General features: G+C 37.1%; 3 protein-coding genes across 5 annotated transcripts in view; 2 read left to right on the forward strand and 1 right to left on the reverse strand.

Annotated features, from left to right (window-relative positions):
- Positions 1 to 33,907: 33,907 nt before the first annotated feature.
- SS18 (SS18 subunit of BAF chromatin remodeling complex) lies at positions 33,908 to 102,668 on the reverse strand. Of its 2 annotated transcripts, XM_037127841.2 has the most exons (11): positions 102,527 to 102,668; positions 99,661 to 99,737; positions 93,156 to 93,240; positions 69,854 to 70,007; positions 65,977 to 66,198; positions 56,059 to 56,226; positions 55,343 to 55,447; positions 52,442 to 52,534; positions 51,613 to 51,735; positions 46,861 to 46,994; positions 33,908 to 35,695 (listed from the first exon to the last, which is right to left on the reverse strand). In XM_037127841.2, the coding sequence occupies exons 1-11, from the start codon at positions 102,593 to 102,595 to the stop codon at positions 35,669 to 35,671; spliced, it is 1,257 nt and encodes a 418-aa protein (XP_036983736.2). In that variant the 5' UTR covers positions 102,596 to 102,668; the 3' UTR covers positions 33,908 to 35,668. The 2 variants fall into 2 exon arrangements, with proteins under 2 accessions (XP_036983736.2, XP_036983737.2); XM_037127842.2 differs by lacking the exon at positions 52,442 to 52,534 and having other exon boundaries at positions 102,527 to 102,666.
- A 17,088-nt stretch (positions 102,669 to 119,756) lies between these two features.
- Positions 119,757 to 160,648, forward strand: PSMA8 (proteasome 20S subunit alpha 8). The gene is made up of 7 exons (XM_037127853.2): positions 119,757 to 119,858; positions 133,139 to 133,265; positions 143,325 to 143,449; positions 150,183 to 150,305; positions 157,130 to 157,249; positions 157,361 to 157,423; positions 160,163 to 160,648. Exons 1-7 carry the CDS (start codon positions 119,757 to 119,759, stop codon positions 160,253 to 160,255), a joined length of 753 nt encoding a protein of 250 aa, XP_036983748.1. The 3' UTR covers positions 160,256 to 160,648.
- A 28,173-nt stretch (positions 160,649 to 188,821) lies between these two features.
- The window catches only part of TAF4B (TATA-box binding protein associated factor 4b), a 129,119-nt gene continuing 29,582 nt past the window's right edge, over positions 188,822 to 288,358 (forward strand). Inside the window, exons 1-13 of one of the 2 annotated variants that reach the window (XM_037127847.2) lie at positions 188,822 to 189,633; positions 209,408 to 209,553; positions 210,642 to 210,749; positions 214,727 to 214,888; positions 214,991 to 215,113; positions 222,066 to 222,155; positions 225,944 to 226,555; positions 235,383 to 235,533; positions 235,912 to 236,017; positions 267,560 to 267,729; positions 269,949 to 270,079; positions 275,611 to 275,736; positions 281,200 to 281,256. In XM_037127847.2, the coding sequence (XP_036983742.2) occupies positions 189,291 to 189,633; positions 209,408 to 209,553; positions 210,642 to 210,749; positions 214,727 to 214,888; positions 214,991 to 215,113; positions 222,066 to 222,155; positions 225,944 to 226,555; positions 235,383 to 235,533; positions 235,912 to 236,017; positions 267,560 to 267,729; positions 269,949 to 270,079; positions 275,611 to 275,736; positions 281,200 to 281,256 (2,325 nt within the window). In that variant the 5' untranslated portion in view covers positions 188,822 to 189,290. The remainder of the gene's footprint in view (positions 189,634 to 209,407; positions 209,554 to 210,641; positions 210,750 to 214,726; positions 214,889 to 214,990; positions 215,114 to 222,065; positions 222,156 to 225,943; positions 226,556 to 235,382; positions 235,534 to 235,911; positions 236,018 to 267,559; positions 267,730 to 269,948; positions 270,080 to 275,610; positions 275,737 to 281,199; positions 281,257 to 288,358) is intronic. The other variant, XM_037127848.2, reaches the window with a different exon arrangement.

Here is a 288,358-nt window from a genome sequence, read left to right on the forward strand (position 1 = left end):
GAAAGGAGTAGCAGTGCTCAGTACCCAGTGCTATTCAAAGAATAGCAACCTCAGAGACCAAAGGTGGACCTCCTGGAGTAAGACGGGATTCCAATAACTGCTCTCCAAACTTGGTTACACAAGTATTTTCTGGAGGATTTAGAACTCACTTCTTACTGAGAAATCTCCAGACTGCCCTAGATCCACAAAGCAGATGCAGAAAGCACCAGAAGCCCCCAAACTTCTTTCCCTAAATCACTCTGGGCCTCAAAGATCCAATATGCAGCCAACAAGAGAATCAGGATAAAAGGTTGGGATGGGCCTTTGCATCTTTGTACATGTTCCTTCTAGCTGGATGGACCTGCCTGTTTCTTGTTCATCTGTCAAAATCTTATTCATCCTTCAAAACTCAGGGAAGGTATTATCACTTCTGGAAAGACTGCCCTAAAAAATTTCTTCTCTCCATGAGAATAAATCATGCCCAGTTCAGGACTATTTTTCACTTTGTGTAGACTTTATTACTACCTGTAGCATTTCATGTATTTATTTCTCATGCTTGACTCTAAATTCCACAGACAGATTTTTACCCTCTTTGTAATCCTCAAAGCTAAACAAGGGCTTACCATTTTCTAGGGGCTTAATTAGGGTTTGTTGAACTACCTACACAAGAGTTTTAGGCCTGATGAAAAATTCCAAGCGTTGCAGCAGGAATTTTCCAGGCTCCCTGAGGCCTTCGTACTTCCAGTGCCATCTACCATACTTCAAATTACATTCTTAAGACATGCTAGTTAACCTTTTAGAATGCAAGACTTGCATTGGTGAGAAGTTGGAATAAGGGAGAATTGTTTGCTCAGTGATGTTACAGAATATATAGAAGGAAAAAGATTTGAAATATTTACGCTGTTGTTGCCTGCTTGTCCCCATTCCCAGCACAAATGCACTGAATTCTTTCACTGATGTACTGAGACCTTCTGCTCTCTTCAGCTCATGGTCAAAGCCTCTTGCTACAGACTGACAAGGACTGTGCTTGACCAAAAGGTAGTCCGGCTCCTAAGCCTTCTCCTAGTTCCATCTGTGTACTTCCTTGTAAAATCTAATTTAAGCAACAGTCTTGCTCACTCTGACTAGGCAGAACACCTCATCTTCAATATCTTATCGCCTTGATATCTGATTAGGTCCCTCACCCTATACATTCCTCCAGGTGGTGTCTGAATGTCTGATCATCTTGTTCTGTCTTCAGCAAGAATCCCATCAGGTCAGTTATAGGGATGTCCAACCTTTTGGTGTGTCTGGGCCACACTGGAAGAAGAAGAGTTGTCTTGAGCCACATATTAAATACACAAACACTAACAAGAGCTGATGAGCAAAAAAAAAAAGGTTTTAAGCAAATTTGCAATTTTGTGTTGGGCTGCATTCGTATCTATTGTGGGCCATATGCGGCCCACAGGCCACAGGTTGGAAACCCCTGGTAACCAGAACCTCCCCTTAGCACCGACGGTTCCTCCCAGTAACCTTCCATCCACTGACCCCCTACTCTGCTCCCTGGTTATAAACTCCCACTTACTCATGCTGTATTTAGAGCTGAGCTCGATCTCTCCCTGCCACTGTAAAATCCTACTGTAGTGGTCCCTATATCTCTCACAATGGTCCTGAATAAACTCTGCCTTACCATCTTTAAAAATGTCATTGAGTATTCTGTTTTCTTTACTAGAACCAGAAGAACAAGCTTCAGGCACTTAACCATAGGGGCAGGGGAGGGAAATCTTCTCATCTGAATCCAAGGAGAAAGATTCAAATACATACTTGCCAAGTAGCTTTTTCTCTTCTTAGAAATGAGAAAATGTTCTCATTCAGCTTCCAATGGGAGAAAAGAAGGGAAAGCCAGCATGCTGCAGGAGTGTTTGAGAAGCACACTGAGCCCACCCTCTCACTCCTGTATTCGAGGCTCCCCTGACAGCAGCCAGCTGATTGCCTGGATAGTCCTGGGTTGGAGTGACCGTCATAAGGCACCAGAATTTTCCCCACCCATTCTCTTACATAACCCTCATCCCATGATGGCCCAGGACTTTAGTAATCTTCTCTCAAAATAGAGGGTGAACATCATCACCTTCAGGATGGTGGTAGGAAGGGAAAGCCCCTAACAGGCAGGCACCTATGGAATCATATGAAAGCAGCCACCCATCAGCACAGCAGTGGGATGTATCATCCCCATTAGAACAGCCTCACAATTGTACAGTGTTCTGAAATGTGGAACCTTCCCATGTCCGACATTGGGCAGCTCGGGAGCCAAGGTTCTATTGGACCCTACAGAACCCTAGTTAAATGGTCTACAGCTTGAAGTGGGAGCTGTAGTCTCTGCCTCCAGGCAGTGAATTTACCCTTGTTTTTCTGATTGTGAGGCGTCTCTCAGATCTCAGCACCCAGCTTCCAGCTAACCCCCAGTGCTAACATTTTTAGTACTGGGGGCTCACTTCAAACATGTGCTTAAAGTTAAAATCTAACCTAAAATATACATTTTCTTACATGGTGACTGAGGTGTGAAATGGAATCATATGGGATAAGGAAGTGGCAGAGTAGAACAACGAAACAATACCAACGACACAGAAATTAGTGTTTTGTGAGCTCTGGGAAACACATGTTTGAGAAAGTTAATTCCCTGGGAAGTGCTTGCATCTATGTTGTAGTTTTTTTTTCTGTTCTACTTTACCACTTCCTTATCCCATGTGATTCTGTTTCCTGGCTCAGTCACTGAAAAGAAAATGTGTATTTTAATTTTGAAGTGTGAATTCTGAAATGTCTCTGAAGTGTGTGCTGGTGCCACAGAGCTGCATCCCGAGGCCTGACAGATCAGCCACAGAGGTAAGTCGACTGAAGAGAAAGTTGAGAGCTCAACAAGTTGATTCGGCAAGAAAATTCTGGACAACATTAGCTGGAGAGAAGTAAATAAGTGGCAAACTAACCTACTGTTGCTCAGAATCAGGTAAATATTAAGACCACCAAAAAATAATAATTCATGCTCCTCTAGAAGGCAGGTGGTAGCAACTAACAAGAGCACAAAGGGTTTCTGGGTTGCTTTTTTTTTACATTGATTTGTCTGGAAGAGAAGCTCTGCAATGTTTGAGCTCAATTAGAGAATTCTAACATTAATCACTTCACTTGCAAAGAATACATTTTTTTAAAAAGGTGTGTACCATGGGTTTTTTTTTTTCATCAGAAATGCAGCCTTTTAAGTGCCCAGTCACATTTTATAATGGCAAAGAGGACTACAGTTGTTTTTCGAGACAGTAATCCAATAAATCCTACACTGACTGCTGTTATGGAGGAGTCTTTGACCAGAGGGAACCAATGACCATAGAGGTACTTGGCCTACGGAAGGTCTAGGACAGAGACGTTCCTCATGGCAGGTTGACAGTTCTACCAAAGTCAACAGTTACCTGGGGCTTGAATGTCACTCGCTATTTGTGTTTTGAAAATTTATTTATCACCATTTCCTTTGGTTTCCAAAAAAAAGAAAGAAAAAGAAAGGAGGAAATCAATTTATTGTATCCTGGGAGGTAAATTTTCATCTCAGTGGGAAAGGGCTTTATGCTCATATGTTATCCTAAGAATATAATAACAACCAAACTTGTATCAGCCACTAGCCCCCTCCTCAGCTCCACAATAAAAATATGCTTTCCAAGAAGAGACATGATTATTGAAATAATTGTTATGTTTCAGCTTATTTATTGCAGTAGAGCAGAAAGAATGTTGATTCTCAAGCCCTCACTGAACTTCTGAGGGGGATGGGGTGAGGCTGAAGAGGGTAAACAGGATCAAATACACGGTGACAGGAAGACCTGACTTTGGGGCTGAGCACACAACGCAGCACACAGATTATGTGTTACAGAATTGTACACTTGAAGCCTACGTACATTATCAACCAAGGTCACCCCAATGGATTTAATGAAATAAAAGGAATAAATATTTCAAAGCCTGATTTGATGACTCAAAAATAATCCTACACTGTTGTACACAGAAAGTGATGTTTATCTAACAGACCTAAATGTTATACACTCACCAAAACTAAGACATGACTGGAGAAGAGGAGTCTTGAAACAAAGAGCCAAAGAGTCCCTGGCGAGCACAGGGCTAGCTGTCCCTCAAAAAGGCTTTCAGTTGATGGTACATTGTTCCGGACTTTTTCAGTGAACTAGTTGAGTTATCTATTAAATCTCTCCTGAACTTTTGACTAGCATCTTTTCACTCCTATCTGTTACCTAAGACAAAGTGAGACAAATAGCCCAAACAGAAAGAGCAATCTATGGTACTATTTACTAAAATTGAGGACTTAGAACTTTTCTCTTATAAATGAATCACGAATTTTTCAGCTCATGCCTTTGGCCATTTACTATTTTTATTTAAGAACAAAGTGTACAGAATCTGAAGAATGTATATATACATATATATATATGTATATATACATATATATATGTATATGTGTATATATACATATATATGTATACATATATATGTATATATACATATATATGTATATATATATGCAAATGGCCCAGGAAACATATGAGAAGGGACAAACATTGAACAAATATGACCAGTGGTCATAAAGCCATGGGGAGTATGTTTTGTTCTCCACTCTCTCTTATTTTTTCCCCCACTGTCCTTTAAATCAGCCCTGTCTGGAGATAGTTTTCCCCACCTCTTTGGATAAAAATTAGGGTGGGTTCCATTGCTTTCCAAGATACACATAGGTAACAAAACTTCCTGCGGGGACTCCAGTCCCCCACTCTCCTTCCATCGGTGAAATCTTCCACCATTGAAACTTGTCAAAGTTTCCAATGACACTTAAAGTGTTCTTCCCTTCTGCCACGAGGCCTGATTCAGGCTGAACATCAACAGTGGCAAAATGAGCATGATTACTAGCTTACTGACTCTACCAGCACTACCCCTCCCCTCCCCACCCTACCCAACTCAGCTCTAGCTAAGACTTCAGCCCTGTCAGGGTTGAAGAGAAGTGGGAGAGGAGAAGAGGCCAGAACAACAGGGTATGACACTGTCTCTGGATTCCCACCACACTGTTATTGCTGCCATTGCCACACTGCTTATGGTTCTTATGGCCCTACATTTAATAACTACTTGCTGAATAATTGCACTAATCTCCTGCTGCACAGAAAAATAGATGCACACTTCGAGGAAAATGCATTCAATTCTATCTTATGGCTGGCCATGGCTTTTCCCAAGACTTGGCCTTGAGGTGGGATCAAGGGTGCTTTAGGAGTTGGAGCTTGGAGAGGAGTGGCTGTGGCAGCACCTTCCTGTTTATCACACACTTTTCTCTTTTCGTACAAAATTTTGCCTCACAGGAAGTCCCTTGTTCTAATGCCAGTGTACCTGGGTAGGTCTTCCTTCGGTCATCATCAAAGCAGGGCTCCAAAAAGTGGGCTGTGCACCGCCTTTGTCTTGGGTGCTCGGGACAAAGCAGCTTCAGGTTCAGCTGTTTGGGGATGGGGCCCGAGTTTCTGCATTTCAAACAAGCTCTCAGGTGCAGTGCTGCTCGCCTGAGGACCAAGCTTTGAGTGGTCTGCCTGAAATTAGCACCCAGGTCTCCAGACAAGACCTAGCAGGGGTGTCCATACTTTTGGCATCTCTGGGCCACACTGAAAAAAGAGTTGTCTTGGGCCACACATTAAATACATCGTGACAGGTAATCACACAAAAAAACCTCATAATGTTTTAAGTTAATTTATGATTTTGTATAAATTCCTACCCATCCTGAGCAGCATGCAGGCCACAGGCCACAGGTCGGACACCCCCGTGTCCCAGAGGGAACAGAACACAGGCATAGATAGGGGGGCCATGAGACTTCAGCGGGAGCTCCAGATTCAGAAAGGCCAGGTCTTGGGGGGCTCCTACTGTGGGAGGTAACTGCGGGGCACCAAAACTCTGTTTTGCTGGAAGCTGCCTGGTTGGGGGCGGGGAAGGGAATGTTTAAAGCCGGGTTCAGCAAAGGGAATGGGTGAGTCTTGTAATAAGCCATCTATATGCTTAGCACCCACCTGGGCTCTGGTAAGAGCCTAGAGCCCAGGATTGTTTAATAAGACCCACTTACCAGGCTCCCTTGACTTTCAAGTTAACATCTCACCGAGGTGACTAAGCGCTAAGCACGCACTGGAGTCGCACCTAGCTCCGTGGCGACAGCAATATTGGCTGATTGGAGCTGATCTTCATAAAGGCTGGGGGACAGGAGCGTTTCCTAAGTCGGTTTCAGTGAGACTTTCCCAGAGCTCCTTAAGCAGTTTGCCTCATAGCAGGCAATATTCAGCCTTCCTCCCTCTGTGGCGTTATGCAGGGGCTTGGAGCTTCATTAGCCTCAGCTTAATTTTTACCAGATCCCTGCTGAGCATACACAGAGGCAATTTTTTTAATTGGCTATTTTTTTATATTTTGTACTTTTCTTTCTTTTTCGCTGCTTAAATGTACACAAATACCATTGTACCACGGAGATAAGTCATTGGTGAAATCTGAAGTTTTGTTAGGAGAATTTGCAGACATCACTATAAAGAACACTCTTCCCTTTTTAGACTGAGACAGTTTAGAAACATATACATATTTTGAATGATGGGGGATATCTTTGAATAACAAAATAAAGAAAAATGAGCTCTAACATATGTTTTCAAATATTGTGTATGTGAAATTACATCATTCCTAGAAATGATCATTATATATTATGTGCTTATCTTGAAAACATCTTTTCTTTTATTGAAAAAAAGAGTTATTTTAATTATTATTTGTCACAAGCTTGAGACAAAGCAGAACTAATTCCATTCTTAACTTTCTGAGTTTGTTGACACTAGTTTGCATCTCCATAACCTAAAAGCTGGGACTAAGTAATGGAGGTGTTTCAATTAGTCAACGGTTAGTCCTCTTCTTCACACAAAAACACTTTTTTGGGGGCTGACGTTCAGTACATTCTGCAGGTTTTTTCCAGCTCTGAGCTGCACTTCCCACGTTGAGAAGGCTTCCACTTCTTTTCTATCACTGAAAAGTTAATGTTATTTTAAAATGTCCCCTGTCACCGCCCAGATTCTCCTGAGGAGCATATTCCTTTCCATAGAACGGGCATTTTTGCAACTTAATATCTTACATTTGATTACCATTGGTGCGTATTTAAGTGTTGTCTTGCTCATCTTGTTTAGTACATATATGTATTAAAAACTAATAAAAGCAAAATAATACAAAAAATGAGCATTTCATTCTGGCATCCTCGCTACTACAAAACCCCGCAGATGTTTGGCTGCCTGTGATGTATTTTGGAGGATGGAATTTGCAACTGTTATAATTAAGCAATACCATTAAGTCACCCGAGAGTAAATTAGAAGCTAAACTGGTGCTATGTGCTCAGGAACCCAAGATTATGGGCTGAGATCTCTATTCAGTGCATGAAGTCAGCTCCCTTCAAATTGATTTTGAAATAAAAGGTGTTATTTCTATTCCCCACCCTCAAAATACCTAAGTGTATTAAACATGTCCCTAATATTGATTTGGCATGCCAGTTATAGTCTTAAATTGTAGGGGGAAAATGTTTTAGTAAATAGAGCTATTTCTGTTTTGCTACTACCGTTCCAGTTGTAATGGGCAAGAGAAATGTGCAGGTCTGGAGTATTTCCAGGGACTTGGCTGAGATCCATGAACTCAGTATTGGTTAAAAAAGAAATCAAGAGAAAGAAAGGAGTTCTAGCACATCCTGTTGCAGTTAGAGTTAGATAAAGGTAATGACACTTCTCAGAGCTTTCTCTGCATAATAATATTTGGAGATAGACTATCAAATCCCAACAACTAAAAATACAAACTGTCAGTAATCTGAATAGGATACTAATACAATAGTCATTACCAAAGGCAGCTTAAACTATCTCTAATCCAATATACTTATAATATTAACAATTAAAACATGATAAGTCATTGCCCAATGAAACTAAAATACATATAATCATGAAGATGGCACCATACTAAACTCTTCTTTGACAACAATTCATACTGACCAAACTAAGACATAATGGCTCAGTCCCTTGCTACTAGCTACTCAAGATGGTCTTTGGAAGTAGCCCCTTGGTATCCAAGGTATGATCTTTGAAACAGATTATGAGTACAGGCTAGGCATTTGTTAGAATTGCTAAATCTTAGTTCTACCAAGTCCTACCGAATCAGAGTCTACATTTTAACAAGATCCCCAGATAATTCCTTCATGTATTTAAGTTTAAGCAGCACTGATCTAGAACCTTTGCTTTCTACAGTTTTCCAGGCACCAAACTCACAAAGCTTACTAGTCACAGGACAGCTCCATCCTTCCTCCACTTTCCTGCTTGTCAATCACTTCCCTGACTTTCATGACATGGCAGAACTCCCAAGAGTCATATTCCACTTTGACAGCTTCCAAGAATTCTCCCCCAAAATCACTGGTCCAGCGGATGGAATCTCCACTCTTCTTTTCACAAGAGCGGCTTTCACTGAGTGCCTCACAGAAACGTTAACAAGATACTGGCGCTATGTATTTTCAGCTTAGTTCTTAGGCTGATCTTTCTGCACCTGAATAGGTGTTAGGATGGATTGCTTTTCTCCCCATGCCTGACATATGTCTCCCCTGATCTCACAATCTGCTGCAACTTGGCAGCCCAAGTTTATGAAGTTTTCTATTCTCCTTCCAGTTTTTCTTCTTCAGATATTACCCTGCCTTTCTTCTTCGTTGAGTTTAATTGGTTTTGATCTGATAGTCTTTATGCAAAAGGACACACTTTGTTGAGTGACATTTGTCCTTTGAAGATATAGTCCATCAGGAGTGTGTCCTTCCTAGAATGAGCCCAAAGGCCTTCTTCCCTGGAGTTCTCAGGCTCCCACCTTTTCATCCTACCCTATCAAGAGCAATGGAAGTGTTTCCCATTCCCTCTGGCTCTGTTAGAAGGTTGCAAAGGACATCAATACATGAGGACATATACCCTCTCATGATCTTTAAGGAAAGAGAAAAACAAAAACACACACCTAGATACATGAGGCCCACTGTATCAAGTTTTCATATAGATACAAAAGGACTTAATGCAGAAAAAGTCCCATCAATCACTATGGAAACTAGTATATCAACCAAAAGGCTAAAGTCTGCATTATACAGGAAGCAGCCTCTGTAGATCCTTCTCCTTGCTTGTCAGCTATCTCCATGATTATGTTTAAAACAAGACTTTGCTGCATAAGGTTTGCTTGTATTTCTACTTGGCAATTTCAGTATTGCTATGGCTTCCACAATCTCAAGATCATGGATCACTTGAGGTAATAATGAGCCAAAAAGCTTAAATCCAAGGGAAATTTCTACAAAGCTGTCTTCTGATTATTCTCACACGGAGTGAAGTGTTCCTAGTCATCTGAGAAACAGTATCTGGTCAGATTCACCATGTGGTTTCAAATTTTATGCTATTTTAACATGTTAAAATAAACATTCTTTTACTTAATCAATATCTATTTATGTCTACTATAAGCAAGGAACAAGAGAACAAAGGAACAACTCCTATAGCTAAATGGTTTTTATTAATTCTACAAACCTGTTCTCCTCAGATCCACCACAGGGGCCTCCCAGCAAACTGAAAAGTCCCCGTGGCCCCGCCTGCTCCGAAACTGCTCACATCAGCCCTGGGAGCAATATCAATTCAGAAGAGGCCGTGAACGCTCTTCAACTCCCTGCAGAGGCACTCTCCCAAGCATCTAGAAGAGAGAGCTCTTGATGGCAAATCAAATATAATTTTAGTTAATATGTTTCTTAGTCATCTCAGTTTAATTTTTGTCTTCCCCCCACATGGGCCATTTTTCATACTACTTTCAATGGTAACAATTTCCCAGCCTCTTGAAATTCTGTGTGCTGAGCACTCTGGGACCTAATCAGGTTTTCTGAGCAGCTCCATGCTGTGTTCGCAGCACTCTGGGACAGTAGAAGACAACTCGAAAACAAACTCAGGGAAAATACGTTTGCTTCCCTTTCCCTACTCCCACCTATGTGGTTGGTTCTCAACAAGTTTGCTTTTGATAGAATAGCCGGTCATAAAACCCTATAATTTTACTGAGAATCACTGTCCCCAAGATGCATCCAAAGGTGCTGAGAGACTTCTGATAGCAGATGAGGATGTGCACAGGACAGAGGAGGGGGCACCAAAGAGACCAACTCTCTGCACTGCATTGCCAGATTCCTACGTCACTGGCTGAGTGGAAAGATGTGCGCGAGCAAATTAAAGCTCATTTTGAAGAAAGCCCTACTGGCTTAAGCTACCTGCTCCAACTTGGGTCGTTTTCCTATTGAAATGTTCTTTAACTTGGAAGAACTCTTCATTCTGTTTTCCTAAATGTTCCCCAGTAAATTCTCGTCCTTTGTATGTGGTAAGTTTTTTATTCCCAGAACCTTTCTTTGGAAGCTTCCCTGGCGTTTCACACAGCCTCTTTTAGGAGACACCATAAGAGAAAACACAAGCAAAAACAGTTCAGACAAATGTTGCCTGACTCTAAAATTAAAAGAAAATAAGATTCAGCCATCACTGCCTAAAAAAACAAACCTTATTAATAATAATATAATGCTTCTGGTGCATCCCCTACTTCACACTTTGTAAATTAGCCTGCCATTCGCATCAGTCGCCCCTCAGGGTTGGTGAGAAAAGCACTGGCGCCCCAGGTAATATTTTTTGGCAACCCCTCCCCAAAACAACAAAGCCAGTCCCCCACTGCTCTCTCCTCTCCATTCCTCAGGTCGCCCCAGTTCTCTAATTGGTATTCATCCAAGACCGAACAGTAGCTATCAGTACTTGATTAACAGCCTTGTGAGACCTTGTGCTAGCAGCAAGAGTTGGCTCTTGTAGCCACCGTTTAAAATAGATGCTTGAATGTAAGATTGTTGTTTTCAAAGAGGTACAGAGGGATGGCATTGTGTTCCCACCATCTGAATGGCCACAGGAGCAGAGGATGTGTGATGGAGGACACAGCAAAATCCCTTGGTGGTGTCCCTCCCAACACTGCTATACTTTGGGGAACTTTTAAAGCTTGAGCTGATTCTCCATCGTTCAAACATTAATAAATCACTTGACTATTTAGTGTTACAATAACTGTATTTCAAAGGGTCTTATGATCTCTGTTCACTTTTCTTCTCTATAATGATTTTTGTACAATCCAGCTTCCCTCACCCTGGCCAAGCCCAAATTCAGGATTCCTGACCCCCTACTTTGCGCCAATTTCACTGAGTCATAAGAAATTGAATATTCATCTATACTTACAGACTTACTACAGGAGTAACCCAGTCACATGCAGAATTCAACTTCTCTTTTGACTGCTTCTGAAGGTCTCTAGTTCTAAAGAATTTTGCATGTCAAGATTAGGATCCTACCATATGGGGATCTTTGCTTTGCATTGGACTTGAGCACATGATTTCAGAAACATGTTTTAGGTCTCATGGAACTACCGAGTATGTTTGGGTTGCACCAGATTTTACAAGCCATGGAGCAAATTATAAATACTTTTGGATACTGATGCTCATTTTATAAATAATTCTGACAAAGTTTTAATTTGCCAGGACTTCAGGCATTGTTTTATATTCTATTTTTCATCATTTGTTCATTTCCATGTGCCTTATTTCTGCAAACACAACTTCTTGAAAATGGAATTAGGTCCAGATTCAGCAAATATAAAAAGATGATTTGTAACGTTTCCCTCGTAAAGTGGTTCTGGCAAAGGCAAAATGAACTCATTTATACTTAGGAAAACATAATTGTAAATTCACACATAAAAGTTGAAGGGGAAATTTATATTATAAATTTCACCAATCTCTACAGTTGCTATCCTAACCTTTTCAGGGTGAGTGGGCCTCTCTCTTTTGGTCAGTCTAAGGCCCAGAATCCCACTGGGCCCATATACTTGACTGCGGGAAGCAATGACTAAGCGGCCCCAATGACCAGTTTCGAACTATTTCTTCTTAGAGTGCTTCATATGCACCCCCCCTCTGTTGGTTCTGCAGAGTGACTCAAGGAGACAGGAAATGGCTCTACTAGCTAGTGTTGAAAAAAGAAAACTCTGAGCTATTCATACAATGATGTTTCCTCTGCCCTCAAAAGTCTGTCCAGCACAAGGCATGAGGGCTCACTTCCTCAATTCTTTCAAGTCACTCAATTGTCACCTTCTCAGAGAGGACTTCCCTGGTCGCCTATTTAAAATTATAACCCCTCCACTCCCAAACCCCTACCCTCCTTCCCTATTTTTTTTCTCCAGAGCCACTGCATGCACACGCACACACACTCACCACACACACTCACACCACTAGGAGGTAGGTGCCTTGAGATAAGGAATTTTTGTCATTTCTGTTCACTCCTGTGTCCCCTGTTCTTGAACAGGTTAGCACAAAGAGAGACATGGTAAATATTTGTTAAATAAGCAAATGAATATAAAATCCATAAACAACAAACAGATAAACACATTCTCACCACCACATTATCAGTGTGAAGTCCATGCTCCCATATTCCCTTTTCCCCTAGACTTTGCCTCATAGGACTGAGCCTGTGCTTCATGTTCCTCTTAATCTGCTTTCATCTCCATAGAAAAGTTTTAAGTGAGAAAAAATGCATTTCCTGAACCCTACACTTTACTGGAAGTAATAAGTCAAGTCTCTTATGTGATTCGTCTGTGCCTTTATTTCCTCAACAGGCTCCCTCTTCAACTCCATGGTCTGGAATCTGTCCCCACCATGCCACACACCAGCACTGGGATTCTTCTCACACGACTGCTAAATCCAAATGGACAACCTTGCACTTCTTCTCTTCTTTCTTTCCCTCCCTCCCTCCCTCCCTTCTTTCCTTCCTCCTTTATGCCTTCCCCCTTGCCCCCTCTCTCTTTTCCTTCCCACCACTTCCCCATGAGCACAACTCATTCCCACCAAAGCAATTTACCAGCAATTCCCCAACTGCTCCACATGCTCTCAACATTCTGGCTTTTGCTCATAACGGAAGCTAGCATTTCTTGGCCTGTTATGGGTCAAACATGTTACCAGACACTTTAATATATTATTTCACTCAGTCCTCAAAATAACCTATCTTAGTCACATCTTTTGGTTTTAGGGCAAGGGACAGAAACTAGCTTATGCATACAGAGATCTGGTTCTATAAAAGAATATAGGAATAAAAGTGGTATCAGGCTTGGCCTCACAGTGATGACCTCGGGGTCCAGTTTCCCTTTCCCACTTCCGAGCTTTGCTTTGCTTATATTGGCATTCTGTGGGATTCAGTTGGGTGTGGAAGTTCTAGCACAATATTATTCCAGGGCCAAGACTTCCCAGATAAAAAAACTAACTCAAAAGTCTCAGAATTGATTTCTGTTGGTTCCCACATGCTCATGCCTGAACCAACCATTGCCACTGTGAGGATGCAAGGCACTGGGAGGCCCAGGCCCAAGACACATGCCTCCCCTTGAAGTGAGGAGTTAACTCTGCCTCAGGAGGCTCACCCACAGATGAGATGTGTAGGGTTTCTCCCAAGCAAAGTGAGCTACAGTTACAATGAGAACAGAAAAAGACATATGAAATAACAATAACCAATACCTCATGATCATAAATAAGCCCCTCGACCCATTTTTCTTTAGTTTTGGCAACTAAAGCTCACAGAGGTTAAGCCACTTGCTAAGGACCACAGAGACCAGCTCTCTCTGGTACGGCCATCATTTCTTTAAGGAACACCAATCTGTTTCCTTTTTCTAGATGGGTCTTAAGCTATTTCCACATTCGTCTAATTCCAAAATGTGCTTTGAAACACAGGTCAAGTGTGACTTTCTTTCAAAGCCTTTACAGATGCACCTGCTCTCCTACCCAAGCCGATAAAATGACACTCCTCTGAGCTATCCCCCTTTCCTACACCTTCCTTTCCTGTTCTCTATAGCCATGACTTCTTGCCTGTCTTCACCAAAAAACTGTAGCTTATTCATCTGTAGATCCCAGGGCCCAGTGCAGTACTTAGTAAGTTTGTTAAATAAAATGAGCTAACGTGGTGCTTTAACATCACAAAACCACAGGAGGTAGGTTTTAGGCTCCATTCTGCACATGAGGAAACCTGAGACTCTGAGAATTTATGTGACTCCATCTTCACAGGGTCTTGGGCAAGCCAATGCAGAAACCAGGCCACCAAGGACTGGTGCTAGGGCTGGATAACTTAGGTAAAAGACAGGAACTCAGTAAAAGTGAAGTGACTTTGCATTGCAGTGAAGTGTGTTTGAATTTAGGTTCTAAAGAATGCTGAGCACAGATTGGTGTGGTTCAGCTGGTTGGGCAACTTCCCATAAAACAAAAGGTTGCCAGATCAGGGCACATGCCTGCGTTGCAGGCTCCATCCCCTGTCAGGTCACGTGCAAGAGGCAACCAATCAATGTTTCTCTCTCACATCGATGTTTCTCTCCCACTCTTGCCCACCCTTTCTCCCTCCCTTTTGCTCTCTCTCTAAAAAAAAAATAAATAAATGCTGAGAGTTGAGAGAGGAACAAGACATAAAAATAAGATGCTTGGGAGAATGTGAACTTAAACCAAACAAGGGGAGTTCTGGATAACCGCCACAGAGCAACAGAGCCAGAGCTGTTCACTTGTCCAATATTTATATTTACTGGCTGTTGGGTGGGATTGTTCTGAAAATACTGAGGCTAGGACTCACACTGAGGTCCTCTGCTCAAGGTGAAAGGCATTGTACAAAGGTCTTGGTTTTCTCAATCCATTTCATGAATAGTAAATGTCATTCTCATCTAACAGTTTAATTAACAACTCCCTATATAGCTCAATCTTGGAAGATGACTAGAAATCAAGAATATTTATTAAAATAATTTATATCCATTTTTATCTTAGCAGCAAAAGGGCAGGCAAGCAGAAGAGTGTTAGGAGGCATGTTGCTTCCAATACCAGGGCTCTCAGGGTACATCTGTGTTCTCTGAATTCAACAGGGCCATCCCCTGCTGCTTAGTCCTGCCAGTGAAAGAGGCTCTTTCTTCTCAAAGAGCAGCTGAGGAGCTAGCTGCTCAGGTAAAATGCATTGTTCTTACTACCCAGCCTTCCAAGAGGACACTGATGTAATGGGCAAGGAAACTGCCTTCCAGGAAGGGCAAGTTAGGGAGGAAATTGACCTCGTGTTTCCTGGGAGAAGGTAAAAATGATTCCAAGAAGAGAAACATGAGTTGATATCACACAATGGCAATATCTGAGCCTACTCATAACGTGATTTGGAAACCTTTTAAATCATTCCTGTTTTGGGAGAACTATATAAAATCTTTCACTGGCCAAGGCAGACCTGGTGCTATTAATTAGCTAGACCGATTAATTTTACATCGGTTCTAACACAAATAGCCAAATTCCTAAAGATTGGTGAATAGCAGTGGAATTCTTTTTTAATCCTTACCCAAGGATGTTTTTTAGTGATTTTAGAAAGAAAAAACATCAATGTGAGACAGAAACATCAACTGGTTGCCTCTAGTACACACTCCAATTGGGGATTGAACCCACAACCAAGGTACATATGTGCCCTGACCAGGAATCAAACCTGCAGCTTTTTTTGGTGTATGGGAAAATGCCCCCCCAACCGAGCGACCCAGCTAGAGCTGGAATTAATTCTTGAGTACACATGAGAACATGCTCTCCCCTACTTACATCCCATCGTGGTTTTTTCTTATACATCACACTAAAGCAGAGCTTCCATTCAGTTTCCGATTTCTCACTGAGGCCTCCTGATTTCAAAAGAAAATTTGGACTAAAATGTTTTTGGAGTTTCTAGTACATGAAATACAAAAACTATGAAATTCACCGAAACAGCAATCCTGGATTTGGTTCAGGTAAGCTGTAATAACAGAACTATTATAACAAACTATTTGTTAATGTTTGGTTTTCTTCATGTGGTTTACTTTGAGACTAGATTCTCCATCCAAATTGAACCCAACTGGAGGAAGGGGATATATATTTTTTAAGTATTACTTTTCATGAGTTACTTTAACATTGACTTGAACACTATTCAAATACTAAGAATAGAAGAATGCCACTGGAATCCTAGGCCATCAGAGAATATGAAGATGAGTTCATTACAGTCCATGCCCCCAAGAAATGTATACTCTACCAGGAGAAGAAGACAGTGGGCAATGATAACTTACATAAGAAAAATTCAAGCAAAATATAAACATGGATTCAAAAAAAGATTGGTTGTAATATGGACTCAAAAGCAAAAGATGGATTGAGAGATAGGGATTGTTGCATTTGAGAAGGTTCTTGAAGGGCTATATCGGGGGAGCAAGACCTGGAAGCTGTGGAGGACACCTGAGGGCAGGAGAACAAGGGACCCTCTCATGCCATTGCCCATGGTCCTGAACTTCAATCTACAGGAACTGCACAACTTACCCTTTTCTGAGAAACCAAACTGAATATTAAAAACTGCTCATAGATTTTTTAAATTTTGTTATGTTTTCTTTTTTAATATATTTTTATTTTGATTATGCCATTACATTTGTTCTATTCCCCCCTTCATTCCCCTCCACCCTGCATACCCTTCCTCCTTCACCATTCCCCCTTTAGTTCATGAACACATGTCTCAAGTTCTTTAGATTCTGTATTTCCCATACTATTCTTACCCTCCCCCCTATCTATTTTCTATCTACTGTCTATGCTACTTATTTTCTGTACCTTCTCCCCCCTTCTCCTCCTCCCATTCCCCTGTTGCTAACCCTCCATGTGATCTTCATTTCTATGGTTCACTCCTGATCTAGCTGTCCACTTAATTTGCTTTTGTTTTAGGTGTGGTTCTTAATAACTGTGAGTTTGCTGTCCTTTCACTGTTCATCTTTTTTATCTTCTTTTTCTTAGATAAGTCCCTTTAACATTTCATATAATAAGGGCTTGGTGATGATGAACTCCTTGAATTTGCTCTTATCTGAAAAGCACTTTATCTGTCCTTCCATTCTAAATGAAAGCTTTGCTGGATAGAGCAATCTTGGTTGTAGGTCTTTGGATTTCATGACTTGGAGTACCTCTTTCCAGCCTCTTCTTGCCTGTAGGGTCTCTTTTGAGAAATCAGCTGACAGTCTGATGGGAACTCCTTTGTAGGTGACTGTCCCCTTATTTCTTGCTGCTTCTAGGATTCTGTCCTTCACTTTAATCTTGGCTAATGTAATGATGATGTGCCTTGGTGTGTTCCTTCTTGGGTCCAACTTCTTTGGGACTCTCTGAGCTTCCTGGATTTCCTGGAAGTCTATTTCCTTTGTCAGATTGGGGAAATTCTCCCTTATTATTTGTTCAAATAAGTTTTCCACTGGTGGCTGTTCCTTTCCCCCTTCTAGTACCCCTATAATTCAGATGTTTGAGCATTTAAAGATGTCCTGGAGGTTCCTAAGCCTCTCCTCCTTTTTTTGAATTCTTGTTTCTTCATATTTTCCTGTTTGGCCATTATTTTCTTCCTTCTGGTTCACTCCCTTGATTTGAGTCCCAGTTTCCTCTTCATCACTATTGGTTTCCTGTGCAATTCCCTTCATTTCAATTAGTTTAGCCTTCATATGTTCCTCTAATTTGTGACTAAAATCAACCAGTTCTGTGAGCATCCTGATCACCAGTGTTTTGAACTGTGCATCTGAAAGTTTTACTATTTCTTCGTCACTTAGAGTTACGGGCTCTGAGGCTTTGAGATCTTGAGCCATTTTTGGTCTGTTCATGCCCATTAATTATGAGGAGTGGAGCCTTAGGTGTTTACCAGGGCGGGGCTGCCCAGGTCGCTGGGTTGTGACGCTATATGTGGGGGCGGGGTCATAGTGGGGAAATGGCAGTCCCCTCTGCTGCCTCTCACTGCTGGGGCCTGCTCAGTCCAGTCTCACTGCCCACTCCCTCGCTGGTCTATCTGCGCACGAATGCGGGACCACAGTCAACCCGCTGCCCTGCACCCTCGCTGGGTACGCTGGTTGCTCACTGGGTCCGCCCGTTGCAACCCCATGCCTGGGATCTGCATGCCTGAGTCCGTTTGACCAAGTTTTCCTGTGCAACCCCGCTCTGCCAGCTGCTGGCTTCGCCCCTCTTACCGGTCAGGATGAAGAATTAGTTGTTATCAGACTTCTGAAAAGTTCAATTTTCTGTGTTCTGGCTGTGTTTTCTGTTGCTAATATTTTATTGTCTCTAAACTTGGTTGTGGGAGAAAGCACGGCATCTCCACCTATGCCCCCATCTTGGCGGAAGTCTCCTAAAATTTGGTTATATTTTCATCATCACAGCTATTAATCACTAATCAGTATGCAAATTCTTAATGTTACCTGGGCATTTCAATCAAAAGAACCTGAATAAATCAAGGTAGTTAAGTGGCTAATGTGAATATACTAGGTCTTCTATTTATGATTTACTCTGTTATTTCCCAATTGACCCCAGAGTTGTGGTTCAGAAATAAACAATGTGTAGGGAGGGCTAAAGTCTGAAACTGCTCCTCAGACTATGCAAATATATTGTTACATATGGCTACTGCCCCAACTTTACCAACAGATGATCCAGCAACCGTTCCTCTGAGAAATATGTGGAGTGAGTACTTATTTGGGAATTTTCATTGCCCAATGTTCATCTTTCCTTTCTTGATGATACATCTTTCCTTTGGAAATGTTGCAGAGAAAAGGTAGGCATGATATGATATATGTGATAATAAACCAGCAGAACTGATACCAAGGAGAGGAGCTTATCCTAGTACAAAAGAATTTGGGGCTTTACACACGAACTTGGACATCCTCAGCTGATCACCTTCTATATCTTTTGGGGTTGCCCTGCCAGAAAAATGGGGCTAATTCAACTCACCCAGATAACTCACGGACACGATGAGAAGATTAATTATTCAGGATCCATTGAGTGCTTTCAAAATGAAAAGCACGATGTATGTCACAAACAGAGAGCTGTGACTTCGGGGGAGACAATAAACAGCAGGCACAAATGAACTTTTAAAAAACAAAGGCCCTATTCTCATGTAAATACTCAGTAATAAAGGCTATAAAAAGAAAGCTAGAGGAAAATAAAATATAAACAGAATATTTTCCACGAGGAGTCAGCAGATTTTATCAAGTTAATAAATTATTACAATAGAGTATATAAAATCAAATTCATGCAGAATCAGACCAGAGAATATAATGTGTGGCTGCTGGGATTATCTGGTGGGAGAGATCTCATTGATTTTCGCAGAGCACTGGATCTGGGAGATTTTTAAATTAGGCAAGGATGATGACCCAGTTTGGATAGGATAAGCTTAGAAAATCCCAAGGAAGAATACTTCTCCAGAAGTCATCTCTGGAGGTACAGTTATTTTTAATTTTTCAAACCTTCATGACATAAAGAGGATTCTGAAAACTGAATGCAAAAAAGAAACACTTTAATAACTTCAGTATCCATTCCTCATTGTCATGACTCTAGCATAGAAATGAAAAGGACAGGCAAAGTTTATTTACACTTAAATAGAAATCTGAGGAAAATAAAATTGAGTTTGCTTTTATTTTTACCAAGTATATGAGGAACAAAGTTGGGTGAATATTCTCTTGAACTGTTAATCTAAGAAAACACTGTACAAAATAAAGACTTAACCATCAAATACAAAACCTATTGGAAGTAAGTGTGCTGAATTTTTCTGTGGAAACACTTTAGAAGTACTAAGAACTGTTTTTTTTAATTGTATATCAGTTAACTACTGCCAAAACAATGCTGCATAACAACCAACCACAATAACTAGTGACACAGAACACTAAGCATTTGTTCTCATGGTTTTATGAATCAGTGGGGGTGGTACTGCTTCACATACTAGACTGAATCTGGCCATGCATCTCTCATTATCCTTGAAGCATTGGGCTGCCCAGGGCATGTTCATCTCACAGATCTAAATTCAAAAGTAAAACTTCCACCCTATTCTGTTAGCCAAAGCAAAGAATTTTGCCAAGGCCAAAGTCAAGTAGCAGGGAAGTACACTACATCCATGTCATGAGGATCCTGAGCCAAAAAAATTCAAATCACATTTGTTTCAAAGTTACAGACACACACAAAAAAAAACCTCTGGGAATATGGTCCAGTAAAAGAGATCAAGATGAACATGAGATACAAAACATAAACTTCTAGCAAAATATTTGTTCTAATGATGATGCTTTCAATTTCCTTTTCATCTAAATGTATATTTTCACTTGTAATTCTAATAGCTGACATTAAGTTACTCTCCTTACTGATGAAAGATGTAAGGTAATTTTCTTCTTAAAGAATTTTATAATGGCTCTAGAATATGGAGAACTTAGCTTCTTTGAGAAGCCTTCCCCATATACTGGAAGGTTTGAGAGTGCCATTTCTACATATCACCAGTGAACTCTTAAACTGGGTTCTACCATGTTACTGTCGTAAACCATAGAGGTACATTTCACCTCCATGGAGTCTGAAACTAAATGAGGAATGAAGGAAGCAGCCCCAGGATTTCTACACCCTCTTAATCAACTCAATAAACTCATAACAGGCTCTCAAAACAATTAACTACTAAACACATTTTTGAACTAAACCTACTCAGAGAATATTTTCCATCTGAAATATCAACAGTCTTGGTATAAGTTTTCATCTTTTATCACCGGAATTATTACAAATAATTTCTTAAAATGTAACTTTAATCAGATAGAAATATTGATAAAACTCTTTGTTGGTAAAGAAATAAGCACTCTTCCACACTGTTGGCTAGGGAGTAAATTTATGCAAGTTTTTGGAAAGCTGTCTAGAAATGTGAAGCAGTTAAATGGTATATGAAAATGTCCTATCTTTAAACTTAGGAATTCCAATTCTAGAAATTTATCTAAAATAATTAGCTAAATACAGAATAAGTTACACATAGAATGTTTCCTCATTTATAACAAAAATGTTGAACCTACTTAAATTCTTTTCATTTGGAAATTTGTTCAATAAGTAATGGTGCTTCTATACCATGGAATATTAAATAATTATTAAAAAGGCAAAACTAATCATGTTAATATACTCAAGCCATATTATTGACTAAAAAATAGCAGGTTAAATACCAGAATATTATATATAATATTTGCATATACACTTATATATACAAGGTCTGTCCAGAAGGTATCCAGCCATGTAATATGAAAAATAGAGACACTAAAGAAAATACAAGACACAGGAAATGTACATAAGACAATAACACCTCAGTCCCCTTCAAAGTAGGCACCTGGGGACCTCACCCAGTTCTCCCAATCGCCATCAGCTGCCTTGTCATATTTTCCTAAATCTCACTGACAGTCTGAAATCTCTTCCCTTTCTAAGGTGATTTTAGTTTCCGGGGAAAGCCAGAAGTCACAAGGCACCAAATCTGGGCTGCAGGGGGGCTGACTCACCTGGATAATTTGATGTTTCACAAAAAAACTCTTCATGAAACGTGACACATAAGCAGACATGTTGTTGTGATGAAGCTGCCAATCACCAGTTGCCCATAGCTTCAGTCTTCTGAATCATATGAGTAGTTTCCATGGAGGAATGTTCAAGGTTCACACAAAATTTGATGCAGATCCATTGTTCTACTCACTTTGCCATTTTGAATGTGACAGCCACACAGTACAAATGCTCACTCAACAGTGTCTCCTGCCCCACTGACTAGTACAGTGAAGTCATCACTGTTCACACATGCACACTCCAGACCACCCTCCTTGACTGCCAGGTACCATCAATGTCATGCAAACCATTCTCATTATGTTAACAATGGCTGGACTTTTTCTGGACAGACCTCAATTTACTTTGGAAGTAAATTCCAAATGTACTTATAGATTTGTGAAAACTATGTATCAAATTGTTAACAGCAATTAACTAGTTATCTCTAGGAACGATTGATCTGGGGTAGTGGGGAAATAGTTACTGTTGTTTTGATAACATAAACATCATATAATTTCATATACTGTATGTAGCATATACTGTATTCTTATAATAAAGCTAGAGAAAATTTTAAGAAAATCATAAGAAAGAGAAGAACATACATTTACAGTATTTACTGGAAAAAATCTATATATAAGTGGACTCACGCAATTCAAACCTGTTTTTCCAAGGTCAACTGTATTTCCAACATACAAATATAAGATATACACTACCTCAAGATCATTGATAATCAGAAAAACATAGCAAAATTGTTAGAAAATAATGACTTTTCAGCATGACTTTTATTTTTACTATATTTAATTATAAATTCACAAAATTTCAGTAATAGCACCTTTAGTGACTGGCACACAAAACTCCTGCAAATTCAACAATTGGCTCCCACGAGCTGGTGCAAGCTGGCCACAGCACACCACTGGTCCAGCGTGAAGTGCCGGGGTCTGGGCTGGGGCATCAAGTGCACAGGCAGTAGTCAACCTGGGATATGAGTAGAATTCCCCCAGGGAGAACATATTTAATAAGATAGCAAGAGAAGGCAGTGAGGATGAAACCCTGGAGGAAACCCACATTTAAAGGGCAGGCAGTAAAAAGTGAGGATGGGGAGAAGATGAGAAAAAGCCAGTGAGGAAGTAAAAATGGAGGCTATCGAGGGCCATGAGAGGCACCCAGGGAGAAGAGTGATGTAAGAAAGAGGGAGTAGACAGTGATATGGAATGATACTGAGAGGCAATCACAAAGAATGAAAATTATCTATTAAGAGATCATTGGTTCATTCATTCAACATTTATAGAGAATTAATTTTTGTTGATCACTCTGGAGAGGTTGGAAATCTAGGTTATTAAAGTGGAACGTTTTGGTACTTTAAGCTGAGGTTCAAAACACATTCCAAATAAGGCGTTAACCCACCTAAACAGGGTTTGCTAAGGAAGCAGCTGCTAAGACTTTTTCCCAACCCAACCTTAAGGGCATAAAGGGAGTAAAGTTAAAGCGATGTAATTAGATGAGATAAGATACAATATATTTAGTTCAACCTAGGAGGTAGTATTTCTTTCTCAAGATAATTTTAGATCTGAGTTTCCAAATAAGAAGAGATATTATACGGCTTATCCTTTTCAGCCTGAATTTTCACACATCTTCTTTGCTGTGCTATGTCAAACTTATTGATACATCAGTCCAAGTGTCCAGGTCCCACACAGGCTTACTAAGGTGCTCTTGCTACCCATTTTTGATAGAAGACAAATTATTACTAATAATTACATATACCAGGCCAGAAACCCTTCACCCCTCGCGTAAAGAATCTGGCTACTAGATGAAGTTGGAAATGCTTAGAAGGTTTAAAATGTTGATAAACGAAACAGGATTAACAGGCAGCTTGATTGAACATGGCTGAGTGAATATTATACAGTAAGGAAAGCCACTTGAAATGGAACAATGTCTGGGAGGGGTGGCACAGAGGGAGGGAGAAGAAACACTGGGAGCACTGAGCAGTAGAATGGGCATGCAGCCAAGATCATGAGATGTGAAGAGGCAAGGCTGCAGAAGTTCATGATGGGAGGTATTATATGTATCATTCAGTTGGCTACATTGATGAAGGAGCAAAATAGCACATATTTTTCCCAGCAAGTTGTAGAATCCTTCCTAATTGTTTTTCTCTGGGCACAAAATAGAGGACAAGAGACCAAAATAGAGGAATGTTGTCATCGGTGTCACTGTTCTTTCATCTGCACTCCCATATAAAACTTACTCCCCCAAGGAAACTTTTTTGGTTAACAAAGGGAAGCAGTACAAAGTTTCTCCATGCTTACTGTTTTTAACCATAAATTATTGCAGTGCTTTAACTTATTAATAAATCACCAGTATGGCCAGGCAAACTACCCCTGGCTCACTTAAATAGGAAATCTATTCTATTATACAAATTCAGTATAGACATTTACACAGGCTCACACTCCCTTATCCAAAACTCCTAGGGCCAGATATGTGCATACACTGTATGTGACAGGACACCTCCAAGGGAATCCAAGTCAGATACAGACACATTATATTAACCTCACCATAGGTCAGGCCAGATTCTGCAGCCCAATGACGTCAGGACAGGTCAGAATTATAGAATCATGGAGAAGGTGTCGATTCAAAGTCACTAATCCATTTGTTTTTTTACTTCATTTACAATATATAAATCTTAAATTTCTGCATACATCCTAATTCATAATCAACATTCCCCATATGCTTTCTTCCAACCAAAATTTCCAGAACTCTCCTCCTACACTGAATATCATTCTAGGCACTGCGTGGCCAGCAAGACAAAACAAAGTCCCTGCCTTCAGGGGCTGACAATGACTACCTGCGGGCACAGAGGAAAGGTGGTCATTGTCATATATGAGAGTGACTCATAAATGAGCTGCCAGTGATTAAAGACCTGATTCCTACACCTAGTCATGGCTCCTAAAAAGGCCAGACTACATCTCATGTCACACCTATTTACATTATTTCCCATGAATGTAAAACGTAAGTAGTTCATGAGGTTTGCCACGCCGTTCTTTTATAGTATACTTTTGAGATTTGGAATGTATGTCATATTTACAGTCTCTTTCTTCTTTCTCTCTCTAGAATAGCTTACTGTGTCTTAATATTTTATTTTATTTTTGGCTTTTATTTATTCAAAAACCAGATTTCTTTTTGGTAAAGCTCTTTTTTTATTTCATTCATTTATTCTCTTAACTTTATTATTGCCTTCAAAATCCTTCCTTACATTTTTTATTTGCACTTAAATTTTGACTCCTTATCAATATTCCTAAGTTAAATTTACTTTCCATCTTTTCTGTTTTTATACAAAAGTATTTAAGATTGTTAATTTACTTTTAAGAACTGTTATATTGGCATCTCGCAATTTTTGATAACTTCTGTTGTAGTTTAGTTCTAATTTCTTAAAATTTCCACTCTGATTATTTTAACTTCAAGTTACTTATTAATAAATGTATTAATGTTATTAATAATTTAAACCTCAGTAGCACATGCTCCTGTTGTCAGAGTTATTTATATAACAGTGATCCTTTAAATCATAATCAGACTTTTGTAGATTAGTATAAGGTTAATTCTGGAAACATCACTTGTACTTGAAGTAATGTATACTGTCATGTACAAGTATACATGTACTTGAAATAATGTATACTGTCCTGTAAAGAAAAACTTTTTTAGTTGTTATCCATTAGACTTTCCACATCAAGTCTATCCAGTATGGTAGCCACTGACCAGATGTGGCTACTGAGCAGTTGAAATGTGACTAATGATGGACTGTATGAAATAATAACTAGATTTCTAAGACAATATTAAAAATATATATACTGTCTCACAAATTTTCTAAGTATTGAGATAGCATTTTACATATAGTGGTAAAATATATTAAAATAGTTATTTCTGTTTTCAATATAGCTAAAATAAATTTTAAATCACATATGGGGCTGGTGTTATATTTTTGTTACACAGAACGATTCTATACTCTGAGTTTCTGTTAGAAGTAGCTTGAAATTTCCACTATGCTTTTGGAGATTTACATTTTTGCCTGTAATTCTCCATTTTTGCTTTTGTACTCCAAAGTTGTGATACTGTAAATGGTTTTTCTACTTATTACTTAGGATCCTCCTCTTTCTTTACTGCTTTTGCTTTAAATTCTGCTTTGGTATTATCATATATACCTGCATCTATTTTCTACTTTTGTTATATTTTGTTTTAGTAATCTCAATAAGAATAGTTGAGTTTCCTCCCAATTTAATGTATTTTAATAAGTTTAATCTGTTTACATTTATTGTCACTACTGACATATCTAGATACAATTCTTATCATCTTTTTTTCGTAATATATTCTACTTTTTTTCTCTTACTCCCTTCCTTTCATTGGATTCTTACATTTTCTCTACATCTTCTCCCTTTTCCCTCTCCCTCCCTCTTTTCTGGCTCTAAATTTCTGAACTGCATTGATTTTTTAAAATTTTTTCTGACATTTCTTTATATATATATATATATATATTATATTTTTAATTGTTGTTCAAGTAGTTTTCTGTCTTTTACTCCCGTCCCAGCCCACCCCTCCCAAGTCCTTCCCACCTCCCTCCCATTTCTACCCCCCCTAGTTTTTGTCCATGTGTCCTTTATACTTGTTCCTGCAAACCCTTCCCCTTCTCCCCTTAAATTCCCTCCCCTCTTCCCTCTGGTCACTGTCCCCCTGTTCTCTATTTCAGTGTCTTTGGTTATATTTTGCTTGCTTGCTTATTTTGTTGTTTAGCTTCCTGTTAAAGGTAAGATCATATGGTATTTGTCTTTTACCACCTGGCTTATTTCATTTGGCATAATGAATTGCTTTCCAGTTCCATCCATGAATTGCATTTATTTTTTAATGTTGGCCCTTACACTTTTTATGCTAACACTTTTAATATTACTCTAACTTCACCTAAAAATTTCCAAAAAAAAGTCTAATGCTTTTCAGTCTATTCTCTTGACCACGAAAGTCCCTTAGCACACCTTATTGATTCACCACCATGCTTCCTCACTTGTACCTTGTCATATCCACTGCCTACTTAATGCTACATAACGAACTCAAAAACCAGGGATGTACACTAAGCATGCAATTAGCTTCAGAGCCTGCAGTCTAGCTCACCTAGATTAGACGTGCTTACGCACCTGTGGTCAACTGGCTGGTTGGCTTGGTGGATCTTCTGATCGTCCCTGTAAGTCAGCTGGTGTCAATTGTGGTATTTTTTGCCTCATATGCCTCACATTCCTTCAGCAGGTTAGCCTGGGCAGTTTTCCATGGCGAAGGCAGAGGTACAGAGTAGAGGCAGTGTTTTTATAAGATTCTTTTGTATGGGAGTCTCATCTGCTAACATCCCACTGGCCAAAGCAAGTCACATGGCCAAACTCAGAATCGAGGGGCAGAAAAGTTAACTCTACCTCTTCAGTGAAAGAAACTGCAAAATCACTTGACAAAAGGTATGAACTCAGGGAGAGGTAAAGAACTGAGGTCATGATGCAATCAACCTATTATTTTTTTTTGCACCCAAATGAGTGTTTACTATAAATTTTATGTGACAGATTTTATGTAATCTCTATTCTTTTACGGATCCTACACCTTCCTCTGATCTTTACTTTTGCTGAAATACACCTTTGGGTGACAAGCTCTCCTGGTGTTTTTAAATCTGAAAACTTTTTATTTTGCCCTCACTATAGAAATATAGTTTACCTGGTGTAACATTTAGATTGACTTATTTTCCCTCAATACCTCAATCCCCTTTCAATTGTTGCAGAAAATCCTCCTAAATTTTATTTTATAGGTAATGTACCTTTTCTCTCAAGTAGTTAAATTTTAGATTTCTTTCTGAATACCATCATAATGTATCTGGATATGAATTCATTTTGCTTTGCCCTGATTGAATTCAGTGTGAATTTACAGTCTGAGTATTCATAGATTCAATTGTGGAAAATTCTCAGCTTTTCTTTTTCATTTTCGAATGTATTGCATTTTCTACCAATCCCTCCCTTTCCTCCTGGAACTACCTTATTAAAACTCTGCATTCATTTCCATCTCTCTTAAAGGTTCGTATTTTTTGAAATCTTTTTGTTCCTTTGTTCTTTGATATGAGACAATTTCTTAGACTACCATCTAATTCACAAACCTCTTTAACTGTGTCCAGCCTGTTTCTGCCAATTGGGCTTTTTTTTTCGTAATATATTTTATTGATTATGCCATTACAGTTGTTCTATTTCCTCCCTTCATTCCCCTCCACCCTGCACACCCCCTCCCCCACCATTCCTCCCCTTTAGTTTATGACCATGTGTCTCAAGTTCTTTAGATTCTATATTTCCCATACTATTCTTGCCCTCCCCCGTCTATTTTCTACCTACCGTCTATGCTACTTATTTTCTATACCTTCTCCCCCCTTCTCCTTCTCCCACTCCCGTTGCTAACCCTCCATGTGATTTTCGTTTCTATGGTTCTGCTCCTGATCTAGCTGTCCTCTTAGTTTGCTTTTGTTTTAGATGTGGTTCTTAATAACTGTGATGACTGTTCTTCACATGTAAGATTTCTAACTTTTATACCTGTTTTACTTCTCCATGTGTTTATTTCATATCTACTTGAGGATCTGTGAATTAATCAATTTCCTTGAGCATCCTAAACATTCATAATTTTATTATAAACACCACACTCTAACCAACTGGGCTAACTGGCCACCCAACATTCATTTTAAATGTCAGACTGTTCTACAAAATTAACTTTATGTGGTGGCAATACATGTTCTGTCAAGTGATTTTGTTGATGTATTCTAAACTTTTAGTTCATGGGCTTAAAGTAGGAGGTTTTACTATTTTTCCCTCTTTCTTCCCCACCCTTTTTCCATTCTGTACTTCCCCTTCTACCCTTGGACCCTTATATCGAGTCCATAACCAAATCTTTGAGAACTTCCTCCCTGCAATGGTTATTTTAGGAATACTGTAAACCTGTAAATACCAAACTTCAGAATACCTTGGTTCAGCTCCAGATCAAGAGGCATCTCCTAGCATCATTATCTTCAGCTTTCTCAAAACAAGGTCCTAGGTAGTGATAATCAGGAACAAGCTTTTTGACACCTCAGTGGGAACAGTCAGGTAGAGTTACATTCTAGCCTCTGACTTTAAGCAGTAAGCCTGGCCCCGATATCCAATCTTGGGTAATATTTTTGGTTTCTTTTGCTTTTTTTTAGAAGCCAATTTCTCAAGTACCACTGCCAGCTTCTAGACTCAGAACCTGGAAGGCTGTGCTTTCGGCATCACTCACCAATTTTTTTTTTTTGCCCCATTTTTGTTGCCTAGAGACGCTCACCCTTGTTTGAAGCTGGCTCTCTTTGCCTTATTCACTTTTATCTAGTAGCAGTAGTGTTTCAAGAGGGTGCACCAGAGCATAAAATAATGGCCTTCTTGACCACTGGTCTACATGGAATGTTCACACACAGACACACACCCCAAAACAGAAAACCCCATACACATTCCTTCTGGCTGTAAGTCACCAGCCTCCTTGTCCATTTTGTATTTTGAAGGAAAATTCCTAGTCAAAAATGAGACTTTTAGTGATACCAATCATTAAACACAGCTCACACGTCACTGGCTGAACTAGTCTGATTTATCTTCCAACAGACTATTGCAAATTATGGTACAAAGCCATTCAATATAGGTAGATTTTATTTCAAAAAACCGAAGTTAAATGTTATTGATTTGCAGCTTGCAATTCAATTCTTTCTTTGAAAATCCAGTTATAACTTATTAAAATTCAAAATGCTTTGGGAGGGGGGGTATGGAGGATGAATGACTTTCAGAACAGCCTGAGAATCGTGAATAAAGAAAAACATCGCCCTGTTTATTTAGAGAGTGTTACCCCTTGGAGCCAGCATCGGCACTAATGCATTTTACATTAGCGTGCCGCATCAGGAAATCCTGACTTTTGGGTGCCAAGGGGGTAATTAATATCAGTTCATGTTTTCAAAATGGTCGTGTTTATGTGGGAATGAGGACTGAGCACTAACGTGTAGAGCTGGAAGGACAAAACCTCGCTGTGAAGCGAAATCTTGGGAAAGAATTAAATACTGAAATTATTGAACAGAAGACAGGATTTCCATGGGTAGACTGATGTCTGTACTGAAAAGAAGCCACAGTCACACTTCCTTGCTCTTAATTTATTAATACTAAGCATTAACAGAAATAATTCCCTAGTAGAGTCATATTAACAGAATATAAAATCCATGATAGCTATAAACAGCACTTTGAAGCACGGACATCAGGAGTTCTGAAAAAATTTTTAAAAATTGATGTGTATTAAATAATATATGAAAAACAATCATTATTCCAAAATACCCTTCCATAGCTAATATAGATACACTTTCTGTAGATATAAAATTCTTTATATTGACCTAGGCTGAATAAAAGCCACTATACATGTAAAATCAAAATGCTTTTAGTACATCTTTTTTTCCCCACCAAAAAGAAAAGTTGGCAGGGAACTAGAATCAAAGTATAAACTTCTTATAGTGAAAGTCAGAAAACTAAGGAAATGACAAGAAAACAAATGAGAAAAATTCCCAAGAACAAATTAAAGCGATAGAAGCCAAAATAAAGTTATAAACCTAAAAGATTTTATGAAGTCCTACCTAACGTACTTCTCAAAAGGAGTACTTAGAAAACATGTTACTTATAAAATTTTTAACTACGCAGATGACAAAAAGATAATACTAAGTATATTTTAACCAATTTTTTAAATGAACTAAATTGTTACTAAATACTGTAGGCAATTCATTCAAGTGATGGAAAAGGATGATCTTGCAGGAAAATAAAGAATTTTGTCATACTTCATTAGTCAGGAACATGAACTGAATGATTATGAAGTGCATTACACATACAATACACTAACTTGTCATTCCTAAAAACTGTAACTCCATACAGAATAAATACGTTGCAGGGTAGTATGAACTGGCTCTCCACTACGTGACCCTTAACAATCAAGTACAGGCTTTGCTGCTGTAACATGTAAGACTTTAGTAAGACAGAAGTGCTATTTCTGTTGTGTCAAAGTCCAAGCTGATAGGCAGCACAAGACTGGACTTCATGAAGCAATTCAAGGGACTTTTAAGATTGCACTGCCATTCTCTAGAATATTTTCCCAATCCACAAGAACAAAGTTCACCACTAGTATACCATGTTGCAGCCCTTGGTAAACAGAAAACGGAGCCCACTTTGAAGGATGTGATCTAGTAGTTGCACACACTATTCTAGCTCACATCTCACTGGCTGAACTTACAGTCACATCACCATGTATTTTACAGCAAAAGAGGCTGTAAAATGTAGTAACTAGGTAGGTAGCCACGTGCCCACCCAAAACTTGGATATTATTTTTAAAAGGTAATACTGGGGAATAATCAGTATTCCCTGACAGATTAAAAATAATGAAAATCTCTCAAGATATTCAGAATTGTTTTACTCATCTATTTTAGCTTCAAATAATTCTTTTTAATGTACTGCTTCATGAGAAACCTCACAGTATATTATCACAGTAAAAAATTACAGCCTTTGCGAACACAAATGCATCACTCATGTATCTAAGTTCTTAAACTATGGCTCCCTATCAGGACAATAAAATTAAAAAGCACATACACATTTACCCACATACAGACACAACTATATAACACACATATACATGCATGTATATGTATATACATGTATGTGTTATGTTTTTGTGTATGTAATAGCCACTATGATTCTCAAGTTTCCCAGAGCAATAAATTACAGGATCACACTATTCATAGGCTTTTATTGAATTAATACAAAAAGTACTTTGCATTGTCTACTTCTGAGACTTAAGAGTTCTAAATGATAAAATGATTTGTTATTGATTTAATTTTTTGGTAGTAATCAAATTGAGATATTTGGGGGCAGGTATGGAGATACTTAGTAGGGCTCAAACAATTTAAAAAGCTTGAAACCTTCAACAAACAATAATCTCCAATATGTTCTAGTCATTCTATATAAAATTACATTTCACTAATTCTCTATTAAGAAGCCAGTCATTGTGTATACCCTTTGCAGTTAATTCTCACCTATTGTTGGAGGGGAAAAAACTCACAAATCTATGTAAATTAAATGAAGTTATACTTAAATAAATCCAACTAATCTTTGAAATAGCACAAATCAAACATGCTTTAAGTATAATTAATATTAAAAACAAACAGAACAAGGTGACACCTCAAATCATTGCTTTATTCAATACGTGATATAAAACTGTATCCACATAAAAAAAAACAACTAAGGCTCTAAATCATACCATGTACAAATTTTTTTAAAATATAAGCTAATGCGGGAATATTTTAATAAATTTTTAAGTATGGAGGTTGCAACAAGCTATAAAATTTTGACTATATAAAATCTTAAAACTCTAATATAGTATAGATATACATTATACATCATATGCCAAAGTTAAAAAATACTGAAGAGGATGAAAAGATGTGCAATATGTAGGAGACAAATGAATGTGTGAGAGGTCTGTCCAGAAAAATCCAGCCATTGTTAATATAACAAGAATGATTTGCATCACCCTGATGGTAACCTGGCAGCCAAAGAGAGTGGACTGGAATGTGCATGCATGAACAATGACGACTTCACTGTATTAGTGTAATGACGCCACTGAGTAAGCATGTGTACTGTGTGGCTGTCACACTCAAAATGACTAAATGAGTAAAGCAATGAATCTGCATCATATTTGCCTTAAGCTTGAATATTCCTCCACAGAAACTATTCAGATTCAGAAGGCCACAGCTATGGGCAACTGGTGATTGGCAACTTCGTCATGACAATGCACCAAACTCAACTCATGCATCACATCTCGTGCAGAATTTTTTGGTGAAACATCGTATCACCCAGGCAGCTCAGCTCCCCTGCAACCCAAATTTGACACCATGAGACTTCTAGCTTTTCCCAAAACTAAAATCACCTTTGAAAGGGAAGAGATTTCAGACCATCGCTGAGATTCAGGAAAATACAATGCAGCAGCTGATGGCTACGGGGAGGACTGTGTGAGGTCTCAAGGTGCCTACTTTGAAGGGGCCTGAGGCACCACTGTCATATAGACAATATTTCTTGTATCTTGTACCTTCTTCAATAAATCTGTTTCATATTACATGGCTGGATACCTTCTGGACACACCTCGTATGTTAGCTTCTGTGTGTAAACTATAGTCGGAAGAAATATATCAAACCTCTAAATTATTGTTATCTTTAAGAAATAAAATTATGGAGAATGTCTGCTTTCTGTATAATCTATTTTTACTTACGTATTTAACATAAATGACTATTTAAAATAAAACACAGTCATTAATTCATACAATTTCTCAGATGGCTTTCTAATTCACTGTTAACACTGAAAATACAAAATTTCAGTAACAGGAAGAGTCCTTAAATGTCATGGTGAGTTTTAAAAGAGTACTTGTCTCTACAAAGATACTTACTGCAATAATTAAAGGACATAGTGTATTCTTCAACTTTGGGGTCAGAGTACAGACAACACAAGATTGGTCATGAGATGCTAAGTGGGTAAGTCAGTCACTGGTATGTGGGCTCATTATACCATTCTCTCCACTTAGATGTATGTTTGAAAATTCCATTAAAAAATTAAAAATGAAACCAAAAACAATGTGTCACCACAACTCTTCAAAATAATACTAACATATTCTTAAAAAACTAAACTAGCACAGTTAAGTATTTTTAAATGTTAATCAATAACCACCCTGCATTTGTGTTAATATATTGCTCCTGGAATGTTATGGGATGCTTGAATAATTTCTTCTTCATAATAATATACATTTTGATAAAATAAAAATTTTATCTTTAGAATATATAGTCTATATGGGAAATGACAAATGTGGCAGAAAGGTGCTGGTAAATTCTTCCTAGGTAACAAAGGAGTAGGTAATTTTTGTCACCACCAATTAAAACTTTTACGAAGTAAGACTGTTATAAAACAATTAAACCTTGCAAATGCACTAGTCTCCAGGAAGAAAGTCCTGGAGGAAATTCTGCTTATTAAAATTGCAATTTTAGTTTCCATTAAAAGGAGAGTAAGACAACAGAAGATGGGTTGGCAAGACAAATTATTTCTTAATGTCAGTTGAGCTTATTTCAAATGAGATAACGTATCTAGACCAGGTTGGGTTTAGTACAATTTTGTCTCCTCAACTCATTTATCTAATTCAGTCATCTTGATTATAGCCTCCTGGACTTCATTTTCAGAGAAAGAATTCTGTAACAAACAGCCCACACAACATGCTGATTACTGAACAGTTAATTCTAATTAACTTGGGCATGGCAAGAGAATTTTGATAAAGTCCTAGAATACAAATATAGTCTGCTTATACTGGACTAACTTATATGAAATACCCACAGCATAGTCTCCAGACAAAACAAGACAGTCAAAGAGATCTAATTTAAAGAAACAAATGAGAAAATTAAAATCACAAATAATTTATTCTTCCGTTAGAGTTGATACAGTTTTAAATAGCAATGAAGTACACAGTGGTGGAAAATTGGCACAGAACCTCTAAGCATTTCAATCACAACAAGGCTGTCCATGCTTTGTCTGTTCAAACTTGATGTCCATTTTCTACTGACCAAGTTGAAGAAAAAAACAAAACTATTCTGCCCTTAAAACACACACACTCTCTTTCATACATACACGTAGACACATTGAAAGTCCTCCTTTTGATTACAGTATGTTGAGAACAGTATGTTTTGCTTATTCAAATTAATGGCACCCCCTCTGTTTTATTTCCAGTTAGAAGTGGGAAAATCCAATTCAATTACAGAGAATACATTTTATTCCCTGGGCATAGGCAACTGTTATGAAAATAGCAACTTACCTTTGGGCTAGATGTTTTCAGATTATGCTTAAATAATTGTGGTTATAAACTTCTCAATGCATGATTTCCTGTCTAATGCAATATCCCTGAATTGAGTTAAAATAATCAGGCACAGGACAGTCTCAAACACGACTAAATACTCAATGCTAATGAACAAAGTGATCTAGAATGCAGCTTCTCTGCTTTTAATACAGATCATAATTAACCTCATCAATAAGCATTTTCCTGAACATTCTTTTGCGTTACATTAACCAACATAAAAAAGAGGAAAACTTAAAAGTGTCCCTTTATAAATGGTATTATTTCCAGTTAAGAAAGTTGAAATAAAAGTCTGTAAGTCTCCTGGATTTTTCTATTATATAAACCAATTAACCTTCTAATGTTAAAAATAAAATTAATCAATGTTGACACTTCTTTGATATTGTTTAAAAAATATTTGGATACTACTTACTACCTGATTACTCAAACAAGGTAAAATTAACACTTCCATTTTCACTTATTGCTATTTTAGGAGAGAATTACCATTTCATATAATTGAAACTGTTACCAAGATTCTTCAGATTCAACATGAAGTAATTCTTATTGCCTCACATTTTAAAACTGTATTATAAATGATCCTTATAAAAAGGTTTTAAACCACAAAACTTGAAAGCTTTAAAAAATGTGTTTTTACTCAAAACTCTCTCACAGTGCCCCTGATTATCTAACAGATAAAAGGGATCTGAATTTCCCCTAAAGAACACTAACACTGGACATATGGTGTGCTTTATCTTCTCCCTCACCTTCACCTTCATCTGATCTGAGTGCACCATTTTGAGACCAACCCAGTCAAGCATACACCATGTTCCAATCCACATTAACAGAGGATTTCTGATTCTGTCCAATACGTAGTGTACCGCCTTGCATATTTACCACATGAAATAAACATAATATACAAAATATTACTACTGTAAAAAGTGTACATTTCCCTCTTCCCCTTACAAAAGAATCTGTGGAAAAGTATTACATTCCCTTAACCTTCATAAAACATACAAAGCTGTTCACACCTTTCAGTCTGTAACAGTCCATTTGAAACACAGTTCCAAATTCATTGCGAATTGGTTATGTCGTATTTTCTGTCCAATGTTGCCATCTAGAGTAGAAATGTGAAATTAAGAGTATTTTTTAGCTACTAAAGCCTTTAAACAACTAAGCCACAAATGCTGCTTACTGAAGAAACAGCCACTTAGCCACAAGGTTTTTCCAAAAACTAGATGGAATGGAAGGATCTCTTCACAGGGAGGTGTCCACAGTGCTGAGGTGATAATATGGCTGCTAACAGATACTGGCTATTGGAATGTAAGTACTTTTTCACTGCTGGTAATTTCCATACTGTCCCTAAAAAGATAAATTTTAAAATACAATTAGATAATAGTTTGATCAAATAGTTTGGCACAGAAAATTATAAATAAACCTTAATACTGCCATACTACAAAAGCAACTGCATTTAAAACAAACAAAAACTGTTATATATTTAGGTGCACAGTACCTCTGTAATTGCTTCAATACTACATTCACTTGCAAATGTATTTCAGGGTCTTTGAGCATAGAATAGTACCTGTCACACAGCAGAAATTTTAATGTTTGGTGAATTTTGTTGAACTGATTTGGGGAAGAATAAGTAAGAAGAAGTTCTGGTTCTAAATTCCAGTGTAGTATATATTAGTATATAAATTTTATGCTAGTGTAACAACTTTGTTGCTGTTTACCTCATAATAACTATTATGAATTAACATCAAAAGTACTTGGGATAAGTGACAAAAATGAAAAGATATCTGGGAGATAAAGAAAAAAAACCCTTCTAAAGATTTGGGCCTTTCTCTAAGGCCAACAATACTGTTACATAAAATCAAGAGAAGTTTGTTTTGTTTTGTTGCTTTTAAAGTAGACTTGAAAGCCTGTAGGCTGACAGAACAGGAGAGAAGAGAGAGTACAGATATCAAAAAGAATATGAAGTAGCAAAATTCTACAAGGGAGATAAATAATGTCCAGTGTACAACTATTAAGTTTAGCTTTTGGAGAAGAAACACCTTTTCCTCTACAAGAGAAGAAAAAAGTTAAAAGAAAAGAAAAACATATTGTAATAGAAAATACATGTTTTTATCAAAAATTTCTTAGATGTTTTTAAAATAAATGTTCATAAAAGCACCTATTCTAAAAAAGGGAATTTCTCCCTTCAAGTCACATTAATTACTTTAGATCAACAGTGTACCATAGGAAGTAGTACTCTAAAAACTTACACATTACAAAAGTAGATATACTTGAAAATCTGTTGAATGCCACTAGACATCTAATGGATAAATGTACCATAAATAGAATTAACATTTAAAAAATATTAATGTACTTTACATAGTTATGTTCAGTATAATTTAAAGTCAATGCTCATCTTGAAATACTGGTTGGTAGAGTATTAAATCTAGGATTTAAGATATTCTGAAAAGAAGAAAATTAGTGTGAGGGTGTATGAAACAATACTGGCAAAATGCTGATAACTGTTGAACTTGATTGGGGGGTACACAGGAATTCATGTTATACACACCTTTTTAGTATTTGTTTAAAGATTACTGTAACACAAAGTTTAAAATAAGAAACATGAGTCAATGCTTATCATACAGGAGCTTGTTTTTCAACTGTTAAGTCCTAACTCAATTATCATCTTTCTACTTGAGTCTAAAAACTCTTCAAGACTCATTTTTTTTCACTTATAAGGTGGGACTATAACACCTCCATCTCTGGATCTCAATTTTCTTTCTATTCATGGCTATATTATTTCCTACCTCATTTGTTAGGACAGAAATTAAATGAGAGGACATGAAAGGGGCTTTTAAAAATTATAAATTATAAATAAGCAAGTCTCAATGTTAAAGGAAAATGCTCCCCCAATAAATGTGTACAAATGAGATATTAATGATGAAAGTGACTGCACATATCATGAATACTGTAAAGCTGAAGGGAGGTTAAAAACTGCTGTGCAGTTGTAACTTCAGAACTTGTCAGACTCTGGACTCCTCGCATTTTGACAAGAAACAATGTTTCAGTGCTTGGTGTTTGCTCAGGACTAGAGGGCACTTGCCAGAACTTGTATGAGCCACAATGCCACTTTGCAAGAGAAAATGCTCCATCTTTTGGTCTTCGTCAGTTACAGTGACTGAACAAATTAACGAGTACCAAGGTACCACTACAACTCCATCATGCAAGAGTTTCTTGGCCTTGAGCAAGTTAACTAACCTTCCTTTCTCTATTTTCTTATCTGACTAGTGAGGGTAATTATAATCATTGCCTCAAAAATTTACTAAAGAAGAAAAACCTGAAAATGCTCTGCAAACTACTCAAGTAATCTTGACAGTACTGTAGACAGCACAGTACAGTAAAGCCTCTAGTTACTGGAGGCTCCAGTCTCTCAGAATTTGCCACCCAGTTTCACCACCTCCTAGCTCTACCGTCTCAGGTGAATCACTCCAACTCTCTAAACCCCAGCATGCCTCTCTCTCTCTGTCTCTGTTTCCATCTTTGATTTTTTTTTTGTTTTTATTACAAAATTCCTCCGACTAGAGTGTAAAGAATGAAGGGGAAAGAAGTAAGAAGACAGTATGAGAGGATCCTGCCATGATGAAGCTAAATGTTAATGGTCTAAACTAAGAGAAGGCAGCAGTTAAAAAGAAGTGGATGGGTTATTTCAAGAAGAATGATTACAAGATTCTATCCTTCACTAGATGGAAAGAGGGAGAGGGAGAAAGGTTAAAATATCAGATATGGCACTTGGCATTCTAGCTAGGTGATAGTACATTCTCTCTTTGGTAAAGAATACTTAGAAAGAAGGAATAGTCTTGGACAGAAAAATTATAAGTTTGGTTATGTTAGATGTCCGGTAGGTATCTTCTTTTCAGAGAGGGAACTAAACTAGAAATAGAGATACAACAGCCAACAGCATGGGAAACTGAAACCATATAAGTAAATACATTACTCATGTATACTCTACTCATTACTCATTACTTCAGTATACTCTAAAGTACACTCAATGAGAAGACCCCTAGACTAGAAACCCAAGCAATACAAACCTTTACATTTCTCTTTCACTGATCTAATCAAATAAAAGTCTTAAAATTTTTCTGCCACAATACTTTTTTAGGGGGTTCCTTCTCTCTCCATTCCGATGATCACCATTCAAATCTAGGAAGTCAAGTCCTTATTTATACTTTATTGACTAATACGTTCTACTAAGTGAGGAGACTCAACAATGATAAAAACATATGGTGATGTCTTTAAAGAACTGACATATTATGAGAAGACAGCATGACAATAAACAATAACTACATAAACTGTCATATGGAGACAAATGCTGTGCCAAAAAAATCAAAGCATCTACATCATACTTAATGAAACCTGATCAGGAAAAAGGCAAGGATGTACCCTCTCACTATACCTTTTCAACACTGCACTAGAATTCCTAGCATACGCAGTAAGTAAAGGAAATAGAGGTACACAAATTAGGAAGAAAAAAATAAAACTATCTTTGTCCGCAGATGACATAATTATCAAGGAAAAAGATCCCAAAGAATAACAACAACAACAAAAAACTCCTGAAACTAATAAGCAAGGTTATAGGATCAAGATTAACATACAGAGTCAATCACTTTTCTATACAGCAATAGTGAACAAGTAGAATATGAAATTACAAAAATACAATATAGAACAGAACTCCCCAAAATTAAGTGCCTAGGTACAAATCTAATAAAACACATATAAGATCTATATGAGAAAAAAGTATAAAAAACTGATGAAATAAAAAACTAAATAAATGAAGATATGTTCCACGTTCATGCATAAGAAAATCAATACCATCATGTCAGTTCTTGATCTAAAACTTCAACACAACCCCAATGAAAATCCCAGCAAGCTATTTTGTGAATATTGGCAAAATGATTCTAAAGTTTATATGAAAGACAGAAGACCTAGAATGGTCATACAATACTGGAGGAGGAGAACAAAGCTGGAGGGCTGTCACTATCCAAGTTCATGACTTACTATAAAGCTACAGCAATCAAGACAGCATGGTATTGGTGAAAGAACAGACAAATAGAGCAATCAATGCAACAGAACAGAGAGCCCAGAAACATACCCACACAAATATGATCAACTGATCTTCAACAGATAAGCAAACATAGCATGATGAAGCAAAGACAGTCTTCAACAAATGGTGCTTCAACAAAACATCGACATGCAAAAAAAAAAAATCTAGAGAGGCCTTATACCTTTAATGAAAAATTAACTCAAAATGTATTATAGACCTAAATGTAACATACGAAGCTATAAACCTCCAGGAAAATGACACAGACATAAACCTAGGTGACTCTGACTTTGGTAATGACTTTTTGGATGTAACACTAAAGGCATGATAAATGAAAGAAATTATTAAGCTAGGCGTCATCAAAATTAAAATTCTCTATTCTGCAAAGGACAGGGTCAGGAGAATGAGAAGACAAGGCAGGAAGACAATGCAGTATTTTTAAAAGACACATCTGAAAAAGGACTGTTACCCAAAATATACAAAAAAGTCTTAAAACTCAACTATAAGAAAATAAACGACCCAATTAAAAAGTGGACCAAAGATCTTGACAACTCACCAAACAAGACAGAAAGATGGTAAATAGGTAACATGAATACTCCATATGTATTAATATAACTTGGTAATTAAAATCCTTCCCTCAAATAAAACTCTAGGCCTAGATGGCTTCATTGGTGAAGTATACTAAACATTTAAAAAAAAACAATACCAACTTTACACAAAATCCTTCCAGAAAATTGAGGAGAGATAAATTATTCCCAACTCACTTTATAAACTCAGTGCTACTTTGATATCAAAACAAAAGACATTGAAAGAAAAGAGAACTAGAGTACAATATCCCTGGAAAAAACAGAAGCAAAAATTCTTTACAAAGTATTAGCTGATCACATCCAATGATATCTAAAAAGCATATACATCATGATCAAGTGGAATTTATCCTATGTATGCAAGGTTGATTTAAAATATGAAAATTATACAATGTAACTTAACATATTACAAATTTAAAAAAGGAAAACTATAATTCTTAATAATAGCTAAGGAAAAAATCAGTTGACAAAATTCAATGTTCATTGTGACAAAAATTCTCAGCAAACTAGGAATACAAGCAACAACCTCTGCCTGATGAAGGACATCTACAAAAATCCTACATCTTATGAAAGGCTGGTGGCTTCCCCCTAAGATCAGGAACAAGGTAATTGTCCACTCTTGCACATACATATATATATATATCCACTCTCACTATTTCTATTCAATACTGGATTGGAGGTTCTAGTGAGGGTGAAGAGCAGCAGGGATAAAAGTGGGGTTAGGGGGAAGCATTCAGATTGGAAAAGAAGAAAGAAGACTGTCTTTATTCAGAGACATCATTTCTATGTAGAAATGCTGATGGAATCTACAAAAAAGCTACTAGAAATAGTGAGATCAGTAATGTTACAGTTTAAATCATTATATAAAAATAAATTATACTTATATATAACTAGAAACTAACAAATAGAAATTAAAATTTTTTTTAATCTACAATAGTATCAAAAAATTCAAAACGCTTAGGAATAAATCTGACAAAAGCTGTCTTTTTAACACCTGTATACTGAAAACATAATACTTCTGAAAAAATATCATTTCTCCCCAACCTGATCTACAGTTTCAAGGCAATTCTAATGAAAACCTCAGCAGCCTTTTTTTGTAGAAACCTATAAGCCAATTCTAAAATTCATATGGAAATGAAAAAGACCTAAAATGCCAAAACAATACTGAAAAAGAACAACATTGAAAGACTAACAATACCTTATTTGAAGGCTTACCTAAAACTGTAGTAATAAAGACACCATGAAGGTAGATAAATTGATGACTTTAACAGCATGGACTCCAGAAATTGACATTTTTATAGATAACTGATTCAGCAAAGGCTCAAACATAATTCACTAGAGAAAGATTAGTCTTCTCAACAAATGGTGATGAGAAAATTTGCTATCTATCCATTTGAAAGAAAATAAAACACACATACTTCAATTTGTACCTCACACTATAAACAAAAAAATTAACTCAAAATGGACCACAGACTTAAATGTAAATCTTTGTGACCTTGGGCTAGGTAAAGATTTCTTACATATTATACTGAAAGCACAAGCTGTAAAAGAAAAACTTGATAAACTAGAGTTCAATAAACTTTTCAAGTTCCTCTCTTTGACAGTCAAGAGAATTAAAAAGCAAGACACAGATTTGATTAAAAAATTATAAATTATATCTGATTAAGAACTTGTATTTAGAATATATGGCCCTCAATATTAAATAGTAAAAAAAATAGCCAAATTTTTAAATGAACAAAAGATCTGAAGATTCTATACAGATCAGAAAATAGCCTGTAAGAAGATGGTCAACCATCACCAGTCCTTAAGACATGCAAAATAAAAGCACAATGATACATCGTTATACATATATGTATTAGAATAGGTAAAATTAAAAGGACTGACCATATCGAGTGTTACTAAGGATGGGGAGAACTGAAACACTCATGCACTACTGATGGGAATGTAAAGTGGTACCATCATGTTGGGAACAATTTGGCAGCCTCTTAACAAGTTCAACATATGCTATTACATGGTCCCAACATTCCACTAGTACGTATTTATCCAAGAAAAATGAAAGTCCACACAAAGATTTATACACTTATGTTTATAGCACTAAATCTGTCAGAGCCCCAAAATAGAAACTGAAACTTCCATTTATACTTCAAAGGATAAAGAGATTGTGGTATATCCATATAATGATGGAATATAGCAATAAAGAGGAATTGTTGATACATACAGTAAGAACAAACATCAGAATAATCATGCTGAGTTAAAGAAGCCAGACTAAAAAACCCAACAAAAAAACACCTACTGTATGATTCAATTTAAATAAAATTCTGAAAAATGTTAACTAATCTATAGTGAAAGACAGTAGATTAGTGGTCATCAAGGGAAACTTTGGTTGTAAGGGGAAGAATTTCAAAGGGGCACAAAAACGTTTGGGAATGAAGAATTTTTCATTATTTTGATTTTGATGGTGGCTTCATGAGTATATAATATACACGTCAAAGTATACCAAACTGTACATTTTTAATATATGCAGTTTATTGTACGTCAATTATACTATACTAAGAAGAAAACAGAATAAGGCAATTGAGGGTATTACTGTTTTAGATAGATAAATACTGAAGAACTCCTTGATATTATATGATGACCTACCAGAGCAAAGATGTGAAGAAAGTAAGGAAGCAGGTTTTACAGGCAAGGGGAGGAGTTTCTAGAGGGAGCAGGAAATACGAAGGGAGTGAGCCAGAAACATGCTTGCACGCATGCTCACGTGACTGAGTGGAGTGAGTGTGGCAGTGAGCGGGGCAGGGTCTGAACAGAGGTAAGGTGGTGGGCTAGGAGACGAGGACACAAGTCGTGCAGGGCCTTACAGGCTGTTACGAAGTCTGGGTTTTAGACCGAGTGAGAGTAAAGGTACCACAGGGTTTCCAGCAGAGGGGGGGCACAATCTGACCAGTGTTTTTAAAAGATCACAGGTCCTATGTAGAGCACACCCTGCAGGGGAGCCAGGATCAAACAGGAAGATACTACTGCAACAGGCCAGGTAAGTGATGGCTGTGACTCTGGCTTGAGTGGGGGCAGGAGGTTATAAAAAAGGTAAGGAATTAAGACGTACAAATTGGTAGTTGCAAAATAGTCACAGAGGTATAAAGTACAAAATAGGCAATATGGTGAAGAATATCATAAAAATGAGGTATGTGCCAGGTGAGTACTTGAAATATCACAGGATATGATTGTCTAACCACTCCACTCTACCTCTGAAACTAGTATAAAATAATACTGAATATAAACTGTAATTGAAAAATAAAATTTTTAAAAAATGAGTAGATACTAGATATGTATTTTATCCTCACCAGAGGACACTCTTAATTTCAGAGAGAGAAAAAGAGAGGGAGAGGAACACCAATGCCAGAGAAAAGTATTGGTCGGCTGCCTCTTGTACACACCCTGACCCTGACCAAACCTGCAACCTAGGTATGTGCCCTGACCGGGAAGCGAACCCACTATCTTTCAGTTTTTAGTCACTCTAACAAACCGAGCCACACCAGCCAGGTGTGCCTATATATATTTTGAGGGTAGAGATGAGATTTGCCGCTTGACAAAATGAATGATTTGCAAAAAAAAAGAAGGGAGTCAAGCATTACTCAGGCTTTTAACCTGAAGAACTGGAAGAATATACCCGCTGTTCACCGAGAGTGCGATGGAGAAACCAGCAGCCCCCTAACAAGGCTTTCTCTCTTCATTTTCTCCTGTTTTTAATTCATCTTGCACATTGCTACAGGATTCATTTACCTAAGCCATTACCATAATTATGTTACTATTCAGTCTAACAATCTGTATTGGTTTTCCATTGTCTTAACCATCTTGAAGAAGTAACCACTCCACCTAAAATAAAGAAGCCACCAGGCGTTTGGGCTGAGGACTACAGACGAGGTGAAACCCAAACCGGTGTGGAGAGACTACTGACGCAGAGTAGCTGAAGTGCTCCCCGCCTCACAGCCTCTTCTCATGGGGAAGCAGATGTGGCTGGCGATCACACAAACATCCCTGGTCTTTATCTACAGTGTAGTCCCAAGTCCCTAAGGACATTAGGGGTAGAATAATCATGATGACCAAAGAAGTATAGTTAAACCTTGAACAATATGGGGGTTGGGGCACTACCCTCCTGCACAATCAAAAATCCATATGTAACTACAGTTAGCCTTCTGCATAGGTGGATTACCAACAAGACAGGTTTCAACTGTGTGGCTCAACTGAACTGCAGTCAGCTGGAAAAAATTCCACTTATAACTGGGTCCATGTAGTTTAAATCCATATTGTTCAAGGGTAGCTGTACATCATGTATCTATCATATACCAAACATAATACCATATGTAATGTTTACCAAGGGCCTAATATCGGAAGAGTCTTCCTAATCTACCCCAATTTATTTCTCCAGTTTGGCCTCTTCTTCCCTGTGCTGCTGCTTTACGGAACCACACGTCTCAACATAGTCCACTGTCAATTACACGTTTTTTTGGACTAGAATACCCTTCCTTCCCCACTATGTCTACCTTGCTAATATCTACTCATCCTTGGCTCTCGTGCTTACATAGTAAGTCGCTAACACTTATATAATACTCCCCGAGGAACATTTTTTTCCTCTAACTGGGTTAGAAGCTTCCTTCTACAAAAATCTTGCCTTTCCTCATCCAAATACTTCTCATACTATATTATTATGTCATCTGCTTAGTTCTGAACCCCATCTAGAAGTTCACAAAGGCAGAATACAGATCTATCTTAGTTCCCACTATACTGCAATGCTAGTACGTGGCATGTCCATGTTGCTCAAGAAAACATTTACTTAATGATGTTAAGTTTAGGGTATTTAGAAAATCATTGATTTATACAGAAAATGGTTAGCTTAGTCCGTGACACGCTGAAGTTGAGGAAAATGGCAAGACACCAAAAGAGAGATGTGTTGTACATAGGAGGAAAGATGGAGTTGAAGTTGGGTTGAGAAGGATTAGCTAAGGACCCTGAAAATAAAATCTAAAAAAAAAGATACTGAAAATAAAAGGGGTGACAAAACGGGAGCCTCCCCAAAAAGGAATTTATTTATTTAAAAAATGTGTATTTATTCTTACATGTTTAAACTTCAGTCACCTTCAGAATAGTCTCCATTTGACGCAATATACCTATTGAGACATTTTCCCCCACTGCTGAAAACAGTTTTTTAACTCATTGATTCTGATGCATTCTGGTACTTCTGCCATTTTTTTTGTTTCACCTCTTCCAGATCAGCAAAACATTTCCCTTTGAGTACTCTTCTCATCCGGGGAAACAAAAAAGTTGCTACACGTGAGAACCAGTGAATGGGACCAGTGAATGGGGAGGGTCATGCCACTTTTGGTCAAAAGCTGCTGAACGCTAAGTGCAGTGTGGGCAGGTGCTCTCATAAATCACCCATCACAAAATGGACAAACACACTGAAAGTTTTCCAAAAAATTCCCTGATCACAGCCTCTCCCAACACCACCAGCTGGTACACTGATACATACGGGTTCCTAGAACATTCGCCTAGCACGGGAAGCCTGTACTACAAGAGGCCCGCCCTTCAGAAAACAATTCCTTTTTTTTTTTTGGAGGCCCTCCGTGTATAAGACAGGGTAAGTACAGAAAAACACTGAGCCAAGGATTGACAGAATGAAAATAGGAACATGTGTTAAATGCCAAAACGAGGTAAAAAAAAATCAACATAATAGCTCACTTGCTATAGGGACGTGACTCTTTCACTTATCTAGGAACTAATAAAGTGTTCAACGCACCAAAAATTAATGAAATATTTGTTGAACGGGGGAGTAAGTGACCAGAATCTCACTTTTTAAAAAGTTAACTTGTGGATTAGAATGAGCCTAAATGTTACCTGCTTAAGAATCTTGCCCTTAAATACTCAGGAGCCAAGATTTATTGTGCTTTAAAAATTTAATAAATCCTCTTCTTAATCCTTTGACAGTATTAGTCATCTACCCTTAGCCTTTTAGTTTGAGTCTCTTATGTCTCTTTTATCTTTGTCACTTAAATAGAAAGTGTCAGTAAGAAGAGGTATGCTTGAAACACGGTTAGTAACAGAATGCTCATGCCTCAATTTCTCATTAACACCACATATGAGTTGCTCGTCAAACCAGATCACCTGGCTCTGAAACCCTAACTTACAAAAAATAAAACTACTCTAGGTAGCTTAAGTAGTGAATGGGCCAGGTTAGCCTCACCAGAAAGTCATTAGCAAACCTGAAATCACTCTAAAGAAATCGCCAATGTAATAAATCATTTCTATTATTATTCAGAGTATGTCTGAGAAGATCCACAAAAGTATGACTGTGACACAGATTATTAAGTCTGAGAAGTTTACTGTTGAAAAGAAGAGACCTAAATAAACATTAGGGTCAAGAGAATACAATTATCTTAGAGATACTATTTGAAATTAGAAGGAAAGGTAATAAAAAGAAAGTGTATTAAGACTTGAGATAATGGATATGTTCATGAAAGAGGCAACAGAGACAGATAATAAATATGAATTTAGAAGGAAGGAATATCATTTGGATGTGAAGGAAATGCAGTGAGGTAGAAGAAAGAGATAAAGAGAATAGGAATGAGAATGAAAGAATATGAATGAATGCTAAGACAATGTTTTACACATTAGTATAATTATGATCCACTGTGCTAGAATTCTATGAAAAGAAGTTAAAAGTAAATAGGTTTCTGTTGGTTAACTTGTGTATTGTGAATGGAAGAAGGGGAAAATAAGCCTTCAAGTAAAAATATTTAACCTAATCGAGAATGCACAAACAATGCAACAATCACGCAGTTGGCCAGTTAACTTACCTGGTCATATCCATAAGGCCTCTGCTGTGGTGGCTGTGGTGGTCCAGGTTGTGTTGGTCTATATCCCCCATACTGCTGACCTTGTCCCTGTGGGTAGTTAGGGTACTGAGGACCTGGACCACCCTGTGAAGGACCTGCAAAATAAGTAACATAAACAAGAGCCCAGAAAAAAATATTATTCCCTAAAAGTCTAGAAGAGGTTTAAAACTAGACGTTATATTTTTATATCAAAACTAAAAAGGATAGCCCCAACTGTTGTGGCCCAGTGGATTGAGGGCCAGCCTATGAAGCAAAGGGTTGCTGGTTCAATTCCCAGTCAGAATGCATGCTTGGGTTGTAGGCCAGGTCCCCAGCATGGGGTACATGAAAGGCAACCACACAGTGATACTTCTCTCCTTCTTTCTCCCTTCCTTCCCCTCTCTCTAAAAAGAAATAAATAAAATCTAACAAAAATTTTTAAAAACATGTTTTTAAAAAAGGAAAGAAAAGAAAAAGAATAGTTTGATATCTTGATTTTCTCAAATGCTTTTTCAAATAAATTCCAAAGGTTGTAAGAGTGAAAATAATGTTAAGAATACCACTGTACACCAGATACTCTGATTCAGTGTAACTATCATACTTTGTATTAGCCACTAAAAATTTATGTCAAAATGAGTAAAAGAGATTCAGAAGTTGTAAGGCAGGTTAGTGCCATATTAAGAAAATTCACCTATACCCGTATTAAAAAGTTAACCAGTATAAGCAAGAGATTTAATTTTTTTTTAAAAAAGGTAAGAAGCAGATCAAAAACAGTGAAACAACTTCTGAATAAACTTTGGGAATTAATAATATTTATAGCTCTATGACTCCAGATCTAAACCTACAATCACCAACAGAATCAAAAAGAATGATTTTAGACTTCCGCCAAGATGGAGGCATAGGTGGAGATGCCATGCTTTCTCACACAACCAAGTTTAGAGTCAACTAAATATTAGCAACAAAAAACACAGCCAGAACACAGAAAATTGAACTTTTCCAAGTCTGATAACAACAAATTCTTCAGCCTGACCTGTAAGAGGGACGAAACCAGCAGCTGGCGGAGCAGGGTTGCACAGGAAAACTCGGTCAGAGGACTCAGGCTCGCAGAACCCAGGCGCAGGGTTGCAACAGGTGGACCTAGTGAGCGACCGAGCGAATGACCGCAGGGAACCAGCAAGGGAGCAGGGCCGAGATTTGACTGTGGTCCCGCATTCCTATGCAGATAGACCGGCAAGGGACTGGGCGGTTAGACGGGACCCAGCACACCCCAGCGGCTAGCGGCAGCAGAGGGCACTGCCATTTCCCAGCTCTGACCCCGCCTCCACCTACAGCGTCATAACCCAGCGACCTGAGTGGCTCTGCCCTGGGGAACCACCTAAGGCTCTGCTGCTCACCCAGTGGTGAGAAACAGTAGAGGGGGTCGCCATTTCCCCGCTCTGACCACGCCCCCACATACAGCATCACAAACCAGCTACCTGGGAGTCCAACGCTCCGCTCCGCTCCGCATACTTAATGGGCACAAACAGACCAAAAATGGCTCAAGATCTCAAAGCCCCAGAGCCTATAAATCTGAGCGATGAAGAAATAGCAAAACTCTCAGATGCACAGTTTACAACACTGGTGTCAGGATGCTCACAGATCTGGTTGATTATAGCCACAAATTAGAGAAACACATAAAGGTGAAAATAATTAAAATGAATGGAATTGCACAGGAAACCAATAGCGATGAAAAGGAAACTGGGACTCAAATCAATGGAGTGGACCAGAAGAAAGCAAATAATGGCCAAACAGAAAAGAGTGAAGAAACAAGAATTCAAAAAAATGAGGAGAGGCTTAGGAACCTCCAGGACATCTTTAAACACTCCAACATCCGAATTATAGGGGTACCAGAAGGGGAAAAGGAACAGCCACCAGTGGAAAACTTATTTGAACAAATAATAAAGGGGAATTTCCCCAATCTGGCAAAGGCAATAGACTTCCAGGAAATCCAGGAAGCTCAGAGAGTCCCAAAGAAGTTGGACCCAAGAAGGAACACACCAAGGCACATCATAATTACATTAGCCAAGATTAAAGTGAAGGAGAGAATCCTAGAAGCAGCAAGAGATAAGGGGACAGTCACCTACAAAGGAGCTCCCATCAGACTATCAGCTGATTTCTCAAAAGAGACCTTACAGGCAAGAAGGGGCTGGAAAGAGGTATTTCAAGTCATGAAATCCAAAGACCTACAACCAAGATTACTCTATCCAACAAAACTTTCATTTAGAATGGAAGGACAGATAAAGTGCTTTTCAGATAAGATCAAATTCAAGGAGTTCATCATTACCAAGCCCTTATATGAAATGTTAAAGGGACTTATCTAAGAAAAAGAAGTTAAAGAAACATGAACAGTGAAAGGTCAGCAAACTCACAGTTACTAACAACCACACCTAAAACAAAAGCAAACTAAAAGGACAGCTAGATCAGGAGTGGAAACATAGAAATGAAGATCTCAAGGAGGGTTAGCAACAGGGGAGTGGGAAAAGGAGAAGGGGGGAGAAGGTACAGAAAATAAGTAGCATAGATGGTAGATAGAAAATAGATGGGAGGGCAAGAATAATATGGGAAATATAGAATCTAAAGAACTTGAGACACATGGTCATAAACTAAACGGGGGTAATGGTGGGGACGGGGAGGTAGGGTGGAGGGGAATGAAGGGGGGAAAAGAACAACTGTAATGGCATAATCAATAAAAAATAAAATTTAAAAAAAGGTATGTTCTTTAAAAAAAAAGATTTTACATGTAAATTCTAGATTTATATTTCTAATCACCAAAAACACTGTTCATGTCTACATTGACAAACATCACAATATTTCCAACAGAAAAATAAAGGCAACTTGAAACTACAAGCTGAATGAGGAAAGCTTGATTCTAAGATTACAGGCTGTGTACCAATCACCTTTAATAATTAACCTATAAAAAATTATTTCAAATGTCAAATATGGCAAGAGACTAATATGGCTTATCAAATAAATATGTCTATTTGATAAACTCTACATTGCCTATTATAAAGCATGCTCTATAGAGCATAAGCTAAAAAGTTTTGATACTTATAAATGTCTGTCCCAGTCATTCAAAATCTGCCAAAAAAAAAAAAACAGATTGCAGAGGAAAGGGCCAAAAGAGAACAATAAATTTTTAAGCTTAAATAAATTCCAAGAGTCTATTACTTTATTTACTTATATATTCAATTATTAAAACTCTGAATTTTCTATTCAAAGAAAGTTTGGTAGCTGAAGTCAATGTATAAGCAAAATGGGAACTTCTTTAGGATTCCGAATGTCTAATGAAACCACATTCAGCTACTTAAATAAAAAATATTTAATTTCCTTTACTTTTTCTTCCTACTTAAAATAATTACTTCTCTTAAATCAGTAAGTTTACCTGATTTAGGTATATATTTGTTTCCATGCAAATACAATAAAAACAGAACATTCTATTTATTCAAAGTACAAATATTCACTGGTCATTAAAAGTTGCCATTTGAGAAGAGCAAGAAAGTCTCTCTGTAAAAACAAGAAATCCATGGAATATTCCTAAACTCATAGCTGAAATAAGGAAATAGAACCTAGCATTTTAAGGAAGATGCCTGATCCCCCAATACCTGATTAAATTTCAATACCTTTGTTGAAGGCATAAGAGAATTTTTAGCCTGACCTCAGTTCTTAGATTTGCTATTATAGTAGAGGGAAGTATCATAGTAATAGCAGAGCTTAAATCAATGAATAAAAGTAATATGACATTATGGATATAAGAGACCGTGTTAGCAAGAGGTGATGTCAGATTAATAAACAGCTAATTCCCCTTCATTAAAACCATACTTTCCTATTTCTAAAACTATTATAGTAGCCTGAAACTTAATACTGAGACATGAGGTCCTTATACCCCACTCCTTTACCCAACAAAGTTATTTAAAGTCAGATATGCACCTAGAAGATATTTTAGCGAGTTCAGAATCAGGAAATATAGCTAAAATTCCCCCAAACTCTGTAAGATACACGGCTACAATAAATGTACCCCTGTGGATGTGTATGCTGCAACCTAGAGAAAGCCAAAAACATTTTCTTTATGCATTCCGAGTAAGTCACATTTGTACTTTAAAAATCAGTATTACCTTTCATAGTAACAGTCATTAGTTTTAGAAACAAATTTGCTAATCGGATTATGTAGATATGGTTAATAAACAATCAATTCATCAGTTTTCCAAGAACCTACAAAACTAGTGGCTGGTCATAAATGTCAAATAGGTTTACCTTACAAATTCGCATATCTTGTACTTTACATGACTACAAGGCATATCTTTAGTCGATGAACCATCTCTAGCTTCTGTTTATTTTTAAATGATTAATACTTTATCTAAGAATATTTTTAAAGATTTTATTTATTTATTTTTAGAGAGAGAAAAGGGAAGAAGAAAAGAAACATCAATGTGTGGCTGCCTCTCACGCGCCCCCTACTGGGGACCTGGCCAGCAACCTAGGCATGTACCCAGGCTGGGAATCAAAACGCGATCCTTTGGTTCACAGGCTAGCACTCAATCACTGAGCCATACCAGCCAGGGTTATCTAAGAACATTTTAAATAAACACTAGTAAGAGACTGAGGTAAAACTGAGTTTTCAAAAATAATATGTATCTACTTCCAAATTTCAAAACATTAGTCACTTTGTTTGGGGAAGGTAACAATAAGATGCAGTACCGTAGCCCTGCTGCTGTCCTGGATAGCCCTGCTGCCCTGGGTACTGCTGCTGCTGGGGTGGGTATCCCTGTTGAGGAGGGGGTGCTTGATAAGCGTCTTGCTGTTGACCATACTGTGAATTTCCTACAGGATAATTGGAGTAAAAAAAAAAAAAAACAACTGAGAAGTTTGCTTAACTTACTTTTTCCTCTAAGATGCATAGCCAACAACACAAGAACAAAATAAAAATGCCATATTGATTTTTAAAAGTTAACAGAACAAAGAAAAAACTCAAACCAAACAGAAGGATTTCGGCCAAACAAACTGCAGTTAAAGCCAATTTTGCAAGGTTGAACTGCAGCATTTTCAGCGTCTCTGCCATACGAGCATTACATTTACTGGAACATCACAGTCATAAGATCATGACTATGCTAAATAAAATAAAAAAGACAAAATTAAAGACAGCTACAAGAGCACACACTAGCTACACAAGATCAGCAAGCTGCTTCCTAAAGGCACTCTACTTATATGTGAAATTATACTTATGTAAACACACACAAAAAAACTGGATCGATGGAATTAAGTTCAAATAGAAAATTTCCACTGAGGAAAAATAATTTTTAAGTGTTTTAGTCTTTTTATTGTTGTTAGAAATGGCAAGTCATGGTTACATATTTTAAATATTTGTAAGGAAATTATTTTGATTGTTCTGGGCTCCCTGTAACTTTCAAGACAGCCAGCAACTATCATTCTACAAGAGCTCTGCACGGGTAGAAGTTGTCTTATGCAAGAATTTTCGTTCCTGTAGAAGGGGATATATATGTGTATGTGTGTGAAGGTATATAGATACCTCCTTCGTAGTAATGTTGTGAGGAATCCTCATAAGGCCTATCGTAGCCTTGTTCAGGATACGACGGTTGCTGATAACCGTAATCATTATGACCTACATCAATTCGACAAGAGACAGGAAGAAACGTTAATGGCCACTGAGTGAAAACCCTAAATATATTTAAACGTTCAGATAAAACTGAAAAAAAAAAAAAAAAAGAAATGGAAATACATGAAAAATAATTTCAGTTGCATTAGCCAAATATTTACCAGTGTGATTGTTTTCATATTGAGATAACGAGCAATTTTTTTTTTAAAACAGTAGTTTTAGAAACATTACACTTAGTCTTAATTCTGATAATCCTCATTGAGGGGGAAAAAAACTTTATCTTCTATTTTTTTCAGAGAATGAAAGCATTTAGGCCTTTCACATGTAAATAACTTGAATTAAATTAGAATGAACAAAGGAAGCAATTATCATATTTTGTCAAACACCTGTTCTGCTGGTCGCCAATTCCACAGCATATGCTAAACAATGCAAAATATAAAAGAGCCCCTGAAAAAAACTGAAACAAATTTTTCACATTCTATTTACTTGAATAAAATACATGTACCTCAAAATATTTTTAGATGCAAAAATATATTGCTTAGTGCTACCATTCTAGAAACCTAAGAAAATACCTCCACAGTAACATGGACATACACCTCCATAAAATTAATATTGTATTACGTGCTAGAGTACACCTTTACTTTTCAGACACGATAAATTTCACCTGCAAGATGACTGGACTTTAATGAAAATTGATACTCTAGTCCTTTTAATTAAATTACACAAAGAAAATGCAAGAAATACCTTTCAGTTAGCTAAAATCTGAACTCCATTTTAGTAGAAGGTCTAACTAAGGAAGGAGGAATACAGTTATAAATAAACGTTATACTCAATGCTCTAGTATTCCAATGCTCCAAAACTATCTCACATATACCTACATTAAGGGTCAGCAAACTATGGCCTGCAGTCTAAATACAGCCAGTGGCCTATTTTTGTCAATAAAGTTTTAGTGAAACACAGTTGTGCACACATATTTTCTATAGCTGTTTCCATGCTACAAGATTTCAGCAGTTGAGATCAAGACCATGTAGCAAAGACTAAAATATTTACTCTCTGGCTCTTTATAGAAAAGAAGTCTGCCAATTCCTAATCTACATATTTATTATAAATGGAATGACTATTTTATGTAAATATTAGACAAATATATTAATATACACCTATGCAAAATGATACCATTTAAATTTTTACATCCCAATGTGGTAAAGATAAATTATTTATAGAACTTTAAAGTTCTGACATTTACAAAAATAACATCTATTTTGAATAGAAAGATCCTCCTTATAAAAATACAAATTTCACATTTCAGGAAATAGACCCAAAATAACAGTATCAAATTCACCTCAATTACTTGAAATGTATTCTAAAAATCAAACCAATCATTTATAGTTAGCTAACTTCCTAATAAAATTTAATAACCTAGATTTCACCTTTTAAAAATAGAGTCTATAAACTTACTTAATACAATGTCTACACGTGAAAAAAAGAACACAGCACTTAGTAATTTAGGGCAAGAAAAACCTAATGTTATAAACTAATACTAATAAGTCATTTTCTAACAAGAATTATCCATACATATTATCACTATAAGTAACAAACATTTATCATATGCACCATTCTACAGGTGCCTACATATGAGCAAAGCCTCTGCAATACAACTAATGTCCTTACACCAAGGTACCTTTATGTTCTATACACTGATGAAAAATGGCAGGCAAAATGGTTTTCTAAAAACATCAAATTGTATCTTCTTTCTAGCTTAAACTAGCTTCCAAACACTTAAGACTTCAATCTTAGTTTCCCCTTGTTTCTCTTTTTTAAATAGTTCGACTTAAATACACCACAGGAGCTTACTATATAAATGAAGACTCTGGCAAATCCTTTCATAAAAAAGACAAATTGTGTGAGGTGACTAACCACCTCTAATTTATCAGTTTTATATGTTTGAATTATTTCTGCTCTACCACTGAGTTATAAATTTTTTTAATTTATTTATTTTCTTTAATTGTTGTTCAAGTACAGTTTTCTGTTTTTTACTCCCATCCCAGCCCACCCCCCCGCTAATTTTTCAAACATACAGAAAAACTGAGAAAAATGGAACTATGCAGTGACAGCCTATTTGGATGCTTGGATTGTTACTAAGTGCAACTCATCTTTACATGCCAGTTTTTTACATGCCACCTTCCTACTAAAAAAAAAAAAAAAAAAATTCCACTAAACTAAACAACTAAAATTGAAATGTTTTTTCCAAATGCCTTTCCTATTCCACTAAGTCTATATACAACTATATTATGAATATAATTTAGCCTCCAAAAATTTTTCACAAATGCAAATGCTAATGTATACAAACCATAGTTCTTTAAGAAGTATGCAACATTAACTAAAATAATAAAACATACAAAAAAACTTGAGAAATTCTGTGTATTTATACAATATATAAAAGTAAACCAATAGGTGAACTTTATGGTGTGTGAATTATCTCAATAAAGCTGTTATTTAAAAAAGTAAATCAGTAACATTGGCTTTGGTTGAAATAAATAATTTCAAATGCAAAAACGTCCTCTTTTATAAAAGAAAAGATTCCAGTGCCAGAACGGGATCCCTGATGGTGTTAATATGGAATATCTAAATAAAATATACTTTGAAATAGATTATATACTAATGCTATCACTGACGCTTTAGATTATTGAAGTTTTCCCAATTTAAAAGAAACATATTGGTAGTTTCTTCTATCCACAATAAACTGGCTTGAATAGCTATCTACATGAACATTGGGCAGGGACAGAAAATAGGAAAGTTAACATTAGGAGAGATTACCATCAGGGTAATATTGCTGGTTCATGCCTTCTGGAGGACCTTGTCCACCATGACTGTATTGGTCCCCATAATAGTCTTCCTGGCCTGAGTACTGCTGGGGTGGGCCTGAAAAACCACAACCAGTCAAGATGTAAACAATGTGTTCACTAGGTTATCAAAGGTTTTCTTTCTATCTCAGGTTATGAGAGATTATTTCTCAGCTGTTAGATTCTTCTCTCATGCTTTGGCATTTCATATACTTTTAACTATTCTTATACGAACATACATAAATACACAGCCAACACCAAACACCACATTTCACAAAAATTAATGTTAACTCTATACATGCAATATCAAATAATACCAACTCCAAAACAAAACAAAACACTAACTTCTTAAAAAGAGGGTAAAACTAGAATAATTTTCTTTTTATTTTGATATTAGAGCAGTTTGAAATAAATTCAGGTTTGTTTCTGACCATCTATTTAGTACCTTCTCAAAAATAAAATAGTACTTTCTGCTATAAACTATCTTTTGCTATAATATTTTATGGTGTAGCCTTTTCTCAGAAAAAGAAAAAAAGAAAGCTGAATACCAAGAAATTCCTACCCAATTCGTGACCCTTTGTACCTCCCATATCCACTACCATTCAGGAAAATATATATATATATAAAATGGAAGGCCTCCCCACTACTGTTATTTACATTAAGCAGGAAATTTTCCAAATGGAACTTTACCCTGTTGAGGTGGTCTATAAGGAGGAATCTGTCTCTGACCCATCATATGATTGCCTTGGTTAACTTGACCCATCATGCCCATTGGTGGCTGCTGGCCTTGGTAATGCTGCCCACCTCCCTGTGGCATATTGTACTGTTGAGAAGGAGGCTGCTGATGCATCATTGGACCTGAAAAGAGACAGAACATTATGCACATGATTTTTTGTTACATGTAATATTAACATCTTAAGAGAAATACAAAATCTTTCATTATCATATAACCCCCAAATACATAACTTATTATAATAAAATTGACTTTATGCAATTTTATAACATGCAAACAAGGGAAAACAAGCAATCCATGATAGCTGATCTGAAATTCATTGGAGGGGTAGTCTTGTAATTTTTTTAAAAAATAAAGTAGATACAATATATGAGATATATGATATATATGATACAATATACTCAATATATGAGTAGATACAACATTCTGAATGTATTTTTTACTCTGTACTATATAGTAACTATGAATATAACCTACCTAGAAAAGACAGAAAACCCTTATGCTATGCAAGAAAATATACCAAAACAAAGTAAACTCCACAAAGTTACACAGCAAACCAGTAGTCAAACCAAGTGTTCCATTTGAACACCCATTAAAGAAAGACCTCTTGTCTTAACAAAATTAACTATAAAACTAAAACATTTATGTGCATTAAAATCAAAATTAAAAATAAAGAAGGGAGCAAAAACATAATAGCTAAGGGAAAAATCCAAAAGGATACAATGACAACAAAATTCTAAGCTTTGCTCTAAAAGACAGAAGTATTTCTAGCTTAAGTCCTAGGTAGGAAAGACCACCTGTGCTTTATCTCTGGGACTATCAGCAGTTCCTGTGACAAAGAGCTCAAACACCACCCTTCTTTTATTCTTCACTTCCCTCCCTCTGAGGACCCTTACCATTATTCAGGATCAAGTCTAAAACCAAACAAAATGGAGGAGGATAGCAGTACTAAAACATGTTTTCCATGTTTTTTTTATAATTGAATTTACTGAGGTGACACTGGTTAATAAAATTACGCAGGTTTCAGGTGTGCAATTCTATAACATACCACATGTATAGTGCATTGTGTGTTTACCACTCCAAGTGAAGTCTCCTTCCATCACCTTTCCCTCTAATAATCCTCCTACTGTAGTCTCTCAATGAGTTTTGGGATTATTTTGCCTAACCCCCTCACCTGCTTCACACAGCACCTGAAACCCCTTCCTTCTGACAGCTCTCGGACTGTTCTCTAAAGTCCGTTTCTATTTTGTATCTTAGTTTATTTTGTTCCTGAGATTCTACCCCTAAGTGAAATCGTTATACGGTACTTTCTCTGACTGGCTTATTTCACTAAGCATAATGCTCTCCAGTTCCACCAATGCTGTTGCAAAAGGTAAGATAACCCTTTTTCACAGCTGAGTGGCATTCTGTTGTGTAAATGTACCACAGCCTTTTCAGCTGCTCATCTACTGATGGGCACTAAGCTGCTTTCAAATCTTGGCTATTGTAAATAACATTGCAATGAACATAGGGATGCACATATTTTTTTGAATTAGTGTTTCGGGTTTCTTCAGAGAAATTCCCCAAAGTGGAATCGTTGGGTCATAAGGCAGGTCCATTTTTAACTATTTGAGGTACCTCATACTGCTTTCCACAGTGGCTGCACCAGTCTGCATTCCCACCAACAGTGCACGAGGGTCCCCTTTTCTCCACATCCTCACCTTGTTGTTTATTGAGCTACTGATGACAGCCATCCTGACAGGTGTGAGATTTATCTCACTATGGTTTTAATGTGCATTTCTCTAATGATTAGTGACGTTGAGCATCTTTTCATTTGTTAGCCATCAGTATGTCCTACTTGAAGAAATGTCTATTCAGGTCCTATGCCCATTTCCTATGCCCATTTTTTAATTAAGCTGTTTGTTTTTTCTGGTGTTGAGCTGTATGAGTTCTTTATAAATTTTGGGTATTGTAAATAAAGTTTTTTGTGTTTTTCCTTCAAGCCCTATCTATTAAAAAAACTGTGACTTCAATTCTGATTGTTTAGGAAGCATATTATTTTCCTAGGATAAGGAAATATGCTATACTGGCAAGTGTGTGAATATTATTATTCCCTGAAACACTAATAAAAATAAGAGTTAAGTCTCACAAGGTTACCCCAAATAAGTTTCAAAAATCTGTACTACAGAGTGAAGTAAGAGTATAAAGTAAGACTATAAAAACCAATTTCTACAAACAATAACATCACACATTACTTTATGCTTAAAGATTTACTTCATCTTGCACAAAAATCATTTGGATGCTAAGGCACACTACAAAGTGTGATATTACATACACAAAGATACTACTACTATCTTCATTATCTAATATGTTCTTGAAAATGTGTTTTAAAAAGTTATATAACAAATGTTCGTCATCAACATTATTTGAGTTCTATACTGTAACAGATACTCTATTGAAACATCCTGTATCTTAAACACATGTAAAATAATCCCAAATCACCATATTTTATATAACTAGAATTCTTTACTCCAATGGCACAGTTCATAGTTATATTTCAAGTTACTGGTCAAATTTTTAAAACTCAAATATAGAGATAACATTTTCATTAATATATGAATAATTCAGAATTATATAATTTTTAAATCCACATACAGACATTTATGTTCACATCTTCTGATGCAAACCTATACATCATAACTCTATACATAATATCATTAATCTATAAATTATTTTAAGTAAAATTTTAAAATGACAGCTAGGGGTTAATGAGCACTTATTATGGGCCAGGCTTACTATGCTAAGAGGTTTAGATTTATTATTATCTACCACAAAACCTATGAAACAGGTAGAATTATTACCAACTTCATTTATAGGTAAGAACATTTAACACTGCAAACATTACAAATCTTACCAAAAGATGCATAACTAGTAAAAGGTAAGAACTCTACAGCCATGCTCTTAACCACTACATGTACCTCCTTTCAAATCATACTTCTCCCATGTTTTCCTTCTCTCAGGAAAACAGTTCTATATAACATCATCACCATAATACAAAAATGATAAAATATAAGAAGTTTCTTCATCCCACCGGTATCTATGTTATAATGAGAATTAGACTATGAAATTTCAGAGATGACACCCTCCCCAAGCCTATTTTCTCGCTCATATTTCATTACATACTGGTCACATTTCAATACCAGTTGTTTAGCACTGGCCTATGAACCAAAAGGTCGCTACTTTGATTCTCAGGCAGGGCACATGCCTGGGTTGTGGGCTAGGGTTCCCCATTTGAAGGCATGTAAGAGGCAACCAGTCCATGTATCTCTCGCACATTGATGTTTCTCTCTCCCTCTTTCCCTCTCCCTTGCCCTCTCCCTAAAAAATAAGTATAAGCTTTAAGAAAATTCAATCTCAAAGTAACATGTACACCTCTCACTTAAAGTTATTATTAATAAGGATTTTTTTCTTTGGCAAGGAAAAAAAAGTCCTGTACTCTAACAAACTATTACCTAGCCAACTACCTATTAAACAGCCATTTTAAATGACAGGATTCTTTACTTAAAAACATACACCTGTGCTCATCAAGAGTTTTAAACAGTTCATAATAAAAAATTATAAATACAACAGTAAGGATAAAAGAACAAGAGCCAAGCAACTAAGAAAACCCTAAAAGCTTAATAAAGTCATTGCAACTAGTACAAATTTAAGTTTCTAAGCAATCAATGAAAAGTTAGAACCATGATAGATTTCATTTTATTTTATTTTTTAATATTTTATCTATTTTTAGAAAGGGGCATGTAGGGATAAAAAAAGGGAGAGAAACACTGATGTGTTAGAGAAATATTAATTGATTGCCTCTCACACACCCCCCAACCAGGGACCAGGCCCACAACCCAGGCATGTGCCCTGACCAGGAATCAAACCAGTGACCTTTCACTTTGCCAGATGACGCCCAAGCAACTGAAACACAACAGTGAGGGTTAGCACCACGAAAGATTTTAGCCAGTAAAACGGGTAGAAGTTCATTGATATAAATTTTTTATAACATAAATGTTTTAGAAAAATTCTCATGAACATATTAAAAAGTACTAAAACCTAACAGTATCAACAATTTTTGTTATTTTCATTTGTTTCTTTAATAACAGACCATCCTTATCTGTAGTTCCTTACATTAACCACTTCTTAAAGCTGTTACAACTGTGGGCAAGATTTTGCCCCCAAAAGGACATTTAGCAGATTGCAGAGATTTTGGTTGACACAACTGGCATGGGGGTGCTACTGCCACCTAGTGGATACGGGACAGAAATACTGCTAAAAATCTCAATACACAGGACAAGCCCCCAAAATAAAGAATTATTCAGCTCAAAGTGGCAATAGTGCCAAGAAATCCTATATCTGAAGGACACTGTACATCATAGGCATCTCTACAAATAATCTAGGATTTAAATGATGTATTTAGCTTTCTGGTGACTAAAAAAAAAAAAAATGGAAAAGGAGTATGTTATGGCTTAACAAATCCAGCAAAATAAAACATTACACAGATGCTTAAGATTAAGACCATCTCTTTTATATAGTTTCAGCTATACTATATAATATTAATTCAAAAACAAACTCCCAAAGCTCTAGATCTATGTGGTACAAGTGACAATCTGCTGTGAAAGTAAAGACCCTATCTTGCCCAAGTAGAAAGCCATGGATGGAGTTGGGCTACATTAGAACATATAGTTTGGTGTCACTTGGCATGAGAGCTGCAAAGTGATGAACCATCCAACACAGAAGACATTATGCAGCCCAGAAAAATTCTGAGGGAATGGGCTATAAATAAGCATGCCATCGAATATTTGTTAAATGTAATTCGTAAAATTTACCCCTAGAGACTCTGGTAGAGCAGACAAATCTTATTTTAACAAGTATTCCTGGAGATTCTGATCCAGGTAGTCCTAGAACTACACATTGAGAGAGAGTTCTTAGGGAAAGAAAAACCGGTCAACCCCTTTTACTATGAAAGAAGCTATAGATTATGGTGTATATAAAATGTCTAATACTGGAGTAGGACTGCCTCCCACAGAGCACTTAGGGCAAGATGGTAGCTATAAAATGAATCCAAAAGAGTTATTTTACAAACACGCCAAAACTCACTGAATGAATTGATACATACACTTAATACTTACAGATTTCACTCTAAGTAAATGTTATCTAAATTTAATTTAAAATGTTGACTTATAATAATATGCAGCTAAAGTATTATAGGTAAAGTGTACAGATATCTGCAAATTACTCTGAAATGCATTTGGGAAAATAACATTCATTGATGGATGAGTAAATTAACAGATGGAAGATAAATTTAGTAAAATGTTAACTGTAGAATACAGGTGGCAACTATGCAGGTACAATTCCTTCAACTTTTCTTAAGTTTGAAATTTCACATAAAATATTGGGAGATTTTAAATTAATCCTAGAATAATATATAAAGATTTCTTAAAACTCAACAGTGGGAAAAAATCCAACTAGAAAGAGGACAAAAGACATGAAGAGACATTTCATTAAAAAGGACACATAATGGCAAGTAAGCACATGAAAAGATGTTCATGCCAGCAGCCATGTGGGAAATGCAAAGTAAGACCACAAAGACATATCACTACACATTTTTAGAACAGCTACCATAAAGAAAATATTGACAACACCAAATGCTGGCAAAGATTTGTAGAAGGCAGATCTTTCATAAATTGCTAGTGAGACTGTAAAATGGTGCAGCCACTTTGATAATCAGTTTGGAAGTTTCTAAAAAAAAAACCTAAACATACACTTATCATATGACCCAGCTACTGCACTCCTGAGTTATTTACCCTAGAGAAATGAATACTTATGTCCAAACAAAAACATGAATGTGTTCACGATTGTTCATAGCACCTTTATTTGTAAAAGCCTAAAACAGAAATGACCAAAATGTTTCTCAATGTGTGATTGATTAAACAAACTGCGGTAAAACTATATACTATGTAACATTACTCAGCAATAAAAAGTAATGAAGCACTGATACATGCAACAACTTGAATATTAATTAAGCTGAGTAAAAAGCTAATCGGACAAGGTCACACAGTGTATGATTCCATTTCTATAACATTCCAACAAGGACAAAGTTATAGAAATGGAAAGAAAAGTAACAGTGGTTGCTGGGGATTAGAGATGGTTGAGGAAGGACACACAGGATCTTTATAACTTCTGGTAAACCTACAATTATTTTAAAATAAAAAGTTTTCAAAAATAAACTGTAATAAAACTGAATTTATAATCTGTTGGACAGAAACACACCAGGATTTTGTCTCCAAAACCCAAAAGGTTTTGGTATAACTGACAGTTCCTTTTTTGGTTCACTCCTGGAATGACAGTTGATGATAACAATACCACAGAGAAGGATGCTAGTTTTCTAATTTGTTATAAAAAGAAAATCTAGCTCATCTAGCTATCAACAAATAGGATAATGTAGTGATGAAAAAAACAAGACACAGTTCCTAATTTCATAAAATGTTGAGTCTAGAGAAAAATAACATAAATTTACAAATAAGTATGTAATTAACAAGTACTCAAACTGCTGCCACAAAGTGTCTAAGTACAGGAATATAACCTTACATAAATGTACCGTACCTTGTCTATGGAGTAATTTAAAACTTACAGAGCAAAATTATAGATAATTTTTTTATTTTATGCTCTATGCATTTTCGCATTTTCCAGATATTTAAGTACAATTTGTATTACCAAAAAATGTTATCATTGAAGAAAAAATTACAACCTTGAAAAACTCATTCAAAATAGTAATATTTATCATATGTATAAGTGAACTACAATGTAGCTGTATATTCCTAAAACTGTAACAAACAAAAACCTGCAATACTAGACATATTGTAGTGATTTACCTACTTAACAGTGAAGAGAGGTGAGTTTACTGGTACACAGTGTGACTTCTTATTTTGCAAGTAGTACTATAAATTAGCAGAATATTCCTCTTCACTTTCTTAAAGAGTCAATATGATAAATTGTAAATGTATGGGATCTGTCCCCTGTATTAATTCCAACCAGATTCCTAAATTACAATGACAAGAGTTTTAAACTAGTTACTTTCCCCTCCATTTCATTTTCAAAGCTGAGAGAGAGAAGGAAGGGAGGGTAAAAATGTCACTCCAAAAACTACCAAAATAAATCTATCTAGACTTTGACCTGCAATGTTCTGTTTAGAAAACTGCTACCATATCACCAGTTAAAGTTCCCAAATATGCCACTTAAAGAATAATAATTGCCTTTTAATTGTTCCTTTTTAAAACAAAAATCTCGGAATTAGTCTTCTTCCACTTTCTTTATCACTTGACAGAGGTTTAATCTAAGAAATCCCATAAATATTTTTTCTTGACTAATATACCCTATTATTAAAAATGGTAATTAGCTTTAATACTGTTCAATATTTCTTGACAGAGATATGTTTAAGAATATGAAGATAGTCAAAAGATTCCAACAGTTTGTCATTAACTCAAAGAACAGCTAATAATATCTCCATAAACATTAAAAGAAATTTTTAAAAGTCAAGTGTTTTCCTTTTATGAAATTTTGCTATTTTTCAAGCTTTTCTTTAAAGACAGTATTTACAATGTAGTTTCCCCGAATTTCTTCCACTTATTTATCAAAACAGAAAATTTTTCATGTAAAATATGTACATGCCCTGTGTTGGGAACTGCCCTGCCTGGTTTCAGGAGCTGTAACCCCCACAGCTAAGGCTGCGTGAACGACCTTCAGACCATAAGCCACTAAGGAGACAAAGCTTATCTCCCTGGCAGAGGCACTGTCTCTGCCCCTTTTACTTCAACCTGCCTGGCCCCCAATGCATGATTGGTTTACCAATGATGGGTAAGACTCCTCAAGGGAGGGATGACCTAAGACAGGCATCATCATGGGGAGCCCCCAGGGAAGGACTTGGGGGCTACCGCAAAAGGGGATGATGGACCCTCGTTCCTCGACTTTGACATAGCCTAAATCCTCATTCTGTCTGCAAGAAGTCTCCTAACCTCTAGGCTGCCTTACTTCCCCTGCCAACTTAAGCCTGAAACAATGACACAGGATGGTGCAACCCTGTGCTAGAAAGGATGGGTTCCCCAGGTGACCAGGCCTAAGAATACATAAAATCCTGTGAAACCTGCTTTGCTAGGAATGTCCTCAATTAAATGATAAGGGTCCGAGCAGAAAATGAGTTTGTTCCCAAAGTTTTGTAGCCCTTTAGCTAACAGACCCCAACTCAGAAAAAGCCCTCATAGTTTTTTATGTTATCTATTGTTTGATCCTTACTGCCTGACAATGATTAATGAGCTTTACGTGTATTCCTGTGCAAACTGAACCCAATAAAAGCCCATTGAGGAAAAAGCTCTTCGCCCTTCTCCTTTGAAAGATCAGCCACCTTTCCTCCCAAGCAGATCATGTGCGGGTGAAGTCCCCCCACAGCCCCGGCCAGGTGGCTGGGTTTGTTGGAGTGTTCTCCTGTGCACCAAAAGGGTGCAGGTCCAATTTCCGGTCAGGGTACATACCAGGTACAAAAGATGACACTTTTTAAAAGAATAGTTGGCCCTTAAGTTTAAAATGAAAAATTTCTATAAAATCAGTTCCTTTCTCCAAAAACAGTAATTATTTTCTTAGATATATATTGCTACAAGCATATTTTTTCTTCTTGAAATCAAATTATGCTGCAACATCATCCATTTTTTTGGTGTACACCCTAACTTTTCATAACTAGTTTCTAGAATATGTGCCATCATTACTGTAGTTACTATCAGAATCACTATCAACTTTCTGCCCTCTCTTTTGGTAACCAACTATGTGGAAAGACATCTGAACTCCACTCTGATCTAACAATGATTGTATGTTGCTATTGGTTTGAACCTTTAACTGACCTAAAAAAACAAAGAAAATAATAGCACTAAACAACTTCATACAATTTTGGTGTGTGTCACCAAAATTACAGAAAATATCAATATTAATATTTAAAACTGAATATATTAATTTATCATAATTATCAACAGATTAACACTGACTCCCTTAATCTGGATTCTCTGCAGTGATTTGTTTTTCATAAACAAAATCTGGCAATTTTTGCCAAAAATACATTAAATCTATCTTATACTCTTAACCGCACAACATTTCATAACTGAAAAAGCTTTAGGCTGGCAATATGTCACATGTTTTAACAGGCAATTAGGAGAACAGATCCCCACTTACCGTTTTTTAGCTGTTATTCACAAGAATATTCAACAGAGAAACATGGTCACAAGTTCATTTCCTGATATTGGTAATAAACTTTTCACACCACTCTAATACAATAACATAGCAGCACCTCCACTAAATGCTGTAACAACAAATTATACTATTACCTTTTAAATGCTGAAACTCAGAATCAGAAAACCTCCACATAAATCAAGGGAAATTCACATAAATTAATATATCCTTAATAAGTAAAATGAACCACAGAGTAAATATTTTTAAGGGGTGTACTTGCAACTATAAAATTATATTTTCTCAATTTTCTAGCTCTAAAGAAAATATTTGCTTATTCACTGATTAGTTGAGTCAGAAAAAAAAATCCAAATTAATACAGACCCTCAAATAAACTATCCAAAAGACATAAAAATAAGTAAGCTAAAAAAAGCTAACTTAAGGAATTTAACTTTTAAATGTAAAAAAAAAAAAGAGTATTTTAAGCCGATTCCTTAAGCTGGTTTCTCAACATTCCTTTTATATATATAATTGTTACTCACTTCAAACTTACACATTTATGCATCAGCTAACAATCTGAAAATTTTGTTTTATTTTCAAAGGCTGACATAGCATTCTAGTCAAAAATAACAAAGTTTACTTACCTTGGTTTGGCTGCATATTCATATTTGGTCTGGGGCCATAGTTTCCCATGGGTTGGCCTTGACTCATTGTCATCTGATTCTGTACTGGCATGCTCTGTGAGGACGGCACAGAATGGTTGTACCCTCCCATGGATCCATGGCTACTCGAAGGCATGTTCATGGAATTGTTTGTCATATTGAGCTGATTGGGTCCAGGTCCCTGCATAGGCATATGGTTAGGACCTTTGAAGAGAAATGATCAGAACCAAAATACAAAAGTTAAACAGATAGTCTGTACAAAAGTACCTCAAAAGATTTTTTTATTTTTTTACATTATAATAATAACAATACCAAACAATAACTTCAGTATTTCATCAATAGCAAACAAAGAAAATGCTTTACATGAATGATAGCGAATACTATCAGGTAAATATTATTATTCCCATTTTAGCCTGCAGCCTCTACCGTCTACGGCCATACCACCCTGAACGCGTCTGATCCCATTTTATAGATTAAGAAATTAATGCTTCTGAAAAGCCAGGAACACTGTGAAAAATAACAGTAATGAGGGAGGACTAGTTTGATAAGAGAGCAAAACATAAAGCTGGTGTAATTAAAGGTGTGAAGTATTATTAGCACATAAATAAACTAACAGATCAATGAACCCAGAGCAGAGTCTAAAAACCAACCCAAATGGGTAAGTTAGTAAACAATTATAGTGATGACACTAAACATCTGTGGGTAAAAGAATGATAATTTCATAAATGGTGTTCCGACAACTAAATAGCCGTCTGGAAATAAAACAAGTTGGACCCCTTCCACACTACTTCCATGAAGACTAAATCCAAATGACTAAAAATTAAACATTAAAAAAGAAGAGGGGGCAGGGAAGAAGAGAGAAAAAGAAAAGAAACCATAAAAGAGAATTTAAAAAATTTTTTCAAAAATAATAATGGAGTGGGAGGGCCTTATTAAATATGTCGGAAAATCCACAATCATAAAGATTGACAGACTACATGGAAAAAAAGTTGAACAACATCCAAACAAAATTAAATACTTAAGAAATAAAGTGGGAAAAAATTATTTACAAGTCACATCACAAACCAAACTAGTTAAAATATAACATAAATAAAATACTGCCAGCAGTAAAAGAAAGGGCAAAGGACATGAATGACCAGTTCACACAAAAAACTACAAGAGGTCATAAACATAATCAAACTATGTGCTTTACCTACAATAAAGAAAGGCAAATTAAAACTATGAGACAAATTTTTTATCTTTCACATTGGCAAAGATCAAAAATTTTGACCCAAACTATTATAAAGAAAGAAGTACCTTCTTCATTCATTGTCCAGGGAATGTATACATTAAAATGCATATAATTTTAACCCAACAATTTCAATTCTAGGAATGTATCTTATAAATATACAAGTTTTGTGTGTGTACACATACAAAATAGTATGTCTTCTTGTTTATTTGTTTATTTTTATTTTATAGACATATTCTCAGAAGCATAATTTTTAATACCATGACTAGAAATAACCTGTATTTCTATCAGAACAAGTAAATTACAAGCATCCAAAAAAAGAATGCAATGTAGTCACCAAAAAGAATGAGCCAACTATTTACACACTGAGTGGTCTCCAAAATATATACTCATAGTCTCAAAGATACACCTTAGAAGAGAGAAAAAAATGATATATTAGTTCTATCTAATGAATGCTATATACTCCTACTTTTTAGAAAAAATTAAAACTATATATGCATATGTTTTATACACAAAGAATCTCATTTAACAGGTTTTTAAAAATATTTTATTTATTTTTAGAGAGGAGAGAGGGGGAGAAAGAGAAGGAGAGAGAAACATAGATGTAGGAAAGAAACACTGATCAGTTACCTCTTACAGGCCCCCAACCCAGGACCTGGCCTGAAACCCAGACATGTGCCCTGACAAGGACTCAAACCAGCAACTCTTCAGTTTGCGAGATGATGCCCAACTCACTGAGCCACACCAGGCAAGGGTGCAGAGAATATCTCCTGAAGGACAACTAGGCACCACTGACTCTGGAACAAAGTGTCTGGAGAGGCAAGACTATATATATCCCTTTTGGTATCGTTTGATTTTGGTACAACAGGCATGTGATGTCTAGTCTTCTTCTAAAACTCAGTTAACTTTTTTTTGAAAAGGAGCCTGACACTGAAAAGTTATCTGACCAAGAACAGCAGTATATAAATAGCTCTGCAACTTAGATTGTAAAATATTAAAAACAAAACTAAAATAGTAAACAAATAGCCTAGTATAAATGTGTGCACAAAAGTTGGATAAATACTATATAGAACTTATTAAATAAAGAAAATACAAGTAAGTGGACTTCTAACTTCTCTTACACCTACCTCTCTACAAATTGTTTGGGAAGCTCCACAGTGTTCTGGACCACCTACGTCATACCTAGCTGAAAAATCTCTGGCTTCTAAAAATTATAACCCCTCCAGATGGCCTTACAGAAAACCAAAATGTCATGTTAACAATCATACTGCTGCTCAACTGGCCCTTTGGCCTCAGGCTTGAGTTTCATGGAGAGGTTAAGTCAAAATCCTACTTATAGGTACCACCGTAAAAACAAAACATAGCAAATCACAAAACTTCTCACTTGTTACCCTGTATTTGCACTATCTTTCCAGTCTTAAAAACAGTGTCTCAATGAGCCAAATGTTGATTCAGCAAAAATATTCCTCTTGACTACAACCTGACAAGTAATTATGTCTTTATTCCTAACTCCCTATCACTGTGTGCCACATGGGCCACTGATCATGGCAAGCTCTAGCAAGGAGAAGACAGCCATGGAAACCCCATCGCCCATCTACCTGATCAGTCACACATGAATCTTCTATAAATGCCTGTCTTCCTTAGCTCTGTGGTCTCTTTGTACTTTATTGTCTACACCTATCACCCATGGTCACTGATGCTAGCAACTAACACAATCAGCTAAGATGACACTCTCCAAAGGATGCTAATTAATAATTTAAAAAATAAATTGTTCTGTTATTTTAATATACTTTCATTATTACTATTTGTATAATACTTTTTATTAATGAAAATAATCTTCATCATTAGAAAGTGAAAATATTATCTTATTAAATGTAGAAAACACCCAACATTTATTTATGGGTATGGGCTGTTACAAAACAAAATAGTTTAAAGATACTTTTCAAATTAAAAATTCAAACCAGCAAAGGTAACTAAGTAAGTCTCCAACAGCCTCAAATATATCCTAGGTGGCTCTAAACTTAAAATGGATAAACAGTAAAGGAAATGGCTCATTATATATGAAAGCTGACATATCATTCAGTTTTAAATTGTGCTTTAATATCTATTTCCATATTTATATTATGTTAAACACAAATTTATACCCAGCTTTAACAGTATCAATGAGAAAACACTAACATATATTAGCACTTTACAGATTGTTTTGTTTCTTTTCCCTATGTGTTTTCCAGGATTACCACTTCTGAGTCCAATAAATCTGTAATACAAAAACTCAGGGCAACGTTATATCTTTTTATAAAGAGATTTTAATTCTTAAGCCAGGGCACAATGCCTTCTTTTTTCCAAAAAGCTTCCAAAACCAGCTGTATTGCATAGTTTCAGACAGACTAAATTTAGCCAGTCCTGTTCATCAGAGGAATGCTGTGTGTCAGCTACATCAAAGCCCAAGGGCAGCCTGATAAACACTGAATACAGGTCACGTAGCTCTGTAGCTAACAAACTCTAAGAGAGCTTGTACTCGGGGGCATTCAAAGCAGTTTTGTCATCAACAATCTAGTATCCCTTGAGCCCCCATGTCGTTTCAGTTGCTAAGCAACTCTGGTGTTAATGTCTTAGAGGAGAAAAACTTACCAGGCATCTGGCCGTTCATCTGGTTCTGCATGTGTGGTGCAGGAGGACCCCCACCTACCATCCCATCGGAAGGCATGCTGTGGGAGCGCGGAGGTGGGGGAGGGCCGCTCTGATTCATCCCTCCAGGACCCAGAGGCATATTCTGTGTGGGTGGCTGGAAGAAGACAGTTCAGTAAAATAACAGAAGCAGTTATACAATATATTAAAGATGCATATGGTGTAACAGTTGCCCATATGATTAAATAGAAACAAAATTTATTTTAATGTGTTTTAATCATGGACTTATTAATGTCATATTTTATATGCCCCCAAAAGTTCATATCGTTAGCATGAGTATATCAGCTGACCACCTTAGACAAAAACAACACAATAAGTGTATTTTAGTTTATAAAATCTCAATGATGAAAATAAAAACTTTAACATTCTGTATAAAAAGAATTTTCATTTATTTATGTATAGAGATTTCTAATGTGTCCATTACAGCTGTAATTTAAATTAAGTTTAAAAACTGTCTCCTTTCATTATTATTATATTTGGGTGTATTTATTACTGATGGATTATGCCTGAAAAAAATACTGTAAAAAAATTACTAAAGAACTAGAAGTACCAAAATCTAATATGCCTTATGCTGTTTGAAGGTGAGGAAGGAATAGTTTTGATGGGGGGAATGTTTTAAATCACCAAGACTCAGTTCAGCCCAACATTTTTGTGCCGACTGCTCCTACAGATAGGAAACATTACTGATGGCCTCCAAGGGTACAGAGACAGCTGCCTCAAAAGGATGCCTTTGGCAAATTTCCTAATGAAAGTGTGAAGAAAATCACTGACTAACCTTGAGAGTTCAGAAAAGGGCGAGAGGAAAAACACAGATACAAGGTGGTCTGCAACACCTGGCTCCCTTCTTGGGGATAATTTGATGGAGAAAGCAAAGGGTTAGTTTCCTTCCAAACCCCAATTTTTATGCCTGCAGAAGGACAGTACAGTATTATTCTCTACAAATTTATTTCTGCCTTCTTTCTCTACTTCTTTATGCTCTAAATATAATGTCTACCTCTACAACTTCAGTTATTTTATTTCTCCCACATTTCTAGGCAGTCAGTTAGTGACTTTGAGTGTACCACCCAGATACTGTGAACACAGACCACTCTGGCACAGTTGACAGATACACATTGCTCTTTAGCTATCACATGTAAACACTCAAATCAACAACCCTTTAATCATCACTGACATTTATAAAAACAACCAAGTACTACTCTAATAACACTCATTTAAATTCATAATCTTTAAATTTCTTCCTACTAAATCCAAATATTAATTGTCCTTTATTATTAAATATTTTCTCTTTAATTCTCATCTTAAATTCTTTTTTCAATTTGTAGTCTTTAACACTTAATAATCTTGTCCAATTTTCAAAAAATATTACCAAACATCAACTCAGTGTTCACCTACCTTAGTTTTAAATTATCCTTTAAAATAATTTTTTTACTCTGGCTTTTCCCATTACCATTTATCCCCCTATGCCTCCTCCCCCCTGCAATCACATGGACGCTGTTGTCCGTGTCCATGCGTCCCTTTCCCTTTTTGCTCTATGCCTCCAACCCCAAACCCCCCTCCCAGAGCTGTCAGCCTGCTGTCTGTCTATGACTCTGTCTCTGTTTTGCTTGCTAGTTCAGTTTGTACATACGAGTGAAATCATACATACTTGTCTTTCTCTGACTGGCTTATTTGACTTAGCATAATGTTCTCCAGGTCCATCTATGCTGTCACAAATGGGAAAATTTTCTTCTTTTTATAAAGCCAAGTAATATTCCATTGTGTAAATGTCCACTTTTATAGTCAATTAATATTTAAGAGGAAGACACACACACAATGGACTAAAAAAAGTTTATTCAATAAATGGTGTTGGGAAAATTGAACAGACAGGTGCAGAAAAATAAGAGCAGACCATTACGAGAGAAGAAATTCAGAATAAATTAAAGACTTAAATGTTAGACCCAAAACCATAAAAATCCTAGAAAAAACATAGGCAGTAAAATCTTGAACACTGCTTGTAGCAATATTTTTTCTGATACATCTCCTCAAGCAAGGGAGACAAAAGAAAAAAATTAAGAACTGGGAATACATCAAAATAAAGTTTTTGCACAGCAAGGAAACCATCAACAAAATAAAAAGACAACCCACTAAATGGGAGAACATATTGCCAATACATCTGATATGGGGTTAATATCCAAAATTTATAAATAACTTACAAAACTCGATGCACACACACAAACACACATAAAACAATCCAATTAAATAATGGGCGAAGGACCTGAATAGAAACTTGTGCAACTAGGACATACAGTTAGCCAACAGACATATGAAAAGATGTTCAAAGTCACTAATAATCAGAGAAATACAAATTAAAACCACAGTGAGGTATCACGTCACACCAGTTAGAAGGCTACCACAAATAAATCAATAAACAAGTACTGCCAAGGAAGCAAAAAGAGGGGAACCCTTTTACACTGTTGTTGAAGCCACTATGGAAAACAGTATGGAGATACTTCAAAAAATTAAAAACCGAACTGCCTTATAACCCAGTGATTCCACTTCTGGAAACTGATCTGAAGAAACCCAAAATACTAATTCAAAAGAATGTAAGTACCCCTATGTTTATTGCTGCATTATTTACAATCGCCAAGATTTGCAAGCAGCCCAAGTAGGTAAATGGATAAATTATCCTTTATCATCCCTCAAACATAGCTGACCTCAACCCTGGTTTGAAAATTAAAATCTTTCCTTATATATTCATGTCCAAATTTTCTATTGAAAATTAATATTCTCACTCTCAGTAGGTATAAGTTTTTCATTTCCTGTGATTCAATTCATAAAAATCAGTTTTTCTGGTTACCATCATAATAAGAGTACCCAGTATGGAACTCACTCTCCCAAAAGACATTATCTAGACAAATGTAAAAACTCTTTGAAAACACTAAAAAGCAATGCTCGAAGAGAAACAGGAAAGGTTACAACTGTTGGAAGAAGCAAAACACAGATCAGCTCCATAATCGCCTTGGCTTTTTCCATAACTTTCCTGTTTAACAGGAAAATAGAGTCCAAGTAGGAAGTGACAGTTCTACTGGACTATGTAGAAGAGAGTCCGTTTGGGACCACCACAGTGCTGGAAACGAAACAATCACAAAGAGGGGGAAAATTCAAGAAAAAAGCCATCAGGAAGCTAAAAAGCTAAGCAGAAATTTTAGTTTCTGCCCAGTACTAGGGAGACAAAGATGAGAGTTTAGGTCGCACCAAAATAGAAGGGCATTCACAAACAGCTCAAGCTCTCTATTCAAACTTCAAAAAAAAGCCTCTGCACAGATTGAGGTAAAAACTGAAAGAGATCAACCCTAAAACATTTTATAATCAACCCTCAAAAAATTCAGGGTGATCCCCTAATACTTCACCTACCAAAGTAAAACTTAACTCTTTGGAGGAAAACAACAGCAAATAGAATCCCTACAACTGCTTGTTTATAATGTCCGACATTATATTAAAAATTACAAGGCATTCTAAAAAATAAATAAATGGCCAATACCAATTAGGATGGTTATAACAATTTTAAAAACTACGGGAAATAACAAGTATTATCAAGAATGTAGAGAAAAGGAAACTCTCATAAACACTGTTGGGACTGTAAAAACAGCTACTGTGGAAAACAATTTCACACCTCCTCAAAAAGTTACGGTTACCATGTGACTTAGTGATTCTACTCCTTGTATAGATCCAAGAGAATGGAAGATGTACATTCACATAAAACCTGTACATAAATGTTCATAGCAGCATTCATAACAGCCAAAAAGTAGGGAGAAACACAGATGTCCATCAACTCAAATAAAAAATGTAATATATATATACATTGTACATCCATACAAGGGTGTATTACTCAACCACAAAAACTGAATGAAGTACTGACACATGCTACTGCACTGATAAACCTTAAAAAGACTAAATGAAAGAAGTTGGGGATTTCCACCAAGATGGAGACATAGGTGGAAATACTGTGCCTTCTCGCACAACCAAGTTTAAAAACAACAAAGTTTTAGCGACAAAAACACAAACCACAGAAAATTGAACTATACAGAAGTCTGACAACAATGAACCCTTCAGCCAGACCAGTAAGAGGGTCGAAGCCAGCAACGAAGTGTGGTTGGGCACGAAAGATCCACTGGACCAACCCAGGAGTGTGACCCAGGTGACCAGGCAGCGGTGGGCGGATCCCAGGTGTGCAGTAGCGGGCGGACTCACTGAGGGTGCAAGGCCGCAGACCCACTTGAGGGCTTATCTCGGTCACACATTCTCGAGCAGATAAACCAGTGAAGAAGCTAGCAGTGAGATGGACTGTGCAGGCCCCAGCAGCAGGAAGCGACAGAGGGAACAGCCATTCTCCCTCTCTGACCCTGCCCCCACATACAGTGTCACAAACCAGCGACCTGGGTGGCCCTGCCCTAGTGAACACCTAAGGCTCTGCTCCTTGTACCTAACAGGTGCAAACAGAGCAAAACATGGCTCAAGAAGAACTCAAAGCCCCAGAGCCCATAATTCTAAGCAACCAAGAAATGGCCAAACTTTCAGATGCATAGTTCAAAACACTGGTGATCAGGATGCTCACAGAACTGCTTGATTTTAGTCACAAATTAGAGGAATATATGAAGGCTAAACTAATTGAAATGAAGGGAAATGCACAGGAAACCAATAGTGATGGAAAGGAAACTGAGACTCACATCAAGGGAGTGGACCAGAAGGAAGAAGAAAATGACCAAACAGAAAAGGATGAAGAAACAAGAATTCGAAAAAATGAGGAGAGGCTTAGAAACCTCCAGGACATCTTTAAACGCTCCAACATTCAAATTATAGGGGTACCAGAAGGGGAAGAGGAACAACCACCAGTGGAAAACTTATTTCGACAAATAATAAAAGAGAACTTCCACAATCTGGCAAAGGAAATAGACTTCCAGGAAATTCAGGAAGCTCAGAGAGTCCCAAAAAAGTTGGACACAAGAAGGAACACACCAAGGCACATCATCATTACATTAGCCAAGATTAAAATGCAAGCCCTGGCTGGTGTAGCTCAGTGGATTGAGCACGGGCCTGTGAACCAGACAATCGCGGTTCGATTCCCAGTCAGGGCACAAGCCTGGGTTGCAGACCAGTTCCCTGCAGGCCAATTCCCAGCAGGGGATGCATGAAAGACAACCATACATTGATGTTTCTCTCCCTCTCTCCTTCCCTTCCCCTCTAAAGATAAATAAATAACACCTTTTTAAAAAAATAATAAATAAAATGCAGGAGAGAATCCTAGAAGCAGCAAGAGATAAGGGGACAGTCACCTACAAACGAGTTCCCATCAGACTGTCAGCTGATTTCTCAAAAGAGACCTTACAGGCAAGAAGGGGCTAGAAAGAAGTATTCCAAGTCATGAAATCCAAAGACCTACAACCAAGACTGCTCTATTGAGCAAAGCTTTCATTTGGAATGGAAGGACAGATAAAGTGCTTCTCAGATAAGATCAAATTCAAGGAGTTCATCATCACCAAGCCCTTATTATATGAAATGTTAAAGGGACTTACCTAAGAAAAAGAAGAGAAAAAATATGAACAGTGAAAGGACAGCAAACTCACAGTTATTAAGAACCACACCTAAAACAAAAGCAAACTAAGAGGACAGCTAGATCAGGAGCAGAACCATAAAAATGAAGATCACATGGAGGGTTAGCAACAGGGGAGTGGGAGAAGGAAAGAGGGGGAGAAGGTACAGAAAATAAGTAGCATAGATGGTAGGTAGAAAATAGATAGGGGGGAGGGCAAGAATAGTAGGGGAAATATAGAATCTAAAGAACTTGAGACACGTACTCATAAACTAAAGGAGGAAAATGGTGGGGGGGGTGTACAGGGTGGAGGGGAATGAAGGGGTAAATAGGACAACTGTAATGGCATAATCGATAAAATAAAAAAAAAGAAGATGGACTCAAAAGACATTATATAATTCCATTCATATGAAATGTACAGAATAAGTAAATCCAGAAACAAAAAAACAGGTTGATGATTCATCACTGGGGGATGAGCAAAGGGGAGATTTGGGATTGACTGTCAACCAGTCTGAAGTGTTAAAAGTGTTTTGGAATTTTGGATAGTAATAGTAGTTTCATAGAACTGTGAATATATCAAAAACCACTAAACTATACACTTTACGAAGTTAAAATGCTGAATTTCGTATTATGTGAATTTCAAGTCAGTATTTTAAAAAGAGAGTAAGGGGACAACCAACAGGAATAGAAAATAGAAAAAGACACATAGGTCATTCACATTTTAGAGTTATCTGCAAGAGTTTAAAATAACTGTGACTGACCTATTCAAGAAAAATTACAAGACAGAGAACTTCAGCAAAGTCATAGACTTTTTAAGAGTCAAATGGAAATTCCAGAATTGAAAAATGTTATCACTGAAATTAAAAACTCATTAGTTAGAAAGAAAAAGAGAACTGGTGCACTGAAAAAAATGTGTCGAAAATATGACACACCAAGAGAAAATAAAGAAGATAAAATACCCCCAAACAAGAGTAAAGACATGTACAACATGGTGAAAAGGTCTAATACACATCTAACTGGAGTTATAAAAGCAGAGAAAATTAAATACCCATATATCAAAAAAATACTGGAAAGAATTTTCCTAAGCTAACAAGACATGTCTCTAGCAAACGTATGAAGCTCTATAAACCTCAGGATAATACGAAGAAAACGATATCTAGAAACATCAGAATCAAAGTCCTAAAAACCAAAGCCTAAAAGAAAATCTTAAAAGTAGCCAGGAAAAATAATATACTTTGTCTTTAGGGCAACAACAATAAGACTAAAAATTTTTTATTATAAACAAGCAAAACACAATACAATAACATAACTTTTTTAAAACCACAATACAATAACATAACTTTTTTAAAACAAATTAAGAAAATAAACCAATATATCTCGAGTTTTACACTGAGAAAATATCCTCCAAACATGAATATGAAATAATAGTTTCAGGAAAACAAAAGCTGTGAGAACTTGTTACAAGTAAAGAGAATTCATGTAGCTAAAAGAAAATGACCCCAGATGGAAGCAGAGAACTAGAGAAATTAATAGAAAGAAGAATGTAGATAAATATAAATTAGTACTGATATTTAAAATAACAGTAACAATGACTTATATGGTTTAAACATATATGTAAGTATAAATATACAATAAGACTAACATCATAACTCAGTAAGGATAAGTGAAGTAAAACTGTTACAGGTTTTTTGCATTTTTTAGCAAGTGTGAAATTTAATCACTTCTATTACCTCCTCCTCTGTTTATACCACCCCTGGCATAAACCTACATAATCTCTCACGTTACTTACTGCAACAACCTCCCAACTGGACTACCTATTCAATTCATCTCTTCTATAGTAAATTCTCCACATAGTAATCACAAAAAACTGGTTAAAATATATCAACTCAGCCCTGGCTACTATGGCTCAGTCACTTGGAGCATCGTCCCATACACTAAAAGGTTGGGAATCCTACTTGCAGTCAGAATGCATAGGGGAGGCAAACGATCAATGCTTCTCTTTCACATCAATGGTCCTCTCTCTCCCCCTTCCTCTCTCTCACTCTCAAATGAATAAACAAACATATTTTAAAACTTCAGGGGGGAAAAAAAGGACCAGTGGCCCTTCATGGAGACTGATAAGTATTTGGTTGGCTCTTCTGCTCAAAGTCCTCCAAGAGTTTCCAATTTCAGAGTAAAAACCAAAGACCTTACAAGACTTAAGGGAAAAAGAAAAAAGCTTACAAGACAGGACCTGTCCACACAAAAGAGGGGGAAATCTGCTCCAATCATAAAAAAACTTCAAGTTCCTTAACAAGCAGGCACAGTTGGACTTTGGGACCTTTCCAATACTTGTTTCTTCTTCTTCAAACACTCTTCCTCAATTATTTGCTCACATGTCACCTTCTCAAGGATATCTGTCCTGACCACTCTGTTTCATGTTGTAAATTTCATCTCTACCTCCAACATTCCCAATATACCTCTCCTTGCTCTATTTTGCTCCTTTTCCATAACTCTTATTGTCTTCAAACAAGCTATATATTATAACTGAACTATTTATTATGCCTGCCTTCCTTGCTAAAATATAAAACCAAAGAGATGAGCAGTATTTGTTTTGTTCAGTGATGTTTCCAAAAGTACCTAGCCAGAAATACAAAAAATTGTAAGAAATTACTATGAAGAACTGTATGCCAAGAAATTTGAAAACCTATGTGAAATGGACAAATTGCCAGAAAAGTATAATCTTCCACAACTCAATGAAGAAGCAGAAAGCCGAAACAGACCAATAACGGCACATGAAATTGAATCAGTGATGAAAAAACTCCCGAAACACAAAAGCCCTGGACCAGATGGTTTCACAGGAGAATTCTACACAGCACTTAAGGAAGAGCTAACCCCTATCCTTCATTCACACTATTCCAGAAAATCCAAAATGATGGAAGACTCCCAAACTCTTTTTATTAAGCCAGCATCATCCCAATCCCCAAACCAGATACAAACACAACAAAGAAAGAAAACTTCAGGCCAATAGCGCTGATGAACATAGATGCAAAAATCCTCAACAAAATATTGGCAAACTGCATCCAAAAATACATTAAAAAGATCATACACCATGACCAAGTGAGATTCATCCTAGGAATGCAAGGATGGTTCAATATTCACAAATCAGTAAATGTAATACATCACATAAACAAAAGACAAAAATCACATGATCATACCAACAGACGCAGAAAAAGCTTTTGATAAAGTACAACATCCATTTATGATAAAAACACTCAGCAAAGTGGGAATAGAGGGACCATTCCTCAATATAATAAAGGCCATATATGAGAGACCTACAGCCAACATCATACTCAATGGGAAAAAACTAAAAGCTTTTCCACTAAGATCAGGAACAAGACAAGGTTGTCCACTTTCACCACTTCTATTCAACATAGTATTGGAAGTTTTAGCCACAGCAATCAGACAAGAAAAGGAAATAAAAGGCATCCAAATAGGAAAGGAGGAAACAAAACTGTCACTGTTTGCACATGACATGATAGTGTACATGGAAAATCCTACAGACTCTACCAAAAAACTGCTCAACCTAATAAGTGAATTTGGCAAAACAGCAGGATATAAAGTCAACATCCAGAAATCAAAGATATTTTTGTATACTAACAATGAAGAAGCAAAAATCAAGAAAAAAATCTCATTCGATATAGCAAGAAGAAAAATAAAATATCTAGGAATAAACCTAACCAAGGAGGTAAAAGACCTGTATGCAGAAAAGTACACAACACTGAAAAAAAAAAATCAAGGAAGACACAAACAAATGGAAACATATACCATGTTCATGGATTGGAAGAATCAACATCATCAAAACGTCCATACTACCCAAAGCAATTTACAGATTCAGTGCAATACCTATTAAAAGTACCAATGGCATATTTCACAGACATAGAACAAACATTTCAAAACTTTATATGGAATCATAAACGACCCCGAATAACAGCTACGATTTTAAGAAAAAACAACGAAGTAGGAGGGATCATAATACCTGATACCAAACTGTATTACAAGGCCACCGTAATCAAAACAGTCTGGTACTGGCATAAAAACAGGCACATAGACCAATGGAACAGAACAAAGAGCCCAGAAATAAACCCAAGTCTCTACGGTTAATATATACTCAACAAAGGGAGCAATAACATAAAATGGAGTAAAGATAGCCTCTTCAACAAATGGTGCTGGGAGAACTGGACAGCTACACGCAGAAAAATGAGACTCAACCACCAACTTACACCACATACAAAAATAAATTCAAGGTGGATAAAAGATTTAAATATATAAGTTTTGATACCATTAAAGTCCTAGGGGAGAACATAGGCAGGAAAATCTCAGATATTTCACGCACTAACATTTTTACTGATATGTCCCCTAGAGCAAGGGACATAAAGAAACAAATAAAGAAATGGGATCTCATCAAAATTAAAACCTTCTGCACAGCTAAGGAAAACAGCACTAAAATGAAAAGAGAACCAAGTGTATGGGAAAACATATTTGCCAATGATACATCAGACAAGGATTTGATCTTTAAAATATATAAAGAACTCACATGACTCCACTCTAAAAAGACAAGCAACCCAATTGAAAAATAGGCAAAGGAACTGAACAGACACTTCTCCAAGGAGGACAGAGGGCCCAGAGACACATGAAAAGATGCTCAATATCACTAGCTATCAAAGAGATGCAAATTAAAACCACAATAAGATGCCACTTTACACCAATCAGAATGCCCATCATAAACAAAAAGTGTCGGAGAGGTTCTGGAGAAAAAGGGACCCTAGTGCACTGTTGGTGGGACTGCAGACTGGTATAACCGCTACAGAAAACAGTATGGAATTTTCTAAGAAAACTAAAAATGTATCTGCCTTTTGACCCAGCAATTCCACTGCTGGTATTATAACCTCAAAATCCTGAAACACCAATTCAAAAAGCCTATGCACCCCAATGTTCATAGCAGCACAATTTACAATAACCAAGAATTGGAAGCAACCTAAGTGCCCATCAGTAAATGAATGGATCCAAAAACTATGGTACATATACACAACAGAATTCTATGCAGCAGAAAGAAAGAAGGATCTCCTACCCTTTGCAACAGCATGGATAGAACTGGAAAGCATTATGCTGAGTGAAGTAAGCCAGGTGGTGAAAGACAAATACCATATGATCTCACCTTTAACAGGAACCTAAACAACAAAATAAACAAGCAAGCAAAATATAACAAATACACTGAAATAGAGAACAGACTTGACAGTGACCAGAGGGGAGAGGGGAGGGAATTTCAGGGGAAAAGGGGAAGGGTTTACAGGAACAAATATAAAAGACACATGGACAAAAACTAAGGGGCATGAAAATGGGAGGGAGGTGGGGAGCACTGGGGTGGGGGGGTGGGATGGGAGTAAAAGACAGAAAACTGTACTTGAACAACAATTAAAATAAGAAAAAAATTTAAGTACCTAACTATTGCCTGTCACATAGCAGATACTTACTATTTAGTAACTAAATTAATGAACTCTCAATTTAAGTCATTTACTACAAAATTAAAAATAATTCTCCCATCACTGGTATGGCTCAGTGGATTGAGTACCGGCTTGCAAACCAAAGGGTCACCAGTTCTATTCTCAGTCAGGGCATGTGCCTGGATTGCAGGCCAGGTCCCCAGTAGGGGCACACCAGCGGCAGCCACACATTGATCTTTCTTTCCTTCTCTTTCTCTTTCACTTCCCCTCTAAAAATAACTAAATAAAATCTTTTTTAAAATTCTGACAATATTTCTTTAAAATATAAAAACATAACTGCTAAGTATAATTTTTAGTTTAATAGCTGTTATTCCATAACTATATAGCGGTTACTGACAAAGTTCCCCACAAGGAGGCACTAAAATGACACACAGATGTAAGAAACTTAAATATAAGATTATTCAAAATTGAAGATATATATACACGACACTACCAAAAGCTAAAAAAGAGATGACTTCTATACACACAAATAAAGAGCCTTGATTAGCTCCTAAATCAATCTCCCAAAAATTAGATATTTCAATACATATCTGCAAGTTGAGGAAGATCTCCCTGACTCCTCATTCGCTCCCTCATGAAATTTCAGGATGCAGTCATGGGTAGGTAGCTTTGAATTCATCCAGGCTTTCAACTTTACCAACTTATTCCCTAAATTTAATAATCTCAACAATTGTCATGTCTTCTTGTCACTCCCGCCCCAATAGCTAATAAAGATTTCAATCCTCCTATAAAACCTGATGAGCTAAAGTTTCATAACTAATCATTTTCCCACTTGTTTTCACAGCCTGATGATTCTCCAAATTTTCTAAGAAATTAGGAACCAAGCCCTGGCTGGTGTAGCTCAGTGGACTGAGTGAGGGCCTGCGAACCAGACAATCGCAGTTCGATTCCCAGTCAGGGCACATTCGTGGGTTGCAGGCCAGTTCCCAGCAGGGGCCAGTTCCCAGCAGAGGATGCACCAGAAGCAACCATACATTGATATTTCTCTCCCTCTCTCCTTCCCTTCCCCTCTAAAGATAAAGAAATAAAATCTTAAAAAAAAAAAAAGAAATTAGGAACCAAAATGATTCACCTACTAATGTTACTCTCCCCAGTTTTAGTAATAGGATACCTATTAAATCCAATCTTTCTGTTATGGAACAGCAAACACTCCCACTGCAACTCTAACATTAAACTACCTCAGCTCTGAAATACTATAATGATATTGTTAATCACCAAACAGTCACTCTAGACCCATAATCTAAAAAAAACAGAAAGTAAATGCCTTCTGCCCTGGCCAGGTGATTTGTTGGAAAGTCTTCCCAACACCAAAGGGTTGCTGGTTTGAATCCCTCAGTTTCCGGTCAGGGCACATACCGAGGTTGCAGATTCAATATCCACTCAGGGCATGTATAGGAGGCTATCAATTTCATATTGATGCTTCTCTCTTTGCCTCTGCTCCCCCCTCCCATTCTTCCACCCTCCCTTCCTAAAATCAGTAAATGTATCCTATATCCTATGGTGAAGATTTAAAAAAAAAAAGTAAGTATCTCCTTTCCAGATCATTGATGTTTCTCTCTTACATCAAAACTCCTCTTTCCCTCTGCTCCCCACCTTCCTCTCTTCCTCTCTCCCACTTCTTTCTCTCTAAAATCGATAAACATATCCTATATCCTCCGGTGAAGATTTTTTTTTTAAAGTAAATGCCTTCTTCCCAGATCAGAATTCTCTGGAATACATTTCCAAAATTTAAAAGCCAATCCACTCTGAAACATGGGGGAGATAAACTTTAAGCCCATTAACAACCAAGAAATACACTGGCTTAATCGTGATTGTATTTTTTATATTATTTTTATATCTATACCAATCTGGCTAAATTACAAAAGTAATGTGTAATCATTATAAAAACAAAAATAGGAACCATTGCTAAAAGCTTCATACGCAAACTTCAGAAAGTTCTTTAAAATTTGTATTTATTTTTTGAAAGTAGGATCATACTATTCTGTGATTTCTTTTATTCTGTCAGCATTATCAGTATCTAATTCAACCTCATTCAAAAATGTAGAATTCAACTGCATAAGCTATAGCAGTTTTTACCCACCCTCAAAACTGACACTTGTTCCTACTTTGTCTTTTCTAATATAAACAATGTTTTAAATTAATAGCCCTGTAAAATACTTTTCTGTACTTAATTCTATGCAAATTAAGAGTGAATTAAATAATTTTCAACATTTTGGCTCTTTTTATTTCTTACCTACACAGCAAAAATTCTTCTGCTCCTTAAAGAGGTGAGCTAGATACAATATTTTCAACTAATGACAAAGGGAGAACCCTTATGTTCCTTAGTACATTAAAAAGCTACTTTCACTGATTTAATAGTTCTGAGAAAAATTCAGATACATACATACATACATACAAACATACACACTAACATTTTTATTTCTCGCAGTAAGATGTATCCAATCTCTTTACATATCTGGACTCTAGATAGTCTTCTGAATTTCATATAATATGTATTCTCCAGCAAACAGTTAACATGACTTTTTATAGGACTCTGAAAGGACAAGATAGGCAACAATTCTGGCAAAATGCAACCTATAATATTGTATATCAATCTGGACATATGAGCCCCATAAATCAATTGTCTACACCACACAGGGTTACCTCCCTTGTGAAACTTTCCCTAACACTTAACTAATGACTTTTTCTACTACGTTTAAAGTGTACCTAGATGTACAGTGTTCTAAATGGCATGTGTCATACCATATGTTGAGATGTCTTTAATTTCATTTATAGAACTTACATTTTAATAAAATGTTATTAAACATTTTATTTTACATTTTTTAAGAAATTAAATCAACATCTTCTTTAGTTTTCCCCTTTTTCTCAACAAAGCCTTCCTCACCTCAAAATGAGACAAATAATTGATGCCTTAGTTTATACTACAGGATGAGGCAGAAGAAGTTCTACAGTTGTTCATATGGAAAATAATACGATAATTAATAAATAATAATGTAAGAATAAACTCTGTGTTTCACATACTCCCAGCTATAACCCTACTTTTGCTCACCCCTGTATTTATATTGGCTTCTATTTGCATAAAAAACAGGTAGAAGCCCTGGCTGGTGTGGCTCCATGGACTGAGCGCCAGCCAGAGAACCAAAGGGTCGCAGGATGGATTCCCAAGCAGGGCACATGCCCGAGCTGCAGGCTGGTCCGTGGTAAGGGGTGCACTACAGGCAACCACGCACTGTTTCTCTCCATCTCTTTCTCCCTCCCTTCCCCTCTCTCTAAAAATAAATAAATAAATCTTTTTAAAAATACAATTAAAAAATAAAGGTAGAAGATGGAAATGGTGGTATGTATGCCTTGTATTACTTTTTTGCAATTTTTAATGTTCTACCCATATCAAAATATTACCTATGCTAAAATTTAGGTTAAAAGTTATAAATGAAAAATATTTATAAATGAAATATATTTTGCTTATCTTTAAGATATTCCACAGCTCTAAGCATGTGCTCCTTCACTTAATTTAGATCATACCTGTAAACAGTAGATTCTACAGTATCAAATTTTAGTCACTAAAATACTTAACAGATGACCTGCCTTAACAGATGTCACTGAACCTGAAGACTAACCTGTTATCATTTTTCCTGGAGCTTGTATAATGAAAGGTTCATCAAGTGCCGCCCAAGGGTTGCTCAAAACATCAAGTGTCAGTGGTATCACCAAAAAATGCAATTTAGAAAATAAGAAATATGTAAAACTTACTATAAATCAATTGTTACTAATAGTATAGACTTTCTGTGTGCAGAACATTTACTAAACAAAAATTATCTTTCATAAATTTGAAGTTTAAGAAGTATATCTGGTTAAATTAGGGATTTTTAAAAATTTATACTCATAATAAATTAAGTGAAAGCCAGGTAAGAAATTCCAATCAGCTTTCAGGCTTCTTTTAAAATTAAGTGACATGCTTATACACTCAATCTTAATGAATGGCATCACTATCAGTCTGAATCCTGCTAGTCTTGCTTCAAACACTCCTGACTCTGATTTCTCCTTCCATTTATACTTTCCAACTGTACACTACCTTCCTCTTCAACACCATCAATACTTACTGAGTACCTCCTACATGCTGGAAACCATAACTTACATAATCTCCATAACATTATATAATTAGTATTATCTTTCTGATATTGTGAAAGTAGTTCATGGTACACAACATCTGATGAAGTTGATATTACAGGAATAAGAACCGTATTTTCCTGAAGTTTTGCATATCCTCAGAATATCACTAAATATTGCACTGAAAAATCATAAAAATACAAAGTCCTTAATTCCTAGCTGCATGGTAGAATCACCTCGGAAGCTTTTTAAAATGTGTAGTCAAAGTACAGAATCACTAGGCTATGTAACTATTAATGTTCTTTCCAGCTCTAAAGTTTCTAATTCTATATAAATAAATATTTCTAAACTGTAAGTCTTAAAATGAACTACCACAATACCAAGACTATTTTCTCAAGTTTCTCCCAAAGAAAAATTAAGTTAACAAATAAAAACTTTTGTGATTTAAACTGTCCTCATAATTCTTTCCTAAACTAATGGTGCCTAAAACTTCTTATATGATAAAACTTATAAAGAACTTATAAAACTCAAAACCAAAAGAAAAACAACCCAATAAAAAATGGACAAAGGACATAAATAGACATTTCTCTAACTAGAACTATAGATATCCAACAGACATATGAAAATATGCTCAACATCACTACTTATAAGAGAAATGCAAATTAAAACCACCATTTGGTATCACCTCACACCTGTCAGAATGGTTATGTGAATAAATCAACAAACAAGTGTTAGAAAGGATGTAGAGAAAAGAGACCACCCCACACACTGCTGGTGGGAATGCAGACTGGTAAAGCTACTGTGCAAAGAGGTATGGAGTTACCTCAAAAAATTAAAAATGGAATTAACTGCCTTACAACTCAGGAATTCCACTTCTGGGAACACATTCAAAGGAATCCAAAGCACTAATTTGAAAGGACATAAACACCCCTATGTTCACTGCAGCATTATTACAATAGCCAAGATTTGGAAGCAGCCGAAGTGTGCATCAATAGATGAGTAGATAGCGCTGGCTGGTGTAGCTCAGTGGATTGAGCGCGGGCCTGCGACCCAGACAATGACGGTTCGATTCCCAGTCAGGGCACATGCCAGGGTTGCAGGCTGGTTCCCTGCAGGCCAGTTCCCAGCAGGGGACACACAAAAGGCAACCATACATTGATGTTTCTCTCCCTCTCTCCTTCCCTTCCTCGCTAAAGATAAATTAAAAAAAATAGATGAGTAGATAAAAAAGCTGTGGTATATTTACACAATGGAATACTACTCCACTATAAAAAAATAAGAAAATCTTGCCTTTTGCAACAGCATGGATGGAACAAGAGAGCATTATGCTGAGTGAGATAAGCCAGTCAGAGAAAGACAAATACCATATGATCTCGCTCATATATGGAATCTAATGAACAAATTGAACCAAGAAGCAAAATAGAAATAGGCTTAGATAAAGACTGACAGCTCTCAGATAGGAGGGGAGTTGCAGGACTACAAGCAAAAGGTAAAGGGATTAAGAAAAAACCTCCTAGACACAGAAACAGTACGATTATCAGAGGGAAAGAGGGGTGGGAGGAGGCTGCAATAGAGAAAGATCAAAACCAAAAGCAGATCCTTTTAAAAGACCTGAAAAAAATATATGATAAATACCTGGCATGAGTATCAAAATATATTTTAAAAAGAGAAAGCACAGGGACTTCCGCCAAGATGGAGGTGTAGGTGGAACACTTGGTGTCCTCACACAACCAAATCTAAAAACAACAAAGTTTTAACAATAAACGCAACCAAACCACACAGAAAATCGAATACGGAGTCTGAAAATAACGAAACACTCAGCTAAACCGGTGAGAGGGGCGAAGCCAGTAGCTAAGCGAGTCAGGCAAAAAAGATCCCTCTCCCAGGCAGTGCACAGGCAGCCAAGGGCATGGATCCCAGGTCGGGGCTAGCTACAGGCAGAACCCAGGGAAGAGGCGCAGCTGGCTGTCTGCAGTAGGTTGCACATTTGCACACAGATAAACCAGTGAAGAGGCGAGCGTTGAGACAGATCTCACAGGCCCCAGCAGCGCAGGGTGGCAGGCTTGCACATTTGCGCTGGGATAAGCAGGCGGGGGCGAGTGGTGAGGTGGACTAGGCGAGGGGAGAGGACCGCCACTGCTCCCTCTCTGACCCCACCCCCACATACAGCGTCACAAACAAACCCACTAGGGCAGCCCCGCCCTGGTGAACAACTAAGACGCCTCTCCTCATACATAACAGGCGCGGACAGATCAAAATATGGCTCAAGAACAACTCAGAGCCCCAGAGCTGATAAATCTAAGCGATGAAGAAATAGCCAAACTTTCAGATGCACAGTTCAAAACACTGGTGATCAGAGTAATGGGGACTTCCGCCAAGATGGAGGCATAGGTGGATATGCCGTGCCTTCTCACACACCAAGTTTAGAGACAATTAAATATTAGCAACAGAAAACACAGCCAAAACACGGAAAATTGAACTTTTCGGAAGTCCGTTAACAACAAATTATTCAGCCTGACCAGTAAGGGGCGAAACCAGCGGCTGGTGAAGCGGGGTTGCACAGAAGGACTCGGTCAGCCGGACTCAGGAGCGGAATCCAGACGCGCGGAATCCAGGCGCAGGGTTGGACCTAGTGAGCGACCGAGGGAGCGACCAGGCGAGCGACCTCGGGGGAGACAGCGGGGGAGCGGTGCTGCGTGTTGACTATGGTCGCGCATTTGTGCGCAGGCGGACAGGCCAGGGAGTGGGCGGTTGGACCGGGGCCGCGTGGGTTCCCCGCGGCAAGCGGCAGTGGAGGGCGCCGCCATTTCCCTGCTCTGACCCCACCTCCACATACAGCGTCATAACCCAGCGACTCTGAGTGGCCCGGCCCAGGTGAACCACCCAAGGCGCAGATCCTCACCCAGCTGTGAGAAACAGCAGAGGGGGTTGCCATTTCCCCACTCTGACCACGCCCCCACATACAGCCTCAGAACCCAGTGACCTGGGAGTCCAAGGTGCCGCTTCTCACACTTAAAGGGCACGAACAGACCAAAAATGTCTTAAGAAGAGCTCAAAGCCCCAGAGCCCATAGATCTAAACAATGAAGAAATAGCAAAACTCTCAGACGCACAGTTTAAAACACTGGTCATCAGGATCCTCACAGAACTGGTTGATTATAGCCACTAATTAGACAAATATATGAAGGCAAAACTAATTGAAATGAATGCAATTGCACAGGACACCAACAGCAATGAAAAGGAAACTGGGACTCAAATCAATGGAGTGGACCAGAAGAAAGCAAATAATGGCCAAACAGAAAAGAGTGAAGAAACAAGAATTCAAAGAAATGAGGAAGAGTCTTAGGAACCTCCAGGACATCTTTAAACGCTCCAACATCCGAATTATAGGGGTACCAGAAGGGGGAAAGGCACAGCCACCAGTGGAAAACTTATTTGAACAAATAATAAGGGAGAACTTCCCCAATCTGGCAAAGGAAATAGACTTCCAGGAAATCCAGGAAGCTCAGAGAGTCCCAAAGAAGTTGAACCCAAGAAGGAACACACCAAGGCACATCATCATGATGTTAGCCAAGATTAAAATGAAGGACAGAATCCTAGAAGCAGCAAGAGATAAGGGGACAGTCACCTACAAAGGAGTTCCCATCAGACTGTCAGTGGATTACTCAAAAGAGACCTTACAGGCAAGAAGGGGCTGGAAAGAGATATTCCAAGTCATGAAATCCAAAGACCTACAACCAAGATTACTCTATCCAGCAAAGCTTTCATTTAGAATGGAAGGACAGAAAAAGTGCTTCTCAGATAAGATCAAATTCAAGGAGTTCATCATCACCAAGCCCTTATTATATGAAATGTTAAAGGGACTTATCTAAGAAAAAGAAGTTAAAGAAATATGAACAGTGAAAGGACAACAAACTCACAGTTATTAACAACCACACCTAAAACGAAAGCAAACTAAAAGGACAGCTAGATCAGGAGTGGAAACATAGAAATGAAGATCTCAAGGAGGGTTAGCAACAGGGGAGTGGGAGGAGGAGAAGGGGGGAGAAGGTACAGAAAATAAGTAGCATAGATAGTAGATAGAAAATAGAAGTGGGGGGGCAAGAATAGCATGGGAAATATAGAATCTAAAGGACTTGAGACACATGGTCATAAACTAAAGGGGGGTAATGGTGGGGATGGGGAGGTAGGGTGGAGGGGAATGAAAGGGGGAATAGAACAACTGTAACAGCATAATCAATAAATAAATTTAAAAAAAAACAAAAAAACACTGGTGATCAGGATGCTCACAGAACTGCTTGATTTTAGTCACAAATTAGAGAAACATATGAAGGCTAAACTAATTGAAATGAAGGGAAATGCACAGGAAACCGATTGTAATGGAAAGGAAACTGGGGCTCAAATCAAAGGAGCAGACTAGAAGGAGGAAAAAATGACCAAAGAGAAAAATATGAAGAAACAAGATTTCCAAAAAATGAGGAGAGGCTTAGGAACCTCCAGGACATCTTTAAACGCTCCAACATCCAAATTATAGGGGTACCAGAAGGGGAAGAGGAACAGCCACCGGTGGAAAGCTTATTTGAACAAATAATAAAGGAGAATTTCCCCAATCTGGCAAAGGAAATAGACTTCCAAGAAATCCAGGAAGCTCAGAGAGTCCCAAAGAAGTTGGACCCAAGAAGGAACACACCAAGGCACATCATTACATTAGCCAAAATTAAAATGAAGGAGAGAATCCTAGAAGCAGCAAGAGATAAGGGGACAGTCACCTACAAAGGAGTTCCCATCAGACTGTCAGTGGATTACTCAAAAGAGACCTTACAGGCAAGAAGGGGCTGGAAAGAGGTATTCCAAGTCATGAAAACCAAAGACCTACAACCAAGACTGCTCTATCCAGCAAAGTTTTCATTTAGAATGGAAGGACAGATAAAGTGCTTCTCAGATAAGATCAAATTCAAGGAGTTCATCGTCACCAAGCCCTTATTATATGAAATGTTAAAGGGACTTACCTAAGAAAAAGAAGATAAAAAAGATGGACAGTGAAAGGACAGCAAATTCACAGTTATTAAGAACCACATATAAAACAAAGGCAAACTAAGAGGACAGCTACATCAGGAGTGAACCATAGAAATGAAGATCACATGGAGGGTTAGCAACAGAGGAGTGGGAAAAGGAGAAGGGGGGAGAAGGTAGAGAAAATAAGAAGCACAGATGGTAGGTAGAAAATAGCAGGGAGGGCAAGAATAGTATGGGAAATATAGAATCTAAAGAACTTGAGACACGTAGTCATAAACTAAAGGGGGGGGAATGGTGGGGAAGAGGGTGTGCAGAGTGGAGGGGAATGAAGGGGGGAATAGAACAAATGTAATGGCATAATCAATAAAATTTTTTTAAAAAAAGAGTTTAGCCTTAACCAAAAAGCTTAAGCAATTAAAGCTGTAACTAAAGAGTTAAAGATTTTAGACTTAATTGACAGGCTTAAATGACTAATGCATGTGGAAGACTGTTATTCCAACACTGTATAGTTTTGAATAAAGACTTCTTTCCTTTATCACCAAAAAAAAAAAAAACAGGAATGTATTGTACTGGATGTCCTTTCAGAGAAGTAAGGCAAGAGAAAGAAATAAAAGGTATAAGGATTGGCAAGAAACAAAACCAATTATTCACAAATGATATGTTCATCAATATAGAAAAGTAAAAGTATCAACAGAAAAGTTATTAGAAATAAGAGTTGAACAACTCTGTGAAATTCAAAATCAACTGGATTTCCATGTAAACAGCAGAGAAAATAAACTTAAACCACAAAGACTTCACTTAATTGCTTCAAAACACATGAAGTACCTAGTAGCAGCAAGTCCAATGACAGTTGCACAAAGTCTCTGCAGGGAAAATCATAAAACTTCATTGGTGGATATTAAAGAACTAAATAAATGAAAATATAGACAATCATGATTTGACTCAATATTTTTTTACTTTTTTATTTATTAACCGAATTTTTTAGAGAGACAGAGACATGGATTTGTTGTTCCACTTATTTATGCATTCACTGAATGACTTTTGCGTGTTTCCTGAATGGAGAGCAAACCCACAACCTTGACCTATGGGGACAATGCTCTCATGAACTGAGTTTCCTGGCCAGAGAGAGAGAGAGAGAGAGAGAGACTCAATAATGTAGAAAGATCAATTCTCCCCAAACTGATTTAGAATTAATGCAATCTCAATGAAAATCACAATGGGATTGTGTTGGATATGCTGAAATTTAAGTGTATATAGAAACACAAAGCACCAATAGCCAAGTTAATCTGAAAAAAAAAAGGAATAAGAACTTCTGTAATACATATTAAGATTTATTATATTTATGATAAGTGTGACAGGATAGTGGAATTTATAAAAACAAACCAATGAAAAAGAATAGAGAGATCAGAAAGAGATATAAATGGATACCTGGTATTTGATATAGATGGCATGACAAAATAGAGAAAAGATACTTTTGTTTTTCTACTAGATATTGTTGGAATACAGAACTATCCAAATGAAAACAAATGAAATCAAACTTATTCTTCACATTATTAGCAAAAATAAACTCTACTTAGCTGGTAACCAAGTTGATGTCAATAATCACATGAAAATTATTTTGGATTCAAAACTAAATTTACTAATTATATATCCTTAATAGGACATATCTTAAGAAGCAGCATCATATTGTTAGTATTGATAGTATTATATTAAAATTATTTTTATATACAACAGTATATAGCAAATAAACAATTATAATAAAGTCACTAAGGCACTAAGTATGTCAGAGTAAGACAGAAGAGATACTACTACATAACATTAAAGCTAAGTAAAAACACAACTTCCCTGAAGAGCAAGTATCACTAATCCAGTATTTTATTTCTTTTTCTAAAAAATGTGTTTACTAGTACTGTCCACCAAAACACCTAAGCACGAATGAAAACCTAGTAATAAAGAATACCCCAAATGTACAAATTGTGGTCTCTAAATATCAATTCCCATTATAAAAGGGCTGATTGGAAAACTTAGCTTCAGCAGAACAGTTCTAGGACAAATAATATAATCAACATCATATATCTCTCAGATCCTGAAGGCAAAGACACTCCACAAGAATACTAGAATTGTATCAGAAGGACACAAGCCAAATCAAAAGGCTCCCACTGACCAAATATGAGACAACTTAAGTATCAAAGAATGACTGCAATAGATTTAAACGTATTAGATTTTCCATCCTCCTGATGTGGTACAAAAGGCAATACACAGCACCACCAAAGAAATAAAAAACTAAACCTAACTCTCATAAAGCCTCTAATTATTAGTTTATAGGAAATAAGAGATGGGATGGATAGAACATGTTAAAGGATCATAAGGATAAAATCAGCAAATCCAGAATGTGAGAAATTCTACAAAATGTATAACCCAGTTTCTTCAACAAATAAATGGAGAACAGAAAAGGTAAGCTGATACAGATTGAAAGCGACTTAAGACATCAATCAATATAACATGAGGTCTTTGGATTCTGTAGCAATCATTAAAACATTTACATTTTTTCCATATAATTAGTAAAGACTGAAAAGAGTCTGGGTATTATAAGACATTAAGAAATTTTGGTTCATTTTGTTGGGTAGGATGACAGTAATTATCTGACAAAGATGCATACTACAGTATTTATAGGTAAACATAAGATATCAGGGATTTGCTTTGAAATACTGCAGATTTATTCATAAATTATTTATACAATTAAAGATTAAACCAAATAGGTAGATTGACAGGTGTGTGGGGGAATAGATATGACATCCTCTGGGAAGGGATCAATTCTAGGTGAATTAATTCAAATTAAATATGAAGGCAAAACATTAAACATTTTAAGATCATATAGGTAAATAGCTTCATGTTCTCAGCAGGGGTTGGGATTTACTAAACAAATCTCAAAGACCATTAAACAAAAATGTGTTATGCCATACATGAGTCTATAAAGATTGTCTACTTCACAGTATTTTAAAAGTACTTACTGCTGGTAAAAGAGACTGCATATTTTGATTAGAATCTGCTATTGTAGCAAGGTAGACCAAGTTTGTATGCAACATCTGCTGATACCTATTAAAATAAAACAAGTATCAATATTGAAAAATAATTCTGTTCCTATCAGCTTAAATACAAACAGTATTATAATAATTTCCTGAGACTAAGAAAAGATTTATGTTACCTCAACATCAACAGCATTTCATTTTTTTCCTAGTTCCTCTGCAAAATAATCCCACTTTCTACATTAAAAGATGATGATAAACTCAGAAGTGTTACCATGCACTAAATATTGTTATGGTTAGTTTTATGCGTGTATATGTCATTTAATGCTCAAACCAACACCTTTATTATGTTCTTATTTTCAACATCATACAGATGAGAAAACAGTTTTAGAAAGGATAGTACCTTGTACAAGATTACAGTTTAGTGAATTCAGTAACTTGAGATATGGCCTGACTCCACATATAGTACACATGCTTTTCTAAGAGGTCTAGAATGAATTCAATGAAACTTATTGTGCTTATTCCCTTCCCACTGCCATTTTCATGTTGTCAAAAACCCCAAGCCCAAGAACAGTCGACATGCTCTGCTAAAATGCAGAAACGAGGTGGGAACCACACTTTTTATTCCTTCCCACTCTTGTAGCCATGATCAACAATTTATAAAATTTAAAGAATTTTAAACACTTTTAAAAATACAGCAGATTCTCATTACTGGAGAGAAATGGTTAAACACATTTATAGTGCTCTTGCTTATGAATCAGCTTCGCTAAATTTCTCTCTATAATTGTTTGAATTTATTAATTTGAGAGAGAGAGACAACACTGATTTGTTATTCCAGTTACTGACACCTTCACTGGTTGATTCATGCATGTGCCCTGACTGGAGAGGAAACCCACGACCTCAGCGCAGAGATGATGCTCCGAACTACTGAGATATCCAGCCAGAGACTCTTCATAATTTCAAAAACTAACTAAGACTAAACCATATTAAAATTAGTAGTGATCCAATTACTAGTGTTTGTAAACCCTCAAGATACAAACTTATATCCTATATCAAACTGTTCAGCTGTTTTAGAATTTTGTTTACTGAGAAATATTAACTACAAATTAATGCAAATAAGTCCATTTTGTTCAGCCAAATAAAGTATTCTAATATAGATCTCAGATGAAGTAATTTTCTAAAACATACTCCATAAAAGGAATCTGAGTAAATTCTTTCTTTTTTAAAAGATTTTATTTTATTTTTAGAGAGGGGGTAAGGGAGAGAGAAAGAGAAAGAGAAAGAAAGAGAAAGAGAAAGAAAGAGAAAGAGAAAGAGAAAGAAAGAGAAAGAGAAAGAAAGAGAAAGAGAAAGAGAAAAAGAAACAAACATCAATGTGTGGCTGCCTCTCACATGCCCCCCAACTGGGAATCTGGCCTGCAACCCAGGCATATGCCCTGATCAGGAATTGAATCAGCAACCTTTTGGTCCACAGGCAGGCGCTCAATCCACTGAGCCACACCAGCTGGGCAAGGGTAAATTCTTTGCTGCATTATTCTTTTCCAATTAGAAATAACTGATTTCACTGCTTTTTTCTTAATGGGGGAAAAACGTTGTATCGCACTACTAGTGAGCACCTTAAAGCTTCCTCACTAATAAAGTTATGCTTTTTGTTTATTTTTCCAGATTTATTCCAGTATAACTGATATACAAAGAACCACACATAATTGTACATTACTGTACAATTATCACCTGTGGTGCTTATAGTATGCATCTATTAAGACAATGAATGGGTGTTTCAAATTACATATACATATATAAAATATGCTAGAGATGGAGGAAATAATAGTACACCAACACCATTAAGGATTACTTTTATAGTGAACACAGTTATTATAACAGGTAATAACTGTACATTATTGTGTACAATTTGATGAGTTTGGACATAGGCAAATACCAGTGATACCATCATCACAATCAAAGTATCAATAATAGACATTCAACACTTCCCAAAGTTCCCTTGTTTCCCTTTGGTTTTCTTTTGGCTTTATAAAAACTTTATGCTCTTAATGGTCCTCCTATTTACACTATATTGTTGCTCAATCAGAATGTGACATGTTGTTATGGTGACCCTTATATAAATAAGGACCAAGAATTATTATATTATCCTGATTTACTCATAACGGTTAATTATGCTGCCAAAATTCTTCAAACAGCACTAACAGGCAGCAGTAGCTGAAACTACTTCATTATTCTATAGAGATTGCAAATAAAATTTAAGATATGGGGTTCCACAATCTTGCCATTTTTCAAAAACCAGCCAGCTATTTTTAGTAAGAACATAAAACCCATTTCAACATCTATTCCTTCAAGTTTTATTTTCTTCTCTGAGTATAAGTATGGTTGCAACATACTCAGATATGAAATCTGCTGACCATTCTATCAAAAATAAAAATCCAAACCTAATAAAAGACTATGTTTACTCATGACACTTCAAGAAAAAAATTTAGTCATGCTAATTAGTACTTAGTAAGTCAATATTAAAATACTGTTAAATCTTATTTGTCATGCTCTTAAGGCTTCATTTGTAAAATAATGGTTAAAGTTGATCTCAAAGCTCCTTATGGTTCTAAACATCTACAATTACAGCATTTTGTATTGAGTACTTTAATTTTAAGACATTTCCCCAACCATCTATTTTAAGTTTGAAATTTTAAGCTTACAATTTTAAAGATAAAAAGAACCCTAAACATCTTCCTCCTACACTGTACAATCGTTAATATTTTGCCATGTCTTATTCCATCCAACCATACTCACCAACATACACATGTACGCAAGCACACACACATTTTTCCCAAAACTGTTTGAGTCAGTTACAGACATAATATCTCATTACTACTAATTCTTCAGTGTCAATTTCCCAAAAACAAAGGTATATCCTATATAACCACTGTACAACCACTATAAAGAGGAAATTACTACTGATTCAGTATTACCACCTAATCCATAGAACCCACTTAGATTTCTCCAATTGTCCCAAAAGCACCAAATCTTTTTACCTAATGTAAGGCAGTAGGTAAAAATGATCATTTTTAACTGGTCTTTTCTAACTGCAGTGGGTTGTATTTTGTGCCAATCTGTTATTTTAACAGCATTCAAATAAGTTTATCTAAGGCTCAAAAATGAACATCAATAAAAATATTGTATACTCATACTTTGTAAGTTTGTTTGTGTGTCACCTAAAAAGATTTGCAAATATGCTAGAAAAATATGGCTTCAGCCAAGACTGCTGAAATGATAATAAAAAGTAGATTCTCCTACAAATATGAAAAAAACATTTTCCTGAGAAACTTTTTGTTTTTTCTGTAAATAATATTACATTTGTCACTGAAACAGTTTACTTTATTAATGTGTATGGTTGGTTATTTCTAAAATAGTCTCCATCAATAAAATAAAATCGAGTATATAAGCCAAGAGCAGATACAAAACATATTCAACATTTTGTTTGATGATTCCAAAATACCCATCACTATTAACCTATTATTAAATGAGAGGTAGTTAGTTCACTTCCCGAAGATTACACAAGAGCAACTATATCACCTTGAATAAGATAAAATAACTACTATTAAATTTATTGATATAATTTAAAAATGAATCCAAAATCAATTTCATTAAAAAAGAAACTACCTAGAAGCTATGATGACTGTGTTTTTAAAACAACAGAAATACAATTTACAGAATAAAAGTCACCTTCCTAAGTAGGGATTTAAAACCACATTCCTTTATATTATGAAGAGAAATTTCTTGCTTGATAACTATTGATAGTACACTCTAAAATAGTTGCCCTCATTCTAAAATAGAAAAGAGATATTTATATTTAAGCAAACAAATAGATTGATTTAGAAAACACTCAAACCAAACATCACAAAAGACCAATCTTCGTTTTCATGTTATCAGAACTTAAAAGGGAAGACTGTGCCTATGAGCCCCACAATTGATTCACTGACTCATATGAATGTAGTATGTGAGTGTATGCACATGTATATGCAGATAAGGATATATAGTGCAATATATAAAAAGATGTCACCACCTGGCTGGTGTAGCTCAGTGGATTGAGCAAGGGCCTGTGAACCAAAGGATCACGGTTCAATTCCCAGTCAGGGCACATGCCTGGGTTGCAGGCCAGTTCCCAGCAGGGGACTCACGAGAGGCAACCATACATTGATATTTCTCTCCCTCTCTCCTTCCCTTCCCCTCTAAAGATAAATAAATAAGAAAAGAAAAGTGTCAAAAAATAACAGAGACACATCACAAACACAATTGAGGGGCTACCAGTAGCCAACATCAGAAATAATTTCAGAAAGAAAATATAGAGTAACAGATTATAACCTATGGAATACAGTAAAAACCCCTAAGTCCATTCAAATATAAATGAATGAATGAAAGAATGAATGGGAGCAAGGGATGGAAAATTTCTTCCTTACAGTAGAATTCCAAATAAATGTGGAAAAAATGGTGGATTTAGTCACCATTTGGCAACCACCATGGAAATAACTGTTTCAGTTAAGAATCACTGGTGGATACTAACATTAATATAAGAGAAAGTGTGATAAGAAACAGCATATGTGTGTCTCAAGGTAGTTCCCCAACAAGATAACTAAAAATTTATAAAGCAAAAACAGCAACTTTACAAGAGAAACTGGCAGGCACCACCTTAACTTAGTGACCAAAGTTTTCACAAACACTGGGACAAATACCAAGACAAATCGTATGGCGATCTGAGGCTATCTCAGAATGCACTAAGGACACAGCATCACGTATGTGACACTCCTGCCAAAAGTGCACAATATAAATCTAATCAAGAGGAGATACCTCTCAAATCCAAAACAAGAGACATTCCACAAAATTACTGCTCTATACTCAACATCATCAGCAGTATCATTAAAGATAACAGAAACAGTAAGGATCAGTTCCAGATGAAAATATATTCAAGACCCATGAAAACTAAATGCATTATCTAATATACCTGAGAGCAGACCAGTAAGACCCCTAAAAAGACATACGTGCCCCAATGTGATGGTGAGAATAAAATATTCTAGAGCTATGTCGTTTAAACAGTAGCCACTAACTAAGCACAATGAAATGTGACTAGTCCAAAAGATTGTTAGTATTAAAGATGCATAAAAGAACGTAATAAAAGAATGAAACAAAAGAATGTAAACTATCTCATTAATACATTTTATATTGATTATATACTGAAGTGATATTATATTAAAAATAATGAGTTAAATAAAATACATTATTAAAATTCATTTCTCCTGCCCTGGCTGGTGTAGCTCAGTGGACTGAGCATGGGCCTGTGAAGCAAAGGATGGCTGGTTCGATTCCCAGTCAGGGCACATGCCTGGGTTGCAGGCCAGGTCCCCAGTGGGGGACACATGAGAGGCACCCACATATTGATGTTTCTCTCCCACTCTTTCTCTTTCTAGTCCTCTCTCTCTAAAAATAAATAAATAAAATATTTTTTAAAAATTCATTTCTCCTGTTTCTTTTTACGTGTTTAATACATCTACAAGCAAACATAAAATTACCTATGTGGCTCACAATATATTTCTACTGGGTGGTAGTGTTCTAGAGATTTGATAAAATATTGTTTGTTCTTCTCCATCAAATTTTACTAAGGAATACTGTTTACTTCAGACGTAACACTTCAAATTAACCAACTGCATTCTTAGGCATGATGGCCAATTCTCTATTTAGTATATATGACCTATGCTTTCACAACCACATACATGGATATAACTATATATCCTATATACATTAAGATGAAGATGTAACTTTTTCACAAATCAGACCATATACAAATTTGAAGTCACTATTTTGTAATGCAGTATAAGTAGTATAAGAAAAAATTAATGCCCACTCCACCCGAGAACAAATTTTTCTTTTGTAAATATCAAGAAAAGTCAAACAAAATTTGTGCACTAATATTCACAGTAGTATTACTAATAGCAGCTAAGAAGCTAAAACAATCTAAATATCTATCACTGATGGATAAATAAAATGCAGCATCTAGACAACTGAAATTTTTCAGCAATAAAAAGTACTAATTCATTCTTCAACATGGATGAATCTAGAAAATATGCTAAGTGAAAGAAGTCAATCAAAAAAGACCACATATTGTATGAATCCATTTATATGAAATGTCAATGACAGGCAAATCTACACAGACAGAAAAATTAGTGGTTGTCAGGGGTGAGGAATTAGGTGTCGAAAACCGGAGTGACTGCTAACGTGCACGGGGGTTCTTTTGAGGATAATGAAAATTAACTGAAGTGACAGTAGTACATCTGTATGAATATTCTAAAAACCCTGAATTATATAATTTAAAATGAGTGAATTGCATGGCAATGTGAATTGTATCTCAATAAAGCTGCTATTAAAAAGAAAAGTAAAAAGTTAACCAACACAGAAAAACGAAAAATTTTTAAAAACTTCGTGTCAATCTTACTGAGAACACTCTGAAGTCTTTCCTTTATTCTGATAGTCCATTATACACTGAATGAGATGGTTATTTTCATCCAACATCTGAAATAAAATTAGAAAAAGTTTATTATAAATCTAGCAAATCAAATAAAATTGTTTTAAAATCCCTTCAGAAATGTTTATCTATACAAAAACTGAAACCACTCAGGTCTTTTAAATCTTATTTTACACCTCCAGAATAATGGTATGTTTAATCAACAATTTTTTAATTATTCTGATTATTCTCCCTCTGAGTTATTACCTGCAGCCCAGAAGGAAAAATATGGAGTTTCTTTTGCATTCAAACACTTAATTACCTCTGCTATATTTAACAGAATCTTTGGCCTGTTAAGACTAAAAGTTGAGTCCAAGTTGGCTTTGTATCATTCTAACACTTTTTAGTAGTAAAGAAAAACTGTCCTCATCCAGAATGAAGAAAATACTTGAAAACTTCAGCCCAGGAGGCTTGAGGGGATAGCTAGCTACTTTCCAAGTTTTACACAGTATGGTTTTGTGATTCTCCAAATATGGAATCAAACACAATATTTTCTATATATGTATCGTATTTATTGTGGATTTTATGAGCTTACTTTATAATTTACTTGTCCCAAAAGTTTAAAAACAAAAGCCTATCAACTTATCATTCTATCATCTTATAACAACTGAAGGCAATGTTAGCTTTAAGGGTTAAATAATTCACCTAAGCAAAGTGACACTGAGGAAAAAGAAATGTAGCAAAAAGCCAGTTAATTTTAGTGCCAGCCTTGCTATCCTGTACAGCACCACTTAAGATCTCAGGGTCTCAGATTTATCTATTAGATAAAAGGACAGAAGTAACTGTTTCTCATGTACCTGCCCCACCCTCCCATGAAAACATGAAGAATATCATAATCACTCCATTTCAGTAATTTAGTTAATGCAAGGCTTTCAATTATAAAAGATGCATTTAACATTAACTATAACTTCTTTTGTGCACATGAATCATCATCTTCCTCTGCAGGAAAAAATTACATTAACATGCTCCTCCAAAAAGTGCAGTTATTTCTTAAATTAGAACCATCAAATGCCAAAAAAAATTGTCCTTAAGATGTATTAGTCCAATCTAATGATTTTACAACATATCTTCTCAGTAGATTCCTCAACCTAAGAAACATCATCGTTAGGATTATCTGTCTCATATCTAAAATCAACCCCTCACACTATAGAATGAGGCAGTTAATTTGAAATCCATTTCCCCTTCTCATCTGAGGATTAAACTAATTGATCAGCAAGCATCTCCAGAATTAATCACCTATGAGAAATATCTTAAGATGTAAGAATAACTCTGTAGAAAAAAAGAAAATCTAAGAACTTTCCAACAGTCCAAAAATAAAAATTTAACCGCCCCCAGCCACCGGCAGGAAATATGTTTCCGTATGTACTTAGAGCTATTAGCCAGACTGCAAACTTAGCCCAATGCACTAATGAAAACACTGCATATTCAGGCACTGCCAAGCCGCTCAGTTTATAAAATAAAGCAGCAAGCAAATATCAAATGCCGCACTACAAAGAATCTTACAGTAAACAGAGCTGAGGACAGACTGACAGCTGTCAGAGGAGAGAGGGTGGAGGGCTGGATGAAAAGATGAAGGGATTAGGCAAAACAAACTCACTCAAGACACTGACAAACAGTATGGTGATTACCAGAGCAACAGGGGGGTGTGGGGAGGGCAAAGGAGAGATAAATGGTGACCACAGGACACTTGACTTTGGGTGGTGAAAACGATACAATATACAGATGATTTATTATTGAATTGTACACTTGAAAGCTATATAACTATTAACCAATGTCACCCCAATGAATTCAGTTAAAAAATGTTAAATCTATTGGGCATAGAATGGCCTTAAAACCAAAAGTTGACTTTTCTTTAATTTTCATCCTTGCTCCAGGGCATAAAACAAAACTGAAATTGAGCAAGTAACTTTTCAAAGTCTGGCTGAATAAAATTCGGAATGCTGCCTTGCTCGTCGGCAACAAAAAGGTAAAGACAATAAAGAACCTTTGTGTCCCTAACTCGCAGTAACACAGCAAGAGGCAACACACCATCCTCTAAAAGGAACGCAGCTCCGTGGGTATCACGACTCTGGTCACGATTACCAGATTGCCTCCACCACCAGACTGTAAGCTCCCTGAAGGCAGGGCCCATGGCTCACCAATGCAGCCTCACAGCCTAGACTTGGAACTCAATGATGTAAACGGACATGGGGTGAACCTGGGATGGAGGAGACTCGGAGGTAACTGCCAAGTCCACCGGACTCTCCCTCGCCCGCCGCTTTGACTCCACTAAGGCTCTCTGCAGCGTCCCCCAAGTTCTCCCGGGAGCTCCCCAACTCCGCCAGAGTTTGCAGCACGGAGGCGGGCAGCAACTTCCCCTCCGCCTCCCGCGACCTCAGGTCTGTTCTACACGAAGCTGCCACGGCGCGATGGGAGGGGCGACGCCAAAGTAACTCTGGATCAACGCGCGGGGTGGCGGGGGGCGCCGGCTCGGCTAAACAGCCCTTCCCAGCGCGGCGCCACCACCGGGCGCACGCGCCCCGCCGCCGAACACCGCCCCATCCCTAGAGAAATCCGGCGGCGGTTACTAGGGCTTTTGTGCCTGGAGGAAAGAGCTCCAACGCGTGAAGGTCTCCGCGAGAGGACCGGTTCGCCTTCTTAAGCCACCTACTCAGGCACAGCCCGAGGCTCCGGAGTCCCACTCAACCGCCTCCCAGCAGGCCCGTCTCCGCCCCCGGCCCGGCCGACTCCTAGCTCAGCTCCTCGGGTCTCCCAAAGGCAGGATTGGCTTGGCATCCCCGTCCCCGCCAGGTTTCACCTTCTGAATCGCGGCGGGAGTGATCTCCCCCTTGCCTCGCTGTCTCGGGGCTGCGAACGCCACGGACATGTTGCTGCCGTCACTACTATCGGCAAGTCCCGAGCGCTCCGGGTGAAAAGCAAACTGGGGGAAAGACGCCGGCCTCTCGGACTGAACCACCTCAGAAAAGCGGGGAGGGGGGATGCTCCAGTGCCGAACAAACAGGCTGCCTGGATGGCCTAACGGAGCAATTCTGGCCGATAGACGTATTCTTTCGACACCTGCCTCCAGAACCAGAGTCCCCAAAGAACTTCCCTGTTCTTTGTTGACCTGTTGCCCCTCAATCTTTACTTTTCCGCCTCCCCCGTCCTTTTGAGCTAATGGTAGGGCTGCTCTCCGGTCCTCCCTCCGCTTCAGCGATTCAGGAAATGGTCCCGCCGCCGCGGGAGAGGGAGAGGCTAGGGCTGCCGCTGTCACAGGAAATGCGAGCTGCCCGAGCCGGCCCGCCCCTTTCACGCGGGTGCAACTTGCTTCCCTCGCCTACGCGGGGCAGCGTCCCTCCAACTGTGTTTCGGCGCTCCGCTCTGGATCTAGTTCAGTTTTTCAACTTTATGCTCACCCCTCCTTGGAAGAAGTGGCTGCCCGAACTTGTCCCGCTGCGCGGGAGAGGGAGGGAAGAAGGCCAGGACTTGGGAATTGGTGCCAACCGGTGGAGCCTATGCCGCGATAAGGCAAAGGTGGAAGGACTAGGTAAACGCGGATTCGCTAGTTTAAACGACTCGGCTACGCCCCCAAACGCGCCCTTCGGAGCCCCAAGTCTTGCACGCACACAGTCGTGCCTAACCATTTGGAAGTAAGCTTGACCCAAAATCGGGAAAGAAGAGCTGTGTCCAGTACTCATGGGCAGTCGGCCAACTTGGCTAGAGAGCGAGAGGAGAGGAGTTCGCTTCTTGGGACAAACCCTTAGTAGAAATGTGAGGTCAAATGCATCTGCCTTGGCGCTTTGGAATTAAGTTTTGAAACAAGGCACCCTCTTTTCTTTTTCAATTGTTTAATGCCTTGTAAATTAGGTCTAAACTGTCAGGCTTCAAATCAGGGTGAGGAGAAAAACCAAAGTTCTCAACTTATCGAAGGACCATGGAAAAATGTGGGTAATGTGTTGGTGTGGGTTTTTTTTCTATATAACACAAAGGAAAAGTTTATATATTAATGAGGCTAAAAATCAGTTTCTCAGTTCTATATAAAATAAACTGGAAAAATAAATCGTATTTTACAGTTTTCTGTTTTAAATTATTTTCACAAAAAAAAGTCATGAGTTTAATTAATTGAGCAAACTTGTGTATTCTATGTGCTAAGCAACCTCCGATAGAGCTCAACAAGCTGGACCCAGGACCTGTTCTCGAGCTTACATTCTGATAGGGCTGACATGAGAAACAAATAAGTTATAACAAAGGCTAGCAAACAAGGGACTGGAAGAATAACGGGCCCTCACATGAGTTAGGATGGGGAGTCTTTGTTATATTTTTAAACTGAGACCTAAATGATGAGAAAACTCAAGCCATCCTAAGAATAAAGAGAAGACAATTTACACTCCTACTAGTAGTAGTTACTGTTTTTCACTATCCTAAGCATTGGGGGGGAAAAAACACTCTGGTATATCTGGATTTAATGTAATGACCTCGAATTGGAAAAACTTCTGTGAACTCAGAACCAAGTCTTGTCCAACACTAACACTGTATGTCTAACACCTGGCTTTTATAATTCACTTATTATAAAAGTACCTAAGTAGTTGAGAACAATATTTCAGTAGGAAAAATGAAAAATAGTCTTAGTGCTCCAGTTCTGCTTGATAGATAGCAACGAAATCTTAAACAGCAACATGAACTAGTAGGAATAGTCTGAATTTCTACTAAGAGGGGGCCAAGGGAACTTACATTCCAGGGAGGTGCCTCCTCTGTTTAAATCATTGCTCCCCAACAACAAGAAAGGAAATCAAGTGAAAACAGGTACCAGGTCAGCCCATGGTGTTTACTCCTTCAGAGTAGCATGGATGACCACAGTCTTTTCTACAATATCCTGTGTGCCATAAAAATGCCATTTTTATTTCCTATGTGGCCTTCACATAAATTCTGTTAGGAATCATTGGAAGCAAAGTCCAGCGAGAAATACAAACCATCTCCCTATGGGAAGATACTGTAAAAGGACCCTATCTTACTCTCAAGCTTAACTTGAAAATGTAAAAGATTCAAAGAGCGAGAGGGAAGATTGCAGCCTAGAGAAACTTTCTTAGAATTTTGGAGCCTTTATTACTGTTAAGAGCCCTGAGTTAAGGAAAATAATGGATTTTCCTTTATTTTCCTGAATTTTTGGAAATTCAGTATGGTTTTTTCCATAAAAGACACATTTTTCATTTTCGCCAATAACAAGTGACTCGAATATTTTGAGTATGTTAGCTATCTCACATGTGGTATAATGTTGATTGCTCTCAATGTCTTCATTTGGTCCCTACCAACTTGATCTGGTCTACTTTACCGAGAAGCAACTTCACAAACCACTTTAGATACATTATCAGTTACAGCACCTCCTCCATATACTCCACACATCTTTCTTTGCATTTCAGTTGCTTTTTAACTTTTCTTCAATTAATAAAGGGTAATATGCTTCATTAAAATTGTTGCTTATTTTCTTCCATCTTCAATATTAAAGTGGCTACAAAAAAATTCACCAATTTTGATAAGTTTTTTTAATGCATGCTGATATGACAGCTGTTACAATACAGTCTAACAAAAGTGTTTTGAATGAAGTTAAAACTAAATGCTACTACAGTCACCTTATGAAAAAAACAAACTTTTTGGCTAACTCGATAGTGAGGAGCACCATTATCCTTCCTCACTTCACCATTAGTTTTAAAAAGAAAGAAATCCCCAGGTACAGACTGAGTGGTAGTAGAGCTGGGAGGAAAAGGAGAATTAAAAAACCCCAGCATTTTATAAAGGAGAAACTGGAGAATAAAAATGAGAAGTTGGCCATGTCTGAGAAATTACTCTGGGAACTTAAAAATGAGCTATCCAGGCAACCATCTCCTCCACCAGGAAAATCAGTCCCATTATTTAGACTGCTCTGTATTGAGACATCTAAAGAACGAATTGAGGTCACATCAGGAAGAGGTTAAAGGTTTGTTTTAGAATAATCCTAATGGAAGAACATATACAATGGCTCAGACTTAGTAAAATATTTGCATGAACAATTAATTCTTGATTATTCACACCAGTGAGTGTAGATACATTTAATTCCCAAAAAGGTATTAGGAAATTCATCCATGTTACATTTTCAAATATGTTTCAAACTCTAATCTACTTGAATTTGTTTGTGTTGTTTAAATACATTTCACCAAACTGATGAAGTGCTCCAGGATTATGCTCAATATTTAGTGAAACTATATAATGATGGCATTAAAATGATCATAATCCATAAAAAAGATATGCAGATATTGATACAAGAATTTAATACTTATTGTTTCATAATAATGGAATATACATACTATCGAATTTGCTAATATTTGAAGCCCCTTTGCTGCCATAAATTCTTTCTTGTTTGTTTGTTTATTTTATTGATTATGCCATTATAGTTCTATTTCCCCCTTCATCCCCTCCATCCTGTATACCCCTTTAGAATAGAGGCCCCACCATTCCCCCCTTTAGTTTATGACCACGTGTCTCAAGTTCTTTAGATTCTATATTTCCCCTACTATTCTTGCCCTCCCCCCTATCTATTTTCTACCTACCATCTATGCTACTTATTTTCTGTACCTTCTTCCCCCTTCTCCTCCTCCCATTCCCCTGTTGCTAACCCTCCATGTGATCTTCATTTCTACGGTTCTGCTCCTGATCTAGCTGTCCTCTTAGTTTGCTTTTGTTTTAGGTGTGGTTGTTGATAACTGTGAGTTTGCTGTCCTTTCACTGTTCATCTTTTTTATCTTCTTTTTCTTAGGTAAGTCCCTTTAACATTTCATATAATAAGGGCTTGGTGATGATGAACTCCTTGAATTTGATCTTATCTGAGAAGCACTTTATCTGTCCTTCCATTCTAAATGAAAACTTTGCTGGATAGAGCAGTCTTGGTTGTAGGTCTTTGGATTTCATGACTTGGAATACCTCTTTCCAGCCCCTTCTTGCCTGTAAGGTCTCTTTTGAGAAATCCACTGACAGTCTGATGGGAACTCCTTTGTAGGTGACTGTCCCCTTATCTCTTGCTGCTTCTAGAATTCTCTCCTTCATTTTAATCTTGGCTGATGTAATGATGATGTGCCTTGGTGTGTTTCTTCTTGGGTCCAACTTCTTTGGGACTCTCTGAGCTTCCTGGATTTCTTGGAAGTCTATTTCCTTTGCCAGATTGGGGAAATTCTCCTTTATTATTTGTTCAAATAAGTTTTCCACTGGTGGCTGTTCCTTTCCCCCTTCTGGTACCCCTAATAATTCGAATGTTGGAGTGTTTAAAGATCTCTTGAAGGTTCCTAAGCCTCTCCTCATTTGTTTGAATTCTTGTTTCTTCAACCTTTTCTGTTTGGTCATTTTTTTCCTCCTTCTGGTTCACTCCTTTGATTTGAGTCCCAGTTTCCTTTCCATTACTATTGGTTTCCTGTGCATTTCCCTTCATTTCAATTAGTTTAGCCTTCATATATTCCTCTAATTTGTGACTAAAATCAACCAGTCATGTGAGCATCCTGATCACCAGTGTTTTGAACTGTGCATCTGAAAGTTTGGCTATTTCTTCATCACTTAGATTTATCAGCTCTGGGGCTCTGAGTTGTTCTTGAGCCATGTTTTGTTCTGTTCTTTCCTGTTAAGTATGAGGAGCAGAGCCTTAGGTGTTCACCAGGTCAGGCCCCCCAGGTCACTGTTTTGTGACGCTGTCTGTGGGGACGGGAGAATGGCGGTTCTCTCTGCCACTTCCTGCTGCTGGGGCCTGTGCAGTCCATCTCACTGCTAGCTCTTTCACCTGTTTATCTGCGCACAAATGTGTGACCGCGATTAGTCCTCAGTGGGTCCACCCGCTTCTCCACACCTGGGATCCGCCCACGGCTGCTGGTGCACCTGGGTCGCGCTCCTGGGTCGGTCAGGTGATCTTTCCTGCCCTACCCCACTCTGCTGCTGGCTCTGCCACTCTTACTGGTTTGGCCGAAGGGTTCGTTGTTGTCAGACTTCCGTGTAGTTCAATTTTCTGTGGTTTGGCTGCATTTTTGTTGCTAAAACTTTGTTGTTTTTAAACTTGGTTGTGTGAGAAGGTGAAGTGCTTCCACCGATGCCTCCATCTTGACAGAAGTGACTATACCGTTTAGTAAAAGAATATAGTAACTGTTCTTTAATTGCTTCGCAATTTATACAGAGGATTATAAAACACTAATTACCCTAAGAACTGTTACGAATTAGCTAGTTTTCCCATGTATGGATATCGTAGGTAAAATAATTTCATCCTCACAAAGATGGCCACCTCCCACTCCAAATAACCTGTGAAAATGATAGGTTACAGGGCAAAGTGGAATTACGATTCCAGATAGAATTGAGGATGTAAATCAGTTAACTTTAACATATGAAAATTAACATGGATTATCTGAATGAGCCCGAAGCAATCACAAATATCCTTAAATGAGGAACAGTTGTTGAAGGGCCATAATCAGATGGCATCTTGAGAAAGATTTGATTGGCTTTTAAGATGGAAGAGATCAGGAGCTAAGGAATGTGGATAGATAGCCTCTAGAAGCTAGAGAAGTCAAGGAAGTAGATTCCGCCCCCCCCAGAGCCTCTAGAGAAAATACCATCCTGCTAAAATTTTAATTATACTCAACGAGGCCCACTGTGGACATCTGACCTTCAAAATGTAAGATAATAAATTTTTGTTGTATTAAGCCCTTAAGTTTGTGATAATTTCTCACAGCAGCAATTGGAAACTAATACAACTAATATTTATGGTTGAATTCGGCAATATCCACTAAAATATTATGAAGTCATTTAATGTTATGAACTACTGTCCTAATACATATTAAACTAACCTAACAATCACATTTATTATACATTTTCTTAAAACAAGAATAACTGCATAATATAATGCAGTCCTGTAGAAACCATGATTTCAGCTTTGTGGCCTCCAGAATTGTGAGAAAATAAATGGCTGTTATTTTAAGCCACCACATTTGTCGTAATTTATTATGGTAGCCATAAGAAACTAATACAGAGGCCAATATAATTCAATGGAGAAAATTGTTTTGGAACAATTTGATACCTGTTTTAAAAAATGAACTTTGACCTTTTCCTCACTTAAACACAAAAGTTAAGTTGAAATAGATTGTAGACCTCAGTTTAAAAAGTAAAACTTTAGTCCTGGCTGGTGTGGCTCAGTGTATTCAGTGCCTTTGCAAAGCAAAGGGTCACCAGTTCAATTCCCAGTCAGGGCAGAAACCTGTATTGTGGGCCAGGCACCCAGCAGAGGGCGCCTGAGGGGCAACCGTGCATTGATGTTTCCTCTTCCTCCTTTCTCTCTCTAAAAATAAATAAATAAAAAGTAAACTTTTAAAATTTCTACTAAAAATGTAGAAAATCTTCATAACCTTGAGTTAAGCAAATGTTTCTTAGATATGACACAAGAAGCATAAAAGAAAAATTGATAAAGTGGATTTCATTAAAATGAAAATCTACTCTTCAAAGATATTGTAAGAAAAATGAGAAGTCAAGACGTAGTCTAGGAGAAAACATAAACTTATGAAATATTAAAAAAAAGTTTTATCTAGGATATATAAAGAACCCTTATAATTCAATTAGATAAACAACCCTATCAACGAAAATGGACAAAAGATTTAGACACTTCACAATGATACATCAGTGGCCAATAACTACATGAGGGTTGCTTTGTCACTAATCATCAGAGACATGAAAATTAAGGCCACATTGAAAAACCACTTCGTACTGACTAAAGTGATCTAAATTAAAGAAACATCAAACTACGGGAAGTATGTGGAATAATTGGAACATTCATACATTGCTAGTGGGAGTGCAAAATGATATGACCACTCTGGAAAACAACTAGCAATTATTATAAAGTTAAACATACTTAGCTCATAACCCAACAATTGCACTCTTGGGTTTTTACCTTTTACCTCAAAGAAACGAAAATGTCCACACAAAGACTTGGACATTCATAGCACGTTTCATAAAAATAATATATAGTTGGACACAACCCAAATATTCAACACACATAAATGAATAAATTATGATACATTCATACAATAGAACACTTCTCAGAAATTAAAAGAACCGAATGATTAATCATGCAACAAAATGGATGAATCTCAAAAATAATGAGTGGTATAAGAGGGGTCATACTGTTGATTCTATTTATGTAAAAATCTAGATAAAGCACTGGCTGGTATAGCTTAGTGGGTTGAGTGCGGGCCTGTGAACCAAAGGATCGCGGTTCCATTCTCAGTCAGGGTACATGCCCTGGGTTATAGACCACTTCCTGCCAGGGGGTGCACAAGAGGCAACCATACATTGATATTTCTCTCCCTCTCTCCTTCCCTTCCCCTCTAAAGATAAATAAATAAGTAAAATCGTTTTTAAAAATCTAGATAAAGCTAAATGAATTTTTAGAGACAGAAAGTACATCCTGGTTGACTGGGGTTGGGGCTGAGGGCATGCTGACTACAAAGGAGTACAAGGGAATCTGGAAGGATGCTAAAAATATTCTATATTTTTATTGTGGTCATGGTTATATGGGTGTTTACATGTGTAAAAACTCATTATATTGTGTTAAATCTAAATATGAAAGTAATCCTGAAGGGAAAAAGTATTAGGATTCTTATTGATACTGTATTATTAAATATCTAGATCAACTTGAGTTGTCTGAGTCATGAATTTGATACATACTTTCTATTACACAGATCTTTTTTAGATTCTTCCAATAATATTTTAGGTTTTTCTGTGTAGAGGCCTATATGTTTTTTCTAGAAGAATACTATTATATGTGATATCTTTTTAATTTTCTAATTATCTGGTTTTGGTTTACAGAAATATAATTGATTTATTTTATAGCAGTCCTGTGCCCTTCAAGCTTCCTAGTTTCACTTACTAATTGTAGTAACATATGTAATTTATTTTGGAATCGTTATTATGTACACAATTAAGTCATGTAAAAACAACATGCCTTTTAGTTTTTACTTTGCAATTCTTTAAGTTTTTCTTTTTTCTTGTTTTATAGTGCTTAGAAGGATCTGCAGTACAAAGTTGACTAAAAGTGATGACAGCAGGCACTGATCTCAAATGAAAAAAGATCCAATGTTTAACTATAAAGGATGATGTTTTCTGGAAGTTACTTGTAGACCCCCTTTAGCAGATTAAGAAAATTTCTTTCCACCCTGCTGGCATAGTACAGTGGATGAGTGCTGGCCTGCAAACCAAAGGGTCACTGGTTCAATTCCCACTTAGGACACATGCCTTGGTTGCAGGCCAAGTCCCCAGTGGGGGGCCTGCAAGAGGCAACCACACACTGATGTTTCTCTTTCTCCCTCCTTTACCCTCTCTCTAAAAAAAAATAATAAAAATTTTAAAAGAGAGCCGCCAAGATGGAAACATAGGTGGAGGAACCACCTCGCCTCTGTGCACAACCAAATCTAAGAACAACTATTTTTAACAGCAGTCACAACCAAGCCACACAGAAAATCGACAATACGGAGTCCAAAGGACAACTAGATACTCAGCTGGACCGGTACGAGGAGCGAGGCCAGCAGCGGAGCAGGTTAGTAAGAAAAAATTCCCGGGGCGGTGCGCGGTGCGTGCAGGCAACCGAGGGCGCTGATCGCGAGCAAGCTGGCTGCCTGAGCGCACAGGGAAGAGGCGCGGTGGGTCGGTCGGTTGCGCGCATTTACGTGTGGAGAAACCAGTGAGAAGGGAAGCCGGTGCGGGGCAGCAGGCTCGCACAATTCCGATCAGATAAACAAGCCCCAGGCGTGTGGAGTGACTGGCTGCACTGGGCTAGCGGCGAGGACCGCCATTGCTCCCTCTCTGACCACGCCCCCACACACAGCGTCACAAACCAGCGACCTGGGTCTCCCCGTCCTGGTAAACAACTAAGGCTTCGCTCCGCTCACTTAACAGCACGAATAGACCAAAAATGGCTCTAGGACAACTCAGAGCCCCAGAACCGATAGACCTAAGTGATGAAGAAATAGCCAGTCTTTCAGATGCACAGTTCAAAACACTGGTTATCAGGATCCTTACAGAACTGGTTGATTTTAGTCACAAATTAGAGAAACATATGGAAGCTAAACTAATTGAAATGAATGGTGATACAAAGGATACCAATAGTAATGGAAAGAAAATTGGGACTCAAATCAAGGGAGTGGACCAGAAGGAAGAAAAAAATGATCAAACAGAAAGGAATGAAGAAATAAGAATTCAGAAAAATGAGGAGAAGCTTAGGAACCTCCAGGACATCTTTAAACGTTCCAACATCCGAATTATAGGGGTACCAGAAGGGGAAAAGGAACAGCCACCAGTGGAAAACTTATTTGAACAAATAATAAAGGAGAATTTCCCCAATCTGACAAAGGAAATAGACTTCCAAGAAATCCAAGAAGCTCAGAGAGTCCCAAAGAAGTTGGACTCAAGAAGGAACACACCAAGGCACATCATAATTACATTAGCCAAGATTAAAATGAAGGAGAGAATCCTAGAGGCAGCAAGAGCTAAGGGGACAGTCACCTACAAAGGAGTTCCCATCAGACTGTCAGCTGATTTCTCAAAAGAGACCTTACAGGCAAGAAGGGGCTGGAAAGAGGTATTCCAAGTCATGAAAACCAAAGACCTACAACCAATATTGCTCTACCCAGCAAAACTTTCATTTAGAATGGAAGGACAGATAAAGTGCTTCTCAGATAAGACCAAATTCAAGGAGTTCATCATCACCAAGCCCTTATTATATGAAATGTTAAAGGGACTTACCTAAGAAAAAGAAGAAAAAAAGATGAACAGTGAAAGGACAGCAAACTCACAGTTATTAAGAACCACACCTAAAACAAAAGCAAACTAAGAGGACAGCTAGATCAGGAGCAGAACCGTAGAAATGAAGATCTCATGGAGGGTTAGCAACAGGGGAGTGGGAGGAGGGGAAGGGGGGAGAAGGTACAGAAAATAAGTAGCATAGACAGTAGATAGAAAATAGGGGGAGGGTAAGAATAGTAGGGGAAATACAGAATCTAAAGAATTTGAGACACGTGTTCATGAACTAAAGGGGGAAATGGTGGGGGAGGGGTATGCGGGGTGAAGGGGAATGGAGGGGGGAATAGAGCAAATGTAATGGCATAATCAATAAAAAAAGTTTAAAAAAAATTTTTAAAAGAAAATTTTTCCATTTTTAGATTATAAATCAATGAGGTTGTAAGAGAGGTGAATTTTAATAAATGCTTTTCTGCATTTGTTGAGGTAAATTTTTTCCATTTCATGAGTCAGCAAAGTTATAGAAATAAAGGACCAAGTAGTAAATATTTTAGGTTTTTCAGGCCATCCTGGGTCCATTGCACTTGGGCAGCTCTTCATTTTATCAGGAAAGCAGTAATAAACAATATAGAAATGCATGGGCCCTGGCTGGTATAGCTCAGTGGATTGAGCACGGGCCTGTGAAGCAAAGGGTCGCCTGTTCCGATTCCCAGTCAGAGCACATGCCTGGGTTGCAGACCAGGTCCCCAGCAGGAGACACATGAGAGGCAACCACGCATTGATTTTTTCCCCCACTCTTTCTCCTTCCCTTCCCCTCTCTCTAAAAATAAATAAATAAAATATTATTTTTTTAAAAGAAATGCACGGAGATAGCTATGTTTGCATAAAACTTTATTTACAAAAACAGGATTAGCAGTGGGCCAGATTTGGTCACAGGGAGGTAGTCTGATAGTTCTTGCTTAAATCTGTTAATGTGGTAATAAATATTGATTTATATTGATTGTATTGATTACTTCCTAGAATGAACTCAACTTGGTGTGATATACATGTGATGTGAATATTTGTTAAGGATTTTTTTGCTTATGATTTTTGTATACTTGTTCATGAGTAAAATTGGCCTGCAATTTTCCTTTCTTATACTCAGGTTTTGTTATTAAGGTTATGCTGCTTCATAAAAGAAGTATGGAAGCAGTCTTTCTATTTTTGTGATGGTTTTATATAAGATTGGTTGTTTTTTTTTTAGTTGTTCAATTACAGGTGTCCCCATTTTCCCCTCATTACTCTCCCCTGCCCTACCCGCCCCTCACCTCCCACATTTAGTCCTCTCCCTGCTACCTCCCCTGCCCCTGTTGTCTTTGTCCATGGTTCCTTTATACAGATTGGTGTTACTTCTTTCTTAGGAGTCACAAGGGATAAAACCCCTGGGACAAGTATTTCTGCTTTGATGTGGAGATTATGTATACATACTGTATATATGTGTGTGTGTGTGTGTGTGTGTATTTCTTTCTTTAAACTTCTAGTTCCCCACTTTTCTCTTCAACTAAGTCTAATGTGATGATAATGGATTTTAGAGTGGCCAATTAGATCATTTGGTTTGAGAGCTGTGGTGCTGATCATAATGAATTAATCCATTTATCAAGCTCTCAATCTCAATTACTGTGGTTTTCCTTTCCATGATTTCCAATAGCTGTTTTATTGATAGTTCCAGTCACTGCTGAAAATCTTGATCTTGCTTTTAATCACTTGAATATAATTATGTTGTTTTGAAAATCTGCATTTGATTACTCCATTACCTGGATCTTAGTTTGTTTCCAATGCCTGGTGTTTTTCTTGTTCTTTGGTCTCACCTTTTCTTTTGTGTGAATATTTAATTTTTCATTGAGCACAGGATATTATTACACATGAGAAACTACAACAATTATTTGAGGTTCTGCATGTTATTATTTATCTTCCTCTACAGAGGATTTATTTTTGCTCCTAGCAAGCAGCTAATCAACCAGAGGCACTAGCAATACTTTATCCCAGTACTTCCCAACTTTTTGGCCTTAGAAACAATTTTAACCTCTTAAAAATTATTGAAGACCTCAAAAAAATTTTTAGCTTTTATTTATGTGACATATCAATATTTACCATATTAAAAGTAAAGTGTTTTAGTAATTAGCATGCTAAAAATATTAAACTCATTACATATTGACATATTTCACATATTTCTATTTTAAAAACCTATACTTTCCAAATTTTAAAATAATTAGAAGAATGAGATTGTAAAACTCTTTAATGTCTGGTTTAATAGAGAATACAGCTGGATTCTCACATCTTCTACATTCAACTGTTACAATATGTTACTTTGGTTGAAGTATAGGGGAAAAACTTACAAATGTATGTATTGGAATATAGAGAAGTATTTTTATAGCCTTTTAGATCACTTCAGATCAATCATTCAGTGATTTCAATCATTACATTTTCTTTGATACTAGACCAATACTCAAAAGGTGGTACTTTCTTAAAGTTAAAAGTTATAGCCTAAAATCATGTCAATGAATTTTTAGTGCTCTGTTACATTAAAATCCATTGGTCTGTGTAGCACTTTGAATGTCTCTTTAATTTATGCACAACTGTATATCATGCTTAGTCATTGGAAAATACTGGTCACTGAGTTATGCATATCTTCCAAATGTAGCACTATATTTTTAAAAATCACACTTTAATATCAACACCAGTCTTATCAGTAAAGTTTATCGGTTAATTGTAGAGAAGTCAATTTCATGGTGATGGATACAAGTCTTCCGAAATTCTAATTTTTGCTTGAAAGCTTTAATTTTATCTTCAGAAACACATAATGCCTATTGCTTTTCTTGAATAAGCAGGCTAATTGTGCTCACTTTTAAGAAATGTCTTCCCAAATATCTAACTCTCAATAACCACTGTGTTGGTCATTCTTTCATTTATAAATGGTGTTCCGTGAAAACACGAGGGCTGGTTTAGCCAGCAACTCAAAGATTTACCAAAGTGCTTTTCTAAGCCAATCATCTTACTTTGAAGCCAGCAGATGTGCCTTACAAGTACTTCCTACTTTGTTATTCTGAATTTCAAAGATAGGTACTCAAGAGTCAAGATTTAATAAAGTTAATTTTTTACTGCATAGTCAATGATATTCTAAAATGAAATTGGCATATTTTCATCACTGCTCAGTATGGTAAAGAATACCATGTGTACTAGTACAGTTTGGTACTACTGCTGCCTTGATTCATGGTAAGATTCCAGCAGTTTCACTTATTTCTTGTGCACTGTCAATGTGAAAGGGCAAATACTGTTTTGATGGTATCACTATAGTTTTGACATTGTGAATCACTTGAAAGGTTTTGGGATACCTCCAAAGATCTGTGGGCCACAGTTTGAGAAACACTGCTTTACCCCAATCATGGATTGAGATCATTCAAAACTTGGGCTTAGTCCCTGTGAGAGCTGGTCTATTTTTGGTTCACTTTTACTTCTGGGTTGTGGCCCTGTGGGTCCAAAACAAAAGCCTAGGTGTTTTCTGTGACCTTCGCACCTTGACAGGCTTTGAGTTCCAATCTTTGTCTGTCAAAGATCTGCTTCACCTAGGCATTGGAAATAGGCATTAACTACCTCAAGGAGAAAATACTAGGCTTACCCCTATGAAGTTTTTTCTTCTCTTCTGAATTTTGATACCACAAATCCTCTTTCCTTTTTGAACTCAGCATATATATATATATTTTTTTAATTGTCCAATATTTCTAGTTGTTTTCAGTAGGAGATTTGGCTTAAACCATCAAGATTGCCATTTCTGGAAGCCTCAAGACATTAAACAGTTCTTTGATGTTGTTTTTACTATTTAAGTATAAAGACAAACTATGCTTGTTGTAAAATTTTTAAAATAATACAGATATATAAAATTTAAAACTATAACTTCTCTCTCCCTACCATGTCTCACCATTCAGTTTCCCTGGCCTCCTACAAAGAAAACCACTTTTGTCAAATTGGTGTATGTCCTTTTATTCTCCTCCCTATAGATTTAGAAATATATATTTGTATATATATACATTTCAAAATATATCAAGGGTTTCATGCTATTTTTATTTCCTAATTTATAGAATAATCGTAACTTTTTAGTTAACTAAATGATCGATAATAACACTTAACATTTTTCAAGTGTCAGGCACTGCCCTAGATGCACTAATACATTATTTCATTTGTTCTTCACAACATCCTGTGAAGGAGGTATTCTTACTCTCTTTTCACAAGTCAGGAAATGAAGTTTTAATGAAGTGAAATATAGCTAACCAAAGTCACACTGTTAAGTTGCATTGTCAGTATGAATCCTGATTGTGTCAATCCTTGTCAATATTCATTTTAATGCTATCATATATCTGAAATAGGTTATAATATATCATAACACTTTTTAAATGCCTTTCAATCAAATTTATACACAATGTTATATTAATGGTAACTTCCTAGTGTTGATATTGCACTATACTTATTTAAGATATAACAAGTTGGGTAAACTAAGAAGGGTACAAGGGGCCACTCTATACTAGCATTATAATATCCTGTGTTTACATAATTATTTTTAAACAAAAAGTTACATACTATATATGGTTCCATTACATAAAACTGAATTGAGATAGAACTGACAAATAACATATTAGTTTCAGGTATACAACATTATGACTGGATACTTATATATATTGGGAAGTGATCAACACAGTAAGTCTAGTTTACATCCATCATCATACATAATAACAAATTTTTTTTCTTGTAGTGAGAACTTTTACGATATAATTTTTTTTAATTCAATGATACATATGAAGAACAGATTAGTGGATTCCAGGGACTATGTGGTGGGGAGAGATTGGTATGACTGCAAGTGGGCAATGCAAGGGGGCTTTGTGGTCATGGAACACTTCTTTATCTTGATTGTGGCACTGGTTCTGCCGATCTATACATAGTAAGTTGAACAGAACTATACATACATACACAAACAAGTACACATAAAACTAGTAAAATCAGAATAAGCTTTATGGACTGTACCAATATCATTTCATGGTTTGTTATTGTAGTTATATGAGAAATTACCACTGGAGAAAAACTGGGTGAAGGGTACAGGGAACTTCTGTGCTATTTTTGGATCTTCCTGTGATCTGTAATTATTTCAAAATAAAGAAGAAATTATAATTACCTAACAAGAACACTAAATCACTTCTTAAATAACAGCTTCTTATAAATGTTGGTTTCTTATAATATTGTACAATAACCTCTCAGAGTGAATTGTTTTGATTAGGAATTACTGTTTTTCTCAGGAGAACCAAAATTTTCAAGTTTCTAATACTAAACAAAAAGGATGGGATATGTATACAAATTGCTTTCAGTAGTCAACTAAAATCGTAAATTAAGTATTTTGGTGATGTGGACACCAGCCCCCAGTGTCTACAGCATCATGGATGAGACACAAGATAAATTCACACGGACTATCGAGTCCTGTGGAGGAAAAGGGACAGCTCGGCTACTCCCTCAAGGGGGGAGAGCCTCAGAGCGGCCTAGTTACTCTCTCAAGGGGGGAGCACGCCGACCCTTGCCCCAACAGGCTTTTATTGGGTTCGATTAGCACAGGAATACAGGTAAAGTTCATTAATTACTGTCAGGCAGTAAAGATCAAACAACAGCATACAAAGAATGCTAAAGGCCTATTCTGAATCTGGGTCTGTTAGCTAAAGGGCTACAAAACTTTGGGAAACAAACTCATTTCCTGCTCTGACCCTTATCATTTCATTGAGAGCATCCTTAGCAAGGCAGGTTTCACAGGATTTTACATATTTCTTCTTAGGCCTGATCACCTGGGGAGCCCCCACTTTCCAGCACAGGGCTGCACTGCCCTCTGTCATTATTTCAGGCTTAAGTCAGACAGGGAAGTAAGGCAGCCAAGAGATTAGGAGACTTCTCGCAGACAGGCTGCAGACTTAGGCTATTTCGGAGCTGAAGGGCAAGGTTCCATCACCCCCTTTTGCTGTAGTCCCCCCAAGTCTTTCCCTGGGGCCTCCATGTGATGGTGCCTGTCTTAGGTCAATCCTCCCTTGAGGAATCTTATCAGTTATTGGCTAACCAACCAAGCATTGGGGGCCAGTTATGGATGAAGTAAAAGGAGCAGAAGCGGAGCTCCTGCCAGGGAGATAAGCTTTGTCTCCTTAGTGGCTTACGGTCCACAAGTCACTCACTCAGCCTTAGCCACTGATGGGGGGGGGTGTTGTTTATAGCTCCTGAAACCAGGCAGGCAGCTCCCAACATTTTGGAATAGAGGGAATGGAGTTTTCCTCTTTTGGGGGTAATTATTCTTTTTTTCTTTTCTAGTTAAGATTGGTTTCACCAACATTAAGATTCTTCCCAATGGAAAAATAACATATATTAAACAATACATGGAAATAATAATAGTTCAACCTAGCTGTATAATACTATCCACTTGGCACCATTTTGAATTATTCGTGCCTATAAAAACATTGAAGCCTCAAACACTTTGCTATTAATTTTTAGATATTCCTATTTTATTGATGAGGACAGAGACAAGAGTTGTTTCACAGGTAATAATAATTGCACCAGGTTAGCTTCCTACTATACTTAAATTTGCAGATATCTTTTAAGTAGTATATTTTTGGCTTTTAAAACACTTACTTGATTAAAATAGTATCATCTTAATTCCAGTCACTAAAGAACTATTTTCATTTACTGTATTTTTATCACAAGGCACAAAACAGAACACTATTTTGAAAATGCCTTTCCATTATGTTGAAACGATACAAGCTAACGGGAGGGAAGAAAATGTAGAATTTAAAGCCAAAGGAATTTAGCCCACCACAGGTTTGCAAAAGCAGAAAAATCTGCTCTTTGAAGTTCTCATTGTTAAGCCCTAATCTTTGATATCATTTTTATAACTAGAGTGATGCGACACCACCCCTGGGGCAACACTAGTGGAAAAATTGGAACTTACGGATCAAGCACTAAGAGCAGCGGAAGAATTCCACCAAACTGCAAAATCAGCCTTGCTGGGGTAGGCAAGCACGAGGACTCTGTCTCCGCTGGCGCTGCGGGATTGATGACATCAGCACGCCTGGTGGAAAAGCCCTAGCGCGCACTTCCGGGCGGCACCTCCACGTGCGAAACCAAGTACTTCCGGGTAGCACGTGGCAGCAGGGGCGACTCCTCTCTTGGCCTCTGCTGTTGTAGAGTCCAACACACAGTGAAAATCGCAGTAGATGGCGTCGCGGTATGACCGGGCAATCACTGTTTTCTCCCCCGATGGACACCTCTTCCAAGTGGAGTATGCCCAGGAAGCAGTGAAGAAAGGATCCACCGCGGTGAGCAAGCAACTTCTTGACCACCGCCCCCTGCCCCCGTGTCAGCCCACCGTACCCCGCTGTCCAGCCCACCTGTCGGTGTAGGTGGGCACGAAACTGGAGTCTCCCACTTGTGAACATTGCTTCAAGTTCCTTTTATTGAGGGAGATGACTGAAGTTTGGGCTGGAAGCAATGGAGTAAAAGTTGGTGGGTTTCATAGGCTTCTGTTGTGCAGCTGCCTTCGTTTAACGATAGCCCCAGGTGCAAAATGTGTGTGTGCATGTAGGCGCCTTGACAGTAGATATTAACGCTTTTTTTGACAGTAACGGGGGAAAAAAAGATTTCTTTCAGCCTCTTAACAGCATACCTGTATGCATTTGGTCCACTTAATCAGGAATTCACATATGCGTAAAAAAGTAACTGTTTCTTCACGTTGTTTAATCATAATTATAATAAAAATTAAAAATTGATCATGCCTGTCCCTGAGATACAGACAGATAAATCCATGTAAAATTAAATCCTTGTTGGTGAGGATATACTTAAAATAGCTAAACCACTTATCAAACACGTTCACTTGTTAAAGATTATTGTACTGTTATTTGCACCCGAATATTTGGCAATCTTTTAGGGGCTCTAAGCCCCAAGAACCTCCGAATGTCTTTGGCCAGGTCTTTTTCTTTTTCTGGTTTGGTTTTTAAATAATACTGAAATTGTTGTAGAGATTGTACCCTACTTTAAATTTACCTAGCCACATTTCTGAAAAACTTTAAAATAGGGTAGCTGTGTTACTGCTGCCAAGTTTTAGTTATGTTTAATAATTTTATGGTTTATAAAAAATAAAAATGACGAAAATACTCTGATGGCCAAAGATGGATTATCTCAAATCTTCCAAGTTTGATACAGAATGATCTTTTTTTTAATCTCTCAAATTTCATGAGCCAGTTTGTTGTAGAGTTTTAGACACCAGCTATGAGGTACACAGTTCATTTCTAAGTGTAGCACTGGCTGTATTTTCTCTCACCTTCCATGCTAACTTAGTTATGAAAGGAAATAATAGTTCACCTGTATTATAAATCTATCAAATTTCAAGTAAAAAAAACACTGGAAAGAATCATCATTTTAAAAGTATTTTTCTATTTAATGGGACCCACTTGTTTTGCTTCTGTTTTGTAAGTAATTTTTTTAGAATTGTAAATTTAAGAAAAGCCTGAAGTAGCTTAAACCGAAAGGGTGCCATTTTGATAGCAACAAAAAGTTATATAATCCCCAGCTTGGCATGAAGCATATGGTTAGAAAATAATGCCCAAGTTTTAGAGCCTAAAATAAAGAGAGTAATGGGAGAAGACTGGGGTATAATAAGAACCCACATTGGCTCATTTAAAATGTTTTAGAACACTATAGAATTGATTGATAGTTCCTTTGTAATGAGCTGTAAAAGGGTAAGGATATAAAAATACCTATAGCGGGCATTTTTAAAGATACATTGGAAGGATAAAACAGTTTTGTCTCAGGATTCTGAAATTATAATTTGCATCTTTGTATGGAGTTATTGATTGTGTTTCCATGAGGGTTCTATGACCTTTTCATGGGATAAAGTTTAGAGTGGCACTGTTTATTAAAATATGTCACAAAATAATCAGTCTATAAATGATATCTGATATGAGTTATAAATAAGCCAAGGTTGACCAGTTTTGACCAGTATGTGAATATGATAGCAATTCAGAAAGTTATATGGGCCACAATTAGAGGCCTTGGGTTTTATCTCCTTCTTGATGATTATTTTACAGCATGAAGCGAGACAAGAGACCTGTTTTTTTGTTAGTTTTCTATAAATGAAAAATATCTTTGAGTAAAACTTTGGAGAGGTAATACCTTTCTTTTGGGAAAAATATGAATCTTTTGTGATATTCTCATGAAAAATATAGGATTTATTATTATTCTTCCTTCTGTCCTTTCTTTGACCCTAAATTGTTATTAGCTCCATATTTCCTGATTTATCAAATCTCAGCTTCACAGTCTGGCCATCAAAGCCTTTCATAATTTTTCTCTACCCCCTTTAATTAAGGGGGCAGCTTCATAGTTTCATTAATATATGCCTCTGCCCTTGTAGGAGGGGAGAGGAGAAATTACCTTTCTTTCTGCCACTCTTTATCTTGACTTTTTTTCCAAGATCACACATTCCTTCTCCTTCATAAAGCCATCTCTGATCCATTCTAGTCATCATGGATATTTTTCTTCTTCTGAATTTATAATCTGTAACAGAGAGCATTATACAGTATCTACTATTTGGCCTCATATTCTCTTGAACAGTCTTTTCACACCAACTGGATGGTAAGATCTTTGAGGATCTAGATGGTATAATTCCTTTTGTATTTTCACTGCATGGTATACAGTGAAGAGGCTAGGAAGGAAGTAAACAAACATTTAAGTAATACTTATTTTATACCAAGTATTTCATGTGTATTATCTAATGTTAATGACAGTGTTTAATCCCTTTTTAAAATATGTGTGGATTCTATAATTCAGAGCTTTCAAAGTTTGCTGAAGGTACAGCTAAAAAGTGATGGAGCCTGTATTCACACTTAAATTTGTAAGTTCCAAAGCCTCTGCTCTTTGCAGTGTCATACAGTTTATTCAGTAAACATTTGTATATTAGGTTATCATTATTGTGAATGTGAAACCCAGATATGTATCATACAAGGCCATTTAGGTTTGTTTTAGTTTGGAGATTTTATTTATTTTTAGAGAGGGGAAGAAACATTGATGTGTGAGAGAAACATCAATTGGTTGCCTCTCAGTTCCCCAGTCAGGGACCTGGCCTGCAACCCAAACATGTGTCCTGATCAGGAATCGAACCAGTGAGCTTTTGGTTTGTAGGACTACACCCAGCCCAATGAGCCACACCAGTCAAGGCAGCTTCAGCTTCTTTAACAGTAAAATAGGCATGAAAATAGCACCTGCTTCATAGGGTTCACGTGACAGCTGAATGAAGTAATGATGTGTGTTAAGTATCTTCCACAGTGTCTGGTTCACAGGAAGTATTTAATAAGTGGTAGCTATTATTACTATCTCTTTTTCTCTTTTCCCTTCAATGGTGTCTATAGTTCTTCCAGCACATTCATTATTATTTCAAGATATTTTAGCTGAACACTTAACATCTGCCAAATGTGGTGCTTTGCCCTAGGATTTCACCATAAGCAAGAAAGACTCCATTCCCATCGTTAGAGAGCTTACTATGTAACAGGAATATTAGATAAATATATAGTCCTAACAAAGCCTAAATTACTATTACAGTGAGGAGAGTGTGGAGCATCATGGGAACTCTAGGTGTTAGGTCCCCCTGAGGCAATACCATTTAAGTAGGCATCTGAGAGATAAGGAAAGATTTAAAAAGTGGAAAGGAAAGGAGGGCAGAGTATTTTAGGCAAAGGAAATGGTATGTGGGAAGACCAAGCCCCCCAAAACAACCATGTTCTGTGAACTGGAAGGCATTCAGGATTGCTAAAGCAATGGAAAAATGGGACAAGAAGAAGCTAAAATCATGCCATGCCATGGAATACCTTTAAGAGAATAATAGGCCTTGAAGAGTTTCAGTGTAGTTATTGTCATTTTCTAGGTCGATTCTGCTTTTCTAGTCACAGACTGCTTTTGTCCCACCACAGAGGTACTCCCATGATCCAGGCAGAATCAGTTTCCATCCTCCTGGCCACAGTGATGAGCATGTGACTCAAATCTAGCCAATATAAATCTATTCTTAGGACTTTTTTTAACTCAAGAGAGAAGTGGCTTTTTTCTCTGGGAGACTGTTAGGATGTCACTCCAGGTTGCCAATGGCCATCTTTTTTTCCATATAGAGAAAACCTCTCTGCATTAAGAATAAAATTACAATCCTTAGATCCTTTTATTTCCAAGCCAGCTCTATGATTTCTTCATTTTTGTAGTGAAAAATGGTCCTTACTAATACAGGTTTTAAGTAGAAGAATGCCACATTCAGGTTTTTTTCATATTTTTATTTTTTTCAAAGAATTCTCAGACCATAGTATGATCAGAGAGTGAAATGGATGAAGTCAAGACTAGAAGCAGGGAGACAACATAGGAGTCTGTGAAAGTGGTCCAGGTAAAAGATGCTAGTCATTTTTTCCAGGGTTCAGCAGAAATGGGAATAAGGCAGACTACAGACAACTTTTAACAGTAGAGCCTATACAATTTAATGATTATTTGGATGATATTGGCGGCAGGGGAAGGAGAGAAAGAGGTTATTGAAGAGGAGGAGTCAAAGTGCCTCCATTTCTGGATTTTGCCTCTCACTAAATGGCACTGCCATTTTAGGGAATACCAAACACTGAGTTTGAGGGGAAGCTAGCTGAAGTTGGACTTGCCGAGATTGAAATGCTTATGGGAAATGTAGTAGGCAGCTTCTAAAACGGCCTACAGTCATCTCCACCTTCTGGTGTTCATGCCCTTGTGTAATTCTCTTCCCTTGGGTATGGGCAGAATTATCCACCTGCTTCTAAGGGATGGGACAGGGATGTCACTTCAGAGATTAAGTTACATAGAGATGGAGACATATCTTCCCTGTCACTTGCTCACACTGGTGGAACCCAGTTGTCATGTGAGTTGTCCTGTGAAAGGATCTGTGTGGCAAGGAACTGAGGGAAACATCTATTCAAAACTTAGTATGGAACTGAGGTTTTTAGTCCAACAACCCACAAGAAACTGAATCTTACTAACAACCATGGGAGTTTGGAAATGTATCCCCCGCCCCCCACCCAGGAGCCTTAATTTGAGTATAGCCAAGGGGCACAACTTGACTGCAGCATTGTGAGAGACCCTGACCCAGAGGGCTTAGCCTATATGTACAGATTCCCAACCCACAGAGACGGTGAGGCAACTGGATATGCATGTTGGGAATTCAGGAGATTGTTGTGGACTGGAGACAGTAATTTTGAAGTGTGTTCTTTCTCACCCCTTCTGGAAACCTATGTTGACAGTCAAGTAAGTGAGTGTTCTTGATTACTCTTCTTCACTCAAGAAGACAAAATATAGACCATAGACTGTATAGACTATGTAGAGGATAGCCTACAACCTTGAGGGACCTTAGTGACTAATATATACTCTACTTTGGCTAAACTGTGGGAGGAGTGGGGGTAAAAATCAGGTTGCTGCGAGCTGAGGGATGATGATAATATTTGGCTTTTGAAGCGCTGAAAGGGGTAGGACTGAAGTGAGCAGGTCTTTAAGATTTTGTTTAAATAAGAGAGACTTTAGCATATGTTTCAATGTTGATGAGAAAAAGCCAGTAGATAAAGTTGAGGTTTATTTGTTTTTAGGTTGATTTGATTCATTTTTAACATTTTATTATAGACTATTTCAAACAAAAAGTGTATATAGAGGGAACAGTGTATATAATGAACCTCTGTATACCAGTTTCCCAGCTCCAACAGTTGTCGGCATTTTACTGGTCTTCTTTTTACTTTACCAACTTTTACCCCTTTCCAGTGGGATACTTTTCATTGAAAATTTTATTGAGATAATTTTAGGTTTACATGCAGGTGTAAGAAACTTGTATGCTTTGCCCATTATCTGCCAGTGGTAGCATTTTGCAAAACTATGGTTCAATCAGGATAGTGATACAATATCCTGACATTAATTTAGCAATCAGGATATCGACATTGATAAAAGCCACCTAATAGTTCTCCAATTACTTGTTTCCTTTATATGTGTATATTTTAAAGTTTTTTTAAAGATTTTTTAAAATTTTATTTTTAGACAGAGGGAAAGGGAGGGAAAAAGAGAGGGAGAGAAACATCAATGTGCAGTTGCTTCTCACGCACCTGGCTCACAACCCAGGCAGTGCTCTGACTGGGAATCGAACTGGTGATCTTTTGGTTCACAGGCTGGTACTCAATCCACAGAGCCACACCATCCAGGGCGTGTTTGTGTGTATATTAAATTTTACAGTATTTTATTGCCTGTGTATGTTCCTCTATCCATGGTCAAGATACTGAACAGTTTCCAACTCCAAAAGAAGCCCTCATGTTGCTCTTATATAACCACACGCACACTACTCCCCCCCACCCTTACACCCTCAGTGGCCATAGCTCTAACCTCTGGCAGTATTCATCTGCCTTCCACTTCTAATATGCTGTCATTTCAAAATGTTATTTTACATTTGGTATCATACTGTTTGAACCCTGTTGGGATTTGCTTTTTCCCCTTGAGGCTCATTCCAGTAGTTGCATATGCTGTGCATGGTATTGATGTATCATAGTGTTTAACTGTACACTTGTTGAAGAACATTTGAATTGTTTCAGTTTGGAGCCATTATGAATAGAGATACTCTAAGCATTCATAGCAGGTGATTATGTGAACATAAGTTTTATTTCTCTGTTTAAATCTCCAAATGTGCAATTACTGGGTCATATGGTAATTGCATGTTTAGTTTTATAAGAAATTGCTGAATTGTTGCTCAGAGTGGCTGTACCATTGTACATTTTCAGCAGTGTATGACTTACTGAGTTTCTACACGTACTTTCCAGCATTTGGTGTTACTGTTTTTCATTTTAGCCATTTTGATAAGTGTACTTTATGGTTTTAACAAAACTAGCCATTAGTAATTAATGATGTTGAGCATGTTATGTTCAGTATGCCATTGTATATCTGTATAGATTTCCATGAAATGTCTTTCATGTGTGTTGTCTCTTTTCTAATTGGATTGGATTTTTACTGTTAAGTTTTGACAGTTCTTTATGTAGTCTACATTCTAGCCCTTTGTCAGATATATGGTTCGCATACTAGTCTGTAGCTCATCTTTTCATCCTATTCACAGGAACTTTCACAGATTAAAAAAAGTTTGGAGTTTTGATGAGGTTCAATTTAACAGTTTTTCCTCTTAGAGTTCATGCTTTTGATACCAAGTCTAAGAACTCTTTGCCTAGATCATAATATTTTTCTCCTGTTTTTTTTTCCTAAAAGTTTATGGTTTTACATTTAAGTCCATGATACATTTTGAGTTAATTTTGGTAAGGTTTATGTCAAAATTCACTTTTCAGTGGAGTACTTTACCCCCATTTATTTTACATCCAGGTATTTTGCTTATTTTATATCCAGATAACATTTCATCTGTGAATATTTCATTATGCATCTCTAAAAATTAAAGATGACCTTTAAAACCATTTCACTAATAAAATTCCTTAATATTTTATAACAGTCTACATTTCTATTTTTCCTTATTGCTCACACAATATATTTTTATAGTTATTTTATTTAAGTCTGAATCTGAAGTCCATGTCTTGCACTTTGCTGTTAGCTATCTATCCCTGTTTTATTTTATTTTATTTTTTAAGATTTTATTTATTTATCTTTAGAGGGGAAGGGAAGGAGAGAAATATCAATGTATGGTTGCCTCTTGTGAGTCCCCGGCTGGGAACTGGCCTGCAACCCAGGCATGTGCCCTGAGTGGGAATCGAACCGCAATCGGGTGGTTCACAGGCCTGCACTCAATCCACTGAGCTACACCAGCCAGGGCCCCTGTTTTATTTTTGAACAGCATCCCTTCTTTTTTTTCTGCTTTTGATGTCTTGAAGAAACAGGGTTAATTGGGTAGAGTGTCCCACTTCCTAGATTTGTCCAATTGTTTCCTTGTCCTCACAGAATGTACTGTTTAGAGAGGTAACCACAATGAATAAATAAATAATAACAAATGTACTGATTGCAAGAACATAACAGGTTGCTTATAGAATAATAGAGAAGGACTCCTTGAAGTGTGATTTAAATTGAGACCTAAATAAGAGAACTGTTCCAAGCAAAGAAATGTCACATGTGAATGCTTGGAAGAAGGAAACAGAACTGTGTTTGAGAAAGCCTTGAAAGAAGGTAGGTAGCATGGCTGGTGCTTGCTTAACAACAAGGACATAGTATTGAAGGGTCACGGGGACCAGATCGTGCCCAGCTTTATAAGCGAGACTAAAGAATCTGAAAACATTTTTCTAAGTAAGGTGAAATGCCACGGAAGGATATTAAACTGGAGAGTAATTTGAACCTATTGGTATTTTTAAGTGCTCACCATGACTGCTCTGTGGAGATTAGATGACAGTACAGTAGGGGGAGTCGGGTTGGGAGGTGGAAAGGTGAAGAACTGGAACAGAGACTGGAAAACTTACTGGGTTGCACAGGCAACAAATGATAGTTGCTTGTATTAGAGTCGGGATAGCAAGACATAGATAGCTTTTGCATGTGAAATGGACAGAAACTTTGTAACTGATTGGCAATGGATGGTGTAGGAAAGGGAGCTATAAAGGATGACAACTGGGTTTTTGGTTTAAACAATTCAGTGGATGGTGATTGATTTTCTGACATGATTTTAGTTGCTGGTTTATAATACTTTTAACAAGTGGTAAAATAGTCTTCTTCCTGATCTTCCAGTGTTTTAAAATTAGGAGTGGATATTGAATTTGATCAAATGCCTTTGTAGCTTTTACCATTTACTTTTAATTTTTAATATGAATTGTTTTAGGTAGGACTGTTTAAGTTGGAATCATAGAAAATCTAACTTACAATAATTTAAGCAAAAAAGTGAATCTATAAATCAAGTACCCAAAAGGAGCAGGGGTAAACCTTGGTTTTAGACTCAATTATATGAATACTAGGGTCTTAAATAATGTCCACAGAAGTGGTATGTCTCTCTCTCTGTGCCTCTTTCTCCTCCCTCTCCGTATCTTTCTTTCTCTTACTTTCACTCTCAAACAAGACCTCCTTTACATGTTGATTCCAAAAATAACCCTAGGCTCCAGGATCACAGCTCTGTCACAGCAGAGAGAATTATCCTATCTTCCAAACACTTCAAGTAAAACTTTAAGGATGTACAGTTTGGCTAGACTGGGTTATTCATTACAGCCCCCACTAAAGACTCAGTATTTCTCTAAAAATAATTAAAGTGCTGTAATCAGAAGGTCAAAAGTAACAGTTCTCCATTACCCAGTGTAACATTTATATTATAATATTTGCTTATATTGATGTTCCTAAAATTCCTAGAATAAAGCATACTTGTTGATGGTATATTATTATTTTTCTGTAACTCTGAATTCTACCCATAAAATATTTTGTTTTGAATTTTTATTATCAGCCTTCCTAAGTAAAAAACATTGGTAGTTTTCTTTATTTAGAAAATGTTATATTTGCCAGCTTTTAACATTGTTACATAGCTTTCCTAAAAACAGGAACATTTTCATTTTTATCTGTATCACAGAATTATGTAAATAGCATGGGAATTACCCATAACAGAAGATTAGGACAAATTCACTCATAAACCTTCTGAGACTGACAGTTGTTTTTGTGGGATAGTTCTTTTCGGAAATTGTCCCATATTTGTTAGTGAGTGTGGGCTGATTTTTTAAGTGAGTATGGGCTCACTTTTTCTTAAGTGAGTATGGGCTGTTTTAAATTTTTCTACTCTGTTATCCTTTCAGTCAGGTTTTCAAATTTATTAACTTGGGGCTATAATTTTCTAGATTGTATGTGTTAGCAGGATTGTTTTGTTTCATTTTCTTTAAAAAGAAAAAAGATTATACACAGGGTCTGGCAGAAGTAGTGCCTGCTTGAGTGTGGTTGGTACAGTAATAATATAGGTGTAATAATTTATAAGTGAACATTTTACCTAAATGTCATATGGTGTTTTTGAGTGTGATAGTATGTTATAGAATTACATGCTTATGATTTTATAATAAAAGATTTTGATTAAAAAGGTGTTATTTGTGTCAGGCCCTGTGTATAAAATGCTTTGGATTTGGATCAGCTATGTAGGTAATGGGATGGGGCAGATGAAGAGGAAGAGGGGTAGCCCATGGGGACAGCAGGCGGTGGTGGGGGCAGGGGTTGAAGTGGGAGTTGTCGGGCCCCAAGTGCAGGTTTAACTTGCCTTTCTGCACCTCCCTCTGAGGCCAATCAGTCATGTAAATCTACACCTCTCTTCCTACTGTTTTCTTCCCTTCTTCTCTCCCCCCTCCCTTTCCTGCCATCTCTGGGATGAGATAGGCTGCCTGTAACTCAACCCTCCCAAAGTTAGCCCTGTACACAACTCCTGGGCTATGGTGGTACCTCTTTGAAGAGGTACCCAACCTTGTAACCCAACCTGTTGGCAGTTTGAATTTTATTAAGTTGAAAATTGTTTAGATGAGAGTTATAAAAATTACTGTATTGTCTTGTGATCAGTGAATTTAAATTGGTTCGTTTCAGTGTAGGAAATATATTGAGATGTTCTTTGAGTCCTAATATATGTGAAATTGTTATAATGCCCCATGACTTGATAAGAACGCATGTTCCCTATAGGGCCTGAACTTCACCGTGTCTATTAGATAGGATGGTGGTTAGGGAAGGCCTCTTGGATAAACTGACAGAATGCAGTGAGGGAGCAAAAGCTTTGATAAATTGCCTAGGTTTTATTTAATTGAAAGATGTAATCTCATGTATAGTTCTGTGTTTAATCTGTTCTGTATTTTTACTACAAGAATACTAATTCAGAATGTGCCTCTTTTCTTCGTTATGTTGCATGAAACAGTACAACATAATCACACTTGACCACAAGACAATCACAAATACAAATACCATATCAAAATATTTAGATTACCATTGTAATCCAAATTAAAATTCTCATAGAGGACTTCTAGCCAAGATGGGGGCAGAGGTAGATACACTTTGCCTTCTCACACAACCAAAAGAAGGACAACAGCAAATTTAAAAACAAAAATAACCAGCCCTGGATGGTGTAGCTCAGTGGATTGAGTGTGGGCCTGCAAAACAAAGGATCACGGTTTGATTCCCAGTCAGGGCACATGTCTGGGTTGCAGGCCAGTTCCCAGTGGGGAATGCACAAGGGGCAACCATACATTGACATTTTTCTTCCTCTCTCTTTCCCTTCCCCTCTAAAGATAAATAAATAAAATCTTTTAAAAAAATACCCAGAACTTCCATAAAATCAAACTGTATAGAAGTCTGACAACCAGGGAATTAAAAAAAAAAATTCATCCAGACCAGTAGGAGGGGCGGAGACAGGCAGCCGGGGTGGAGAGGACTCTCGGCAAGGCGGTGGCTGGCAGAGCAGATGGTTTTACATTTGCATGCAGATAAATCAGGAGGAATGTAACAGACCATGCAACCCAGGGTTCCAGCTTGGGGATATAAAGCCTCAAAATCTCTAACTGAAAAACCCTGTGGGGGATGAGGTAACAGGAGAAACTCTCAGGCTCACAGGAGAGTTTGTCGGAGAAACCCACAGGGTCCTAGAACATACACAAAACCACCCATCCAGGAATCAGCACCAGAAGGCTCCAATTTCCTCCTGAATAGCAGCAGAAGTGACTAAAAGCCAGCCAGGAGCTGAACAAGCAGCACTGTTTCTTCTTGAACCCCTTCCCCACAGATAATATCACCACTCTGGGTTGCCCTGTCCTAATGAACACCTAAGGCTCCACCTCTTACAATGTGACAGGCACACCAAACAAAAAAATTATGACTCAAATGAAAGAACAGATCAAAGCTCCAGAAAAAATATAACTGAGAGATGAAGAGATAGCCAACCTATCATATGCAGAGTTCAAAACACTGGTAATCAGGATGCTTACAGAATTGGTTGAAAATCTGTTGCAAAATAGAGGAAAAAGTGAAGGCTATGAAAAGTGAAATAAAGGAAAATGTACAGGGAACCAACAGTGAAAGGAAGGAAAGCAGGACACAAATGAATGGTTTAGACCAGAAGGAAGAAATAAACATCCAACCAGAACAGAATGAAGAAACACGAATTCAAAAAATGAGGAGAGGCTTAGGAATCTCTGGGATAACTTTAAATTTTCCAACATCCAAATAATAGGGGTGCCTGAAGGAGAAGAAGAAGACCAAGAAATTGAGAACATAATGAAGGAGAACTTTTCTAATCTGGCAAAGGAATTAGACTTCCAGGAAGTCCAGGAAGCTCAAAGAGTCCCAAAGAAGCTCAGAGAAGTTGGACCCATAATTACATTACCCAAGATTAAAGATAAGGAAAGAATCTTAAAAGCAGCAAGAAAAAGGAAACAGTTACCTACAAAGAAGTTCTCCTGAGATTAGCAGCTGATTTCTCAAAAGAAACCTTGCAGACTTGAGGGGATGGAAAGAAGTATCCAAAGTCATGAAAGGCAAGGAACATAGAAAGTTACTCTATCCAGTAAAGCTATCGTTTAGAATGGAAGGGCAGATAAAGTGATTCCCAGATAAGGTCAAGCTGAAGGAGTTCATCATGACCACGCCCTTATTATATGAAATGTTAAAGGGACTTATCTAAAAAAAAAGATTAAAAATGTGAACAGTAAAATGACAACAATCTCACAACTATCAACAACTGAACCAAAAACCAAAAACAAACTAAGCAAACAATTAGAACAGGATGAGAATCACAGAAATGGAGATCACATAGAGGGGTATCAGCAGGGAGCAGGGAGAATAGGGAGAAAAGGTACAAGGAATAAGAAGCATAAATGGTAGGTGTAAAATAGACAGAGGGAGGTTAAGAATGGTATGGGAAATGGAGAAGTTGAAGAACTTACATGTATGACCCCTGGGCATGAACTAAAGTGTGGGAATGATGGTGGGAGCAGGATGCAGGGCGAGAGGGATAAAGGGGAGAAGGAAATGGGATAATTATAATAGCATAATCGGTAAAATATATTTTAAAGAATTCTTACAGATTTCTCTTAACCCCTGAGAATATGACCATGTTCCCCAGAAGTCCCTGTTTGAAAACTTTTACCATTGTACATTATTCTTTAGATTTTTTTCACTTCCTTCCCAAAAGAAGGTGTGGAGGGAGGAGCAGTAGCAATTCTTGTTCTATTCTTGTTTGAATTGAGGTTTTGTTTATCAGTGATCTAGGGTGAGGGCATTTAGTCTTTCTCTTGGCTGCTTATGACCTCCAATCCCTATCCCTTTAAATTAAGAGATAGATGGGAGAGCTTTCAGAATATATCTACTTAACCTTCTATACTATTTCTGCTATCACCAGTACTGGTACTGCCCTTGTCAATAAGAAATCTACATGGATTTCCAGCATCTGCCATTTTGGTTTAAATTGTTCTGTATTCATACTTCCAGGTTTTGTAGTATATCCATCCAGTTTCTACTAGACTATGTCTTCTTTGAGTTTTTTTAGAAGTCTACTTTTTCACTTTTCTTAAATGTTTAAGAAAAAGCATTTTTCTGTAAGTCATGTTTTATAATTTCATATAATGTTGAAACTGACAATCAACTTTATTTTTTAAAATTAACTTTTCAGGTTGGAATTCGTGGTACCAATATAGTTGTACTTGGGGTGGAAAAAAAATCTGTTGCCAAGCTTCAAGACGAAAGAACTGTGAGGAAAATTTGTGCCCTTGACGACCACGTCTGCATGGCTTTTGCAGGTACTTATGGACGTACAATAACGATAGAGAGTGTCTTGGTGTAGTAGGGTAACACATCTGGCCCCACTAGTTGTTGTGGTGCTATATTTATACAACGTGTGCAGTTATACTTCGTTTTTTATTAAACACAAACAGTATATACCCTGTCTTTTCTGGAAAATAATAACTCTGTAAACCAGGATTTCTGATGGACATAAATGTCAGAAGTTATCCATTATATTATCTTAATTGTAATTTTAGGTAGCTGTTTCCTCTTTAATTTTTTATTTTGAAATAAATTAAGACCGGGAAATTACAAAAAAAAACCCTCAAAGTAGATCTCTTCATCTTTTACCCAGTTTACTCCATTGGTAACTTCTTCAAACACCAGTAAATTGACATTGTCACAAGCCACAGATTTTTTTGAGATTGTATCAGTTTTACATGCGCCCATTTGCATGTGTGTGTAGTTTTATTAGATCCATGGAGCCATGACCACAATCAAGATACACAACTCTTCCATTACCACGAGGCTACCCATGGTATTGCTCTTCTAAATCTCTGACCTCTGGCAACCAGTAATCTTTTCTGCATCTCTATAATTTTGTCATTTTTGAGGCTGCTATGTGAATAGATCACATGGTATGTAACCTTTTAATACTGGCTTTTTCATTAGCATAATTCCATTGCAATTCATCCAAGTCGTTGCGTATATCAATAGTCTGTTACTGTTTATTGCTGCATAGTGTGCCATAGTATGGATGTACCACACTCTTACAAAGAAGTAAAGGACATGTTTCCAGCTTTTGCCTACTACAAATAAAGTTGGAATAGACTTTTATGTACAGACTTTCTGTGTAAAAAACCTGAACACAGGTTTCATTGTTCTGGGATAAATGCTCAAGAGTAAAATTGCTGGGTCATATGATAATACATGCTTTGTTATATAAAAAACTGCCATATTGTTTTCCAGAGTGGCTGTACTATTTTACATTCCCCCTAGCAGTGCATGAGTGATTCATTTTTCTCTGCATCCTCAGCAGCATTTGGTGTTACTATTTTTTATTTTAGACCTTTATATAGGTGAGTAGTGATATCTCATTGTGGGTTTAATTTGCATTTGCCTCACGGTTAATGATTTTGAACATATTTTCATGTGCTTATTTACATCTGTATAGAAAATAAGACATGTTTCATGTTAGGGTTTTTTCTCTCCTTTTTTTTGGAGAGTATGTTTATTAAAGCTGACAACAGTGAAACAAGGAAGGGCTTAGAATAGAAGTAGCTACAGGAGAGAGCTGAGGTGGGGCTGCTTTGGCTCTCTAGAAATGTGATAGGAAAGAGATCAGCCTAGGCAGGGCTGCTTTGGCTCACTGAGAAGTCAGAGAAAAGGGGGCCTTGGAAATGGCCCCAGGGGCTTAGCCCAGATGAGCTGCCACTGCCCTTTGTTCCTTTGGTTGCAAGTCTCCTGGGTCCTTTAGGGTTTAGGAGATGGGCGCCTGAGAGGGAAGAAAAGGGGGAAGGGAGGGACACAGGCGTGTTCCCAGGGGGGAAGAGCATGCTTTTTTTAATCGTTTTTTTTTTCAAGTCATAATTCTATATTGAAGTTTAAAAACCTTGTTGAGCAAAAAAAAAAAATCTTTACCTTACTGTTTTAAAAAAGAAGTTTTCTTACCACAAAACAAGTCTTAATAAAGTTTAAAAGATTGAATAAGAACTCAGAGCTCCCACCACCCAATGCTCAGACTTGTCTGTAGCAAGGATGACACTGTGAGCCCTGTGGGACTTCCATCCCACCAGACCCGTGATGCCACTGACCTGTGGGCTCCTGACTTGAGACCCACACTTGCCTCTTCATCCGCAGACACCATCAGAGATCCAGACTTAACCCGGATACTTGCTCTGCTTGCTTTTATCATGTAAGCTCCCCGTCTCTGTGTGTAAGCTGCATATGACTCTATTGGCTTATTGGGGAGATCTCCCCTTCATAAACCTGGCATTATGAGAAGACAAAAAGGAAAAAAATTTGAAATCATACAAAGTATCATTTCTGTCCAAAAGGAATAAAACTGGAAATGAACAACAGGAGGAAAACTGAAAAATCCACAGACACATGGAAATTAAACAATACTCTTTAAAAACCCATGGATCAAAAAAAAAAAAAAATTACGAGAGAAATGAGAAAACATCTTGAGATAAATGAAAATGATAACAACATACACGACATATGGGATACAGCAAAAGCAGTGCTGAAAGGCCATTTCCTACGTATAAATGCTTACATTAAAAAAGAAGACTTCAGCAACCTAATTTTACATCTTTTTTTTATTGTTGTTCTATTACAGTTGTCCCAATTTTCTCCTGTAGGTCTCCCCTGCCCTGCCCACTTCCCCTGCCCCACTCCCACAGTCAGTCCTCACCCTGTTGTCCATGTCCATGGGTCATTTATACTTGTTCGTTAACTAAACTCTTCTGATTCTTTCCTTCCTTATCCCCCTCTCCCTTTTCCTCTGGTCCCTATCAGTTTCTTTCTTGTTTCCATGTGTCTGGTTCTGTTTTGCTCGTTTGGTTTTTTTGTTGTTGTTCATTAGGTTCCTGTTACAGGTAAGAACATATGGTATTTGTGTTTAGCTGTTTGGCTCATTTCACTTAGCATTATGCTCTCTAGTTTCATCCATGTTGTCATAAAGGGTAGGAGTTCGTTCTTTCTTTCCGCTGCATAGTATTCCATTGTATATATCTTAAGAAATAGAAAAAGAGAACAAACAACCCAAAGCTAACAGAAGGATAGAGATAATAAAGAAAGATTGAAGCAATGATATATGAAATAGAGAATGGAAAAACAATAGAAAAAGCAGCAAATCCAAGAGTTGATTCTTTGAAAAGATTAATAAAACTGACAAACCTTTAGTCAAATGGACTAAGAATAAGACTCAAATAAAATCAGAAATGAAAAAGGAGATATTTTATTTCCGTGAATGATTTCACAGAAATAAAAAAGATCAGAAGAGCACTATGAGCAGTGACCTGCCAACAAATGAGATAACTCAGAAGAAATGGACAAATTCCTTGAACATACATATTACTTCAAGTTCATCAGGAAGAATTAGAAAATCTCAACAGATGTTTAATAAGTAAAGAATAAATCAGTAATCAAAAATCTCTCAATAAGAAAAGTCCAGGATCAGATGTTTTCACTGGTGAATTCTACCAAACATTTAAATAATTAATACCAATCCTTTTCAAATGTTTGCAAAAAAAATCAAAGGACACTTCCAAACTCATTGTGTGAGGCCAGCATTATCCTGATGACAAAGCTAGACAAAGACACTACAAGAAAAAACTGTAGCCTAATATCCTTTGTAAATATTGATGTAAATATCCTTGACAAAATAGCAACCCAAAATTTAGCAGCTATTAAAGGGATTAATAAACAGTCTAACAGGGATTAAAGGGACTAACAGGTATTTATTCCTGAAGTACAAGAATTATTCAACATGAAAATCAGTCAATGTAATATACATTAACAGAACAACAGAAACACTACATGATCATCTGTATTGATGGAGAGAAACAAATTTGACAAAATGCAATACCTTTCATAATAGAAACACTCAACAAACTAGAAGTAGAAGAAAATTATTTCAACATCTTAAAGTATGCATAAGAAAAACCTGCAGTGAATATCATGTTCCATGATGAAACACTGAAAGCTTTACTCTAAGATTAGGACTAAGTCAAGGATGTGCACTTTTAAGACATTATACTAAGTGAAATGAACACTCACAGTGGGACAATTACTATATGATTCCAATTGCAGAATATGAGATAACTAGAGTCAGATTCATAGATACAGAAAATAGAATGCAGAGTTTCAGTTTGGAAAGATCAAGTCCTAGAGATGGATGGTGATAAATGCCCAACAATGTAACTGTACTTAATTCCACTCACCTATACCCTTAAAAATGCTTAAAATGGTAAATTATATGTATATTTACTATAATAAAAGAAAATATTTTTAAAGGAACCATCTTTTTAAAAAATTATTTAATTGTTGTTCAAGTATAGTCGTCTGCATTTACCCCCCACCACAGTCCCCCACCCCAGCCATCCCCACCTCCCTCCTCCGCTTCCACGCCCCCTTGGTTTTGTCCATGTGTCTTTTATAGTTGTTCCTGAAAACCTTTACCACCTTCTCCCCATTGTCCCCTGCCTCCACCCCTGTGGCTATTGTCAGATTGTTCTAAATTTCAGTGTCTTTGGTTATACTTTATTTGCTTTTTTCTTTCGTTGATTATGTTCCAGTTAAAGGTGAGATCATATGGCATTTGTCCCTCACCACCCGGCTTATTTCACTCAGCATAATTCTCTCCAGTGCCATCCATGCTGTCGCAAAGGGTAGGAGCTCCTTCTTCCTTTCTGCGGCATAGTAATTCATTGTGTAAATGTACCATAGTTTTTTGATCCATTCATTTACTGATGGGCATTCAGGTTGCTTCCAGCACTTGGCTATTGTAAATTGTGCTGCTAAGAACATTGGGGTGCATATGTTCTTTTTGACTGGTGTTTCAGTGTTCTTAGGATATAATCCCAGCAGTGGAATTGCTGGGTCAAAAGGCAGTTCCCATTTTAGTTTTCTGAGGAAATTCTATACTGTTTTTCACAGTGGTTGTGCCAGTCTGCAATCCCACCAACAGTGCATTAGGGTTCTCTTTTCCCCACAACCTCTCCAACATTTGTTGTTTGTTGATTTGTTTATGATGGCCATTTTTAGCAGTGTGAGGTGGTATCTCATTGTGGTTTTAATTTGCATTTCTCTGATGGCTAGTGATGCTGAACATCTTTTCATATGTCTCTGGGACCTCCGTATGTCCTCCTTAAAAATGTCTGTTCGAGTCTTTTGTCCATTTTTTCCTTTAGATTTTATTTGTCTTTAGAGGGGAAGGGAAGGAGAGAGGGAGAGAAATATCAATGTATGGTTGCCTCTCGTGAGTTCCCTGCTGGGAACTGGCCTGCAACCCAGGCATGTGCCCTGACTGGGAACTGAACCGTGATCCTTTGGTTCGCAGGCCTGCGCTCAATCTACTGAGCTACACCAGCCGGGGACCCCATTTTTTAATTGGGTTGTTTGTCTTCCTGGAGTGGAGTTGTGTAGATTCTTTATGGAGATCAAACCCTTGTCCAAGGTATCATTGGCAAATATGTTTTCCCATATAGTTATTTCTCTTTTCACATTAATACTGCTTTCTTTAGCCATGCAGAAGCTTTTTAATTTGAAGAGGTCCCATTTGTTTATTCTTTCCTCTATGTCCCATGTTCTAGGGTACATATCAGGGAAAATATTGCTGCATGGAGTGTCTGAGATTTTCCTGGATATCTTTTCCTATAGGACTTTTTTGGTGTCATGACTTATATTCAAGTCTTTTATCCACCTTGAGTTTATTTTGGTGTATGGTGTAAGTTGGTGGTCAAGTTTCATTTTTTTGCTGTAGCTGTCCAGATCTCTCAACACCATTTGTTGAAGAGACTATTTTTACTCCATTTTATGCTTCTTTCCCCTTGGTCAGATATTAATTGACCATTGTTTTGGGTTTATTTTTGGTTTCTCTGTTCTCTTCCATTGTTCTGTGTGTCTGTTCTTGTGCTAGTACCAGGTTGCTTTGATTACAATGGCCTTGTAATATAGTTTGATATCAGGTATTGTGATCTCTCCCACTTCGTTCTTTTTTTCTCAAAATTACTACAGCTATTCAGGATCGTTTATGGTTCCATATAAATTTCTTAAGTATTTGTTCTATATCTGTGAAATATATCACTGGTAGTTTAATAGGGATTGCGTTGAATCTATAAATTGCTTTGGGTATTATGGACATTTTGATAATGTTAATTCTTCCAATTCACGAACACAGAATATGCTTCCATGTGTTTGTTTTTCTTTAATTTCTTTCTTCAGTGTTATTCAGTTTTCTGAGTACAGATCTTTTACTTGGTTAGGTTTACTTGTAGGTACTTTCTTTTTCTTGTTGCTATATAAAATGGGATTTTTTTTCCCCTGATTTCTGTTTCTGATATTTCATTGTTGGTGTACAAAAATGCCTTTGATTTCTGAAAACTGACTTTGTATCTCACACTGTTTTGCCAAATTTACTAATTAGGTTGAGTAGTTTTTTGGTGAAGTCTATAGGATCTTCTATGTACATTGTCATGTCATCTGCAAACAATGACAGTTTTGGTTCCTCCTTTCCAATTTGGGTGCCTTTTCTTATTTTTTTTTCTTGTCTGATTGCTATGGCTAGGACTTCCAATACTATGTCGAATAGGAGTGGTGAAAGCAGACATCCTTGTCTTGTTCCTGATCTTAGTGGGAAAGCTTTAAGTTTTTGCCCACTGATTATGATGTTGGCTGTAGGTTTCTTATATATGGCCTTTATTATTTTGAGGAATGCTCCTTCTACATGTTCCCACTTTGCTGAATGTTTTTATCATACATGGGTGCTGTACCTTATCAAATGTTTTTTCCGCATCTGTTCATATGATCATGTGATTTTTGTCTTTTGTTCTGTTTATGCAATGTATTACATTTAGTGATTTGCAACTATTACACCATTCTTTCATCCTTGGGATGAATCCCACTTGGTCATGGTGTATGATCTTTAGACATATGCCGAATGCACTTTACCAATGTTTTGTTGAGGATTTTAGCATCTATGTTCATCACCAATGTTGGCCTGAAGTTTTCTTTCTTTGTTATGTCTTTATTTGGTTTGGGGATTAGGATGATGCTGGCTTCATAAAAAGAGTTTGGGAGTCTACCATCATTTTGGATTTTTTGGAATAGTCTGTGAAGGATAGGGGTTAGCTCATTCTTAAATGCTTTGTAGAATTCTCCTGCGAAACCATCTGGTCCAGGGCTTTTGTGTATCGGGAGATTTTTGATTACTGCTTCAATTTCATTTGCTGTTATTGGTCTAGTTTTGGAAGATTATATTTTTCTAGCAATTTGTCCATTTCACCTAGGTTTTCAAATTTCTTGGCATATAGTTCTTCATAGTAATTTCTTACAATCCTTTGTATTTCTTTGGTATCAATTGTAATCTCTCCTCTTTCATTTTTTATTGTGTTTATTTGGGTCATCTCTTTTTTCTTGATAAGTCTACTTAAAGGCTTACCGATTTTGTTAAAGTAACCATCTTAATATAAATGATGGGATGATAACTTTGGTAAACATATCTTTCTGACCTTAATGTAAAAATAATTTAAATGTATTTAACTATACATTAAAGATAATTTTAGTGTATATAGCTTCTTTAGAGAGTAAAATGAGCATTTACTAACATTTTCCTTACATGTCAATTGATTTTTGAAATTATAAAATACCTAAATGTATGTTATTGGAGAATTGGTGCAATAAATCATGGTATATCCAAGCAATTGCTTAAAAATACAGGTTTTAGAATCATACCAACTGAATTCTATACCAGATTCTATTGTCCACTGTGCCTGTGACTGTGGGCAAGGTATATTGATGCAGATCCTGGCCTGCAGGATCTGTGTATGTTGTGGCTGCTAGTGGACAAATACACACAGACAACAAGTCCTGTGGAGAAAAAGGGACGAAATGGCCACTCTCTGTGAGAAAGAGGGTGAGAGGGCCCCAGCCCCTGCCTGGCCAGGCTTTTATTGTTTCTTTGGGTACATTACATGGAGAGTAGTCCTTATTTACTATGCACAGGTTCACTGCAGGTGATTACCTTTTACAGATAACCAAGAGAAAAATGTTGCTAATTACTTGGAAGAGAAGAATGTTGCAGACCAAGAGAAAAGTGGATAAACCAGTCACACTCCATACTTGGGAGGTTTAGCTCAGATTTTAGGAAGTTACAGTAAGCATTTCTGCCTCAATTCAGGGTAAGGGAGTTTTAGCAAAAGCAAGTTTCATAGCAGTCTAGGTACAATGCAGGACTGATTCCCCACAGAAAAACCTCTCCATGAGCATGATTCTGCATGCTGCTCACTCCCCACTGATTTTCCACATTGAGGCTGGGCTACATTTCCACACCATGCAAAGCAGTTCCCTACAGTATGTAACTGTTTCTTGTCCCTGTTTAGTCATCTGATAGTGTCTACTTGTTACAAGGATTGAGTTAATACATAAGAAGTATTTAGAACAATGTCTGGCATATGTGAGTGTTTAACAAATATTACTATTACCACTACTACTACATCATTGTTATTATTTAGTGGCCATTTAAAAAGGAGGTGGTAGGATCTGTATGTATTAGCATGAGAAAGTATCCATAATATATATTTGAAATAGTAGGTTATAAAAAGTGTGTATGATACAATTCTATTTATACATTGTGAAATTATATGTTACCTCTTATTCTTTCTGTTGGAATAGTTTACTATCAGCACATATCAGAAAGAAATAGAGTTCCATTTTGAAAAAAAATTACATTCTTTGCTGATGTTGTTATATTGTTCTTTTGATGTTCAGAAAACAGCCCTTAGGTGAAAAAAAATAAAAGAATTTGAAAAGAAATTATTTCATGTAGCAGGTGGAATTCCATTTAATAATATAAAATTTACATTGTGCTATCTTCAGGTAAAACTGTGGTATAAATTTAAGAGCACTAGACTGAGGACTTATTTCTTCTGTATTTACTTATTTATAAACAAAGTGAAATTACAATATTCAGTGCTACCTTTAAATAGAATTTGTTCTCTTTTTCCTAGCCATTTAATATTGATTAGCATAATTGCCACTTACTATGTTAAAAGCAGACACATACACACAACTATGTTATTCATATGGTTTGGCAAATTTATCACTAATTTTTTTCCTTTGAATCAATTACAGAACTACTTTCTAAGTCTGATACATTTATGTTTCTCTACTTTCCAATCATATTTATGTTGTAAATGGAAAATACTTAGAAATCTCCTTTCTGATCATATTTTCTAAATGAGCAAAGCTTTTAATTCATAGGATAAGCTAAATCAATCTCTTTCCATTTCTTTATCTCAGACAGCATGTGCAAAAAGAAGAGAATCAGTTTTTCTTTCCTTAACTCACTGATTGTGATTCTTACAGCAGCATATTCTGACAGCTTCTTCATTGTTGACTGTTATTAACCATCTTCAGAGACTAGCTATTCTTTCAGATTTTTAGAAACAAGATTTGAAATGATATGGTAAGAGAACAAGAGTTTGTAACTGCAAAATACTGGTGGGTATATGAGAAATGGAAGTTTCAAAGACTTTGGGAATGAATTTTCGGGAAAAATGATTTTAACAGCATGGGGAAAGAAACAAAATGACCTTGGAAAGGTCAAATGGCAAAGAAGTCTTTAATATAATTGCATCTGTTTAACTTTTTGGTCACTTCATTATTTTTTAACTGAAACATTTTGTTTCCTTACAGAAGTGGTAGGAATTAATTACATGATGTTTTTGGCATGACAAAAGTAAGGCAATGTGTTTTCTTTTTTAACATTTTTGATTTTCAAACCCTTAATCTTATACAAAAAGCTAAGAAGAGATATTTCACAACTATATTGAATGAAGTTTGAATTCAATGAATATGTGTTTGATAATGAAGTGTAATTTCATTGTTTTCATAATAAGAAATGCAGCTTATTCTGTGGTTTAGGTAATAAGTATATTAGTTTGGGAATCAAGATAAACCATCAACCTTTGAACAATCTTCCATTGCTATCTTCCCCCAAAAAAGTTTTTAAAAATATGACTACAAAGATTTAAAAATATATATTTAATAAACCCAAATAACCAGCCTAGCTATTGTGAGTAAAACCATTTTAATCTTTGGGAAATACTTTACTTAACATTGGGGTTTAAACATTGTTCTTTAAAGCCATTTTCTTTAAAAAGTAAATGAGAATTCATCAAACTGAGGCCTGAAGGAAATAGAATGTCAAATGAGTGAATTTTACAAAGTCTTTATAATGGATGTACATTAAAAACACAAAGGACATTGTAAGAAAGATTTTATGGTAGCTAAACTGCTTGTGACAATGAAAGAAGTCATTCTTTTTTGTAACGTATCAACTACTTCTATAGGACTGACTGCTGATGCTAGAGTAGTCATAAACAGAGCCCGTGTGGAGTGCCAGAGCCATAAGCTTACGGTTGAGGACCCGGTCACTGTAGAATATATAACTCGCTTCATAGCAACCTTAAAACAGGTAAGCCAATAAATATAGCAACAAATTGCTTTAATTTTCCTCCTTTATCATTATGGGTCTAATCATGGAAATACTTCAGTTGTTTAGTCTGTTAAATCTACTAGATTCCTAATCTTTCCCAAACTTCCTATTTACACTCTTACTCCAGTGGAATGAATTGACTTGATCAGTAGGCATCCCAATCAGTATTGGTTCTGAGAATTATATTAAAATTTAAAAGAGCAAGAAATATAATATTTTAAGGGTATTTCTTCACTTCTGGAGATAAAGTAATGAGAACCATTTTTTAGAGTTTACCAAAGCAGTATCCATGATTCTTTCGCCAACAAACCTAAACACAGCTGATCAGGTTCAGGTGTGACCTCTGAATTCTTGAGTTTAAGTACATTAGCATAAGTATAATCGTGATAGATACCAGTATTTTTCTATTTATTATGTGTTTTTATATATGCCAACATAGTCTTTATGTAACTAAATACAGGTAGATCTCCTCTTATTATGCTTCACATTTTTGTACTTCATAGATGTTACATTTATTACAAATTGAAAGTAAGACCCTCCACCAGCAAAAAGATTATGACTTGCTTTATTGTGATAAATTCTCTTTATTGTGGTGCTCTAGAACCCAACCTGCAATATCTCAGAAGTATACCTATAATAGTTTTTAGTTGCTATCAGTAATTCTTTTTTAAGTATATTTTATTGATTATGCTATTACAGTTGTCCCAATTTTTTTCTCCACTTTATCCTTCCTCCTCCCTGCACCCTCTCCCCCCCACATTCCAGCATTACCTGCCCCCTTAGTTCATGTCCATGGGTGGTACATATCTGTTCTCTGGCTTCTCTATTTTTTATACTATTCTTAACCTCCCCCCGTCTATTTCATGCCTACCAATTATGCTTCTTATTCCCTGTACCTTCCCCCCCATTCTTCCCTTCCTGCTCCCCACTGAAAGCTCTCCATGTAATCCCCATTTCTCTGGTTCTGTTCCTATTCTAGTTGTTTGCTTAGTTTTTGTTTTGGATTTCAGGTTCAGTTGATAGTTATGAGTTTGTTGTCATTTTATTGTTCATAGTGTTTGATCTTCTACTATTTCTTAGCTAAGTCCCTGTAAGATTTCATATAATAAGGGCTTCGTCCCCTGGCTGTTGTGGCTCAGTAGATTGAACGCTGGCCTGTGAACCAAAGAGTTGCAGGTTCAACTCCACAGTCAGTACACATGCCTGGGTTGCAGGCCAGGTCCCCAGTAGGGGATACATGAGAGGCAACCACACATTGATGTTTTTCTCTCTTTATCCCTCTAAAAATAAATAAATAAAATCTTAAAAAAAATAAGGGCTTGGTAATGATAAAATACTTTACCTTTATCTTACTGGGAAGCACTTCATCTGCCCTTCCATTCTAAATGATAGCTTTGCTGCATAGACTAATCTTCGATGTAGGCCCTTGCCTTTCGTGACTTTGAATACTCCTTCCAAGCCCCTTCTTGCCTATAAGGTTTCTTTTGAGAAATCAGCTGATAGTCTAGTGGGAAATCCTTTGTAGGTAACTGTCTCCTTTTCTCTTGATGCTTTTAAGATTCTCTCCTTATCTTTAATCTTGGGTAACTTTAATTATGATGTGCCTTGGTGTGTTCCTCCTTGGGCCCAATTTCTTTGGGACTCTCTGGACTTCATGGACTTCCTAGAAATCTATTTCCTTTGCCAGATTGGGGAAGTTTTTCTTCATTATTTGTTCAAATAAGTGTTCAATTTCTTGCTCTTGTTCTTCTCCTTCTGGCATCCCTATGATTCAGATGTTGAAGCACCCAAAGGTGTCCCATAGGTTCCTAAGCCTGTCCTCATTTTTATGAATTCTTGTTTCTTCATTCTGTTCTTGTTGGATGTTTATTTCTTGCTTTTATTCCAAATCATTGATTTGAGTTCCGGTTTCCTTCCCTTCACTGTTAGTTCCCTGTACATTTTCCTTTATTTCATTTTTCATAGCCTTCACTTTTTTCATTTTGTGACCGAGTTCAGTCAGTTCTGTGAGCATCCTGATTACCAGTGTTTTTTTAAAATTTTTATTTTATTGATTATGCCAATAGTTGTTCTATTCCCCCCCTTCCTTCCCCTCCACCCTGCACCCCCCCACCCCTACCATTTCCCCCCCTTTAGTTTATGACCATGTGTCTCAAGTTCTTTGGATTCTATATTTCCCATACTATTCTTACCCTACCCCTATCTGTTTTCTACCTACCATCTATGCTACTTATTTTCTGTATCTTCTCCCTCTTTCTCCTCCTCCCACTCCCCTGTTGCTAACCCTCCATGAGATCTTCATTTCTGTTTCCACTCCTGATCTAGCTGTCCTCTTAGTTTGTTTTTGTTTTAGATGTGGTTGTTAATAACTGTGAGTTTGCTCTCCTTCCCCTGTTCATCTTTTTTATCTTCTTTTTCTTAGGTAAGTCCCTTTAACATTTCATATAATAAGGGCTTGGTGATGATGAACTCCTTGAATTTGATCTTATCTGAGAAGAACTTTATCTCCTCTTCCATTCTAAATGAAAGCTTTGCTGGATAGAGCAATCTTGGTTGTAGGTCTTTGGATTTCATGACTTGGAATACCTCTTTCCAGCCCCTTCTTGCCTGTAAGGTCTCTTTTGAGAAATCAGCTGACAGTCTGATGGGAACTCCTATGTAGGTGACTGTCCCCTTATGTCTTGCTGCTTCTAGGATTCTCTCCTTCATTTTAATCTTGGCTAATGTAATGATGATGTGCCTTGGTATGTTCCTTCTTGGGTCCAACTTCTTTGGGACTCCCTTAGCTTCCTGGATTTCCTGGAAGTCTATTTCCTTTGCCAGATTGGGGAAGTTCTTGTTCATTATTTGTTCAAATAAGTTTTCCACTCATGGCTGTTCCTCTTCTCCTTCTGGTACCCCTATAATTCAGATGTTGGAGCGTTTAAAGATGTCCTGAAGGTTCCTAAGCCTCTCCTCATTTGTTTGAATTCTTGTTTCTTCATTCTTTTCTGGTTGGTCATTTTTTTCTTCCTTCTGGTCCACTCCCTTGATTTGAGTCCCAGTTTCCTTTCCATTACTCTTGGTTTCCTGTGTATTTCCCTTCATTTCAATTAGTTTAGCCTTCAAATGTTCCTCTAATTTGTGACTAAAATCAAGCAGTTCTGTGAGCATCCTGATCACCAGTGTTTTGAACTGTGCATCTGAAAGTTTTGCTATTTCTTCGTCACTCAGATTTATGGGCTCTGGGGCTTTGAGATCTTCTTGAGCCATTTTTGGTCTTTTCGCACCCATTAAGTATGAGGAGTAGAGCCTTAGGGGCGGGGCGGAGCCTCCAGGGCGGGGTCGCTGGGTTGCAATGCTGTATGTGGTGGCAGGTTCAGAGTGGGGAAATGGCGTCCCCCTCTCCTGCTTCCTGCTGCTGGGTGAGGAGCGAAGCCTTAGGTGTTCACCAGGGCAGGGTCGCTCTGGTCGCTCGGGTTGCTCAGGTCACTGGGTTGTGATGCTGTATGTGGGGGTGGGGTCAGAACCAGGAAATGGTGGCCATCTCTGCTGCCTCCTGTCGCTGGGACCTGCTTGGTCCTGTCTCACTGCCCACTCCCTCGCCGGTCTATCTGCACAGCAATGCGCCAGCACTGTCAACCCGCCGCCCTTCACCCTCCCCGGATCCGCCAGTGGCTCACTGGGTCGCGCTCCCTAGGTCACTCACTGGGTCGGCCCTTTGCAACCCCATGACTAGGATCCGCGAGCCTGAGTCCGTCTGACCGAGTTTTCCTGTGCAACCCCGCTTCACCAGCTGCTGGTTTCGCCCCTATTACTAGTCAGGCTGGAGAATTCGTTGTTATCGGACTTCCGAAAAGTTCAATTTTCTGTGTTCTGGCTGTTTTCTGTTGCTAATATTTTGTTGTCTCTAAACTTGGTTGTGTGAGAAAGCACAGCGTCTCCACCTATGCCTCCATCTTGGTGGAAGTTGATTACCAGTGTTTTGAACTCTGCATCAGATAGGTTGACTATCTCCTCATTGCTTAGTTCTTTTTTTTTTTTTTTTAGTTTTGATCTGTACTTTCACTTGGGCCATATTTCTTTGTCTTGGCACACTTGTTATGTTGCCTTAACTATTCACCAGGGTGGGGCAACCCTCTTTGCTGGCACTGTCTGTGAGGGAGGGGCCATAGAGGGGACAATGCTGATGGCTTGCTCCACTTTAGCCCCACTTTCCATTGAATGCCCCTGTGAGACTGGGAGATTCGCATGCTGTTGCAAACCCCCGCAGTATTTTACAGCTAGTTGTGAGTCTTTAGTTTCCCATTCAGCCAGCCCCACCTCATCAGCGTGGTTTACCACTTTGCTGTGGGTCCTGTCCATCTCCCATCTGCACCCCCACTACTGGTCTGGGTGAATGTTTCTTTAACTCCTTGGTTGTCAGAGTTCCATGCAGTTTGATTTTCTGGCACTTCTGGTTGTTTATTGTTTTTAAATTGGTTGTTAATCCTTCTTTTTGTTGTGCAAAGAAGTAAAGCATTTCTACCTATGCCTCCATCTTGGCTGGGACCTCTTGTTTTTAGTTGCTATCAGTAATTCTTTAGGTTGTTTCTAGTTTCTTTCATTTTCTTATTTCCTCTCTGGCTCTCAAATGGCTACTTTAATAACATTACTCTATCTTTGAAACAGCTTTTATTTTTCTTTTTTGAATTATATTGTTAAATTAATTTTCAGTATGGGATTACTAGATTAGAGATTATAATTGGTTTTAAGATTCTTGTTATATATAGCTAAATTACTTTCTAAAAAGATGGAACCAATTTTTGTTGTGCAACCAACAATGCATAATTATATCCCTGAAGGATCATCAGCATTTTTTTCTTTTATTTTGCAAATAAGCACAACCTAGTGCTTGTATAGTTGTTTTAAATTATATTTTATAATTCTGGGGAAGTTTATTTTTTTCACATTGGTTCATTATTTTCATTTCTCCTAAAATAAACTATTTTCCCTTTAGACATGTGCCCTCCAGTGGTTAAGAATGTATCCTCAGGAGCCAGAATTTTGGGATTTGAATCCTGGCTCTGCTGCTTCCCAGTTAATCCTTCGGGCGTAATACTACTTGGCCTATTTTTCCTCAATTTTGTTATTTATAAAGTGAGCATTACAGTAATACCTCCTCTGTTGAGTTGGATTAAATGATTTAATACGTTTTACAACATTTAGAACATTTTCTGGCATGGATTTTACCATTTGTCCCTGTAGAGATAATTTTATACACCATATATTCTTTATATTAAAGTTGTAAATTATATACTTATTTAAAAATTGGTCTATTCTTTAAGTTTAATTTATGGAGCTGGGAAATCCAACATTTTTACATTTTTCTGCTTTTTTTAATTTGCTTTGATTTTCCCAGAGGTTATAAAGCTATCCAGTAAAAAGGAAGGTGTAAAACATTGTGTATACAAGATTCCCAATTGTAATTTTTAGGTTTTCTTCTAGAAATATAAAGTTTATGCATAGAACATTTACAGAAGTAGACATTTTAAAACTGTAACAGTGAAGTTGCCACTGGAGAGTGTCCTGAGTTCTAGGCAAAACAGTTATATATTTTAGATACACTTTTGGTACTTTTAAATTACTTTAACCATGTGCCTGTATTACTTTTTATTTTAAAAAATGGTTAATTAACCAAATAAACTAAAATAGGGTTTGTCCTCTAAGGTATATTTACAAAGCATCTTCTTTATAGTTTGGTATGATCTAGGAACATTAGGGGATACAGAGAAGTTAAAACATAAACTCTTTATTTTTTAAGAGTTTATTTATGTTTGTGTAACCCAGTTATTTGCATCTATAATTCGAAGTGGCTTATTAAAATGCGTATATAATGAAATGTAAAAATAAAAAAGATAATACACAGACGAGTCCAGGAAGAAAGCTGGGTATAGAGCTATTTCGAGCCACAAAGTTACACACATACAGTTTCTAAAGCTGCCTACAAATGCGGTCTTGCGCCCCCTGTCGAGGCTGCCACTGCACAGCTTCCAGGAGCACCAGTCTCAGGGTTAGTGTGAATTCCACTCTCTGGAGCACAGGTCCAGGAAGTGCCCGGCACTGAACTAAAAAATACAGTTGGTTTCCAGTGTCCTGTTGTCTGTGAGGGAAAAACACGCTTTTTCTTCAAGAGAAACAAAGATACCCTTGTTTTTGAAATGAAAGAAATGTTTTATTGGGGTTTTATGTAGAGATAACTTAGTATATTATAGACAGAATATACATGGTAATAATAGTTAAGTAAGAATACTTAATAATAACAATTGTAGTGTCTCCCGAAGTAAACCATGGCACGATCCCAAAGTACAATTTGCTAAAATCAGCTTTACTAGGAACCGAAGTGGTGTGGCATAGACAGTTGTTTGCTGTGTTAAAGAGATTGCAATCTGTTTATCTGACCAAAATTTATATGAAGCAACAAGAGAAGAACTTTAAGCGCCTATATCAGCAAACTTATTAGGATTTTATTGTATAGACTATATACATTAATTTTTTTGTAATTTCATCACGGATTTGAGGTTAGTCCAGAAATTTAAGGAAGAAGATCTTAATGATATACAGACTAAGAATCAGTAAAGAAGATCACTTTGGCAAGAATACCTCACTATTAGAATTTGTTACTTGATAAATAATAATATGGCCTTTGTAGGACCTATACAGAAAGTAATTATGAAAACATTTTATTTTTCAGAAATATACTCAAAGCAATGGACGAAGACCTTTTGGTATTTCTGCCTTAATCGTAGGTTTTGATGATGATGGTATCCCAAGATTATATCAGACTGACCCCTCTGGTACATATCATGCTTGGAAGGTGAATCATGAATTTTTTAATGTATTTTTAGAAGTTGAAAAAAATGTATTCACTGTAAATGCTTTATCACTTTCAAGGACATGACAAAATTGTTTAATTAAAATATTGATAGTAGTAGAAACTTTATGTAACCATTTAGCTAGTCAGCAATTATGATGGTTTTTGGCAGATAGAGAAATATTGAATACTTTGGCTTATTAATCATAGGGTCTTCTCCTTATATTTGAAAAGCTGTGGCAAACCCAAGTGTATACAAGTGGCCAAATAAAAGAAATATCCAGTTCCTTGTTCATCGTTCATTCTTCCAAAGTAGTGCTGCATCATATTGTTGCTTGCTTTGAGTAGAAGTATGTAATCTTTCAGCTTTTAACAAAGGATTAAGTGAGCTTATAAACTCCATACTGAAATCTTTAATGCATCCTCTATTCTAGGAGAGTCAAAGCACCACAAACTGTGAATTTATTCTTATGTGTCAGTACATTGCAATTACTTCCATATAATTCCTGGAATATAGTTTGTTTTTTGGTTAAGTCATTATTCTTGTTTCAGTACTCAACTAATAACTGTTTTTAATATCACAAAAATCTAGGACCTAGCAAAACCAGTACCAGTTTTCAGAAGTGAATTTTTGTATATTCTCATATATAAGAATAATGAGTTATTCTCATATATGAGAGTTCTTACATTATAGGTTCTAAGTGATTTTGACTCCATTAAAAGTTTAACTACTTAGGCCTTAAAATAGGTTTATGAAGAGTTTATTTTACTATTTTTTAAGCAGATAAATTAATTGGAAAATAATTGTCTTGATTTCTAAGCCTGTATTAACTAAAGTATTTGATTTGAGCTGAGTACCCTCATACAGTTTTATCAACCAGTAACCAAACCAGCAAAAACAGTGGATTATATTCTTACCACAAAGATCGGAATACTCATGTTAGCTGTACATCTTCTTTTAAGATACCTAGACAGTCTTATTGGTAATCAGAAGCTATGAATTTACCTGCTACAAATACCAGACTTTTTGTCATATTGTGATTTTACTCTGAGCAGGAACAGAAGTCAATGATAGCAAAACAGAAATATTAAGTAATTTTTTAAAAAATGATCCTCTGGCTACCATGAGAAAAATACATGGAGAGAGGGAAAGGATGGATGCAGGTAATGTAATAAAAATCCAGGTGATTTGAGGCAGGCAGAAGGAAGTGCTAGAAATGGTGAGAAGTGATTAGATTTCAGTTTCATTTTGCTAGATGAGGAGTGGTGTGAGGCTTTCCTAATGGATCTAAGGTGTGAAACAGAGGAGAAAGAATGGCTGAGATGTTTTGGAATATGTATAGATTTATGAAAATGATATAGTGAAGAGAGAAATTTTGATAATGTATAGGCAAGTGGAAACATGCTGTAAGAGCAAAGACTTTAAATAGGTACAAGTCATGGAACTCAATGTGAAAGCAGTTAGGGAGAAGCATGGACAGTTTCAAGTTTTAGCTTTCAGATAAATCACTGTTTTTAGTGCAACATTTCAAACATACACCTAAGATTATAAATTTAAAAATAAATGCATGTATTCATCAAGTTTAAATAGGTGTGGCACTTTACCATATTTGCTTAAAGTCACTTTTTAAGTGGAATAGTACAGACTAATGAAAATAATGTTTAAAACACTCCCGTAACCACCAGCCAGCTTGAATGCTAGAGAAGCTTCCTGTGTATCCTTCTTCTCTCATTCCCCTCCTACTGCATCTCCTCCTACCTGCTCCGGGAAACTGCTCTCCTAAATTTGATGTTTACTTTTCTATGCATAACTTTACACTTTCACTGCACATAGAAGTATCTATAAATAATAGACACTGTTTTGCATATTTTAAATTTTTATATAATTATTATTGTATTATTTATATCACTCTACAACTTACAATTTTCTTTGTTTAGTTGGACATTAAGTAGAGGTAAGTGTAATGATAAAACTGAAGTGCTGGACCATGACCTAGAGCACAACAGGGAGCTGACTTAGATTTTGTACAGAGGAACATTTCTCCAAGGAGGTGACACTTACGGAAACTAAATAACAAGGAGCCATCCAGTCATTTCCCAGATTATTTTAATTTAAAAAGATACAATGTTAGAAACTTACAGGTGGGTTATGTGGAATCTATATTGTGTAGGAGTTTCTTGGCCTTTTAAGGTTACAGGACATAGCCATAGAATAAAGCAGCAGATCTCAAAATGTAGTCTTCAGGTGCCTATCCATGAGGTAAAAAGTATTTTCATAGTAAAACTAGGACAATACTTTGATTTCTTCACTGTGTGGACATTTGCACTGATGGTGTAAGAGCACTGGGGGTTAAAATTCCTGGTGCCACACCACCCAGCTAGATTCGTTGTATTCTTTACCATTATGCATTTGTAGTAAATAAATTCAACTTCCACAAAACTGTCTTTGATGAAACAGTACAAATTATCAATTTTATTAAATCTCAATCTTTTTTCTCATCATAAGAAGAGAACTTAACTCTGTGTGATGATGAATGTTAACCACTTATCATGGTGATCATTTCACAATGTATACAAATATCAAATCATTGTTATATACCCAAGACTAATATAATGTTATATGTCAATTATATCTCAGTTTTTTAAACATTATTTAAAAATTCCATTCTTAAGTATGCACATTTGAATATTCTATGTTATGTACTGGAAGTATGCTTTATTAAAGCACATCTACTGTAGGTACACTGGTGGTTTTGAAGAAAAACATTATGCAGTTGTTTGAGTTGTAAGCTGAACTAGCCCATTTTTTATGGAACTTCATTTTCCTTGGTAGAACAATAGATAGAATAACTGTGGTTATTCAGACTTGGAAATTTGGCAGGACATCTTTTCAAGAATGAATGATAAACCCTGGCCGGGTAACTCAGTTAGCATCTTCCCGGTAAGCTAAGGTTGCTGGTACAATCGCTGGTCAGGCCATATATACAAGAGGCAACCAATGAATGCATTAATAGGTAGAACAACAAAATCAATGTCTCATCCTCTTTCTCTCTAAAATTAAGTAAGTAAATATATTTTTTTAAAAAGAATGAATGATCCAAGCCTTTTATTTTAAGGAAACAACTGACACTATTTGTAGCCAGTGATAATTCAAGCTTTCAAACAAAAATTAAAATTTTGGAAAACATATTTGCCACAATGAACTTGACAGTTTCTCAGTAAAGACTTCTCTGATGAGATTGATCATGAAATTAAAAAGCATAATTATTTGCTGTTACAGAAATCAAATGAATCAGTATTTGAAAGATCTTTATAATTCAGTGAAGCAGTATTTTTCAGATGACCAAAGCTTAGTATTACAAAACTAACAATGGTAAAGCTTTGGGAGTTATGTTTTGCTCTTGTCAGTAGTACTTCAAAACAGGAACAGAGTTAATGATATATACTTCAGACAGCGTTTTCAAAATAATTCTTTTGATGTTAGTTGGTAAAAGTAAATAAGCTCTCAAATTTTGGGAGATGTTTGTTTAAAGAAATTTACTAAGTATTATTAAGTTCTGGATCTTCTAAAAAGCACTGTACATCTCCTACCGCCCAAGCAGTAACCCCCCAAGATTACTTCAGTTTAGAGCCCTTTCTCCATTCTGGTATTCTTTGGAAAATACTGCCATAGACACATAGAACCTCAGGACTGAAAAGACTTTTAAAGGCTGTTTAACCATCATATTTAGGAAGTATATGAGGAGGATCAAAAAAAAGAATTTATTTATAAAAATTGTGTATTCATTCTTCCATGTTTAAACCTCAGTCACCTTCAAAGTACTGTCCATTTGTTGCAATACACCTATCAAGACGTTTTTTTTCCTACTGCTCAAAACACTTTTTGAACTTACCATCGATTTTGATGCCTTTTAGTGCTCCTGACATTTTTTGTTTTATATCTTCCGTATCAGCAAAACATTTCCCTTTGAGGACTTTTTCATCCAGGAAATACAAAACAAAAGGTTGATTGGCACAAGATCAGTGAGTAGGGAGGGTGGGGCACAGGCATCATACCGTTTTTTCAGCCAGAGTCTGCTGAACACTCAGTGCCAAGTGGGCAGGTATGCTCGTAAATCACCAATGAAAGGGGCAAACGTGTTGAGTCTTCAGAAAAAATTCACTGCAGCCATACACACAGCCTCTCACGCCACCACCAGGTGGTACACTGATACAGATGGGTTTCTGGAACACTCACATAAGCAGGGGAAGCCTGTACTACAAGGAGCCCACTGTCCAGAAGATAATTCTGGTTTTGTTTTGTTTTTGGGGGGTCTCCCCTCATATTAGGAAGTGCTTTTTTAGGATCAGCATTTGTTTAAGGGAAGGGAACAGGATTAGGCAGAGGGAATAGACTCAGTAAAGACCTCATGGACCCTTTTTGAAGCTCTGGATCTGGGGTGGCTCTTCAAAGTTATTCCAAGTTGAAATGAGAGGACTGGACATTAATAGCACTTAGTCAGTCATTGGATATTGGCCACCTCTCAAAAAGAGTGCATGACCTTGAGTGAGGCAGTCCTTGTTAACCCAGGCACCTCCCAAAGAAAGTTAAGATCTGAGGGCTCTTTGCCATTATAGGTGCTTTCAGCACCTGTAAGAATAAAGGTTTCACTTCTGAAGGGGGATGGGGCAGTGTGTGTCACAAGATTCACCGAGAGGTATATGTGTGAGGTATTGTTTTTTACTTGTACCAGCAGAGATGTGATGGTTCTTAACACATAGGGGTTTATTTTTCTCACATAATGAGAAGTTTGAAAGTAGGCACTTGCTGGTGTTTGTCTCTGTTATCATCTTGTTCTTTTCCCTTGCTCTCAGTGTCTGCTGGACTTCCAACCAACATGTCTGCATTCCAGGCAGCAAAGATCCCAAGAAATTCCACCTGGTTTCTTCCACTTGCAGATTCCTTTTGATAATGGGGGCTAGGAAATAACATCGTCTAGAGTCCTGTCACAAAGGAAGAATGGTTATTGGGGGTGGCAACTAATATTCTTTGCCAAAGAAAATAATCATTAGATAGGCAAGAAAAGAAAACATTAAAAAACCATCAGAGTCTGTGGAAGTGGGCTGGGGGAGTGATGGAGTTGGAGGATGGGGATATGAGTGTGGCAAGAAGCAGCTAGATTTAGGAAACAAGTCAAGTAGGTAAGGGTTAAAGAATTTTGACGTCTGCAGTTAGAAGAAGTGGACAGGAAAGTCACCAGGAATTTACAAAGTGACCTGTACAGACTCAGATTTCTTTGGTTAAACCACACCTTATATACTTCCTCTGTGGGGAGCAACCAGTTAGATACTTCCTCACCCCCTCCCCCCCAAAAAACTAGTAGCTAATAAACTCCTAAATCACCAAGCTGAAGGTTTTGCCTTTGATCTTAATGAAATTTCAAGGCCACAAAATCAATTTAAAAGTTTACAGCTATTTTATTTTAAGCTGTGGAGATATAAAGAAATAGAAAAAACTATTTGAAGTAGCAAAACAATAATGCTCTCATGTAGTACAGAAGATGCACTCACTTCCTAAACATCTTCTTTGAGAATCTTCCCTGTAATCATAATACTAACCAGTTGAGACTGAAACATTCCCCCTTAGTACCAGGATCCTTCAGCGAGAGGAGGGCCCTTTCTCCTGGTTCTCTGGATTCATCATAGCAGAGGAGTATGTGGCAGCACAGTGTATAGAGTTCAAAGCTTGGATTGTCAAGCCCATTTGGTTTCCAAGTTCAGCTCTTCTGTTTACCTGCTATGTGATCTTGGGCATGATTACTTAAGCCAGTGATTCACAAATAGGGGTGATTTTGTCCCCCTAAGGGACATTTGGCATTATATAAAAACACTTGTGGTTGTCACAACTAGGGTAGGTGGTGCTACTGACATCTAGTGGATCAAGGCTGCTAAACATCCTACACTATGCACAGAACCACCACCACCACCACCCACCTTCTCCCAGAGAAGAATTTTCAGGCCCAAAATGTCAATAGTGTTGAGGCTGAGAAAACTTATTTTAACATTTCCAGCCCTTTATTTCTTCATCCATGAATTTGAGTTTGTAGTATTACCTATTTTAACTGTTTTGAAGATGGTTAGGTTTGGTGAGATAATTCATGGAAAATGCATAACATACTACCTGGAACACAAGTGCTCTGTTAATGTAAATTACTGTTATCATCACTAGTACTAGTCTGGAATTTAGACTGCCTGTAGCCATGTAGCCAGGGAAGTTTGTTTGCCTTTTACTTCATTTAATGAAAAATTCTGAAGAATATAGAAAAACGCATAATGAAACACAAGAAGCCCTTCTTGCTTGTAGAGTCAAAGAAGATAATGAATTAATAATTAGTATACTTTAAGTTCTAAGAAAATGTTGTACAGTCCTATTCATGTAAACAGCTTTGTTCATGTTGATTTTTTTCCCCTCTTGTCTGTCTGCTTTTCACACCATATTGCAAAGTCATACCTTCTTTCCTCTCCACATCTTTTGGAGCTTCAGCTCTTTCCATGTCTATCAATCTCTTTCCTCTAACAAGAAGTTGGGAGCCATTAAAGCAATAGAAAGCATTGGCCACTATAAAGCACCTGGTATATTTGAAAAATTACTCATGGCATCACTACAGATTATCCACATAGGGCCAAATGAGCTGCTGAAATGTTGGCTGAGTTTTCAAATCTACAGTTTTCCTTTAGCAATCATGGTAAGAAGTACTAGAATAAACTGTAAACCTTTAAACTTCATTTAGTAACCATAATGTCCTTTATATTGCAGTGATATTAAGGGTTATTTTCTATTTTTCCAGGCAAATGCAATAGGCCGAAGTGCTAAAACTGTCCGAGAATTTCTAGAAAAGAATTACACAGAAGATGCTATAGCAAATGACAGTGAAGCTATCAAATTAGCAATAAGAGCTTTATTAGAAGTAAGTGATCTAACAAAGCATATTCAGAAAAGCATAGTTTTTTCCCTCATTCAATTGTTTATTAAAACACAGAATTTCTTGAATTCTAATATTGCACTTGTTCTACATCAGGTTGTCCAGTCTGGTGGCAAAAACATTGAACTTGCTATAATAAGAAGAAACCAACCTTTGAAAGTAAGTCATTTACCAAATAGGAAGACACAACTGTAGTATATTGTGACAAGAGTTAAAATATTGACACCTGTGAATCTTCATTATAAGCCTTAAACATCCCTAAGTGTCAGTCAATACTATGACAATTTCTCTTTTGTTTTTGTAGGCCAATACTGATTTGTATGTGCTTGATGCAAGCAGTTACCCATCTCTAGCCCTTTGTGAAGAACTAGAGGTGCTGATATAGACCAACCACATTTAGTATATGTTCTTTTAAGTACATGTACTAAATGTACTAAATCAGTCCTTAGTATGATCAGTACAGCATATTCCCTATGGTGATTCATTCCTGGCACCATATGGAGAGATTTTAGTTACTCTTCCTGTATTTTTAGATCTTCTGAAATCAAGATATACTTTCCACTAAACTGCCATTTATATACTTGCTGGCCTTCCAAGCTTCTAACATAGTATTATCTTTCATTATGTCGAAAAAAACCAAACTCTACCCATTCTTGGTTTTTATCTATTTTTTCCACTTTCCACATAAAAGTACCTTGAGCCACTGTTAAGACTTAAATTTTAACAGCTAGTGTGATGACCCTTCTATATTTCTTTGTGACAAGTCTAACACTATTATTTACTTACCTTTTATTATCCATTATGGATTAAAACTGCTGGACTACAAAATAAATTGTTGAGAACAATACAATAAAATGTTCTGAATTTTATGATAGAGGACTCCTTGGCTAAAGAACACTTGAAACATGGTTCACTATAGTTCATTAGGTAGAACTCTATAGTGCAGTTTGCCAACCAACTCTCTTCAGTTGAGAGTATATAAAACCATTCAAAGCATAGGAAACTATATGAAAAGTGTGATAAGTTATTTTACATACACCTTTTGTTTCGGGGAAGTATTTCAAGGAGAAGTAGTGAAATGAGTGCAGTGTGGAGCAGTGGGGTTTTCGTTTTTGTTTTGGAGGAGGGACTTGTTTTGACTCTACATTCCCATATTGTATTAGTTAACCAATGGATGGGGATATGAGGATAGGGCAGCTGCTAAGTTTCAGTGAATCAGCAAAATAGGGGCAGGGTGATGGGATCTTCCCCTACACAGCCACACATAAATAATCAGGATGCTGAACACAGAATGTGGAGATTGCAATTATGCCAGGTTGTCATGCCTGCTGCCAAGGGCCTGGGTACACATGTGCCAACACTGCAGGGACAAAGAACCACTGAGACCAGAGTCACCTCTCCAGCCCTATTGCATGCGTATATACACACCCAGATAGACGTATACACACACACCCAGCTATATACATGTTTTTTACTTATGAGTGGTAGGATAGTACTTGTCCTGACAGCGAAGCTCCACTATCCTTCCACATGATATTTCAGGACAGGCTGTGTGGCGAATGGAGCACACGCTTTGGAATTAGATAGATCAGGATTTAAGTTCTAGCAGATCAGTTCGTATGACATTCAGCAGTTGGCTCCCATTTTTTATTTTAAGTAAAGTATTGCATTGGCCAAAAGTCCATTATGTTTTTTTCTGTAAAATAAAAGACATTTTTCATTTTTACCAGTAACTCGATTGATTTCAGTGTTTTGAGTATGCCGGCTATCTCCCATTATTGGCTTCTAGTGGGTAGAGGCCAGGGGTGCTGCTAAGCATCTTGCAATGTATAAAACAACCCCACAACAAAGAATTATTTGGCCAAAATGTCAGTAGTACCAAGAAACTTCACAAACTACTTTTGACACATTTGATTAGTCACAGTACCTTCTCCATACAGTCCACAAATCTTTTTTTGGCATTTCAGTTGCATTTTTACCTTTCTCGAAATAATAAAGCATAATATGCTGAATGTGTATCTTACATCTTCAATATTAAAATGGCTGCACTAAAATTCACATATTTTTATGGTTTTTTAAAAATGCATGCTGAACCCTGGCTGGTGTAGCTCAGTGGATTGAGCACAGGCCTGCGAACCAAACGATAGTGGTCAGTTCCCAGTCAGGGCGCACATGCTTGGGTTGCAGGCCAGTTCCCAGCAGGGGATACACGAGAGGCAATCATACATTGATATTTCTCTCCCTCTCTCCTTCCCTTCCCCTCTAAAGATAAATAAATAAAATAAATAAAATTTAAAAATGCATGCTGATATGATGGCTGTCACAGTACCGTCTAATAAAATTGTTTCAAATGAAGTTAAAGATAACTAAGCACTACTGGAGGTAACATACAGAAAAAACAGCAAACTTAATGGCCAATCCAATAAAAACGATTTAAATAAAAGAAAAACTTTTCGCTTTGTGTTTAGTGAAGGAGTTGTAAAAAAGCAGTGTAAATTATCTTTTCCCTATCTTTTATGGCTATTCTGTGAGCTGATAAAATAGTAAAACCCTATCCGGGAATCACACAGGGTGGGGCTGAGGGAGTTCAGTGATGAGTTATTTGCTCTTGAATAGAGTAAATCTTGCATTAAAGTGGTTTTAGAGTTATATTTTATATAGGATATATAATTCAGTATCACATTTACCCAACTTTCGTTCTTGGCACAGTGATAGTGGAAATGTCATAGGTCTCTTACAAGTATGTTGCTGTTGAGCCTTTTGGATCATTCCATTATATATTTGAGGCCATAAAGTCGTAAATAGAAAACAGGCATTTATCAGATAAAATAGGTTTTTTTTATATTGTAAATATTTAGAAATTATTGGTATAATTGCAATTCGCTTTTTGCTTTTCAGATGTTCAGTGCCAAAGAAATTGAATTACAGGTCACTGCAATAGAAAAGGAAAAGGAAGAAGCAGAGAAGAAAAAATCAAAGAAGACTGCCTAACTTTTAGTGTGAAGACTGGGAGCTTTTAATGTTTTGTTGTACTTCTTGGAATTATTAAGTGACGTTCTAATGGAAATAAGTTGATTTATGGCATTACATTAATAGTTAATGTGCTGTTTTGAGGATGCCACATTTGTGGCTCTCTTTAGTTTATTACACGGAGAGACATACATTAGTATAAAGATTTTCTTTGAAAAGATTTTAGTAATTGTTGAAAGCTTCATAATTCCAGGTAAGCCTGAGATGATACTCTATAACTTGTCCAGAATGTTACATTTCTTCATATAACATGTTCCATCAAATGTATGAGTGCTTATTACATTGTGCTAGGGTATTGAAAGGAACAAAAGGAATGTACAAATGATCCCTCCCTACAGAGGGTGTTTAATCTAAATGGCCCATGAAAAGAATGTGCTTACTGCCTGTAATGAAGTTACAGTTTTTGAAAGCAAGCGATATTAATAAAGTATAAAAAGAAAAGCCCATCTACCTTTATTATTTCAGGGCTTTGTCTTTTGTTTAATGTTCATTTTAAAAATGGGGAAGAGAGGTTGAATTTTTGCAAAGGAATGGAAAGCTGAAAGAAGATGGTTAAATCAGTTTGGAATAAGGTCTAATCCTTTGGTGATTGTAGTGCTCTGAACAAGAGCAAAGGGGAGAGCAAAATCAGAATATTGAGAGACACAAAGACCTTACTTACATGGCCACCTCACTGGTTTTTGTCATGGACCAAATTCTAGTGCCTTCCTGGTGCTGCACCTCATTTGCTCTGACGTGAAGACTGTAGGGCATTTTCTAGGATGGAGTGTACAAGCTGTATTCCACTCTGCTAACTTCATTGGAACCATGGAATTTCATGGCTCTCTATACCCCTCCTCTTTAAAACTTAGAATTAAAGCTGAATATTTGTTTCCTGTCATCTCCTGGCCCTGCTTAGCTATTGAGAAGCAAAGGTGCTTCCCAAGCAGAAGGCTTACTAAACAAAATTTTAGCACTTTGCAGAGGGCGGGGAGGTGGGGAACCCTCAACTTTTAACAATCAGATCAGCTCCCACTGAAGATATGTCTCAATATGACATGCATACAACACAGAAAGGGCAGGACGTTCACATTGTGCTACTGCAGTAAAGCCATTGTAAGTCCTTGATACTCTGGATACATGGCTTAGCATCTTCCCCATATCTCTTGGCACTCATACTATATTGAAATCACCTGTCCGATGTACCTTTTTGGACAAATATTGAGTGCCTTAAATGACAGGCAATGTGCTATTTGCTAGAGATATAGCATTAAAGTAGACTCAGTTATTGTCCTCTTTACTTTGTTGTGTAAGAAGGCAAATATTACACCCAAATAATTATAATCACAATTGGGATTAGTGCTGTGAAACTCTGTATCTTTTTTCCTTACTAAACTTGCTCTTCAGGGAGCAGGGCTGGAACCCCTATTTCTTTCATCATTGTTTCCACGGCTTGCCTGTTGTTAAGACATTAATACACACTTGAGCAGGGTTAACTTGCAGATAGCTGCAGATATCAGATACTGAGAAGAAGGGGGAGACAGATCATCTAGAAATAGTCCCCAATTTACTTATGATGGTTCAACGTATGATTTTTGACTTTATGATGGTGTGCTAATGATGCAACAGAAACCATATTTAAGAATTCTCCCATGCTAGTGATAATGCCGTACAATACTACCTTGTAATTCTGGGCGGTAGCAGCAAGCACAGCTCCAAATCAGTCACACAGTCACAAGGGTAAACTACTAATACTCCATTGTATTCATGGTGTTAGATGATTTTTCTCAGACATTTAAATGTTCTGAGCATGTGTAAGGTAGGCTAAGCTAAGCTATGATGTTAGATGGGTTGTGTATTGAAAGCATTTCGACTTAATGTTTTCAGTCTATGATGGTTTTAACAGGACAAAACCCTGTCATAAATCAAGGAGCATCTATAGTCTAATCTCTCATTTGGTATAGAAGTCAATTTCCTAATCTCTTTGGACCTCATTTAACATTATAGTGGTAGGAAGACACCACACATAGACAATGACTACATACAGAGTCCCTAAAACTGGATTCAAGCCCTGATTAATAAAGCGGGGGGCTTCCAGGAAGACAGGAATTTTTATTGTATTTTCTCCATTACCATTTATCTGCCTTATCCCCTTTTCCACCTCCGTCCCCCCCCCCAAAGAAATTTGTTCTTATGCAACATAGGATGGCCCTGGAAAACCTTCTGAAGGTGTCACTCCCCTGCTATTCATTCAGGGGAATGAATGATTGAACATTTTTTCCCCAGGTACCAGAACTGAACAAGATACAGACTTGGCTTAAAAGAGGTCATACTACAGAAAAAATAAGCTCATTCTGACAAGTTATATGAATAATGGAAAGTATATCTTTTTTACAGTCTGTGAATTTAATGTGGAGCATGTTGCTAATGGTTTCTGGAGTGATTTATTTAAATCTTCTCTAGTAAGCCCTGACCATTGTGGTTCGGTTGGGTGTCCCACAAAGACACTAGGTCACCAGGTGTGTGGATCCCATGCTTCTTATCTAGGGGGAGTAGGAACACATCATCCAAATGATAGAGTTATAATTCCACTCCTTATTTTTACTAGTACTCATATAGTACATGCCAGACACTGTTTTTTGAGTTGTTTTTAGTTTTTATTGAATTTATTGAGGTGACATTGGTTAATAAAATTATATTGGTTTCAAGTGTACAATTCTAAAATATATCATCTGTGTGTTCACATCCAAAGTCATATCTCGTTCCATCACCATTTATCCCTCCTTTACCCTCTTCTCCTGCCACTATTCCCCTTTCCTCTAGTAATTACCATATTATGTCTATGAGTTTTAGGGGGGTTTGTTTGGTTTTGCTTAACTCCTTCACTTGTTTCACCCAGCTCCCCAGCACCCCTTCCCTCTGATTTCCACATCTATGAATCCATTTGTTTGGTTTATTTTCATTAGACTCCACATATAAGTGAAATCATATGTCATTCGTCTATCTCTGACTGGCTTATTTCACTTAGCATAATACTTTCCAGGTGTTGTGAACTGGGCTGCCTGGTTCTAGGAATTGTAACTCTACCCCCTGTGGCTAAGGAGGAGTCAGTGACCTCTGGAATGTGAGCTGCAGGAGATAAAGCTTGTCACTGGTAACAAATGCTGCCTCAGTTTCCTCCCTGCCCCCAAAGCATGGTCGGAAGTCCTTGACAAGTAAGACCCCTCAGAGGAGGGGCAACCTAGGCCAGACACGACCACTTGGGAGGCCATCCTGGAAGGACTGGGGGTGCTGCAACAAAGAACAATGGCTTTGACAAAGCCAGAGTCCCTATGCCCTCTCAGAGAAGCACTTCCTGGTTCTAATCCCCATAAGCCTGAATACCTGATGGGGAGAGGTGCAGCTCCTTGCCTTGCTAGATCCGTGTCCTGGGGAAAAATCTGGCATCACAAAGACTTGCTGATAAACCTGTGAAATCTGCTCTGCTAAGAATACTTTCATTCATATGTTAAGGGTTCAAGCAGGAAACCCTAAAACTCTGTTCCTGACAGACTCTGACCAAGACTAAGCCCTCAGATTTCTTTGAAATGTTATCTACTGTTTGATCCTTGTTGCCCTGTTTGAGTTCTTCACAAAAATTAATTTATTTGATTCTCTCCACTCTCATTGGACATGTTATCTAGTTTATGTCCATGATGTTAATGCTTCTAGTGCTTTGCCACTATTGAAATGGTGTCAGTCAAAGTGAACACATTTCTCCCAACTCTCTGCCCCAGGATGTTTCATGCAAATCAAGCTTTTATGGCTCATGGCTTTATTCCTCCTGTGACAGGCATGAAGGTCTAATGATTGCTTCGTTTCCTTTCAGAAACCTAAATATTACTCTGGCCAGGTTGCAACGATCTACACAAAGCAACTATTTAATAGGAAGTTTTAACCAAAACATCCTTAAACATAGCTATTTAAAGTTTCATTTTTACTTCTATTACTGAGAGAAATACTCCCAACATGAAACACTTCGGGCTTCTTTTCTTACTCATATCCTCAAGGTGAGGTCATCACAAACATTTGGTTTTAGGAATCAGTTAAACAGTTTCTCTTTCCATCACTAAGAAATGGTTAACTAGGCACTCTGAAAAATAGTTCTCACTGCAGATGGAGAAATGCTGGACAAACTCTAACAAACATCCTTTTAAAGGTATAACAGAACACAGAACTCATAAGAAGTAAAGGAAATACCAGAGGCCAAAAACAGTGACTTGAAAATCAGAAAAGGCATTTGAGCAGATGTTGGTTCTGCCCCAGAGGAGGTTGTACTGGCACAGGGAATAAGCAAACTAAGAATGAGACAACAGCCCAGAAACACCCTTACTGGGATACTCAGTTTATGGCAGCTAGCATTTTGCATATCTGTGGTAAAGGATAAGTGGTCATTCGACTACTGGTTTTCCACTTGAAAAGAAAGAACACTGGACCTCTACACTAAATGCAATCTCAGATGACCTGACTTAAACATAAAACTATAAAACTTCTATTTAAAAGAACTATACAACTTTTAGGAGACCATAAAGAAAAATAACTTCAAGACCTTGGGCTTAAGGATAGAGTTCCTATACAAGATACAAAAAGTGGTAACATTAAGGGAAAGATTGATAATTCAACTACCTGAAAATGTAGATTTCTTTTTAAAATGTGTATTTTTAGCAGAGGCATATGCCCTTCCACTCTAAGAAAGAGCTTACAGAAACTAGCACATGTGCATAAAAGTAATCATGAACACAGGCATCATTTGTGAGAGCAAAATATATTAAAAGCACCTAATGCTCATCAACAGCAAAATGAATGAATAAATTGTGATTTACCACACAGTAGCATACCATAATGCAGGAAACAGCACTACAGCTACATGTATCAACCTGTTAATGTCTCGAACACAGCTTATTGAGCAGAAGTTAAAACCAGTTGTGAGAGAGCATACACAATGGAATTTTTATAGAAAGCTTAAAGACCTACGAAGCTAAATATAGTGTTTAAAAGATACAATGTTTGAAGTAAAACTGAAGATAGCAAGGAATGGTGGTTGCAAAATTCAGGATAGTGATTAGTACTTCTTTTGGGAGCCCTGGAGAGGAATGCACAGGAAACAGTAATGGTTTTGTAAAGCTCTGCGGTGAGCACATGTTCACATGGTGTATGTTCATTCACTTCATTATTCTCTAAAATGTATATGTAAGCTCTCTGCAGTTACGCATTTCATAATTATGAATCAACAAGATATTCAATGCAGAAAATATAAGAAAATTTAAACATGCATACCTTGTCCTCAAGAACCACACAGAAAAATTAAAACCATGCATAATTACAGTCTGTCATGTTGTCTGTGGATGTATCCGTGTGCTCTTTGGCTAATCCTTTCACCCTTTTTCCTCCAGTTCTTCCAGTTCCCATCTCCTCCGATAGCTGTCAGTCTGCTCCATTTATCTATGCCTCTGTGTCTATTTGGTTCATTAGTTTATTTTGTTCATTAGATTCCACATATAAGTGAGATCACATGGTATTTTTCACTGACTGGCTTATTTTGCTTAGCATAATACTCTCCAGGCCCATCTATCTTGTAGTGAAAGGTAAGAGTTTCGACACTGTACAGGTTCCAGCCAAGATGGAGGTGTAGCTAGAAATGCTTCATTTCCTCACACAACCAAAAGAAGGGTAACAATCAATTTAAAAACAATTAACAATCAGAATGGCCAGAAGATCAAACTGCATGGAACTACAACAACCAAGGAGCTAAAGAAACCTTCATCTAGACCAATAGGAGGGGTGGAGATGGGCAGCTGAGCAGAGAGGACCCGGTGCAAGGCTGCAGACAGCATGGGCAAGGCAGGGCTGGCTGAATGGGAAACTAAAGATTCAAATTTTCCAGCTGTAAATTCTGTGGGATTTGCAAAGGCAGGAGAAACTCCCAGTCTCACTTAAAAAGTAGGGCTAGCGTGCAGTGAGCTGCATTGTCCCCTCCCTGACCTCTCCCCCACAACACAGCAAAGACGGTTACTCCACTCTGGCAAACACATAAGGCTCTGCCTCCTTACAATATAACAGGTGAACCTAGAGAAAAAAATGTGACCCAAATGAAAGGACAGATCAAAACTCCAGAAAAAGAGCTAAGCAATGAGGAGATAGCCAACCTATCTGATGCAGAGTTCAAAACACTGGTAATCAGGATACTCATGGAACTGATTGAGCTCGGTCACAAAATGAAGAAAAAAGGGAAGACTATGAAAAGGGAAATAAAGGAAAATGTACAGGGAACCAACAGTGAAGGGAAGGAAACTGGAACTCAAATCAATGATTTGGAATAAAAGCAAGAAATAAACATCCAACCAGGATGGAATGAAGAAACAAGAATTCATAAAAATGAGGATAGGCTTAGGAACCTATGGGACAACTTTAGGTGCTTCAACATCTGAATCACAGGGATGCCAGAAGGAGAACAAGAGCAAGAAATTGAAAACTTATTTGAACAAATAATGAAGAAAAACTTCCCCAATCTGGCAAAGGAAATAGACTTCTAGGAAGTCCATGAAGTCCAGAGAGTCCCAAAGAAATTGGACCCAAGAAGGAACACACCAAGGCACATCATCATTAAGTTACCCAAGATTAAAATGAAGGAGAGAATCTTAGAAGCAGCAAGAGAAAAGGGGACAGTCACCTACAAAGGATTTCCCACCAGACTATCAGCTGATTTCTCAAAAGAGACCTTACAGGCAAGAAGGGGCTTGGAAAGAGGTATTCGAAGTCATGAAAGCCAAAGACCTACAACCAAGATTACTCTATCCAGCAAAGCTATCATTTAGAATGGAAGGACAGATAAAGTGCTTCTCAGATAAGATCAAATTCAAGGAGTTCACCATCACCAAGCCCTTATTATATGAAATGTTAAAGGGACTTACCTAAGAAAAAAGAAGATAAAAAAGATGAACAGTGAAAGGACAGCAAACTCACAGTTATTAAGAACCACACCTAAAACAAAAGCAAACTAAGAGGACAGCTAGATCAGGAGCAGAACCATAGAAATGAAAATCACATGGAGGGTTAGCAACAGGGGAATGGGAGGAGGAGAAGGGGGGAGAAAGTACAGAAAATAAGTAGCATAGACTGTAAGTAGAAAATAGATAGGGGTGAGGGCAAGAATAGTAGGGGAAATATAGAATTTAAAGAACTTGAGACACGTGGTCATAAACTAAAGGGGGGGAATGGTGGGGGTGGGGTGTGCAGGGTGGAGGGGTATGAAGGGGGGAATAGAACAACTGTAATGGCATAATCAATAAAATATATTTAAAAAAAGATTCTCCGTCTTGGAATTTTGCCATTTTAATTATTATGTGTCTTGGAGTGGGCCTCTTTGGATTTCTCTTGATTGGGACCCTCTGTTCTTCCTGGAATGTGTAACTTTTTCTTTCATCAAATAGGTAATTTTTTTTGTTATTACTTTTTCAAACAGGTTTTCTATCCTTTGCTTCATGCTTCTCCTTCTGGTATCCCTATTATATAAATACATGTCATGTTCTCCTGTGGTTCCCTTAACACCTCTTTGTTCTTTCTGAGTCTTTTTTCTTTTTCTTGCTTTTTCTGGGAGTTTTTTTCTATCTTGTCCTTCAGCTTGCTGATTTGATTTTTTTTACTTAATTTAGCCTGTTTTTGATTCCTTCTACCATGTTCTTCAATTCAGAAATTTTATTCTTCATATCCTCTTGGCCCTTGCTGATAGTTTCTATGTCCTTTTTCATGCTGATATAGTTTGCAATAAGTTCCTCATAGTTTCTCTGTAGTTTTTGATAATTCTCAGTGAGCTCATTGAACTTCCTTATAACCATTTTTTTGAACTCAGTATCTGATAGTTGACTTGCATTCTTTTCATGTAGCATTCTTTCTGAGGATTCCTCCTTTCCTTTTGTCTGAGGGTTCTGTGTCTTCCCATTATTTGTGAGACTCTTCTTGTTTGCCTCTTCTTAAATTGATCTGTTTTGACTTCCTGAGTTTGTGATGTGAACTTCTATGGTAGGAGACCTGTGAGATTCAGTAGTGCACTATCCTTGATCTCCAAGAACTTCATGCTCTTGGGATGCCACTTATGCTGTTTATGTTGGCTCTCTGGGTCCTTCCTTCCAGCTGGTTGAGTGAGAGTCACTCCACCCACCACTTCTTGTATTCTGTTGTAAAGGTGCTGCCTGAACAAAACCACAAAGCCCAGGGAATAAACCCACTTCTGCAAAAATATCTACCCCTGCTGCAAGCCCACTATCAACAGCAAATGAACTAGTAGTATTAATAAGGGTATAAAGGATTTAAGACTATTACAAGAAAGGAGAGAAATAAACTATAGTATAGTTTATTATATACTTAATATACACAACCTGACTTAATATACACAAACTTGCTGGACAAAAAATGAATGTTAAAAAGCTATGCAGGAAAGAAAATATCACAATTATGGGGAAGACCACAGTGGATTTCACCTCAGTAGCCTCTAGTATTTACCAGTTTTTTTCTTTGTGGGTCCACCTCTGGTGATGTCAGATGTTGACCCTGTATGACCTTCTACAGCCTGTTTGAGACTTCTAGGGATCTACTGTCTGTGGCTGTTTCCTTCAGTTGTTAGTCTAGTCACTCTGCACTTAGCACTCAAGCTTAAGCACCAGAGAGCTGGGGTGCAGTCTCTCCTGGGGTCAGGGCTGTGGTTTTCCCTCCAGCTGCTGCTGCTCAAAGGGGAGTGGTCTGCCTGAGTGTGATGGCTGCTGCCTTATGGAGGATGACTCGGCACTGGGGTCCTGCTGTCTATTCTCTCAGCTCTATCCTCAAAGCATCAGTCCCCAGTCTCTCCTCAGGTGTCTTTAGCCCAGTCTTTCCCCACCTTTACCAGAGCCCTGGGTATGTGGCTTCACATGAAAATTTGTCTGTTGGCCCTTTAATCAGCTCTTTGCTTCTCCAGCTGCCCATCTCTGGCAGAGAGCAACCCTGCCACTCTTCACTGCCAGTTGTTATCTGTGTACTTTTTGGGCTTTGGTGCTGTAGGCTGGGAATCCCAGGTTAGGGGTTATACCCCATTCTTTTCAGGGGATTCAACCAGCTGTTTAATTATCCCTCTGGTGCTGCCCAGCCAGCCCTCTTATGTCTCCACCACACTCCTTACCAGTCAGTTAGGCTGAAGCTAATTCTTCTGTCAGTCTGAGGTTATAAGACTTCTCTCTAGCTATGGTTCTGTTGTTTGTTCCAAGTGATTTTTCCACAATTTATTTGTAATTCCAGATTGGTCCTGGGAAGAAGTTAGTATGGCATCCGTTCCTTCCTCTGCCATCTTGTCTCTCCCTTATAACTGTTGATGTGGACTCCAGCTCATGAGGTCCAAGACATTGTGGATGAGACAGAAGACAAATTCACACAGACTACCAAGTCCTGTGGAGAAAAAGGAACGATGCAGCTTCTCTCTCAAGAGGAGGAAAGCCTACACCCTTGCCTTGACAAGCTTTTATTGCTTTTCTGGGCACATTGCAATGATGGTCTTCATTTACTATGCACAGGTTCAATTTATGTAGTTACCTTTTACAGAAAACAAAGGAAAAGATGCCAGTAATTACATCACAGAAGAAGGATATTCACAAATGCAAAGGGAAAAGTGGTTGAACTGGTTATACTCATCCTTGGAAGGTTTAGCATGGATTTTAGAAAGTTACTTTGAAGACATACAGGAAATGTTTTTGTGCCTCAATTCAGGGTGAGGGAGTTTAGCAAAAGCACGTATCATAGCAGTCTAGGTACAATGCAGGCCTGATTTCCCACAGGAGAACCTATCTGTGGGCATGGGTCCTGTGCATCTCCGAGTGGGAGCATGGCCCATGCCATGCAGAACAGTCTCCTATAAACTTATTTTAAACTCTGATCTGGTACTTGAGTTTCTTCCATTTCATCTATTTCTTTAAATTATTTTTTCTGGGGATTTCTCTTGTTCTTTTGTTTGTGACATCTTTTCTTTGTCTCCCCATTTGGTCTCTGTGTGTTAGGTAGATATGCAATGTCTCCCAAACTTGTTTGGATGGTTTTATGATGAAAGTGTCTCTTAAGCTCAGTGTCACAATCATCCAGGTGGCCTGCATTTCATGTTCCAGGAGTGTTTCTTGTGGGTTATGTGCATTCACTAGTGTAGGTGAGTCTGGAATGCTGTCGGCCTTTTTGTGGGTTGTTAACCCTTCAAGCTGGGAGACTGAAGGGTAAACCTCGACCCCCACTTGTGAGACACTGTGTAGGACCTGCCCCTGAGGCAGCATTGTTCCTGGAAGGGTTTGGTGCCTGCAGGAATCCCCCTTTCTGTGTACTTGTGCAATTAGTTGGGTTGAGTTCTGGTGTGGCCTGAAGTACACCACTGGTTTTGTTGGTTCTGGGTCCATTTGGGTGGGGTTCAGATACAGATCACCATTAGATTTTGAGTTTCATTGTCCTTGGGCTATCTGCTATAGCTACCACACTGTTACTGTTTATGTTTGTGTCCACTGGACCTGCATGTGTAAGTGAGAAGCCAATGTGTGTAAAAAGGTCACCCTCTTCCTGCTTAGAGCTGGGGACAGATCTGTAAATGGCCTGAGGCTCCCAGAAATCTACCTCTACCTTTCAGCCACTTTGCCCCTCCCTGAGGTTACCTGGTCTTCCTCCAGAGACTTTCAATGAAAGACTGAAGGATGAACCCAGGATAGTTGAAACAGGGCTAGTGGGTCCCCTACTGAGGGGTCACACAGTCAGTCAGGCACTCAATGTGAAGAAAGTCACTCCTGCTTCAAAGCCAAACCCCTGAGTCTCAGCTAGAGTCTCCAACACTAGTTTCCCTAGGGAGCTCACTGCAGATTCAGGTCTGTCCACCCAACCATCCCCTTTGCAGGAACGAGCTTAACCACAATGACCAAGAGGATAGATAAAAAGTCCCCTTTTGGGGCTGATGCTGGTCCAGCCTACAGAATAAAACTAAGCTCTCTGGCTTGCTCCCAGACAATAGCTTCCAAGGGTCTCATGCTTTGAAAGTCCATGTTCTGAGCTGCTCTTCCTTCCACTTGTGGAACTGAACCCAGTGCAGGTATCTGGGGTTTGGTGGGATAATCTTAACAGTTTTGAATTTGGTGATGGTGCCCACAAACCTGTAGGAAGGGGTTGGACACTTCTTACCTTTCCTGGCTTATTTCAGGCTGAACTCACATGGGAGACAGGATTTGCTTCCCTGCAATGTAACCAAGCAGCCCAGCACTCACCCATCTGGCTCTCAGACAGAAGCCTCCCTAGGAAACAGTCTGAAAATCTCCACTCTGTGGGGCTCCCTAACTTGCCACCAAAACAAGCAAGACAGAGCCCAAAATCCCAGTCCTGTGCGGCACTCCAATCTCTCTACATGGCTGGTCTCACAGGGCTAGGACAAAAGTCTGCTCTGTAGTGGCTCCTAACCTAGCAGACTGGAGCTGAAAAGTCCCAGCTTGGCTCCTCTGCACAGCCAAACTCAGCAGCAGGAGTGGCTTAACAGGTAGGGAAAGTCCTGCCAACTGTGGACTTGTGGACTTGGGTCCCCTTTCCCAAGCCACTCAATTTAGTCACAGTCTAGGTCTTCACTTAAAGCCGTCCCAGAAATTGGAAGGCCTGGTAAAAGCAGTGCTAGATGTAGCCAGCAAACCTCTCTGAAGTACCTGAGTATGGCAATGCAGCCTTTCCAGCAGTCAGAGTCCATACCCTGAACTTTCAAGGCTGGTGCTGCAACAATAGCAGTGCTCTATCCTAGGAGGGCATGCTCTTAGTTTCCCAGGCAGGGTGAATCCCCACTGATTCCCACCACCAGATGCTAAACACCATTTCTCTTCCTGTTTCTGTTGCTATGGGTTGGGGTTCCCTGTGTGTGGTTAAGACCCCTTGCTCATAGGGGGAAGGAGTTCCACAGCCACAGTATCTCTCTGGTTTCTCAGCTGCCACTGCATCTTCATGCACAGGCTTTCCCTCTCCATGTCTCAACCCTTCTTATCAGCCTCTATGTAACATCTTCTATACTCCTTGGTTATAATATTTTCTGTCAGCCAGGTTTCAGCTGGTTGTTCAGATTGATTGGTCTGCAATTCATCTGTAAAGACAGGTTGCATCTAGGAGCAATTGGAAGCAGCTTCTATCTACTATGAAGCCATCTTGGAATCCCCAACATGTCAGTTCATTTGGAACCATTGTTTACAAGCCGAGCAATTTTTTTTTGTTCAATTGAAGGCTCTTTATGGGACACTGTCCAAGTGAAAATAGAATCAGACATCTACACTTGCAGTTCCAAACTCAGTCCTAGCAGAAGAGGCTCCCTGTTTGTGAAGATCTCCTTGCATTCCACAGGCATCATGGTCTCTCTGCATAAAAGAGTTTTGGAGCTTAATAATTTTCTTCTTGATCTTTAGAAAAGGGTGTGGTTGAGATAGCTACTCTCCAAGTCTACAAAGAAACTACTTAATCTACTCATATTTCATATTTCCTTAGGGCTTTTCATTCTAAGTATTTCCATGCTTTATGTAATTTAATTGAACATACATACACACATATACATTTACATCCTTTGAGATTCCTTTAGAAAGAAATTAAGCAATTACTTTATCATAACTCCACGAATATTTTCAATGGTTACTGAAAGGTCTTAGAATTGCTTAATCTGCTTAAATATTACAGGAAGTTTTTTTCACTGTATTTTTAAATAAAGGGTTATAAAGGTACATTTTGCTTTACATACATAAGAGAAAACACAGGTAACTAGGCTTTTTTCCTTTAAGATCTTGATTTTCAGAGACATGTATCAGAAATAAATGTGAAGAAATGCATGTAATAGTCCAATTGAAACAAATTTTTATATTCTTACTCTTAATAAGTAATAACATTCACATGATACATTATTTTTTAAAACTATATAGTCAAATATCCCATCTTGCAACAGGATGCAGTCAGGGGCCCCCCAAATTGGGATTTGTAATGGGGTCCAGAACTCAGGGTGTCCAGGAAATATTTAAAAATATAGGATGTCCTCACCTTCACAAGTCTGAACTAGGGGATGGGACACGTGGAGCAGGGTCATTGAGAGTTATTCTGCATAGCAACAGTTTTTCAACTAATCTCAGGCATGGTCATTTATCATATCTATAGCTTTTCACTGGTTTCATGGGTATGTTAAATAGCTGTGGCCACGCTTTGAGCCAGGGAGATGGGGGTGACTTCCACCCAGGACATAACCGAGAGGCAACTCCCCCTGGTTACAGTGCCTGCGTGAGAGTTTGCAGATGATTCACTCCAAGCCACAGAGCCACACCTGCCTGGAATTACTATGGCAGCCCAGAAAAGCTGGAAGAATATGGAAATGCTGGCAGGTGTAGCTAATTGTGGGAGGAGTCAGAGGAAGATCAGCACTAGGATTCAAACCCAGGCGAGGCAGCCTTGCTAGGTTGGGATCATGTTGCTTTGGTGAGAGTCAGAACTATGGGGCTTTGGGGCTCCTTGCTTCCTTTGCCACACAGCTTAGGAAGCTGGAAAGCAAGATGTAGCAGCGATGCAGAGCTCTCCCTTAGCAGTTTGGAAGAATGCAGCAGAGATGCTGTGGGAAAGAAAGGGGTGAAAGGACTCTTGCTGGTGGGCCATGGGAAGGTGTCTTGTGGGTTTTGGTTAAGAACTGGAGATTGTGGCAGCAACACAGCTGATAGTGCTGGGAACAATCCGAGGGAGGTCTGTCATCTGAGCGTGGATTATTGGGAAGAACTGGGGACTACCTGAGTCACGGGCTTCTATTTTTTTTCCTGAGATATGGTACCCCAGACTGGGTAAAGAGGGGAAGAAAAAACTGTGTGCATTTGTGGGTGTTTTAAGGGACTTTGGGATCTTAATGAAGACTTTAAGTCACTACTCTAAGTCTGTATAACTTCTGAATAAATAATTCCTTTTCACCAATCTTTGACATCGAGAACTATAATTCCCTGGGGGCAGGCGAGGGGAATTTAATACAGGGTGACCCTGGGAGAAAGGAGGGGTCCATTCAGTAGTAGAATTTTGTTCCTCGCCACAGGTCCGTTCTGTAACAATCTCACTTTTGTCTCCCCATAACTAAGTTCCTCTTCTTGGAGGAACTGTTATCAGTATGTTTCCACTGATATTTTTAGTATATCTCTATTGATGTACAAGCAATACCTCTATTGATGTACAAATTTGAATATATCTTTCAGTGCAAACATACTATGTATGTTTTGTAGCTTGCTTTTTTACTTAAAAAAAATCTTTGAGGATTGCCCTGACTGGTGTGGCTCAATTTGTTGGCTGTTCCCTTGCAAAGTAAATGGTCACCAGTTTCATTCCCGGTCAGGGCATATGCCTGGGTTGTAGGTTCAATCCCCAGTTGGGGAATGCATGCGAGAGGCAACCGATCAATGTTTCTCTCCCGCTCTTTCTCCCTACTTTCCCCTCTCCCTGAAACATAAATAAATTAAAAATTTTTTAAGCCTTTGATGATCTTCTCATATGAGGATGATTCCATCCAATGTACAGATATAACATTAAATTTTTAACCAGTCTTCTATTGATGAACATTATGTTCACAGTGTTGCAAGTGCAAATAATGCCGCAATGAATAAACATTTTTGTCATTTTACATACGTGGAAGTATGTTTACAGGATAAACCACTATAATTAGAATTGCAGTGCAGTGTCAAAGGTATGTTATATAATAATACAAATTTGTATTTCTCCTGACAGTGAGTGAGAATCCCTCCCCTACACCTTTCCCATTGGAGTTGTGCTAGTTTTGTGAGGTGTCCACTCAACTAACCTGGAACTATTTCCTAGAATTCTCTCTACTGTATGTATGGCCACAAGAGAAGTTTGCACAAGTTGTGAAAAGCAGAAAAGCAGCAGCTCAGTATAGGTTAGCAGCACTGTAGAAGGGGGCTCACTTTTTTGGTCCAGGAAGGCAGCTAGGCCCATAGCTACTCCAGTTACTCCAGATCTGCTGGATCTCTTCCTTCCGATTCTTTGGGAACAGGGCCCAGCCTACATGCATGCAGCTCACAGTAAAGGAAACCAGCTTTTCTTGCAGATCACTAGTATCATGCTGGTTGCAAATGGTGAGAAATACATGTGGGTACTGTTTGTCCTCCGCCTTCCCACTTCCCATCCAGTTACCTTCCTGACTGCCAGACTGGGCTGAACACAGACTGAGCTGAACACAGTACCATCAGGCCCAGCACACAGGCAACAGTTCTGCAAAGCCTCTTCTGTCATAGAAAATTGCTTTCCACAACGGTTTTCTCTAATTGAACCCAAACTGATATAATACTGACTGAAACTTTTTTTGAACAATAAACAGGTAAAATCTCAATACTTTTGACTTGAGATTGTTTCCCAATACTTGATTTGCATTGTCTTTTATTCTAAATGATGTTGAACATCTTTATGTTTGCTTGAAGTCTTTTTGAATTTTCCTTCCACTAATTGTACATATCCTTTGCCTAATTTTCCCAATGGGTTTGGGTATTTTTCTCACTGATTTGTAAGACCATTTTATATATTTCAAAATCACCCTTGGCTTATGTATTAAGGTGATGCTAGGTACAATAATAAATGAACCTGCAGGATAGAAGTGAATCTCTCAAAAATCCCATTGCGATAGAAAGCAGTTTTCAAAGCAAAAATCTAGGAACTACTACTCCTCTCATTTTGTAATTCTGCCAAGTTCAACATTTTCAAACACTCCCAAGATTTCTGTATCCACCAGCATTTAGCTAGCGAATAAGAAAAAGAGTTGTGTTGGCCCAATTGTGATGAAAAACAATCAATAAACTAAAAATAGAAGGAGAGTTCCTTTTTAAAAAATATTTAATTTATTTATTTTTAGAGAGAGGGGAAGGGAAGGGGAAAAGTGGGAGAGAAACATCAATGTGTGGTTGCCTCTTGTGTGTCCCCTACTGGGGTTCTGGCCTGCAACCCAGGCATGTGCCCTGACTGGGAATCGAACTGGTGACCCTTTGCCTCCCAGGCCTGTGCTCAATTCACTGAGCTACGCCAGCCAGAGCATAAGGACACTTCCTCAACATGATAAAGACCATTTAAAAAGAGCCCAAAGCTAGCATCATACTTCGCAGTGAATGCCTGAATGTTAACCTCCAAGATCAGGAACAAGACAAGAACGCCCACTTCTGCTGCTTCTATTCACCATAGTACTGGAAGTCCTAGCCAGAACTATTAGTCAGGCAAAAGATATAAAAACCATCCAAATTAGAAAAAAAGAAGTAAAACTGCCTCTGTCCACAGATATTTGTTTATACCTAACATTTTTTAAAATAAAATCTTTTTTTAAGTGCTAAGATTTTTGCCCTGGCTGGTGTGGCTCAGTGGAGTGAGCACTGACATGTGAACTGAAGGGTCACTGGTTCAATTCCCAGTGAGGACACATGCCTGGGTTGCAGGCCTGGTCTCATGTAGGGGGCATGCCACAGGCAACCACACATTGATGTTTCTCTCCCTCTCTTTCTTCCTCCCTTCCCCTCTGTCTAAAAACAACTAAATACATAAAAATCTTTAAATGCTAAGTATTTTAGTAAACATTTTTTTGTAAATTTTCTTTAGTTTTAGAAAGAGGAGTGAGGAGGGAGAAAGAGAGGAAAGGAAATATCGATGTGCAAGAGAAACATAGATCAACGAAATATGGATTAGCTGCCTCTTGCATGTTCTCAACTGGGGACCTGGTCTGCAACCCAGGAGTGTGCCCTGACTAGGAACTGAACCATCAGCCTTTTGGTTTCTAGGCCAGTGCTCAATCCACTGAGCTATACCAGCCAGGGCCTAAATATAATCTTTAGAGTAGAAAACAAAGTTGCAGGATAAAAAATCAACATGCAGAAAGTAGTTGTGTTTTATACACTAACAATTAACAATCCAGAGAGAAAATTAAGAAATTCTACTTACAATAGCATCGAGAATAATAAAATACTTAGAAATAAACATCCAAGGAGGGGAATGACTTATACTCTGAAAACTACAAAAAATTGCTCAAAGAAATTAAAGAAGACATCAATTAATAGAAAAATATCATGTGTTCATGGATTGGAAGTCTTAATATTGTTAAAGTGTCAATACTATTCAAAGCAATCTACAGATTTAATGCAATCTCTTTCAAAATCCTAATAATATTTTTGCAGGAATAGAAAAATCCATCATAATCTGAAAATTAAAGGAAAGGTACTAATTGTATTTTCCTATTTCTCTGTGGAAGAAAGTTACTTACATAATCTAAACTGGTGCTTCTCAGACTGTAATGTATATATGATTCTCAGGATATTGTTAAAATGCAGGTTCTGATCCAACAGGTCTGGGGAGAGTCCAAGAGTCTTTTCTGTCAGGCACCCAGGGGATGCCTAAGATGGACGCACTAACACACTAGGAATGTGTTGGATCTTGTCAGCTAAGTATTGTGGACCCTGATAAAGAAAATACTTACTAAAAAGGGCTAAATCGGACCAAATTAAAAAGCAAGCAAACAAACAAACAAGTAAAAACTCCCCAAACCCCAGAGCCTAGCGGGCATGTCTGCACAGGGGCCTCTCGTGCAAACTGCACTTCAGGGAGAAACCTGCACTGAACCACCTGTCTCTGCACTGAACTGCCTGCCCATACTGTGTTCCTGCCATCTGAACCAGTCCTTATAAAGCAGTTCCTGGGATCCTACTTCAACCAATAGAACTGAGGCCTTCCATATCCAATCAGAGCCAGGCAGCTATATCTTTATCAGCTTCTTCACCAACCAATTGGTCGATCTATTTTGAGAAGTCAGGACAATGCTTTCTGGACCAATAAAATTTGAGGGTTTGGAGTCCTTACTTACATGAGGACAAGCCAATCAGGGACTTCTATCTCTGATTGGCTTGTCCTCATGTTCCCCTCTGGCTCTGAGAGAGCATTTTCCCTTTCCACCAAAGACTGAAGACTTTGTTTCCCTGACTAGAGCTGAAACACTTAAGATAAAACACCAAAGATGTCTCCCAAGAACAGAATAGAGCAGAGAACACCAGTGCAGCCAAGAGCAGAGCTGTCTAGCAGGGAAGTGGCCTGGCCCCAAGGATGCTTGGCCCCAAAGCCCCCCGGCAGCCATGCTATATCACAATTGAGCTGTTTTGTACCAAATGAATTTTCCTTCTTCACCACACCCCAGATTGGGGATTCCTGTTGACACTGAAATGGTGCCAAAAGTTGACAGCAATTAGGAGAAATTTACATGTAGCCCCTACTATGGCATATGTCCTATCCCCACCTCTTTGCTTTATCTACTGCTGATCCAGCTATTTCTGCCCTGCATTCCACAGCCACTCTGGCCTCCCTGCTATTCCTCATATACATTAAGCAGGCCCCTGACTCAGAGTCTTGTCACTAATTGTGTCCTCTGCATAAGGGACATAACAGGAGAAAATCCCAGGAAGAAAACAGAAACACAATGGAGGGTATTTGTTGGGGAGGAAGTCAAAGAAGACTTCTTTGAGGACAGCTTTTCCCCCACCTCTTTGCCTGGCAAGGGGAGCATGACGTCACAAGAAATTTGGTGTGGGAAGAGAGAAGTAGCCAGAAGTTATGCTAAGCAGGGTGATACCATGACATCCATGTTTGGGTTTTACTCTTACTTTTTAAAGATTTTATTTACTTATTTTTAGAGAGAGAGGAGGAAAGGAGAAAGAGAGAGAGAGAAACATTGATACGTTGCCTCTCACATGCACCCCAACCAGGGACTGGGGCCCTGGGAACCTGCAACCCAGGCATGTGTCCTGACTGGGATTCAAACCAGCAACCTTTCACTTTGTAGGATGATGCTCAACTAACTAAGCCATGCCAGTCAGAGCTGGGTTTTACTCTTGGGACATTGGAGGAGGCTAGTGGGGAAGGGAGCCATGGAAAGTTTTAAGTATGGAAGAAACCTCACGTTTTTGTTTCAGAGAGGCAAACACTAAACAATTAAACCACCTGAGGAAATATATCAAGATCAAGACTAAGAAGCATATCATTTTTATTCAACATTTTAATGGAGATTATATATAGTTAATGTAATAATAATACAAAAACTCATGATCTATAAACTAATTTATTCAGTCACCAAAATTTATTAAACAGCTACTATAAGCCATACACTGTTCCAAGCTATACGAATATAGCACTGAACAACAAAAAGATCCCTGTCTACATAAAACATCATTTGAGAAGAGACGAATTAAAATCTTGCTGATCTCTCAGCATTTCACTCAGGTAACACTTTATCTTGACTTCCTGTCTTTACCTCTTGATTTGTTTTTCACCTTAACTTCCTGACTTACTGCTTTGGGTTGTTTTTCCTGATCTCTCCAACCTCCCCTACTTCTCCATTTATTGGCTTCTTTTTCTATGCCACCACTAAATGCTGAGGTTTGACATGGGTTCTTCTCTCTTTACTGTACCTTCTCTCTAGGAGATAACATCCAGTCTCATTAGTTCGAATATAATCTATACTGTGTTAGGAAGTGCAGGTAGAAAAGTGATGTAAGACCTAGTCTGTTTCACTTTCAAGTTCCATTTGATCTTTCTTAAACTTGAACTCTTGATCATTCTCATCAGAATTGCTCCATTTCCAATTTTTCCTGTCAATGTGAATGTAATCACCATCCACTCATATTTCTCCAGCTAAAACTTCAATAGTCACTTTTAACACTTTCACTCCCTCAGGTACTTTATTCCACCTACCACTAACATCCACGGATTTTTTACCTCCAAAATATACTTCAAATCAGTCCACTACCACCACCCATTTCTATAGCCACTGCCTTCACCCTATTTCAAGCCACCTTCATCTCTTATTACAATAGCCATCTAACTAGTTTGTTTCCTCCTTTGCCTTCCTTGAGTCTATTTCCCATGTAATAACTAGAATGATCTTTTAAGAATGTAAGTTACTCAAAAAATGTAGTTTACTCAAAAAAGAATGTAAGTTATTCAGAAATATCAAATGAATACAAGAGACAACTTAAAGAAGAGCTTATTGTCCAAATCTGGGACAATTTGAGAATCAAAATAAATTATGATAATGGCTGATCACAACTCATTTTCTAAAAAGAATGCATAAATTTATATTGATACATACAGGCTAGAATGGAAAAACTATTTCTGGTAGAGCGTCAAACAACAATGCAGGAAAAATGATGATGTAGGAAAAACCACCATTTCTCACCCATCATAGTAATAATTGATTCAGCCAAAACTCATTAATGGATACAAAAATTAACAAGTCAAAAAGCTTGATGAACAATAGGAAATTTACATACTCCTGAAATATGCCCACATACTGCATATTAATTATAAAGAGGAAAAATAGAAACTTCACAGTGAGAAACCTAACAGGCAACATCATAAACAAGGAATCAAATTTAATGTAAACAATAATTACACAAACTTACATCATGTATCTCTTAATGTGATACAGAGGACAGAACATCACTCATGCAGTTTCTCTGTCAAATGCATAACTGAAATTAATTATGAAGAGACAACAGAGAAACACAAATTGAGAACATTCTACAAAATAAATGGCCTGTTCTCTTAACAAATGGTAATATGAGCTCTGGCCAGTGTGGTTCAGCTGGTTGGCGCATGATCCAGCAACCAAAAGGTCATGGGTTTGATTCCCTGTCAGGACACATAACCAGGTTGCAGGTTCAATCCCTAATCAGGGAACCTAGGAGAAGAAGGCAACAAATCAATTTTTCTCTCTCATATCAATGTTTCTCTATCTATCTATCTATCTATCTATCATCTATCTATCTATCTATCTATCTATCTATCTATCTATCTATCTATCTCCAGCTCTCTAAAAGCAATGAAAATTGTCCTCAGGTGAAGATTAAAAAAAAAAAGGTAATATGAAAAACCAAGAAAGGCTGAGGAACTATTTTAGACTGAAGGAGACTAAAGAGATAAAAACTATATGTAATGAATGATTCAGGACTGGATCCTGGGCTACAAAAAAAACTGCTATAAAGGACATTATTGGAACAATTGCTAAAAATTAAAAGATCTATTGACTAAATAATTATATCAATGTTAAATTTTCTAATTTTGTTAATTGTACTGTAAGTGCATGTCCTTGTTTATAGGAAATATATATTGATGTATTCAGGAGTAAAGGGGCACATCTACAACTTTTAAGTAGTTCAGGAAAAAACAGTGTATATAGTTGCTTCTTATTATTTGCAATAGTTATGTTCTACTAAGTCGCCAGAATGAATGAGTAAATACTCAACAATTGCTTGTAGGGGAAATACAGGGTTAGGATCTTATAAGCCTTTAGTGTTAACATTGTGTCCCACCCATCCATATACAACCTGGTTTTATGTGTTTTCCTGTTTGAAGACCCCTTATTTAACATATGTAGTTGATTCATTAACCAACAGCACTATAACTCATGCCCGAATGAAGCTTATCTGATACATATTTTTTCTGTAAGGCACGTCACAACCTTCTTGTACTTAGGAACATTAGCACTTCATTCACCACTACAACTGAGGTCCATTTTAAATAGCAAAATCACTAAAAATAGCACAAAAATATGAAAAATGTGATACTAAATAAACTGCAAAAAGGGCATTGATTTACAGTATGAGAGCTAAAACAAGAAGGCACAGCACCATCTTCATCAACATCGGTTGGGAATGTGAATTTTTGGCAACTCAATTTTTTTGCTGCTCTGTACATATCTGCAAAAGACCTTGAACAGTGAGCATTGATTTTGGGGAGTACAAGTACATTTTAGCAAGTAAGTGAATATGCAAATATGGAATCTGCAAATAACAAGGATCAAGTGTGCATGTACACAAGCACACACACATATACAGAATGAGAGAAAAAAATGATGAACAACTCAAAATATTGAAATTGGTGAATCTGGATGAAGAAGACAAATGGGAGTTGTTGGTGCTGATTCTTGCAACTCTTCCCTAAGTTTCAAATTATTTACAAATAAGATGTTGAGAAATGTAAATAAATTTATTTTACTCCTATGCTTATAACATTTCGATTGCTTGCATTTGCATGTCACACAAGACCCTGAAGGGGTCAGGCCCCTCTCTGCCTCTCCCATAGTCTTTCGGGACACTTTTCCTCTAATTCACTCTGCCCCTGTCCCATGGACGTTCTTTTAATTCCTGCAGCACTTCCCTAGCTCCCTAGCTAAATTAGATCCCATGCATTATCCTCTTTTAAAACTCCTTGGTCTTTTCTCTTGTAGCACTTTTCACAATTTGTAATTATATGCAAACCACTGTGTTCTTATTTATTAAATACCATGCATAAAATGATAATTATGACATTTTAGAAATATGAAATTGTGCAAGTAATCTGACTTAAATGTTTAGGCATGGAAAATCATTTAGGTAAAGTTGAGTTCTAAATAATATGCACAATCTGCACATCACATACTAGCAATAATATGCATAATATGCACTTCACATACTAGCAATATATAATGAGCAAGGATTTGACAGTAATTTGAAAAAATGAGAATTTGGCCAGAATGATGAAATCAGAAATAGTTAGAATAGAAATTATTGTCTTTTTAGGTTCCTTTCAGTAAAAAAAAGAAAAATAATCCTAAACCAAAGAGTGGTGATAAAATTTATAATGTTAACACTTAAACGAACATTTTTTAAAAATATTTATTTATTTATTTATCTTTAGAGGGGAAGAAGAGGGGGCAAGAAACATCAATGTATGGTTGCCTCTAGTGTGTCCCCTGCTGGGAACTGGCCTGCAGGGAACTGGTTTGCAACCCAGGAATGTGCCCTGACTGGGAATTGAACCGCGATCCTCTGGTTCGCAGACCTGCACTCAGTCCACTGAGCTATACCAGCCAGGGCCTTAAACGAACATTTTGAATAAATGCCTTTCTGAATGCATTTGGCTTTCAAAAGTCAATAAAGAATACAGAATAAAATGGAGGAGAAACAAGGCTGGAGACATGGAGGGAGACCAGTTAGCATAATTTAAGTGAGCTCACTTGAATATGGACTAAAAGGGTGACAAGGGGAATGAGAGAAGTCAATGGACTCCAAAGATATTGTAGATAACACACAGGGATTAACAGGATCTAATGACTCTTTAAGTAGGGGTGAAAAAGAAAGAGGAAAAATTCAAAGTCAATTCCTAATTTTACATCTTGGGCAACTGGAAGGAGGTTGACTGGCTCACTGAGAGAAATCATGAGAGAATCATGAGAGAAAAAGCAGTTTTGAAGATGAGCTAACGAGCTTAGTTTTGGACCTGTGGGACATCCAGATGGAAATAGTAAACGGCTGTCTACACAGATCTGGAGGCCAGGAAAGAAATCTGGGCCCAAGATAGATAAACGTGAAACTAATAATTACATAGATAGAAATTAAGCTGTAACTGAGAAAGTTATCACCCAAAGAAAGTATGGCCTGGAAACAGAAAACTGAAATATTGACCTCCTATTATTATATGGAGAATTGCATTAAACACCAGGGTTATACAGACATGACAAATTTCCTGACCCTAGTAGCAAGTGCAGAAGTTGAAAGTGAGCTATGAATCATACAAATGGTTCTCTCTTCCACTACTACAAAAGAGTAGTGGAAGTGAAGTATCTACTATTAGGTTCTCTCTTCTGATCCTGAGATAACATGACAGCCTCAGGTATCAGGAAATTTAGAGTTTAGTAGTAGAGGATACACAAGAAAAACAACTTGAAGACTATAATATAATAAGTGCTGTGGTAAGGTGCTACAGGAGAAGAAAAAGAGACACTGAATTCATCCAGTGTGGGTTTTTGCCTTTTGAAGGCCAAAATGCAACTGGCCAGGTAGAACATGAGTTTCAGAAGGGAAAGGTCTTTGAAGGGAGGTAAAACAATATATGAAGGATGAAGTTGAGAGTTTAGGATATTTGGGAAATTCCTGTAATCTATAATGGCAATGGAAGGTGTCCATGGACCCATAGTAAAGTGATAATTGCTTGGACAAATGAACAAGTACCAGATGGTAATGAGCCTGATTACCATGGTAGCTATTTGAGATTTTGTCCTGTGAGTAATTAGAATATGTTAAAAAGCTGTAAATGTAAGAATTACGTAAGTAGATTTGCATTTTAGGAAGATCAATCTAGAAACAGTAAGAGATATGGGTTAGATTAAGACTCTGGCCCCTTCTCTTCTCCATTTAAACTCCCTTTCTCCATGATCATAGTGAGTTCAACAGTGTTAAAAAAATACTCTCTGCATGCTGTGAATGTATGTATGTATATATGTACATATTCAGCCTGGACCTCTTCCTTGAACTCTGGGTTTGCATACCCAGTTTCCTACTCCATACTCTATTTTTAAAAAGATTTTATTTACTTATTTTTAGAGAGTAAGAAAGAAGAAAGAGAGAGAGAGAAACATCAGTGTGTGGTTGCCTCTCACATACCCCCAACCGGGACCTGGTCTACAAATAAGGTATGTGCCCTGACTGACAATTGAACCTGGGACCCTCTGGTTTGTAGGCTAGTGCTCAGTCCACTGACCCATACTAGCCAGGGCTCATTACGTGTTTCCAATTAAGCACCTCATTTCCCAACTCTTATAGCAGTTGTCCTTGCTCCAATTAACAGCAACTCATACTTCCAGTTTGCTAAAAACCTTTGAGACACACTTACCTCCTCTCTTATACCTCACACTTGATCCATCAGGAAAATTATTTGGATACTGTAAAATATTCCCTGAATATCACTTTTTACCACCTCCAACGGCATTTAGCTTAGTCTAAGCCATCATCCCTCACTGAATTTTTCAGTGGCTTCCTTGTCTATTTTAAAGGAAGTGAATACTCACACTATTAGAAAATGGTCCATTTTCCTAGGTCAAGGCAGTGTTTGTAGTGAGCTTTTGCTTAGCATAACTTGAGCAGGCTAATATATTTGCCCGGCTTCATAAAGTTGAGTGAGGTTTCTTGCGTGCTCTCAGGAGGAGACTAAGGAGTACTTAGCTATACTTACAGAAATGTTTCTAAGAATACATATTTTAAGAAAAAAGTGTAATTTTTATTATGAAAATATTATTAATTCATTGTAAAAAAATGGGAAAATACAGAGAAATAAAAAGAAAATGACCACTTACAAAGTCTCCAAACAGAGATGTTCTCTGTGAATAGTTTGGTATATAACCTAGATTTTCTTATGAACATATATTTATCTGCTTGTTGGAGAAAAGTTTTTTTTATTTACAAAAAAATAAAATCATACTTGAAATACTTTTTATAATTATAATCTCATTTTTATTTAACAATATATACCATAATCATTTTCCATGTCAATAAATGAACCTCTACACGTGTAAATCTTAATGGCTGATTAGTATTCCAGAGTGTGAATGGATCTCTTATGTTAGGATTGATCGGTTGTATCTAGTTTTTCTAGGAGCATTAGTTTTAAATACTAAAAAATTTAAGAAGTGTCTCAGTCTTCATTAAAACTTTAATGAAGGCATCAACATGATTTCACATTAATACATATATTAATTATGTTATACACCTGAAACTAATGTTAGATTAATTATGTATCAATAAAAATGATAGAATATATGATAAAATATTAAAAATTTAAAAAGGTAAGTCAATAATAAAGTCAAAACTTTGTAAAAGTATAAGCTGCATCTCTTTAAAAGCAACAAAATGACAGATTGGTGTTGTAGAAATGTGTTGTATTGCAGAAAATTTTAAATGCTCTGATGCAAAGGCACACAGATACTGGACTATATTCAAGGTATCAAACTTGAAGGCATTTGTTTCTGGATTACTTTGAGGCTGAGGCCATGACTATCTTAGCCAAATAGTTATATCTTCTCAGGCAGATTTTTCAGCTAATGTCATCACAGATAAATAGTGCTTCCTCTTTAAATTCTACATAGTAGTAAACTTTTATTTATCTTCTGAGACTGTAGGCACTTTAAAAATCATAAGGATAATAAGAAAGATTTACATTGTCTACCCAATAATTAGACTCTAAGCCTTTGGTTTTGCCCAAGTTAAATTGTGTTTGTGTGTGTGTGTGTGTGTGTAAAATAGTAAAATATTGGAAATAAAAACTTTGTATTTACTTATAGTTTTGTTTCACTACCTAAATTGATGAACAGAATATTTGGACAATTACTGATGAAGTCCTTCGTTTAATGGTATGAATGCTGTGTCATTCCCAAATTCGATAAGGAAATTGTAACTTCTAAAGGAGATGGTATTAGTAGGTGGGGCCTTTGGGAGGTGCTTGAGTCTTGAGGGTGGAGCTCTCATAAATAGAATCAGTACCTTTTAAAAGAGGCTCCAGAGAAATCTCTTTCTTCTTCTTCCATGGGAGGTCACCCGGACGAGTCCTCATTCTGCAAAGCCCTCACCTGGCCATACCAGCATGCTGGCACCCTGATCTGACTTCTGGACTCCAAAACTGTAAGCTAAATTTCTGTTATTTATAAGCCACCCAGTCTGGTATCTTGTTACAGCAGCTCAAACGGACTAAGACAGAAGGTATTGTAAATAAATAAGTATTTTTCAATTATCTTTCATTTTACCGATATTTTAACAGATAACCGTAATAAAATCAAGGTATAATCTTCCTCTTCCATTTTTTGTTACATACAGAGATAAAATGTATTTTGCGTTCTTACATATTCTGTTTTATTAATGGGTTTCTATAAGAAAGAAGTGTAGTAAACATTATTATTACTAAACTCTAAATTCAAGACAGCAGTTACCACCTGTGCTGAGTAAGGAAGAGTATATTTTGCAACTAGAGAATTAAAATCTCCATCAGTGAATCAAATTTTAAATAAAACAATTATAAGAAAAATATGCTAGATCACCTTAAAGAGAAAGTCTGCATACTCTGCCACACCTCTTTGCAACTTGATTGAAGTTATTTACATACCTAAACAAAATTAAGTGAGATGGGAGTGGTGGTGTAATGGAAGTTTGAAACTGGAGAGCTCTCAGTCCTAACTATGTCTTCCTTCCACCAGTGTTTATTGAGCTACCTTATATGGAAAGAAAAATACCAAAGCTAAACCATTTGCTCAGCTAGTGAACAGCAGATCTAGGATTCAAATCCATTTCACTGAAAATATTGCATGGCTCCATTTAATTAATTCATTTAGCACATACTTATTAAGTACCTTTTATGTGCAAGGCATTTTGTCAGGAGCCGTGTGGGATAGGGTGAATGACATTTGTGGAGTAGTGGAAAGAGATGTACTTTGACAACATACAGACTGGTTTGAATACAGCTTTTTGGATATATTACTGTTTTAACTGCACTTTTTAAGATAGTAAAGCGAGGTGGTTGGGAAAAAAAAAGAGACGAGTAAATGTATCTCTTAGTGATCAGTACTCTAAAAGGTGCTCAATCAATTGAGTTTTTCTCCCCGCTTCACTTTGAGGAATTTTCTAGAAGGTAAGTGATAAGCTAAGTCTTCATGGAATGAGGAAAGATGCGACTATTTGGGTCATAGACAGGTTCTTGATTTGGACGTACTGAGATGTGGGAGACCGTGAACCTGTAAAGACTGAGTAGATCTTGTCCATCAGCGTTAACAAGGAGGAAGAAAATTAGAAGCTGTAAATGTCAGGTTGCCTGTGTACTTGTAAAATCTCTTTCAGTTCAGTGTAAGTTCCTACAAACGTGTAATATTATTGCAATAGCCTGAAATTAAGACATCTTCTCTGTAGAGATCTGTAAGGGGCAAGTTTTTCCATGTGTGACTGTACTATTGATTCATTCAGTAAGCACTTTTAACTTAACTCAAGGAGTATCTAGGATTGCACCTAAGATCTAAGTGTTCCGCAGATGTAGAGGTCAAAAGACACTGTCCCATCTTTCAAGACAAAAATCTTTCGAATCTTTTTCCCTTCGAAATGCACGAAGGAAAAAAATAGATTTTCCTTGGGGCAGCTCAACTCTAAAATTACATAAAAATAGGCACATCCTACAGACTACGCAATATTCTTAAACATTTAAAAGGAAGGAAAAAGGACATTAAAAAATTCACAATGTCAATTGTAATGCTAATTTTAGCAGCGTTTTAGAGAAAAGCCAGCAGAAAAACACTGAAGAAGCGGGATCGAATTCTTACTGAATTACTGTTTTCAAAAATCAGTGTCCACAAGTAGAATCCTGTAGAAAGTCTTGTCTTGGCTTTTACGATACTAGCAACTGGGAATACCTAAGAAAGGAACGCGGATGCGGCAGTTTTCCAAGCGCGGCTTGCCCCTGCCACACGCTAGACTTTCGGCTCTGGGCCTCTCCCGACTCCAGATTCGGAGGAAGATTCCAAAGCCCGTCCGGAGCGGTCCCTAGCGACGTCACGAGCGCGATCCCAGGGTTTGGCCAATCGGGAGACTGGATTCCGGGGAATGCCCGGGCGGAGACGGTGGTCTGTGCGCGTGCGCGAGGTCTCCGCGTGGCTATATAAACATGGCTGGCGTGGTAAAGTCGCTGAGAAGTGCTGAGCGTGCCTGAGGTTCTCTGGGTTGCTCGGGTTTGTGGTTTTGAAATTTCGGACGGGTAACCAAGGCTCAGAGTTAGGCTGGGAGGTGAAAGCCAAAGTGACGCCCTTCCGGGAGCCGCACAACCTCGAGCGCTGCTGCCGCGGAACCCGAGGCTGAGGCTCGGGGCTGAGGCAGCGCACGTGGGAGCGCCACTGAGGAAGCGGCAAGGCAGGTATTGCTGCCGGAGGGGCCACGCGGACCGTAGGGAGGTCTCGGACGCGTGTGTCCTGCTTCCCAGCCGGCGCCTGTCATTGACTTCTGTGTCGCGGCCGCTGCGCCTCTTCCTAGCGATGCTGTGGAGCCGGAACTTCACTGGAGTCGGCTGCCGCTTGTCAAGCCTCCGCTCGCGTGTGATCCCGGAAGGCAAGCGCTGCAGCTGCCACTGATCCACCTGGGGGATGTCCGCGGGACTCACGGAACCGGCCGGCGCCGTTCCCCCAGCTGGTGTGAGCTCCTCCGGGACCCTGCCCAGGGCTCCTGCCGGGGCTCTGCCGGCCCGGGTGGGAAGCACTCCCATGGCCCCGGGCGCAGTGACTAAGGCTCCTGTCAATGTCTGCGTGGAGTCCACGGTGTCCCAGCCCCTACGGTCCCCCGTGGGGACCTTAGTGACCAAAGTGGCTCCTGTCAATGCTCTTCCTAAACTCAGCAGCGGCCCTCGGCTGCCTGCTCCTCAGATAGTCACCGTGAAAGCCCCCAACACCACAACAATCCAGTTGCCTGCAAATTTGCAGCTTCCTCCAGGTATGTTGATCACCTTTTCCAGTTTATCCATCTGTCCAGCCAGCGGTGACAGGCGCAGATTGCGCCGTCTTGCTGGAGCTTTACAAAAATAACTCAGCCAAGAGAGCCTTTCATAATCTAGACTTCGCAGGACAGTGATTTGGCAATTGATACAGCCTCTTTGAGTCATTACTGCATAGTTTTTTCTTTACATGTATAAAGGAAAGAATTTTTCACCTACGTGACACAGTGAAAGCGGGAGCAGCATATTCTGGAAGGCCTTTGAGGCACTGGCTCCTACTTGGGGAAGTATAGCTAAGTTTATTTCCACGTGGAGAAAGGATCAGTTTATATATCCACACACATTACGATGTTAACAAAAAGGGTATTTAAAAGATTCTTGGGTGTTAAGAAAAAGATATTTTAAATTTAAGCAAGGTTACTGCTTTACAGTACCAGAAAGGAATAATGTTGCTTTGTGCACAGTCTTTACATGTGTGATGTAACTTGGGAATAGAAGAGTCCCTCTTCCAGGGAGAAAGTGCCAGAGTTGACAAGTAGATCAGAGCAATGCGGTTGTGATAGCAGGCTGTGAATGCTACAAGTTTATGATTATGCTACTTCTTTTTATCCTAGAGTTTACTCTGTTGGACTGTTTTTCATAATTTATGCAAGGGTCATTTAAATATTATAAATATGATGAAGGATATTTGAGTGTTCCTACTTGGTTTCCTCAAAGGAAAGTCTCGGGGTTTCAGTGGATGGGGAAGAAAGCACATCTCACATTCCTCGGGTTGAATTTTGCTCAGCAGTAATTGGAACTCTGACATACCAAAGAAGTAAAGAAGTCAAAACATTTGATTTAAACGATTTCAGTATCCCCTGGCAAAATGATGGGGCTCTTTTGTAGTTAATGTTCTATTTGGTCATGAACATTGCAGAAAGATTATGTTCTTCACTTCTGATAAAGTTCTGTTTCAGTTCTGTGTGGTACGTGGGTATATATACAACTTGTTAAGCTGTGTGTATCACTGGATACGTTTTCTGCCAGTTCTAAATTGCCATCTTGCATACTTTTGTATAAAGTAGTTATGAATGTGTTTGAATGAAGTCGCCCTCTAATTTCTTAAAACTAAATGCCTGTCTAGTCACTGAAGTTCATTTTGAAATAATAAAAAAAAAGTATTAAAGCCGGAGAACTTTTCAAGAGTGAAAACTCGCTGATTACTTATTGAGAGTGTACTGATCACTTATTCAGGCCTAGGCATTTTCAATACATTATTTATATTCTTTTGTTTGTTGGTTATAATAGGTAGGTAGCATATAAAACATTTCTCTAACAATAATTTGCCCAAAGCAAAATGCATAGGCGTCAGAGGGAATTTAAATCCAGGACTGTTTTTACTTTATGCTTTCCACACCATTTGCTTACCACTTGGTAAATGTGTACAGTATTTCTCATTGACTATCAGGCTAAAAGGTGATTTATAAAATTTTAGAGCCTAATCTCTTTAAAGCATGGAGAAACCAGACTGAAACTTGTTAGAGCTTAATAGCAGTAAACTAGGACCACAGCCTAAGGATTTATGGCACTAACACATTTTACACTGTCGACCATGGAGAAACTCCCGTAAAAGAGAGGAGATAAATTGCCTTTAGGAATTGTTAGTTACAGAGAAGGTGGGAAGGTGCTTTTGTGAAGCAGCTTTTGGAAATTTCTGCTGGTGCGTGGCAGAAGAGCATACTAACATTTGTGTTTTCATTGGTGCAGGATAAGATAAACCAATAGTTTGAAGGATGAAATGGAAGCACTGATAAACATTTTTAAAAGCTTATGATTCTCATACCATTTCTTTTATATACTGAACATTAGCAATTGATTACTCAGTAATGTTTTCTTTAATTTTATAGAAGTCTTATTCTTATAGTATGCTGATAGTTTTAAGTATTTGTTTTTCTCTTTACTTCAGAATTTCCTCTGTGAACAGAACTGTTTAAAAATATAAATATGCACCACAAGTTTTTATAGGTTAACAGAGGCTGGAACTAAAAAGGAGGAGGTATTTGTGAAGAAATAAAGAAACTAGTAAATTTCTGAAAATTACTGTTTAATGTTTTTGGTAAAACCTCTTCAGCCTTCTTTTTTTGTGAAGATGTGGGATTTTAGGCCAGACTATGGCTCTTTTTGTGGTATTCTGTGTGTCTCCTATCAATGAGTAAGGACTTGTTTATTTCTTTTATGTCATAAACTCTGGTAAATTCTGTTTGACAGTCACACTGTACAGAAAGTTACTGCCGAGACCGTTAAAGTCCCTTTTCATCAATTCTTCATGCTGAGAGGTGGCATAGGATTTGCATCTGCTTTCTCAAATTCCTGAACCAGTTCCTCGATAAGCGAGTGCTTCTTGTTTCTGTCCCGGGTTTATCAAAGGAGTATTACATGGTCATCAGCTTCCATAGTTGTCACAGTGCTGATGGGTTTCATGAAATGAGAGACTCTTCTTTTCAGTGCTCATCTTGTGCACCACTGGCTCTTTGGATTTCAACGGCTGTGGAGTCAGCTTAACCCTGATAATGTCAATTGCATTAGTCAGTCTACGGATAGTCATTCCTCAGGTGAAAGCGCTGGCACTCCATTCTTCATGCAGCCCTTTTTCAAATCTTGGAGGGGACAGAATGGGAAGGCATGAGATTTCATCATGCACTCAGAATGGTGTTCAGTTTAAATCTTAAGAATAGTTTATTCCTGGAATTTTCCATTTAATATTTTTGTTCTACTGTTCACTTTGGTTAACTGGAACTGCAGAAAGTGAAACTGTGGATAAAGGGGAAACTACTGTACTATTGTCTATGTGCTACTATTCTAATCTTATCTCCTAGTGATACTTTGAGTACTTAGTTGAAAAAAAAAGTACGGATCGTGGACCTTTTGGAGTTAGTAACTATTACTGGTAACTTTAAAATATGAACTGTCCTGCCAAGCTGGTGTGACTCAGTGGATTGAGCACCAGCCTGGGAACCAAAAGGTCACTGCTTCGATTTCCCCTGTCAGGGCACATGTCTGGGTTGTGGGCCAGGTCCCCAGTTGAGGGCTTCAAAAGGCAGCCAACTGATGTTTCCCTTACGCATTAGTGTTTCTTTCCCTCCTTCTCCCTTCTCTGAAAATAAGTAAATAAAATCTTGAAAACAAGTAAAATATGAACCGCTCTCTCAAAAGTATTATCTCCTTTGATCCCTTAACAATCCTGCAAGTTAGGTATTAGGTCTTTCAATGATGGGGATGTCTTTCCATTTATTTATATTTTCTTTAATTTCCTCAAAAACATTTTGTAATTTCCAGAGCATTAGTTTTGTACTCATTTTGTTAAGTTTATTTCTGAAGTATATTACTCTTTTTGATCCTTTGTAAATAGAATTGTTTTCTTATTCATTGTAAGCATATAGAAATAGTTACTTTTTATATATTGATCTTGTATCCGCTTTCCCACCTGAACTTGTTTATTAGTTTTAACAGTTATTTTCATGGATTTGTTAGGATTTTCTATATACAAGATTATATTACTGCAAATAGTTTTACTTATTTCTAATCTGGATGCATTTTGTTTCATTTTCTTGCTTAGTTGCCCTGGCTAGAACTCTCAGTACAATGTTGAACTGAAGTGATAATTGTAGGCGTCCGTATTTCATTCCTCATCCCAGATATCTTTGTCTTGTTCCTATCTTAGGAAGAAAGCATTTAGTCATTCACCATTAAGTATGATCTTAGCTGTGGGTCTTTTGTAGATCCCCTTTATGAGTTTGAAGAAGTTTCATTTTACTCCTATTTTGTTGAGAGTTGTTATCATGAAAAAAAAAGGTGTCAGATTTTTGTCAAATACTTTTTTCTTCATCTGTTGATATAACCATGTGGTGCTTTTGGTTTTTATTCTATTGATAGGGTATTTTACAGTAATTAATGTTGAGATATTTAATCCAACCTTTCATACTAAGATACCACTTGGTTATAGAGTTTCATACTTTTTATATGATGCTGGATTCAGTTTGCTAATACTTTGTTGAGAACTTTTATATCTATGTTCATGAAATATGTTGGTCTCTAATTTTTCTATAATGTCTTTATCTGGTTTTGGTATTAGGGTAATACTGAACTTACAGAATGAATTGATACATGTTCTCTTCTATTTTATGGAAGAATTTGTAAAGGATTAGCATTAATTTTCCTTAGATGTTTCTTAGAATTCATCAGTCAAGGCATCTGAACTTGGGCTTTTCTTGTGGATACATTTCTTCATTAGAGGTCTATTTAGGTTGCCAGTTTTCTTGAGTTAGTTTCAGTACTTTGTATTTCTAGGAATTTGTTCATTTCATGTAAGTTATTTATATATTGATTTACAGTTGCTCCTAGTATTCCTTATGTATAATCTTACTTTTATAAGGTTAGTAGCAATGTCCCCTCTTTCATTCCTGACTTTAGTAGTTTGAACCTTGCCTCCTTTTTTCTTAGTCAGTCTAGGTAAAGGCTTATCAGTATTGTTGATCTTTTCAAAGAACCAACATTTGTTTTGATTTTTTTCAATTATTCTTTATTCTCTGTACTACATCCATACCTGGGATATATTGTAGATATGGTTCTAGACCACCACAATAAAGTGAATGCTGCATTGAAATGAGTCACATGAATCTTTTGGCTTCTCATTGTGTATAAAAGTATGTTTATACTATACTATAGTCTTTTAAGTGTGTAATAACATAATTTATAAATTCTTTATTGCCAAAAAATACTAACCATCATTTGAGCCTTTAACAAGTAATAAATAGTTTTTTTGCTGGTGGAGGTGCCTTGATGTTTATAGCACTTATCAGGGTGCTGGATGCTGAAGGTTGGGTGTCTGTTGCAGTTTCTTAAAATAAGACACCTTTGAAGTTTGCTACATTGATTGACTCTTCTTTTCATGAGTGATTTCTCTGTAGCATGTGATGCTGTTTGATAGCATTTCACCCACAGAACTTCTTTTGACTCCAAAATTGGAGTCAGTTGTCTCAAACCCTGCTGCTGCTTTATCAACTGAGTGTATGTAATATTCTAAATCCTTTGTTGTCTTTTCAGCAGTCTTCACCGGAATACATTTCATCTCAAGAAACCCCTTTCTTTTCTCATCCATAAGAAGCAGCTCCTCATTTGTTAAAGTTTTATCATAAGTCTGCAGTAATTCAGTCACATCTTTAGGCTTCACTTAAATAATTCTAGTTTTCTTGCTATATTTCCCCTTCTGCATTTACATCAGCAGAATCACTATCTATGGCAGCTTGTAGTCTTATAAAATATATTTCTTTCTGTTTTTTAAAAAGATTTTATTTATTTATTTTTAGAGAGGGGAAAGGAGGGAGGAAGAGAGTAAGAGAAACATAATGCATGATTGCCTTTTGAACACCCCATAAACAGGGATCTGGTCAACAACCCAGAAATGTGCCCTGACTGGGAATTGAACCTGTAACCCTTTGGTTCTCAGATTGGCACTCAATCCACTGAGCCAGGGCTTATGAAATATATTTCTTTTTTAAAAAAAATATTTTATTTATTTATTTTTCGAGAGAGGGGAAGGGAAGGAGAAAGAGTGGGAGAGAAACATCAATGTATGGTTGCCTCTCATGCGTCCCCTGCTGGGAACTGGCCTGCAACCCAGGCATGTGCCCTGACTGGGAATTGAACCTCAATACTCTGGTTCACAGGCCCGCTGAAATATATTTCTTAAATAATAACACTTGAAAGTCAAAATTAATCCCAAATACATGGGCCGCAGAATGAATGTTGTGTCATCAGGCACAAAAACGATATTAATCTCATTGTATTTCTCTACCAGAGCTCTTGGGTGAACAGAAACATTGTCAATGAGCAATAATTTTTTTAAAGGAATCTTTTCTGAGACATAGGTTTCAACAGTTGGCTTAATATATTCAGTAAACCGTGCTGTAAACAGTAGTGCTGTCATCAGGCTTTTTGTTCCTGGTCTAGTAGATTCAACATAATTCTCAAGAATTTGAAATGGTGAATGAGTCTTGGCTTTAACTTAAAGTCACTAGCTGCATTAGCCCCAAAGAAGATAATCAACCTGTCCTTTGAAGCTTTGAAACCAGGCATTTAACTTGTCCTTTCTAGTTGTGAAAGTCCTAGGTAGCATCTTCTTACATTTTAAGTGTTTTATCTACATTGCTAACCAGCCGTTTAGTGTAGCCAACCTTCATTGTCTTAGCTAGATCTACTGGATAATGTTATGGAGAATGGCTCCTATGTTTTTTTCCTTTTTATTGAATTTTTTGGGCTGACACTGGTTAACAAAGTTTTATACAGGTTTCAGGTGCACAATTCTACAACACATCATCTGTACACTATATTGTGTGTTCACCACCTCAAGTCAAGTTTCTGTCAATCACCATTTATCACCCACCCCCCCTCACCCCCTCCATATTCCTAATCCATCTCCCTGCCCCGACAGTCACCATACTGCTGTCCATCTCCATGAGTTTTTTCTTTTTTCTCAGTTCCTCCACCCACCCAACCCCCTCACTCAATAGCTGTCAACCTACTCTCTATTTATGAGTCTCTCTCTGTTTTACTTATAGTTCATTTTGTTCATTAGATTCCACATATGAGTGAAATCATATGTTATTTGTCTTCCTCTGCTGGGTTATTTCCCTGAGCATAATGCTCCGGGTCCATCCATGCTGTCACAAAGGGTATGATTTCCTTCTTTTTTTGACAGCAGAGTAGTATTTTGTTGTGTAAAAGTACCACAGCTTTTTAATCCACTCATGTACTGATGGGCACTTAGGCTACTTTCAAATCTTGGTAGTGCTGCAGTGAACGTAGGGGTACATGTATTCTTTCAAATTAGTGTTTCAGGTTTCTTTGGATAAATTCCCAGAAGTGGCAGTTCCATTTTTTCTTATTTTAATATTTTAGAGAGAGGAGAGAGAGAAACATCATTTTGCTGTTTCACTTATTTATGCATTCAGTGACTGCACCCATCTGCATTCCTGCCGATAGTACATAAGCCTTCCCTTTTCTCAGTGTCCTCAACAACACTTGTTTATTTATTGATAATAGCCATTCTGACTGGTGTGAGGTAATATCTCATTATAGTTTTAATTTGTATTTCTCTGATGATTAGTGATGTTGAGCATCTTTTTATGTTTGTTGGACATATACAGGTTCTTTTTGGAGAAGTGTCTATTCAGGTCCTTAGCTGATTTTTCAATGGGATTGTTGGGTTGGGTTTTTTTTTGGATGTTGAGTTTTAGAAAATTTTTTTTTTTAGTTTTAGAAATTTTTTAAATTTTGGGTATTAACCCCTTAACATGTGTATCATTGACAACTATATTCTCCCATTCAATTTTGTTGATGGTTTCCTTTGCTGTGAAAACTTTTCAGTTTAATGTAGTCCCATTTGTTTATTTGTTCTTATGTTTCCCTTGCCTGAGGAAATATGTAGAAAGAATATTATTACAAGAAATGTCTGATATTTTTCTCCCTGTGTGTTGGGCAGTAAAATATCAGAAAATATTTTACTTCTAGGATTTTATGGTTTTGAGTCTAACATTTAAGTCTTTAATTCATTTTGAGTTTCTTATGTGTGGTATAAGAAGGTGGTCTAGTTTCATCTTTTTGCACATATCTGTCTAATATTCCCAACACCACCTATGAATAGACTATCTCGTATGTTTTTACCTTCTCTGTCAAATATTAGTTGACTATAAAGGTGTGGGTTTATTTCTGATCTTTCTATTGTATTCCATTGATCTGTGTGGTTTTATGCTAATACCATGCTGTTTTGATTACTATGGCTTTGTAGTATAGTTTGATACCAGGAAGTTGGATTCCTCCAATTTTGTTCTTTCTCAAGATTGCTGTGGCTATTCAAGGGACTTTTAGGGTTCCAGAGAAATTTTTAGAATATTTGTTCTAGTTCTGTGGAATTCACCATTGGTATCTTAATTGAAATTGCATTGAATCTATAGATTGCTTTGGGTAGTATGGACATTTTAATGATGTTAATTCTTTCAATTCATGAACATGGTATATGCTCCCTCTTATTTGTATCTTTAGTTTCTTATAATTTTCTGAGTACAGGTCTTTTACATCCTTGGTTAAATTTATTCCTAGGTATTTAATTATTTTTGAAGCAACTGTGAATGGGATTATTTTCCTAGTTTCCTGTCTTGATAGTTCATTATTGGTGTATAAAGATGCAACTGATTTCTGGATGTTTACTTTTGTCGTGTGCTACTTTACTGAATTTATCAGTTCCTGTGGTTTTTCGTGTCACCTGCAAATAACAGTAGTTTTATTATTTCCTTTTCAATTTGGATACTTATTTATTTATTTATTTATAATTGGTGTTACTAGGACTTCCAATACTATGTTGAATAAGAGCAGTGAAAATGGACATCCCTGCCTTGTTCCCAGTCTTAAGGGAAATGCTTGTAGTCTTTGACCACTGACTATCATACTAGCTATGGGTTTGTCATATATGACCTTTATTGTGTTGAGGTCATATTATGGTCCCTCTTATTCCTACTTTGTCAAGAGTTTTTATCATAAATGGGTACTAGATTTTATCAAATGCTTTTTCTGAGTCTCTTGCTATGATCAGGTGATTTTTATTATGCATTTCATTTATGTGGTATATCAAGTTTATTGATTTGTGGATATTATACCAAACTTACATATTATAATAAATTGACTTGATCATGGTGTATGGTATTTTTAATGTATTGCTAGATCCAGTTTGTTAATATTGTTGAGGATTTTAGCATCTGCATTCTTTAGGGATATTGGCCAATTTTTTTTTTTGTAGTCTCTTTATCTAGTTTTGGAATTAGGATAATGCTGGACTCAAAAAATGAGCTTGGGAGTCCTCCCTCTTGAAGTTTTGGAAATAGTTTGAGAAAGATAGATATTCTTCTTTGAATGTTTGGTAAAATTCACCTGTGAAGCCATCTGGTCCAGGGCTTTTGTTGGGAGTTTTTTGATTACTGCTTCATTTTCATCAGTTATGATCTGTCTATTCAGATTCCCTGATTCTTCCTGATTCAGCTTTGGAAGATTGTGTTTCTAGGAATTTATCCATTTTTTCCAAATTGTCCGATTTGTTGGCATATAGTTTGTGATATTTTCTTACAATTTTTTGTATTTCTTTGGTGTCAGTAACTACTTCTCTTTTTAAAAAAATTCTACTTTGCATCTTCAGAATAAACTTTGTTATTCCATAGCTTATTGTTTTGCCCTGATAAAAATAGCCAGCCTCGGGGAGTCAGTAGTTGGGTGGAAACCAGGGGAATGTGGGATGAGGAGTTTTTTGTTTTTTTTTTTTAATTTTTAAGTATGTTTTATTGGTTATGCTATTACAGCTGTTTCAATTTCTTTTTCCCTTTGCCTCTCTCCACCTGGTACCTTTATCCCTCCAGCAATCCCCCACCTTAATTCATGTCCATGGATCATGCATACAAGTTCTGAGGCTTCTCCATTTATCACACTATTCTTAACCTCCTCCTGTCTATTTTGTACCTACCATTTATGCTTTTTATTTCTTATACCTTTACTCCCATCCTTCTCCCTCCACCTCCCCTCTGATAACCCTTTATATGATCTCCATATCTGTAATTCTGTCCCTGTCCTAGTTGTTTTTCTTAGTTTGTTTTTGCTTTTAGATTGAGTTGATAGTTGTGAGTTTGTTGTAATTTTAATGTTCATAGTTTTGATCTTCTTCTTAGATGCATTCCTTTAACATTTCATACAATAAGGGCTTGGCGATGATGAACCCCTTTAGCTTTACCTTGTCTGGGAAACACTTTGCCCTTCCATTCTAAATGATGGCTTTGCTGGATAGAGTAATCTTGGATGTAGGTCCTTACTTTTCATGACTTTGAATACTTCTTTCCAGTCCCTTCTTGCCTGCAAAGTTTCTTTTGGGAAATTATTGTATAGTCTTATGGGAACTCCTTTGTAGGTAACTCTGCTTTTCTTGGGCTGCTTTTAAGATTCTTTATCTTTAATGTTTGTCATTTTAATTATGCTGTGTCTTGGTGTGGTCTTTGAGTCCAACTTGTTTGGCACTCTCTGTGCTTCCTGAACTTGTATGTCTATATCCTTCACCATATTAGGGGAATTTTCTTTCATTATTTTTTTCAAATAACTTTTCAGTTTCTTTCTCTTCTTTTTCTCTTTCTGGCACCCCTAAGATTCAGATGTTGGTATATTTGGAGATGTCCAGAGGCTTCTTATTCAGTCCTTGGTTTTTTTAAATTCTTTTTTCCTCTTGCTATTCTGATTGAATGCTTTTTTTCTTCCTTATGTTCCAAATCATTGATTTCATTCTTGGTTTCATCCCCTCCACTGTTGGTTCCCTGTGGATGTTTCTTTATTTCACTTAATGCAGCCTTCATTTTTACCCAAGTCTTTTTTATGCTGTTGTCGTATCCAGTGAGTTCTTTGAGCATTCTGATAACCAACATTTCAAACTCTGTATCTGATAGATTGCTTATCTCCATTTAGTTATTTTTCTGAAGATTTGTTCTTTTCTTTCATTTGGGCCATGTTTCTTTGTCTCCTCAACTTGGCAGCCACCCTGTGTTTGTTTCTGTGTATTAGGTAGAGCTGCTTTGTCTCCCTTTCTTTGTGTATTTGTTATATCGTAAGGGGCCTTAGGTATTGCCAGGGCTGGGCAACCTACTTCATCACTTTATTGCATTGTATATGGGGGAGGGGTCAGAGAGGGAACAGTGCCCTTTGCTCGGCCCTTGCCCCATCTGCAGTCACTTTACTCACTTCCCGTATGTGGCTGGCACCCCACTAGTTGTTGCCTTGGTGGATTTCAGTACCTTCTAGTACCATAGTGGCCCTTTGTATGTACTCTTCTGAGAGATTAGAAGTTTTTTCTGTTGTCCCACCCTCCCACTGGTTTTTGAAGCCAGAAGTTAAGAGGCTTTACTCATGGGTGCAGTAACCCTTGGCCCTGGCAGTCTGGCATGGGGCTGGGATTACTTGCTCCTTAGGTGTCCGTCTTGGTTTTTATCCACCACACATGAATATGGGACCACCTGTTCTACCAGCTGCTGCCTTACTGCCACCACACTGTGTCCTCTCTGCCTTGGCTCCATGTCTCTGCCCCTCCTGCTCATCTGGATGAGTATTTCTTCTTTAGATCCTTAGTTGTCGGACTTCCACACAGTTTGATTTCTGGCAATTCTGGTTGTTTTTTGTTTTGAGGTTAGTTGCGATCTTTCTTATGGTTGTGCGAGGAGGTGGAATGTGTCTATCTCTGCCACCATCTTGGCCAGAAGTTCTAGTTCTCTTTTAGTTCTGATTTTGTTTATTTGGGTCTTCCATCTTTTTTTCTTGATGAGGCTGGTATAAGGTTTATCTTTTCAAAGAACTAGCTCTGGGTTTCATTGATCTTTTGGTGTTTTTATTTTAGACTCTTTTATGTTTATTTCTGCTTTGATCTTTATAATTTTCTTCTTCTACTCATTTTGGGTTTTTGTTATTTTTCCCCCAAGTTCCTTTAAATATAAAATTAGATTGTGGATTTGAAATTTTTCTTGTTTGATGAAGTAGGCCTGTACTTTTTTCTTAGGACTGCTTTTCTGTGTCCCATAGATTTTGGGTTGTGCTCTCATTTTTATTTTTTTCAAGTTATCTTTTGATTTCTTCTTTGATCTCATTGTTAACCTGTTCATTGTTGAAGAACATGTTATTTAGCCTCCATGTCTTTGTGTGTTTTTCAATTTTCTCATTGTGATTCATTTTTAGTGTTATACCATTATGGTCAGAGCAGACACTTGATAGGATTTCAGTCTTCTTAAATTTATTGAGACTTATTTTGTGTACTAACATGTACTTTATCCTAGAAAATGTTCCATGTGCACTTAGAAAGAATGTGTATTTAGCTGTTTTGGGATGAAATGCTATGAGGTTATCAATTAAATCCGTCTGATCTAGTATATCATTTAAGGCCATCTATTCCTTTTCTGTCTGGAAGATTTATCCATTGATGTCAATGAGGTGTTAAAATCCCTGACAATGACTGTGTTACTGTCAGTCTCTCCCTTTATATTTATTAAAATTTGCTTTACATATTTAGTTGTCCTGTGTTTGGTGCATAAATGTTTACAAGGGTGGTATTCTCTTGGCGGATTGCTCCCTTTGTCATTATGTAGTGTCCTGCTTTGTCTCCTACTATAGCCATGTTTAAAGCCTATTTTGCCAGATATATCTATTGCTACCTCAGCTACTTTTTTCCTACTATTTGCATGAAATATCTTTTTCTATCCCTTTACTTTTAGACTGTGTGTACCTTTCATTCTGAGGCAGGTCTCTTGTAGACAGCATACATTTGGACCTTGTTTTCTTATCTACTCAGTTACCTTATGTCTTTTGGTTGGAGCATTTAAGCCATTTACACTTAAAGTGATTATTGGTAGGTACATATGTATTGCCTTTTTAGTTTTTTGACTGTGTTCCTCTGTTTTCTTTTTCCTCTTCTCCCTCGGCTCCTCCTCTTCCCTCTCCTGCTCCCTTTCTTCCTCTTAACCTTTCTTCATCCTCCTTGCCCGCCCTCCCTCCCTCCCTCCTTCTCCTCCAAAGCTCTTTAACATTTCTTATAATACTGGTTTGGTGGTAACAAACTCCTTTAGCTTTTTCTTGTCTGGGAAGCTGTTTATTTCTCCTTCAATTTTAATTCATGGCCTTGCTAGGTAAAGTAGTCTTGGTTTCAGGTCCTAGGTTTTTGTCAGTCTGAATATTTCATACTGCTCCCTTCAGCCATGAAATATTTCTGTTCAGAGATCAGCTGACAAGTCTTATGGGAACCCCCTTGTGGGTAACTGTCTTTCTCTAGCAGCTTTTAAGATTCTCTTTTTGTTTTTAACCTTTACCATTTTAATTATGATGTGTCTTGGTGTGGGTGGTTTTGGGTCATCCATCTTGTTTGGAAATCTTTGTCCGTCCTGGACTTAGGTTTCTTTTTCCTTCACCAGGTTAGGGAAGTTTTTGTTCATTATTTCTACAACTAGTTTCTCGAATGCTTGCTGTCTCTTCTCTGTTACCCCTTTGATGCAGATGTTGTTATGCTTCATGTGATTTATAGTGTTGAAGTATCTGATTTCCTTGTTGATCTTTTTAGTTGTTTGATCTTTATTCAAAGTGTGGATAGGTATTAACAATCTACCAAGTATTATTGAATTATCAAAATTTTCTCTCCATTTATGTCAGCTTTTGCTTCATATATTTTTGGCTCTGTTGTTTGTTGCGTACAGGTTAGGGGGAAGTAGGTTTATAGCTATTTGTACGGAAAATAACATAACTAATGAATAGTAATACAAAAATAGCTCTGTGTTTTGCATATTCACAACTGTAATCCTACTTTTGCCCCACACTGTATATGTTTAGAAATGTTCCATCTTTCTGATCCACTGAGTCTTTTATCAATTAAAATGCCCTCCATTTATTTTTAGTAAGATTTGTTTTAGTGTATTTGATCTGGTTCTAGTTTGGCCATTTCAGCTTTCTTGTGATTGCTGTTGCATGATATGTTTTCTCTGTCCTTTTACTTTTAACTTTATGTATCTTTGAGTCTAAAGAATGTCTCCTGTAGCGTACGTATCTTTGGATCTTATTTTTTTTTATCTAGTCTGACATTTTTTGCCTTTTGATTGGATTATTCATCCATGTTTGATGTTATTGGTATATTGCATTTAGGTCTGCCATTAACTTTTTTTCTTTGTTTCTCTCCTTTCCCCCCTCTATTTCTTCTTTCCTGCTTTCTTTCCATTAAGTAAATATTTCTAGTATAACATTTAACTCCTTTATAATTATAAAGTATATGTATGTATTTGTGGTTGATGTAGAACTTATCATATACATTTTAGTAGAATCTGCGTCACATTTATATTAACTTATTTCAGTAAGATATAAAAACATTTAGTTCAATTTTCTTTTTATTTCTGGGCTATTACTGTTCTACATGTTACATCTAGATATGTTACAAACCCAACAATTCTTTGCTGTAATTGTTACTTTATGTAATTTTGTATCTTTAAAGAGGATGACAGAAGAAAGAAAAGCAAGGATGTATTTGTAGTATTTGTTTTATTACCTTATTTACCATTTCTGGTTTCTATCATTTCTTGCTCTGGCTTCGTTACCATCAGAAGTCAATTCCTTAGTGCAGTACAGCTTTGCTCTCACATACTTCCTTTGTGCTGTTATTTACAAATATATTTCTATGTTGTTGCTGTAGGTCCAAAAATATAATTATATACATATTGTGCCTTGGCTGGTGTGGCTCCATGGACTGAATGCTGGCCTGCAAACCAAAGGGTCATGGGTTCAATTAGTAGTTAGGGCACATGCCTGAGTTGTGGGTCAGGTCCTCAGTGGAGGGCACGCCAGAGACAACCACACATTGATGTTTCTCCCCCTCTCTTTCTCCATCCCTTCCTCTCAGTCTAAAAACAAATAAGTAAAATCTTTAAAAAGTGTTTTAAAACATAGCTATATACATATTGTTCTATATAATTGTTTTTTTAAAGCTACTAAGAGAAAAATGAAAAAGTTATATGTATTTCTACTGTCAAATTATGTAATTACCTTTATTAGTGTTCATTTTTTCATGTGACTGCAAATTATTGCCTGGGGTCACTTGTTTTTAGCCTGAAAGTCTTTATTTAGTGATTCCTGTATGGTGTGCCTGCTAGCAACCAATCCTCTCGATTTTATGTGGGTATGACTTTATTTGCCTTCAGTTTTAAAAGATGTTTTTGTGGATATTTGATTTTTGGTTAACAGGTTTTTTCTTTTAGCAATTGGAATGTTTCATCCTACTGCTTTCTGGCCTCAATTGTTTCTTTCTTTCTTTTTTTTTTTTTTTTTAAGATTTTATCTATTTATTTCTGGAGAGAGGGAGAGACACATCAGTGTGTGGTTGCCTCTTGCACATCCCCTACTGGAGACCTGGACTGCAACCCAGGCATGTGCCCTGATTGGGAGTTGAACTAGCAACCCTTTATTTCACATGCCAGTGCCCAGTCCACTGAGCCACACCAGCCAGGGCTGACCTTCATTGTTTCTGATGAGAAGTCAGCTGTTAATCTTGAAGGGGTTCTTAGTATATAACGAGTCATTTTTCTTTTGCTGCTCCAAGATTTTCTCTTTGTCTTTGCTTATTTTTACTATGATGTGTCTTTGTGTGGATCTCTTCAAATTAATCCTACTTGTAGTTTGTTGAGCTGTTTAGATGTCTAGATTGTTTGGTGTGTTTTTTTTGTAAGTCAAATTTAGGAATTTTTTAGCTGGCTATTCCTTTTTTCTAATCCTTTATATATGTTGATGTCTTTATCTATGGCCCATGTTGCTTTGAAGCTCTTTATTTTTTCATTCTTTTTTCTTTCTGTTCTCTGAATTGCATAATCTCTGATAATCTATTAATATATGTTTTTTTGATAGGCTTTCTTTACTTTTGATTTTATTGAATTTATTGGGGTGACATTGATGAAAATTATATAGTTTGAGGTGTATGTGCATCATCCATGTTTTGTATTGTGCATTTACTACCTCAAGTCAAGTCTTCCTTTACCATTTATCCCTTCTTTATCCTCTTCTACCTCCCCTGCCCACTTTTCCCTTTGGTAATCCCCATATTGTTGTCTAGAACTTTTTTCTCTGCTTAATCCCCTTGTACTTTTTTGCCCGGCCCCTCCATACCCATGTCCCTCTGACAGATGACAGTCTGTTCCTTTTTTTTTTTTCTTTTAAGATTTTATTTATTTTTAGGGAGAAGGGAAGGAAGGGAGAGAAACATCGATCTGAGAGGGAATCATCAGTTAGTTGTCTCTGGTATGTCCCCCAACTGGGATTGAACCCACAATCCAAGCATGTGCCCTGAATGGAAATTGGACAAGCGGACTTTTGCTTTGCAGGGCAACGCCCAACCAACTGAAAGCAACACCAGTCAGGGCTCTCAGTCTGTTCTTTGTATCTATGAATCCATTTCTTTTTTCTTTTCTTTTTTGTTAGTTTACTTTGTTCATTAGATTCTATATATGAGTGAAATCATGTGGTACTTGTTTTTCTCTGAATGGTTTATTTTACTTAGCCCAATACTTTCCAGCTCCAGCCATGCTGTTGTAAAAGATAAGATTTCCTTCTTTCTAATGGCCAGGTAGTACTGCATTGTGTAAATGTACCATAGTTTTTTTTATCCACCCATCTGCTGGTGGGCACTTGGGCAGCTTCCAAATCTTGACTATTGTAAATAATGCTGCAATGAACATAAGAGTACATATATTCTTTCAAATTAATATTTTGAGTTTATTCAGATATATTTCTGGGAGTGGAATTGCTGAGTCTTTGATCAAGCTCATTGATCTTTGTTTTGCTCATTCAAGTTTATGCCCTCTAGTGAATCTTTTATTTCAGTTATTATACTTTTTAACTACTAGTTTTTAAATTATATCTATCTCTTTAATGGTATTGTTTTATTTGATATCATCATATCTTCCTTTACTGCTTCACTCATGGTTTTTGTGAGTCTTTTGAATATATTTATAATGGTTACTGTGAAGTCTGTTAAATCTGACATCTAGTCCCTCTCAGTGATGGTTGCTGTCAAAATGCCCCATTTCTCCCTTTGTCTCACACTTTTTTCTTTGTATGTCTTGTTATTTGTTTTTCAAAACTAATGTTATATAACAGTCTAGTACTGGACTCTACCACCTTGAGTGTATTATTGTTGCTTGTTTATATTTTAAATGTCTGGCTGAATTATTTTGAAGTCTTATTTTCTCTTCAATGGGAAGCTTTTTATGTTTCTCCTTTATTAGAGGGCACACAGCCTTGGGCGTGAGCACAGGCACCCTGGCTGGGATGGCAGTAGTTGTAGTAGGGCTCTTTTTCTTTGATGTCTCTGGAGAGCTGTTTGCCTCAGCTGGTGTCATGCCCAGCTGTAGGCCTCTCCTCATTGATTTCTCTATTGTTTCAACAATGTCCCAGGGCCTAACTTGCTCCATAGTCTGATTTAATTAAAATTTGGTCTTCTTTATAAGGGTAGTTTTTAAGGTCATTGTTTGAGATTTGTTCTGATCCCAGAGGGCTCTTCTTAGTTGTCTCTTTGGCTCTCTTTAGTAAACTGGAACTAGGCCTATGGGTTAGTTTGTATCTGACATGAAGCTACCAGACTTTTTTCGTTTTTTTCCATTAGAATTGGGAGTGTCCTTAGTCTTCAGCTTCCCCACACTGTGAAATACAAAGTTTCTCTAGGGAGCTATTTGGAGCAAGTACCAGGATTGTGGCATGCGTCTCTATACATGCTATCCATGCTTTAGAAGTGAGGCCTGGGCATGGATGATAGTCTCTGGTCTTGTCTGCCTACCTCTCCAGCATGATAACTCAACCCTATGAAAGAACTGGGGTGAGGGCAGTCAGGGCCCAGGTATTATCTGTTCCCCACCTGACATAAAGGTCTTCCCTATTTGAGTCAGAATGGGCCAAAAAAGATGGAACCTCTTGAACAAATTTGTCCTGTGCAGCTTGGGGTGGGGGAGATGACAAAAACTGGTGGCCTGCTCCTTGTGGTAAGTACCATAGCTCTTGAGTTGGAGTCTGGGAGACAAGAGAGGTTCTGCATTGGCCATATGGCCTGGAGTGGAGTTCCTGTCATGCTGAGCTAAAAAGGGAAAGTGAGATGTGGTTCAGATGCCACAGATTCTTGCTGTTCTTCCTGAGTTTTAGTAGATTTTCTTAAATAATCACGTAGCCATTTTCTGTATGCCGTAGGGCAACTTTCAAAGACATTAATTTGTTGTTTTTAAAATTTGTTTTTACCAGTTATACTTGTTTTGCTGGGGAATGGGTTTATTGACCTCTTCCTGCTGCCATTCTAGAATATGAATATTATTGATTGTGTCTTCTACTAAGAAGGATAAGAATTTTTTTAGATTTAGAACTACCGGGTTTAAGGTTATGAACATGGAAGTTAGTATGGCACAATCATATAAAATTGAACAAAGAAGTTGTACCAGATTATACCGCCACCAACAAAATAGAGTTCTGTTGCTACACATCTCTGTAACACTCAATATTGTCATTAGGACTATTTAATTTATGCCTGTCTGGTAGTATAAAGTAATAACTCACTGTAGTCTTAATTTACTTTTCCTTGTCATTGGTATCTGTATTCCTATTTGCATTTTGAGTATTTGTCCTTTTAATATATGTGAACTAAAATTTCCTCTCATTATGTGGTTTATCTTTTTTACCTGGTGGTGTTTTTTGCTAAATAAAAGTTCTTTGATATGTTCAAATCTATCAAACATTACATATTTAAGAAACTCTTATTCCAAGTTAAGAAAGCTAATTTTCTATGTCGTTTAAGTGGAAAACTTATTTGAACAAATAATAAAGCAGAACTTCCCCAATCTGGCAAAGGCAATAGACTTCCAGGAAATCCAGGAAGCTCAGAGAGTCCCAAAGAAGTTGGACCCAAGAAGCAACACACCAAGGCACATCATCATTACACTAGCCCAGGTTAAAATGAAGGAGAGAATCCTAGAAGCAGCAAGAAATAAGGGGACAGTCACCTACAAAGGAGTTCCCATCAGACTGTCAGCTGATTTCTCAAAAGAGACCTTACAGGCCAGAAGGGGCTGGAAAGAAGTATTCCAAGTCATGAAATCCAAAGACCTACATCCAAGATTGCTCTATCCAGCAAAGCTTTCATTTAGAATGGAAGGGCAGATAAAATGCTTCTCAGATAAGATCAAATTCAAGGAGTTCATCATTACCAAGCCCTTATTATATGAAATGTTAAAGGGACTTACCTAAGAAAAAGAAGATTAAAAAGATGAACAGGGGAAGGAGAGCAAACTCACAGTTATTAAGAACCACACCTAAAACAAAAGCAAACTAAGAGGACAGCTAGATCAGGAGCAGAACCATAGAAATGAAGATCACGTGGAGGGTTAGCAACAGGGGGAGTGGGGGGAAGGAGAAGGGGGGAGAAGGTACAGAGAATAAGTAGCATAGACAGTAGGTAGAAAATAGACAGGGGGAGGGCAAGAATAGTAGGGGAAATATAGAATTTAAAGAACTTGACACGTGGTCATAAACCAAAGGGGGGAATGGTGGGGGAGGGGGTGTGCAGGGTGGAGGGGAATGAAGGGGGGAAATAGAACAACTGTAATGGCATAATTAATAAAATATGTTTTTTAAAAAATAAAAAAAGGTTTTACTTTTTTACCCTGTATCTTTAATGATTTTTGTGTATGGTGTGATTTGCCGTTTTTTCCATGTAGAGAACTCATTGACCCAGTCCTATTTATTGAATAGTCTCTCTTGTCTTCATTGATCTGCAGTGCCTCTTAGGAAAATGCGATATTACATATCTCTATGAATTATTTTGTGGTTCTCTGTTCTATTCCATTGGTCAGTTTGTCTAGTCTTATATATACCCTTACCATATCATTTTACTTACTGTAGCTTTATAAATAGTTTCATGTCATGAAGAAAAAGTATTTTGCCTCCTCCAGGAATATCTCATCTGTATGCTTAGACTTTTAAGATTTTAAGTAGCTTTGAGTAGAAATATCTTTTCATATTATATATGATAATAGGTAGGCATGAAATTCAGTATGTACTAGTCAGTTATTCAGGCCATTTACATTATTGAAAGAAATATGAGAAGAAATATATAATGATTATGCATCACTTATTAAGTAGTTCAAACTTTTTTCTTAAATATAGGAACGGTTTTGATCAAAAGTAACAGTGGTCAGTTGATGTTGGTGTCTCCTCAGCAAGCTGTAACGAGACCTGAGACCGCAAGTAACATAATTTCAAGGCCAGCTGTACCAATGAATACTCAAACAGTCAAAATCTGTGCAATGCCGGTAATATACCTTAGTCGTTTCTTTTTTCATCATCTTTAGTTTTCCAGCTGTTATCGTCGTATAAACATGTATGTAATTTGCCAGTAAAAATAATTGAGGGGGTGGTTTAGTTCAACTTTTGCAATTAAGCTGCCTTCTTTGAATATATGTTTATTTAATCAAGATGCTTGGTTTTGTTTGGTGATTGCTAAAACAATAACAATTCAGTCTTCATACTAAAAGATTTTGTAGTCCTCAAGGGAATGTTCACAGGGCTATTTGCATCTCTAAATGGAAAGAAAACCATTCTGCTTCAATTTTAATTTATGGCAAAGTATTAAGACTACAGTTTAGTATTCAATTTTATCCATATCTTATAGGAATTACCTTTAAGAAATTCAGAACTCTGCTGTAATATTTTACTAATTTGGCATTGTTAAGGAATGATTTATTTTATATACATGAAGATCTTTCTGGGTACTTGCAGCTTATCTTGTGTACCAGAGTTAAAATACACACACACACACATTATATATTTTTATGGGTATTTTTCTTTGATTTAACAGAAAATGCTGAATATAGTGCAATATATTTTTGATGAGTCCGGTTCATCCTAAAGAAGGGTTGCACAGTTTTCTGTGGTTAATTATCACCCTCAGTTTAAAATCCCCCTAATCCCATTTTGTTCTCTTCTAATCTGATTCTCAGCCAAACATTTTCTCTTGTTACTGTATCTGTCAGCCCCTTTCTAGTTTGTTTTATCTAACTGCTCTGGGTTGAGAAGATAGGTTAGAATTTTGTTTATAAGTAGATAGTGAATAAGAATCCATGTTTCTGTATGCACCAAACAGTAGAGTTCAAGAGTTTAATGTTAGAATACTGTGATATTTATTTGTTAAATCAGTTGCCCTCTTAGGTGTATGAAATGAGTATCAGCTGGCCAGTTGACCAGGTAGGTTCATAGTAGAGAACGTGCATAGAATTTAGAAGGTTATTAAGCCAGTTATAACAAAGTATTTGCAATGGTAAAGTGTTTTAATATTTGCCCTAGTACTGATATTTTTTAATTACTAACATTGATGACTGTATTATTCCCCCAAATCTCCCAGAATTCTAATTCACAATTAATCAAGAAAGTGGCAGTGGCACCTGTTAAACAACTGGCGCAAATGGGAACTACTGTGGTAACCACTGTTCCGAAGCCTTCCTTAGTACAAGTAAGTTGTGACAGACTTGTGGCCATGTGTGCACTGGCTGTTCTCTCATCTTTCTTTATTATTTAGTCACTTTCTGCCAGATGTATAAGGTGCTATGGGACACTGAAGAGAGCAATTCAGTGATATGTGATGACACTTATCAAACTGGTAACTGTGGGAGGTATGGGAAACACAAGATAAACACTTTACTATTTTTGGAATATTAGTTATACTTGAAAATATTAAATTAATGCAAATGCATCAAATAGCCATGTGTCACAGTGTCAGGAAGTAGGTGCTGGAACAGAATTTGGTGTATGGGATGTTAATTAGGGAGATGATACCTGTGGAAGGGAAAGAAGAGTAAGTAAGAGTTTGAACTGGATGAAGGCCCAGTAAAGCGTCTGTGAAATGGCGAACTTTGGAGCAAATATGGCCTGTCAGAGAGCTGGCCCATTCGTGCCAACGTGGGCTGCTGGGCCTTAAGCTCCCCCTTGTGATCAGTCATTGGATGTACTCTCTAGGGAGAGTTGTGCTCTTGAGAAAGGTCAAATTCTCTGCAGCTGAGTTAAAACCTGAAGGAACTGACAGCTATCGGCTTTCTAATAGCATTCCCAGCAGCTAGAACAACACAGACCTCTCTGTGTGGCAGCATATCACTACAGTCTACTCCTTTCATTACTGGGATCTGCTTCATCATACATTTTGAAGACCTATTCTTCTGAGATTCCAGTGGATTACTTCCTTGAAGAAACAAGGGCGGAAGGAATTTAGTAGGACTAAGTAGTTACCTAATAATACTCATCTTCTTTTCGGAGACCCCTTACTCTCAACTACCACTCTGCTGCTCATGATAGCTTAACTGGTAGTATGACCAGACTTTAATCCCTGAGGGTATAAGGTCCTAATCACCATGCTCTTTTGAGGCAACAATTGATGCTCTTGTCCATTGATTATTACAGCTGGGCAAGAAAATACCAGGAGACACTTAAGTGGATCATCTGTATTTGCCACACATATTTCACTTTGCTTCCACTGTGTAATAGTAACCTGGCCTATTTCAGATGTCAGGTCAGTTACCCCATCATAACGAATCCTCACTTCCCTGCTGGTCTGGACACAAGGAATCTGAAGTGCCCAGGAGGCAGCTATGGCATCTAGTTTATAGGGACTCTTGCTTTGTCCTTGGTGAAAGGGTGACCCCTGTGGTGGCCATAAAGGTGGAGTACCCAGATAGCAATCTCAACCAAATAGGTAGGAGGCTGAGAGATGGTGAGGGGGAGATGCCTTTATTGAGGGCTGGTAGAGAGTGCACAAGCAAAAGGCATGAGGGGATTTCATTGGTGTGTTTGAATGTCACTAGGTCACAGTCAGATGGGGACAGGTAGGAACTAACTTTATCACATTGGTACACTTACTCAACTTGATGGAGTACTCAGAGACTATTTGCAGGGATGTTGAGACATCAGAAAATAGGAAGTTTAAAGAATTTATGAATGATTATTTTATGGAAAGGTTTTATCACTTATATAGTACTTTGAGTATATGAGTTTTTTATTGGGTCTATTTCTCAAAGATTTAATACTTAAGAGTTGTTCTAAAATGGTATATCTGAGTTGTTCTTTTCCTTGGATTTTTAAAATCTATATATATCTACCATTGATATACCCCTGTAGATTGTAACTTTTTCTGCTTTAGATTGTTGCATATTTTAAGCTAGGCTGCTCCTCAGTGGTAGGCCAAAGCAGTAGAAATTGTCAGAGAGCGGACTTAATGAATAATATTTGTGTTCACTTTCATGGCTAAAGCATCTCAGTTTTATGCATTTCTTGGAAATAAGGAGCTAGAACTTTGAAATGAGAGGAGATAGAACTCTTTGTACTTAACTATTTGGTGATAAAGGCAAATGTATGTTAAGAAATTTTGAAAAGTATTTTCTTATTCATAGGTACTGATATTTATTAAAATGTCTTTACTGGACCAGTGGTCTGGTCTAGTAAATATAACACAGGATTTAGTTTGAAATCTTTTTTCAGTTTTATTTTGTAAATGATTACATTTAGAAAATAGTATTTCTAATTACAAATAAATAAACCCAAAGCCGATTGCTTTTTTAGACAGGTATAGAAAATTATCTTCCTTGAAATGCAGTTTAGTCTGCTAAATTTGCTTACAACTCATTTTACTGGCTCTATGTATAACTGATTTTTCACAGATTATTTCACATATGCCCCAGTTTTTTTTCCTCCTGTTCTTCACGTAAGCCTCAGCAGTGCCAGTGTAGTCTTGCAAAGCATGGAAGTACCATTGACTGTCGGTCTACAGAGAGCCTAAGGCAGAGTTATGATTGAGTTTAGGTGGTTCATCCATTACGACAGTGAGGTTATGTAGCTAAAGACTGGGATTGTGTACCTCTCCATGCCTTTTAGGAGGTAGAATTCACATGGAAAGTGAATGTATCAAGAAGGACAAATTTTGTCCCTTCTTGATAAGAATAAAATATTGACAAGGAGTGTAGAAACGCCGTGCTTCCTCTACTCAAAAAAAAAAAAAAAAGAACACTTTTCCTGTGCTCACATTTCATTGGGCCTTATTTTGCTTGCTAGAGAGAGGGACAGAATGCACTGGAGGAACCCCTTCTACCAGTATTGAAAGGTAATATACTCATCAGCTACAGTTCCAGATTATACCTCTTAAATATAGTAACACAAAGAGTTAATGACCGAACATAAAATAGACTCACTGAAGAAGGAATATTTACTTATTGTATATAAAGCTAAAAAAATTATTAGAAAAATCTTGAAAAGGGTTCAAAGGAAAATATACAGTGGTTACCCATAGAGAGCAGGACTAAGAATAGGAACAGGAAAGAGATGTCATTTCCATTGTTAACTTTGAGATCTGGTCATACTTAATAAAATCAAACTAATTTAAGTGCAGTTTTTTGTTTTACCCTTTTTTGCTTAACATTTCATCATTATGCCTATCAGTGTTTAACTTCTTTGCCATTTTTACCTTCAAAACATTCTTGTCTAATACATGCTCCAGTTTTTATAAAGTAGTTCATTCAAATTTACTTACCTTTACTACTTACCACAGGAGATTTTCTTGAAGATGATAGCAGCCTGAACTTTTTGTACCATATACCTAGGGAACACAAACATTGAAATTAAAATGATGGTGCAATGTTCAGTTTTCTGTGTGAATTATAAATACTATTCTCCCTGTACCCCCAAACTTTACTCACATTCTCTAACTTTAGTGTCTGCCTTTAAGATTGTTGCTTTATCTCAATATGGTTTTCTAAATTACTGACTTGTGATTTCTTGTATGAAACTTTTTAGCCTGCAGGTGGTGCTATAATCATACCTCATTTCAATGGAGGGTGGAAGAAATAACTGAAATTCTTTTCGGTGTGAAAATAAGATATCACTTCTGTAATATTTGTAGTGCTTACTCTTGTGGTGTATGTACATAAAAGCAGCTTATCTGAATATAAGATGACCAGTAAATCTCTTTGCTTTCTACTTACGAAAAAGCAGAGAATTACAGGACAGGAATTCTATGTTTTCATATAAAGGCTTACTATTTCACATTCTTTTGGAGAAAGATAAATAATATTTTGTGAGGGCTGTGTGCTTGGCACTGTGTTTCACAAACTCTAAGATAGTAGATACTATTGCTATCCCTGTGTTTTGTTTTGTTTATTTTGTTTTTTAACAGGAATCAGAAGGTTAGCAGTATTAAATAACTTGTCTCCTGAGGTCAACACTTAGTAGGTATCAGTGAAAAGGAGGTAGGTAGGTAGATGAGACTGAAATCCAGATCTGCTAGAGTCCAGATCATGTATAACTGTTACATTGCCTTAGACTAGTAGGACATAAGATAAAAGCAAAGATTTCGAGTCCATTTGTAGTCTGATAAGTGTGAAATGAGGCACCCACTCTGATATATGTCATAGTAATATGTATCTAAATATATCTGACTTTTAATTTCAGTCTGTGGCCGTGCCAACCAGTGTTGTCACAGCTACTCCTGTAAAGCCCTTGAATACTTTAACTACCCTGAAGGCTTCAAGTTCGGGAGCAGCACGCACCCCCATAAGTGAGCCTAGTCTCAAAGCAGAGAGCTCAGCAGCTGTTCAGACTAATCTTTCTCCGGTAAGTTCTCATTTTCACCTCACGCAATACAGCTCTTTACATTTTATTTGAACTCTTTTCTGCCTGACATTTACGAATGTTTGCTTATGTTTCTACATGTAGATGATGATTGAAAATGTGAAGAAATGTAAGAACTTCCTTGCAATGTTAATAAAACTAGCATGTAGTGGATCACAGTCCCCAGAAATGGGGCAGAATGTGAAGAAGCTTGTGGGACAACTTTTGGTAAGTTAGTAAGAATCCATAGAACAAGTTTTAAATATGAAATAAGTATTTTTAAGTGGGGTTTGTTTTAAATGGATTTTTTGATAAACTTTGCTTTTGCTTCTTGAAAGCTTTGTAATGATTATAAATCTAAGATAAGGAAATCTGCTGTAGTCTATTACTTTCTGTTAGTCCTGCTTCCCTTAGCCTAAAAAGGGCATTGGATAGAAGGTTGATTGTTTAGTCAAAAAAAAGTTACTAGAATTTTAAATGCCAGAAAGCCAGGCTATTAAATAATAAAATTCAGTTCTATATATGTTCAACAACAAACTTCGAGACCTGTGAAAGTAAGTTAGCTTCCTCGTGTCTGTTTCCTTCTCTATAAGATGAGAAGAATAAATGTGATAATCTTTGTGGTTTATGCAAGTGCCAAGATGCTGTGTCTTTTAGTTACCAAATTACATATCCTTGGTTTCTTCTATCTTTTTCCAGGCAAAATGCTTAGTAGATGTGTTAAAAAAAAAACAGGTGAAGGTGGAAACTAGCAAATATTGCATGTTATATGCTTAAGAAATATGCTGTGGATATAACAGGCAAATACAATTTCATATTTTTCAAAAAAGTCTTATAAGAGTTTATTTGAGCCAAGCTGATGGCATATGCTGAGGAGCAAGATCCCCAGTGCTCCCGAGAATAACAGTTTTGCAGCTCTGTCTGTGCAACCCATTATTTTTTTCTGTAGGTTTTGTTTGTTGTTTTGGTGGGAGGTGTGGTACATACTCCTCTGAGGGAGGGTGTGACCTCCTAAGCATAAGTATAGTGGAAGTCTGTTAACTCAGATTTTTATCTTGCTCCAGAGCACCTATTGTTATCCTGTTAAAAACAGATATGTGGCTGGAGGCAGTTAATCAAAGTTACGAACTTTTTGTGCAAGTACTATAGTGCCCCTCCCACCACTCCTCCTTCTCCTAAAGTTCTGCTTAACAAAAGGAAGCAGTTAACAACTTGGCATTTTCTCTATCAGATCTTGGCAGTAGTGTAAGATGTCTCATTTCAAAAATGTCAGCTCCTAAGGTTCTTCCTCTAGCGATAGGTAAAATGCACTGTGAGGCATGAAGGAATGCAAAAACCAAAAAATGGGTAGCCAGGGAACAGGGAAGAACCAAGCAGCCATTTGGGCTTGCCATGGCTATTTGTTCAATGTCCAGCCATTGCTTATCTATACAAGTTTTCATCACTTATTTTATAGTGCTTCTCATGCAATTTTGAATATTTTGAGGTGTGCTGAAACTTTGCAAAGTTATTTCTTCATAAACTGAGACTTTTAACTCTTAAAAAAACCCCATCAATTCCTAGTGAAATTAGGAAGTAATAAATTACCATTCTTTAGCTAGACATTTTATAAACTCTAGAAACATTTTTAATAGACATAAAAGTCAATTATTAACATGGATTTGTTATATAAAACTCAGGCAGAATCTGTTACTTAAACTAACAAACTTAAGCTAGCCTTTACTGAGTTTGCCAAAAAGTCTTACTTTTTTCTGTACAGTGGCTCTAGGAGCTCCTTAGGTGTCTAATTTCATTTGATTGTATTATGACAGCTGTCACATAAGTGTGCATTTAAAAAAAACTTTCCAAAATTGGTGGATTTTTGTGCAGCCATTTTAATGTTGAAGATATGTAACATTTTTGGCATATTATGCTTTATTATTTCAAAAAAGGTAAAAACAACTGAAATATGGAGTATATGAAGAAGGTTCTATAACTGATCAAATATGTCAAAAGTGTTTTGTGAAGTTTCTTGGTACAATTGACATTTTGGCCAAATAATTCTTTGCTGTGGGGATGTCTTTTGCATTGGAAGATGTTTAGCAGCACCCCTGGCCTTTGCCCACTAGAAGCTGATAGTAGGAGATAGCCAACATACTCAGAATATCCAAATCAATAAAGTTATTGGTGAAAATGAAAGTTGTGTCTTATTTTAGACATTTTCTTAGTTAGAAAAAACTAACTGGACTTTGTGGCCAACCCAATATTTACTAAGGATTAATGTTAGTTCATGTGAACTTGAAAAGCATCTAAATTAGTTCTGTATTTCTGAGAATTTTGGAATACTCAAATCCTTACAAGTGCTTGCTTTTAACAATTCCATCTGAAGGTAGAAAATTATTTTACATTTGCAATACATATATAGACATACAGAGACAAACAATTGAGTCCAGATTTTGTTTTCCGGGCATTTACAATTTAAATCAGTCTTTTCAAGTCAAGTTCCAAATGAGCTTCTCCCTTTTAAAATAAGGACAGCCATTAATACTTCAAACAGTTGGATTGATACCTACATGACATCATAAGTTGATCTATTTATTGAAATCCTCTTTTGAAGCTCTGAGAGACCAATTAAATATGTTTTTTATTCATTCTGCCTAATATATAGCCAGCTTTTTCTAATTGTGTGTACAAAAGATTAATTTAGAAGTATCAAAGAGTCCTTCTCTTGACCATATTAGTATTAATGGGAAACTGGCAACTGTCATGGGGCTTGTCGGCGTCTGAGACACAATTTCCCATGTTAATTTTGAGATTGATAGAGCCTGAAGAAATTTATAGGGAAAACCAGTCCTTACATGCATGCCTGCAGACAAGCCAGATGTTGTAGATCTTTCTATAAGGACCACTTTACACTCTAGAGGAAAGTTTTTCTCATGTAACCCCACAAAGATTCATGATCATTTAAGAATAGCAAGCAGGGGCCAGCAAGAGCTCATGAGATGCTGGAATCTCAATGCTTTCCAAGGCAAGGGCCCTGCTCCCAGGATGAATACGTTCCAGGGCTCCCTGCACTTCTCCTTGGGCTTTTGCAGGCTTCTCCAGGATCAGTTGTGCTACCGTACCAGACAACTCCTGGCACCCACCTCCACCACTCCAGATTCAGGGTTCTGAATAGCTATTGTCACCCCATTGGCTATGGGGTTGGGAAAGCAAGTGTCCTTTCTCTTTTGGAGCTAGAGAGAGTTCAGTCTCTCATTTACCCAACAGAGATTTTGTTCAAACTCTCAGTAGGCAATCCAATTAAAAACTGAAATTAAAAGCAGCAAGCAACCCATGTTTTCCTTTTCCTGGGTTATCCCAACTCTTATCCATCTTGAGGATTTTCTAATAACAGCTCAAATAAATCTGTGGCTTACTACTTAAAGCAAAGAGGCCCAGATATTTGAAAGAAACTCGTCCAAGGTCAACTATACACAGCCAGAAGTGGGTGGGGCCCAGTACAAGTCCATGTTTGCAGGGTTGTTGTGGGTGGGCTTCTTTGGAACCCTGACAAGTAAATGGTGGTGTAAGACATTTCTAGACCTGTAGAGAATTTTTATGAGAGTTTAACGCTGGTGACGTAAGATCTCAAATACCACCTGGATTTTTTTGAACTACTAAAATATACAGATTCATCTGACCATATAATGATAATTTTGTCTCTTTTTTATATAAAAATGGTTACTTTTTTTCCAGCAGGATCATGTTGATGTGCAGTTGACTCTTGAACAAAATGAGTTTGAAACTGTGTAGGTCTGCTTACGTGCAGATACTTTTCAGTAAATAGAGTTGGCCCTTTGTATCTGTGGGTTTTGTATCGGTGATTGAACCAACTATTATTGAAATAGTATTTTCACACTCCCAATTGCGGTTCCTAAATACCGTTTTCAGTCCTTGGTTGGTCCAACCCTTGCAACCCAAGGATGCAAAGGGCTGAATGTAGAGTCAAAAGTTCTACTCAGACTTTCTACTGTGCAGTGGTTGGAGCCCCAAACCCTGTGTTGTGGGGTCAACTGTATTGCAGATAGTGTACAGAAAAACAAGCATACTTTATAAATATCAAAATACCTTCTTTATTACAGTTTATGCTACCTATAATTTATTAGGAATATAGCATATTTGAAATGATTAGTTTTCTATTTGGGAAAACTTTTAGATATTTAAAATTATAAGTGATATTGTTGCCTGGCAAAGTGGGATTGGACTGCCTGCTGCTGTGTATACATGCTTAACACAATATTGGTAAGGCATGGCAGAGGCGGCTCCTCTGCTCTAAGTCATTCTCTTCTGTGAAACACAGAAATCCTCCTGTTCTTCAAAAGACTGAAATCCAGATCCATATGCAGAGACAGCAGTCCCCAAACCCCCCCACCTTCTATTCTTATCTGTCCTTTTGGAATCTAAGGCTGCTATGCAGACAGATCCCCATCTCTCCAGCTTCTGGCTGTCTCTCTCTGGAGTGTGTACTTGTGAAGCCAGCATCTCCATTGCCTCGCCACAGCTCCTTCCTTCTCCCAGGGCTGGGGTGCACTGGCAGATCACTGCAGCTGGTAGTGCTAAGGGCTCCATCCTTGGAGCCCTGACTTCCAAAGTTGCTCGCACCCTCGGTGATGGCAAGCTTTGCTGGCCTTTGCATCTGTGCGGTGCCTTCAAAAGTGAGTGAATGAGAGCAGTGCAGGGCCACAGCATCCCGTGGGCCCACTGCTGGTGGGGTGTACATCCACAGGAGCCTGCTCTTGACTGTGCAGGGAGCAGGGCAAGGCAAGAGCTCGGAGTGAGGTGTAGTGTCCACTGGGTCCTGTGAATGCCCAGTTCTTCCTGACCAGATGGGGTGAGGGGAGCGTTAAAAAGGGCTGAGTTTCTGCACACCCTGAGTTTGTTTTTAAAATTTCACCCTTAAATCCCATGTCCTTTGGAAGTGTCCAACTTGTTAGCCAATTCAGACTAATCTACACCATGCATGCCAGCTTGCGTAGGGTCTCTGGCCACCATAATCTAAAAGTGGGTAGGATGGTTTTCTAGCTGCCCACAGGGGCACAGTGTCTCTTTCCTGGGTGAGGTGTCATATACAGTTTGTTTAGCCTCACCTGGGCATATGGCATACCCCAGCTGTGGCTTCAGTAGCTGCTGCCTTGTGGTTTCCTGTTGACCCTTCCCCCTTCTCCAGCGAAGGCAAGCTCTCTCATCTTCTCAGGGATTCTTCCCCCACTCTGTGGAATACAGCCTATCACATGGGATCAGGGTTCCCCCACTCCCAGCCATCAACCTCCCTTGTTTCAATATGAGCAAGTTTTTAACTTTTGAGGGTCTTTTTAAAGTAGACATTGAGCTTTTGGCCTTCCATTTTCAAAGTATGCTAGTTTTAAAAGGGGATCTGGTGGCTTGTTTCTCTGAGATGGAATACTCTATAAATTGGGAGGCATGATAGAAAGGAACATGTATTCAAGAAAACATTAAAAATTTCTAAGTACAAAGAATGTCTGTGTATTTTGTGGACAGCCAGGGGCAGTTAGAAATTAATAACATATCCTTTCTAGCTTAAGGTCTATTTAGTCTAGAATAACAAATAGCAATTCTCAAACATTTTGGCATTAGAATACCTTTATATTCTTAAAAATTGAGTACTCCAAAATTCATTTTGTTGTTTTGGGGTTGGGATTAAAACAGAAGTTAAAAAATAATAATTTACTAATTTATTTAAAAATAACAACAAACCCATCACATATTAATATGCATAACATATGAAATGAAAACTGTAGTTTCCAAAACCAAAAATTTGAGCGAAATGAGTGGCATTCCTTTATGTTTTTGCAAATTCCTTTGATATCTGACTTAATAGATATTATAACGATGCATTTTGGCTTTCTGGAAAATGTTGATTCACAAAGTTGTGCAGATCTTCCAAATGTTGATGGGTTTGTTATTTGAGTTACACCAAAATGATACTTGTAATCTGACCAAAAATCTTATAGGGAAATTCTTTAAGTACTAGGAAGCTGTCAAACTCAGGATCATGGCTACAGATTGTCCAAAATTCTACCATATTGGATCTTAACCAAAAAGTATAGAAACCATTCAAAATTCTCATTTTATCTTAAGAGCTCTAAATTTGCATTAACAACAAATGCTATCAGTTTATTTCCTTACAGTGACAGGCTTGGTTGGTTGGTTGGTTTGTTTTTGAGAAAATGCCTGTCAATCAAACGCCTGAGTCTTCTGAATAACCGGTTGTGGTTTGACATTCTTTCCAGTAAATCAACTAGTTCAGTAAGCAAATCAGAAAGTGCTTTTTCTGTGAGCATCTTAATTTGGTCTGCAGCAGAAATGTTCTGTGTGTGGTTCCCAGCTTCTTATACATAATTTTAAAAAGATGTTTACTGAAGGGTTTTTATTAAAATTAATTTTTACTGCCTCACCGAGCACATTTTAAAATGAAACTGGCTCTGTTTTTTATTTTTTACCACTAATGCCTAGTGATGTAGATCATGACAACACCTTTTTAAATTTGTTACCATTGTGTTTCTTGCCAACAGTTTTACCTACTGTTGTTTTTGTACCATCAGTGCAAATCTCAGCACTGTGAAAAAGGCAAACAGCCTTTTTAGTATTAATATGAAAATAATTTAGATCTCATAGACTCCTGAAATACTTAGAATGTAGGGCAGTATGGAGGGCTTCCTAAGTCCTTTGGAACAATAATATATCTCTTACTATGGGCTTACAATAGCATTTTAAACATGTAATCTTATCCTGATTAAGGTAGTTTCAAAATTGAAAAAAAACCCCACAACAACCCCAAAAACAAAAACACCAAAAAACAAAACACCTCAAGGTCCCCAAACCAAAAACTTCTTATCTTCTACCCTAAGGAATTTAGGACTCCTGTGTCTTCACTTCTTAGTTGTTCCTAACAGACTGTGATGCAATAGCTTTATTCAGGCTACCAGTGCCACTCGTCTTTTCCTTTCTGGGATCATCCCTGTATGAACAAATATCACTATTGTTTATGATTATTCATTTCACAAATGACATGGAAAAATGCCTCCATCATGACTGTTCAGAGCTTGCTATGTCTACAATCATCATGAATTACATACTGCTCCTGTTTTAAAATATTTGTAGACTTAAAAAATGCTGTTTTTCTTTTTCCCATCCTCAGGATGCAAAAATCGAAGCAGAAGAATTTACTAGACAACTCTATGTTGAACTCAAGTCTTCACCTCAGCCTCATTTGGTTCCTTTTCTTAAGGTAGAATTATGTATTTATTACGTTGAAGAAATTCTGTGTTTACTTTAAAATAATTTAAAACCTGAATATTTCAATATGACATCAGCTTAAGGTGAAGATAACTAACAATGTAGGAGAAACCTCTCAGTGTTGTCGTAATCTGTAAATCACACTGATAATTTATATTCTTCAGATGAGAACACATTGGGAAAACAGAAGTACATTCTGACTCATGAATATAACTTTATTGTGTTTTTTAATGCTTGTATATGCAAAATTCTTGACATTAAAAAAAAGGACCTTCTGCTTTGTTCTAATGACTCATATTTTCTCACATAATATCAAGTTTAGTGAAAAGGCTATTTTATTTTATTTTTGGAATTTTTTTTATTTAGTTATTTTTCAAGTACAGTTTTTTGTCTGTTTCTCCCATCCAAGCCCACCCCCTGTCCCGCGCTCCCCCTCCCCCACCCCCCAGCCCTCGTTCCTGCGTCCCTCACATTTGTTCCCCGAAATCCCTCCCCCCTTCCCCCTTAAATTCCCTTCCCTCTCCCCTCTGGTCACTGTCCCCTTGTTCTCTATTTCAGTGTCTTTGTTTTTATTCTGCTTGCTTGTTCATTTTGTTGTTTAGCTTCCTGTTAAAGGTGAGATCATATGGTATTTGTCTTTCAACACCTGGCCTATTTCACTCAGCATAATGCTTTCCAGTTCCATCCATGTTGTTGCAAAGGGTAGTAGCTCCTTCTTTCTCTCTGCTGCATAGAATTCCATTGTGTATATGTACCACAAATTTTTGATCCATTCATTTACTGACGGACACCTAGGTTGCTTCCAACTCTTGGCTATTGTAAATTGTGCTGCTATGAACATTGTGATGCATAGGTTCTTTGAAATTGATGTTTTAGGATTCTTAGGATATAATCCTAGCAGTGGAATTGCTGGGTCAAAAGGCAGGTTGATTTTTATTTTTCTGAGAAAATTCCATACTGTTTTCCATAATGGCTGTACCAGTCTGCAATCCCACCAACAGTGAACTAAGGACCCTGAAAGGCTATTTTAAAAAATAAATGATTTCTTTAGTAGGCATATTGTTTTCTAAGATTTACTGAATAAAGTAGAATTTTGATGGATAACAATAACTTTAATAATAAGAACTTGCTTTGGCAGGCTAAAAATACATATTTTTGGATACTCACAGGTATCTAAATTGAATTGAAATTTATAAAGTCATTGAAGACATGGTATTGTAGTGAACCAAAGCCTCAACCATAAATTTTGAAATAATGGAATAAGGCATTGTCTTTAGAAAAATTTGTCTTAACTGTCTGGAGGACATGAAAAAGACTTCATAGTAGATTTTCTTGGTTGCCTCATGAAAAAAAAGTGGGAAGGGAGATGGAGCACGACATTTTCAGAAGGAAAGGGAAGGTTAAAGGGTCAGCATAATATCTATCATCAGTGGACTAGTGCTCTGTTTTCAGTGGACCCTCCTGATCGAGATGTTAGTTAGTCTTCCTTGGGTCCCTTCAGTGCAAAGGTTGTGTGAGCTGTAGGTGCTCTGCATGACACTGACAGTTCTATTGAGTTTACAGTCATATCTAGTACTCGTGGTCTTCAGAACCTGTCAAACCCTACTCGTGGTCTTCAGAACTTGTCAAACCCTATACTCGTCTTATTTTGACGAGAAAAAAATGTTTCAGTATTTGACGCTTGCTCAGGACTCACCGCACTTGCTAGAACTTGTATGAGTCATGACACCACCTCGTGAGGGAAAATGCTTCATCACTTGTCACTTGTGTGGTACTCATTGGTTTCACCACTCGTGACAAGTTCTGGAACCAATTAACAACAAGTACTGAGGTACCACTGTATTTTTATTTCCTACTCACTGGAGACATAATGGGGAAGAAGGAGAGAAATTAGTAAGCACCTACTGAGTGTCTGATGCTTTGCTAGGTAGTTTACTTTTAATTTGCGTTGTTTTCATATCAGTCTTGAGAATAGCTACTATACAGTATTATCCATTTTAGGGATAAGAAAACTCTGTAAGTTGACTAACTATAAGTCAAACTTACAGGCCCAGCATTTAGCCTATCTAACTCTACTTGGTAGCAAACACTTTCTTGAGATTACCAAAAATTACCATGAACTAGTTGCACTTTTTATCTGTTTTCTAAGGACCTAGTAAGCCTTATGTATTTTCTTGAGAACTTTTTTCTCAATTTTTGGGAGCTTTTGAGTGTTGGATGTTGCATAGGGATGAGGGATTGGGACTTTGTTCTTAACTCTAACCAGAGGATCAAGAGATAAATTTAGTATCTTTTTAAATCTTATTACTTTAATATTTCTTTCCATTTGTGTTTTTCTTTGGACTCCCTCATCTTAGATTTCTAGTTTAAATTTAATCAAATCACTTCATTTGTGTATATATTTTTAAGGTGGCATCATTTTTCTACTTTCGAAGTTTGAAAAAAGATTATGAGAGACTTTCTTTTGTTAATTGTTTTTACATACTTGAAACCCTCTTTGGATAAGAATTCTATTGGTTTCTTCTAATAAAAATATTAAAGGAAAGGAAAGATAGAGGAGCAATAGTTCTCATTTGCTTTTTAAATAATGGCAGTCTGACATTTTGTCAAAACAAGGAAATCTTCCCAAACAGCCCATGAATTTGCCAAGATAACCTACTATCTACTTGCTTTTTCAGCTTTGATTTCTTATTCAAAAAAAAAGAAAGCAAAGAAGAACCCCAAACCCCAGGGATGAAAGGCAGAACCTTCTACTTTTTAACTTGAACTGTCTTTAAATCTTTTAACAGCATATGAAGATAAAAACCAACTTAAAATTCAGTCAGAATATTCTAGCTCTATTAAGAAAATTGCCCATATTTGTATTAGCTTTATTTTGATATGAAGACTATTTCTGTCAAAAGTTTGAAAGTTAGCCTTGGCCAGTGTGGCTATGTTGGTTGGAGCATCCTCCTTTGGACCAAAGGACTGTGGGTTCAGTTCCCTGTCAGGGCACATACCAAAGTTGCATGTCCAGCCTCTGGGCCAAGGCACATGTTAGATGGCAACCAGTCAGTATTTCTCTCTCACATTGATGTTTCTTTCTCTTCCTTCCTTTTTCTCTAAAGGCAATGAAAAAATGTCCGTGGGTGAGGATTAAAAAAATAGTTTGAAAGTTAATTTAACCAAAAATTTGTTTAGTCTGCTTTCGTTTAAACAAATTTACAGATACCGAAGTTATTAGTGATTTATTGCGGGATTTAGTTAGGTACAGACAAGTATGAAACTTTTTACTTTATTTTTACGATTTTATTTATCTTTAGAAGAGAGGGTAAAAGAGAGAAAAAAAGAGGGAGAAAAATACCGATGTGAGAGAGACACACATCGATCGGTTGCCTCACACGCGCCCTGACTGGGGGGCTGAACTCACAACCCAGGCATGTGCCCTGACTCAGAATCAAATTGGTGACCTTTCACTTTGCGGGACAATGCGTGATCAACTGGGCCACACCTGTCAGGGCAAAACTATTTTAATTTAACAAATTGATTTTCAGGTGTGCAAAACAAGCTTAATCCTCAGACATAATTTTGTATTGAAAAATAAAGCACTTTTGGGTTTTAAGTTAATTGAATCTTGGATAGTGACAGGGTATAAATAAGTATCAGATTTCCTCAACTGAATTACTTGATGTAGTTTTGAATTATTTTCTGTTGAAAGATATGAAATACAAAGTATTTTTATTGTACTAATAGCTAATTTATTCATTTATCAGTGGCTTTTTTCTCCTTCCCTGTTTCTAGAAAAGTGTGAGTGCCTTACGACAACTCATGCCTAACTCCCAGAGCTTTATTCAGCAGTGTGTTCAGCAGACTTCTGGCGACATCATTGGTACCTGTACCACACCAGTAACAACTTCTGTGGCAACAACAACGGTTTCCTCAATACAGTCTGAGAAGCCTGTCATTGTTTCTGGAGCAACAACACCTAGAACTGTGTCAGTACAAAGCCTGAATTCTCTTGCTAGTTCGGGGGGAGCAAAAACTGGAGTTGTGACACTTCATTCTGTGGGTCCAGCTGCTGTAGCAGGAGGAACAACAGCTGAAACTGTTTTGCTTCAGACTCCAAAACCACTTGTGACATCTATACAAACTACAGTTACAGCTGTCTCACTTCAACCTGAAAAACCAGTAGTCTCCGGGGCAGGAGTGACACTGGCTCTTCCATCAGTAACTGTTGGAGAAACTTCAACATCAGCTATTTGTCTTCCACCTGTGAAACCTGTTGTTACTTCTGCTGGGACCACATCTGACAAGCCTGTCATTGGCGCTCCAGTCCAAATCCAGCTTACCCAGGCAGGACCCATCCTTTCACAACCAGCTGGTATTCCACAGGCAGTTAAAGTCAAACACCTAGTGAGTAACATTTTATTCCTTCCCCAATTTCTTCATTTGAAAGTTTCAAACATTCAGAAAACTGGAAAGACTAGTGAAATGATCTCCTGTGTACCCTTGACCAAGTTTGACCACTTGGTAACTTTTCACCACGTTTGCTTTGTTCTTTCTCTGTTCACATACTACAAAACACACAAATGCCATTTTTCCTGAACCATTTGAGAGTTGCTTACAGAAATCGTGACACTGCACCCTTGCATACTGTCTGTCTCTTAAGAAAAAAATTTGTGTTTTTTAACGTAAGTACAATATAATGTGGGAAGTTAATATTGGTACAATAAGTATTTCCACAATTGTCCCAACAATTCTGCTATTGTCCCACAATTGTCCTTCATAGCTGTTTTTTCTGATGTTGTTTCCGATGAAGAATTGTATATTACATTTGCTTGTCATTTCTCTTTAGGCTTCTTAATTCTAGAACAGTTTCCCAGTCTTCTGTGGTTTCTTGTTATGTTGTAATAGTTTAAGTGCCTGGGCTAGTTGTTTTGCAGAATGTCCTTTATTCTGTTTTGTCTCACTGTTTCCTCAAGATTAGATGCAGATGAAATATTTTAGCAGGGTTTTTATTACATAGGTGTTATTATGGTAACATTTCTTTTGAAAAATGTGCTGAGGGGAGAGAGAGGGGTGTGGAGAAAGGAGTAGATAGAACATTGTGTTTCCTAAATTTAGTGGGTTGGGAGGTTCTTGGGTAACAGAAATCTCAGCTCTTTACCAATGAGTGTTTAGAACATTCTACTTTCTGCTAGACCAGAAAAGTTTTATTTGAAGACTGTGAAAGTACCATTAATCTGTGTGAGATAGTACATGGTGAATTAATTAAAATCATGGTTTTTTTTTCTTTTTCTTTTTCTTTTTTTTTTTTTTTAAGTAAGGTTCTCCCCTACCTTATACAGTCATTAAGCTAGCTGTTTTTTGATTTTTGGTGATTGCCCTTATTCTCTTTTGTAAGCCTTTGTAGTAAAGGCTGTATTTTAAATCTCTTTTTTCAGTTTATTCTGCTTGGAATAGTAAAGTCTAAGTAAACTTCCCAGCCAGGTTTGTGTGATCAGGAGAAGAGGTTAGAATCTGCGGATGATTATCTTTGAGTCAGAGGACAGCTTTGAGCATAGAATGAAAAGGAAATATTAATTTGGACAGCCATCAAACTCTTGGGTATGTAGGAAGGAATAGTCATTTCCTGGATACTGATCTTTTTTTCATCTCTTTCTGCTCTGAGTCTGATTTTCAAATGGAGAAATAAACCTACCTTGCAGAGGTTCTCTTGAATGTCTGAATTTAATCTCAGATGCAACCTTTTTAGAAGCGGTAATTCTTAAACATTGGTCAGGTTTGGGAACCACTGGAACAGTAATTGCCCCAAGGAAAGGCCTCTTTTTGGTAGTACTGAACAGAATTGAAATCCTTTTTTTTTCAGTTGTAGCTGAATCTTGAATCCTTGTTAATCTTAATGGAATATCTGTATCGGTCCCCGAAATAAAATAATGCTTCATAGCTACATAGAGTACTAAAAATATGTCATGTATGCACTGTGGATTTTAAAATAAATTTGTGATGCCAAAAAGTCAGGGAGAAAACTAAGAGTCAGGAAATTTAAGTGACTCATCACTGGCATTCAATGAGTCATGGATCTAAGACTAGAACCCAGTGTCCTTTCTGTTAGGTTATGGTGCACAAGAACTTCTAGGTTTCTGGAGTGTCCTAAAACAGGAAACTGTCTAGTAATAATATCTTGGTGGTGTTTCCATTTTGTAGTTTTGACTTGTTATACATTAGAAATAATTTCAATGAAAAAATGTAACAAAATCCAATGGCAAGTATTCAGGATTTTTGAAAGATTTTATTTATTTATTTATTTATTTGTAGAGAAAGGGGAAGGAAGGGAGAAAGAGAGGGAGAGAAACATCAATGTGTGGTTGCCTCTTGCATGCTGCCTACTGGAGACCTGGTCTGCAACCCAGGCATGTGCCCTGACTGGGAATCAAACCAGCGACCCTTTGGTTTGCAGGCTGGCACTCAATCCACTGAGCCACACCAGCCAGGGCTAGGATTTTTTTTTAACTTCCTACTTTTGTTCTTTTAAGATAGTGAAATAATTTAATTTTACTTGTTTGGCCTCTATTTCAATTTTAGCGAACAAATCTGATGTCAGTATTCATACCTTCCAATTTAAAATGGCAAAAATGCAGCTAGATGCTTGCTAATATATGCATTTTAATCTGTTCTACAACAGATTTTTAAAGTTAATATTCATTCATTCATTCATTCATTCCTCACCCAAGGACATGCTTATGATTTTAGAGAGGGGGTGGAGGGAAAGAGGGAGAAAATCGAAGTGATGGAGAAGCATCCATCGGTTGCCTCGCACATGGGCCCCGCTGGATACCCAACTTGCAGTTTAGTTGTGTGCCTTAACCAGAAATCGAACCTGCGACCTTTAGGTTTATAGGACAATGTGCCAACTGAGGCACACCAGCCAATGCAATATTTATTTTTAGTGCTTACACTATTACAGATATCCCTATTTTCTCCCCCTTTGCCCACCTCCACCCAGACCTTGACCTTCCTTTCCTCAGGCCACCACCACAACTGTCGTTTATGTCCATATATTATACGTATATAGTCTGTTCTTTGGCTAATTCTTTCACCTTCTTTCATTCAGTCCCCCTGTTTTACAACAGATTTTTACATGGGTCACTAAATAACACAAGCTGTTCTCTATAGTAATGCCACAGAGAGGATTGAGCTAGGCTGAAATTTGAACTAGTATTTCTTGAGTAATTAAGAATATCATCAGTAAGTCCATTGCAAACCATAGTCCAGTGTAATTCTAGGTGTATGTGAAGAAGAATGCTCAGGGTGCTAGAAACATCAGAAAATAGTTAATACAGCTTAGAAGAATTATGGCAAATATGATTTAAAATATGGGAATCGCTATACTGGATCAAATCTGTGGTTCATACAACTCAGGATGCAGTCCCCAAAAACGGTCTGAAGAATACAAGCATGGCCATCTTGTCCAGTGCTAGGTTTAAAATTTGTGTAATTTCTTTTAATAATTGACCACAAATTTCAAAATATCCCTTACTACTATATTCTAGCTTTTACTAATTTTCCTGCAGAAGTATATAGGTTTCCTGCCTTCTGGATAAGACCTTTTAAATATCACACTTTCAAGTGATAAAAATTTTGTCAGTCTATCATTGCTAAGTTTCAGTTTTGTACAGTTATTTTATTAATTTATACATTTTTCTGGATTAAAGAGATCCTTCCCAATTTTTAAAGAATTTAGATTTATCTTATTAATTATTGTATGTTATCCTCTATGATCTTCTGAAGCTCTCATCCAATAAATGAACTAGAATTGCTCAGTTTCTTCAGGGATAAGTTTTTAATGTTGTACCAATAATTCAGTGCTTTGTATATTTTGGTCCTCAAATGCTTGAATTGTTGAAATATGGACCTAATTAGTAGTTCTTGGGATTTCACAAGAATCTAGTTCTTAAAAATGGTTAATCTTATTATTTATCAAGTCTGGTGTGGTTGTTATTTGATGTTCTATACTCCAACCAAATGTTGAGCTTTAATACCTTTTTAAAAGTTATGAAAGAGATTGGAATTGGATTATAGTGTAGTATAGATAATTATAGGAGATAGAAGCTTTTGGGAGTTTCAGTGCTAAAAAGGTTTTCTTAGGATATTTGTGAAAAAACTTTTACTAATAATTAAGCAAGCGCTAAATTTAGTTTAAAGACTTATTTTAATTTAAACTTAATTAACAAAAATTAATATTAAAGATAAATTTTAATTTGATAATTCTTAAAATTTGCTAAATTTTAATAACCAATTTTATCACATAAAATTAAACAGTAAGCCTCTCAAATTTATAACATGTGAATAAAATTCATGAATGAGAAAGTTAATTGAAAATTCCTAGTCTTTGGATAAAAGACCAATAATTTTGTAGAGTAAGTTGAATATTATTATTCTTAATAATTTTGTTTATATATCACTTGAATATCTGTGAACATAATTTATGCTTAGAGTTAGGGCAGGAAGCTTTAATATTGTCATAGATATTTTTTCTTGTGTCAAATACATATGTATTCCTCCAAGTGACCTCCAAGAATTTCATTTCTTCCTTAATGGAATTATAAAGATTTGATAAATAAGTGGCCAAGTATACTCAGCAATAATTCTCCAAATATAACTGTTCCATGGATATAAGAGCAAAACAGATCATTGTTAGCATATTACTAAAGTGGCAATTTTCTATTTCATTATATTGCAGTAAAACTTACATCCTAAAATTGACCCAGAATATTAGAAAAAAATTTTCTTGTTCCACCATCTTTTTTGCCTCGTACCTAGTTATTTTGAAGTAATAGGGAACCTTTAAAGAATTTTCAACAAATACATTTTTATATGAAATACTTTGTGAGACTTAATTATGCTGATTAACTCTGACTTCACTTCTCACTGGATAAAGAGAAAAAAATTTAAGGTGTAAATTTTAGTTTCTAGTATGCTGGTCTCCGGTATTTTCAATAGAGAAGTTGAAATAAAAATTGAGTAGGAAAAAAAGTATAGTTGATTGTTTTATTGGCTCAAGTAGTTCACTCTCAGTTTCATATTAAACTGACCTAGGATCCAAACTTAAGCTGTTTGTCTGTTTTCTTCTGTTTCTGCATTCCGTTAAGAATAAGAGGAGAGGTGTTACTCAGTTGGTGATTATAATGACTGAAATAGGACTAATAAAAGGTTTGGTGAAGAAAGAGATTGAATCCAAGTAAGGCCTACCCTTCATTTAACCACACATAGTTAGGAGTTGCACAGAAAAGTCTTCATGGGCCATCATTTAGTGAATGTTTATAAAGTATGTCTTAATATATAGGTTGATTAATGCTAGTTAATTTAAATTTACTTGAGGAAAAATATGTATATGAGTTGGTTAAGGGTATATTAGAATTTATGGAAAACAAACTATTTAGAAATAATATTTATATATGCCATATGTAAATCATATTTTTACATTATTTGAAAAATATTTTATTATGAAAAATTTGAAGCATAACAAAGTTGAAGTTTATAGTGAACACACCCATATATCAAACCACCTAGGTTTTACTATTTACAATCAGTGTACTTGATTTATCATGTATTTACCCACTCATCAATCTTAATTTTTTATGCATTTCAAAGACTTCTTTCTAAATAATGAAACATGCACATTATTAACTACAGTTTAACATCGTTTACACTTTTTTATTCTTTTTAGCTAAAATTTACATGTACTGACGTGCACAAATTTTAAATGTACTATTGGATAAGTTTTTAGTTAGTACATACTTCTCTGTAACTCATGGCCCCTATCAAGATACAGAATGCTACCGTCACCTTGAAGTTTCTTTCCTGCATCCCTTCCCAATTGATCCCCACCCCCATCTCCCCAGAAGCAAGGACCCTTCTGATAATTTTCTCCCACAGATTAGTTTTGTTTGTTTTAGAACTTCATATAAATCAAATCATACAAGGAGTACATTTAAATTTTTTAAACAAATTTGTAGGTTGATTTGAAGCAGCATTACTGATTCCTAAAAGCTGGTGATATAATTAAAAAATTCATTTGAGCAAATTTAAAAAGTGTTTAGAAGACCCTTTAAATTATAGAAGCAGCGTATCCTGAGGTGTATCAAGGTTGAGTTTTTTGTTTTTAAGATTTCATTTATTTATTTTAGACAGAGGGGGAAGGGAGAAAGAAAGAAAGAATGTTATCAGTGTGTGGTTGCCTCTTGTGCGCCCCCTACTGGGGACCTGACTTGGACTACAACCCAGACATGTGCCCTTACTGGGAATCAAACCAGTGACTCTTTGGTTCACAGGCTGACCTCAATCCACGGAGCCACACCAGCCAAGGCCTGAGTTTTGCTCTAAATTGGGCATGACATTAATTTCAACTGCTATTGTAGGATTTTACTTCAGCTCTGTGTTCAGAGATATTCTGAGGCTGGATGTGGGCACATAGAATTGCTAGGATTTAGTGGAATATGCTATTGTCCCAGAAGATAAGAAATAGTGGTACAAGACCTACACATTGGCTGTTCCCGAGGAATAATTGGCAACCAGCATGTATATTTTTACTTTTATGCTACAGTTTTTGTTTAGTTGGAGCCCTCTATTTTCTAGAACTCAGCCTTAGTGAGTGTGTGCCAGTAATCACGTATTGAATATTAAATAGAAATCAGAGGAAATAGTACCCATAGTTCCAGTAACTTTGTGTGCATGTACTGCATGAATTATTTAGAGATAAGTATTTGGTTGCTATGTATTTAAGAACAGGGAGGTGGGTTTGGGTTGAAGTACAGAGAAAGCACAGTGTGCAGCATTTTCTCAGTGACTTCTTCAGTCCATACTTATGTTTCTGTGGTTCCTTTCCCTGTAGAATTTAAGAACAGTTCCTTATCAGATATCCCTGATCATAGTTATGTAAAAATCATAGTCAATGCAAAAAGACCCTGTGACCTGAGTATTGTGTAGCTCTTGACCTGTATTCTCTATAAATGACTAGAACATTAATTTGTTAATATCCAGATAAAACATCAAAATTTGATATGTCAAAAGAAGATGCTAAGGTATTTAGGCTTCCTTTCTAGCAGTTTTTTTGGAGGTAAATTAAATAAAGGACTTAAGTTTTTAAAAATATAACAGCTTTCTTTTGCTTGCCAGGTATTAGCAAATATCTCTTCCTTGGGCCAATTTCCATGTCTCTAAGATAATTTCAGTCTCCATAAGATGCCTAATACGAGGGCGGGGGGAATGGTAGGTGAATAATGATGATAATAATAAATAATACAATAATTAATAAATAGATAATACAACAATAAATCTCTTGTGTACTCACAACTGTAAACCTACTTTTGGCCACCCCTGAACTGTGTTTTAAATGTTACTTTCTTTGAAAGAACACTAATGAATTTTCTTGCATATTTTCACTCATAATTTTACTTTGTTCTCCAAATGTGCAGGAATATGCTGCATATGTGCTGCCCCAAGAGGTATAGTTATTAAGATGAACAATGATGGGAATCCCAGATGGTTAATCCCAGCTCAGATCTTTGTTATATATATAAATATCCCATATCATTCATTTTACATACATATATTTGTATATGTATCATTTGTTTTGCTTGCTTATTTGTTTGTTTGTTTATTTATTTAATTATGGCATGCTTGCCTCTTGCCACTGGCATGAACTTGACCCTGGTTGATCTCTAGACCAGGCAATGAACAGCCCTGGATGTGAGTTGGCACTGAGGCTCACCTTCCCAAGCTTGTTCTATGCTAAAGTGATACAACTAGCACTTGGTCCAATGGGGGCTGGCCCCCCTGCCTCACACCCTACGCCCCCCAGCCACCCCCCCTCCCTGGGGAGTGGAGCCCCGCCCCCCCTCCACTGGAGAGTGTAATAGACTTCCAGGCTGTTATATTTTTGTGTACTCATCAAAAATAGTATGAAGACTAACTCATAAATAGACTTCTAATATTTTATTACTGTCTTTCATAATTAAAATGCTGAAAAGAATACCTAGTAAAGGATACAAAGGAAGAAAATGTGAACAATAGGGAAATAGGCCAGAATTGTTGATGAGTGTTTTTGTTGAGTTTCTGAATGCATAAATGAGACTGTGATTGTATATATATTACCTTGTAGAACTTTAATCTGACCCCGAGGATCTTACAATACATAAATAGGATCTCAACTTGTTGAAATACATCATTGCTTCCAAGAGCTTTTTCTATCTTTTTGAGTCTGTTCTTGGAATGATGGAAATTGAATTATTCCAATTTGTGTTTCTCCACTAGAGGTGTTTGTTCCTAAAGGATTTGGAGTGTCTTACGAGCTACTTTTGTTTAGAGATGCACACTGGCTTTTAAATTTCATTTACAAAAAATTAAAGTATAGGATAAATTTTACTTTCAAAATTCTATTTAGATGTCTATTTCCTTGCTCATTGTATTAGGCAAAAATGAGTTGAAGGACTTATAAATAGTTCACTGTCAATAGTTGGCTCAAATACACGGTGACCATTTTTCTTCTTCAAGTGAAAAAAAATGAAGCCCTGTTATTCTGTTTTTTCTTCTTTTTTGAAGCTAAAAATAAGGCCATGCTATTACTTTAATTTTGCTTCCCTTATCCCCAACCCTCACCTCTGGATTTCTTGAACTGTTTGTTTATTTTGGAGAGTGCCTTTAGCCTTGTCATTTTCCAGATGTTTTTTTAAAGTGGCCCATTCATTAAAAGTCCTTATCTTTTTTGAAATATATTAGCAAATATTTATAGATAAAATGATATATCCAAATGTGCTTTAAAATAAGTGAGGGTGGAAGGGGAGTGTGTAACGATGTAGATGCAGTAAGATGGGTAATGAATTAATCATTGTTGTAATTGGGTAATAATGGCATAGATGGTTTCATTTTATTGTTTCTTCCCTTTTGTCTATATTTTGAAATTTTCTATGATAAAAGTTTAAAAATGAATAAAGGAGTCATATGAAGCTTTAAATTGGGCAGTATATAATATAATTTTGAATTCCACTCTAAAAATATAAAGTGTGAGATACTCGTGGTTTTCACTTTTGAACAAGTTAATTTCGCTACATACAAATTTAAATTTTAAGTAGGCTTTCTTGTTATGCTAAGATCAAGGTATATTTATAGTTAGGTGAGCACAATTCTTTGTTTTGTTGTTACAACCGAAGCAGATTTAGTTGAATGACTATAATGATAGTTCTCATTGTTTCAGATAGTCCAGCCGCCTTCAGGAGGCATTGTGAAACAAATGGCTACACTTTCCCATTCCTCAGCGTTGACCATTCAGAAATCTGGACAGAAGAAGATGCCAGTGAACACTGCAGTAACTACTGTTCAGCCATCTCCAGGTAGGCTCTGACCAGTCACACTGGGTTTGAAACATGATGGGCTTTTGTACTCTTATTTTTATTATGCATTTTAAAAACCTACCAATATAAATGATATTTTATTAACATGTTTCTGTCACCTTTTCTGAATGATGTTTTTCAGTGCTGGTAATTCTTTAGACAATTTGAAGAATGGAGGTCTCGATTTTAGTAGATTATTTTATGTTCAGGGAATAAATTCATTGTCATGTTTCAGTTTAAACATAGTGTTAGGGCAGTTTCAATTTTTTTTGATTGTTGTATATATATTAAAAGCTGTTGTCCTGAATTTTTTCTAATGTGATGTCATTGCCTGTTTTCTTATTATTATACTTTTTTCTTTCTTCTTTTGTTTTATAGCTTCCATTCTAAAGCAAATTACCTTGCCAGGAAATAAAATTCTGTCACTTCAAGGATCTTCTATTCAGAAGAATGAAATAAAAGAGAATGGAATAACATCCCTGAGGTAAAGAAAAATAACAGTTAAAGCTTGGTGTGGTTTAAGGAAGTAATATTTTTTAATAAAATAAAAAGGTGATCGAATAATACTTCTGATAAATAAATATATTTGTCTTAAAAAAACTAACAGTACTTTGAATATAATTTATAAACCAAAAAGTGCACAGATTATTATAAGTGTCCATCTCAATGAATTTTGACAGACATACACCTGTGCAATCATAATCCAGATCAAGATGTTGAATGTGTTCATCACTTTTATGTTCCTTTCAAATCAATTATTCCCAACCCCTGCTTCTAACAGCCACTATTTTTATATCTATCACCATCTGTCATTTTTGTCTATTCTTGAAGTCTACATAAATGAAAAGTTATATCATCTGCTCTTTTGCATACTGCTCTTTTTTCACACAGTATATTTTTGAGATCCATATCCTATATCATTTGCATATTAGAAGATTGTTCTTTGTATTGGGGGAAAGTATTATACAAATATAAATTTGTTTATTCTTTTTCCTGTTGATGAGCATTGGGTTGTTCCCAGTTTTTGACAGTTATATATAAAGCCACTATAAACAGATTTATATACAGATTTTTTTTGTAAATATAGTTTCTCATGTCTCTGTAGTAAATACTCAAGCGTATACATAATGGCAGGATCATTAGGTAAATAAATGCATGTTTAGCTACAGAGGTCCTGGATTTACTACAGTTCAACTTATGATTTGTTTACTTTTTAGTGGTTTGAAAGCTCTGTGCATTCAGTAGAGACAGTACTTATAATTTTGAATTTTTATTATTTCCTGGAGTAGCAAAATGCCTAATGTTCTGTTGGGGTGTGGGGCAGCAGCCACCAGATGATTTTGCCCAACTGCCTGCTAACATAAGTGTTCTGAGCAGGTTTAAGGTAGGCAAGGCTAAGCTATTGAATTCAATAGGTTAAATTGTATTAAATGCATTTTTGACTTACAATATTTTCAACTTGTAATGGGTTTATTGGAATGTAACCCCATCATAATTCAGGAGCATCTGGAAACTATTACACTGTTTGCCAAAGAGACTGCACCATTTTATCTTCCCACCCACAATGAGAGTTCTAGTTGCTCTCTAACTTTGGCAATGGTTGGTATTTTCAGTTCTTTTGATTTTTACCATTTTAATAAGTATATTGTGGTTATTATTATGGTTTTAATTCGCATTTTCCTAATCACTAAAGATGTTGAGCATTTGTTTTTGTGCTTATTTGCTATCCACATGTTACTGGTGAAATGAGAAGACCTTGTTTCTTGTCTTGAAGGAAAAAATTTAGACAAGAGACAAACTGCTGTAAAGCAAGCAGGGTCTTATTGACCACAGCCAAAGCACACCCAGGGCAGTGAAAAGAGGAAGGGTTTAGCATAGAAGAAGCAACAGGAGAGCCTAGGCTGGGTTGTTTTGGCTCGTGGGGAAGTTAGAGAAAAGGAGACCTTGGAGATAAATTCAGGGGCTTAGCCTGGGATGAGCTGCCACTGCCCATTGTTCTCCTGGTTGCAAGTGTGGAGGGGTTCCTTGGAGTTTAGGAGATGTGTGCCATGGTGCCTATGGGGAAGAAGCAAGGGAAGGTAAAGGCCTGGGTGCTCTCCTGGGAGGGAGAGCATGCTTTGGGTCCTATGTCCTGAGGGTTTTTAATCTCTCTCTTGCAGGCAGGAATCTTAGGGAAGGTCTCAGGTGAGCATCCCAATAGAATATTCATCAGCTTTCCAGGATTGCCTTTTCAGGGGCATGGTCTCCACTGATTGGTTAGTGCCAGGGTAGGGGGTCATTGGTCAGTGCTGCTGGTCCTGAGGTAGCCATGGCATCGCTTGTCTGGTTTTGATGCTTTTCTAGGTCTGAAGCTGAAACACAACTGAGGCCTAGATGTTCTCTTGAAGGAGGAAAGGTCAGGGGTTCCAAACCGCATGACCAGCAATGTACTAGGGGAGGAAAGTTTAGTTTTGTCCGTTGGTAGGCACCCTAGACTCTACTCTCTGATGACCTTCTGTACCTGGCCCACTGTCCTCGTGTCTGTCTTAACTGCATACTACACACGTATCTTTGGTGAAGTGTGTGTTCAAAACTTTTGCTCATTTTTCCTTATTGAGTTTTTTTTGAGTTGAGTTGAGAAACTCAGCTCTAGTTGAGTTTCTAGTTCTTCATGTATTGAAGAACCAAATTCTTTATCACAAAGGGATTTGGAAATACTTTCTGTGTTGTTTTATCACTCTCAGTATTACCAATGTCTTTCATAAAGCAAAAGTTTTTAATTTTACTGAAGTCCAGTTCATGGAATTTTTTTGTAGGTTATACTTCTCATGTTTTATCTAAGAAATGCCTGTGTAATCCAGGGTTATAAAAATTGTTTTCTATGCTTTGTTCTAGAAGTTTTACGACTTTAGGTTTGTCCTTTTTGTATTGATACTGTTTAACTTATTGCTTATATAAAAATCATTGTGTAATAATCTGTTTTCTTCTTTCTCTACCATCTCCAATTTCTAGTTATATTTTTTGTCAAAACATATAAACATTTGTATAATATTCTGCCTTCCTTATCATACCCATCTACATTTGATACTGTTTAACTTATTGCTTATATAAAATCATTGTGTAATAATCTGTTTTCTTCTTTCTCTACCATCTCCAATTTCTAGTTATATTTTTTGTCAAAACATATAAACATTTGTATAATATTCTGCCTTCCTCATCATCCCCATCTACATTTTAGTTGCAGGTCTACCTTTATATTAAAATATTCATCCTTGGTCTTTCCTTTGAAGCTTTCTCAGTCATCTCCTGGTTGGATGAAATTCATCTATTAAAGACTTATTGGTGTAGAATTCCCTAAAATTAAAAATAGTGTTTCAGTGTCCTTGATAATTGAAGGACAGCTCATTTGGATATGAAGTTAACACTTTGTGTGGCATTTTTTTAAATGTCACTCCATTATTATATTGATTTTTTATGTTTTTGATTATTTGATTTTTTATTCTGAAGTCCTTGAGAGTTTCTTTATCTTTGAAATCTAATAATTTTATACTAGAATATGATCAATATGGAACATCGATCATTCTGGCTTAAGGACTGCAACTGTATGGATTTTGTTCTTTTTATCTCTCTTTTGTTTCCATTATTTTGTCTCTGATCTTTTTACTGATCTCATTTTCATCCCGTTAGTTGTTTGTTTACCTTTTTTCATTCCTTCTAAATAGGGTTGTTGTTTTTTTAATTACTTTATTGTTGTTCAGTTACAGTTGTCTGCATTTTCTCCCCATCACTCCCCACAACCCCAGCCAAACCCACCTCTCTCCTTTGCTTCTACCCTCCCCCTTGGTTTTGTCCATGTGTCCTTTATAGTAGTTCCTGAAAACCCTTTCCTCCAATACCCCTTTCCCCCTCCCCTCTGGCTATTATTAGATTGTTCTTAATTTCACTGTCTCTGGTTAAATTTTGTTGGCATTTTTCTCTTGTTGATTATGTTCCAGTTAACAGTGAGATCATATGGTATTTGTCCCTCACCCCCTGGCTTATTTCACTTAGCATAATGCTCTCCAGTTCCATCTGTGCTGTTGCAAAGGGTAGCAGCACTAGCCATCAGAGAGATGAGATGCACATTAAAACCACAATGAGATACCACCTCACACCTCTCAGAATGGCCATCATAAACAAATCAACAAACAAGTGTTGGAGAGGATGCGGAGAAAAGGGAACCCTAGTGCACTGTTGGTGGGAATGCAGACTGGTGCAGCCACTGTGGAAAACAGTATGGAATTTCCCTAGAAAACTGACAATGGAACTGCCTTTGATCCAGCAATTCCACTGCTGGGATTATATCCTAAGAACCCTGAAACACCAGTTGAAAAGAACCTATGCACCCCAGTATTTATAGCAGTGTTATTCACAGTAGCCAAGTGCTGGAAGCAACGTAAATGTTCATCAGCAAATGAGAGGATCAAAAAACTATGGTACATTTACACAATGGAATTCTAAATAGGGTTTTCTTTGCATCTATTTGCCTTTGAAAGCCTGTTTGATTCTCTTTTGGCTGCAGCATTCTAAATTTTCTTCAACAAAAAGTTGCTTCTCTCTCTCTCTCTCTCTCTCTCTCTCTGTTTTGCTGTCCCCCATGCCCAAGCTCATACATTTTAAAGTTATGTTAAATTGAATGTAGTCCATGCTTTGATCTACCAGGACACCGGTATTTTCTGATTTAGGATATATTTAGTCTTTCTGCCAATAGTTTGTTTCATCCTGAGTTTGACACTCATTCTCAGCACTCTCTTTTGCAGTTTTTCTCAGTCTGCTTTTGCCATTAGCCTTGAGTTAGATGAGGGTGAATGGGGTGGGGGGGTGAGTAGGGAGTGAGGTGGGGAATTTGTTGCCAGAAGACAAGAGAATATGTACTAGAACTTGGAACTTGTTTTCCTTTTTTTTTATACTTATGTTGAAGTGTTGGTTCTTCTTTGCCTTCAAGTTATGCTGTGGCTGTGGTTTTTGTTATTCTATGTTGTTTTGGGAGGAAGTGTTGGAAGATGGTGATTTAGACAGTTATTATTGTCTTCCAGTACAATAAATTTTAATAGAAGGCTAAATCCGTGCACCAAGTAGAGCACCTGTGCCATTTTACATTCCCATCAATAGTGCACGAGGGTTTAAAATTTCTCTACATCCTTGTCAACACATCCTTGTTATTTTCTGTTTTTGTTTGGTTTGGTTTGAGTTTTTTTAAATAACAGCCATTCTAATATGTGTGTAGTGATATTTCATTTTGGTTGTGGTTAGCATTTATCTAATGATTAGTGATGTTAAATATTTTTAATGTACTTATTGGCCATTCAAATACTTTGCCCATTTTTAAATCAAGTCATTTTATTGTTGTTAAGTTTTAAAAGTTCTTTATACATGCTTTATATTAATTTTTTGTCAGCTGTTTGATTTGCAGATATTTTCTCCTATAGGTTCCCTTTTTACTCTAGCTCTATAGTGTTTCTATGATGCACAAAATTTAAAAATTTTTATGATGTTAATTTTTTTCCTAATTTTTCCTTTGTTGCCTTCGCCTTTGGTGTCATATCTAAGAAATCATTGCCAAGTCCAGTGTCATGAAGCTGTTGTCCTATATTCTGTTAAGAGCTTTATAGTTTAGGTCTTACACTTAGGTCTTTGATTCATTTTGAATTAGTTTTTATAAATGGGGCTGGTAAGAATCCAACATCATTTATTTATATGTGGACATCTAGTTTTCCTATCATGATTCATTCAAAATACTGTTTTTTCCCATTGAAAGGTCTTGGCATTTTTTTAAATTTATTTTATTGATTATGCCATTACAGTTGTTCTATTCTCCCCCTTCATTCCCCTCCACCCTGCACACCCTCCTCCCCCACCATTCCCCCCCTTTAGTTTATGACCACCTGTCTCAAGTTCTTTAGATTCTATATTTCCCATACTATTCTTGCCCTCCCCCTATCTATTTTCTATCTACTGTCTGTGCTACTTATTTTCTGTACCTTCTCCCCCCTTCCCCTCCTCCCACTCCCCTATTGCTAACCCTCCATGTGATCTTCATTTCTATGGTTCCTCTCCTGATCTAGCTGTCCTCTTAGTTTGCTTTTGTTTTACATGTGGTTGTTAATAACTGTGAGTTTGCTCTCCTTCCCCTGTTCATCTTTTTTATCTTCTTTTTCTTAGGTAAGTCCCTTTAACATTTCATATAATAAGGGCTTGGTGATGATGAACTCCTTGAATTTGATCTTATCTGAGAAGAACTTTATCTATCCTTCCATTCTAAATGAAAGCTTTGCTGGATAGATCAATCTTGGTTGTAGGTCTTTGGATTTCATGACTTGGAATACTTCTTTCCAGCCCCTTCTTGCCTGCAAGGTCTCTTTTGAGAAATCAGCTGACAATCTGATGGGAACTCCTTTGTAGGTGACTGTCCCCTTATCTCTTGCTGCTTCTAGAATTCTCTCCTTCATTTTAATCTTGGCTAATGTAATGATGACGTGCCTTGGTGTGTTCCTTCTTGGGTCCAACTTCTTTGGGACTCTCTGAGCTTCCTGGATTTCCTGGAAGTCTATTTCCTTTGCCAGATTGGGGAAGTTCTCCTTTATTATTTGTTCAAATAAGTGTTCCATTTGTGGCTGTTCCTCTTCCCCTACTGGTACCCCTATAATTTGGATGTTGGAACATTTAAAGATGTCCTGGAGGTTCCTAAGCCTCTCCTCATTTGTTTGAATTCTTGTTTCTTCATATTTTTCTGTTTGGCCATTTTTTTCTTCATTCTGGTCCACTCCCTTGATTTGAGTCCCAGTTTCCTTTCCATTACTATTGGTTTCCTGTGCATTTCCCTTCATTTCAATTAGTTTAGCCTTCAAATGTTCCTCTAATTTGTGACTAAAATCAACCAGTTCTGTGAGCATCCTGATCACCAGTGTTTTGAACTGTGCATCTGAAAGTTTGTCTATTTTTTGGTCGCTTAGATTTATTGGCTCTGGGGCTTTGAGTTCTTCTTGAGCCATGTTTTGCTCTGTTTGCGCCCATTAGGTACGAGGAGCAGAGCCTTAGGTGTTCACCAGGGCGGGGCCACCCAGGTTGATGGGTTGTGATGCAGTATGTGGGGGCGGGGGGTCAGAGAGGGACAATGGTGGTCCCCTCTGCCGCTTCCTGCCTCTGGGGCCTGCATGGTCTGTCTCACTGCTCGCTCCTTCACTGGTTTATCTGCACGAGAAAGTGTGACTGCGGTCAGCCCTCAGTGAATCCAACGCCTTGCACCCTGAGTGTGTCCGCCTGCTGCTACTCCACACCTGGGATCCGTCCACTGCTGCCTGTGCGCCTGTGCCTGGGTCAGTTCGGTGGATCTTTCCTGCCTGACCCTGCTCTGCTGCTGGCTCTGCCCTTCTTACTGGTTTGGCTGAATGGTTCGTTGTTGTCAGACTTCCATATAGTTCAATTTTCTGTGGTTTGGCTGTGTTTTTGTTGCTAGAATTTGTCGTTTTTAAACTTGGTTGTGTGAGAAGGCATAGTGTTTCCATCTGTGCCTCCATATTGGCGGAAATCAGGTCTTGGCATTTTTGTCAAAAATCATTTGACCATATATGTGAGAGTTTATTTCTGGGCTCCTTCTATTCCTTCTGGCTTTACATCTGTATTTATGTTAGTGCTACACTGTTTCTGATAACTGTACTTTTGTGGTAGGTTTTGAAATCAAGAAATGTGAATTTTCCAGTTTTGATCTTTTTTGAAATTATTTTGGCTGTTTGGGGTCCCTTGAAACTACATATGAATTTTAGGGTGGGGTTTTCTGTTTCTGCAAAAACATTTGGAATTTTGATAGGGATTGCATTGAATCTGTAGATTGCTTTGGATAATATTGACATCTTAGTAATATTAAGCCTTTCAATTAACGAATAAGGGATGTGCTTCGATTTATTTATGTTTTCTTTAATTTCTTTCAGCAGTGTTTTGTAGTGTTTGTTGCGTAACCAAGCAAACTGGGGCCCATCCATGTGTCTTCTTTATACTTAGCAATTAGTGTTGAAGGAAACAGGTTTTTATTTACAGGATTCCAACCTTGGGAAGTGGGGGCTGAGAGCACTGCTGCTTCAGAGCCCTGCTCTCCCAGGAGACCCAGCACTTCCCCTGCTCCCCACCAGGCTATAAGTCAAAAGCATGCCAAGAAGTTGCCCATATCCATATCTGTTCTTAAGCTGGCTGCATAAACAGTTCTCCATCCCCTCTGAAAGGCACATTCATGGGTGTCAGAATTGCCATCCTCTTACAGCAGCTCTTTCCTTCAGGATCTGGGGTGCATTGTCCTCAGCCTCCGTGTAGTAGTCCAGGAAAGCATGTACCGTGTTACAGTGGATCATGGTGGAGTCCAGGGAGGTACATGTCCCAAGAGAATGCTTGTCTGTACATCTTTCAGAGAAGCAGAAGTCTGCATTCCCTGGTCACAGTTCAGCATTCAAGGCATCTCTCACAAATCTATGCTTGGTTTGGCAGGTTCCCGCACAGCTCTATCAGCTTTGCAGGATCCCTGCCCCACCCCATCAGCTCTCTCCTTACACCCTTTCCTCCGCCCCCAATGGCTGCTTTCTTATTACTCCAGGCCATGTGGTGAAATTCTGATTTCTGGCTGGAATGGCTTCTACCTTACACAGCAGCCCTCATGGTGGACAGTTTCCCTGCAGACTGCATGGCAGCTTGCTGCTTTTTCTCTCAGACCTCATGGTCAAATCCCCCAACTTCCTGGTTCCTTCCTTGTGGCTGCCTCCTCCTTCTTTGCCTGACCTTATTTTTAAATGCTGACCCAGGACTTTGTACCTGTCCTCATATCTGGCTCCTTTTATAATGTACTACTTTTGCCAGTTTCCCTGTATTTATCTTATTTTGACTGCCATCTTTAGTCAGGGCAAGAGTACCCCATGACACAGGAGCCTCTGGCTCCTACCTCTCCTGCAGGTGCTGTATAAATTTCCCCGCCTACATCACAAGTCACTATACAAGTCATGCAGACCTTTTACCTGGGGAGGCAGCACAGCTGTTAACCAGCTACCAACTTGCCATTGTTACGAAAAGTATTTTAACTATCCTATCGTTTCCTTCCCCCATCCTCTAACTATGAGTTGTGGGGAGTATTTTTGGGACCCCCCACTTTGCACCCTGTTTCAGTTGTACTGTTCTTTGCCTCTTTGTTTAAATTTATTGTTAGGTGTTTTCTTTTTTTATGCTCTTGCTTTCTAAATTTTCTTTACAGATCACTCACTGTTAATGTATAGAAATGTAGATTTTCATATGTTTACCTTGTATTCTGCTGCTTTGCTTAATGAATTTATTTTAACTTTTTTGTGTAATCTTTAGGGTTTTCTAGGATATGGGATCATATCTGTGAATAGATCATTTTACTTCTTCCTTTCCAATTTGGAGGCCATTCATTTATTTATTTATTTAGCCTAACTGCTCTGACTAGAACTTCCAATACTGTATTGAATAGAAATGGCAAAAGTGGTCATCCTTTCTTTTTCTTAATCTTAGAGGAACAGCTTTCAGTCTTTCATCGAGTGTGGTATTTGCTGTGGGTTTTTCATATATATATATATCTCTTCATTTTGTTGAAGTAGCTTCTTTCTATTCCTAGTTTTTTGAATGTCTTTATTATGAAAAGTTGTTGGATTTTCTAAAATTCTGTACATCATTTGAGACGATCAGATTTTTTCCTCTTCATTTTTGTTAATGTGGTGTAAATACATCAATTGATTCTTGTATACTTGACAAGAAGAAATCCCACTTAGTCATGGTGTATAATCCTTTTTAATATGTTGCTGGATTCAGTTTATCAGGATTTTGTTGAGGAATTTTGCATCAGTGTTCATAAGAGATATGGGTTTATAGTTCTCTTATTGTATCTGTATGATTTGGCATTATGGTAATGCTGACCTCATATAATGAGTTAGGAAGTGTTCTCTCATCTTTAATTTGTTTTGAAAACTTTTAGAAGATTTGGTACTAGTTCTCTTATAAATGTTTGGTATAATTCGTAGTGAAGATATCCATCTGGTCCAGGGATTTTCTTTGTTGGGATATTTTGATTACTGATTCAATCTCCTGTCAATTTGTTAATTTGATAGTTTTATATCTGTTTCTAACTCCATCCCATTGTGGTCAGAGATGATACTTTGTGTGTAATCTTTTCAAATGTATTGAGACCTCATTGATAGCCTAACATATGGTATATCCTAGAAAATGTCCTGTATACACTTGAGAAGAACATGTATGCTCTTGTTTGGGTAGCATGTTCTATAGCATATGTCTGTTAGAGTTAATTGGTTTATTGTGGTTTTCTTTTTCTTTTTTGTATCAAGACATAAGTGTCCAGTAAAGAGTGAAAGAAAAAGCTTGCCATTCTAGCCCGCTTTCAAGGGTGATGCTACTGGATTAGCCAAAACTTTAATTTTTCTTAACATGTTGCTAATCCATTCAACCAGTGTTTTATTATATGGACCATTGTGTTATTATTTCGGTTTTATTCCATATTGTCTATCAGGAGTGTCATGAGGCATTTGACAATTATTATTTAGAAATCAATATATCTGTAGTCCTAGGCATTCCTTAACCTATCAATCTGGAGGCTTATTTAAAAAGTAGTAACTTGGCAGTTTTTGTCATATTTATTCACTCCTTATACTGCACTGGGTGCTGTATTTAGAAGATAAGTTGTATAACGTCCACTTTTCCAAATACCTCAGTGACGTAGACACTGTCATCATATCCATCTTATAAAGGAGGACATGAAGGGTTAAGAAAAATGTTATTATTTGATCAAAATTACATAGTTAGGGTAATGAACAGAGTCGGGATCTGAACTCAGACTGCCCTATATGAGTGATATTTTTAGACTCCTGACAATCCTCCTTCCCTCCCTCCCACCCACCATTCTTTTCTTCTTTTAATTAACAACATATTTTCTAATTTTTTATTTAAAAAATACCACCTATCAGTTTCAATTCAGGTCTGATTTGAAATCTGAAAATCTGGATTCAAGTCCTCACATTGTTGTGCAGTACTCTGATTTAACCTTTGATCTTTGACCCTATTTCTTTCATCTGTAAAATTGGGATGAAACTAACTCTTCTACATAGAACACGCAGATTTTAAAAGTATATAAATCAAAACATTGGAAGATGCCTTGAAAATTGTATCACTAATATAAAAGCAGAATATGTGCACCCTTAGAAACTAGTGTAAGTGTAGCTACACTGCTTTACAACTGCACAGACCTCCATAACCCATGATCTGTATAATCTTTATAGTTTTGAATCCTTTTACTCAGAAGTAAGAAGAATTTTTATATTTAAATTTTATGTGGCCATTATAATATATCTAGAAATAAATTAATCAGGTCCAAAATAATGATGAATAAAAGGGATATTTGGATAAATCTACAACTGGTTCTGTTCCATCATGCCGTATTGGTTGTACTATGTAAGATAGGTGTCTCAGCAATGCCTACATGTAGAATTCTGCTCTACCTATTACTCATAATAGGAGTCTAGTCTATGAAAAAGATTTTTTTAATTTTAGTTTGTTAAGTCCTCTGTATGCTTAGTTATCTTTTGTCTGGTCTATCTATTACTGAGAGTGGGGTATTGAAGTCTTCAGCTGTTATTGCAGAACTGTATTTTCTCTTTTCAATTCTGTTTTTGCTTCATACATTTTACTGTTTCTTAATAGGTGTGTAACTGTTCATTATTTTATCACCTTGCTGTATTGAACCTTCTATTTATATATAATACTTTTTGTCTCTTGTAACCTTTTTTGATTTAAAGTCTATTACTATGTCCTTTATTAGTATAGCTGTTCCTGTTCTCTTACCGCTACTATTGACACAGAATATCTTTTTCCATCCTTTCATGTTTAGTCCTTGTGTGTTTTTGGATTCAAAGCAAGTCTCTTGTAGACAGCATACAGGGTGTGGCAAAAGTAGGCTTACAGCTTTTCATATGGAAAATACAATAATTAAAAAATAACAATGGATGGAAGAATAAACTCTGTTTGGTACCCTTACAATTGTAAACCTATTTTCCCTCACCCTGTATATTTGGATGGTGTGTCTTGTTCATTCTGACAGTTGCTGTCTTTTGAATGGAAAGTTCTATCATTTACATTTCAAGTAATTACTGATAAGGGACTTACTTTTGTCCTTTTGCATATTTGTTTTATAACTTTTCTGTCCCTCTTTTCCTCGTTACTATATTCTTTTTTATTTAGTGGATTTATTTTGTGTGAAATGTGTACATTTTTCTCCTTTGTAAATGTATATTTTATAGCCATTTCCTTCATGTTTACCATGGGAAGTACATTTAACACCCTAAAATTATAATATTGTAATTTGAAATTGTACTCATGTGCCACATAATGATGTTTCATTCATTGGTGGGCTGCATATACTACGGTGATCCCATACAATTATTTTGGAGCCGAATTTCCTGTAAGAAATGGAAAGATATATGGTTCAGGAGTAATTATTTTTTCTCTGATGGGGGCAGTATCTGTGGGGATTGATACTAGATTTCATCTCACTCACAGCACCTCAATTTTGAATGCACAGATTACATCTGAAACAGTCAGCCACTGACATCCCTACAGTGCTACATATTTATATGGTGCTATAGCCCTCCAAGATCTAGCTTGATGGTCTTCAGAGTACATTGCTGTAAATTTTTGGATGAGGGCCTAAGATCTGGCACAAGGGCACAGGTTCACAGGAACTACTTTAAAAAGTAGTAAAGTGCCACTACCAATTTAGTAAAGCTTTCTGTGGTAGTGTGGAGCCAGCCTGTTCCTGTGCTTTGGAAATATTTTCAGATTGTAATAATGTAAAGCACAGATAAGTGTTATTTCTTTCATCACTTCAATGCCAGAGAACCCTTTTATGCCAGATAGTTTCAAAAGAACCAAATGCAAATTTCCAAATTCAAAACGAGCCCTCAGTTATATACCATTTCCATGTTAAACACCATCATTTTTTTTATGAATACCACAGAGTTCCTTAATCTGATCACTGATTCAGTATGCACTAGCCAAAACCACATTGCCATGACAATTTCCAGTGTTCCTTTATCTCTCCATATTGATTTCTTATTCCTGCTTATCCTCAGGCTACCTTTCATTTCCTCCTGACAGACCACTCCCTCCTGTCCCTCCTGGTGATCTATACCTTACCCTGTTTCTCGTTGATATGTTCAGTCAGTTCAGTCCACATCCCTGTTCATGGAGCAGCATTGGCAGCTTGAAAATACTTAATTCTGATCCTATCAGAAAGACATAGGGTAAGGGCTTATGAGACATGTTTATAAAGTGTACAGTAGTGTATAAGAATGTTCTGGGCCTTCATAGTCACTCACCACTCATTCACTGACTCATGCAGAACAACTTCTAGTTCTGCCAGCTCCATTCATGGTGTGTGCCCTTCCACGTGCACCAGTTTTTAATCTTTTTTTTTACTGTACCTTTTCTATGTTTATATACACAAGTACTTAACCATTGTGTTACAGTTGCCTACAGCATTCAATACAGTAATATGCTATGAAAGTTTGTAGTCTAGGAGCAATAGGCTATACCATATAGCCTAGGTTTGTAGTAGGCTATACAATTGAGGTTTGTGTAAGTTCACTGTGTGATGTTCACACAACAGCACAATTGCCTAACAATGCAATTCTCAGAACATGTCCTTGCTGTTAGGAGACATATGGCTGTATACTAGCTTAACTTATATGAGGTACAAAAACTCTGCTTTTTTATTGTTCTTTTCCTACTCCTATGGGTGGTTAATGTTGCAAAATTACATCTTTATACTATATGTTTCCAAAAACATAAAACTTACAATCTTTTCAATGTGGAGTCTCTTAAATTATGTGGAAAACAAAATGTGGAGATAGAAATCAAAGTTATAATAATTCTAACTTTTATACCAATAACTGTTTTTATTTAGTGTTTCTGTCTCTAAAGTCATAGAAAACAAAAAGAGGAACTAAAACCATTATAGAAATAATGCTAGTGTTTATAATTGCCCATGCATGCTTTATTGAGGTTTTAATTTTTCATGTGGCTTCAAGTTACTGTCCAGTGTCTTCTCATTTTACCCTGCAGGACTCTGTTGAGCATTTCTTATAAGGCAGGTCTACTGGTTAAACAAAACCTGAGAACATCTTTTGTTTCTTTGGGAACATCTTTTAATTTCTTTTTTACTTCAGAAGGACAGTTTAACCACATATAAGATTCTTGGTTGACATTTTTTTTTTCAGCCTATGCCTTCTGGCCTCCAAAATTTCTGATAACAAAATCTTCTCAGAATGTCATTGAGGATGCCTTGTGTGTGATAAGTTGCTTTTCTCTCAGTGCTTTTAAGGTTCTCTCTGTCTTTGTCTTCTGAAAGTTTTATTATCATATGTCTCCAGTGGGTCTCTTTGGGTTCATCTTGGAGTTTGTTGAGCCTCTGAGATGATTATATTCATGTCATTCCTCAAATCTGGAATGTTCTCAGTCATTATTTCTTCGGATACTCTTTCTGCCTCTTTCTCCCTTCACCTTGTGAGACCCTTGCAATAAGCATGTTTGACTTGATGGTATCCCAAAGGTCCTATAGGCTTTGCTTATTTTTCTTCTGTCTTTTTTTCTTTTCCTGACAATCAGTAATTTCTATTTCTCTATCTTCAAGTTCACTGATTCCTTCTTCTGCCTTCTCTACTTTGAATTTAAACCCCTTTAGCAATTTTTTTTTTTCATTTCAGTTATTGTACTTTTCAGGTCCAGAATTTCTTTTTGGCTTCCTTTTCAGTTTTCTGTCTCTTTATTGATATTTCCATTTTGCTCATATATCATTTTCTTGATTCTCCCTTGTCTTCCTTTTAAATACCTTTGAAAGTTGTTATTTAAAATTTTGTTTATCCTTACCTGAGGACATTTTTTTCACTGCTTCTAGAGAGAGAGGAAGGGATAGAGAGAAGCATCAATTGGTTGCCTCCCGTATGCATTTCGACCAAGAATGGAACCCACAACCTTTCAGTTATAGGACAGCACTTCAACCAACTGGTTGCCACACTGGCCAGGGCTAAAATAGTTATTTTGAAGCATTTGTTCAGTACATTCATCCTCAGATATTTTTCAGGGACAGTTTTTGTGGATATTTTTTCTCCCTTGAATGGGCCATACTTTTATGTATCTTTTTGTATTGTACTTTTTTTTATTATTGTTGAAAACTGGACATTTGAACTAATGTAACTCTGAAAATTCATTTCTCCCTATCCCTCAGGATTTACAGTACTTTTTAAAATTGTAACATAAACCTAAGATACAAACTTTAGATCTTTTCAGATCTGTTTCAGCATGTGATGGAATTTCTGTTTTCCTCCACATGTGCAGTTGCCTTTGAATGTCCTGTCTTTTACATCTGTCTTTTTAAAAGGGAAAAAGGAGGAAAGTGAAGGGAATGGGAAAAAGGATGACTGACCCTCTAAGTGCCCGGAAAGTTACTTTGGCTGGCAGGTGAGAGACTTGCAAAAAGGGAAGAGTTGCAACAACAGTGGCCTCTCACTTAGTTGTCCGCACCTCTGAGGTCAGAAACAACAATGAGAGCACATATTCCTGATATTTGGAAGATAGGTCATTTTTGTCAATCCTAGCTCCCACAGATGAGGGCAGACTGCTCCAATACATGTGCATAGCTGTCTCTCAGGACTGGGGAATTGGTAACCCCTGCCAAACTAACAGCTAAAATTGACCAGAGTTAACCACAATTTACCTTCTAAATCTTCCCCTGGACCTTGGAAACCTTCAGTAGACTCCAAAGTTACACAATATTATATCAGGCAGATTCCTGATGCTTACTATTCCACCATCTTCCCAGAACCCTCCTCCACAGAGTGCTTTTCAATAAGCTTTTTGCTTGGCTTCTTTGACTTTAATTCAGCAGAGCTTCAATGCTGAATGCCTTGAGGGAAAAAATCATCAGGCTGCTTCTTTGTGCCTCTTTTCTGCATAGGATCATGGCCCTCCCTCACACCTGGGCAGCCTGGGAAGCCTTAAACTCTAACTTCTTGTCTGTCTTTACGAGATTGCATAGTTCTTTCTTGGCTTTTCTACTTCTTAGTAGCTGCCCTGTCCCATGGCCTCTTAGTATCTTGTTCCATCCACACCAAGATTCTCACATACCTGATAGAAAAATATGGAGAACATTGGGATTCCTTCAGTGAGGTCTTTTTTCTTGCGAATGTTGCCCTTTAAGAACTGGTTCCCTTAGCACTTCTATGCCTTCAAACTTTAAAAAAATTCTCACCAGAGGATATGTTTATTGATTTTAGAAGGTGGGTGGGGGTGGGGTGGGAGAGAGAGACAGACAGACATCAGTGCAAGAAAGAAACATTGATTGGCTGCCTCCTGCATATGCCCCGACCAGGGATTGAGCCCACAATCCTCTTGGTGTATGGGAGAATGCTCTAACCAACTGAGCCACCCTGCTAGGGCTCAAACAAACTTTTAAAAATTATTTTTCTGGCTTATTGGTGGTCCACAACACAAGCAGAAGTTCTTGTATAATTCTTTTTGTGTGTTGCAAATATCTATTGGAGTTAGTGGTTTCAACTTACTTTATGGTGTATTTTGATGAATAGAAGTTGCTAATTTCAAAGCAGTTGCATTTAGCAATTTATTTTATGAATTCTTTATTGATGTTTTATTTATCCTCCTTGGTATAATAAAGAGTCTCCTTTATAGTCTGCTAAAGGTTTTGAAATTTACTTTTTGTGTTTAAATCTTTGTTATGACCCTTTAATTTTTTTTTTCTATGGTGTGGGGTAGGGATAGTGATTCACTTATTCACATAAATACAGTAGTACCTTGGTACTCATTGTTAATTCATTCTGATGAGTGGCAAAAAAGCAACAATTAACGAAGCATTTTTTCTTATGGGTGGTGTCGTAAGTCACACAGGTTCTAGCAGGTGTGATCAGTAGTGAGCAAGTGCAACCAGTGGTGAGCAAGTGCCAAGTGCTAAAACATTATTTCTCATCAAAATGTGATGAGTACCAGGTTTGACAAGTTGTAAGGCCAACCAGTACCAAGGTACCACTGTATTATCATTTGTCCCACAGCATTAAGGAATAGTCTGTCCTTCCTCACTGATCTGTGTCATATATGCTTGGATCTTTTGGGGGCTATCCTTTTAGTTTATCTTACTTTTATCTCTACCTTATTGATTAATTTGTTCATTTTCAATAGCAGCATGCTGTTCAATTTATTATAACTTCAAAATAAATTTTGTATCTGTCAAGGCATATTTCCTACTTACCTCTCCTTTATTTTCTTTCTTCCACCTTCCTACCCCCTTCCCTGTCCTTTTATGCATGTCTTCTTTAACATCTTTCAGTGAAGTGATAACATTTTATCTGTACAGGTTGTACACAATTTGTTTAATTTATCTGTAGGGTTTAGTCCTAGGCAACTTCTTATTGCTATAACAGATAATAGTTTTGCTAGTTGCCAATTCTGTTTTTAATATATAGAAAGCAAGTTTTTAAAAAGAACTCATAAGCCAACTGCCTCATTAAGTTCTTATTATTGACAGCTTTCAGATTGTTTTGGGTTATTTATATAGACAGTATCAAGAGTGAGATTATAATTATGGGTTACCTTTTTTCCTGTCTCCTTTTAGCACTTTAAAAATGTCTTTTCATTGTTTCTGGAATTCATGTATGTGTTCACTTTCAAAGATAAAACATATAAGGAAAAGTCACCCTGGGTGAAACTATAGGGAAACAGCAAAGCATTTGGAACTCTGTAAAGACTTCAGACATTGGATGATCATATATTCAGTATTAAAAACTACTACAACAGGGTTAAAAATAAAATATAGAATTACAAAAACAAGCAAGTAAAAATTATCTATTAAGAAATGAATACAAATATTTGAAAAAGAGCCAAATAACACATTGAGAAGTGAAAACTGTAATTGTTAATTTAAAACCTTATTGGACAGGTAAATCAAGTTAAACCCGAGGACCCAAATTGAGTTTGCTTTATTCCAGAGATGATTTATAACTGTTTCTTATAGCAAACAGGAAAGACTATTGACTTTAGACCACTTTAGTCTTTTTCTAGGGAACCCGACTTAGATAAAATTTCTGCACTTTAACGGAGGCCCAAGAACTAACACTAGCCACAGGCATTTGCCCCTAATGCAGGTCTACCGTTACAATGTGCTTATTTTTACTGGCACATTTTGACAACTTCTGTGTACCCAACTCTGGAATGAAAATGTCTTATGCTGGTCTAGCTGTAATGACATGTAATTTCTCCTCAGTAAATCTAGTCCACTTAACTGCCTAAAGCAAGTATCACCATTAGTATTTTCTTTTTTTTTTTTTTTTAGTTTAATTTTTTTTTTAAAGATTTTATTTATTTTTAGAGAGATGGGAAGGGAAAGAAACATCAGTGTGTGGTTGTCTCTCACAGGCCCTCTACTGGGGACCTGGTCTGTAATCCGGGTATGTTCCCTGATTGGGAATTGAACTGGTGACTCTTCTTTTCGAAGGCTGGCACTCAATCCACTGAGCTACACTAGCCAGGGCACCATTAGTATTTTCTTTGAGAAAGTTCTATCTAGCTTATTACTTATACTCATTTATGTACTCAGTGCTTACTGCTTTTTAGATTCATGTACATAAAAAATGAATAATGATTTTTTAAATGTTTTAAATATTTAATCTGTCGTAACTTGTAGTATCTTTTGTTATATGAAGATGTTGTGAAAGTTAGATTCCTATATGGCTTTTGAGTTTTAGCTTATTCTAAGAAATCTTTCCCTGTCCTGAGCTTATAATGATGTGATCAGATATTGTTTTTCAAGGTATCTATATACACACACCTCACATATGCACACATACCTTTTCATATTCAGTAGTAGTTCTTCATTTTATCTTTGTAAATGTGTTATGCTTTGTCACTGACTTAATATTTGCCATTTTGCAGCTTCCTGTGAAGAAAAAAATAACTTTAGATTTATGTGTTCTGTTTAAATAGTGATTTAGGGTCCTGTTCTAGACAAAGGAAATTAAGAGTTTTTCCCAATTGGATCGCTTATCTCAAAAGTAGTTGCTGAAGAATTCATTATCCTTACCTTTCTAATTTGAAAATGCTACCATTTATCTTTTTTCCCCCACACATAGGCATTTTATTTAATTTACTTAATTTTTAAATATATTTTATTGATTATGCTATTACAATTAGCCTATTTTTCCCCCCTTTATTTCCCTTCGTCCTGCACACCCCCTCCCACCTGCATTTCACCCCTTTAGTTCATGTCCATGGGTCATACATACAAGTTCCTTGGCTTCTATATTTCCTAGACTATTCTTAACCTCCCATTGTCTATTTTCTACCTACCATTTATGTTACTAATATTCCCTGTACCTTTTCTTCCTCTCTCCTTCCTCTCCCTCTCCCTCCCCCCCAATCTCCATTTCTGTGATTCTGTTCCTGTTCTAGTTGTTTGCTTAGTTCATTTTTGGTTTTTTTTTAGGTTTGGTTGTTAATAGTTGTGAGCTTGTTGTCATCAAATGCTACCATTTATCTTACAGTCAATTCTCATTTATGCAAGGGTACATTTATAGAACTTCATTTTAGTACTGTATTTTTGTTTTATTTCTATGCTAATATTTTTAAATTTTCAGTTATTACAACTTCATTATTTTATATCTGATGCAACAAGCTTTTTCTTTTTATCCTTTTTTTATCAGAGGTATCTTGATTTTCTTTATTATTTTCTATTGCACATTAATTTTAGAAACAGGGCAGTTCTATGAAAATTTTGTATTGAGATTATGTGATTTAGATTAATTTTTGGGAAAACTGATGATTTTATGAACCCTACCTACAACTAGGTAGGTAACAGAAAAACTAAAAAACAGTGGTATAAGCAAGGTAGAAGATAATCTCTTGTATTCAAGTAAACTGGAAGTAGATAGACCATTACAAGTATACTGGTTCATGGTTTTAGGGATTTGAGCTCCTTATTTGCAATTCTTTCTGGTTTTTAAAAATTTACTTGTTTATTTAATTTTAGAGGGAAGGAAGGGAGAAAGAGAGGGAGAGAAACATTGATCAGTTGCCTCTCGCATGCCCCCAACTAGGGACCTGGCTGGCATCCCAGGCATGTGCCCTAACTGGGAATGGAACCAGTGACCTTTCAGTTTGCAGGTTGAGCCATACCAGTCAGGGCTGCTTTCTGTTCTTAAACACATTAGTTTACAGTGTCCCCACTGTATTTTTTAGTTATGATTTCCCTGGACTCTCAGTTTAAAAGTTGTTACCTATATTTTTGCACTAAGCTAGTTTTCCATTTTGTATAATCCTATCTAGTAATTTGAGTCATATGTGGTTTTATATACATCTTTTCAGAGTGGTGTTTTTTTATTTCAGTTTGTATTCTTGGGTATTTAATATCAATATTATTTCAGTTATTGTTGAAATGAAACTTAAAATAGATCCTTGACTCTTTTGTTAAATAAGAGAAGGTCTTACTGTGTGGCATTAAATCATGTCTTCCCTTACCTGAATGAGATGTAATAGCTGAGTGATATATGACTACGTTTTCAAAACTGCCTCTTTAACTGAAATTTTTTTCCGCGTAGAAAATTGTTATATTCTATTCATTATTTTTTGTTCTGCTTCTCAGTGTACCAGGGATGAGTAAGGGAAGCTATATGGTTCTGAAACACCAGAGGGTGCCAGAGATTCATGTTTTATTCTTACTGTTTCAGAAGTGACAAATATTATAACCTCTGCACGTTTGTACAGTTAAGCCTGTTTAAACTGACTGGCTATTAGATGATAATAAGGAATTATTGTTGATTTTTCAAAAATGTGATAATGCTTTATGGTTAAGTTTTCTTAGATTCTTTATATTTTAGAGAGAAATAGTAAAACATTTGTGGATGAATAATGCATATATGAGCTCTGTCCTGAAGGTATCCAGCCAAGTAATATGAAAAATAGAGACATTTGTTGAAGAAGATACAAGATATAAGAAACATTGTACATAGGACAGTGATGCCTCAGTCCCCTTCAAAGTAGGCACCTTGGGACCTTACACTGTTCTCCCAGTCACCGTCAGCTACCCCATTATATTTTCCTGAATCTCACTGATGGTCTGAAATCTCCCCTTTCAAAGGTGATTTTAGTTTTGGGAAAGGCCAGAACTCACAGGGTGCCAAATCTGGGCTGTAGAGGGACTGTGTCACCTGGGTGGTTTGATGTTTCACCAAAAAACTCTGCACAAGACATGATGCATGAGTTGGGTGCATAGTCATGATAAAGCTGCCAATCACCAGTTGCCTATAGTTATGGCCTTCTGAATCATTGATATAGTTTCTGTGGAAGAATGTTCAAGCTTAACACAAAATTTGATGCAGATTCATTGCTCTACTCACTCAGTCACTTTGAATGAGACAGCCCCACAGTACACATGCTAAGTCAGTCGCATCTACCACCCGCTCTGACTAATACAGTGAAGTTGTCATTGTATGCACATGTGCATTCCAGTCTACTTTCCTTGGCTGCCAGGTTACATCAATGTTGTGCAAACTGTTCTTGTTGTATTAACAATGGTTGGACTTTTTCCAGACAAACCTTGTATATTATTACTCATGTTAGTGAAGGTCTTTTAAAAGCTAGGAGTTTAAAGTGATATTTAAAACTTTTCTTTAAAAGCTGCTTTTACAAAATAATATAGGACAAAGGTACATAGATAATATTATTCCACCAACTTCAAAGCCCATTTTTTTCATATTGTAGGAATCAGATTCTCTAGTGTAGATGAAACATGGTCTCTACCTTGCTTCATATATAATTCATTGATTTGTTGTATTGAGTCTGTTTGTCCTTAAATGTACAAGTATATCAATAATACATACCTGTTGTATAATATATGGCACAGTATATGTGGTTAAATCATTACAGAACAGGGACTTAAAAAACAGTCTCTGACAGCAAAAACCCTCTTGTCTTGGAAAGACAAAGGAGTTTGCAAAGAAGCATCCATGTGAGCTGTGCCCACATTAACACTAAATCTGGGATCAAAATTAGACAAAGAAGTCTTGGAGGGGTTGCCTCATGGCTAGATCTTGTTAGAAAATGGATTCTTAAACATTCCTCACAGGGGGATTACAGGAATGAAAACTTGGAGATGAGATTGTGACATCTTTCAAAGTTTTTAGCCAGATTTTTGTCATAGAAAAGTGTTAATTAAGAAAAATTATATTTTTACTTTGAGGCAGAATGAGCTGGGAAGGAGAGACTTTAAAGACAGATTAGGAGGGCAGGAGGCAGGACATACCATTTTATAAGGAGGGTATCCTCAAGAAGAATGAAAGTAAGACAGATAATACTGTGGAAGGATTTATTGTAAACATTTCCTACCAAGATTAATCATTCAATTAAGAATATATAATATAGGAAAGGGATGATAGATACTTTTCAAACAGTTTCTAAATATTTGCTAGTATAGTAGATATCAACAATTTCAGAGTCCCCTAGGGATCTTGTTAAAATTCTTGATTGTGGGGCTCATCCAAAATGAAATCTCTGGAGACTAGACCTGGACAGGGATCTGTATTTTTAAATTGGTATCTTTTTATATTCAGTACAGATCATCAGGTCTCAAATTGTGGTCTATAAAATAGTTTTGAAGCTGAGAGTTTTCCTGGGGGGTTGGTGGGTCAAAACAGTTTCCTTCTTCTTCCTCATCATCATCGTCATCATGTTATTTATCCTTTTCAGTATATTCGCACTGATGGTTTCAAAACCATTGTGGTGAGAGAGCTGACACCTTAGCATTGATTATAATAAGGGCACAAAGCCGTACTTCTAGCCATTTATTCTTTACGTACACTCACTCACAGTGAAGAGAAGAAGCTAGTGTTTGTAATAAAAATGTTTTAAGGGAAGCAGTCAGTACACACTAGTATTTTTATAAAGTCTCAACCCTTGAGTGCATACCTTTTTAACACTCAGTATGACAAAACGGGAAGTTGGCATAAAGCCCTTCTTTCTGTTCGTGTCAAAGTATTGTGGTTGCCTCAAGTACTTGTGCTTCTATTTCAGGTGGGAGCTAAACTAACCACGTTCTTCATGGACCATAATTTTCACTTGAAAGAGCAAAGAACAACTGACATACTGGTTACTTAGACTTGGGAATTTGACACACATTTTCTTGAAAATGAAAAAGTGAATCTGTCACTTCAGGGAAAGCAACTGACTGTATATTTTGCCAATAATAAGGTTTGAGCTTTTCAAAGAAAAAAAATGAAATTTTGGAAAACTCACATCTGCTACCATGGGCTTAACGGCATCTCAGATCTCATCATCATCTCAAACAACATCTCATCATCACTTACATTTTCTGATTATATTGGTGCAGATATTAACATGAAATTTTAGATTATGTGTAATAAGTATAAATTTGGAAGGTCCATATAACTCAGTGAACCAATATTTTCTGAATTACCAAGACATTGTGTTGTAGAACCATGCATCTGTAAAAAGAGCCATTCAAAATTTGCAAAAATAAAAAACATCTTCACTCTTTTAATGACTTTAAAATTTTGATATTTTTAGTTTTCATAAAAATGTTACATTAATATGTAGCCATTTTATTATATTTCAATGAGTAAATAATGCTCGTTTTTAGTTTCTAATATAATTTTTATTCAAAATTACATGGTAGGTACAGTTTTCACCTCCATTCTGCAGATAGGGGAATTGATGAATAGAGATGGCAAGAAACTTGTTCACAGTCATCCTTTTAATAAATGTCACAGCAAGGACTGGAACCTTGGCCTCTTTAACTATAGAATTGGTATTCTTAATTTTATTAGCTCACTGTTTTTCCAAGCTTGTGTAGTTCCCAGACTGTTTCCATCAGTCACCTGAGTGCGTTTGTTAGAAAACTCCGGTTTCTGGTCTCTGGTCTCTGGTCTCTGGTCTCTGGTCTCTCTGTTTGTGTTCAGCACCACTGAACAAAAATCATGAGTGATGTGTGGGTGTGATTATAAGATGTACATTTTAAACGTACTCCTAGGTGGTTCCTAAAATCACTAAAGTTTGAGAAATACTAAAATATACTACACTACATTTGACTTGATATGAAGGAAGACAATTTCCCATGAGAAAACTTCAAAAAGGACGTAGAAGGAAGAATAAAGAGGGTGCTGATGAATTTACGTGCTGGTTGTGTTAGTAGTGAGGTTATGCCAGAGAGTGGTGGGAAAAGAATACTGAATATCCTTTACCAGGGATCAGTAATCTAAGGCAGTGATTTTCAACCTGTTTCATCTCCTGGCATACATAGACTAATTACTAAAATGCTGCTGCATGCCAGAAAACATCCTTTGCCACTCTGATGAAAAAAATAGGTATAATTTTGCTCCATTTACACCAGATGGCTACTGTTGTGTTGACTGTTGTCAAATTTTTTTTTAACAATTAAGTCAGTGCCCCTAACTAGTCAGGTTTGCATATTTTAAAAATTCTTGTGGCACACCCATTGAAAATTGCTGATCTAAGGGAAAATTTTGATTTTTTAATAAAAAATTTAAAGCAACTTATTTACTTGGCTACGTACTACATACATTTTTATATAATTCAGATGGTACTGAAGGATAAACAGTAAAAAAAAAAAAGATAAGGTCCTTAGTTGCTTCTTTTTCATTCTGCTACCCATGCCCAGCTTAGAGCTAACCACTCTTAGCAGTCGCTTATGTATCTTTTTAGATATACACATATTTAATGTTTTCCATTTTGGTTTTTTCATCTTAGTAGTAATAAATCTTGCTGATTGTTCTCATCAGAACATATTTCATTGTGATTTTGTATTTTTAACAAAATAATATAGTGATGGACATTTAGATTGTTTCCAGTGTTTTGGCCAAGGAAAACAAAAGTACAGACACTCATTTACATAATTGCTGGGAAGAACAGTTTATTCATTTTAAATTGTCAGATAATATCAAACTACTCTCCATGGAGGGTGTTTTAACAAATTATACTTTGACCAACAAACTTAAGGTAGCATATTTTCACATGTTCTGTTAAACTTAAAAAAAATGGCCAGTGTAACAGGTTAAAACACATTTCTCATATGTAGAGAGTAGAACATCTTATATTTGAGTCATTTTAAATTTTCTTTTAACTGAAGGAGATTCATATGCTTTGCTTATTTTTTTCCATTGGACCCTTGGTCTTTTTCCTGGGTATTTTTGTAGGAGCTCTTTTTATATAATATTAGGATAATTTTTCTGTGAAATGATTTATTTCCTTCAATCCTTCATCTAAGATGTAGGGGCTATAATGTCCCCCATTTTATTGCAGGTGCAAATCTAAATAGGCTAATTGACTTGCTTTATTTCACATAGATAATAAGTGGTAGAGTTGGTATTCTATGGTATGCAGTTTGACAAAGAGCCATCATCATTGTTACCTGCTAATCTGCTTCCTGGGACATTGTAGGATGAACAGTACCCTGTCTGAGCACATCAAAATTCCCCAACCATTTAAGGACCTCTTACATACTATGCCAGGAATGAGAGGTAATAAAGATGATTTTATGTGGTCAATAAAAAATTATTCTACTTGGAGTTTAAGGTGACTACACTGGGTATTTGAAGACAGAGTAAAACCTACCATAACAGAGATAAAGTGTGTTCTCAAAAGTTAAAAAGTTGTAGCAGTTGGATGAATGCCTTAAAAGTACAAAGACAGATCAAACCCAGCATTTGGGAGGTGGGCATTTGAAGTAGGCCTGGGGTATAGATTAGGCTTTGACAGCTGAATAACAACAAATCAAGAGGAGTTGATGACTACAGCTGAAAGGGAATAGCCTGAGCCAAGGCCAGAATCAGTGGGAGCTAGTTGATAGTTGAATAATGGGAAAGTAGAGGGCTAGTTAAGGTGCTGGAAGGCCTTGAAATCAGGTCAAGTTCATGGGAATATGAAAGGATTTGAACAGGAAAGTGATGTGATTCACTCTACTTGAGAAGAATTAGTAGTCTGGTGCTATTACCTGTCTTAAAAGGATGAAAGAAATTTAAGGCAGGTACAAAGTAGTGGTTAGCTTTATCAAAAGCTAAAGAATTACATCAGTTTGAGAAGCCAGAATGCAAGGCATTAATGATAATTAGTTAATACTTCTTTAATTTATGAGTAGTACCCTATTACAAGCCATAGAATTTTAAGTTGAAAGCCTTTTTCTATTGAGGCAATACTAAATTTATTTTTCGTATGTCTTTTAAAACAAAACAAAAACATTGTTTTTCACAGAGCCTTCATTAAAATGTACTGCATAAGACCAAAAGACTTGAAGATTTAGTTCTAAGATTCTCACTCTCTTCTTTAAAATTAAAACCAAACCAAAATCACAAATATGCTTTAACATCAAAACCTTTATTACTGTCCAGGCCTGTCTTAGCCCTATGGACAATGTTGCTACGTCACTGTGATGTCTTTGCTTTCCTTCAGTCTGCCTCCTTTCTTAGAGGAAGTTTTAAATGGCTTGGGTACTATTTATTGTGGCACCTTTTCTTCTTCCCTCAGGAGGGGTCTTCCTCTACTCTTGCTGCTCTCTGTAACCATAGCAACTGACAGCTGTACTAGCCAGCGATGTGTTCTGCTCAGGGCCAAATAATGAGGAGGGAAGACAGGAAAGAACAAATCTTAATGGGTGGCTAGTTCCCTGCTTATTTGCAGAAAAGGTCTGCAAGAAGATGCTATTAATACAAATAGGGGACTGTCTTCTCATTGATGAATTCTATTGTATTCTAGTAGTATGCTAGGTACTGGTAGTAAGTAGGCCTGGCTTGGTTTCTCCAGCCTGTGTGTGAGATCTTATCAGGAACTGTGCAGGAACTCTCCTGTGGAAGCAAGGTGCAGTTTGCAGGGCCCATGTACCTGGTGCACATCTGAGATTGTACACAGTCAATGTTGTGTATATGTGTATATAAAGATATATATTTTACACCTTATACAATTCTGATTTTATTTTTAAGGGAAGGATAGGGTCTAGGTATAAACTTCATCTTAATTTCTCCAGGTTTTTTTTATCTAAACTTTTATTGATTTATTTTGTAAAATGTCACTAATCACTTCGGGTAATCCATGTTTGTAGTATAACATTCAAAAGGTAGAAAGGTGTATAATGTGGCATAAATCTTCTTCCACACTCTGCTCTTTTATTTCCCTCTCCAAAGGAGAATTTTCCTATATATTTCTAGAAATGTTATACCCAGGTATGTATGGATGTGTGTATGATTTTTTTCAAGGCACATTGTATTCGTGCCTTGTTTTGTGTTTTCACTTCACAGTACACCTTGGTGATTGTTCTGTATCAGGTCAGCTGCCTCTTGTAAGCGGCTGAGAGGGAACTTAGAAAGCACCTATTCTAAGTTACTCATTTTCAGAGGAGGAAAAAATTGAGTCCTGTTGATACAAAACAAATGTTTTGGACTAAACTGACTTTTCATTGATGTGTACTAGGTCTTTTTAAAAATAGGCTTTGTTTGCCCTGGCTGGTATAGCTCAATGGATTGAGCATGGGCCTGTGAAGCAAAGGGTCGCTGGTCTGATTCCCAGTCAGGGCACATGCCTGGGTTGCAGGCCAGGTCCCCAGTGGGGGACACAGTAGAGGCAACCACACATTGATGTTTCTCTCCCACTCTTTCTCCTTCCCTTTCCTCTCTAAAAATAAATAAATAAAATATTTTAAAAATAGGCTTTGTTTATTAAAACAGTTCTAGATTCACCATAAAATGAAATGTAGAGAATTTCCTCTACTTTTCACACATGCACCACCCTCCTCATTATCAACATCCTTGGCCAGAGTGGTCCATTTGTTAAAATTGATGAACCTGCATTGACACGTTATCACCCAAAGCCCGCAGCTTAAATTATGGTTCTTACATTCTATAGGTTTTGACAAATATATGACACGTATCCTCCTTTATAGAGTAGTGCACAGAGCAGTTTCATGGCCATAAAAATGCTGTGCTCCACCTATTCATCCCTCCTCCCCTTTAACCCCTGGTAACCACTGGTCTTTTTAGTCTCCATAGTTTTGGCTTTTCCATACTGTCATATAGTTGAAATTAACAATATGTAGCCTTTTTAGTTTGGCTTCCTTCACTTAGTAATATGCATTTAAGTTCCCTACATATCTTTTCATGGTGTGGTATCTTATCTTTTTAGTGCCGAATAGTATTTCATTGTCTAGATGTGCCCAAGTTTATTTACTTACTGAAGGATACCTTGTTTGTTTCCAAGATTGGGCAATTATAAGTAAAGCTGCTACAAACATTTATGCATGTGTTTTCTTTGTTGCTGTAAATAATCACCTCCTTCATTATAGTAAACAACAAGGAGTGAAATTGCTGGGTCATATGATAAAGAATATGTTTAGTTTTGTAACAGATTGTCCAATTATGTTTCAAAGTGGCTGTATCATTTTGCATTCCCACCAGCAATGAATGTAAATTTCTATTGCTCCACATACTCACCAGCATTTGGTATTTTCAGTGTTCAGAATTTTGACTATTTAATAGCTGTGTAGTGGTTGGTCTCTCAGTGTTTTAATTTGTATTTCCCTGTTGACATAAGATGTAGGTTCTCTTTTCAGATGCTTATTTGTCATGTATTTATCTATATTCCTTGATGAGGTTTCTATTCAGGTTTTTGGCCCATATTTTAACAGGGCTGTTTTCTTATTGTTGTGTTTTAAGTGTTCTTTGTACATTTTGGATAACAGTTCTTTATCTGATGTGTCTTTTACAAATATTTTTGCCCAGTGTGTGGCTTGTCTTTTCATTCTCCCTTTTAAAAAAATTTTTAAATGTATATAAATTTTAAATGTTCACCTGGGTTGTCCCGCCCTGGCGAACACCTAAGGCTCTGCCCCTCATACATAACAGGTGTGAACAGACCGAAATATTATGGCTCAAGCAGAGAAAGAGCTCAAAGCCCCAGAGCCAATAAATCTAAGCGACCAAGAGACAGCTTACCTTTCAGATGCACAGTTTAAAACACTGGTGATCAGGATGCTCACAGAATTGGTTGATTTTAGTCACAAATTAGAGGAACAAATGAAGGCTAAACTAATTGAAACGAAGGGAGATGCACATGAAACCAATAGTGATGGAAAGGAAACTGGGACTCAAATCAAGGGAGTGGACCAGAAGGAAGAAAAAATGACCAAACAGAAAAGAATGAAGAAACAATTCAAAAAAATGAGGAGAGGCTTAGGAACCTCCAGGACATCTTTAAATGTTCCAACATCCAAATTATAGGGGTACCAGAAGGGGAAGAGGAACAGCCACAAATGGAACACTTATTTGAACAAATAATAAAGGAGAATTTCCCCAATCTGGCAAAGGCAATAGACTTCCAGGAAGCTCAGAGAGTCCCAAAGAAGTTGGACCCAACAAGGAACACACCAAGGCACATCATCATTACATTAGCCAAGATTAAAATGAAGGACAGAATCCTAGAAGCAGCAAGACATAAGGGGACAGTCACCTACAAAGGAGTTCCCATCAGACTGTCAGCTGATTTCTCAAAAGAGACCTTACAGGCAAGAAGGGGCTGGAAAGAAGTAGTCCCAGTCCTGAAAGGCAAGGACCTACATCCAGGATTGCTCTATCCAGCAAAGTTTTCATTTAGAATGGAAGGGCAGATGAAGTGCTTGTCAGATAATGTCAAAGTTCAAGGAGTTCATCATCACCAAGCCCTTATTAATGAAATATTAATGGGACTTATCTAAAAAAAGAAGATAAAAAAGATGAACAGTGAAAGGACAGCAAACTCACAGTTATTAAGAACCACACCTAAAACAAAAGCAAACTAAGAGGACAGCTAGATCAGGAGAGGAACCATACAAATGGAGATCACATGGAGGGTTAGCAACAGGGGAGTGGGAGAAGGAGAAGGGGGGAGAAGGTACAGAAAATAAGTAGCATAGGTGGTAGGTAGAAAATAGACAGGCGGAGGGCAAGAATAGTATGGGAAATACAGAGTCTAAAGAGCTTGTGACACATGGACATAAACGAAAGGGGGGTGGTGGGGGTGGAGTGTGCAGAGTGGAGGGGAATAAAGGGGGAAATAGGACAACTGTAATGGCATAATCAAAATATTTAAAAAATACTTTTTCTCAGATCTCATATATATATACATATGTGTGTGTGTGTGTGTATATATATATATATATATATATATATATGAAATCTTTATATATATTTATTTTACCTCAGACCTTGGTTCTTTAGGATGGTCTCCCATTATACTTTAGATGTTTCTGGGCATATTACTTTATTTACGTAATTTACATAGATAGCAAATTGATTCTTAGAAGCATTCTGAGCCTCTCATACTACTGATATTTGATAAGGTGGAGTCTAGCCATTTACATGTGGTTTCTTTATAGCTCATATTTAATTTGGTGGTGTGAGGTATTGATTTATTTTTTATTTTTTTCTCATTGCAGAAAGACACCTTTTAATGTTGAGCTTTTAAATACGCTCTTTCGATTATAAGATCATTGTTCTTTCTCTTTACTTTTCAACTGCTGTGTCTTGTACTGTACTTTCTTTAACTGATTTTGCATATCTTCTCTGTTTTGAGTACAAACCCTTCCACACCCCAATGTGCTGCTGTTTAAACATCAGAGGCCCTTATTTCTTGAGCACTTGACAACTATAATTTATTTCCCTTTTCTGTGCACAGTGCATTACCACAGGGAGGTTCATAACTTAAATCTGTTGACATGAGACCTCATGATACACCATTTGGCTCACGCAGTAAAGAGAAACATCTTTTTATATGATCACGTTTGTGTAAATTATGTTACTCATTGGTGTGTGGCTTATGATTAATAATGTGCTTGTTATTATATATGGCGATAAAAGTGCCATGAAGGAATTTCAGTCTCCTGCCTTCCCTTCCTTCCCCTCCCTCTTTCTGTCTTTCCCTCCCTCTCCCTCCTTCTCCTTCTTCACCCCGTAAACATATATACTCTTCTTAGTACTATAGCCATGTAGCAGTTTTATTAGATAAAAACAGTTACTTAATTTTACTGGTGCAATATAAGATACTCAGACGTATTTTATGTTTGGTATATACGTCTTTCATGCCTGTGTGTATAGTTTTATATGTTATATGTAGGCCCTTCCCAGACATTTGCTCAAGGTTATGGTTTAATTAATGCAGTTGATTCAAAGTTGGAGGACACCTAAAGTCTGAAGGAGAAAAATCAAAAGTATTTTAGCCATTTGGTTTCAAAATAGTTTAGTCAGCAAAGCTTCTTTTCGGGCCTTTATGAGGGTGCGAACCTTTCAGGACTAGGTAAGTTCTGCTGCCCCTCAGTGGAACAACAGAGTGCAGTGGAGAAGTTTGAGGGGCTTTTAATCACCCACAAGACAAAACAAAGAAGCCTTGTTTTCATTTTTGTGTCTTTCATTGTCGGGGATTTGTGGATAACTTAGTATAAGTTCCAAATTCCTCTTGGTCTATCTCATGTACTAAATCAAGAGAGGGAGAGCTGGGTGCTGGACCAGGGGTCCCCAGCCTCCCTTCTCCCAGGCCTGAACTCCACCTCCTGCCTTCCCCCCAGCAGCCCCCAGCACAATCGTGGAAAATTGACTTCCACAAAACCAGTTTCTGGTGCCAAAAACAATGGGGACCACTGCACTAGAAGAGAAAGTTGCTTCTGATTTATTTTTCTATTAAATGTACACAATGGTTAGAGATACCAATTAATTTTAATGGCTTACAGGGAAAGATAGCAGCCATTTTTCATTTCTTCTCTTGCTTGGATGAATTGCGTAAAATTATGTTTTTTGCTATAAGGAGAGACCTATAATTCTTTGCTCTCTTAAATCATTCATACACATAAACACCACCACTACCACCACACCTACCAAAAATGCTGTATCTTTTTCTCTATTAGAGATGAAGATGACCTCAATGATGTGACTTCAATGGCAGGAGTCAACCTCAATGAAGAAAACGCCTGCATCTTAGCAACAAATTCTGACTTGGTTGGTACACTTGTTCAGTCATGTAAAGATGAACCATTTCTTTTCATTGGACCTCTACAAAAGAGAATTTTAGACATTGGTAAGTGCCAGCTTATGGTTATTGACCTGACAAGTCTACCTGTGTCAAGGAAAATAGCAAGAAATAGTCCTGGTTGGTCTTCCTGGAACTATGAAGCTTATATGAGACTCTGGAAATATTAAGGGTGTTTCATGGGTGTTACAGAAAAAAGTCTTTTAATTAATTAATTAATTTATTTATTTTCATCCTCACTCGAGAGTATGTTTATTGATTTTAGAGAGAAAGGAAGGGAAAGAGAGAACACCAATGTGAAAGAGAAACATCGATCAGTTGGTTGCCTCTTGTACTTTTCAGTTGATGATGAAGCAAAACTTGTCTTTCAATATAACAAGAAGTTGCAAAACTACTTCTAAATTATCTAAGCTTAAAAGAAAGACTATAGAGTGGATAGAATTATGTATTTCTAGAAATGTTTTTCATTTATAGTAGTAATCCCTTTTTACAGAACAGTTAAAAACTAAACCATTCCTTAATACCTGAAATTATAAATTTACCCCCCAAAATCTTTGGAAGATTTTTCTACTTAAATATCTTAGGAGAGTAACCATGCCAGTGTTCTCTCTTGTTTGTAATTACCTAATTAAATTACACAGACATTCTGTAAAAACCCATATGTCTCCTTAATCAGTTATGTTGACTTTGTTAAAGTGTTGTAGTTAAAAGTGAGAATTTTTACAGTATTCACTTTGTAACTTTGTCATTTTTTATAGGTTTAGTGAAGATATTAAAATATTTGATTATTCACTAAGCCCTAGAATTGTTTGCAAATCCCAGCCTTGTTTATTTCTAATATTTTTTAAATGTGGTCTTTTGCATAGGATCAACTGTTTGCTTTAGAAATACATGTAAAATTATTTTCAAAGTTTCCCTTCAAGACTAAATGTTTTTAAATGTCGTCTTAATTTAAGCAGGAACTGGCATGTCATTCCCTGTCTACCCTATGTTTAGTTGTAATTTTAATCATTGAATTGTTCTGAAATTGTACTCTCCCTTCTATAGAAAGCCCCCCTGTTTGTTTATGTTGAAGGTTTTGGTGAAGTAGATTTGACTTTGTAGTTTTTGAGTTTTCCCCTCTTGAATCCAAAATTGGTGATGAACTCAATTTTGCTAGAAAGAAATGAACTACATTTTAAAGGTTAGGAGAAGATGGATAATTTTATACCTTCTTCCTGTCTGCTTTACTGTAGTCCTCATTTTGAATTACAGTTTAACCTTTATTATGGAATAATGTGGAAGAATCTATGTAAGATTTGTTGGCTTTTAATTAAAGTTTATTTTGCTATACTCATTCAGACTTTGATGAATATATATTTTAGATAGACTGCAAAATCAGTGATATTTTAAAAATTTCTGCGTATATGCCTTGTTAAAAATGAGCACAACAGCAGTATTAAAAGTTCATTTAAATTACACTTCCTAATTGCCTATATCTTTAGATTTAGGTCTCTGTTGATATAGGTGGTTTCACTAAGCTGGACATTACTATTTAAATAGTGTTAAGGTTGATTTATAAATGAACTTCTGCCTTTGGCTATTGGTCCAAATTGTTTTCCTAAAAGTTTCTTACTGAAAGGAAGGAAGATAAGCAAAAGGAAAAAAAAAAGTTTGGTTTATTTATGGAAGGAGATATAGTGAAAGAGAAGTTACTCAAATGGATGGGTGAAATGATGAGGCTTTCAACCCATTTCAACTTGTAAGTTAATTAATAGGTCAATTTATCTGATCATAAGCATGATTGGTAATGGACAAAATGAATATAGGTATGTCTGTAGAAAAGGCATTAACAGACTCAGAATCGGAATTCATTGAACTGTCATAAACTGTTAACAGTGTCAAATAGAATTAAATGTAATTTTCTATTTTTTTTAATTACTAAAATTAACAGAATATGGCACTGATTTCTGCAGTTACCATTTTTCTCCCTGAACGCTAGACTTGATTTGTGTTCTTATTAACTTTGTCCTATAAATGACCTTGCAGGGAGAATGATTCTAGAGGCTAAGTAAAACAATGTCTATATTTTCTGAGGCTTCAGGCTAGGTTTTATTAATATAATGTCTAAGATCTTTGAAGTTGTGACTTTACCAGGAAAATCATAATCTCTAAACCTTTATTCATAATGGGTATGACTTCCAGGGGGAACAGAATACCTGCTGTGCTAATTATTTCAATTATCAGCCTCTGCTAAAACACGTAATGGATTTTCTCTGCTTCCATAGGTAAAAAGCATGACATTACGGAACTTAACTCTGATGCAGTGAATTTGATCTCCCATGCAACACAGGAGCGATTACGAGGCCTTCTAGAAAAACTGACAACAATTGCTCAGCATCGAATGACAACTTACAAGGTAAAGGAAATCATTAGAGAAGTATAGGCTCTTTTTCCTCTTTGTCATGTTCAGGGTAGTTTTCAGGTATGTATTAATATTCTACATATATTTTTAAAGAAAATGGTTGAGACATATTTCATGTTGCTGGAAAATCAAAGTCTCATTCCTAATTTGCTTTATTTAGATACGCTTACATGACAAATAAAATTAAAATAGAGTTAAAATGGTATCCAAAGCGTCTATGTCAGTTTAAATTGAAATATGCATTTGTTCTGCCTGAGGCTTCTCTTCCTAAAGCTTTTGATTGGGAAGGAAGCAATAGTGTGGAATAGTTCTGTTCTGTCCTCCTAAAGCTTTTGATTGGGAAGGAAGCAATAGTGTGGAATAGTTCTGTTCTCCTAAAGCTTTTGATTGGGAAGGAAGCTTAGTGTGGAATAGTTCTGTTCTCTTCAGTGTGGATAGTTCGGTTCTCTTCAGTGGTCCATACTCTGCTAACACTCCTGTTCCCTTTAATAAGTTAAATGATTACATTGAATGCTGATCCTAGTGTCACTCATTATCATTATTGACTGCTTTTATAAAAAAAATTAAATACAAGAATAGCTTGTCAGTCCCTAATGGTGTGAACCAAATTACTTGCCATCATCAAATGGAAGACCTTGATTTATTTGAATTATGGTTTTGGAGGAGAGGTGATGAGGGATGAAAAAGAAAAAAAGATAAACATTTTCCCTCTATATCAAGAAGTGCTTATAGCTAGATTTTGTACAACGTGGTATGTGGGTAACCTCCTGAGGTTTCGAGTTTGAAAGAATGGTCATTGTGATAATGTCCTAGGTATAGGTTATATGGAATCCAGGTCAGTATCAGCTACCATATCACCAGTAGTTCCCTGGAGCAGTCATTCTGTTTTCTCTCCTTTTTGTTTTACTTAGAACCTTAGAAGGGCTATTTGTATAATTGCTGAGGTCCTCACTTGTATAAATCTTTGTGAGAATTTGCTGGACTGACTTAAAAATACATAATCATCAGAAAAAGTTTTTTTAAAAACCAAGCACTTATCAGTGCTTTTTCATATGTATTTCTAGAATTTCTCTGTTTCTTCTAAGTTACCTAATTTGTTGGTATACAGTTGTTCATAGTATTCTCTTATAATCTCTTTTATTTCTGTAAGGTCAGTAATGTTCCCACTTTCATTTTGATTTTAGTTCCTTAAGGTGTAAAAGTAAGTTACTGATTTGAGATTCTCCTTTTTAAATGTGGGCATGTGCTACTATAAATTTCTCTCTGAGCAATGCTTTTACTGAATTTATAAGTTTTGATACATTATGTTTTTGTTTTCGTTTATCTCCATTTTCTAATGTCCCGTGAGATTTCTTTGATTTACTGGTTGTGTTAGAACAGCAGTATTCAACTGGTGCGCTGCGCCGGGCACACTGGTGCATCACGGGGATTCGTGAACCGTGCAGTTGGGGCACTGACCTCTGTTCCCTCAGATGGACAAATTAAAACATAACAACAGCCAACACAACAATAGCCATCTGAATAAATCAAAACTCCACCTTTTTTTTGTCAGATTGGCAAAAAATGTAATATATTTTTTGGTGTGCTACAGAATTTTAGAAATTAGTTTAAGTATGCCATGACATGAAAAAAAGGTTGAAAGTTGCTGTTTTAGAGTATGCTGTTTGGGATTTCTTAAAAATTTTTATTTATTTTTAGAGAGGGGAAGAGAGGGAGAGAAACATCAGTGTGTGGTTGCCTCTCACATGGCCCCCACTGGGGACCTGGCGTGCAACCCAGGCATGTGCCCTGACTGGGAATCAAACCTGTGACCCTCTGGTTCACAGGCCTGCGCTCAATCCACTGAGCTATACCAGCCAGGCTAGAGTATGTTGTTTGATTTATACATATTCATAAAATTTCTAGTTTTTCTTTTATTGTCGATTTCTAGCTTTATTTTATTGTGGTCAGAGAAGATTCTTTGTACAATTTAATCATTTTAAATTTATTGGGGCTTGTTTTGTGGCCTAACTTATAGTCTGTCTTGGAGAATGTTCCCTGTGCACTTGAGACAAATGTATATTCTCCTATTGCTGGATGGAATGTTCACATATGTCTGCTGGATCTAGTTAGTTTTTTGGTGTCAAGTTCTCTATTTCCATAATGGTCTTATGTGTAGTTATTCTGTCCATTATTGAAAGTGAGGTATTGAAGATTTAAGCTGTTATACAAAACTGTCTATTTCTTTTTAGTCCTGTCAGTGTTTGCTTTATATATTTGGCATCTGAAGTGTGTGTATCTTCTTGTGTATCTTATTGATGAATTGGCTATTTTGCCACTATATATTGTTCTTGTTTATTTCTTTTAACCATTTTTGACTTAAAGTATATTTTGCTTGGTAGTAGTATAACCATCCCTGCTTTCTTTTGGTTCTTAACCTGCATGGAGTATCTTTTCCTATCTTTCACTTTCAACCTATTTATGTGCTTCCATCTAAAGTGAATCTCTTATAGACAGCATATAGTTGGATTATGTTTTTTTTTTAATCCATTCTGCTAGTCTCTACCTTTTGATTGGGGAGTTTAATCCATTTATATTTAAAGTAATTACCATAAAGAAGAACTGCTATTTCATTGTTTTTCTGTATACCTTATAGCTTTTATGTCTTTTATTTCCTCTGTTACTGCCTTTTTTGTTTGCCTGATTGATCTGTTTATTGTGTATTTCTCATTTCCTTTTGTGTATATTTTTTTCAGATATTTTCTTAGTGGTTACTATAGGGATTTCAATTAACATTCTAAATTCATAATATTCTAGTTTGAACCGATAACAGTTTACCTTCAATTTTGGGATGTGGGGCATTTAGCCTTTCATTTTTGGATTTTTACTGTAACTTTTTAAGGAGTCTTATAATTTTTCAGACTTGGATTTGCCCCTGTTCCCACCTCAGTCACCCCATTGTTTCAGAGATACATAGTGTACTTTCAGTATTGCAATGGACAGTTTCCAAAGCGTAATGTATACAATCGAATATGACATGAAATTTTTCCAGGTAGAGTTTACTATTCTGAGCGGTATTTAAAACTCTATTGTGTACAGCCTTGAGATGGAATTCTAATGTCAATAGCATATGTTCCAGTGATTTAGTTACCCTTTGCAAAATGGATAGTATTTACCTCGCCTGGAATCTCCCTGAATAACTTATTTTAAAACTAATACCTTCTTAACCTACTGTCTGCACGTGGCCTATCCTGATTGATCTCCACCTTCTCATTCCTTTCCCCAAACTCATTCCTTAATACAGCTAATGCAACTGTCTGAATTTGAACATATAGAAAGGTAATTAAATTATCATTCTTTTTAAAACAGAAACAATAATCATTTAGTTAGATTGGAATCTACTTCAAAATTATACTTACTTTGTAGACTTTGATGGTAATAATCTTTATGTCACTGATTTGGCCCTGTCCTTATATTTCAGTTCATCCCTCATAGGATTTATTTTTATCTGTACAATGTGGGAAACTTTACTCCATAAATTTCACAAAATGAACTACTTTTATTGAAAGCAAAATCCCACCATTTTTTCTATTTAATATCCACCTACTTTCGATAACCTTTCATCTGGTGATACAATTCTCCAATCTATCTCAGTTCATTATCTGAGATTTCAGTAAAGAAGTAGAAAGTGACATGTAGACAAAGCTTTTGATCTTTCTGCCCCATGGTTTCCCACTGAAGAAAAATTATAGGCTTCTGCATATCAGTGGCTATGGAGAAGCTTCAGTGTTTTCCAGTTGAAAGGGGCTGTAATGCTTTCCTTAGGTAGAATTCACTTGATGGCGTTATCATTTGGTTTAGGTCCTTATACTTTCGTTGCTAAACCACCGTATTCTGTGGTGCATCAAGATTTCAGTTAGGCAGGCCAACTGGGCAGAAAGGAAGGACCATGGTAAGATTGGGGTTACTGTTGCTTAAGTAAGGTTGGGGAGTCAGTAGGAGTAGGGGATGCACTCATTTGTTTTATATGTGGAAGAGTAAAGGAAGAATGCATACATTAAGCCAGAGGTGGTTGTATCCAAGTTGGGGGAGAGAGAAGGAATCTTAGCACTGGAATGAGATTGAGTTAAAGTTTAGAAAGTCTGTGTCCCTTTTTAATTTCGTGTTTGTTGTCTTTTTAAAATTAAATTGTCAGTAAACTATATCTGAACAGTATTTCCCACAGATATGGGAAAGATGAAGTATTTAACAAACTGCTGGTTATTATGTTTATATCTCTATGGTTGGCCTATAATGTATTCCATATTCTATCTTGTATTATTTAACTTTAAAAGCATTTGAAAATTCCTTATGTATTATACATGAAGTAAAATAAGTAGCACTAATAATACATTCTTGTTTGTTATACTGTGTAATACTCTTTTGATCTAGTTAAATGCCAACAAAAAAAATTTAATTTAAAACGAATCCTGGACATATGAAATCTCTCTGTCCCAGTTAATTGAATCAGCCATAAGCACAGGATAAAACAAAGATGGGAGTGATGCTGTACCCATGATTCATAACCCAGGCACTGACTCTTCACTGTTTGAAAACCATTTCTTTTTTTAAGTTACACAGTTTCCCTCACTTCCTCTCCAATAGCTCGGATGTCTGAATTACTGAAGTGAGTAGATGGCAGGATGTTTTAAATATTGATTGGGAAAATTGCCCTGTGCTGCACCCCTGGGAAGCATACACGTACTCATATAGGTACCGGAGAGGAGGGATGGGTCATCATATCAGGGGACAAAAATATTTAGATTGGAAAGCACTGTTTTATACTTTAGAATATCAGAATTAATGAAACTGTGTAAACTTTGTAATTTTATGGAACAATGAAGATAAATAATTATACTTACGTTAATGGCTCTCATTTATAAATTGTACACTTAATTTCTTTGACTGTAGTTCTGCCCAAGGTCATAGCTTAAGGGAAACCTCAAAACAGGGTTTGGGATCGGAAAGTTTGCCAGTTTTTCTTATGCTGTCATTTTGATGGAAGTTGTATTCACTTGACAAGGTAAGACCCCTTCAACAATGGAAACAAGGTTGATGACTTTCATCTTTGGTGTATTTTTCAGTGAAGTGATTGTATCTTGTTGGGGTTTTTTTCCTCCTGTTCACAGACCTAAGATTTAATTAATCATGTTAAATTCTGCTCAGATGGACAATAATTTAACCAAAATGATTTAGATTATAGTTAAATGCTACACTCTGTTTGCTTTCTACTTCATATTTTAGAGTCTGCTTGGCTTAATCCCCTACCACTTTCCCAATGAAGCTTACTAGGAAAGCTCTTTGAAATTTAAATGCTTAATCACTTCTCAAATTTTAAGGTGATTAAAAGTTTTTTTTGTTATGTTTGTCTGACAGAAATAAAAATATTACCTCCCCCAAATTTAGGTCCCTGTGTATGTTGGTGTTCCTGCCTTTAGCTGATTTATAACAATACCTAATGTAGAAAGTGTTACCTGGGATCATCATAAGACTTTTTGTTTTTCCAGACAAGTGAAAATTACATCCTGTCTAGTGATACCAGGTCACAGCTCAAATTTCTTGAACAGCTGGATCAACTTGAGAAGCAGAGAAAAGATTTAGAAGAAAGAGAAATGTTACTTAAAGTAGCCAAGGTAAGGGCCTGCCTGATTTATGAGTGAACCTGGTCTGGCAGGGAGGTCAGAATTGGCATTATTATTGGTCGGTTGTCTTGGTTTTTATAGGCCTTTAGATTCTCTGAAGGATATCTTAAAATAAAGTTAGTAATAAAATCTCTCATACCTAGGATGGTATAGTTCAGTGTCTTTCATTTAATTTAGTATAATGTTATCTTTTGTTTCATTCTCAATTTCTGTGTGCCTAGCATCATGCTCACACCTTCCCCAAAAAATGTTTTACACAATTTGTAGTGTTTTTAACGATTTGATTGATATGTGCCAAGTTGAAGTTTAGAAAGTAGACAGGCAGAGTACGAATAAAATTAAGAGTAATTATTATATGAAACAAAATATAGGATTCCAGCAATGGGTTAGAGAGAGAGAGAATAAAAGAGAGAACAGGTAAAGTTATTATTTATTTTCTTCCTCCCTTATGTAACACATTTTCCTGGACTCCAAATGGAGTGAAAGCTAATTCTGTTAGCTTTGCATTTTGCATTTTGTTGCTGCACATTTCTTTGCAGGTCTGGGGGCCTTTGTGTGTGAAGTTTGGGCACCAGTTTTATTTTGTGTTTTAAACACCTTAGTTTTAATTTCTGGTATTCTTGGCAGCCACCCCTTTTAGAGTATTTGTTCTAATCACGTGTGAATCACTTCATAGAAACTGTTTTGAAATTATGTCATACTTAAAAAAAGTTGCCAGAACTCTACAAGAAACTCTCATCTTCTTCACCCAGATTCCTCACTTTTAACATTTTGCTTCATTTACTTCATCTCCACCCTTCCTAGACACGCTCGTGCGCGCGCGCGCGCACACACACACACACACACACACACACTATCATTCTTTCATTTTCTGTTCAATTCAGAGGTGGTTTTTTTTGTACATTTACAGTGTTGTGTAACTGTCATCTCTGTTACTTTTCTGAACTTTTTGAAAGCAAGCTTCAGACATGATGTCCCATCAGTCCTAAACATATTTGTGGAAACAAGGATATTCTTTTGTGTAACCTTCCAAGTCAGGATGTGAACAATGTAATACTACCATTGAACCCACAGGCCATTCAAATTTTATCTCAACTCTTTCCCTTCACGTTCCATATTCCCATAGAGAAATGTGTTACATTTAGTTATTGTATCTTTTCAGACACTTCAGCAGATTTTCTCAGACTGTCTTTTTCTTTCATGTCTTTGACAGGTTTCAAGAGTATAGACCTTCCTTACCTTTTGTAGATTGTCTCTCAGCCTGGGTTTGTCTGATATTTCCTCATGACATGACTTAGACCATGCATCCTTGGCAGAAATGGATAGAAATGATGCTGCATTTTTCTCAGCTGATCATACCAAAGGCAACCTTGATCACCTGGCTGTGTGGGTGCCTACCAAGTCTCTCCATTTTAAATTCGCCATTTTCCCCTTTGTAATCAGTGAGTTTTTCATAGAAAGGTATTGCAAGATTGCATATACCTATATGTCCCATTCCTTATCAAACCTCTACATATCAACTTGAGCATTCATAGATGATGACTGCCTGAATCAGCCACCTCTGTGATGTTTGTCAAAGCATGGTTCTTTCTTCTCATCATCTCTTTTATATTTAACAGCACTCTACTGTATGGAAAAGCTTTCCTTTTTCTCTTATTCATTCATTCATATCAGCATGGGCTCATGAATGTCTTTGATTCAACAGATTGTAATCCATTACTATCATTTATTTTGATGCTGAAACTGCTTCCTGGGTGAGAGATCCTTCCAGCTGGTAGTTCTGTCCATTAGTCATGTCTCTCTCTTTCATTGAACATGTCCTTACTTTCTGGCACATGTTACTTCAGGCCCAGCTTTTACTCTTCCTTTCCAGCCCTGCAGTCAGCCATTTCCCCAAGGTAATTCTTCATATTTATATGAAGTTGAAGATGATATCCAGAAACCAATGAGAGCATATTGTATGCTCATTGCTGATGGGGTGTCATTACATGTAGGCCCCTCCATGGACAGATGTAGAAAGTACATGTATTATATATGTACACGTGTGTGTGTGTGTGTGTATATATATATATATATACACACACACACAATTATACACCTGTATTTCTTTATCTGTGTGTTTGTTATAAAACCATGAGTTTATATGGATACCTCCAACTCCAACCAATATCTTAGGGTTCTTTCTAGACTTAACTTTTCCATGTTGATAAATACTTTCTCCATAGTAAGAAACTTGGCCCTTATTACCTTCAGTATATTTGCTTATGTCCTCAATTTAGTTATTTGATTGATGTAACTTCTCTCCCAAATAGCTATGCTGGCTGACTCCTCTTATCTGCCACTACTGTGTCCATGGCCCTCATTTCATTGTCCATGTCATTGGCTTCTGTTCCCACTGGCCCATGCCTTGGTGAGTCTCCCCAAGTCTAGACTTACAAGTCGGGAGACTTGAAGTCTCCTGTAATCACCACCCCCCCCCCAGCATTCTTGGCTGCTGGTCTGTACCTTCATGTGCCCCAATCCTCCAAAAGGATCTGGGGCACCACAACCTTGTTATTGTGCAAACTTCCTGCTCTCCCACAGTCTCAGTCCCCATGCTGACCCCTCCTATGATGGGAATGACAGCTGCGAGAGGAAGATGCTCTTCCTTGAGCCCTTAAGTATTATAAGCAAGCATACAGCCAGTGTAATGAAGTGGTTTATTGGTATTTTATTTCTAATTACTATGCCATAAACAAGGTCACAAACTATTAAATACTAATCAGTTATTATTGGATATAATATATTATACTTCCTCTCACTCTCTCCTGGCTTTTTCTCCTCTACTGGACTTACAAATACTGGAGTGTCCCAGGATTCAGTTCTAGGACTTCTTGTCTGCCTATATTCCCTTGTAATTTATTTTTCCAACTCAGTCTACATTCTGGAATTCTGGACTCTTACAGCTAACTGCCTACTTGAATCTCCTCTTAGTCAGCCAATAGACATCTCAAATTCAGTGTAACCAAAAGAATTCCCAATTTTTCTCCCACTCAAAACTTTGTACTCTTACAGCTTTTCTTAACCCAATAAAGGGCACCATTATTCACCTGGTTCAAGCCAAAAGAAAAACTAGGAGTCATCTTTAACTCTTTTTTCTATCTTCACATGTATTCTATTTCTTAAATGTATCCATCTTCTCTTCATCACCATTGTCACCACTCTAGTCTAAGTCATCTTTCACATGGACTTTTATAATGTTTTCTAACTGATCTCCTTTTTTTAATATACATTTTTATGCTATCTTCAGAATAATGTTTCATAGCAAGTCATGTGTGTCTCTGCTGCTTCCCCTTGCACTAAAATAAAACCCAAACTTCTTACCAAATTTGAAAAGGCCTTATGTGATCTGGCACCCCTTCCCTCTCATCACTCCCTTTTTCACTTAGTCTGCTCTAGTCACACTGCTTGTGGTTCCCCACTCACTTTAGAGTATTAGACTACTTAGTAGTAGTATTAGGCAACTGACACTGAACATTGAGTTCCCTTCCCCTAAATCTGCTAACCTCTCACAAAGTTGGAGTTACCCTCCCAGTTGGTTAGGACAGAATCCTAGGAGTCATCCTCGACTCCTCTTTTTACTTCATTTCCCCATATGTAACTCATCAATAAATCTGGTTGGCTTTACATGCAAAATATATTTTGAATCTAATCACTTACCTTCATCTCCTCTATGACATTAGTCCAAACTGCCCTCGTCTTCTTCTTAGTCTTGCATTCACAACGTTTGTTTTAGAACAATCTTCTAATTGCTCTGTGTGCCTGGGTCTCCACTCTTGAATGCCTGTAGTACACCCTCTGCATAACAGACAGACTGACCTTTGAGTGTCATGTTAGTGGCTTCTCCTCCTGTGCCTCAAACCCTCAGTAGCTTGTTCTCATAGGTAAAATTAAACCCCAACCCCTTATCATGGCGTACCAGGCAGTACATGGTGTCCAATCTAGTCTCCCTCAACTTTTCTCTTGTGTTCCAATGACACAGGCTTTCTTTCCTTCCTCAAGTATTCCAAGCTTGTTTTCATTTTAGGTTATGGCAATTACTGTGCCTTCTGCTTGGAGTTTCTTCCCCCAGATCTTTGCATGGGCTGCCTCCTTCTTGCCATTCAGATCTCTACCCAAATGTCACTCCTCAGATAGACTTTTCTCCCATCCTAGCAAAAGCAGTGCCTTCCATATCTCCAAGGCCTAGAACAGTGGCACAGAGTAGAATTTGTACTATGGATAATCAGTTAAGATTGGTGACAAAGACTTAATAGCCAAATGTGCCTGTTTTATACTAGGACAAAAAATTATACACACACATACAGATATACACTACATATATTTTTATATAAATACATACATGTGTACTCATTCTTTTATAATATTATAGGTGGATAACAAAAGAGTTTGCCTTAGTTTGAGCTGAAATGAAGTAGTTTTAGTGGTTTGGGGGCAAAATGAAGAAAAAAGTTACTAGTTTGGGGTAGAATCTTAGGTAGGTATTTAGCTAAGATGTCTAAAATTAGAAGGCGCTTTTAAATATAAGCAGTTTCTTTTATTTTCTGTTAACAAAAGTACCAATAAACCAGTAAACCTGTCACATAAACTTAGTAAATTATGAAAATAACTTTTTGCTTTTATTTTGTTAGCTATCTTTAATTAGCTGACATTGCATTTTATAGAATAAGCAAGCATTCAGATTTATAAGGAGTGGGATAGATTTGTTAGAAAGAGAAGCATACACCTACCCCAAGCATATTTATCTGTGGACAAAGTTCTTTATCCTTTGTTTTATCACACCATTAGCAGTTCTGTAAGGTTGTTCCTTTCTAGAATGTTAAACTGAGTAAGTGTGGAAAGTAACATTCAATGATCATTTATTACTGGACCCAGAGATGATAAGATACTTTAATGGGAACACTGGGACATATTTTCTACTTAATTTTTTAAAGTTAGACTCTCAGAGAGAGAGATTTGGTTCAAAGTTCATCAGGTTCTTGATTTTAATAGTCCTTGAAATATCATATTTTTTTTTCCAAAATGTGTTCACCTAAGGTATAGCCAGTGTCGATTGTTTTCATTCGTTTGGGCCAACAGTTACCCTCCGTTTCTTTTTCTTTCCCCGTACCATCCGTTTTTTAGTTCTCAGTGTTCAACGAAGAACAATGTCATGCCTCAACTGGACCTGACTGACACTGTTAGTATCATTTTCCACATAAGCTTCCTCCGGGCTGGAACTGCAGCAGCCGCCCAGATGATGAGAGGGAGGGGTGGTCAGAGAGGGAGGGAGTACACAGGACTAGATTGAGGCATTTTTCCCTGGAGCCAGGGTTTTCAATCATAAGAGAAAATCGTCATTTATTAAATATTTAATGGCAACTGTAGTGTTTAGATGCTAGTAATTTCTATTAAAATTTTCTTTTCCTTTGATAGAGTCGTTCCAATAAAGAAGATCCAGAACAGCTGAGATTAAAGCAGAAAGCCAAAGAGGTAGGACTTTCAAGTTACCATGTTTGTCTTTGTGTTCCAGGGAAGGCTGGCAGCCCTCCCCTGGCAATTAGGTCAGGGTTTATTTTGCTGTTGCATACCATTTGCAGAAGCCTTGGGGAAGGACAGGAACTGCTGAAGGCAAGGGCAGTACTTCAAATGAGGTCAATGAGTGATGTGCTCTCTTTTTAAAATTTATTTTCAAGGCTTAGGCCTGTCTAGAGATGGCTCTTTGTAAACTACAGCAGCACACTTGGAGGAATATAACGTGGGATTAAGAAAAAAAAGAAACTTCTGAGATTTAGCATCTGGGACTGTACAATAGGCTACATTTTTCCAGGGTAATTGTTCGTTTTGTAAATCTGATACTGCTTATAATTCTTTGGCTGGGAGGCGGTACTGGGATTTAGTTTTAAATGGAAAATGCCTCTGGCTTTTAATTTTCTGGGCCCAGCAGTTTTCTGTTCTGGAATGGAGCCCTTGTTTCACACAGTTCATGTTTAGCTGCAGGGGTTTTAGTTTATAGCTTAGACTGGTTAAGCTTTTACTCCCAGAGGCCTCTGCATAGCAACTGTAGAAATCAACAAATAAGTTCATTTATGTCTGCAGCCTCCTCTCAGTAGCTGACTTTTTACATTTCCCAATATCCATTTCCTGACTTTTCTAGCCCCAGAGAAAAAAGCTCCACTAATTGGAGCTTATTTTAATTGAGCCTTAATATTGGATCTCACTGGAGTTGCCCCCAGAGCTGCTGAGAACAGAAGGAAATGAAAGTACCCAAGGTTGAAGACGTGGTGCGTGTTTGGGTGTGTGTGTGTGTGAAATTTTTCACTTGACCTACAGATTCTTTTCCCTGCTGAATAAATCATCAAGCCTGTTCACATTTCTGATTAAGGATCTGACAGCAGACAATAATAAAGACAATTGAGGTGTGAGATGTGTGACATGGAGCTGAAGAAATTGGTTTCTATAGTTACTCAACTGATTTCATGCAATTTTTAAGGATCTTTGTGCTAAATTTCCTGAGCAACCTTTTTCCTTAACTGTGCTTCTTGAACTATGAAATCTGTTGTTGCTTAACATTGCTGCACTTGGCTTCTAGGTGCCAGCAGCAGCAGGTTATTTATGAATGTTTTAAAGGCCCTTATTGTTTGGATTAATGCAGGAGCTGAGGCAAAACAAATGGAGATCTAGTAGGAATCTTACAGTCAACGTGGTGTTTTCACTGACATGGAGAAGGAAAATATATGAGCTCTGGAGGGGAGGGTTTCTGGATGGGGATGAGGAGGACTGACTGGGAAGGGAGAGTGTTAAAGAGAATTGAAACCAGAACATTTAATTTTGACAACAAAATTTTCGCATACTCATTTTTTTCCAGTTGAAAATTTATCTAAAAATATTATCCGAAAAAATAATGTGAGAATGTACTTATAATCCTTTATAAGCAAGCTTGGCTTGATGATAGATTATTTGGGGATGGGCAACTATCATTGCTCTGAGTCATGGGTATTCCTCTTTGTTTTAATTAAGGACTGATAAGCTATTTACTTACTTCCTTCTAACTTACCCCTTTTTGGAAAATATATATCATAAACCTTATCCTTTTATCCTTAAAGAACTTACCCTGTCCCTCCATAAATATCTGATTAATTTTTCCTTCAGGTTTGTATGGGATGGTTTTGTTTGTTTGTTTGTTTGTTTGTTTGTTTATTTGTTTGTTTTAATAGTGTGTATAATTATTCCCTGAGGGATGAATAGGTGGACATTATTTAAAAATAAAAAAAGTTGTAAGTGTGAATGTGGTGGGAAGAAAACCTCTTAATGAGAGCAGGTGATACCAAACCTGTTTTCCCCCCTCCCTTGTATCTTCATTTATTTCTTTTTCCTAGCAAGATTAAATAGACTCAATATAATTTCTTTCCAAAAAATTTGAAAATTTTCTAGTTGCTTCCTATCTTGTATCCAATTGATTAAAGAAAGAATCAAATACATTGCCCCTGTTCCAAGAATAGAGCCTCTCTGTATTAGTTGCAAATGTTTAATGAAAGTAAAATATTCTTATTTTGTCATCCCCCGATCTCCAGAGCTCTTAATAACTTTAATATTCTAAGGGCCTCTAATTTAGAATAAGACATATACTATATCTTACTTAGTTGCAAAAAAAATCACTGATCCTATCTTTAATATAGAGAGTTGAATCGTTCTCTTGTATGGTCATTTGTAAGGTTATCATTTGGGATATGCTGATTGTTACCACACTGGTATAAGATACAAAGCTTTAGTTGTGATTTAGGGGAGAATTTTCTTTGTTTAAAAAAATTAGCATGAATTCCTTACAGTTTCTTGGTTTAGAATTATTTTGCTTTCCTTTTCCTACCTATCTACCATGTTGGTTATAGGAAATTAATGACAGTATTTTATGAAAGCAGAACTCTGAAGAACTGCTTAGCTAAGTTACAGACTTTATTGATGCTAGGAAATGTTTCAGCAATGGTGTTTGTCATAAATATTAAGTCACAACTTGAATCCCCTTCATACGTAATTTCATAATCCATGTTTGCTTTCACCTGTTAAGGAGTAGAGTTTTATCTTGATCATATTTTCCCTGTGGGTTTTCTTCTCTCTAATACAGCTTTAGAGGATGTTCATTTCTTCTTTGCATTCTGGGTATAAGGATAAGCTGTTAAATTTGGCCGGTTTTTATAACGTGCCTAATAATTTTTGTTTTATTCTTCCTATTGACTTCTTCCAATTTTGTCATTCTCATTTGGCACTTAAAAAAATAGGCAGCCTTCGGGTTTGCCCCCAGCCCAGTCTCATTTCATTGAAGTAGCTCCTGCTGCATACTGTTCTTACGGACCTGACAGGTTATCTGTCTGTTTGAAAAACTTATTGTTGTTTGGCTGCAATGTCTGTGGATTTTCCTGTAATTCAAACATTTTAGTTTCAACTTTGGGTCTTTTCCCCATTTCTATTTTTGCCTGAAAAAGTATTATATGTGTTCTCTCTATTGTAACTTTATATTTTAAATGCTAACACTGTAAAATGTGGTTTTTAAAATTTTTTCCTAGATACCTTTCCTAAAATGTAAGTACTGACATTCTTCCACTTCACCCTTTATTTGAAAAAGGTTTTAAATAGATTACTAATTGCCCAATTCTAATTTCAAGCAAGCAGGCAGGCACATCTTTGTTAAATGCAGCTGCAGACTTGTCTGAAATGTATGCTTTGTGTCCTAGATTACTATCTAGCCATCAGTGTTTTCCTTTCTTACCACATCATCCAGAATTCTGCAGAGCAAGCCATCTGACCTTGGAGTTCAGACATCCTGATTCCTTACACATTTGTTATGTATATTGCAACCTTTATATCCATTTGAATATCTTCTTTCTCCTTTGGGAGATGTGAGTTGGGTGCGTCTGTGAAGAGTAAGACAAAGAATTCATCTACTTTCTAACAGTTCCTACCATCCCCACTTTCATCTGTTATCAGACAATAGAAGGAAGAGAAAGGAATGCTGTACCTGCTGACACATTTAGTTTCATAGTGCAACCTGTAGAAACCAGGCAAAAGTATTGAATGATTAAGATGCGCAATAGATTAGAAAACTTGTTACCTGAAGTTTTTAGGATTTTTGTTTATAGAAAATACAGGATAAAAACACTCTAAGGAATGCAATTCTCTGTAAAGATTATTGTGCAAGAAAAAAAGATAATAAGGCTCATTACTGATTAGAAAAATACATAATTTAGATATGAAAAAGGCAAGAGATATTCTTAGAACAAAGTTTAAAAAGATACAGTCAGTGAAACATATTTGATGCTAACTATTAAATAGGGCAATTTATGTTTAAACTTAGTGCTAGTGCTGCATGAGCCAAAACTCATGAAACACTGGAGAGGGCAAAATGAAATTTGTCATTAAAAGTACTTTGTAGCAATCAAATTAATTCAGTATAGAGAAAGACATTCCTAAAATGACTGGATGTAAAGAACTGGTATATATAGCAGAGAAATAGATGCAGATGTTTCAAAGCATTGCTCATCTAGGACAATGATTCTCCAACTGGCATGCATGAGAGTGATCTGGGAGAGCTTGTTAAAAATACAGATTGGTGAGCCCTTTCCCCCAGGGCTTACAGCAGGGGTGTCAAACTCATTTTCACCTCGGGGGTGGCAGCCACATGAGCCTCATGGTTGCCTTCAAAGGGCCGAATGTAATTTCAGCTCCTTAGCAGTTAAAGAGTAGTTACCTTTATACAGCCCTAAAATTATTTTGGCTCTTTGAAGGCAACCACAAGGCCGATATGGCCCCCAGTGAAAATGAGTTTGACACCCCTGGTTCTGTGGTATATTAGTCTGGGTGAAGCCTGAGGATTTATATTTCCAACGAATTGTCAAGTGATTCTGCTATTGCTGCTGCTGCTCTAGAGATCACAGTTAGAGCCATTGGTCTTAGGAGAAAGAAAGGGAGCCTTTAAAATCTGTCACTTCTAATATTCCATTGACTAAATGGCCATAGAAGTTTAAAACAAAGTACTGTCATTTGGGAAGCTGAGAGTTGGCATGTTGAACTGCCATTGTTCAGTTACTACCAATTACTATTTCAGTAGGTGTTCTTTTGGAACCAGGAAAGGGACACTGGGTTTTGTTTTTAATAAATATTTTCATAAGAGACCTTTATTGGTTATATTTCTTGATTGGTGTAATTTACATAGAAAAGATGATATTTTTTCCAGAGCTTCATGAGGTTACTTACATCTTTAATTTTGAAGTATAGTGTCAGGGTGTCTTAAGAGACATCTTACTCTTTTGGTAGAAGGGGTTCATATTATTTTTAAAATATCAGTGGACTAGAAGTCAGGAGTTTTGGATTCTTTTTTGTGTATGTGGTTGTGTTTTTTTGTTTTTTGTTTTTGTTTTTGTTTTTTTTAAGTTTTGGATTCTTGATTCAGCCTACCATTGTCTAGATAGCATTTTGGGGAAGTTAAATTTCTTTGAACTTAGCTCAATTATCTTGTATTTTAAAAAATGTAATAGTACAGCCCTGGCTGGTGTAGCTCAGTGGATCGAGCACGGGCCTGCGAACCAGACAATCGCAGTTCGATTCCCAGTCAGGGCACATGCCTGGGTTGCAGACCAGTTCCCTGCAGGCCACTTCCCAGCAGGGGACGCACGAAATGCAACCATACATTGATGTTTCTCTCCCTCTCTCCTTCCAAAGATAAATAAATAAAATATTTAAAAAAATAAAATGGATGTAGTAATTTATAGTTTAAAAAAAATGTAATAGTACATGCTCTGCTTATGTTTCACAGTTGTGTAATTTAAGAAAGGTGAAGTACAAGAGGCACACCAGCCCTGGCTGGTGGTGGCTCAGTTGGTTGGAGCATCAAGCCATAAACATAAATGTTGTGGGTTTGATTCCTATTTAGGTCACATGCCTAGGTTGCAGGTTTGGTCCCCAGCCAGGACATGTATTAGACGCAACCAGTCAATGTTTTTCTGCCTCCCTTCCCCTCTCTCTAAAATCAATAAGTGTGTCCTCTGTTGAGGATAAAAATAAAATAAAATGATTCTGTTAAAAGGAAAGGAAAGCTAGTAGCCTATAAAACACTAGCTAGAGAAACATTTAAGATAGATTCCATTGAGCTCTTAAACGTAAGCTGGAGAGATTGACCATGGATATGTTAGGTTTTTTTCATTCCAAAGGACTGGAAAGAAGATCGAGGAGAAAGAATGTAACAGTGAGAACTGGGGCAGGGGGCAGGGGTGGGCATGGGTTCTATAATCTAATATGAATACAGCACAGCACATTTATTTTTTATTTTTTAAGATTTTATTTACTTTTTAGAGAGAGGGGAAAGGGAGAAAGAGGGGGAGAGAAACATCAATGTGTGCTTGCCTCTCACGTGCTCCCTACTGGGGACCTGGCCCACAACCCATGCATGTGTCCTGACTGGGAATTGAACTGGCAACACTTTGGTTTGCAGGCCTGCACTTAATCCACTGAGCTACAACACCAGCTAGGGCAGCATATTTGTTTTAAATAATACATAAATCAAGTATTATGTTTGCGTGCAAGGGAGAAAGTGTCTAATTGAGATTATATGGAATATGCTATTTTCCTGAAAGGCAGAGATGGATTAGAAAGGCTAAGAAAGCATCAGAGTATGCATTTCAGAGTCCAAGAATCTCAGGTGTCCTGATATCATAAGAACTAGCCTTAGTTGTTGGGAGAATAAAATAATCATACCCCATACTGTTTGATTTGGTGGACTGCCTGCTTAATAATTGTCTTGAAGGGGTTGAAAAGGATCCTGTGTTCTGTTGTGGTATCCTTAAATTCCAGGTGGGGGTGGTGATTTTTTTTTTGATAACTTGCTTTTTTGGTTTAAGATTTCATCTGTTGCCCTGGCTGGCGTGGCTCAGTGGAATGAGCACTGCCTGCAAACAGAAAGGTCATTGGTTGGATTCCTAGTCAGGGCACATGCCTGGGTTGTGGGCCACGTCCCTAGTAGGGAGCATGAGAGAGGCAACTGGGCCATGTATCTCTCGCACATTGATCTTTCTCTCTCTTTCTCTCTCTTTCTTTCTCCCTTTCCCTCTCCCTAAAAGTAAATATATAAAAATATTTTTTAAAGATTCATCTGTTAATAGGTTTTGGTATGGTGTTATTTGTTTTGTTCTGTAGTATAATATTTTGGTATTAACCTTGCTTTCCCAGTAAATTACAGTAATTCAGAAGTGATTATATAAGCATTGTTGATATATTTTTTAGTTTGGTTAATTCTTCTAAAGCATATCTAAAAATCTATTTAAGTTTTCATTTTATTAAAAAAGTGTGTTGTTTGGTGGTAGGTTTTCACTGTTATGTCTATGTATACTTAACTTTAATTTTGAAATTTAAGCAGCAGATCATTCTTTTTTTTTTTTTTAAGATTTTATTTATCTTTGAGAGAGGAAGGGAAGGAGAGGAGGAGAGAAACATCAATGTGTGGTTGCCTTTCGTGCATCCTCTGCTGGGAACTGACCTTCAGGGAACCGGCCTGCAACCCCGGCATGTGCCCTGACTGGGAATCGAACCGCGATATTGTCTGGTTCGC

This window comes from Artibeus jamaicensis, unplaced genomic scaffold (genome assembly GCF_021234435.1).
Source record: "Artibeus jamaicensis isolate MK-2021 breed Jamaican fruit bat unplaced genomic scaffold, CSHL_Jam_final contig_354, whole genome shotgun sequence".
NCBI lineage: Eukaryota > Metazoa > Chordata > Mammalia > Chiroptera > Phyllostomidae > Artibeus > Artibeus jamaicensis.

Excerpts from the sequence above, each read along its gene's own strand:
- PSMA8 (XM_037127853.2), top strand. The coding sequence starts at position 119,757 with ATGGCGTCGCGGTATGACCGGGCAATCACTGTTTTCTCCCCCGATGGA. Across the intron at positions 133,266-143,324 it reads CGTCTGCATGGCTTTTGCAG|GACTGACTGCTGATGCTAGA; the intron begins GTACTTATGGAC and ends CTACTTCTATAG. Across the intron at positions 150,306-157,129 it reads GTACATATCATGCTTGGAAG|GCAAATGCAATAGGCCGAAG; the intron begins GTGAATCATGAA and ends CTATTTTTCCAG.
- SS18 (XM_037127841.2), bottom strand. The coding sequence starts at position 102,595 with ATGTCCGTGGCGTTCGCAGCCCCGAGACAGCGAGGCAAGGGGGAGATC. Across the intron at positions 56,227-65,976 it reads GAATATGCAGCCAAACCAAG|GTCCAATGATGCATCAGCAG; the intron begins GTAAGTAAACTT and ends GTCTCTTTTCAG. Across the intron at positions 51,736-52,441 it reads ACAACATTACTACGAAGGAG|GAAATTCACAGTATGGTCAA; the intron begins GTATCTATATAC and ends ATTATCCTGTAG.